Source organism: Cupressus sempervirens, chromosome 10 (genome assembly GCF_028749045.1).
Source record: "Cupressus sempervirens isolate cs-2001-9-10 chromosome 10, ASM2874904v1, whole genome shotgun sequence".
Taxonomy (NCBI): domain Eukaryota; kingdom Viridiplantae; phylum Streptophyta; class Pinopsida; order Cupressales; family Cupressaceae; genus Cupressus; species Cupressus sempervirens.
In genome coordinates this window covers 463,634,638-463,922,995 of record NC_143127.1, presented here as the reverse complement: position 1 = coordinate 463,922,995, position 288,358 = coordinate 463,634,638, and the positions used below count along the sequence as shown (strand labels likewise).

The 288,358-nt window shown below is 36.1% G+C and overlaps 2 protein-coding genes and 1 pseudogene across 4 annotated transcripts; 1 reads left to right on the top strand and 2 right to left on the bottom strand.

The window, feature by feature from the left end:
* Window positions 1–110,027: 110,027 nt before the first annotated feature.
* On the bottom strand, window positions 110,028–116,344 carry LOC149534708 (protein DETOXIFICATION 27-like; annotated as a pseudogene).
* A 13,911-nt stretch (window positions 116,345–130,255) lies between these two features.
* LOC149534706 (cyclin-C1-1-like) lies at window positions 130,256–280,704 on the bottom strand. Of its 3 annotated transcripts, none has more exons than XM_089807530.1 (10): window positions 280,376–280,704; window positions 280,175–280,281; window positions 258,588–258,627; window positions 191,229–191,273; window positions 188,939–189,066; window positions 188,647–188,758; window positions 164,334–164,378; window positions 131,018–131,165; window positions 130,791–130,897; window positions 130,256–130,664 (listed from the first exon to the last, which is right to left on the bottom strand). In XM_089807530.1, exons 1-9 carry the CDS (start codon window positions 280,408–280,410, stop codon window positions 130,793–130,795), a joined length of 765 nt encoding a protein of 254 aa, XP_089663656.1. In that variant the 5' UTR covers window positions 280,411–280,704; the 3' UTR covers window positions 130,256–130,664; window positions 130,791–130,792. The 3 variants fall into 3 exon arrangements, with proteins under 3 accessions (XP_089663656.1, XP_089663657.1, XP_089663658.1); XM_089807531.1 differs by having other exon boundaries at window positions 130,256–130,657; XM_089807532.1 differs by lacking the exon at window positions 164,334–164,378.
* On the top strand, window positions 196,595–197,548 carry LOC149534707 (uncharacterized). Its single transcript, XM_089806580.1, has 2 exons — window positions 196,595–196,695; window positions 196,827–197,548. The coding sequence occupies exons 1-2, from the start codon at window positions 196,662–196,664 to the stop codon at window positions 197,267–197,269; spliced, it is 477 nt and encodes a 158-aa protein (XP_089662706.1). The 5' UTR covers window positions 196,595–196,661; the 3' UTR covers window positions 197,270–197,548.
* Window positions 280,705–288,358: the final 7,654 nt, after the last annotated feature.

Sequence of the window (288,358 nt, the reverse complement as noted above, 5' to 3'; positions counted from 1 at the left end):
GGGTGTAATCTTTCTTGCTGATATTTCTCCCTTTTACTTGTTCTCTGCATTAGTCAACTTAGTCACTCACTCCCTACAGATTCTATCTATACTAGTTCTCTCCCCTTTTACTTCTTCTCTACCCCTTTGACAACAATTCCAAAGATAATTATAAGTTACAGTGTGAAACTTATGAAATATTGTAGTTATTCTTGTACCTTTCATGTATAGTTTACATTTGTTTCATTACAATCATCTTCACGTCTTAGATACTCAAAAGCATCCTTAGGCAATGGCTTGTTGGAAGCATGAATACTGATGATACTTCTATGAGGGGGTATTGTAGAAACATGATTAAATCATTATCATGATGATATGTTACATTCATGACTGTGTTTGTCATTGATGTCGACATAGCATTTTTCTGTGGTATCTTACAGAAGAACAGTAGTAAAGATCAAGTTAGTATAGATAGATACTTGAGTACTTCACTAAGAAAGGTTAAAGGGAGATAATACTTTTAATACCCCAAAATTGGCTCATTGCCATGATCACCAATTCTAGTCTATTTCAATCAATCCTAAGTCCTATGTCATTAGGCAATTCTTGTTTTGACATTCGCTACTTGACTTAATTGTCAGATGCAGAAAACCCTAACCTACATTCATCATACTTATTATTTAATTCCTATAGTATTTACTCATATTAGTCGCATTGAACCTATTTGATTTAAATTTAATTTAATCTAAAGTATTTATACTTTATTAAATTAAATTGTCACTTAAGGCTAATGTACTAAGGAATTAAATTTATTTAATTTAATAAATATGCCTATTCTAATTAATTGAGTGAAATTATTTAATTAAATAGAAAAGGTATTTATGAGGTCATATCTCATTTTATTAAATTAAATATCTTTCCTAATTCTACTCTTCAGTTCTAAATGGAAATTCTAAGTCAACTACCTCTCAAATTAGAATCAATCTAGTTAACTTGATCTAATAACCATGACAAGTTTAGTTAACTACTCATCACACTCAAATCAGAAATAGTTCACTTCACTTGCACAAGGAAGTTTCCATCTTAACTAAATATTTGTTTCAATCCTTACCATCAATCCAAGTTGATTTCACCCGTTGATGGATTCCAGGAATTCTATGTAAGAGGCTCATAATTCCTCATTAAGGAGATTGGAATCTTTATGCTATTGAATTGTTGTCAGATTGCATACCCACTTTCATAAGCTTTATATGTGCTTTTGCTCAAAATCTTAGTATTCATTTAGATTAAACAATGCATTGCATATAGTTTAATTTCTTTTATTTTTTAGATTAAATGTTTGCATAACATTTATATTAATTGCACTCATATAGGATTAATCATTTCAAAACCTTTCATTCTAGCATGGTTTGATTGCCTATACCTCGAATCTGAGAGCATAAATAGGTAAAATCCACCTAAATAGAAGGCAATAGGTCACCTTGCAGGGTTTCTCTCGAATGAATAATCTCATGTTCATCTCGGGATGAATCTGTATACAAGGACCATTTTGAAATGTGTGTGAACTCTGAGGCCACATTCTACGCATACATTTCTAGCACCCACCATGGGGCCAAGGAAATCAATTTCTCTAGCCTCATCTGCATTTTTTCTATTATTTTAATTTTTTTCTGTACTATTCTATACCATTACTCGAATCTTTGCATGAGACATTCTATTTTTGCACGAGGATTTGAAGGTTCTCACATGAAGTTTTAAATTGTATCGTGCAAAAAAGTGCCCCATTGTGCAAGTCTTCGTGTGGCACTGTTGTTTAGTGTGGAGCCTGATCAGTCCCCAAGTGGGAGATTGTTAGATTGTGGTGACTGATCAGGAAAGTACTGTACATACTTATTATGGCCGACATATGGCCGACATGTTATAACCCTAAAGCGGTTTAATACTTGTATAAAAAGGGCTTAGGGTTGGGTATTTTTCATATGTGGTGATACGAAATTGGTTCTTGTGGCGGTATTGAGCTGTAAGGGATTACGGATTGTAATCAGGTTGTAATCACTGGATTGTAATAAGATCGGACTTGCTGTTTGGTGGACGTAGCCCAGGGATTGGGTGAACCACGTTAAATCTTGGTGCCTTGTGTTCATTTCTGTGTGTTCTATTATTTTCTGTTATTGGTTATATTTGCATGTAGTTTTTATTTCTGTCTGTGGTTTATCCTAACAAGTGGTATCAGAGCAAGGTTGTCTTTCAGTTATCCTCTGCAAGAAAGTCTCACGGTTAAGTGGGAGTCTCACAGTTGAGTGGGAGCGATGGCAGATGAGGGTAAGTTGAGGGTTGACAGGTTTAATGGGCAGAACTTCCAGTTATGGAAGATGCAAATGGAAGACTATTTATATCAGAAGGATTTATGGAAGCCGTTGGAAGGAAAAGCCAAGAATCAGGGAACTATGTCAGAGGCTAAATGGGATCTTTTGGACAGAAAGGCACTCGAAAGAATTCAGTTATGCTTGGCACCATCGGTGGCATTTAATATTACAAAAGCAAAGACGACAGAAGATTTGATGAAAACCCTAGCGACACTGTATGAAAAGCCCTCCGCTTCAAATAAGGTATTTCTCATGAAGCGTTTATTTAATATGAAAATGGCAGAAGGTGGATCTGTTGCAGATCATTTAAATGAGTTTAATACTATTACTAGTCAATTATCTTCTGTGGGTATCAATTTTGATGAAGAAATTAGGGCTCTCTTGATTTTGTGTTCTTTTCTTGAAAGCTGGAATGGCTTGGTAATGGCGGTGAGTAATTCTGTTCTCGGATCTAGTACCCTAAAATATGATGATGTGATCGGTGTTATTTTAAGTGAGGAAACTCGTAGAAAATCCTCAGGTGGATCTACATCAGGAAGTGCTTTAAATGCACAAAGCAGGGGCAGAATGACTGAAAGAGGAAGTAACTCTGGAAATCGTGGGAAATCAAGAGGAAAGTCAAAGGGGAGGAGGTCTCAATCGAGAGGACCAAATGATTGCTGGTACTGTGGGAAACCAGGGCACAAAAAGAAAGATTGCTGGACTCGAAAGAAAAATGAAGCAGATAAATCAGATGGAGACAAAGAAGCAAATGTGGTAAGTAACAAATCTGAAGAGGATGCTTTGCTTCTGTCTTTAGAGAGTGTTGATGATTCATGGGTTTTAGATTCTGTTGCTTCTTTTCATGCTACACCTCATAGAGGTTATTTCATTGATTATGTCCAAGGGGATTTTGGGCTTGTTTATTTGGGGGATAATGAACCCTGTCAGATTGTTGGAAAGGGAAAAATTAAGATTAAATTGCAGAATGGGAATCATTGGCTACTACATGAGGTAAGACATGTTCCAAAACTAAGTAGAAATTTAATTTCAGCAGGGCAACTCGGTGATGAGGGTTGTGCAGTTACTTTTAATGATAAAAATTGGAAGGTTTCAAAAGGTTCCCTTGTAGTAGCAAAAGGTCTGAAAGTAGGCACCTTATATCTTTGTACACGTCATATTGTTCCTTCAACTTTGATTGTTTTAGAGAAAAATGAATATTCAGGAACAATTACTGCAATTGAGCAGGGAGAACAAATAGCTGCTGTAGATTCTGATACAGCACTGTGGCACAATAGACTTGGGCACATGAGTGAGAAAGGTATGAAAGTATTTCATTCAAGGAAAGTTTTACCAGGTCTAAAATGTGTGAATATGGATTTCTGTGAAAGTTGTGTGTATGGAAAACAAAAGAGAGTGAGTTTTGTAAAGACAGGGAAGGAAAACAAAAAGGAGAAATTAGAGCTTGTGCATACAGATGTATGGGGACCGGCTCAGGTATCTTCCCTTGGTGGCTCTCATTATTATGTTACATTTATTGATGATGCAACTAGAAAAGTATGGGTTTATTTCTTTAGAAAGAAATTTGATGTATTTCAAACTTTTAAGAAATGGAAATGCTTGGTTGAAAATGAGACTGGTAAGAAATTAAAATGTCTTAGATCTGATAATGGTGGTGAGTATTGTAGTCATGAATTTGAAGATTATTGCTCCACTAATGGTATTCATAGACAAAAAACTGTTCCAAGGACTCCACAGGAAAATGGAGTGGCTGAACGCATGAACAGGACTATAATGGAGCGTGCAAGGAGCATGAGGTTGCATGCTGGGTTGCCCTTACACATGTGGGTGGAGGCTGTCAATACTGCAGTATATTTGATTAATAGAGGTCCCTCTACTCCTTTGGGTTGTGTTATTCCAGAGGAAGCATGGACTGGTAAGAAGGTGAGTTATTCTTTTCTCAAGACCTTCGGTTGTGAAGCTTTTGCTCATATAGACTCTGAAAATAGAACCAAGCTAGAAGCTAAATCAAAGAAATGTGTCTTTGTTGGATATGGCATTAATAATTTGGCTATAGGCTTTGGGATTTTGAAAATCATAAAATTATAAGAAGTCGGGATGTCATATTCAATGAAAAAGTGTTGTACAAAGATCTATTGCAGCAACATGAGAAGAAAGAAGATGATTATGTAGTGCTGGATGATACTCCAAAAGCTGATGTTCTAGCCATTCCTCATGATGTGCAACAACTGCAACAACAAATACCACACACACCAGTGAATGTTAGACGGTCAACAAGGCCAATTAGACCTCCACAAATGTTTTCTCCCTCTTTGTATTCTATTTTACTTACTGATGCTGGTGAGCCTGAAAGTTATGATGAAGCTGTGTAGGTGGATACTAAGATTCAGTGGGAGTCTGCAATGAAAGATGAAATGGACTCTTTGCTGAAAAATAAGACATGGGATTTGTGCAAGTTGCCTGCAGGTAAAAAAGCTTTACAGAATAAATGGGTTTACAGGTTGAAAGAAGAGGAAGGAGGTAAGAAAAGATTTAAGGCTAGGTTAGTTGTAAAAGGATTTGCACAGAAAAAGGGAATTGATTTTAATGAGATATTTTCTCCTGTTGTTAAAATGACTTCTATTCGTACTGTTTTAAGTCTTGTGGCTACTGTAGATTTGCATTTAGAGCAGATGGATGTTAAAACAGCCTTTCTTCATGGTGATTTGGATGAAGAAATATATATGGCTCAGCCACAGGGTTTTGAGGTCAAAGGTAAGGAGAACTTAGTGTGCAAATTGAAGAAAAGTTTACATGGCTTGAAGCAAGCACCTCGGCAATGGTATCTGAAATTTGACAGTTTTATGCATGAGCATGGATATAATAGGTGTCATTCAGATTACTGTGTTTATTTTAAGAGGTTGGATGATGATAGCTACATTATTTTATGTTTATATGTTGATGATATGCTTATAGCTGGGTCTAACATGGATCATATTAAGGGGCTGAAATGCCAATTAGCACATGCATTTGCTATGAAGGATTTGGGGGCAGCAAAACAAATCCTTGGTATGAAAATTTGCAAAGATAGGAAGAACAAAACATTGACGCTATCTCAAGCTGATTATGTTGAGAAGGTGTTGCAACGTTTCTCTATGGAGAATGCTATAGCTGTCAGCACACCTTTACCTGGTCATTTGAAATTGACTAAGGCGATGTGTCCCAAGACACAGGAAGAGGAGGATAAGATGTCCAAGGTACCCTATGCTTCAGCTGTAGGAAGTTTGATGTATGCTATGGTATGCACTAGGCCAGATATTGCACATGCAGTGGGAGTTGTTAGTAGGTATATGAGTCATCCAGGATTTGAGCATTGGAATGCTGTCAAGTGGATTCTCAGATATTTGAGAGGAACATCCAATAAGTGTTTACACTTTGGGGGCTCTACTACTAATTTACAGGGCTATGTTGACTCAGATTTGGCTAGGGATATTGATACCAGGCGGAGTACTACAGGTTATGTCTTTACTGTTGGTGGGGCAGCCGTGAGCTGGGTTTCTAGGCTACAGAAGATTAATGCTCTCTCCACTACAGAGGCAGAGTATGTTGCTGCTACAGAGGCAGCCAAAGAGATGATATGGCTTCAGTTCTTCTTGGAAGAATTGGGACATCCTCAGAAGGATAATTATTTGTTCACAGATAGTCAGAGTGCCATTCATCTGGCTAAGAATTCAGCTCTGCATTTTAAGACCAAACACATATAGTTGCAGTACCATTTCATTCGGTCGGTTTTGGAGGATGGACAGTTAAAGTTGGAGAAGATACATACCAATGAAAATCCAGCAGATATGTTGACAAAGGTTGTAACAAGGGAGAATCTAAACTCCTCTTCAGCTTCAGTTGGTCTTTTAGACTAAATGTGAATAAAAGAACAACAGAGTCCAGGGTGGTTTGATCCAGTGGGAGCCCCATGTGGTAGTTGTATTACTACAGGATCAGTCTCTAAGTGGGAGATTGTTGTTTAGTGTGGAGCCTGATCAGTCCCCAAGTGGGAGATTGTTAGATTGTGGTGACTGATCAGGAAAGTACTGTACATACTATGGCCGACATATTATGGCCGACATATGGCCGACATGTTATAACCCTAAAGTGGTTTAATACTTGTATAAAAAGGGCTTAGGGTTGGGTATTTTTCATATGTGGTGATACGAAATTGGTTCTTGTGGCGGTATTGAGCTGTAAGGGATTACGGATTGTAATCAGGTTGTAATCACTAGATTGTAATAAGATCGAACTTGCTGTTTGGTGGACGTAGCCCAGGGATTGGGTGAACCACGTTAAATCTTGGTGCCTTGTGTTCATTTTTGTGTGTTCTATTATTTTCTGTTATTGGTTACATTTGCATGTAGTTTTTATTTCTGTCTGTGGTTTATCCTAACAATTGTTGGGCCCACTTGCCGTTGCACCAAAAGCCATGACTGTTAGTGAACATGGAACACCAAATAATTAACCACCTGTGGGCAGGGGAGCGCGTCGCATCACCCAACAGGCACATCATTTTCTCATGTCACTTGGTGAAAGATTTCACATGACCCTGCACAATATTTTGCACAAAATTTTGCAATAGCAAGTTCAATTTCAGCATTTTGTTCATTCAATCTTGCTAACATGTTTTTCTCTAGATCTTTGTTCTATTTCTTTGGTTTTCTGCAGCTTAATTGTTGTCTGCAAGACATTTTGACAAAGATTCCTTATAAAATCCACTCAAATAGAAACTAACCCTTCTTTGCAGGACGATTACCAAAGATACATTTGATGAAGACTACTTTTAAAACCCACAAAATAATGTGTCTTCTTTCTTGCTTTCAAAACATAGATTAATTAGGGCTTGTGAACTTCTTAGGGTGTATGATGGAAGAATAGGGGATTATGTTCTTCACCACTTGGAGGTCATGACCAAGGGTGAATCAGAAACCTAGATGCTTCCAAAAGATGGCATTCTGAGGGAGGCAAGTAGCTTAGTGGTTCTCCAGTGCTTGTTCTTTTCTATGATAAGATGATGGTTTCCTTTTAAGGGAATCAAAATCTTTAGGAAGGATGAGTTTGGATTAATTAAGCTAAGGGTAATTAATCTATTCTATGTGTTTGGGAAAAGAAATAAGGTAGAGGATTATGCTCTTTCCCCTTGAGGGAAATCAAAAACTCAGACCCTTAAATCCAGACCACTAGTCTGTGTCAATCCTTTAGAGGGCCTGTCGGAGTGATCCAACCTTTGGGAATGACCCAAGTGAGCACACTCCTTTCGCCAAAGATTCCAACTCACTATAATAAATAAGCCTTATAGAGCAAAAGACTCCAAGGCCAGATTAATTTCCTCTCCTTCACTCTTGAATGCACATGTCAAAGAGAGGCTCTCTCTGTGCACTGGTCAATGTCGGCCCCTAGCTTGCTAAGCAAGTAGTGTGCACTTTTAGATGATGGTATGGGTTGCTAGTCTCAACTTCACTTGCAGAGCGATCGGAGATTAATTTGAATGGAAGCCAAGTAAAAACCTCTTAGTTAGAAGCCACCCAGTTCACATCCGAAAGGAGGCATAATCTTTGTGCAAGGATGGGGAAGAATCTCTCCTGTAGAACTCACCATAGGCATGATACTTGACATTTGAAAGTGGTATACATGCTCATCCCCTACCATAAGGGCACTTGTTCAGTATATACTATTGAGTCCTTTGAATATACCAAAAACATAAGCACCCTCTAGGGGATGACATGGTTGTGTGAGGTACATGCATGTGCATAAGATGTGGGATAAAGGTTTTGCCTTCTCTACCATTTTCTATTTCTAGGGATAAGGAGTGTTTGTTATTGAGTCTTCAACATGTCCAAATTTCCTCAAACAAACTAAGATCAAGACTCCCTTGTCCCTCTGAGTTGCTTTGCCCTTAATTGGATTGTATTCGAGTACTGCCTACTTCCCACTATCTTGTTCAAACACTTTGCCTTATTTGCAACTTGAAACATCTATCCAAAAAAAAATTAGAGTTAACCTTGTTGTCTATCCAACAAATTAGTCCAACCAGCTTGTCAATCTGTTTGAACAATCAAGAAATCTCTTTGAAATCCAACATTGTTGTCAATCTGGTCCTGATTTTTGTGCACTGTCAAGTATTTTCCCGCATGAGAATTCATCTTTTCTTGTGAGCCAGTTCAGGTCTTCATGCAAGAACTTGCATATACCCATGCAAGATCTTGCCAATTATCTTTTTTGTCCTGTCAATTCTTCACACGAGTCAAAGAAAGTCTTCGCGTGAATTTAAATTTCTATTCTAAGTTTTTGCATGACCTGTTAAACTTTCTCTTATAGCTCACAGAGAATATTCATGCGAGACCTTGCTTTGAAACTGTCAAATCAGCTTATTTGACCAATCTGTGACCTATATTCAATCTATTTCCTACATTAAATATTTTTTCCTCTATCTGCAAACAGTCTCAAATAGTTGCACTTTTCTTAGCCAAAGACTTGTATCTTATGCTTTGACTAGTCTTGTCTCTTAAGTTGTCTTCACCCTCATTCTTTAGTGCTTGTCATGCTTTGAGCTACATTAGTTATAACCTTTGTCTATTCTAGCCTTTAATTAGACTATTTGTGCCTTAGTATATAGCATTCTTACTTTGTCTTTTTTCGGAGACATAGCCCCAGTACAATGCTTGTCCAAGTTTTTGCTCTTTGCCCTTGTCTGTGACTATTGCAACAAGGAGTGACAATGTATTTTATCCTCCTAGACTTAAGTGAGGTTGTGCTAGGGGTCAAAATCATGGAAGAAGTTGCTTACCTTTTGTTACACAGTTTGCATCCAATTCATCTAATGAGGCATCTTCACGATCTACCTCACCCGTCAAGTCACCTCAAGTCTAGCGAAAATTTTTCGTAAACCTTCAAAAAACTAGGAATCCTTTATATCAAGAGGATCCTAAGACTGGTAGAGGTCTTGTATCTACAAACACAATGTCTGACTTCTTTTTCAAAGGACCTTTCAAAACACAACATACTAAAACTAAACACATCCTACAATGACTAATCGTGAACTTGAACATGGTAGTTACAGTAGACATCAAGAACCACCTATGAATGAAAAAGAGAAAGATAAAGACCATGACACCAATGAGGAATGGGAAGAGGTGGAAATACTACCTAAACACATAGCAAAATGTCAAACAGAAAAAACTTTCAAAAGGTCATGGGAATCCTACTCAATGAAGAGAAAGAAAAGTACTTTCTCAAACTTGCCCAAGAGGGAGCTAAGCTACCCTCTCATTTCAATGTGGAAACCATCATCATGCCTGAAGAAGAAACTAACACTTCCAAACTCCAAAAACAACTTAAAATTATGCAAGATCAACTGGCTCAGATGATGCATGAGAAAGAGAAACCTACAAAAATGTACACATTAGACGTTCTTTGTCCATTTCCATCTCACAAGAGCATAAACATGCCTTCATTACCATGATGCATAGAGCTACCTAAGTATGACAAGTACTTTGGCACCACTGATCCCAAAGATCACTTGCAGGAGTTTGGTGTCTTGTCTATGGAGTTTATAGATGACCAGACATACCTCATGCATTTATTCCCTAGGAGCCTAGGTGGTTAGGCTTTGGAGTATTTCTCACATTTACCTCCTGGTATCAAGACATTTGATGAAATTGCCAACTTATTTGTCTAGCAGTATTCTCATAACATTCAACACCCTATCAACATTTGAGACCTATGCAACCTTAAACAGAAAGTTGGAGAACCTTTTCTCACATTCCTCCAATGGTGGAGACAACTTTACACTAAGTATTCACGCAAAATTTTGGAAACAAAAAAGCTTGACATCTTCACTGACAATGTTCTACCTAATTTTGGATAGGAATCTAACTTCAAGGTCTATGTACCTTTGAAGACATGATTACATAGGCTATCTGCATCGAGGAATTTATGGTCAAGAAAGGTGAACTCACTCTTTAGGAGGACCTAAAACAAGGTCCCACTTCCAATAGGGATAAAACCAAAAATGTCAACAAGAACTGAGAACTTGTACATGATGGAGTTGTTGACAATGTCACTCCCAAACTTGCTAAGATGGTATTTAATCTCACAGATGGCCTCAATGCGGCCAAAAATGTTAAGAAGCCTCCTCCTGACAACAAGGCATTTGGGAACAAAACAAGAAACTCATGGGCCACACACCCTAAGAAAGAGTATACACCTTTGGGTGAACTTTTGCATGTGATTTACAAAACATTACTACAACACAAGCTTATTTCACCAATGGACAACCCTCATCCCTATGATCCACAACCATGTCCACCATGGTGGAATGAAACCTCATTCTATGAGTATCACCAAAATAAGGGACACAAAACTAGCAACTGCATAAACTTGCGCCATAAAGTCTAGGACATGATTGATGCTGGTGAACTTGTGGTAGATGGACATAACAAAAACTCAAATCACAAGGCATTCAAAGAGCCTTTCCCAACCTATGAAAAAGGAGAGGCTTCGAAACCAAAACCCAACAACAAGGTCACCTATGACTATTCCAATGATGACAACATGATTAACATGGTTGAACTTGTGGATTATGAATACTGTGACATCATTACCATTAAGGGAAAACAAGATAATGACAAACCCAAGACATCATTTGTCTTAAGGGGCCCTACTTCCAACATAATGGATAACACACCTTCGCAACATTGTGCTAATGTTGTTACTCACTCTCATGCCAAGTTAGTGCTCAAAGGCCCTACACCTTCTACTTCTAATCTTGAACAACACAAAGACAAAACCCTTGCTGGTTTGTCTAGAAAAGGTGCAAAAATCACAACAAACTCAATGACAACTAGTTATAGTGTTCTCGATCAACTAAAATGAACTAATGCTCAAATATCTATCTTTGAGCTGCTTAAAATCTCGCCTGCTCATAGGCAGATTATAGACAAAGCCCTAACTGAGGCAAATGTTTCTCAAGATCTTGATCTTGAGTGATTTCAATCCATGGTAGGTCACCTAACCTCACATTATCTTATGACCTTCTCTGAGGAGGATGATAACTCACTGAGTCACCCACACAATCAACCTCTACACATCAAGGTTATGATCCATCAGACATGTGTTCATTGAGTACTCATCAATAATGGCACTGGCCTAAACATTGTCTTTGTTGCTCTACTTTGACAATTGAATTATTCTGAGGACTCTATTGATCCTCGATGCAAGATCACCATCAAAGTGTATGAAAAAGTGGAACAAAAGTCTCTAGGTCTTGTGGTCTTACCCATTCGCATCGGTCTTGTAGAAAGGGATGTCACCTGTTAGGTGCTCAACATTCCCTTGGCTTACAACATTTTGTTAGGACGGCCATGGATACATGAGATGCACACTGTGCCATCCACATATCACCAATGCATCAAATTCCCATTTCATGGCTCCAAAGTTACTATTTCTTCCACTACTAGCTATACCTGCAATATGCTCAAAGCTATTGAAACTTTTGTCTTTGCTAACTGGGAATCCACTAATTATCATGACAATAAGCTTAAACAAATTGAGTAGTCATTCAAACTAAAAGAAACTAGCATGGGAGAATATCATATTGAACCAGTGTTTTCATTAACATCTCTTCCAAAATCTCCTCATCATTATGGGAGACCCTTAGAGGAAAAGAAGTCATTCATGCTGACACCTCAGACTAAGTATAATGGAACTTTTGTCAAGGCTACAGTTTCCTTAGAGGATGAAAGTGAAAACAAAGCCATTGCTACATGGCTTTATAGAGAAGAGGCTCTAGTAGACTTAACAGAAAAAGCTCAAGAAATCACTCCTGAGAAATATGGGCTTGGTCTTAGGCTTATGAGGGATTTTGGTTACAAGGGAACTGGCCCTATTGGGTGCAATAACAATGGCCTAATTGACCCTATCAAAGTAATAGCTCGAAGCAACAGTGATACAATTGGCCTAGGATTTAAGAAGGTTCCTTTCCATTTGGGACCTAATAAATTCATACCAGAACTTGAGAGTTCATCTGGAAATGAGTCACAAGCTGAGTTAGAAACTCAAGAGGAATGATCTGATGATGAGGATCCCTATCCTTATCCTATTCCTCATGATCTTGCTAAATTCTTCACTGAGCCAGATGACTTTGTACCATGTGTTAGCATTGTGGATAATACTAGTGATTCTTCTGACGACAACACTAAGCAACCCAAAGATCATTCAGAAAAGGGGGAGTCTAGTCAATCATTATGTATGATGATGAAGGTGAGTATGTCCCTATCACTATTGGGGAGTTCTATAGTCTCTCACCATGTAGCACTGATTCTAAGGAATATGAGTTTGACTCTCTTTCAGAACTGACTACTGATAAAGACATTGACCAAGTGCATGTCTATGAAAACCAAATCAAAGTGGTTGAAATGTCTAGGGTTAGGTCAGATGGATCCAATCGCACTAGTGTCCTAGAGTCGTCAATTGCTAATGTTAGTACTTACAAGCATTCGAACACACTTGTGGAAAAAATCACCGTAGGTCTCGAATTTCTGGTCCAAGCACTTAATGACTATACTATGAATGCAATTGGACCAGCCACTACTCTTTCACTCACACATCCTAAGCTTATAGACTAGAACCTTAATGCATCTAGTGAAGTCCCCACATTCTAGAATGACTATGCTCTCGCCTGCCACCTAAACGCTATCAAACCCGTAACATCTTCCACCAATGAGCAGAGCATCAACATGACTAAGGCTAACATCAAATATCTTAGTCATACAATTAAAAAGAAAAAATGCAAAAGGTCCAATGGTGAAAACCACATTGTGGCAGTGTTGAAACCCAAAAAAGTAAAAATAAAAGATGTATCCAAGGGTGAAAACCTCTCTGAGGTGCCTGCGAATAAGATATTTGATGCACTTCCAAGTCACTTTTAGGAGAGACCATCAGTATTAATAGAGCCAACACAACTAATTAATCTGGGCACAGAAGAACATCCTCATATGATACATCTGGCACAGTCATTGTCACCTAAAGAAAAGGAAGAGTTCGTTGCCTTTTTCAAAGAAAAGAAGATAAATTTTGGTTGTACTTACTCTGACATGCCAGGACTGGATCCTGATCTTATCATGCATCACTTGTCTATAGCACCAGACATCAAACTAGTTAAACAAAAACTTCAAAAAATTCATCCTCACGTTGCATTGCTCATCAAAGTGAAATTGGAGAAACTTATAAAAGTTGGTTTCATCGGTGCAATTGATTATGTTGAATGGATATCTAATATTGTTCCAATCTCCATGCATGATAAATCTATTAGGGTTTGTACCAACTTCCATGATCTCAACTTGGCATGTCCTAAGGACAATTTTCCACTTCTTAATATTGATATGATAGTAGACATGACGGCCAGCTATGAGATGTACTCACTTATGGATGGGTTTTCTAGATAAAATTAAATTAAAATTGTGCCAGAAGACTAGGAGAAAATAGCTTTCACATGTGCATGGGGAACCTTTTGCTGAAATGTAATGCCATTTGGCTTGAAGAATGTTGGTGCTACATATCAAAGGGTTGTTACTACAATTTTCCATGACATGATGCATAAGACCATGGAGGACTATGTGGATGATACCTTGGTCAAAAGTGTTAAATGCAATACTCATTTGCAAGATTTGGGACCCATCCTAAATCATATGAAAAATTTAGTCTTCGGTTCAATCCTAAGAAATGCGCAATTGGTGTCACGTCAAGAAAGTTGTTGGGATACATCATCTCTGCAAAAGGAATTGAAGTGGATCTAGAGAAAGGATAAGCAATAATGAATATGTCACCACCTCAGAACATTAGCTAGATGAGAGGTCTGCAAGGAAGGCTCTAGTCTATTCGCAGGTTTATCTCACAATTGGCAAATAGATCACAACCCTTCATAAAGACCTTACATAAGGCTGTGAAATTCAATTGGACCCAAGATTGCTAGCAAAGCTTACCATAGATCAAACAATATCTTGTCAATATGCCAATCCTGATGCCTCCTATCCATGGGAAGCCTTTGTTTTTATATATTTCAGCAACTAACACATCTCTAGGAATCCTATTGGATCAGGAAGACAACGACAACAAAGAAAGAGCTATTTACTACTTGAGTTGCACACTAATCTCTAATGAGAGGAATTAAAACATCATTAAGAAAGCTTGCTTGGTAGTTGTCTTTGCTTCCTAGAAGTTGAGACACCACATGCTTGCCCACACTATGCGGATCATGGTTAAAATAGATCCACTGAAGTACTTGCTTAGTAAGGAAACTCTCACAAGAAGATTGGCTAAATGAGTTATGATACTCAGTGAGTTTGACATCCAATATGTTGAATGCAAAGCTATCAAGGGAAAGGTGATTGCAGATCAATTGGCTGATGCACCTATGCAGAGTCTTCTTTCAATGAACATTGATTTCCCTAATGAGTCAATCCTAACACTCACTCACCAAATGTGGGTCATGTTCTTCGATGGGTCCTTCACACAATAGGGATCAGGTGTTGGATTAGTCTTCATTACACCATAGAGATATTCATTTCCCAAAGCATACTAGATTGTGTTTCCTTGTACAAACAACATTGTTGAATATGAGGCTTTGATCAATGGCATGAAAATTGCAGCCAAATGGAGAGTGGATCAATTAGACATCTTTGGTGACTCTCAGCTAGTCATCAATCAGGTTAATGATGTGTACCAAAAAAAGTATGAAAAACTAATTTCTTACAAGTGCATGGTTGATGACTTGAAGAAGTATTTTCCTTCCAGCAAGTTCCACAAGCAGATAATAAAGTGGCTGATGCCATGGCTACTTTAGCCTCCTTGCTACAAATGTCTGAAAATGATCTCCAACATGAGTTCTTGGTGGAAGCATTAAACTACCCAGCCTACGACACCCCTAATTCTATGGTGATCTATTCTATTATAGGACAAGAATCATCCTGCTACCATCACATTTATTCCTATCTCTACAATCAAACCATTCCAGAAGGTCTGACCCAAAATGAGAAACACTACATAATCCATAATGCTTCCCATTATATCATTATTGTTAACGATCTCTATAGGAGGGGTCTCAACGGAACACTTCTTAGGTGTTTAGAACCCAAAGAGTCCAAATGCACACTAATTAACATTCATGAGGGCATTTGTGGATCTCACTTAAATGGCCTAACACTAGCTCGCAAACTCCTTAGAGCTGGTTACTATTGGCCTAAAATGAAGCAAGAAGCTATCAAGTATGCTAGATCCTACAAGCAGTGTCAGCTTCATGGGAATCTAATTCATGCTCCAGCTAGAGAGTTGATTCCCTCTACTATAACATGGTCATTTCAACAATGGGCCTTCGACTTAGTGGGTTAGATTCACCCAACCACTTCTAATGGACATAAGTTCATCATCATAGCTACAGATTACTTCACAAAGTGGGTAGAGACAGTACCTCTCGGAGTTGCCAATGGAAAAATTGTAGCTCTTTTTATCACAAATTACATCATCTGTCGATATGGTGTACCATCCTCAATCATTACTAACAATGGAGGACAATTCAAGAACAAAGACCTTAAGGAACAATGCAAGAAATTCAAAATCACACAACATTGGTCTTCCATTTATTACCCCCAGGGTAATGGCCAAGCTAAAGCATCCAATAAGGCGATCCTCAAAATTTTTCATCACACAGTTAGCAAATCAGGAAGAGACTGGCACTTCCAGTTTAATCCAACCTTGTGGGCATATAGGACAAGCATTAGAACCCTAATAGGCATGACTCCCTTTGTTTTAGTCTATGGAGTGGATGCTATGCTTCCAATAGAGGTTGAAATTCCTACCTTGAGAATCTCTATGAAGGGTCTTATTACTAATGACAACTATAGGACAGCTCGACTTTAGGAGCTAGTGTTACTAGATGAATGTCAATAAGTGGTGTGTGATCATATGTGAGCATATAAACAATGAATGTCAAGGAGCTACAATCGGAGGGTTAGGCCACGTGACTTCCAATTGGGTGATCTCATCCTAAGAGAGAATCCTAAGAATCAATAGCAATGAGGCCAAAAAGGGAAGTTTGAAACAAATTGGCTCATTCCTTACATCATTATTGTAGTATATGGATCTAGCACCTATCAACTTTCCACAACTGAAGGAGAAGTGCTCAAGGAACCTGTTAACACTCTCCACTTGAAGTGGTTTTATAGTTGATCTAATATCACTAATTCTTTTTACATATCTATATGTCCTAAAAAAATCATAAAAATTAGAAAATGTCCTGAAAAAAATTGTTACCCTAGTGAAAACCTAGCAATAGGAACCTTGGTAACACCAAAGAATTGAAAAAATCAAAAAAACTTTAAAAAATCAAAAAAAAAAAGAAAAATACAAAAGAAATTGAAAAAAAAGAAAAGTGTCATTGGTGAAAACTTGGAAATAGGCATCATGGTAGCAAAAAAAAGAGAATTTTTGCCAAGAAGGTGAAAATTAAACAGGTGCCTCTTGTTCCCAATGCACCATCTTGTAGCGCATCTTCTAGCTCTCTATACAGTTTCTTTACTACTTTTCCTGCTTTCTATTCATGTATCCATGGATTGAGTCTTGTCACAAATTGAGGGCATCCCCCAAGTGTCACTCTTTTTGAGATTCTCCTCATAGAATCTCTTTCACAATAGTCACCAGTCATTCTTGTTGAGTCTGCCTACTATTGCCAGTGTCACTCTTTTTGAGATTCTTCTCATAGAATCTCTTGTGTGACAGTCACCAGTGGTCTTCACTGTGTCTACCTATTGTCGCCAGTGTCACCCTTTTCAAGATTCTCCTCATGGGATCTCTTTTTCAATAGTCACCAATTATTTCAGCTGTGTCTACCTACTATTGCTTGGGTCACATCTCTAGATTCCTTTATGGAAGATTTCTCTTGCGTCAGTCACCAGTCATCTTGGCTATGTCTTTCTACTGTCACTCAGTCCTCCTAGGTTCTTCACCTCAAAGATTCTTCTTTGACCTCAGTCACCAGTCGTTCTGACTGTGTCTGCCTACTATTGTCACCCTATCAAAGAGATTTATTTCAAACATGTTCTGGACACTAACACTTGACATCAATCTTATGACACAAAAATGAACTCAAACTGACATACTTGTTTGGATATGCTGAGCATTTTCTTTGATTGCTTTGTTTTCGCTTTATCATGCCTCCTCGAGCAATTCGATGATGTTATTTCTGGCTAGAGAAGTAATGACTGGGGGCATGATCTTTTCTTTTCTTTTTGTCTGTGGTTTAGTTCCAATTAATTGATAAATTCCTATAAGAGGGGTGTCCACTATAAGAGCCTCTATCTCATATTGGATGGTCAGGTGTACCTCGACTCCTTTTATACGAATATGTCAATAATTTTGGTTCTTCTCCTTGTTTGTTAGAGTAAACTCTTCATGCTATAGTAAATACTGATACTTGTCTTGCTAAGTGAACATATGGGTCACTGCGAGTATATCTAGCACATTTCTATCTCAGGTTATGAACACAAGGGTCGTTGCGGACAGAATACTTACATAATACTTAGCATGAGATGGATCTCTTGTGTGTTTGGTGTGTCTTCCATGCAAGCAACATTCTATTCATCCTAACATTTATGGTTTGATGCTTATGTTAACTTTCTACAATAAAAGGGACAAATGTTCTAGTCATTCTAGCTTCTCGTGCCTCGAATGCTTACATTTAATCCCAACAAACTTACAACATATGTTTTATTCATATTCCCATAATTGAAATGTCAGTGGGAATTGTATGACATATGGGATTTTTTTCCTATGCTTAGTGATGATAAATGGTTGAGGCTTGATAATTAAACCTAGGGTTGCATTTAACATAGTCTTGCATTGCATACTTCACTTGCATAAACACATGATTCAATTGCAATTTTGTTTCATCCTTCGTGATGAGGCATTGGGGGTCTCTTCAAACATTTTTGGATTCTCCATGGTTACACAAGCATTTGGTTCATTGGTTCACACTCCCCAATAGAATACCTATCACTGTCAAGCAAAAATAGATAACACTACATGAGATGTCAATTCATTTTCATATGCATTAATTGCATCCGTATACTCATATCATCTACTCTACATACTCATATCGCATCACATCCCATCAAAGTACATATGCATCTATAACACATAACACATGCATCTCATAATCATAAATATCTCAAGTACATCAAAGTAAAGCATAGACACTGATAATGACGTGTACAGAGTGATACTTAGCTCAAAATCTTGTATACATATATCAAAAAAATGTGTCAGTACAAAAAATTGGTGCTACTCAAGTGCTCTCGATCAAAATGGTACAAAATGGTGTTGGCACACCAAGGAATACATAGCCAAAATCAAAATCAAGGATCAAACTAATCAAGAGCTAACTGTGGGATGTGCCATCACCCCCTACAGCTGGAGGAGGGGGAGGAGGCAGCATATCTGGTCTTGCTAGAGGACGAGCACCCCTGGAATCTCAGGCATACTAGAAAAATTAAGAAACCTACTGAGCCTCATTAAGCACAACTATAGAGTATGCTAAGAAATAATAGGTCGCTTGGGCCATCTACAATCTGACCTCATCCTGTAACATCTTTGCCCTCTGCTCGGCTGTCTATACCTACTCCCATAGTCTTGGATCTCCTGATCTCACTCTACCAACTGTGCATCCCTCACTGCTACTACAATTTGTAACTCCCTGATCTGTCAGGAAGCCTGCCAGATCCGCTCCCTCTATCATCAGAACATCTCCTAAGATCCTATGGTAGGCTACTCCTGCATCTCCTCATCAAGCATCTCTAGTGCATGCTTATTGGGTGCTTGCTCCTCCACCCTCAACCTCTGTCTCTATCTCTACCCTCCGCCAGTGCCTCCAGCCCCTAGGTCTGATCCCATCTATCATGCAGGGATCTCTACCTATCTCACTCTCTGTCGCACCTCTAGTAGTGGGCCCGATGGAATCTACTACTCGAGAACATGTTATGGGGGAGCCTATTGCTACTATGCTAGTGCATGTTGGCTTGGCACTACTCCCCCAAAGGGATCTCTAAACTGTGGGGTGGGGTGACCGATAAGATATGCCTGATATGCTACCATCACCCCTGCATCTGCTACCTCTAGATGGTTGTCCCACTGTGTTGCAGCTAGGTTGTGCACATCAATCATCAACTACCTTGCATCTAGCCTCGTCGACCATCCCCATATCAACTCCTTTGTGACTCATGCGTAGCCATAAAACTCCTAGGAGATGTCTTGCTACCTCCCATATTGCCTCCATACTCAGCTGATGGTGAACTGCTCGATGATGTATGTAGTCCTACCCACCAATGGCTACGAGCTAAACATCCAACTGAGCTCGCTAGGAGCGTCATCTCACTCCTCAGTCTCTTGCCAATGCCACCATATGATAGAGACTAGGTCATCAAGATGAGCCCTCCACTACTCTTTCTTACCCAGGCCTACTTGGGTAATATGTCCTCCATATCTGCAAATGTATGGCTCTGCAGGCTCCTAGGCATCCTCAAAAATTGGTCATGTGATTGGAAAATGCTCCCATGCCCAGACTTGTAGAATGTAGACACCAACGACAATACTCTTCTACTTGTGGTACACTATCTCGTGCATCTCATAGAACATATGGGCAAGCATGCACTAGCCCCATCTGAATCTCTCTAGTGAATCCAACATCCTCTACGGCATGATCCCCCATCCACACTCCAGTCCATGCTACCCTCTATCAGGTACCAAGAAGTAGCTAATAAATATGGCCAAAATTGAGGCCAATCTATGTGTCTACCCATATGTGTGGACAAGCTCATCCCAGGTGATGGCCCGTCCAATCACTAATTGTCTCCCAAAAATGGTACACAATGCCTCTTACCTACCTGAGGCACTGTGTCATAGGTCACTCTTGGCCCATGGAAGGGGATCCATAGGATCCTATATATGTCCTCTAGAGTCACATTCATCTCTCCCTGAGGAAGGTGGAAGGTGTTTGTTTCCAAATGGAAACGCTCCACCAATGCAGTCAACAGGTCATGATTCACCAGCAATGTTGGGATCTGGTATAGATAAGTGAGTCCCAATCTATCTATATGAGCCATGTCCTCTACATCTAGGCTCCGCAACAAAGTCCCATACGAAAAATAGTGGGATTTGAATGAAACATCATTGAAGACCTCCTACAGACACGAACAAACAATAGCGACAAGAAAACGGTCAGTACTCGATCAACAAATTAGAATGACAAAGAAACGCATGCAAAAATCACACTAAAAATGTAAAAAATTGCAAATTTCCACTATGCTATTGTCACAAATTTTCATGCAAAGATGTATTTCCTCGCGCGAGAATGCATTTCTTCACACGAAAAAATGCAAGTCCATGTGAGTGCTCACACCCCGCGTGAAGAAATCCTCCCTCGCAAGAAGAAACAAGTACCCTCGCGAGGAGAGAAAGTCTTGCACGAAAGACAATGATCACTGATGCAAAATTCTCACATTATTCATGCGAGAATTTGGTATCTCCTGTATGAGAACCCCCACCGACGAACGCAAAGATATGTCGGGTTGGCAAATCTTCGTGCAAGAAGAGATTTCCTTCGCAGGAGAAAGGACAGTCTCACTTGAAGACCAATGTTGACTATCTAAAAATGTGCTAAAAGTGATATAAATGACCTCAAAATGTGTGAAACTAAAAGTACAAAGGATGGTTATCTATCACTCACCAGTGGTTCATAATCTGTTGGTCAATTGTGTCAACAAGAGTGCTCAAAATGATGATATCTCACATTTATTGCCATCTTCCTCTTAAAGCTCCTATTCACAAAAGACAAAAGGTGCAAATGAGTTCAAAATGACCCCTTGGGCCTTTATATAGGGTTTGACCTAATTTTGCAAAGTGCTTTGATTTGCACAAAAATCACCCCCTTGGCTAATTTTACCATTCTGAATCCATTTACGGGATCAAATTTGAAATTTGACACACCTAAGTACCTCAAAAACATGTTTTAAAATTTTGGGCTCGACGTGATCGAATGCTTGTGTAGTCTAAATTTTTTTTGATATTTTGGGATTCCTAGAATCTTTTCAATTCAAAATTCTTCATTTTTTTGAAATTCAATTTGGAAATAGTCAACTCAAGTCCACCATGGTCAATTCTAGTCAACTTTTAGGTCAAACTTGGTCTTCTAGACCTCGAAATCATTGCCAATCAACTCTGAATTTTCTTTTAATCATTCTGATCTCTTCTACATTCTGTTGAATCTTGGATTTCTTCTGTATCCCTCAACATATTGCTTTACATCATATTTTTGGTGACATCGCTCCCAAGGGGGCAGGATGATTACATCATTGAACTTGAAATTCAAAACAATCTAAATCTTTATTACTCGAGGCATCTCGTGCCCATCTTATGTCCTCATCATTCAGGGCATCTCACCACTAGGGACATCTTGTTTCCCTCTTTCTTGCATCTTTTTCATCTATTTCATCTGGTCATCAGTTGATTACAGGTATCAGGACAATATAAACCTCAACTCCTAAGGATCAAGCCTCGTTCTAGGGATGATTCTATGACTCATAATTTGATCTTGCTATCCTTTATCAAATCTTAGGTATCTAGGTGTTCTATCTAGATCCTTAAAGATTAAGCTCCATTCTAGAGATAGTCTTTTAAATGCTTATCAAATCTTAGGTATTTAGGTGTTCTATCTGGATCCTTAAAGATTAAGCTCTATTCTTGAGATAGTCTTTTAAATACTTATCACTCTCAGGCATCTAGGTGTTCTATCTGGATCCTTAAAGATTAAGCTTCGTTCTGGAGATAGTCTTTTGAATGCTTATCGATCTCAAGTATCTAAAAATTCTATCTGGATCCTTAAAGATTAAGCTCCATTCTGGAGATAATCTTTTAAATGATATCAATCTCAAGTATCTAGGTGTTCTATCTGGATCCTTAAAAATTAAGCTCTATTCTGGAGATAATCTTTTAAATGGTGTTGATCTCAGGTATCTAGACATTCTGTCTAGATCCTTAAAGGCTAAACTTCGTTCTAATGGAAACCTTTAGAATGCTTATCATTTTGGGGTATCTAGGTGCTCTGCTTGGATTCCTTGGGATTAATCTTCATTCTAGAGATAGTCCTTAAAAGCTTATCAATTGGTCTTCATATCATCAACTTCGGAACCAATCTCATCTTCACATCATGCTTTCTTATTTTCTTTGAATTGAACGAGCTGCTCGCACATTCATTTGAAGAGGGGCAAAATGTGATACCCCAAAATTGGCTCATTGCTATGATCACCAATTCTAGTCTAGTCCTATGTCATTAGGCAATTCTTGTTCTGACATTTGCTACTTGGCTTAATTGTTAAATGCAGAAAACCTTACCCTGTGTTCATCATACTTATTATTTAATTCCTATAGTATTTACTCATATTAGTTGCATTGAACCTATTTGATTTTAATTTAATTTAATCTAAAGTATTTATACTTTATTAAATTAAATTGTCACCTAAGGTTAATGTACTAATGAATTAAATTTATTTAATTTAATAAATATGCCTATTCTAATTAATTGAGTGAAATTATTTAATTAAATAGAAAAGGTATTTATGAGGTCATATCTCATTTTATTAAATTAAATATCTTTCCTAATTCTACTCTTTAGTTCTAAATGGAAACTCTGAGTGAACTACCTCTCAAATTAGAATCAATCTAGTTAACTTGATCTCACACCCATGACAAGTTTACTTAACTGCTCATCACATTCAAATTAGAAATAGTTCACTTCACTTGCACAAGAAAGTTTCCATATTAACTAAATCTTTTCTTCAATCCTGAACGTCGATCCAAGTTGATTTCACCAGTTGATGGATTCCAAGAATTCTATTTAAGAGGCTCATAATTCCTCATTAAGGAGGGTGGAATCTTTATGCTATTGAATTGGTTTCGGATTGCATACCCACTTTCATAAGCTTTATATGTACTTTTGCTTAACATCTTAGTATTCATTTAGATTAAACAATGCATTGCATACAGTTTAATTTCTTTTATTATTTAGATGAAATGTTTGCATAACATTTAGAATAATTGCACTCATTTCAAAACCCTTCATTCTAGCATGGTCTGATTGTTTGTACCTTGAATCTAAGAGCATAAACTAGTAAAATCCACCTAGACAGAAGGCAACAGGTCACCTTGCAGGGTTTCTCTCAAATGAACAATATCATGTTCATCTCGGAATGAATCTGCATACAAGGACCATGTTGAAGTGTGTGTGAACTCTGAGGCCACATTCCACACATACAATACTAAGTGTCTAGTATATGTAGCTAACCTTGGAAGCATAAGATATTAAGTTTGGAAGAAGTTATGCAAGTTTCAATGAAGACTATTCTAAGATAAAGTTTACAAAAGCATGTTCTGGTAAACTTGTTATATCTCTTAGTAAAATTGTTATTCTAAGAATCCAAAGTTAAAGATGTGTAGACTACATGCTGGAGATGATGTGGCTAAGCTCACTCATCATAATGTTACACATACAAAAATTTATTCAAGTTACAAGGTGAAAGATTAATGTTATCACTAAGTGTAATGTGTTCTTAATCAGGTCCTATAATAATTAATTGAGAAGGTGTAATAGCTAACTCAAGGAATTTTTTTATAGATTCAGTATAAAGGAAGGACATTTTCTTTTATCATGTATGGAATGGATTAATGATTGCAAGAAGTGTGAAGAGTGGAATGTGAAGATAAGAAGAGTAGAGTGAAGTTGGAGAGAACTATGTTGATGAGGTTTTATTGTGAGATCTAAAGTTTGATATTTGGATCTGAGGTTTATGACCTAGTCTACAAGGTCTAATAATGATTGGTATGGTTGATAGGATGTAGGAAAGAAGTCAAATAATAGTACAGATAATTATTCTACAAGGATAGTTGAAAGATTAGTTAGATAGTGAGTTCAGTGGTCTTGCCCTAGAAGCTATTTGGATAATGGGTCCTTTTGCGTTCTACAACTCATAACAGGGTTGGAATCTCCTAACATGGATTCAAATTCTCCTAATAGAGACTCATATGTACTAAATGTTGTAATAAACTTCTAACAAGGTCCATCCTCTAACAAGAAATATTTATAGTAGTGCATCATCTTGTGGGCATCATTCCCATCAGGGTTGACCCTCTGATCAAGGGTTTCTATAGTTAACATATCTGCTATAATTATGTATGCGCATGATAGGGACACAACCCAAGCACAGAATGGACACAACAGGAAAGGGAAATTTTATTAACTTTGTAAATAAGCTAATACATCCAGTACAGAGAAAATAGGCTTCAAAACATGCCCTATGGGCTTACAGTAGCATAAATGTGGAGATAATTTCTCCTTTTAGTACCTCCTCTCAAACTCCACTCTGAACTGCCTTTTTCAATACCAAAAATGTCCTTAAATAGACCCTGGAGGGTTAAGGATTAGGAATACATTCTAGAAAGTGCTAGTTGGCATCCACTGACCAAATAGAAGGCTCCAGAAGCTATGTTAGAAGTCGACGCAAATCTAGAAGAATCTAGAAATGGTAACCAAACTTTCGGGAGGCATAACTTTTGAACCGTAGCTCCGATTGATGAACCGTTTACATTATCAAAAAGCTCTTAAAGCGCTTTATAGCCTTATAGACCAGCTTCACTTGTCCACCATTTTTCAGCCCTTTTTGAGGTCATTTAATGCCCCTAACCTAACTCTGAAGCATTCTTAGGAGGTCTTCAAAACTCAAAAAACTACAATAACTTTCAAACCATGGGCCTTTTGACCTAATTCTTTTTCTGGAATGCTCTAAATTACAATTACATTCATCTGGCCAATTTACACCTTCTAGTTTACCAAAATGATGGCCCAATTACATACTCCTATTTTTTTGGCATTTACACATATCCCAAGGAGTTCAAATACTCTATCCTAGAACACTGATACTGGAACTGTGAGAGTTGGAACCTTTATTTGACCCAAATGGGTATCCAGAAATGAAAACACATGAAATAGAAACTAAATCTAAGTACATATTTTTGGGTGACATAGGATTGCCCTTATACCTCTAGATGCTCCTGCATCAAACACCTAGGGTAGATTGAAAAGTGACCCTGTCACTTTATGAATGGTAGAGGAAATCCCAAATGGGAAACCTCAGCTGCTGAAATCCAAGTTGAGTCCTCTATCGACCATCCTTTCCACTTGACCAAATACTCTTCATACTACCTATTTCTGGTACTCCTACCCACACGATGATCTGGAATGTCTTCTATCTCCTCCTTCTCAGAAGTAGGAATTGGACATGGCTCTAACATCAGTTTCTCATCTGTACCATCATCATGATACTCTGTTAAGTCTACAATGTTGAAAATAAGAGAAAAGTGAATACCATCTGGCAACTCCACCTCATATGCATTTCTTGAGTCATGTTTCTTTAGAATTTTGCAGGGGCCAAATTTCTTCATTTTCAGCTTGTTGTAAGTACCGGCTGGAAATATTTCTTTTCGTAAGTGTACCATGACTAGATCCCCTACTTGGAATTCCTTATGTCTTCTCCTTTGATCAGCCCTAGCTTTATACTCTTGATTCATCTTGGTAATGTGTGCTTGAACCTCCTCATGTAGATGCTTGATATGTTCAGCAAATTCTTTAGCTTCAGCACTTGTCCTCTCCCCTTGCTCTATCTTCCTCAATTCTGGTGCAATCCTTGGGCTACTTCCATATACAATTTGGAATGGTGATTTTCCAGTACTCCTATTTACAAAGTTATTGTAAGAAAACTCTGCTTGTGGTAAAATCAAATCCCATCCCTTGGGCTTATTCCCAACTAAACATCTCAGTAAATTGCCCAGACTTCTGTTTACCACTTTTATTTGGCCATCGGTCTATGGGTGATGTGTGGAACTAAATTTTAAGTTTGTTCTCAACTTTTTCCACAATGTTCTCTAGAAATACCCTACAAATTTAGTATCTCTGTCAGAAACTATACTCCTTGGAAGACCATGTAATCTTACCACCTCTCTGAAAAACAAGTCTGCAATATGGACAGCATCATGAGTTTTGTGGCATGGAATGAAATGTGCCATTTTGGAGAACCTATCAACCACCACAAATACTGAGTCATTACCCCTTTTTTTCCTTGGCAATCCAAGAACAAAATCCATACTTATGTCCTCCCATGGCTTTGATGGAACAGGCAATGGCTGATATAGTCCAGTATTGTGGCTAAATCCCTTGGCAACTCTGTACAAACTTCTTCACATCTTGTGAAATCTAAGGCCAAAAATTATGTTCCCTAAGAATGGAAATGGTCTTATCTCAACCAAAAAGTCCTACCATCCCTCCACTGTGTTTCTCCTTAATCAGATTTTCCCTCATGGAACTCCTTGGAATACATAATTGACTGCCCTTGAATAACATACCATCTTGAATCAAATAGTCCAACCACTTAGTTCTATCTACAGCAACAGGCTCTTTACAAGCTTTCCATGCTTCAACAAAATTAGGATCTTCAGGGTACAAATTCTTGAGTTCATCAAACCCAACTACTTCAACCTGCATTACCGTAAGCAACAACTGTCTCCTGCTTAGTGCATCTGCAACCCTATTAGATTTTTCACTTCTATGCTTCAACACAAATGTATAGGTCTGCAAGAACTCTACCCACTTCATATGCCTCTGATTCAATTTACCTTGGCTATTTAGGTACTGTAATGCCTGATGATCAGTATACAAAAAAAATTATTTTGGCAATAAATAATGCCTCCATTTCTTTAAGGCCTAAACTATTGCATAGAACTCTTGATCATAAACAAAATACTTCTTCTTTGCATCATTCAATTTTTCACTAAAATATGCAATAGGCTTACCTTCTTGGCTTAATACAGCCCCAATAGCATTGCCACTAGCATCACAATCCACCTGGAACACATTTCTAAAATCTGGAAGTGCCAACACAGGTTGTTCTGTCACCTTCTTTTTCAACATTTCAAAACTTCTCGTAGCTACTACAGTCCATTTGAACTCTTTTCTATCCCCTCTTATTATGTCAGTTAGGGGTGCACATATGCCACTGAAATTCTTAATAAACTTCCTGTAAAAACTAACCAGACCATGAAATGATCTTACCTCAGTAGCAAACCTTGGAGTAGGCCATTCCAAGATGGCTTTTACCTTCTCTAGATCCATTTTGAGACCTTCAGGTGATATAACAAACCCCAAATAGACTAACTCCCTTTTTGCAAAGATACACTTCTTCATATTAATTAACAGTTTCTCTTCCCTTAACCTTTCAAGGACACTACAAATATGCAATAAATGTTCTTCCAAATTCTTGCTGAAAATTAAAATATCACCCAAATAGACAATAACAAATTTTCCCGAGAACTTCTTAAGTACCTCATTCATAAGCCGCATGAAGGGGCTCGGGGCATTCGTCAATCCAAAGGGCATGACTAACCACTCATAAAGACCCTCCTTGGTCTTGAAGGCTATTTTCCACTCATCTCCTTCTCAAATCCGTATCTGGTGATAATCACTCTTGAGATCTATCTTTGTGAAGTACTAAGCTCCACTCAAGCAGTCCATAAGATCATCCATTCTTGGCAAAGGAAATCAGTACTTGATAGTTATCCTATTTATAGCTCGAGAGTCTGTACACATCCTCCACTCTCCATCCTTCTTTGGTGTGAGTACTACAGGTACTGCACATGGACTTAGGCTCTCCCGAATCAAGCCCTTCCTCAATAGCTCCTGAACCTGTCTGTTTAGCTCCTCAATTTCAGTAGGAGTCATCCTGTGAGCAGCCTTGTTAGGAAAACTAGCTCATAGGATCAAATCTATCTAATGATTGATTTGCCTTACTAGTGGCAGTCCTTCTGGAACATTATCAGAGATAATATCTCCAAACTCACCTAATAAATTTGAAACTTCAACTGGTATTTCACTACTACCTTCTTTATCTTTCTTAAGAATCAAAGCATAGCACATTCGTTGATGTTTCATGCCATCTAAAAACTTCCTTCCATCAACAAGACAAATCCTAGCACTACTACATACCTTTTTGCCTTCCTTTTTCATGGGCTTCAATTTGTGGTGAACTCCATCCTTTGTTAGAGAGTATGTGTTTGCATGACCATCATGTATTGCATGCCTATCAAACTGCCACAGTCTACTCAACAATAGATGGCAAACATCCATTGGAATAACATCATAGAGAACTTCATCATGGTAACTCCCAATTTTGAATTTCACTAAACATTGTTCACTTACCAGGACCTTATGATCATCTTTCACCCAAGCAATCCGATAGGGCTAGGGATGTTTCTCCCTCTTGAGCTTCAGCTTAGAGACCATCTCCTCTGATACCAAGTTATCAATGCTACCGCCATCAATGATCACATCACAACATTTTTTCTCACATTTGCACCTGGTATGGAATAAACTCCTCTTTTTTCCTGGTTCAATCTCGCCACTTAGTAAGACCCTTTCATTTACTAAAGTCTCTCCTCTTTCTGCATCTTCTAAATGTGATGATTGTGCATCCTCATCCACATGAGAAACCCTAGCTTGACCCTCAGCTCTCCTATCTGCCCTTCCTTTTCATTGAGGGCATTCAAAGGCACAATGACCTTCTTCATTGTAGTGGAAATAGGTACCACGGAAGCCTCCTCTTCCTTGTCTATGTCCTCTACTTTTTCCTCTCTGATTTCCAAAGTCTTGATCACGGGAGCGGTTGAAACCCTCGTTCCTCTGGTTCCTGCTAGTACCCACATCTTCATTCTTCTTTTGGGTTTTATTGTGGCCTCCAGATGACCTACCACTACCCCTTCCTCCTTGAACATGCCCTCTTTGTCTCCTTTCAAACCTCTTATTTAGCTTCTCTTCAACTTGTAGGGCAAACTGGTTTGCCCCTTCAATGTTGGTCATTCTTACCAGACTTAATTCCTCCTGGATGCTAGGTTGCAACCCACTGATATAACGAGCAACCTTCTCCTTATTTGCTTCTGCATGCCCTGCTCTAATCAAGAGTCGGTAAAACTCCTCTGTATATTCTTGGATTGATCTTCCTGCTTGATTTAACCCATGCATCTTTTTAAACAAATCAAGCTCGTTGTCCACAGGAATGAACTGCTTCTTCAATTTGTCCACCATGTGATTTCACCTTGTGATCTTCTCCTTTCCTCTTCTATTTCTTTCCAATTGAACCTCTTGCCACCAGATTTTGGCATGGCCTTTAAGTTTGGCCTTTGCAAACTTAACCCTATCTGGGTCCCTGATATCCTCATACTCAAAGTATTCTTCCAGTTCATTGATCCAATCGATCAACTCATTAGGTTTCAAATTTCTTGAAAATACACCCACATCAATTGTAGATCTTTTCCCAAACTTAGTAATGGCCCTAAAAAGCCTTTCCTCTGCCTGATTCAGAACTTCCCCATCAAATTCCCCTTCTGGTCCAATTTCTTCTTCTTCATTGTCATCCTCACTGTCGTCACCTGTGGCAACATTTGTTCCTCTACGGAGCTCCTCCCGCAATGCTTGTACCTGCCTTTGGAGGGCTCTAACCTCTTCAGGATTAATAGCTCTAGCCCTTCCACTATGCTCTCTTCGTGGAGGCATCTTCTTAACTCAAACCCACAGCCACACAGTCCTGGTGCAAACTGCCTCACAGTCGGTGCTCTATCTACACACTTAGGAAAACCTACTCTAATACCACTTGATGGGGACACAACCCAAGCACAAAATGGACACAACAGGAAAGAGAAATTTTATTAACTTTGTAAATAAGCTAATTCATCCAGTACTGAGAAAACAGACTTCAAAACATGCCCTATGGGCTTACAATAGCATAAATCTGGAGATAATTTCTCCTTTTAGTACCTCCTCTCAAACTCCACTCTGAACTGCCTTTTTCAATGCCAGAAATGTCCTTAAATAGACCCCAGAGGGTTAAGGATTAGGAATACATTCTAAAAAGTGCTAGTTGGCATCCACCAACCAAATAGAAGGCTCTAGAAGCTGCGTTAGAAGTCAACGCAAATCTAGAAGAATCCAGAAACGGTAACCGAACTTTCGAGAGGCATAACTTTTGAACCGTAGCTCTGATTGACGAACCGTTTACATTTTTGGAAAGCTCTCAAAGCGCTCTATAGTCCTATAAACTAGCTTCACTTTTCCACCATTTTTCATCCCATTTCAAGGTCATTTAATGCCCCTAACCTAACTCTAAAGCATTCTTAGGAGGTCTCCAAAACTCAAAAAACTGCAATAACTTTCAAACCATGGGGCCTTGTGACCTAATTCTTTTTCTGGAATGCTCTAAATTACAATTACATTCATCTAGCCAATTTACACCTTCTAGTTTACCAAAATGATGGCCCAATTAGATACGCCTATTTTTTTGACATTTACACGAATCCCAAGGTGTTCAAATACTCTATCCCAGAACATTGATAGTGGAACTGTGAGAGTTGAAACCTTTATTTGACCCAAATGGGTATCCAGAAATGAAACCACATGAAACAGAAACTAAATCTAAGTACATTTTTTTGGGTGACACAGGATTGCCCTTATACCTCTGGATGCTCCTGCATCAGTGCATCTTAGTATGGTTGTTGTTTACTTTGATTGATTGGTTAAGATTAATTAAGGTTGATAAATGTTTTAATAGGATAACTAAATCACCCCCCTCCCCCACCTCTCAGTTTTCTTGGTGGACTATTATTTCTAACAATTGGTATCAGAGCATCGGGTCCTTGAAGGATAAGCTTAATAGCTTTGGGAGATCAATAGTGAGTTATTTTAGAAAGATAGTCCTAAGTCAGAAAGAGGAAATTTTGACACCCCAATGATGGAGATTCTTGGTGAGTTATAAGGTTTGTGTAAAGAACTGAGCATTGTGTTTCTCGATCCTAAATCCTTTTATTGTATACAAAAGAATAGAAGCGCAAGAAAAGATAGATCCAAATCCAAAGAATACATGAAGATAAAGGAAGGTCTTGATCTTGTCATGAAAAAGGAGCTAGAAGGTATGAAAAAAAAAATTGTTGGACATGTAAAAATTTTGGTCATTATTCATCTAGATGTCCTAAGAGAATAAGGAAAACTAGAAAGAGTTCACTTTCTAACAAAGATGAATAATTTAAAGCAAGTATAGAAAGATTCTTGAATGATTGTGATGATAAAGATAATGAGCCTAAATTGGTTATTTAAGAGGAAGTGGTAGAAGAGATTGCTTTGTTAACTCTTGTTGAGAGTACAAATGTAAGAGTTGATGTGAAATTTAGGATACAAGAAAGAGTAGTTGACTAAAATTTTGATAATGAGAATGTTGTTACTAAACCAAGGAATGATGAAGTATTCTTTCAGACTAACAATGATTTTCAAAATGTAGGAGAGAAAAGGCATGAACAAAGCTCAAAACCTTCAATAGAGCTAAGAGTTGACATAACAACTCTTACTTCTGGTAAGAATATAAAAAAGAATCATCCACCAAAATAAATCATTAGAAGTAGAGATAAAGTGTGATGAAAAAAAGTAGAATCAATGAAGAACTATGTTTGATATCTCAATTTGAACCAAAGAATGCAAATGAAGCATGTAAAGATGACTATTGGAAGAAAGTTATGAAAGAAGAATTGGATCAAATAGTGAAGAATGAGACATGGGAATTGGTTCCTAGACCAACAGACAAGAATGTGATAAGAACTAAATGGGTATTCAAGAACAAGATGAATGAACAAGGTGAAGCTATAAGGAACAAAGAAATATTGGTATGTAAAGGTTACTCACAGCAAGAAAGAATAGACTATGGTGGAACTTATGCTTCTGTGGCAAGAATAGAAGTAGTAAGGTTATTCTTAGCCTATGTAGCACATAAGAAATTCAAAGTGTATCAAATGGATGTCAAGTCAATATTTCTGAATAGAGAACTTGAAGAAGAGGTATTAAACATAGAACATCTTGAAGATATTCCCTTAATAGATGACAAGGACTTAGTATGCAGATTGAAGAAAGCACTGTATGGCTTGAAGCAAGCACCCAGAACCTGGTATGCAATGTTGGACAAGCATTTGACAAAGCTTGGATCTAGTAGAGGTGTGAAAGATACTAATCTATACTAGAAAGAAATAGATGATGGATTGATGATTTTGATAATATTTTTTCATGATATAATATTTGGAGGAGATGATGATAAAAGTGACAAGTTTGCTGATGTAACCCAATCTCATCAAATAATAATTTAAAAAATGACTCAAGATAGATGTTTCAGAATACCATAACTCTTTATTAAAACTTCTGCAACTCTACTCTACCACTACAATGAAAACCAACACCTACTTATTACAATTCCAAAAATTACCATATTTGGTAATTTTTTGAGAGAGATTTTTCCATTTTTGGTAATTTTTAAAACTCATCCTAAGAATCCCAATTTTTCCCAAGAAAATCCCCCAACTAAGGCAAGACAAATTGCCAACTAATCAATGAAATCAAAGATATGATTTCGAATTTATTACAAAAAAAAAATTCTAAAAAAATTTGAAAAAACACAAAAAGCCAATTTCAGAGGTCAAGATGAGATTTCAGGGTCCTAGAAAAATGTCAAAGCAGCTATCTATTGAGTTGAGCTCTCTTAGCAATCCAAATAACTCCTTCTAGTGGAACTACCTATAAAATTTCAGCCAAAACCCACATCCGAGTCAAAAGTTATGACCCCTGAAAGTAAATCTTAACCAAAACCCATATCTGAGTCAACGGCGTTGACCCCCGAATACCCCTACATCATTTGTAGATGAAATGAAGGAGTTTGAAATGAGTATGATACGAGAGATGAAATACTTTCTAGGATTACAGATTGTATAGGACAAAGAAGGAATCTTTATTTATCAGACTACGTATTTGAAAGATCTACTAAAAAGGTTTGGTTTGGGAACATGTAAACCAATTGGAACACCTATGGTAACTGAACACAAGTTATCAACAAAGGATGAGACACCTACTATTAAATAGAAGAAGTATAGATCTATGATCAGAGGCTTGAAATATGTGACTCACACAAGGTCAGATATAGCAAATGTAGTTGCAATTATTACAAGATTTCAAGCTTATCCTAAAGAAGCACATTATGCAGTAGTCAAAATGATATTTAGATACCTTAAAGAAACACCAGAGTTCAGATTGTGGTATGATAGATCTAATGATTTCACTTTATATGCTTATAATGTTGATTGGGTAGGCAGTATGGGTAATAGAAAGAGCACCAGTTGTGGAGCCTTCTTTTTTGGAGGAAGATTAGTTTCCTAGTTAAGCAAGAAGTAGGATTGTATCTCACACAGTACAACAGAAGAAGAATATGTTGTAGCAGAAAACAATTGTAATCAAGTTGTTTGGATGAAGTAGATGTTGAAGGATGTAAGAATAGAATTCAATGAACCTGTTGTCATACATTGTGATAACACAAGCACAATGAACATGTCTAAGAATCTAGTGTTGTATTCTAAGACTAAGCACATTTCTATCAAGTATCACATGTTGAGAGATAAAGTTGTAGAAAAGGAAATTAGCTTGGAATTTGTAAGCACCAAAGATTATATTGCATATATTTTCACTAAGCCTCTTCCCAAGGAGACTTTTGAGTATTTGCGAGGTATGCTATGGGTTATGTCCCTTCCTGCATCTGAATAGATGATGCAAGAGTGCATTAGTCCAGTGTACCAAAACACTATTGTTTGTATGGACTCAATGTTAATGCTTCCTATACGGGGGAGTATTTATGATGGATAGAATCATCTAGAACTCTTGTTGGATGTTATTTTGAATGGTGTCTTTTGACACTTGATTAAGTTAGAGATAGTTGTTGCAAAAATTGATGGTTGCTAAAACCTTTGACATTAATGTCAATAGGGGAGTGATTACAACATGAAAAATAGTTTAATATAGAGTAGATTGAAGGGAGAGATTATAGCTGATATAGAGCACATTGAGGTATATTAATGGGGGAGAATGATTGATGAAGAGGATTTGAAAAGAAAGATTAACAGTCTTTTACAATTGGTATTTTTGAAACTAGATGTTTTTCATCTATGTTGTCATCAATGCCAAAGGGGGATATTGTTGAAATCATGAATGTTGATGATATTTCTATAGGGGAGTATTGTAGAAACATGATTAGATCATTATCATGGTGATATGTTACATTCATGATTGTGTTTTTACTAATGTCAACATAGCAGTTTTCTATGGTATCTGACAAGAGAACAATGGTAAAGATCAAGTTGGTACTGACAGATAGTTTAGTACTTTCACTAAGTAAGGTTAAAGGGACATAATACTAAGTGTCTAGTATATGCAGCTAACCTTGGAAGCATAAGATATTAAGTCTGGAAGAAGTTATGCAAGTTTTGGTGAAGACTATTTTAAGATAGAAATTACAGAAGCATGTTCTAGTAAACTTGTTATATATCTTAGCAGATTTGTTATTCTGAGAAGCCGAAGTTAAAGATGTGTAGAAGACATGTTGGAGATGATGTGGCTAAGCTTGCTTATCATAACGTTACACATATGAAAAGTTATTCAAGTTATAAGGCGAAAGATTAATGTTATTGCTAAGTGTAATGTGTTCTTAATGAGGTCCTATAATAATTAATTAAGAAGGTGTAATGGTTGACTCAAGGAATTTTTTATGGATCCAATATAAAGGAAGGACATTTTCCTTTATCATGTATGGAATGGATTAATGATTGCAAGAAGCACAAAGAGTGGAATGCGAAGATAAGCAGAGCAAAGTGAAGTTGGAGAGAACTTCATTGCTGAGGTTTTGTTGTGAGATGTGAAGTTTGATATTTGGATTTGAGGTTCATGACCTAGTCTACAAGGTCTGATAGTGAATGGTTCAGTTGGAAAGACAAAGGAAAGAAGTCAAAGAATAGTATAGACAATTATTCTACAAGGAATAATTGAAAGATTAGTTGGACAGTGAGTTCAGTGGTCTTGCCCCAAAAGCTATTTGAACAATGCATCCTTCTTCCTTATACAACTCCTAACATGGTTGGCACAACTCCTAACATGGTTGGAATCTCCTATCAGGGATTCAAAGTCTCCTAATAGGGACCCATATGTACTAAATTTTGTAATAGACTCTTAACAGGGTCCATCCTCTAACAAGGAATATTAATATTGGTATATCATCTTGTGGGAATCATTTCCACTAAGGTTTTCCCTCTGATCAATGGTTTCTCTAGTTAACATATTTGGTTTAATTGTGTATGTGCATCTTAGTATGGTTTTTTTTTTACTTTGATTGATTGTTTAAGATTAATTAAGGTTGATAAATATTTTAATTGGATAACTGATTCACCCCCCCTCTCAGTTATCTTGGTGTACTATTGTTTCTAACATGGCTTAGTAAATATGTTTGTAATTCTCTCTTTAGACTTCACATATTTAAACCTCACTTTTTTATCTTGTACTTTCTCCCTCAATTAATAATACTTGATTGATATATGCTTTGTTTTGCATGCATCACTAGATTCTTTGATATATTTATTACATTAGTGTTATCATAATAAATAGTAAAATATTTTGCAATCTTTTCTTGCATACTTTCCAAAAATTTCTCAATCCAAACTATATTTGAAAAATTGATTGTAGTAGCAACTTACTTAGCTTCAACACTAGATTGTGAAATACAACTCTATTTCTTGCTTAACCATGTTATCAATCATTCTCCTAAAATGAAAGTTCCACCACTTGTGCTTTTCTATCATCAACATTACCAACCCAATCAACTTCCATATAGATTTTAAGATTAAATTCATCATCATGCTTATACCATAAGTGAAAATCTTGAGGTCCTTTTAGATATTTGAATATCCTCTTCATAATAGTAATGTGTGTCTCCTTGGGATTAGAAGAAAAGATTGCAACAATTCCAATAGCATGTGCAATATCTGGTTTGTTGTTCACAATATACTATAGTTTCCCAATCATTGATATGTATTATGTTTTATTTACTTCTATAGTAGTATCATCCTTTGACATTTTCACTCCAGTCACCATAGGTGTACTGAATAGTCTAGACTCATCCATTCCAAATGTCTTCAAGATTTCACTACAACATTTCGGGTCAAATTGCGAGGGCAATTTGTGATGATTTTCTTTTCTTTTTTGCAATTATCCCTAACATTGTTGCAATACTAATGTTGGCATTGTAATTGTGATGCTTGTATGAGTATAAACAAAAAAGAAAAAAGAAAACATGACATAAATCATTTCCCATTTATTTTTATTGTGGAGAGTTGCACGCGAAAGAGGGTGAAGAGCTCTGAATGAAGGTGGAGATCTCTTAACATTGGAGTGCCCTTGTGATCAGTGCATGTCATTGTTGTGATCTCTGTATTTTGTTTCTATGCCCTTTCTCTATGATTTTGTTGTTGTGATCTCTGCATCTCATTGTCGTTCCCTTGCTCTATGATTTCATTTTTGTACTATTGGATCTTTGCATTTCATTGCCATGCCCTTGCTCTACGATTTCATTGCCATGTTCTGCCCTTGTGATCTTCATGCCCTTGCTCTATGGTTTCATTATCATACCCTAGCTCTATAATTTTCTTCAAGGGCTATCTAAATGTTCATTTATTTTCCTTCTAAATAGGTATCTCTTTATATTTCCTTCTAAACATGTATATTTAGAGATGTTTTTTAAGGTGCTCATTACATCTTAGCACAACAAAAAAATTGATCTAGCTCCATACATATTCCAAAATCCAAATAATAAAACAATAAAACTCACCCAACCCATGCTAAGTGACTTACCTCAAGATCCTCCACAAAAATAATGAAGACCAAGAAAAATGGGCAAAGATCACAAGAAATTTTACAAAAACATATCATAGCAAATATTTTTAGAATGAAACTAGTCATAACCTAGTTAAGTGGGTCTAGTTGGTGATTAGATGGGTTGATTACAGATTCAAGCAGAGCTTTCATCAGATTAGGTACAATAAAATGAATAATCAGTTGTTCCCAGCTAGCAAGATCAAATATAGTTTTCCAAGGTGATAAAATTTCATATGCAAGGAATTGAAGAATAACTTCAATGAAGTGTTGAGTGTAAGGGGTTGTTTCTAGCAATTGTTTCTGTCATGTAGTCTCTTTCTAAAGGCGCTCCTTCTCCTTCTCTTTCTAAAGCCGCTCCTTCTCCTTCACTCTCATACCTTAAATTTTGATCATCAAACTTCTAAATAGTTTCCTTTACCTTACCTAAAATCAACTTCACATTGTGCGATAACTTTGGCATAGGTGTTTGATCATTGATAGCTTTCATTTCAGCATTCATTTCAGCATTGTTATTTTCATGTGTGTGTGTCTGTGTGTGTGTGCGCGCGTGAGCGCGCGTATTAATATATATGTGTATGTATATATATGTATGTATTTATATGTATGTATGTATGTATGTATATACATATATATATATTTATATGTGTGTGTGTGTGTGTGTGTGTGTGTGTGTCTATGTATGTATGTATGTATGTATATATATATAGAGAGAGAGATCTTGTAGATTATGGATTATGGATTATAAAAAAATAAAAATAAAAACATGACATTAATCATTCCTCATTTTTTTTGATTGATTGTGGAGAGTTGTGCACAAAAGAGGGTGGAGAGATCTGAATGATAGTGGAGAACTCTTAAAGTTGGTGGAGATTAGTAGAGATCTAGGATTTTGTTGTTGTTCCCTTGTGATCATTGCATTTCATTGTTGTGTCCTGCCCTTGTGATATTTTTTCCCTTGCTCTATGATTTTCTTCAAGGGGATAAGAGGTACATATGTAAATGATCTTTTTCTTTCTTTCTAAACATGTATCTCTTTTTCATATATAATAGCTTTGGTCATATTCAAGGATAACTGATTATGATGATTGTATGCATATGTGCATGTATGTATGTATATTAGTTCAATATGTGAACTGCTTTGCATGCATACATACACACTTACATAGTACTTGTGCTAAATTAAATTAATTTTTCATATCTTGAATTCACAAAAGCAATTATCCTTGCATTCAATCGAAACTATTCATAACAAACTAAGTATGCAGAAATCTATACTTGCATATTATATTATCTCTTGGTGATTGAATAAAGATCTCGTGCATAATATCATTTAGGTAATGATCGGATGCATTCGCATTGACTCATAATAGGATCAAGTAGATGATACATTTATGTTACTTCATACCTATTTTATTGAACATTTTGTTTAACATAATCAGTAATACTAGAATTATACAACTATAGCTAGTACTCTTCTTTATTTTATTTAATCATATACATTTAAGACTATTATTTTTCTTAAAATTAGACTATATATTTTTTATCACTAAAACACAAATATAGATCTCTAATAGTTATCTTTTTTAATTTCAAGATCTTAATATTTAACTTGAAGAGTTTCCACTACTAGATAGTGGAATAGCCACATTGTGGAGCCACATAGATCATGGTTTTTCCACCAAATTATATTTTTATTATGGTTTTGTCATTCAAAAATATTATAGGTGAAAGCCCTTCTGATTTTCCATACATTTAATAATTTGTTGCTTTTCATTTGAGGTAATTTTTTATTCTAATATAGAGACATCTATCATAAGGATGGGCATGTCAATTTTGATCATCTCGCTTTCAAAGATGATTCCCTTATCAAATTAATGAAACTACTTGCAACTCACACCCTAATTTTCTACAACTTGCCTGATCAGCCATTCACACAACCATCTTCCTCCTACCCCACCATAGCATGCAACCCTTGTTTGAGGTTTATATCTTAGTCCCTCTTGGGTTTTGAACCTCATTGAACCTATTTCAAAATGGTTCCATTTGTTCAAGGAGTTTCATATGTTTGATAATTTTAGTGTCCTAAGAAGTTTAGTGGTTTTAATGTTTAGAAGGTTCTTGGCTTGGATCAGAGTACTGAGATTCAAAGACTCTATAATTTAGATTGAATATGCATTTCAATTCTCCATTGGGGACATAATCGTATTTTATTCCTTAATTTTGGATGAAGTAATGAAGGTTTTAGCTCAGGCCACGAGAGAGCATTTGAGTTGTGAACATAAAATTGGGAACATTTAAGCTAGAAACAACATCTAATCTTTTGTAAGTCTCTCTCTTCTAAAGACCCAATACATGGAGCCATTATCATCATGAGTATACTTACTCTCCTCAAAAAAATTCAATCAAAACTATTCATACCAAACTAAGTATGCATAAATGTGTAATTACAAATTATATTATCTCTTAGTGATTGAGTAAAGATCAAATATAGTTTTCCAAGGTGATAAAATTGCATATGTAGATATGTGTGTCTATGTATATATGTATGTATCTCTGCATTTCATTGTCGTGCCCTTGTGATCTCTGCATCTCATTGGCATGCCCTTGTGATCATTGTATATGTATATATGTATGTATATACATATATATACATATATTATATAATTATATATATATATATATATATGTATATACATACATACATACATAGATATATACATATGTGTGTGTATGTATGTACATATACACATACATGTACATAAAGAGAAGCTTCTCTAAGCATCGCTGGGAGAAATTAAAAGAGTTACATGTTTAGAAGGAGAAGAAACAAAAATTTACATAGGTAACTATTCTCCCCTTGAACAAAATTGCAAAGAAAGCACTACTATATTTGGGCCCAAATTACGGTATCATCACAAATTGCAAAAAAAAAAAACATAAAAATCACCACAAATTACACCGTTGTCACAAATTTTCATAGCAATTTGACCCCAAATATTGTATTACAAAGGTCACAAAGATCACAAGGGCACAACATGACAACAAAATCATAGAGCAAGGGCATGGAGATCACAAGGACATGACAACAAAATGCAAAGACCACAAGGGCACAACAATGAAATTCAGTGATCACAGGGGCATGACAAAAAAATCGTAGATCTCCACTAATCTCCACCAAGGGCATGGAAATGAAATGCAGAGATCATAAGGACACGACAAAAAAATGCAGCAATCATAAGGGTACGATAATGAAATCTCCACCAATGTTTTTAGCTCAAAGCTCTCCACCCTTGTTTGGGGCTCTCCACCCTATTTTGCAAGAAGTTGTCCATAGTCAAAAAAATGGGGAATGATTTATGTCATGTTTTCTTTTCTTTTCTTTTTATATCTAAAATCAACTTCACATTGTGTTGTAACTTTGGCATAGGTGTTTGATCCTCGATAGCTTTCATTTTAGCATTTTAGCATTCAAGTTTTCAAGTTTCCTCTTCATTATATGTTTGGTTTATCAATGATTTCCTCCAATTCAATTATAGTGCATCTCAACTAGCTACTCCAATGATGCAATCACCCATCTATCTCTAGATTGTGCAAGCACTTGTTGTTTTACAGAATATAGATAGATACCAAGAGTTCCAAAGCCATAAACTTGAAGAACATCATGTGTGTGTCCCAACAATAGAAGCCAATGATTTAACCATGTATATATTGCCATGCTCTCCTTACAATGATCCCAAGTATCTATTGTTTCTATTAATTTGGTCATCACTATATGATCTAGAATGTTATGAAGTATTGAAGCCAATAGTAACTTCTCCCATGTCTCCAAAAAATGTAGCATAGGTTTAGGGTCCCTTGGCTCCCACGAATTTGTCGCATAGGTTCAAGGTAGTAACTCCTTACACCCAACTAGTTTCAAATTTGAATAAAGGGTCCCCTTATAGAATGAATAATTTGTACTTGTGGTTTATCTTGAGACATTTCAGCAGATGCAACCTAGTCTACCTAACTTTTGAAAATAGAAGGCTAAACTTTAAGTTTTAGCATTAACTTGACTGGTCTATTTAGACCCATTGATTAGTGTCACAAAATTTTAAACATAAATATATAAGGAGTGAGTTAGGACATATATAGTTTAACTTTACATTAACTATAAACTACAACACAAAGGTTGCACCAAGGTATTACAGTATTGTAATTATAGAAAATTATTTGATTCACCCGAGTGGGTGTATGATGGTGAAGAGTTGTATTAGGTGAGTAAAGCTCACCAGTAGTTATAGGAATACAACTACATCAAAACAATTAGAAACCAGAACTACATATTTGTTAGAGTAAGTAGTTCAAGGGTCTTGATCCCATGGATACGGGTATGTAGGCAGCCTGGTGGGCAAAGTATGCCTCTAGTGTGTAGACACCTTGCACATAGTTAGGTAGCACTTAACTATTTTAAGACATTATATGTTAACTCACAAGGCTCATTCCCTTGTAGAAACCTCTGCCACAATGAAATTACCTCTAAACCATGCCAAGGATGTTGAAGTGGTTCCCAACCTTGAAACACTCTTATAAGCAATGGAAAAGAAAATATAGATGCAATACATATATTATTATTTATGTGTATGTATGTATGTATGTATGTATGTATGTATGTATGTATGTATGTATGTATGTATGTATATATATATATATATATATATATATATATATATATGTGTGTGTGTGTGTGTGTGTGTGTGTGTGTGTGTGTGTGTGTGTGTGTATATATATAGAGAGATCTTGGCACAAGAAGCTTAGGGTGAAATAGTCATTTCCATCCCAAAAACTACTTTGTTACTTCATTACAATTAGGACTTGAACAAAGCCAATGACACAAAACATGTTGCCACTTTGGAAAAAAAATGTTGCCTCCAACATTGCAACCATATGATAAATGGGAATAGCACATGGCTGAGCCATAACCCAATTAAATTGTTCTAGTTGTTGATTAGCTGGGTTGATTACAAATTCTTGTAGAACTATCATCAAATTAGGTACAATAAAAAGAACAATTAGTTGTTCCCAGCTAGCAGGATCAAATACATTTTCCAAAGTGATAAAATTGCATACATAGATGTATCACTTGAATGTTAGGCATGAAGTGCATTCCCCAATTTCTAATGAATGGTTTGATATAAAGGCTCCATACACTAGCCCAACAATGGAAGCCAAGGATATAACCATGCATGTATTGGCACACTCTCCTACAAGGATCCCAAGTATCTACTGGTGTTATTAATTTGGGCATCACTATATGATCCAAAATGTTATGAAAACTCATACCATGTCTCCAGAAAATGTAGCATAGGTTTAAGGTCCCTTGGCTCCTAGGAATTTGTAGTAGTTACTCTCACTATTGGAGAATAACTTCAGTGAAGAGTTGAGTGCAAGGAGTTGAGGAAGCAAGTTTTGTTTCTATGTAAAGGTCATAATCATGAGGATCATTTCCTTGCAGAAGCCTCTACCACAATGACATTACCTCTAAACCATGCAAAGGATGTTGAAGAGGTTCCCAACATTGAAGCACTCTTATAAGCAATGGCAAAGCAAATGCAGATGTTGTGTGTGTGTGTGTGTGTATACAAGCCATAAACCAATTGAATTGGTCTAGTTGTTGATTAGTTGGGTTGATCACAAATTTCTTGTAGAACTATCATTAGATTAGGCACAATGATGCAGGAGCATCTAGAGGTATAAGGGCAATCCTGTGTCACCCAAAAAAAATATACTTAGACTTAGTTTATGTTTCATATGTTTTCATTTTTGGATACCCATTTGGGTCAAATAAAGGTTCCAACTCTCACAGTTCCATTACCAGTGTTTGTGTAAATCCCAAAAAAATAGGAGTATGTAATTGAGCCATCATTTTGGTGAACTAGGAGGTGTAAATTGGCTAGATGAATGTAATTGTAATTTAGAGCATTCCAAAAAAAGAATCAGGTCAAAAGGCCCCACGGTTTTAAAGTTATTGCAGTTTTTCGGGTTGTGGAGACCTCCAAAGAATGCTTCAAAGTCAGGTTAGGGGCATTAAATGACCTCAAAAAGGGCCCAAAATGGGGGAAAAGAAAATTTAGTCCATAGGGCTATAGAGCGCTTTGAGAGCTTTCCGAAAATGTAAACAGTTCGTCAATCGGAGCTACGGTTCAAAAGTTATGCCTCCCAAAAGTTCGATTATCGTTTCTTGATTCTTCTAGATTTGTGTCGACTTCTAACGTAGCTTTTGGAACCTTCTATTTGGTCGGTGGATGCCTACTAGCACTTTCTAGAATGTACTCCTAGTCCTTAACCCTCTAGGGTCTATTTAAGGAGATTTTTGGCATTGTAAAAGGAGTTCGGAGTGGAGTTTGAGAGGAGGTACTGACAGGAGAAATTATCTCCACATTTATGCTATTGTAAGTACTTAGGACATGTTTTGAAGTTTATTTCCCTATACTGTTTGTACTAGCTTATTTTCTCAGTTAATATAATTTTCTCTTTTCTGTGGTGTCCATTCTGTGTGGGTTGTGTCCCCATCAAGTGGTATCAAAGTTGGTTTTTCTGAGTGTGTAGACAGAGCGCTGACTGTGAGGCAGTTTGCACCAAGACTGTGTGGTTGTGGGTTCGAGTTAGAAGATGCCTTCGAGAAGAGAGTGTGGCGGAAGGGCCAGAGCTATTAATCCTAAGAAGGTTAGAGCCCTCCAAAGGTAGGTACAGGCATTGCAAGAGGAGCTCCGTAGAGGAGCAAATGTTGCCGCAGGTGATGACAGTGAGGATGACAATGAAGAAGAAGAAATGGGACTAGAAGGGGAATTTGACGGGAAAGTTCTGAATCATGCAGAGGAAATGCTTTTTAGGGCCATTACTAAGTTTGGAAAAAGACCTAAAATTGAAGTGGGTGTATTTTCAGGAAGTCTGAAACCAAATGAGTTGATCGATTGGATTAATGGATTGGAAGAAAACTTTGAGTATGAAGATATTAGGGACCCAGATAGGGTTAAGTTTGCAAAGGCCAAACTGAAAGGCCATGCAAAAATCTGGTGGCAAGAGGTCCAATTGGAAAGAAATAGAAGAGGAAAGGAGAAGATTAGAAGGTGGGATCGCATGGTGGACAAATTGAAGAAGCAGTTCATTCCAGTGGACTACGAGCTTGATTTGTTTAAAAAGATGCATGGGTTAAAGCAAGCAGGAAGATCAGTCCAATAATATACAGAGGAATTTTATTGACTCTTGATTAGAGCGGGGCATGTAGAAGAAAATAAGGAGAAGGTTGCTCGTTATATCAGTGGGTTGCAACCTAGCATCCAGGAGGAATTAAGTCTGGTAAGAATGACCAGCGTTGAAGAGGCATACCAATTTTCTCTACGAGTTGAAGAGAAGCTGAATAAAAGGTTTGAAGGAAGACAAAGAGGGTGCGGTCAAGGAGGAAGGGAAAGTGGTAGATCATCTAGAGGCCGCAATGAAACCCAAAAGAAAAATGAAGATGTGGGTACTAGCAGGAACCAGAGGAATGAGGGTTTCAACTGCTCCCATGATCAAGACTTTGAAAATCAGAGAGGAAGAGGTAGAGGATGTGGACAAGGAAGAAGATTCTTTCATGGTACCTATTTCCATTGCAATGAACAAGGTCATTGTGCCTTTGAATGCCCTCAATGATAAGGAAGGATAGATAGGAGAGCTGAGGGCCAAGCTAGGGTTGCTCATGTGGATGAGGATGCACAATCATCACATTCAGAGGATGCAGAAAGAGGAGAGACCTTGGTAAATGAAAGAGTCCTACTAAGTGGTGGGATTGAACCAGGACCGCAGAGGAGTTTGTTCCATACCAAATGCAAGTGTGAGGATAAATGTTGTGACGTGATCATTGATGGTGGTAGCACGGATAACTTGGTATTAGAAGAGATGGTCTCTAAGCTGAAGCTCAAGAGGGAGAAACATCCCGAGAATTATCGGATTGCTTGGGTAAAAGATGATCATAAGGTCCTGGTAAGTGAACAATGTTTAGTGAAATTCAAAATTGGGAGTTACCATGATGAAGTTCTCTGTGAGGTTATTCTGATGGATGTTTTCCATCTATTGTTGGGTAGACTATGGCAGTTTGATAGACATGCAGTACATGATGGGCATGTAAACACATACTCTTTGACAAAGGATGGAGTTTGCCACAAATTGAAGCCCATGAAAAAGGAAGGCAAAAAGGTATGTAGCAGTGCTAGGATTTGTCTTGTTGATGGAAGGAAGTTTTTGGATGGCATGAAACATCAACATATGTGCTATGCTTTGATTCCTAGGAAAGATAAAGAAGGTAGTAGTGAAATACCACTTGAAGTTTCAGATTTACTAGGGGAATTTGGAGATATTATCTCTAATAATGTTCCAGATGGATTGCCACCAGTAAGGCAAATTAGTCATCAGATAGATTTGATTCCAAGAGCTAGTTTTCCTAACAAGGCTGCTCACAGGATGACTCTTACTGAAATAGAGGAGCTAAATAGATAGGTTCAGGAGCTGTTGAGGAAGGGCTTGATTTGAGAGAGCCTGAGTCCATGTGCAGTACCTGCAGTACTCACACCAAAGAAGGATGGAGAGTGGAGGATGTGTACAAATTCTCGAGCTATAAATAGGATAACCATCAAGTACTGATTTTCTTTGCCAAGGATGGATGATCTTATGGACTGCTTGAGTGGAGCTCAGTACTTCACAAAGATAGATCTTAAGAGTGTTTATCACCAGATATGGATTCGAGAAGGAGATGAGTGGAAAACAACCTTCAAAACCAAGGAGGGTCTTTATGAGTGGTTAGTCATGCCCTTTGGATTGATGAACACTCCAAGAACCTTTATGCAACTCATGAATGAGGTACTTAAGAAGTTCTTGGGAAAATTTGTTATTGTCTATTTGGATGATATTTTACTTTTCAGCAAGACTTTGGAAGAACATTTATTTCATATTTGTAGTGTCCTTGAAAGGCTAAGGGAAGAGAAACTGTTAATTAATCTGAAGAAGTGTATCTTTGCAAAAAGGGAGTTAGTCTATTTGGGGTTTGTTATATCACCTGAAGGTCTCAAAATGGATCCAGAGAAGGTAAAAGCCATCTTGGAATGGCCTACTCCAAGGTTTGCTACTGAGGTAAGATCATTTCATGGTCTAGTTAGTTTTTATAGGAAGTTTATTAAGAATTTCAGTGGCATATGTGCACCCCTAACTGATACAATAAGAGGGGATAGAAAAGAGTTCAAATGGACTGCAGTAGCTGCAAGAAGTTTTGAATTGCTAAAGAAGAAGGTAACAGAACAACCTGTGTTGGCACTTCCAGATTTTAGAAAGGTTTTCTAGGTGGATTGTGATGCCAGTGGCAGTGTTATTGGGGCTATATTAAGCCAAGAAGGTAAGCCTATTGCATATTTTAGTGAAAAATTGAATGATGCAAAGAAGAAGTATTTTGTTTATGATCAAGAGTTCTATGCAATAGTTCAGGCCTTAAAGAAATGGAGGCATTATTTATTGCCAAAGGAATTTGTTTTGTATACTGATCATCAGGAATTACAGTACCTAAATAGCCAAGGTAAATTGAATCAAAGGCATATGAAGTGGGTAGAATTCTTGCAGAGTTATACATTTGTGTTGAAGCATAGAAGTGGAAAATCTAACAGGGTTGCAGATGCACTAAGTAGGAGATAGTTGTTGCTTACAGTAATGCAGGTTAAAGTAGTTGGGTTTGATGAACTCAAGAATTTGTACCCCAAGGATCCTGATTTTTCTGAAGCATGGAAAGCTTGTAAAGAACCTGTTGCTATAGATAGAACCAAGTGGTTAGACTATTTGATTCAGGATGGCATGTTGTTCAAGGGTAGTCAATTTTGCATTCCAAGGAGTTCCATGAGGGAAAATCTGATTAAGGAGAAATGCAATGGAGTGATGGTAGGACATTTTGGTCGAGATAAGAGCATTGCCATTCTTAGAGAACATTATTTTTGGCCTCAAATTTCACAGGATGTGAAGAAGTTTGTACAGAGTTGCCAGATTTGTCAAGTTGCCAAGGGGTTTAGTCACAATACTGGCCTATATCAGCCATTGCCTATTCCATCAAGACCATGGGAGGACATAAGTATGGATTTTATTCTTGGATTTTCAAGGACACAAAGGGGTAATGACTCAGTATTCGTGGTGGTTGATAGGTTCTCCAAAATGGCACATTTCATTCCATTCCACAAAACTCATGATGTTGTCCATTTTGCAGACTTTTTTTTCAAAGAGGTGGTAAGACTACATGGTCTTCCAAGGAGTATAGTTTCTAACAGAGATACTAAATTTGTGGGGTATTTCTGGAGGACATTGTGGAATAAGTTGAGAACAAACCTAAAATTCAGTTCCACGCATCACCTGCAGACTAACGGCCAAACAAAAGTGGTAAATAGAAGTCTGAGCTATTTGTTGAGATGTTTAGTTGGGGATAAGCCCAAGGGATGGGATTTTATTCTACCACAAGCAGAGTTTGCTTATAATAACTCTATAAATAGGAGTATTGGAAAATCACCATTCCAAATTGTATATGGGAATAGCCCAAGGACTGCACCAGAATTGAGGAAGATAGAACACAGGGAGAGGACAAGTGCTAAAGCTGAGGAATTTGCTGAACATATCAAGCGTCTACATGAGGAGGTTCAAGCACACATTACCAAGATGAATCATGAGTATAAAGCTAGGGCTGATCAAAGGAGAAGACATAAGGAATTTCAAGTAGGGGATCTAGTCATGGTGCACTTACAAAAAGAAAGATTTCTAGCCGGTACTTACAACAAGCTGAAAATGAAGAAATTTGGCCTCTGCAAAATTTTGAAGAAGTATAGCTCAGGAAATGCATATGAAGTGGAGCTGCCAGATGGTATTCATATTTCTCCCATTTTCAACATTGCAGATTTAACAGAGTATCATGATGATGGTGCAGATGAGGAGCTAGTGTTAGAGCCATGTCCAATTCCTGCGTCTAAGAAGGAGGAGATAGAAGACATTCTAGATCATCGTGTGGGTAGGAGTACTAGAAACAGGCAGTATGAAGAGTATTTGGTCAAATGGAAAGGACGACTGATCGAGTACTCAACTTGGATTTCAATAGCTTAGGTTTCCCATTTGGGATTTCCTCTACCATTCATAAAGTGACAGGGTCACTTTTCAATCTACCTTGGGTGTCTAATGCAGGAGCATCTAGAGGTATAAGGGAAATCCTGTGTCACCCAAAAAAATATACTTAGACTTAGTTTCTGTTTCATGTGTGTTCATTTTTGGATACCCATTTGGGTCAAATAAAGGTTCCAACTCTCACAGTTCCATTATCAGTGTTCGTGTAAATTTCAAAAAAATAGGAGTATGTAATTGAGCCATCATTTTGGTGAACTAGGAGGTGTAAATTGGCTAGATGAATGTAATTGTAATTTAGAGCATTCTAGAAAAAGAATCAGGTCAAAAGGCCCCACGGTTTTAAAGTTATTATAGTTTTTCGGGTTGTGGAGACCTCCTAAGAATGCTTCAAAGTTATGTTAGGGGCATTAAATGACCTTGAAAAGGGCCAAAAAATGGGGGACGAGTGAAGCTAGTATATAGGGCTATAGAGCGCTTTGAGAGCTTTCCAAAAATGTAAACGGTTCATCAATCGGAGCTACGGTTCAAAAGTTATGCCTCTCGAAAGTTTGGTTACCGTTTCTGGATTCTTCTAGATTTGCGTCGACTTCTAACGCAGCTTCTGGAACCTTCTATTTGGTCGGTGGATGCCTACTAGCACTTTCTAGAATTTACTCCTAGTCCTTAACCGTCCGGGGTCTATTTAAGGAGATTTTTGGCATTGTAAAAGGAGTTCTGAGTGGAGTTTGAGAGGAGGTACTGACAGGAGAAATTATCTCCAGATTTATGCTATTGTAAGCCCTTAGGGCATGTTTTGAAGTTTATTTTCTCTGTACTATTTGTACTAGCTTATTTTCTCAATTAATATAATTTCCCCTTTTTTTTTGTGTCCATTCTATGTGGGTTGTTCCCCCATCACACAATAAAATAAACAATTAGTTGTTCCTGGCTAGCAGGATCAAATATAGTTTTCCAAGGTTATAAATTGCATATGCAGATGCATCACTTGAATGCCAAGCATGAAGCACATTTCCCAATTTATAATGAATGGTTTGATATAAAGGCTCCTCCTTCACTCACGTTCCTTAAATTTTGATTATCAAAATTTTGAATATCTGCCTCTACCATATCTAAATTCAACTTCACATTGTGTTGTAACTCTGGCATAGGTGTTTGATCATCGATAGCTTTCATTTCAGCATTCAATTTTTCAATATTGGTCAACACCCTCACTTGTTGTCAAGCACTTTCTATACTATTTGATCATCAATAGGTCTGAACGAGGATGGAGAGATCTGAATGTCGGTGGAGATCAGTAGAGATCTAGGATTTTGTGGAGAGCTATGAATGTTGGTGGAGAGTGTATATTTGTAATAGGCCATATGGAGGACTGCATAAATAAAGAAAAAAGAAATGAAAACATGACATTAATCATTCCCCATTCATTTTGTGTAAATGTCATAATCACAAGACTCATTCCCTTGCAAAAGCCTCTACCACAATGGCATGACCTCTAAACCATGCAAATGATGCAAATGTGTGTGTGTGTGTGTGTGTGTGTGTGTGTGTGTGTGTGTGTGTGTGTGTGTGTGTATACAGACCAGGAAAAATGTGCAGAATTAATGTCATTGTTAATGGGAATTATATTTCCCCTACATACATACATTTTCTATATATATATATATAGCCCATTAACTCTATATTATTTGTGTGCAAGATTTTGAGCTAAGTCACTTAGCATAGGTTGAGTGAATTTTAATGTTTTATTATTTGAATTCTAGAATATGTATGTAGTTGGATCAATTTTTCTATTGTGCTAGGATTTAATAAGCACCTTAAAAAAAATTGCTCTCTTTATATACATAAATACATACATGTATATGTATGTATATAAGTATGTATATATACATATATATACATATATACATATGTACATGTATATATATGTATATATGTGTGTGTGTATACATACATACACACACGTGTGTGTGTGTGTCTATATATATGTATGTATGTATGTATGTATGTATGTATGTATGTATGTATGTATGTATGTATGTATATATATATGTATGTATGTATGTATGTATATATATATATATATATATATATATATATATATATAGAGAGAGAGAGAGAGAGAGAGAGAGAGAGAGAGAGAGAGAGAGAGAGATCTTGTGAATTATGGAGATTAGTGGAGATCTAGGATTTTGTTGTTGTGTCCTTCTGATCTTTGCATCTTTTTCATTTTATTGTACCCAATTTGATGATAGTTCTACAATAATTTGTAATAAACCTAGCTAATCAACAACTAGACCCATTTAACTAGGTTATGGCTTGTTTCTTTCTAAAAATATTTACTATGATATGTTTTTGTAAAATTTCTTGCAAACTCTGCCCATTTTTCTTGGTCTGCATTATTTGGGTGTAGGATCTTGAGGTAAGTCATTTAGTACCTTAAAAAATATCTCTCTATATATATACATACATGTATGTATGTATGTATGTGTGTGTGTGTGTGTGTTTGTATGTATGTATATATCTATGTATATATGTATGTATGTCCCCTTGTGATCGTTGCATATTTTTGTCATGCCCTTGTGAACTTTGTATATGTATGTATGTATGTATGTATGTATGTATGTATATTAACAAAGAGATCTTGGTACAATAGAAAAAATAATTAAGCTCACTCAACATGCAAAATGGCCAAAGATGCGATGGCAATGCCTATTAGTAAGTATATTCCTCTTTTTCTCTCTCATCTTTCATGTGTTTATTTCACTTGAACTATTATTTCTTAGGGGGCTTTTTGTAATATTGGATTCATTTTATGCGGGAGGCAATGAGGACATTCCTGGATGTACCCATGTTAGATGTACAGGAATCAATAAAGAATTGTGATGAATTTCCTATGAGCAATGAAGATGGACTTCCCCTAAGAGTAGCAGGAAGCGATGAGGACATTCTAGGTACTTTAAAGATTGATTCTTTCTTAAATATTTTAGATGTTAATGGAGAATTTAGATGTTGGGGGAGTGAGGCAAATGAGATTCCACCTTCACATGGTTGGCGTTGATTAGTAGAGAATATTAAACTATTCTTGTAACCAAGTGAAGCTCAACATTAACCTTATATGATTGCATAACAAATAATTGTGTGAATCTCTTGGTTTTAGGAAATGCAGAAAGAGGCCATAGTTCAATATGCAATCTCAATTCATATTCATACAACATTAGGTGGAGTTAAGAAAACCCAACAAGTTTCGATTTTTGTTAGAGGTTTCGATAGACCTATTAAATAAATGTAAACATGGTGGGTTTTTTCAACTCCTTCTATTGTCCATGCATATAGAATGCAGTTGCATGTGCATTCTTGATTCAAAGTGGCAGAATCTTATTTTGGATACGATGAAAAAATGACATACACCAGAAGATGGGAAAATGACATCACTTTTGTAGGTCTAGAACTTTTTTTCTACTTTAAAAATTGATCATTTCTTAAAGATTTTAGATGTTAATGGAGAATTTAGATGTTAGGGGGGAGAAAATGAGCTTCTAGCTTTACGTGGTTGGCCCTAATTAGTAAAAAATATTAAAATATTCTTGAAACCAAGTGAAGCTCAATATTAACATATGGTTGCATGACAACTAACTAACAATAATAAAATTAATATTGTATCAGAGAGATGCATATTTTTGATTTGATTGTGCCATATTTTTGCATCAACATTACATATCACACTCAGTGATTTATCTCCTTTAGCTCTTCACATCCTAATGATGGATCACACTTAATGCAAAAATATGGCACACAATCAAATCCAAAATATCCATCTCTCTACTATAATTGATTGCAAAAATTTGTTCATGTTAATATTGTATCAATTATCCTACATATTTTTTGGGATTGTCACAATCAGAAATAGACGTTGATCACATTGGGTTGTGTTAGGAAGGATTACATTACCGATAAATCATCAAAATTTGTTTCATGGATAGAAAGGAGAGTCTACCCATAACCAGCCATGGTTAAGGTCTGATGTGATGGTTTAAGAAAATAATGGAATTGAAGCAGTGCATGCCTATTAGCATGAATTTTCCTAGCCTTGTCCAGCCACATTTAAAAGGGATCTTACTCATGCACCTGGTTGTCGCCTAGCACATGGATGAAACTACAAAGTGAATCAAAGTGGAAAAATAGAAATGGGATTTGTAATCTACCAAATTATTTTCTTAATAATTTAGCAAGCCATGATAATTGTGATGTCTTGTTCCAACAAATAGCAATCACACTAATAGCATTGTTGTTAAATCACTATCGTAATTGTGATAGACTATTTTGAAAGATAATTGTCACTTCCATAGCATTCCTATCACACAGCCATTGCAATTGTGATGTATAGCTCTGACGGCTAGCCATCAATCCAATGATAGGCTGGAAGCTTATACCGTTGCAATTGTGATGGTCTATTGTCGCAATTGGGATAGCAAGAAGATGAACTCTTTCCCTTGCATGTTCCAAGTTATAACACCTTTATCTGTCATAGTTGTGACAAATGCTCTAGTCATAACACTTTGCAATAGTAAAAGTCTAATTCACATCCAACAGGAGCCAAACTATGGTACTGTCACTTGGGCAATGGGTGGTCATCACAACTGTGTTGGTCTTTTGTCACAATTCAAGCCCAAACATAGTAGTGTTTCCTTTACATACTTAGATTGAGTAACATATATACCATTCCTTTTTTGATGAACTTGTATGCCAATGAAAAAATTGATCTCAAAAAATATAGAAATTTTAAATTATTTACTCATTTGATCATAAAATGTCTTACATAACATGTGATTTCCTCCAAATATAATGTCATCCACAAATATTTCAACAATCAACACCATGTCATCGGATTCACATTTCAAATACATATTATTGCTCTCACTTATTCTAGAAAATCCATTCTTAATCAAATATGAATGTAACATTTCATACAATGCTCTTGGCACTTGTTTCAGTTCATACAATGCCTTATCAATTTAAAAACCATGTTCCTCTGATCAAGTTCAATGGAACCTTCTAGTTATTCTATGTAGACTTATTCTTCAAGTATTCCATTCAAAAATGTGGATTTGACATCCATTTGATATAATTTTAATTTATTGTAGGTAGCATAGGCCAACAATGTTCTTCTTACAACTTCCAATCTTGCTACAATTGCAAAAGTCTCACCATAATATATTCCTCTTCTTGAGCATAACCTTTGCAAACTAGTCTTGCCTTGTTTCTCACAACTTCTCCATTTTCATTTAGCTTGTTTCTAAAAATCCATTTTGTTCCTATCACATTCTTATCAAAAGTTCTAGATACTAGCATCCATGTTTTTTTGTTCTATATCTAATCAATCTCTTCATTTATAGCCTTTATCCAAATCTCATTCTCTAATGTAGTGTCAATTGTTCTTGGTTCAAAACCATTTATCAAACATGCATTATCTCTTAACTTACTTCTTGTCAATACTCCATCCCTTTTGTCTCCAATAATTTATTTAGGTGAATGATTCTTTATCACATTTTTGGCTGATACAAGTTCATATCTTTAATTCTTAGCATTTTCCCCACTCAGTAAGGTTTCAGCTTCCTACTTGGGTTGTACTCTCTAGTGCTCGGTTAAGCCATTTTGTGGCTCAATTAATATTGTCTTAAAATTGGTAGCTTTTGGTTGTAACTCAAGTAGTGGATATGTTGCCTCTTCATACACATACAAAAACTTGTTGTAATCTTTAGATTCCTTCTTGCTTTCCACTTTGTTCTTTTCTACAAACTCATCAATCCTCACATTTTCACTTTTAACTATTTTTTTAGTATCTTTGTTCATATATTTATAAGCTTTACTCTTAGATGAATAGGCAAGAAATATACATTCATCTCCTTTTGAATCAAATTTACCATTCCTTGTATCCTTATGAATGTAACACCTACTTTCAAAGATTTTGAAATAACTTACATTAGGTGTAAGACCATACCAGAGTTCATAGGGTGCTTTATTTGTTCCTTTGTAAAATTGAACTCGGTTGAGAGTATAAACAATAGTACTAACAACTTCTTTCCATAGCATCTTTATAAAATTATTTTCAATCCAAAAACCACAAGTCAAACCAAATCACTCCCACATTCTCAACCCATCGCGTTAACCCCCAAATAGGCTAACCACGAGAGGATGGGTGTCACACAGACACAAGGTCCTCCAACAAGGAACCTTCTATGTGCTAGGAAGAACCCATCTAGCCATAGAGTCAACAATACAAGGTAAGGAAAAATCCTCTCTACCTCGTCAATAGGTGCCCAACTACAACATGCACCAACCACATGACCACAAAACTAGGTCAAAACACTAAGTACTTCCAACAAAAGTTGGAATCATGGGGAATAACCATCCCAAACTCCCAAGAATACTATCATGTCACACATGATCATTCTGGAATCCACGTAAACTCACCCTTAGGACAAAGAGGATGAAAGTTTACCAACAAAAAGGACACACTCCAAAGGACTACTCACCACCAAGTGTAGAAGCACGACACCTCACCAAGGCACAAAAACTCAACTACCACTGGAAACTAGGGTAACACAACCCAACCAAACAAGATATCACCTTTCCAAAAGGTTTAAAGACTTTCGTCAGTGGACACAATCATCAAATGTCTGCATACCAACTCACGAGATGGTAACATGTGTCCAACGACACCATGTCCCTCTAGCACCATGCTAGGAAAACTACACCCAAACTACCGCTAAACTCAATCTCTCGCCTCAAGTCAATAGTTAATGAGAAAAATTGACTAAGATAATCCACACATAGATATAAGCTTAGGGAGAAGGATACTACAGAGTATTAGGATTGAGAGGGAGTCCCTCTCTCAACCTCTACACTAACCAGTCCATGATGCATTAGGAAACTCACAATTTCACCAACCATCAACATACTCACCTGAAAACACTAACTGAGCTAGTGGCATAACCACACTAGCCTACTCTCATAAGAGAGAAAAGGATACAAAGGTGCACCCAAGACAACATCCAAGAAGGAGAATCTAGACTCATCAAAGAACTGAGTCACTTCCAAAAGACAAGGCAACATCAACCCTGAGCAAGGAACACTCACAAACCACACTACACCTCACAAGGGTGGGTCAGTGCAATAGGAAACACAGAAACCCAAGCACAAACCCCAATAGGTACCTAGTAGATTATGAAGACAAGATAACTCTTCCATTATGAATATCATGAAGAGTTAAACTTCTCCAATGGCCATAAATATGACATGTCATGATTGAATTGGCCTCTACTCAAAAAGGTACTCAAAACAAAAATCAAAAAACTCCAGAAGCCACAACTTCACATCCGGACTCGGATTGAATCCATTTGAGAAGCGTCAAAAAGATATCGACAAGGACAACAACATGAAGAAGCTAAGAGAGACCTAAGACCTACGATTTGAGCCACCACTCAAATCAAAACAACAAATACAAAACCAACAACCTTGGTCGCGAAAACAAGCAACGGACGAAATGTCCAAATCCACACAAAAGCACACATGCCCAAAACAACATAAGGCATGGAATGAAAGGTAAATCACACATTGAAACCATCATTACTTTTCTTTCATAAATTCATTAATTAAGCATAACATAAGCACTAATGCATAATGAACTGAAAGATTTTCAAGCAAGGGTCCAAGAGTCACTATAGAACAAGTACATACCTTTCAATTTCTTTCAAAAATAACATTAAGTTTAATCACCATTTAAACCATTTAGTTACAATAACAACTCTAGATCTAACAAAGACACACTAGCATGTTCTCCATGATATTATCCCTTGAACGTACTACCAGAGGTTCGAGATGAACATGATAGAGTCACAACACTCAACTGGGCAGCAATAAAACACATCCAGAATAGTCATCATGAAACATAATCAAGAAGCCCAAATGGGGGAATTATCAATTCCAGCAGTATGTACCAAAAAGAGCTCATTTCAACAATAAGTCAAATGTGAAAACTGTCACAAAGAGAGCGATGATAAAATTTGATGACTATTCCAAGAGAGGAAGAAACTAAAAACCAATGCTAGCCCAACAACATGAGGAAAGTACCTCCAGCCAAATAAAATAAGGCATCAAACAAATCACATTATAGGTGATGACTGAGGACAGTCACACCAGAGGGATAGATCACCACATAATGCTAAGAAATACACCATCCTAGCAATGTTAGAGAACACACTCACACACGTCAACAATATACCATCAGTAATCTCATGCATATGCAAAAAATAAAAATTTCCATGGAATGCAACATTTAGATATCCATCAAATTAATACAGTTTTACATAAGCTTAAGAAACAATCAGATTGGGGACTTAAGTCATTAACCCAAATATATAATGCAAAACTACAACTTTGCAATGATTCACAATAAACACTCATTTTCAATGAAAGGAACCATTTCATCATTATAACAACAAAATAAAGAATCACAAATAAGATTCATTCATCAACTTACAATCAGGAGAAAACAGGGAAACAATGCACCTAACCCCACAAGGAGAAACAAGAAGAGGCACACAAGCCAACACATGGAAACCAATCAGTGGCTCCATCCAAAAAGGGTCACACACGCAACCAACCAAACAAGGCACAACGATCCCACCTACAAAGCTAGGAAGACTCACTTCCTTCTCCACACACTGCTCTAGTTGCATCTACTGGACAAGAAAGTCCATCATGAGTAGATACCAAAGCAACAAAGATCACAAGTTCTCACCAAGACACTCGCACTCAACCAATGCAGCAACAACTACAAGGGCAACATAACATAGAGATCCCAATGTTTGAACATGGCCTCTGATACCAGATGTAATGCCCCGCTCGGAGATCCTTGGAACAAGGATTCAAATCAAGCCAAGATTTTTTTTTTTTTTTTTACAAGTATGAATGCACAAGACAGCATCATATAGGGATCACAAAAATCGCAACAGAAGACTTCAACACAATCCCGGCAACCAACGAATCTCCAAACGCCACTACCAAACCGACACACCCAAACAAAACCAACAACCACCACAACAAGATGAGGGCACAAGAAAAGACCACTCATCAACAAAACACCAAGCTAGGGTAAAATGCAAAATCCCAAAATTTGGCTAAGCTTGAAATCCTGAAGCCCTGAAAATTGGCTAGGCTAAGTCTAGATTTTTGAAGCCCTGAAATTTCCTAGAATCCATAACTTATCTCCGAGAGGTCTGAAACCTATCTCAAACAATTTGTCGCATATATTAAAATATATCTTAAGTATAAGTTTACGTATATTTAATTTCTTATACTTAAGTTGACATATATTTAAGTATAAGTTGACATATATTTAATTTAAACGATATATTTTAAACCCCAAGAGACTAAAATAGAAACACAAAAACTCGATTTCAAGAGAAATCGACAAAATTCAAAATGCAATAGCATAGGGTTGAAGAACGCCCAAAAAGGTATCCAAAACCACTCTCAAAAAGATCGAATCACGAAGAAAAGTGCCCGCTGATGGCACGCATAGATTTTTCACAAAAATCGTGTGACACTTTTTACTAAGGGAGGGCGATACTTCTCCTTAAGGCGTGCGACACTCTTCCAGTGTCGTACGACATTTCTCAAGAAGGCATGTGACACTTTTCAGCATCGTCAACATTTCTCAAAAAGGCGTGCGACACTCTTCCAGTGTCGTAGGACATTTCTCAAGAAGGCATGCGATACTTTACGGTGTTGTATGACATAGTTTGCATGGGCATGCGATACTTTTTAAAGTGTCGCACCATGCTGAACAAATGTCGCCCATAGAAACACAAAAACACTCCTAGAAGCAAAAAAGACCAAAATTATAGCAAATAACCTCCACACCAAGGAGTACCGGATCCAAAAAGGCTCGAGTGCAAGAACAACACAGAAAGAAGAACATCAAACCATCTAAACTATAGCAGCAAAGAACACACTGAATATAAACATCGCAGAGAACAAAAGCAATATCGCAATGTACATAAATGCATCTCAGGAAAAAAACAACCAAACTAAGTAGGTGGTTCCTCCCAACCGTCAATAGCATCATAAGACCATCGTGGATCCTAGCCATCCCCTGCGCGTAACATCCCAAGCCACCGACCAAATCGTCAGTACTATCGTAATAGAGACATCACTACTAAAATATGCATAATAACAGCATAAGAAAATCTATCATGCTAGTGATAACGCATAAGATAATCCTACAGTAGATAACATCACCTATCACATGCTAAACAACAGTAAGCAATAGATATACTATTAAAGAAAATCACATCATCTAATCATATGCTAAACATCATAATAAGGGAATGCGCCAAATAAAATAACATCATCTAAACATGATTTACAAGCATCCCAATGAAAGCATAAATCACAAGAAAGAATACTCTGAAACCTGAAGTACCAAGTGAAGACATCCAGCAACAGTCACACTAGGACAAAAGATTGTCTCTGTACACCGATCCCTAGCAGTGGTGAAGGTAGCTACGCCTCCCAACCACGTGGCACCCATAGCTCCACACCCACCGTGTTGATGGAGATAAAGATCCAACCACAAACACACAAAAATCACAACATCCATGGCTAACACTCACGCCAGACAGTATGATGGCTGAACCAAGAACCTAAGACAATGCAAGGAGTACAGGTCCTGGTCAAACACTCAGTAGGCTACTATGTAGGGACTATCATCATGGAGAGTCACTTGGCATCAAAAAGCCCAAGCTAGGAGTTGCGCAGATTCAACATCCCTCAACGGAAAGGCTCTTGCACCCCAAATATTTTATTATCTTAAGTTTTATTACCAGCCACACATTTTATTTAATTATCACTTAATTAAAGCTTCCTTCGCCAACCCTCTGGGCACAATGATCACCAGGTTGCAAGGTAGAAGCCCCCTCCATATGCTACCCTACCCTACCCATGCTCATCCTATGACAAGTGCCCATGGGCATGCATACTCCCATCCCAACCCCAATGATCATAACTTCCAGCAAATTCATGGAAGATCGGGCCTCGCAAGTCACCCAACAAATGTACGCACACGTACTCGTGTGTGGCGCACCACCATCATGAAGATCATAACACAAGGACAGGAATGGGAGCACAATGCAAAGAAAACACCCAACTGAAAGCAATGCGGGAAGGATAGATTCTACATGAATCCCAAAGCCAATAAAATCATACATCATGAAATCACTCAACCGGTCTCAATCTGAGAGTATGGATTCTACACGAATTCCAATGATGTAACAAGACCAAACATCATGAACTCACTCAACCGGCCTCAATCTAAGAGTATGGATTCTACACGAATCCTAGCATTCACAAAACAAAAGCAAAGGTCCAACAAAAACTATAACAAGTATAAAATCACTCAACCGAACACAATGTCGGAAGTACGGATGCAACCGCATCCCAATGCAACATAAAAGTGCAAAAGTGGTCTAACTGATATCCAAATGGATCATCAAGGTCCACGACCCACACTGTGCCAACAAAACTCGAGAAAACAGGGCGGCACGCAAAATGAGGTAAAAATCCCAAAAAATTGAAAAAATTCAAAATTAAAACCCATTTGGCCTTTGGGTTCAAAAACCCCAAAAATCCAAAAATAAATGAAATCGGACACCGTATGCAAAAATAGCTAGCATACCGGCATAAAATTCCAAACCCTCATCCCAAAAAATAGGAAAATTTCATACCCGCCCAACCGGGTAGAACTAGCACACAGAAACAGAGGGGAACACTAGTTCTCAACCTCCAAACAAATGGCTACCAAAAATAGGAGCAGAAACGGAGCAGAAACAATAAAACAGGAAAGCCCTACCTCACAGCCAAAAGGGCAAAACGGAAACCTGAACCATAAAATAAAATGCCTGCAGAAGTGGCTGAAAATCGCGGCAATCCAAGGTTTCCCTGAGCTAGATCCAACAAGCTCAACCTCGCGATGATCCCACGCCTGTAGCTCCCACAACGAACAAAACAGTAAATCCTCATGAAGAGGATTTTGGGTTTTACTCTCCAACTTTCCAATTCAAAAGTGAGAAATGAGGAATTAAATTCCTTTTTGGATATTTATTCACTTTTTGGGTGAATAATCGATTAGGGCAAATAACCAGCCAACCTAGTTAAATCCTGAATCGACCCAAACGAAAATAGGCTATTCCTATAAATAGGAATTCATCTATGGCAAAGCTACCAGAAATTAAAATAAATCAATTAAAAAGCCCGAAAACCCAAAAACACAGAAATCACCTAAACAACTTTCGCGATAATGCAAACCTCTAAATGCACAGACACGCTTACTGGTCTAATCACATAATGCAAATGAGTTCGGATTTAATAATCACCGAAAGGTTTAAATTAAACATTTTAATAAAAGATACATCGACCATATAAAGATGACATTGGTAACATATGAAAGGCTGAATCACTAACTCCATGTACCACTGCTAGGGATATAAATCCTGCACACTAAACAACACGATCAAGTGTAATTGCATATAATAACATAGCCGAAGCAATAAATGCATTAAATCACCTAATTTAGCCATTTATTTAATTATATTAAAATAATATATTTACATCACTCACATTCGCATAAAGCATAACAACGCAGGAATGAAGTAAATAACCATAGCATTAAATCCATCACATAACATAATCAGAGGTATGTCCAAATACCAGATAACCAGATATCATCATAAAACACACTGTCATCTCAAAATGGCATCATAATGCAATATGATTTGCTGAACAGCATAGTAGTCTAATATCTATGATACTGGAATCAAAGAGTAACATTTGACCCTCAGGTCATCTCAAATGTAAAACATCACATAAGAACAGATATCTCTCATATCAAAATAAAACAAGGTAAATGTTCGTAGCACATAACCAAATAATCCAACAAGAACAATCCATTCTAATTACTTAAGTATTTAATAATGATTGATTACTCTGCATTAAAAAGGCACTAAAAACACATAAGCAAACACAGTCGTAAACATGACTAACCACTGCTACAGGAACCTAGTCCAGTGCAGCATGGTAAAAAGTACACAGTGCAATCTCTGCACACATCTCAGGGTAATCACGAAAAAACCTCATGATACCACATCGATCCTGGTAACCACTGGCAGAAACCTCAGTGAACCAAAAATCACATCATAATCTCAAATATCAGTCAAAAGCATAATCAAAGCAACTGATATAGAAACATAAACCCAAACACCTCAACGGTGTAAACCACTCAGGGTCACAATCATGATCCATCACAACAAAAGATCAGCAAGGTTGCATCCATCAGGACGACTTACAAAAGTCAAATGGGAGAGGCACTACATCAGTTCTTAAACATTTTAATGATTTACCAATTTCTTTCTCAAGTCTAGCCTTATACCATCTGAACATATCAAAAGCATGTGATTTCAATTTCATGAACATGGCAGTCATCATTCTATAATAGTCATCAAAAAAAAAGATGAAATATATGTCATCATAGTAAATTTATGTAGCAATAGGTCCACATAGGTTAGTATGCACAAGTTCCAAAACATCATTTGAAGTTTGTGTGTCTTTCTTGAAAGACTTGACTCTATCATCTTACTGATATGGCATTCTTTACACATAGCATTCTTAGCTTTTTGCAGATTTGGTAATCCTCTAACTCGTTCCTTTCTACTAACATTCATCATGTTCTCAAAGTTTGCATGATACAACCATTTATGAAAAAATCATACATCCTCGCCTTTTGCAAATAAACATGTCTCAACATTATGATCAAGATAAAATAAGTTACCTTTAGTTTGCATCATAGTTCCAATCAGATTTTTTTCATCATCATAGATCTTGACTTTTCTATTATGAAATTCCATCTTGTGACCTGAATTATTCAACTACGAAACACTCAAAATATTATACTTTAGTCCTTGTACCCAATAAGCATCATCACATTTAATCTTATCATTCAACATTAGTGATCTTTTTCCTTTGACTAGACATGGAACATCATTACCTAATTTAATAGTTCCACCATCATCAATTTCTTCAAATTTGCCAAACTTACTTAAGTCACTAGTCATGTGATGTGACCATCCACTATCTATATCTATGAATCATTCTTACCGACATGTCAAATAAGGGAATTTTCATTCTTGTACCTTTCTCCATTGGGATCTTCCTTGATAGCAACATATACGATCTCAACTACTTCATTTTCTTCATTAGTAATGGACTCGGCATGCTCTTCTTCAGCAATGTATCATGATTTTATCTCTTTGTCCTTGCATTCCTTGTTCTTCATGTATTTGTAATATTTCTTGTCATTTCTAACACTCTTACTTCTGTTAGGACACTTAGCAAAAAAATGACCAAATTCATTGCACTTTAAACAAATCAAGGGAAGTTACCTTTACCTCTTGATAACCTCCTTGCAAACAATGCTTCAAGTTCATCTAGATCATCTTCAAATTCAAATTCATTTTCTTCCTTCCTTTTCTTCTTTTTCTTCAAATTTTCAATGGTTAGTGAAGACTTGAAAGAACTTCCAAGTGTAACCATACTATTATCATAATTTCTCAATTCAAATATAGTCAATCAACAACTAAAATGTCTAGTGTCAAAAGATTACCAGCCATAGCTCTAACTTCTTGAATTGTAGAGACTATGATAGCATAAGTAGGAAAAAGAGTTCTTATAAATTTACTTACAATTTCATTGTCACTGATAATACCTCCAGTAACTCTAATTGCACTCATGACTTCTTTGATTCTATTCACATATTGTGCAATATTCTCACCTTCTTTCATTCTCATATCATCATACTCACCTCTAAGCACATTTGGATCTCCACCATGTACAAGTGCCAATTTTTCCTACATCTATTTAGCATTTGTACAGTTCTTGATATCATCAAACTCGACATCATTAAGAGAAGATGCAATCTCAATCGTTAAGCTATTTTGATTCCTCTTTTCAATTATTTGTTCCATAATCATAGGAGCAGTAGGTGCAGTGTACTCATTGTCTAATAGTGTTTTATGTTATCTCTAATTCTGTATAGATGTAACCTCATTTTGTCTTACCATAATGAGAAACTATTCTTATTCAACTTTGGTCCTTTCAAATAGTTTAGTACCAAAAAATATTCATAATCATCATAAGTAATCACTCGGTGATCTCATTCAACTTCATAATTAACAATTATAATCAATTTACTATTAATTGTCCATTCATTGTCTCTGTTATTACTAGATATCATAATATAACTTTTATGTTTACTTAGTTGTTATTAAGTAGCAATAAAGAGTAAATACCATGAAAATAGACTTGAAACATAACAACAATCACATATTTGACACCATGATTGTTAACGTGAAAACCCTGTAAAGAGAAAAACCACCTAGGATCAGCAACCCAAAAAATTTCACTCTTCTAAAGTGATCTTTGATAAAAGCCCCTTGTTAAAGGTTTGCATACACATTGTTAACTTGAACTTGTTAGAGCATTTACACTAAAACATCATCTAGACCATAGTTACGAAACTTTATGAGTCTAAGCCAGAGTCCACCTTTCTAAGGAAAATGTCCTCTGGACTCAGACTCAATAGAGTCCATGTAGACTCACCAGACTCATCAAGTCTTGAGCTCAAGGCTCTCATCGGTAGCTAAAGCCATAAAGAAAAAAATTAAATTAAAATAAAAGGTTAAGTTGTTTTTTTTTGTTTTGTATAACATCCATTTGACCTATAAAGATCATTCCACCCTTTTCTAATGCTTGTAATAGAGAGGAAAGAGTTAGAGAAGAGTATTGGGGTTTTGAGAGAGAAATTAGGAAACTAGTTGGCTCTCCCATATAGATTGCTAATGGTTTGTGCAACTTTGTAGCTTACACTTAAGCATTGAAAGGAGATGAAGGAAAATTTGGAGGAGGCTTATACATACTTACTTGAATTTCCATTATTTGTGCAAATTTGAAGAGGTAATAAATAAGTTGCAATTCTTTGTATTGTTTTGTAAATTGTCTTACATTCATATTTTTTACTTTCCATTTTTTTTACACTTGTTTTAGTCTCTACTTCTAGTATCTACTATTTAGATTTATTCTAATTTATCTCGATGGAAAACTTGATACGTAAGAACTAAGAAGGCCCTAAAGTTTAAAAATTAGATTTGATGCTAAAAAAAAAAAAATTATAATATATTCATATTGTAGCAACACCCACATTGACATCATATCTTAGGGTGATCCTATCTAAAGCATGGCCTTCTCTAAAGGACTCACATTCATCACTAATCGATGTTACCATATAGGATTTCACAAACTTGTTAGGTCCACTTGGTTATAAGATTTTTCCACTACAATGGTAAGAAAGTAATAGTATAAATGATCTATTAGTTTTCACACTATATTTCTTGTTCTGATATCTATTCTTCTTAATCTCTTTCTAATCTTTGTTTGGTTGATTCACTCCTTCACTTAACTTTTCTTTGATCTTCCCTCTTCTTTTCTCAGTTCTCCTCTACTTCCTTTAGCTTCAAAAAATTTGCACTTTGATCTCCTTTTTCCTCATTTGACCAAAAATCAAAAACTTGTTCCAATTCCTCCTTAAATAGTAGTTTCTCTAGTTCTAGATTCCTCTAGATTTTGTTGCATACCCTCAATTGTCGATCTCAAGTTCATTACATTTAGTCACTTAGAAAATAGAACTTTGTGCTCATCCTTACCCTTCTTCAATTTCCATTATCAAATCTTCATTACATTTCTCCAGTCATAGATATTGTAACAAATTTTGACTCGCATCTTTGAACTTCTTGAACATTCATTAATTTCACCAAAAGTCAGCCTCACATTCCATCTTTATAAACTCATTCTTCTTTGCAATTACTCGATGAACATGATATTTCACTTGGATAAAACATCACTTGGTAAATACTAAACTCCTTTGGGTAACAATGAACTTTCACTTTCTTTGCCAAATGCTCAATGAACACTACACTTCTTCGGTGAACACTATCTTCCTTCTTTAACCTTGTCACTCGATATAGCTTGTAGAGCTCAATAGAGTATGATATTACATGATTATAAAACAATCAAGCCAACATTACATTATCATTTTCCAACTCATTCAAGTGTCCATTGAATACAATACTTATCAACTCTATCATCAACATACTTTCTTAAAATCTCATTCATTGATCAAATCCTCTTCATCAATCAAATGATATGGCACTTTACTGAATTAGTGCAATGTCTAATCAACTAAGACATTCCATTAATAATAATATAAGAATTTATCAACTCTTTTACATACATTCATATCATTTGTAGTTGCATCATCAATTGGCACTAACACTTCTTAGATGCACAATCATCTACTTAACATAAATAGATGTAGAATTTGATTTGGAAGGAGATAAAGAAAAAGAATGGGTCTGATTAGGAATCTCTTCTTTAGGAAGATATTTCTTCCCATAATATCTTTTAAGGAAATATTTTTTAGAAATAGAAAATACTAAGGGGAGTGGGGGGGGTGTGAATCAGTATTTTCAATGTCCTTGCCCACAACTAGATATTATTAGTTACTTTACCACATGCATAAGAAAGTAAACCAATAATGTTGAATAGTATAAAAAACCATACACAAAGAGATATCATAACACCATTTTTTTTAACTAGGGAAACCTTGGCCAAGGGAAAACCCCAGTGGGGATGAAACCCACTAGATGATTCACTATATAAAGAATTTGGTTAAGGATATTGACCTTGTTAGGAGTCTATGAAGAATGTATAGTGTCTTAAGTCCCTATTAGGAGACTACACCTTTTTAGAAGCCTTGACCCTGTTAGGAGTTGCTTCAACCTTGTTAGGAGTTGGTTGATCATATGCAAATGTGTACAAGAAGAGCCCACTACCCTAACATGAAACTATACAATAAGATCTTTAGGAAGTAAGTATACATACAATTCTGAAATACTTGTTGTATTTCAAAAATCTTATGATTGACAATTCTTCATACAAGAGTGATTGTGCACAACTTAATCTGCGTCATATCTAGCATAACAATGCTTCGCTCAATGTTGCATTCACTTGTTACTCGCATTTCCCAAGATTGTATCAACTTCACAATCACTTATCACACATCATTATCATCATGTTCTTCTTTTTGAACTTTGCAAATGAAGTTCTTTACTTATACCAACATATTGATAAATTCTTCCTTAGTCGGCTCACATAACATCATTAGAGTCGACTCATAAAGAAATAATAATTAAAACAATAAATCAAGTCATTTAACACAATTTTTAGGCATGCTCTATTCTGTGTTGAATCATCACTACATTACTAATTTCTTCATAACTCGAACTTGGTTGATCGTGCAGACATGTGCACTGGTATATGTCATCAATATGATTTCCTACATCTCTGGTTAACTATGCAAGAGAATACTCTGTTATCATCAAAATTGTTATCCTATTGTAGCATTGTCTAACACTTAGACAATTTTCTTTATAGATGAGCAAGACTTAATCTATAAAACAAATATGTTGCCATAAATGACAACCATGACTTACCTTATCTGATTGATTGGACATATTGCCAACAATATTTCCCATTATCTTTATTCCCAAGAGGAATCATGGTAATGTTTCTTGACAAATCAAAAGACAATGATTAAATATAATTCTAAAAGTTGGGTTTAATTGAAGTATGACCAAGTGTCACCATTTAGCATAGTTACATGACATTAGGGTCAACTTTGATCATATCCACCTAATTATTCATTAAAAACCTAACAAAACCATGAAGAGTAGAGCTAAATGCTCCTAAAAAGTGAATCCATGACACACCTAAGACCAGGTTATAAGGTAAAGACCCTAGCAAAACATACAATAGGGGAGGGACAATAAGTAGTCTAATTTTTAATAGAAAAATAATAGCTCTTGAAGCATTCTTTCTAGTATTATCAAGCTCATAGATACATAAATATGATGTAGCTCAAGAGTTGGAGTCTTCTTTGATTTTAAGAAATAAATTAAAATTATATACATTAAGAATTGGACCAATGTCAGTGGGATTTTTCCTTATGGCGACATTAATAATGGTAACTATTATCATTAATTGATCAACTTGTTTCCTTATGTCTAGAGAGAAGAGTTCATGTTGACAAAAGTTGATATACAATAAATCCACATCAAGATAGTCCATTTATGCATTCACATCCAAAGGCCTTGTAGAAGAAGACATCAATATCTTTTGTAGAGCTTCCTAAAACATACCCTAGCAGATCAAAGCAACCTTACACAAGTCCTAGAATGAGATCTTAGTAGAAGTACTTAAAACTTTTAGATAAGATCATATCACTTAGTTTCTTGTTTGATGGTCTTGGTGCTTGAGGAAGATTTCGTCAGGAAGGTGGTAATGAAGTATTGTGTTAGTTGACATTTTTCTAGTTTCTCCTAGTGTTATGAGTATGACCAACCACATGATAAGAAGGATTTTTGGATCAAGTGAGCTTGGTGAAGAGATTAGGTGAGTTACACTTAAATGGAACACCCCAAATAAACTAAAAATTTTAGGAGAAGGGATAGTTAGAGTGATGCAAATAATTGGTGTATTAGACTTTTTAGGAGTTGCAGAGGTAACGATGGGATTTATAGATTTATCACCTTGTGATAAAGTAGAACCCATGGATGGAGTTCATTTAATGAGATGCCTCTAGAAAAACATCTAGGTCAACATCCAAAATATCAAATTCATCCTTCAAGAATGCCTTGTTGAGTGCATCAAAACCTTGAACAAAGAAATGTAGCATAAAGCATTTGAGTTGGCTTCACAAAAATGTAGGAAATGGGATTCAATGCTCTTATGAAAGTAACTCCTCAAGAAGCTAATTATCCTTTCCTACCTCACTAAACTAGACTCTAGTTAGTAAGGAAGAAAGATGTTTGAAATGAAGTACTAGAAACTAGCCTAGATAAAAAAATCTTGAATATTTAATATCTACTACACCATAAAGATATTAAGATTTTAAAAAATGTAACAATTAACAACCAAACTACCTAAACTTGGATACCTTGGTCGTACAAAAATGTGCACAGTCTTGTTGTTTATATGTAAAGAGCCCCAAAAAGGTATAGTTGATCACCAAAGGTCCTACTTTCTATCCTCAAATTTATTTTTATTTTATCCACATTGAGCCAAAAAAATTAAGAGTTGTATAGGGGTCTACCTTAGTCAAGCCCTCTTTTTGGTATTTCCACCTACATGGACAACCAAATAGATAGACAACATAGAGACATGTGTAATAGATAGTATACTTACAATGGAGGAAAACACCTATTACTAGAGATCAACTAATAATAAATATACCATAAACAATAACACAATTACATGATAATGTGTGAGATCAATAAAGAGAGCTAGAGTGTTACACAATTGTGGGCTAAAGATAATGTTTGTTTTTGGAATGGGAAAAAGGAGCAAAGTCATAAGTGTTTATGATACAAAAGCATCCTAGGTGTAAGAGAAATCTTTCATCAATCAAAAATATTTTGTTTCAATTGTTTGAATAAGGGTTGTCTTAATGCAAAGTTGTTATCTATGGAGGCTTGATACTTAGTAAGTCAGTCATACAAGCTCAGAATGTCCTAATCTCAGAGGTGGATATCTATCTTGGATATATCAACCTATCAATTGAGGCTCAGTTCCATATCATACATATTCATGGATTTATTGTAAATTTTTTGTTTGTAATTTTGATATATAAACTTCAGGCTCACCATTAAAGGCCTAAAAGTGCCTAGATGAGGCCCAAAGACTTGACGAATGGGCACTTGCACCTATTTGAGTGTGTAGATCAGAAGCTGAGGTTTCTAAAAAGTGGTTATAATAGCCCATCAGAGTAACAGTTTGAGAGTTATGGTCTTCTGAAGTTGGGCCTACCAAAAATTTTAAAATAAATGTCAAAAATGTGTTTCATTGACTCTGTATGTATTATTAGGGTCTTTCGGCCCTAGGTATTAAGTTTGAGTGTCTAGAACCTTCTTGGGTGGCATAAAATTGCCTATTTAAGAAATGCCCAAACATTGTCTAAGGTAGCTCTGTGTGATAGTTTGCAGCTTTGTCTTGCATATTATTGTAATGAAGGTGCCCATGTGGGTTAGCATATTGTAATTTTGAATTCTATAATTCCACATTTTCGACGATAATAAGAAGCACATATTTTGTTCTTGCAAATTGTTGTTGTTTCATTTTTTTTGTTATATGTTTATGGTATTAAGGAGAGCACCCTTAATCGAGTGGTATTAGAGCTAGAGTTCCTAAGTATGTGGACATATTACTGATTGTGAGGTAGTTCATACCAAGACCATGGTTTTGGCTGAGCTTGTAGATAGATTGTTGATTATGAGGAAATTTGCACCAAGGTTTCAGCGGAAGCATGAAGATTCCTCCAAGAGACTGTGGTGGGAGAGTTGTAGGTGTTACACCTAATGGTTTTAGAGCCCTCCAAACACAAATGCAAGCATTGGAAGAACAAATGCATAGACGAATAAATTTTGTTGTAAGAGATGAAAGCAAGGATGAGGATAAAGAAGAAGAAAATGACGAAGTAGAGGCAATTCTAAACCTAGATAAAGAGAAGTTTTTCAAGACCATCTCCAAGATTGGAAAAAGACCTAAGTTTGAGGTTCCCACATTTTCATGAAATATTAACCTAGAGGAGTTGATTGATTGGATCAATGAATTGGAGGAATACTTTGAGTATGAAGATATTGAGGATCCTAATAGGGTCAAGTTTGTGAAGGTGAAACTGAAGGGACATGCAAAGATCTAGTAGCAAGAGATTTAGTTGGAGTGAAATAGAGGAGGAAAGGAAAAAATAACTAGATGGGACCAGATGATAGCTAAATTGAAGAGACAATTCATTCCTATGGATTATGAGCTTGATCTGCTAAAGAAAATGCAAGGGTTGAATCAATCAGGAAGATTGGTTCAAGAGTATACTAAAGAGTTCTCTCGATTTCTCATTGGAACTAGCCATGCAGAAGTTGATAAGGAAAAAATTGCTTGTTATCTTAATGGGTTAAGTCCAAGCATTTAAGAGGAGATGAGTTTGATTTGAATGACAAGTATTGAGGCATCCTAGTTTTCCCTAAGAGTAGAGGAGAAGTTGAGACAAAAGTTTGATAACAAAAACCAATGGTAGAGGTCACAGTGGAAGATCTAGTAGATGGTCTTATGGAGGCCAAAATGATGATCAAAAGAACAAGGATAAGGCAAGTAGTAGCAGCCAAAACTAGAGAGGGGACAATTCTAATCATCTCCATGATCAAAATAATAGAGATCAGAGAGGAAGAGGTAGAGGACAAGGATATGGAAGAGGAGGTTTTCGTGGGAAATGTTTTCACTACGGAGAAGAAGGGCATAGAGCATTTGGATGTTCCTAGTGCCAAGGAAGGATAGATCAAATAACAGAAGGCTAGGCTAGAGTCACACATGTTGATGAAGATGCTAGATCATCACATTGTAAAGATGTTGAAAGAGGAGAAGTCCTAGTTAATAGAAGAGTCTTGTTGAGTGGCAAGAATGAACATGATCAAAGCAGCTTATTTTACACAAGGTGCAAATGTGGAGATAATTGTTGTGATGTGATCATTGATGGTGGAAGCACTAACAATCTCGTGTCAAAAAATATGGTCACAAATTTGAAGTTGACAAGGAAGAAACACATGTGTCCATATCATGTTGCCTAGGTGCAAGATGACCACAAGGTCATCTTCAATGAGCAATGCTCAATGAAGTTCAAGATTGGAAGCTACCAGGATGAGGTGCTTTGTGATATCATACCAATGGGCATATGTCATATGTTGATGGTAGGTTGTGGCATTTTGACAGGCATGTTGTACATGATGAGCAAGAAAATACCTACACTCTGACCAAGGATGGAGTGAAACATAGGTTGAAGTCATTGAAGTAAAAAGAAGAAAAGGTATGTAGTGCTACTAGAATATATTTTGTTGATGGAAAAGAGTTTCTTAAAGGTGTAAAGCATGAGCATATGTTTTTTGATGTAATCTCAAAAGATGGAAAAGAAGTAGATGAGGTACCTAGAGAAGTTGCAAATTTTTTGGGAGGGTTTCCTAATATTGTGTCGAATAATGTACCTGATGGATTACCCCTAGTGAGGAAGATCAGTCACCAGATGAATTTGATTCAAGGAGCCAATTTTCCAAACAAGGCAGTGCACAAAATGACACCACCAGAAAGTGAAGAGTTGAATAGATAAGTTCATGAGTTGTTGTAGAAGGGGTTGATTCAAGAGAGTTTGAGTCCATGTGATGTACCAGTAGTATTAGCACCAAAGAAGAATAGAGAATGGAGGACGTGCACAGATTCACAGGCTATCAAAAAGATCACAATCAAGTATAGATTTCCATTGTCAATGGTGGATGCTATTATGGACTATTTGAGTGGGGCTGAGCATTTCACAAAGATAGGTCTGAAAAGTGGATACCATCAGATTCACATCAGAGAAGGTGATGAGTGGAAGAATTCCTTCAAGACAAGGGAAGGATTGTACAAGTGGTTAGTCGTGCCTTTTGGGCTAACCAATGCACCGAGCAGTTTCATGAGGCTCATGAATGAAGTACTAAGGGATTTTTTGCATAAGTTTGTCATTGTTTACCTAGATGATATATTGATCTTTATTAAGACATTGGGGGAGCATTTGATGCATATTCGAAAGGTGTTTGATAAGTTGAAGAAAGAAAAGCTGTTAATAAACCTGAAGAAGTGCAGTTTTGTGAAGAAGTTGGTGTGCCTAGGATTTGTAGTCTCAGCAGAAAATCTAAAAATGAACCTAGAGAAAGTGAAGGTTGTCCTTGAATGGCCTACTCCAAAGAGTGCTACAGAGGTAAGATCTTTTCATGGACTGGCAAGTTTTTACAGAAAGCTCATAAGAGGTTTTAGCAATATTTGTGGACCTTTGACTGAAACAATGAGGGGAGATAGGAAAGCATTTAAGTGGATTGTAGAGAAGATAAGAGTTTTAATTTTTTCAAAATAGAAAGTTACAAAGTGGCCTGTTTTAGCACTTCCAAATTTTAACAAGGTATTTCAAGTAGATTGTGATGCTATTTGTACTACAATAGGAGCTATTTTGAGCCAAAAAAGTAGACCTATTGCTTATTTCAGTAAGAAGTTGAATGATGCCAAAAGAAAATATTTTGTTTATGATCAAGAATTTTATGCTATAGTTTAGGCATTGAAGAAGTGGAGACATTATATTCTTCCTAAGGATTTTGTTTTGTATCCTAGTCATCAAGCTTTAAATATTTGAATAGTCAAGGAAAATTAAACCAAAAGCATTTGAGGTGGATTGAATTTTTACAAAGTTATACATTTCTTTTGAAACACAAGAGTGGGAATTCTAACAAAGTTGCAGATGCTCTTAGTAGAAGACAACTTTTGCTGACAAAAATGTAGATTGAGGTGGTTGGGCTCAACGAAACTCAGTAATTTGTATCCAGAGGACCCTAATTTTGGTGAAGCGTGGAAAGCTTGTACAGAACATGTTACTCTTGATGATATGAAGTAGTTGGATTTCATAATCCAAGATGGTATTTTGTTCAAAGGGAGCCAAATATGCATTCCAAGAAGTTCAATGAAAGAGAATCTCATCAAGGAGAAGCATAGTGGAGGACTGGTTGGACACTTTGGTAGAGATAAAATCACTGCTTTGGTTGTCAGCATGGATTTTGTTCTTGGATTACTAAGAACTTAGCAAGGGCATGATTCTATTTTTGTGGTGGTTGCCAAGTTTTTAAAGATGGCACATTTCATTCCTTGCAAGAAGAGTAGTGATGATGTTCATGTGGTAGATTTATTTTTCATAGAAGTGGTGAGACTACATGGTATACCAAAGAGTATAGTTTCAAATCAAGATACCAAATTTTTATGGATATTTCTAGCATACATTGTGGAGGAAATTGAAGATAGACTTGAAGTTCAGTCCATCACATCATCCCTAGACTAATGGACAAACAGAAGTTGTGAATCATGGTTTGAGAAACTTGTTGAGATGTTTGGTTGGATATAAACCAAAAGGATGGGATCTAATTTTACCACGAGCAGAATTTTCATATAATAATACTATCAAATTGAGTATTGGTAAATCACCATTCTAAATTGTATATGGGAGTAGTCCTAGAAATGCTTCTAAATTGAGGCAGTTGAATAAAGGAGAGATAAGTAGTGTTGAAGCAGAAGAATTTATTGAACAATTGAAGAATATACATGAGGTGAGGAAGCACATTATTAAGATGAATACATAGTATAAAGTTAAGGTTGATTTCAGAAGGAGGTATAAGGAATTCCATATTGGAGATGAAGTTATGGTTCATTTGAGAAATGAGTGGTTTCCAGTGGGTATATATAATCAACTGAAGATGAAAAATTTTGGAGCATGTAACATAGTGAAAAGGAAAGATTACAAAAATGCCTATATAGTGGAGTCGCTCATTGAATTGAATATTCATTGGTATTTAACATTTTAGATTTGATAGAGTATTATGACGGAGGAGATGGGATGAAGTTGTAGAAGCATAGTGTAGTATTCTAGCAACTAGTTTGGCTACAAAAGAGATTGAGGAGATACTGGATAGTCGTGTTGGAAAAAGTACAAGGAACAAAATTTATGAAGAATACCTAGTCAAATGGAAAGGGAGACCAGTAGAATATTCAACATGGCTAGCTAGGGAGGAGGTTAATTGTATTGGTATTCCTTTGAATACCTAAGACTTGATGGGGTCACTTCTCAAATTACCCTAGGTGTTTGATGCAGGAGCATCCTAGGTGTAAGAGCAATCTTGCATCAACCAAAAATATTTCATTTCAATTGTTTGAATAAGGGTTTTCTTGTAGATTTGTTGTTTGTGGATGCTTGCTACTCAGTAAGTCAATCATACAAGCTCATAACGTCCTAATTTTAGAGGTGGATATTCATCTTGGATATACCAATCTATCAGTTGAGGCTCAGTGGCATATCATGCATATTCACGGATTTATTGTAGATTTTTAGTTTACAATTTTGATATATAAACTTCAGGCTCACCGTTGAAGACCTAAAAGTGTAATGAAATAACTTGTACAATAGAAGAAATAATATGAAATATTATATAAATACTTGATAATAATTGAGAGTAATAGGCCACTTCGAGGGGGCAACCTCCAAATATCTTCAATGAGAACACACTTCACAATGTGATGTTGAAATAGGACTCACAACCTCTTATATATACCTAATTATGCTTAGGTTGAATAGACACAACCCTAAATAACACCTAGGTCAACCTACCTACCTAAATAGTAATATAATATTGATAACATGACTTAATTAAGGATTAAGATAGCCACAAGTTGACTATTCATAACCCTATATACACCAATATTAAGGGTGTAGCATGCCCCCTCTCTTGAAAGAAGAATTGTCCTCAATGCTAAGCAAGTGTGGATTATTTTGAATGAACTCCTCATCCTTCCATGTGGCCTCTTCAACTAGTAAGTTCTTCCATTGGATGAGATACTGATTCAAGGTTCTATTCCTTAGCTTTTTTGTGTGTGTTTGAAGAATGCACTTTGGTTCCAAAATTATTCTTCCTTTTTCATCAAGACTTGATAGTTCTATTTGAGTAGGAATATTCTACCCAATTACCTTCTTCAAACAAGAAACATGAAAAAATGGATGTATCTTTGTTGTTGGTGGAAACTCAAGCTTGTAGGCAACACTACCAATCTTTTTCATGATTTAGTATGGTCCATAATATCTTGGAGACAACTTATTATTCTTTTTTTTTTCTTCATTGAGATTTTTTTATAAGGCTACAATCTCAAGAAGACCCAGTCCCCAACTTCAAAATTTATTTCACTACAATGTTGATCTGCTTATTGTTTCATTCAATTTTGTGTCATAGCTAAATTCTTCTTGAGTCCTAAAAGTACCTATTGTTGATGAATCAAGTGGTCCTCTACTGCCTAAACTCTTGGTGACACCTTTAATGATGATGTGATGGAAGGAGGATGATATCCATAAAGTGCCAAAATGGAGACATTTTTGATGAGCTATGAAAAGAAGTATTATACCACCATTCTACAAGAGGTATCCAATCTACCCATTGAGATTGTTTCTCTAAAGTGAAACAACTTAGATATCCTTCCAAAAATTTATTAACAACCTTAGTTTTCCCATCTAATTCAGGATGGTATGAAGAACTATCAGCCAATTGAGTACCCAAACATGAGAATAAATCTTTCCAAAAGTGACTAGTAAAGATAGGATCATGATCACTAACAATAACCTTAGGTGTACCATGTAGCTTTTGGATATTCTTCAAGAAAAATTTGTCCACTATACTTGTTGTAAAAGGATGTGATAATGCAATGAAATGTGCATATTTAGTGAGGCGGTCAACTACTACCATGATGACATTCTGACCTTTAGATTTGGGAAGCCTTGTGATGAATTCCATGGATACCTCTTCCCAACATTGGCTAGGAATATATAAAGGTTGCAAGAGACCTGGTGTCTTAATTGTTTCCCCCTTATTTGTTTGACAAACCAAACATTCAGCCACAAATTTTTGAACATCACCTTTTAGCCCTTCCCAAAAAAAGTCTTGCTTGACTCGATGATATGTCTTGAAAAATCCTATATGACCACCAATTGGGGACTCATGTAGTTCTTTGAGAATCTTGTTCTTAAGAGTGGAATTATTGCAGAGATACAAGTTCTCTTTATACCAAAGAATATCTCCCTTTAAAAAAAACTTATCTAAACTTCTAGGCTCACTTTTTATTTGTTGGATGAGATTACTTGTTGCAATGTCATTTTTCCACTCTTCTTTGGCTTCTACCACCCAGTTTTCTTGTAATATTGAAAGGGCACACAATAAGGCTTCATTTTTTCATCCTTCCTGGAAAGTGCATCAGCCACAATATTTTCCTTCCCTTTCTTGTACACAATTTCAAAGTCATATCTCAACATCTTAGTGACCCATTTTTTTGCTCTTCTGATGATTTTCTTTGTTCCAAAAAATATTTAGGCTATCATGATTTGTCTTAACCTTGAAGTGTCAACCCATTAAATAAGGCCCCCATTTTTTAAGTGCATGAAGGATTGCTAGCATTTCCTTCTCATAAATAGGTTTGAGTTGATTTTTACCTTTTAATTGACGAATCTCAAAAGAAATTGTTTGGCCTTCTTGCATGAGAACTACTCCTATCCTATTTTCGAAAGTATCACATTCCACAATGAATTCCTTGGTGAAGTCTGGAGTGACAAGCACTAGAGTTGTACACATAGCCTTCTTCAATTGCTCAAATGATACATTAGCAAATTCGTTCCAATGAAAAGAATCCTTCTTCAATAGAGTGGTAAAGGGTGCTGCTATATGACCATAATTCTTCACAAATCTTCTATAGTATCCTATCAATCCCAAGAAACCCCTCAGCTTCTTAATAGTTTTTGAAATAGGCCATTCCATCATAGCCTTAATTTTGTTAGGGTCCACCTTTACTCCTTCATGTGAAACTATGTGTCCCAAATACTCCACCTCCTTAAGACCAAAAGCACACTTGGATGGCTTAGCATAGAGTTGATGATCTTCAAGTAATTGCAATGCTTGATCTAAATGCTATGAATGTTCTTCCCAAGTCTTGCTATAAATTAATAAATGATCAAAAAAAACTAACACAAACTTTCTCAAGAACTTCTTAAAAATGGAATTCATCAAACTTTGGAATGTAGATGGTGCATTGTTAAGACCGAATGGTATCACCAAAAATTCATAATGACCCTCATGAGTTTGAAATGTTGTCTTACTAATAGCTTCCTCCTTAATCTGAATTTGGTGATAAACCGATCTAAGATCTAACTTAGTAAAATACATAGCTCCATTTAATTCATCTAGAAGATCATCGATGACTAGAATAGGAAATTTATATTTAATGGTGTACTTGTTGAGAACTCTATAATCTAGACACATGTGCCAAGTTCTATCCTTCTTACACACCATCACAACAGGTGAGGAGTAAGCACTTTGGCTATGCCTAATAATTCCTACCTCTAGCATTTCCTAAACAATTTTTCTATCTCACTTTTTTGTATGTGTGGGTGTCTATAAGGCTTGATGTTTCGTGGTTGGCTCCCTAGAACTAGTTGTATTGCATGGTCATGATCCCTCTTAGGAGGAAGTCCTTTAGGCATATCTCCAAGAATCACTAAGTGACGATCAATTATTGCTTGTAAATCTGGATGAATAAGAGCATTAGATTAAGAGACTTCCAATGAACATAGCTGGGCCACAAACCCATCTGCACCTTTCTTAAGAAATATTTGCATTTGATAAGAGCTTACCATCTGTGGGGATTTTTCCTTCAATCCCCTTAGTTCTACTATATTTCCTTTTGATTGAAATTGCATGAATAGTTCTTGGAAGTTCATCTCGATTGTTCCCAATGTAGTAAGCCATTGTACTCCCAAAACAATATCCGTTGCACCCATGGATATTGCATACATTGGGGTATCAAGTTGATAATCTCCCATGGATAATCTGATGCTATGACACTTCCCTAAACAACTAACTGTGCCCCCATCTGCAATCAAAACTTGAAACTTTGGGACTGGATTTATAAAACAATTTAGAAGTGTTGCCAACTTTTTGTTGATGAAATTATGAGTACTACCTAAGTCAATCAACGCTATTACTTTTTGCTTCTTTAAGAAACTCACTACTTTGAGAGTTTGTGGTGCACTAAAACCTAAAAGTGCATGACAAGAAATGATTGGTGGAGAATCATGTGATTCCTCACCTGACTCCCTATCCTCCTCTGATATGGGCTCATCCTCTTTTTCCTCACTTGGACCTTCAATATAGAACAATTTCTTTTGACTACATTTATGTCCTCAACTATATTTGCTATCACAATTGAAATACAACCCTTTTTCTCTTTTCTCCTTAATTTTTTGTGGAGTCAACCTAGTAGGTTGAGAAAGTGAAGATGTTGAATGTCTTTTTTCTCTTGTCACATTAGCAACTTGCTTTCTAGGAATCAAGAACTTCTCCTCTACCCTGCCATCCAATATAAAAGACTCATTTATTGAGCTGGGACAAAACATACGTACCTCATGTTGAATGTGATCTTGGAGACCACCAAAGAATAGATCATTCCAATTATCCTCTATAATTGTATCCACTCTTAAGAATAGATTTTGGAATTTTTGAATATAATCCTTAACTGATCATGTTTGTTGAAGCTTAGAAAGTTGGCTAAAGAAGTTTTCAGTCACACTAGTATTATATTGTTCTTGGAGTTCTTCTATTAAAATTGACCATGCTATAGTGAGACCCTTTTTCCTCCTATGAGTACAAAGCCAATGATACCAAATGAATTGATCTAGTTCTAGATATAAGGAAGCCATCATGACCTTTTGTCCATATGGGATTTGTTGTACTTCAAAAAAATTATTCATTTGATTTATCCATGTTAGAGGATCCTTGCCATCAAATTTGTGCATATCCACCTTTGGAAAAAAAAATTCTAGATCTCGTCGGATTAATAAAATTTGTGTCATTATTAGTCGACTTGAAGGTTTCACCTTGATTGCTTGAGAGCTCCTTCCTTGTTTCATTCATATAGGTGCTTAACATGCTTCGTATATCCAATATATCTCTTCGTAGGTCACACATATCCTGTTTAACCTCTTCCTTGAACTTATTAAATTCCTCATCAAGATTACTATCCTCTATTGTTTCCTAATCTTGATTAGAGGATTTCCTCGGTGTGGTAGTATTCTTTTTGCCTCTTGTTGAAAGCCCTATCATGGTGGAAACCAATATTTTTGAAATAAATCACACAAATGAAATGTAAATTCTCTAATTTATTTATTTTTACTATAATTTACTAGGATCAAGATGCCTTTACTAAGAAAAAAATCCAAAAAAAAAATTTAGCAAATTCGTTGCCTTGAGATCCTAATTTTGCAATATCTTGTTTTTTTTTCAATTTCTCCAAGCTTTGAAATTTAGGCTCCTCTACTATGTATTCAAAAACCCAATACAAGTTATACTCCAATTCGGTAGGATGTGAGAGATATGAAGATCTCAATAAAATATATAGAAATAGTAATTATGCAATAATTTTCTTAAATTTGCTCCAATTCCTCTAAATTTGGACTATAGCTTCTTTAATATGGTCTTCAAAAACCCTTAAAAATCTTTGAAAAAATCACTAAAATCTTAAAGTTATGCTCTTCCCAAAATCACCCAAATGTTGAGAAAAAATCTTGCCTCTATGGTGCCAAGATCATGCTCTGATACCACTTGTAATGAAATAACTTGCACAATAGATTAAATAATATGAAATATTATATAAATACTTGATAATAACTGAGAGTAATAGGCCACTTCGAGGGGTAGAATCCAAATATCTCCAATGAGAACACACTTCACAAGATGATGTTGAAATAAGACTCACAACCTCTTATATATACCTAATTATGCTTAGGTTGAATAGACACAACCTTACATAACACCTAGGTCGACCTACCTACCTAAATAATAATATAATAATGATAACATGACTTAATTAAGGATTAAGATAGCCACAAGTTGACTATTTATAACCCTATATACACCAATATTAAGGGTGTAGAAAAAAGTGCCCAAGTAAGGCTTGAAAACTTGATAGATGGGCAAATGTGGCAATCCATTCATGTACATCAAAAGATGAGGTTTTCGAAAACTAGTTATAATAGCTAATCGGAGCAATGGTTCAAGAGTTATGGCTTTTGAAGCTGAGCCGACCAAAAAACTTCCAAAATACATGTCAAAAATGTATTTGGTCGACTCTATATGTATTATTAGGGTCTGTCAACCCTAGATATTAAGTTTGAGTCTCTAGAACCTTCCTGGGCAGCATAAAATTAACTATTTAAGAAATGTCTGAACATTTTCTAGGACAGCTCTGGGTGATAGTTTGCAACTTTGTCTTGCAAATTACTATAATGAAGGAGCCCATGTGGGTTAGCATAATGTAATTCTGAATTCTGTAATTTAAAATTTGCAGTGATAATAAGAAGCCCATATTATGTTCTCACAAATTGTTGTTGTTTCTTTGTTTTTGTTATGTGTTTATCATATTAAGGGGAACACCCTTAATCATTTTATGCCTAAGAACAAGCATGAGAAAGGTTTTTTCTAAAGAATATGTCTGTTTGTATTTGATAATCTTGCAAGAGCTTTGTATGCTATGCTCACGTCCAACTGATTTCATACCAAATTCAAACCTTAGGAGACTACTAATGCTTCATCTTCATAATCCATGGAATTAGAATGATGGTATCCCATCATCAATTTTTTCATAAATGAATCAAGTGCAATACATAAGTACAAAATAACACAATGTGCAATTTATGACTTGACATAGTAGTCTTGCCTAAAAATATGTACCACCCAACTATCTAACAATTTCACTTGCCCACACATTTGCAATAAATTCTTTTATTCTAATTACCTAGATGGTTAACTTGCAAATCAAATACATTTGTAGTTCTAGTTATTGCTCCTTAATGCATTAGAATATCATTTGCTAGGTACATGACATTACTCAAAAGACCAAGAGGAAAAATATTTATATACAAAGTTTCAGAAGAAAATATTTAGAAATGCTCATTATTTAGGAGTAGAAACTAGTACCTGAAAAAGCCACTAGCACAAATGGAAGACAACTAGTGCAAATAAAGGAAACAACGACCAACTAATTAGAATTTTATGTTTACTTAGAGTCTGATTTTGGCACTATTTTTATTCACTTGAGTTTTCTTTTCTACTAGATTCCTAGTTTGTTGCTCTATTCTAAACCAAAGCCCCAAGAAATTACCAATTCTAGATCTCATTTATAGAAAGATTTAAAAAGTAATTTTAAAATACCTACAAATGACAAAGGCTAATATGGAAAATTACCCCTAATTTTCAAAAGTTAACAAATGGGAAGTAACAAGTTTATCTGTAAATTTTAGAGTTGTATGGTAGGAGATATTTTTGCTACATATAGTTCTATAGATATTTTATTTTTAATTTATTAAGATATCTTAAACCAACAAGTTGAAATTTTCAAGCATTTTACTTTAAAAATTGTGTTTTATTGGAAATTAAATTTACTACTATTTTTCAAAATTTATTTTAATAAACAATCAAAATATGAGAAAGAAAGAGTTGGATGTTTTGATTTGGAGGAAACTTGTAAATGATATCATAATTTTCTTTAAATTAAATGATAATTTATCTAAAATTATAATTTTTAATATTTAATTAGTAATTAAAATTAATACCTTTCAAAATTTGTTTAATTGGTCTTATGATCAAATTAAGAAAAAAGAAAGTGTCATCCATATTTCATTACAAGTTTTTCTTTTGATAAATGATATTAACATTCCACAAATTGTGAGAAAATATATTAGAGGTTAAGACAATTAAGTTTTAGCTAGACCACTATGTTAGGGTACCTCAAAGAAAGTACAGTAGAATAGCAAGAGTGCATTCATTTAATTCTTATTAATAGGTTGTCAAAAAAAATTGACCTACTCAAGTGATTGCATGTGATAATTTTTGAGCCTGGGATTAATAAGTGGATCAAGAATATGCATATCAAAACTTTTGTTTTATCCTCGATTGCTTCCCAAACATGAAGGGCCTATCATGTACCAAAAAAAAACTATGAGTTGTCACTATGTTTGTTAATGTAAATGAGCTATCTAACCATAAAGCACATTTTATAGCACATAATAGGCCATTCAGATAGGTGATCGTGTTGGATAAATGGGATATATGAATAGTCGTTTTGATGTGGTTATGTAAGAAACATGTGTAAGAAGCTACTAGTAGATTTAGTTGTTTGTTAATCTAAATGAGCTATCTAACCATAAAGAACATTTTATAACACATAATAGGCCATGCAGAGAGGTGTTCATGTTGGATAAATGGGATATAGGAATAGTCTTTTTGATGTGGTTATGTAAGAAACATGTGTAAGAAGCTACTAGTAGATAGACTAAATCTAGTCATTTTGATTCTGTGGTAGCATGTTTTAAAAGCTACTATATTTATCACAAGGGTTCTCCCATTTTGTATGTTTACATGCAATCCTAATATTTTAAGTGCACCATCCTTATTAATTTGATTGTGTAGTTGTACCACGTGTGCATAGGTGTGTTGGGGTTTTGAAGAAGCATAAGTAGATGTGGATCTTGAATTGGAAAATTTAGATCCAAGTTTGTTTTTGTATCTCTTTATTTTATATGTATGATCTAAGGAATATACATCAAACATAGCTAATTCATTATTAAGATTGGGAAGTGAAGCAATCTTTATTCCATTTTAAGAACATTTGTCAAATCTTAAGGTTCTAACTTGACTTGAAGCTTCATGAATATATTATAAATTGGTCAAATTAATACTTTTCATTTGAACCAGCACTAAGAATGGTGTATATTTGGTTTGCATTAGATGTGAATAAATAACAATGGTTTAATTTTTTTCAAAAAGAATCCTCTCAAATATGAGATATTTCACAACATTTTTTGAATCAATATGGAGCATCTTCTATGTGAACTCCCAAAAAATGGAAATTCGAAACAATGTTCTCGAGGTGAGACTTGAGTATGTCTCAAAGTCAACTATAAATCAAGCTTCTCCTCATTGAAGTTGACATCAAACCAAGGTGTCTTCACTTTTCCTTCCAACTAAATATTGTGATTTTGAGAATCAAAACACTCGCCATTTCTTCTAAGATTAGTCTAGTATTTAAACCAATTGGCAAGTATTTGTACAAGAACCAGTAACTTGTGATACATAATAAGACTCTAGTTAAGATTCTTCATCATCTCTCAAAATCATTTTCTACAAGTTAAAAAGGAAAAAAAATATTTAAAACATTATGCCACCAATCTAGATCATTTTCTTCTATCTGGCCTCATTGAATGTGATTTTTTAATAATACTTTCATGGCGAGACAAGGTGTATCTCAAAGTTTCTTAACTAGAAATCAAACTTCAATTTTTGAATAATGCTCCCATGGTGAGACTTACAAATATGTCTCAAAGTTTCCTAGCCATGTTGAAGTTAACATTAAACCAAGGGGCCTTGACTTTTCCTTCCAACAAAAAGAAAGTGCTTTAGGTAAGGCTATGGTTCAATAAGTGCACAACATATCTTGCATGACTTCCATCTAATACTTAAATCAATGGAAAAGGATTTGTATAAATGAACTAGTAATAGTGATAGATATGAAGACTTGTTAATATCCATCAAATCTTTCAAAATCATTTTGGATTAGTTATGGAATCAATAGAGAGGATCCAAAAGGACATTTCCCAATGAATGGTACTCTGACATTTTTGAGGGATTTTACCACTAGACCCAACTCTTAGTAGTTGGAGGTCATTGACTTCTAAAGAATTTCCTAGGAATAGTACAACAAGGGAGACCATGAAAGGGTGTCATTTATCCTGACGCAAAAAGCGCTCATGTTACATTGGGAGCAAGACAAAATGGCATGCCTTGACACATATGTCCATGCAATGTGCATCCATTGGGGGTGGGGTTCAACGACGATGACTTCTAGTTTTAGTCAAACACTTTAACGGATACCAATGAAATTCGTTAATGGAGGCAAGGAGGGGTTGCCGGAAAGAAGAATTTCAGAAAAGAAAAGGTTACATCATGCAATTTGGAAGAAAGGGCACTAATGGTTCAAATATTATCTGTGTGGTCTAATGCAGTTAGATCCCTAATCTCCTATCCAGTTCACTACGTTATAATACATAGCTTGTCCTAGTTGAGTACACAACCAACAACCTCGCAATTTCCTTATAGCATCAACTCCATTACAAATTTTGAAATGAAAAAGGCTATAGATGTTGGTGGGAGTTTTGGATTTTAAACTAGCTGCTCGAATGGTTGTGGGGAATAGTTTAATAGATATTTTTCTAAGTTCCTCGAGTTAAAACCCTAATCTCTTGATATGTACATTATTAAGCTCATATTATATGTCAACACATCAGGTTAGTTAGGAAGTTGTGTTAGCCTATCATGACTTATTTGTTACAAATTTTGAACTCATCGCCTAGTCTTGTAAGCACAGCTTTAGCTATTCAGACACAAAAAATGGCATGCGACATAGGTAGAATGGTATTTACCATACTCACATGACATGGCGCAATAAGGCTAGGTCACTTTTTGCATCAGGATAGACAACTGCCCAATTTTGTCTTTCAAACTAGTTTTTATTGCTCGCATATCATTTCTATGTTTATGTCCAAAATATATATTGTATGTTAAGCAAGTAAGATGATTTAATGTAATAGAGTCACAGCTATTAGCCACAAAAAATTACATGCTTGGCTAAAACATAAACTAAAACATAAATCTTACCAAGAGGTACACTTGGAAGTTTGAAAAAAATTGTGTCCTCCTTAATAAGATTTATGTTAGACATATATCCCATTCTTGGATTTTTTAGTGCCCATGATAAGAAAGAAAAAGTCAAGATTATGATAAGATCAATGTTAAAATCATGACAAGACATCAACTTTAAAAAAGCTAAAAAACTAATATTGTGTTGTGTATGCTATAACACTAAACATCCATATTATGAACTATATTTTCTTCATTCTAAGATAATTTGAGGATAAATGGGATACATGTCACAGGTGGACAAGAGGTAAGAAAACAAGGTATGTAGAAGATAATGTGTAAGGAGAAATTTGTCGCATTACTCCTAGAAAGGAGTTTATTTATTTGGATTTTTGGTGGTATGTATCTTCTTTTATTTGATTTTTCTAATGAAATTCACATTTTTATGAAGCAATTCTAGCCATTCTCTTATATTGAAATCTATCCTATAATTAGTGAAGGGAATTTGATGGAGAATGGATTAGCAAAAACATTATTTGTAGCCTAATAAAATTATCTTGCTTATTTGGATTCTTTTGCATCTCTAGAGGGATAGATTGGTAATGATTTAGACAACTCATATTTATGTGTTAAAACATATCTGTTAAGATCAGGGGATAAATTACTTTAGATCATGTACTACTTTGAATGTGTGAGTTAAAAATGTACCAAACAATGTATTTTCAAGAGTCAACAAAATTGAACACAATGGTATGTTGCAAAAACATGTGCAATGTTGGACTATCAATTGACATAACAGTCAACGGTTCAATACCACCACAACCAAAAATTCAAAATATTGCTAACACTAGTACAATTTTCCATGATGTTATAACTATGCATAAGAGGATGTTACATCACATTTTCCTTTCTTGCCAACCAAGTGGTAGGAAAAGCCAAATGATTGTGTCCATAAGATAGGAGGGGAAAAGAAATCCCTAAAAAATAATAAATAGCAATCATGATGCACTTGTGTCATGATTATAAATAGAAATAATTTCTTCAATAGTAAATATTTCGATTTGGTAATGTGTCATGGTTACAAGCAATGAAATTGTGTCGTTGATAAAAAACCATGAAGATAGTTTATATGGCATGTTAACACATATGTAGCATTAAATCAATTGACCATGGCCACTTGGCAAGGAAAAATAGGGACGGTTGAATGAAAAATACTAATTATTTTCTTCATTTTTCATTGGAACAAAATAGAAGTCACATAATAGAAACAAGAGATAACATGAAGGTGGACCAATCAAAGATATCAAGAAAACATGATACTTCTAGATGTTGATATCATGTATCTAGATTTCAATGAAGCATGCAAAACATGTCGACGAAAATTTTCCATAGGGGTGACATATCCCATTGAAATGCCAATTTTTCCCTTCTTCTGATACTTGATGAACCTAGCCACTAAGAGAAACGTATCTCAAATTAATGAATGGTTGTGTGTAGATTCAAGAAAAATATGGGCCCTGTCCTCCTACTAATAACCATAATGAATTACATGGCATGTAATGATCACACTTAACAAGAAGGTTATCGACATAAATATGGATTTTTTTTTAAATGCTGCATAATTTTGGCACCATTCATCTCATCCCTAGAGTTATTTGGTAGTGACATGATTTGATTGCTTACACCCTCAAAATGTTTCCAGAGAAAAGCTTGTTACTTCCCCCCATGTCCTGAACATGTTATACCTTAGTCATAGTCCCAACATGATTTCCCAAGAAACCAAGAGGCTTATTTTTCTCTAAGTTACCATGTCATATTAGGTTGTGAGTATGTTCAATATGCCCCCTTCAATACATCCAATCCCAAGATTAACAAGCTTATCTCTAGGAGCAACAAGATGAATACCATCAAGATGTCCTTCACTCCCCACAATGGGAGGCATTTTGCACAAGAAATATTTAGAGGACCTTACAAAAAGGATTTTTGTAGAAAATCAAGAGATGATGCTTAAGCTTGCTCAAGTGTAAGCATATGAAGCACACAACCTCCTAGATGTGAATTTGATTATTTAGACCTATAAATCTTCCCCCCCTTGCAAGTTCATGTACATGAGATGCTACCAATGGAGGAGGAGTCTATGATACAATAAGTTGAGGTAGAGGAACACATACTACCAAATATGCCTTTAAAACTATTTTTGAGCTAGCAGGATACAAGTGTTGCAGAGAACAACAACATAGCCAAGGCTAATCGCTTAGACCCAATGCCATCAAGAGGGATGCCTCATAAGTCATCTAGCATTTCAAAAAATCAGCATGTTTCCCCCAATGATGCTTATCTTAAAGCATAAGGGATTATTTTACAAAGAGGAGCAAGTATGTCTTGCTCAAAAAGACAATGTCCTAGTACTAGAGAGTAATTTTGGTTCTTAGCATTGGGAAGGCATTCCAAATTACAGCAGTATATCTATTATTCTTGCTTTTATATCTATTGGTCTAGTTTGGTTTCTATGTTACTAGTCTTGTTAAATTTCACATTAAAATCTTTTTTTTTTTTTTAAATATGAACTCCATTGTTTAATTTTTTTGTGTTGAGGAAATTGATTAAATGGTCTTGTACTCAACTTTTTTATTGATGTTAAATATATGGTTAGCCTCTACCAAGTATCTTTCAGTTCATGTATAGTTGTAGATGACCTTTATCAGCACTAGCCATCTACGAAAAAAAGTGAAGAAAGGTCATAGGTACACCTATATTTCATTTGCAGAGCAAAAAGTGAATAAGGGTTTAAAGAGAACAACTTTTCAAGTGGTCCAAGTTCATTTAAACTATAGTCATATAACTTAGCTACTTCTTAGGCTCTTAGGTGGGTAGATTGGTAATATTTTATATATGTAACCATATCAAATCAATAATTAATCAACTCTAAGTTACATATAGCTACTTGCACACTTCCTATATCTACAACCCTCTACTAGATTACAGTACCTTTCAATCTTGTGTTGATGTCAACTATATCAACTCTCTTTGATATAGGTGTGAGGGACCAAATAGCCATGGTGGAATACCCATTGATATAATATGCACCTTTTAGTGTCATCTCAACCCATTCTGCCTTGACTCCATGTAATCTCACACTCTTTATTACACCATCAAATGCCACATCTGTAATATCCCACTTAGGAAAAATTAAGACACCACCCTCATTATTTTTCTTCTTCCTTGTTATGGTTTCAAGGCCTATAATTCCTCATGAATTTCCAATTTACCCTCATCAATGATTTCCTATTGAGATAAATCATGCTTATGATCAAATCTCCTTGGTACTCCTCAATGTTGCTTTGCCACATAAATTTCTAAGAGGTAGGAGTCTTTAAAAATCCATCATCATTCAAAAACTCTATGCAGGGGTAAAATACTGGCAGGGGTAAAATAGGAAGGGTAGGAATACTATCATGTACATCTACTCTAGGAACAACTATAATATCCCCTTCATTAGTGGCAGTATCAGTGGACACTTACATGATTGGGATAGACTTGTCATCTTCACCCTTCCTTGATTCAATTTTAATTTCCTTCTCTTGAATTACTTTTGTAGAGGAAAGTAGGAGTAGCCTTGGAGATGGTTGCCTCCTAGGAGTGCCACGTGGATCTAATATATTTATTCCTTTTAATGGCCTAAGAGTGGGGGAAGATGGCCTACTTCTACTCATGATGTTCTTTCCTTCCTTTTTCCTCCTTTTCTCCCCCTTTGAAATAGAATCACTAAAATGTTCATCCCTTGTTCTCTTTAATGTTTCCCATGATAATGGGGAAAGCCTTATGAGGGGGTCTGTCTTATTGTTGTGTTCCTTCCCTTGGTTTCTTTGAAGCCTTTGTAGCACAAGAAGATAATTTGAATGGCTTTAATTCCTCTCCTCTTCTACCTGAATGTGGCATAGATATCATTAAAAAAATTCAACAAAATTGATTGTCACAAACTTGAGGGGTCCTAATTTGGTTGTAATTTCCTTATTTCATCCAACCCTTATTTAAATGCCAGCCACTTTCTCTTATTTTATTTTTGTTCCTCTTCATCATAAATATTTCTTATACAACCCTCCAAGAAGTGGAATTCATGGGGCACCTCTTTATAACAATTGCAGTTTCCAATAGTGGTGTACAGAACAATTTGTGTGATTTGAGGAATATAGGAATTCTATATGGTGCTCGTGTTGATTATTGGTTGTGAACCCTATCTAAGACTAGTTTTGTATAAAGGTTGTTTAACTGTAAGGATGTTTTGGAAATCATCGGGAACATTAATAAATTAAAGTTTATCATTCTTATCATGATTCCATTCACAATGTTTTAAGTGACCTATCTACCATTAACTTAATCAATTGAAAGGGGTAAAAATTAGTGGAAGTACCAAATATGAGAAAAGAAGAACCATGTGTACTAGGAGAACTAAAGGCCAAGAGAATTAGCAAGAGAGAAAATAATTAATGGATTTGATCAAAATAGAAGGTTTTACAAATGAATACAATGATATTTATGATCTCATTTTCTAGCAAAAAGGGAATCATGGAAATTGCATTTGCATTATCTAATAAGTAAAGAGATCCATAGAGAATGACATTTCACACACCTATAAAGTTTAACCATTGATTTTCACCATTTCCAAAGGACCCCTAGAAAGCTTTTGTAAAAATGAAAAAGGACCTAGGGTTGTTGATCATTAGAGAGATACATGACATAAAACTTTAGAAAATGTAGCAAAGTTAAAGGATTTCAACACATATCGATCAAATAAAAGGAAACCATGGAGAAGAGCATAAAGGTTTATGTATTTTGTAATGGGCAAAAAGTGAAACCTATGAAATAGTGAATCATTCTTTAGACAAAGGTTGTCCCACATTTAGGGGTTGTTTCCATGGTAAGAAAGGATGACTAAGATAACAAGTTCCAAAGTGGTGCAAACTTTTCTATCAACAATTTTTGGCCCACTATGTGGGACATATATTCAACTACACAAGTTTGATATTAGCCATTTAAATATTTATTCATTGACAATTTGGACGTTTTCTCACTAAAATCAGCCTTTGGAAGCACTCCATCAAACACCATGGTGACTTTAAGTACAAATATCTATTTGTTTCAAGAAGACCAATTACCGGTATGTAAATATCATTCTTAATCTTTTGTATTTTTCAACGTTTTCTATGGATTTACAACTTTTATTAAGTTTGAATCTCGGACCCATTCTATAGAAATTACTACTTTTTCCCCCAATATCATGAAAATATTATTCCCTAGCCCTCATATTAACAATGCCAATCCTTGCCTTAAGAATATTATAGCCAATATGCTCAAAATCCTTACCATCCTCCATCTGCTCCACGAATCCCAACATCCCCATATAAAAGGCTTCAAGATATGATGTTGGAATTCCAAAGGCAAATTTACTTGAAGTTCTATGAAATGGGTAGGTGAATAGACACAAGGTTTCAAGAACAAAGTGAGCATTTTTTGTTGTGGGATAGGTAGCTTGATGAGATTTAGAGTTAGCAAGGATAGACCGATAATAGTGGGAGATGGCATATCAATGGTATCTCCAAGAAGAGGAGAGTAAAAACAATATTGACATTTTGAGGGGAAACTTGTAGGGAAATGGTGATTTCTAAGGGTCCTTGTGAAATGGCAACAATCAATGGGTCAACTTTGCAGGTGTCTGTAGGTGGGTTAATACTTCAAGTTATCCCATCCCTATAGTTATTTGGCAGTGGCATGATTTAGATAGTTGTTTAGCAACTACATAATAGAAATAACAAGAAGGTGAACTAATCAAAGATATCAATAAAACATGACACTTCTGGCTGCTAATATCATGTATCTACATTTTAGTGAAGCATGCAAATTTTGTTAGTGGAATTCTCCCATAGGGGTGACATATCCCATTGAAATGCCAAGTTTTCCCTTCTTTTGATACTTGATGAGCCTAGCCACTAAGAGCAACATATTGCTAATTAATAAATGGTTGTGTGTAGATTCAAGTAAAATATAGACCCTATCCTCCTACTAATAGCCATAATGAAATACATGACACTTCATGATCACACTTAACTATAAGGTTATTAGCATAAATATGGATGTTTTGGTAACTATTGGATACTTTTGGCACCATTCATTCACCACACATAATCGATATGAGAAAATTTCAATGGCATGAAATCTACCCTAGTGAGTTAATATGTAAAGTGTATGGTTAACCTTCATGCAGAAACCGATTTGCTATTACGCAGGGTTCACTCTTTGCCCCTTGCAAAATGGTGATACATTTATGCTTTGCCACGTGGTTTCCTCATGTTCGGCCAACATGTGTCTCAGGCCCTTAATCTTGCCACATTTTTCCAAGTTTTATGTCATGTATCTCTTTAATGATCAATGACCTAAGTTTCTTTTGTGTTTACACAACAAATTTCTAGGAGTCCTTGCAAAATGGTGATAGCAAATGGGTCATCTTTGCAAGTGTTTACAAGTGGGTTAATACTTCCAACTATCCCATTCTCACAATTATTTGGTAGTGGCACAATTTGATTGCTTGTGCCCACAAAATGTTTCCAAAGAAGAGCTCGTTACTTCCCTCCATGTCATGAACATGTTATACCTTAGTCACAGCCCCAACATGATTGCACATGCAACTAGGAGGCTTATTTTTCTCCAAGTTACCATGTCATATTAGGTTGTGAGTATGTTCAATATGTCCCCCTCCAATACATCCAAGCCCAACACTAGTACATTTGACCTCAATTTTCGACCAAAATTTTTGACCATCTATTAAAATATTTTAGATTGGTCAAAATATGGAAGGAAAAATATCTTTTTTTTAAATCCATGCCCATGTTGGTCAAAATTTTGACCAACACGAGCTTACAATGTTAAAATAAATAAGGGCAATTTCCTATTTCATTGTTATGTTTAACACATAGCATGGGAACTATAGGAGCGAAGGAGCAAAGGATCTGAGTTTCCAATCAAGAGCTAACAACATATCAATCAAAGGAGTAGGGTTTGCACTTGAGGCAATTTGCGAGGCAATGTGTGAAGGGTTCTCGAAGAGTGACAGGTGGAGCTATTAGGGGGAAAGTTATATTATGGGTTGTGCCATAGTAATTAAGAGATCCAATTGCAAGCTTCAGCTTTATGCACTAGAGTTCGAGAGATTGTTTCAAAGCATCACGTAGTGTGCCACAATAGAGAATTATTAAGGTATTAAGGTATGAAGTATATCAAGCCTTCCAAACTTAGGTGAATGTGTTCATAATTTGTCCTTGATGTTGATATTTGGTATATTGGATATGAACATTTATTAAGTTTGATGATGTGGACCAAAGACACATTTGTTGGCTAGCTTTATTACCATTGTTGAAATGTGTTAATAACATATTCAATGGCACGGTTTGTGATTTGGCATCTAACCTAGGTTTAGAAACTGTGATCATATTATGGATTGCTTTGGTTTAACACCTTGGTCAAAGATATGTCATGTGGTGACTTTGTATAGATGAATTTCAAAGTTTATGTTTCGAGCATTAACAAAATTCTCAAAAACTAAAGGTAATTGTAAAGCTTCTCTTATGAACCCTAGCAAACAGGTCACTGTTGTGGACTTTTGCTTGATCATTTTGAAGGATTTTTTTGTTGAGATTTGTTAATGGGTTCAATATATATATCAATCTACATAACATGACAAGTTTTTTTGGTGGTCTTTTTGTGTCAAGACAAGGCTCTGAACAGTTAAGAATGAGAATTCTATTTTGAACAAGATTTTTTTGTGTTTCATCTAAAATAATTGACATTCAATGACAATTTTTTCAAGTAATACTTATTTCATTATTGGTAGTACATAATTTATTTCTAGGTTTAACATCATTTGTGTCTAATGTAATATTATGAAAAAATAGAGTAGTTCTAGGATTTGTGTGAATCACTATTCATGAAGGATCAATGAATTTGTCTCAAAAACTACATAGTTAAATTTTAATAGCAATATCACAGTTTAACTTGTGAAAAAAATCTCCTACTTATCATATTATGTTTTTTTTTCTTTATGTTTTGTTTTCTTGTATAAATACATTGAAGAAAAAAGTTTGGACAGTACAATTTGACAGTTGTGATTATACATGACAATGATGATATAGTTACTTCTTTTTTATTAGAAAAAGTTACAGTTATGTTTGATTAAACACAATAGTTTAAAGAGGACTAATATCTATCCATAGTTATGGTTTTTAATGTATTAAAAAAAAATTTATTTATGGGCTAAAAGAGGGTTCATTATAACCAAATAGTTACAGCTTCTTGTAACTGATATGGAATAGTGAATGACATATTTTGCATCACTATGTAAAGGAGTATAGATATGCACACGATATATAGTAAGTGTGTTTATTCATACTTTCTTTTGTATGGAATGTGAGTAGTATTGATTGAATATTATAAAGTTATATGTATATGTATGAATGCATAAGTTTGAAATATACTTGTGTATGTATATATGATAGTTTATGTTAATGTTAGCATTGAGTTGTTAACAAACTGTTGTCATTATGCAAAGACAAAATGTTAATCCATTCTCGGCAATTACTAATCATGAATAGGTTACTTTGATGATGGTAATGAAGCCTAATCTAGATTAAGATAGTGAATTATGATATGTTATGATGAGTAATTAATAATGGAAGGAGGCAATTACAAGGTTGTGTTACAATTAGCTGCTATGAAGAGTGACATTACAAAGAGACAGAGAGTGGTCTTTATCCTATGTGACTTCTCACACCAAGCACATGGTATAAAAGGACATTCTATATCATTTATTTCAACATCAATTTGAAATAAACATGTTATGTTGACTAACTACCTTTGGCATTATTGGTTGTACACATTTAAAGAAAGATAAAACATAGCACCCCTGTTGCAAGAATTATTTGATCATATCAAACATAGCAACATTTCCAGAATTTCATAAGCCTATCAGCAAATCGAAAACATCAAATATCACTTTAAGCAATAATTAGATTTGATTGCAAGCATTGAAGGATTATATTAGAAACAACATTAATACAATTGTATTGCCCTTAGCAATAAATAAGGATTAGATATTGCATGTTATCAAAGTCATACTAGTGATAGCAATTTGCATTGGTAGAAGCAATACCATTACATCTCCATTGCATATAGTTTATATTGACATAATTGACATAGCAAGGATCATTCCACTAAGTGCAAGAAGTATCAATTCTTTTTAGCATATATATAATTGTATATATCAAAGATAGCAAGTGAAATTGTTCATTGTTATTTTCTACACAATTATATTCATAGCATCCATTACATAGTTTAATTACAAACTCAAATATTCTAAGTTTAGGGATTGCAATAATTATCTTATAATGAAATTAAATATGCCAATCAATTATCGTTGACATAAATAAAATTAAAATGTTGAAATCACTTATAGAATATACTATGGTAAATGTTGTCTGGTGGCCCATAGACATTTCTATCCTAGCTTTGATATTGCTTATCTAGACCACCTTCATACCAAATACTGATCTTAGTTTGGGCATGGCCATGGTATACCTTGGGTACATCCTTGAGAATGTGAATATGTCCTAAATGTCTCAATTCTTATTAAGAGTGCAAAGGGATAGTAGAAATAAATAATTATGATTAAATTAACATACTTTTAATTTAAAATTCTTAAAAAGTGAAAACACAAGCTGATATACAGGCTTAATCTTAATTGAGATCATAGTATTTGAAAACATGTGATAAAATAGTAAGCTAAGTATACAAGAATATCAGAAACAAACATATACCAAAAAATAATAGTCATTTCAGCCTTAATGGTTTAATAATTTAATGAATACATTGTTCCTAATATATGCTTCTTTTCAATAGTAACATGAACCCAAAGCAGAAGTCCCTAACTACCATCAATCCTTTTACATAATATGACCCAAGGTGCTAGGATGCATAACCAGTATCTTCACTTTTATAGGCCAATCAATTGCCATAGAAATCCCTTAAAGACCAAATCAAACCATAGTCACAAATCAAGCTAATAAAGTATATGAATGAAATCACAACCATAGTAACCAAAAGGAAATGAAACGATATCTTCACCATACAATGTACATGGTTTTTAGCATGTAGGATAATGTCGAATGAATCATATAATCTAGAGTCACAATGAGCCTCTTTAGTGGTTGTTCCTATACCATGGTTGATGGGAATGATCCACACTAAAAAACTCTTGTTGTTGCCCAGATGTTGATGCTGCTGCATAATCATTCACACCAAGATCTGGATTTCTTCCTTGAGAAGTTGGAAAAGAGAGTCATTATTGCTTAGATGTTGATACTGTTGCATATCCATTGACACAAAGATCAAGATTTCCTCCTTGTGAAGTTGAAAAATAGGGTCGTTGTTGCTTAGATGCTAGTACTATTGCATGTCCATTCACATCAAGATCTAGATTTCTTCCTTGTGAAGTTGGAAAAGAAAGTTGTTGTTGCTCAGATGTTGATAGTAATGTATACTCATTCATATGAAGATTTGGATTTCCTCCTTGTGTTGTTGGAAAAGAGGATTGTTGTTGCTCATGTGCATATCAGTTCACAACAGGATCTTGATTTCCTCCTTGAGGAGTTGGAAAATTTTCTTGTGTTGTTAGAAAAGAGGATTATTGTTGCTCATGTGCATACCCATTCACAACAGGATCTTGATTTCCTCTTTGAGTAGTTGGAAAAGTAGACTTTCTTATTTGTGAATGGCTATTCCAATAATTGTTACAAAGAGATGATCCTATCTGTAGATTGTTGTTCCCATGGTAAGGAAGGGATGGATATGTCTCAATCTTTTGATAATTAGAGTGAGATAGATATTCTTGTCATCGTTGGTTCAAAAATGACATAGGTCCTCCATTTTGGTTTGAATCTAATGTGGGTCCAACACCACCCACATTCTAGTTTGAATAAGTTGATAGCGAAGATGGTCCGCCGGCTTAAGCCAATGTCTGGAAATGTGATGGACTAGATAGGTCAGCATGTGCCTGCACTCGTCCTAGGATGGATAAATAATTTTGAGATGTGACATATTGATTGCTAAAAAGTGAAAAGAAACACTCCAATTATATTCTTAACTATACAAAGTGAAAAGGAACACTCCATTAATTTCTTATATAAAAAAATTATGAGCTTCCATTCGAGTAATTGAAAACTTCCATTATTGTGATATTGTTTTCAAATTTCTATTGTGTTGTCCTTCAAATCAAAATTCAAAAATTCAAAAACCAATGTTTCATGAGCAGTAGTCTCAAAAAGTTGTTTGTCATGAAAATGAATGGATTCTTGAGAGATGAGTTCTTGAAATGAAAACAATGAATGGATTCTTGAAATGGAAAGAATGAAGGGACTCTTGAAATGGAAAGAATGAATAGATTCTTAAGAGATGTGTTCTTGAAATGAGATGGGTTCTTGAAATAGGAACCTATTCCAAGAACCAATCTTTCAAGAATCTATTTATTTTTATGAGAAATTGGTAAAACCATACACAATGAAATGTGTGATTACACTTAGTATGTAGTACTTAGGATAATGATAACTGTCTCTTACTCCAGTCTTAAATTGTACAAACCTCTTAATAAATTGATGAAAATATGATGCCCCTGTTGAACGATTTTCAAAAGGTAATGTCCATCTACCTAGAGCACACATAGATCACATCTAATTCATATTTCCTTTTATATCTTACTGAAGAGCATATATTTCCTTGAGAAAAAAATTGCTATGCATTAATATGTTTCAATCTTTTAGTCGTCTTCATTAGTTGATGCATTAATCACATTATTCATTGCTATCAAGATTAGTCAAGACATGCTACTGATAGCACCTAAGTAACTTTCACCTTGTGACATCTCTTTGAGGCATTTCACAAATAATTAAGATACTTTGTCTATAACTCCACATTTTGCAAACATCTAGGCCTTCTAGAAATTATAGGATCATTTTAGTTACATTTGAAAACATTAATCAACAATTTCCATATGTGCAGATATAAACATTAATTACAACATGTCCAATTTATTTACAAATATATTTTCCTGTGAAGAAAGACCATGCCTGACAATATGAACCTAGAACAAAATAATGAGACAATGGTTGCATTGTGGTCTCAATTCTAAAGAAAACCTGATAAATGTTATTGTCCTTGCAAAAAGTGTAAGGGCTTAAAGAATTGAAGAATTCTAATCACAATAGCCCAGAGTCATTGTAGGCAACATGGTCATGTTGAAGGGGACCATGATTTTTGTCCATTGCTAAATGTGGATTTCCTACTGAAGGAACATGGAGGTGTAAATATCCAAGCTGAGGATAACACTCCCATGGAAGATGATAATGTGCCAAATGACATGATTGAAGAAGATGGTATTGGAGCAAGTGATAAAGAGGCTCACAATGATGGTACTAGTGAATCTGATAATGATGATGAAGATGGTCTTGATATACCTTTACTTGAGAAGGCACACAAGTCCTTATACGAAGGCTCCCAAAAAAATCTACTCTCAGCTATAGTGTTGTTGGTGAAGTTAAAGGTTATGAATGGTTTATCCAATGTAGCAATGTCACGTATGCTAAGGTATGCCATTTTTGTCATCTTCAATGTTAGCATACAATTACTATTCATTATATTAACAATGCATATTTTTTGTGGTAGGTTGATAGGTGAGTTTTTGTTACCACCATCAAACATTTTGCTTCATTCATACCGAGAATTATCTACCATTATGAATTAGATTGGAATGAAGTATTAGACAATACATGCATGTCCTAATGATCACATTCTATATCATAAACAACATGAATTTGCAGCAGAATGCCTTGATTGTCATATTAGTAGATATCGGTCAGATCAAATAACAAAAAAGGTGCCTCACAAGGTTCTTTGGTACATTCTCATTATTCAACATCTTCAACAATTATTCAAGTGCGCTAGCTTGGCACAATTTATGGATTACCATGCACGCAATAGAATTCAAGATGACATTATGTGAATGCCTATCGATGGTTCTACATTTAAAGAGATAGAAGAAACATGGTCACACTTTCAAGAAGAACCTTATAATCTAAAACTTTCATTGGCAGTGAACAGTGTCAATCCATATGGAGATATAAGATCTATTTACTCAGTGTGGCCTATTTTTGTTATTAACAATAACATTCCTCCTTGGATGTCCATAAAGAGGGAGCACATAATGTTGTCAATGATTGTGTCAGATATTTTTTCATTTTATAGTTATCTAAATTAATTTATAAACAGTGCATGAAAACGGTCATAATAATTATGTAATGTTTACGTTCATTCAATTACTAGGTAAGTATCAAGTTAAAGATATGAACGTGTATATTGAGCCCCTAACTGACAAGTTGTTGAAGTTATGAAATGGTGTCACTATGTATGACATCTCTAGACCAATAGAGCACTGACAATTTCAATTTCATATGCTTGTATGGACAATACATGATGCCCTTGGGCTAACTCATTTTTTTGATATGTTGTATTATTAAGAACACATATTTTTGGTCTACTATGATGCTTACACATTACTATTGTATGCTTAAGTTGTGCATGATAATTGTGTATGATCCAATTGTACATGATTTTTAAGGTCTTCAGGCAAAGGAAAAATTTGCATGTCCAGTTTGTGGTTTGAAGATGAAATCTCGTCATTCGAGAAGTTTAGGAAAGTAGGTGTTCGATGAGTTTAGGCACTTTCTCCACAATAATTATAGTTATCGAATTGCTAAAAAATATCTTTTCAATGGGAAAGAAGAGACATCATCAAGACCATGAAGAATGACACCTCATCTATGGAAGTTGGAATACGATCGACTAAATTGTCGAGGTAATGTCCAATTTGTCACTCGAAGTTTAAAATTTATATTTTGATATTGTCTTATATTTACTAATGTTGTAATTGATGTTCATGAAGATCATCAAGGCATCAATGACCAACTTCCTAGAGGAATGGAAAGTTATCCTACTCAATTTAGTAGGTTATCGTACTATAAGGATCTCCTAATTGTACATTTGTTTGATGTTATACATATTGAAAAAAATGTAATAGAGACACTATGGAAAATGTTGGATGGAAGGCATGATAGAGAACAAATTGCCAAAATTTGTATTGACATTCATTAATCCAATCGTGCATTAAAAGATTTCATTGAATCAAATAGCAATGGAGACCGCATAAATACAAGTGCCCTTCCTTGGTTATTAACGGAGCAACAAAGTGATGCATTAAAAAGAGTCATTAAAAAAAAAAGCAAAATTTCCAACAGGATTTGCTACAAATATAAGCACTCTTCTATCAAAGAAAGGTGATTTTGGGCCAAGGTTGAAAACACATGATTGGCATACCTTCGTCAAGGTAAGTCGTGTTCTCTATTTATAGTATATTCATAAAATTGAATGTACTACCTATTGCATTATTTAATAATATATTGAAATGATCATTTTTTAATGATTGCAATACGTCCTACCTCTATCCCTTCCACACCAGTTTGACAATAGTATTAAACAAGTTATATATGATCTTGAAAAATACATGAGGTTAGAAGTGTTTTTTCTTAGATTTGTAGCTTTTTATTTGAAATCTATTGTATAATTTTATTTGAAATCTTCTTTATGTATTTTTGTATGTTGAATCTCTTTTAGGTGGTTATCATCTAAAGAAATTGATAAAAAAGATATAAAATATTGGAAGAGAAAAATTTCATAGCTTATGTGTGAAATGCAAAAGTGTTTACCCCCAACCTTTTTCAATGCTCAAGAACACTACCTCATACATCAAGTTGAGGAGATTGAATTTTGTGGACCTATACAAACTAGGTCAATGTGGATGGTTGAGAGGCACTTGAAATTTATGAAGGGCTTGATTCGACAAAAAGTACGTCCTGAGGGTTCTATGGTATAGGGATATATGGTATACCAGACCATGATATACATTAGTGAATATCTTTCAAGGTTTGCAGCAAATATTCATGTAGATCACATTTGAGATCCCAACTCTAATGACAAATTCAAAGGGGAGTACCTGATGGGGAAAGGTGGATTGAGGAGAGTGAGAGGTAATTATAAATTTTTTTTTTTTTAGTTTAATAATTCTTATCCATCATCAATATATATAAGTTGTTTCTAACTGGGGTAATTGTCTTCTTTATAGTTGGTCGTGAGTGGGATGCACTACATTTGTATATTGCAAACAATCTTGAATTGATGATGGTATGGATTAAACAGTCTCAAAAAAATGGTCACTCATTAACATGGGATGATGTTGCATCGCTAGTTAAAGAAGCTCATCATAATAGAGATTCCAATGTTATGTCAATGGTACTTGATCTAGTATATGGATTAAGAGATACAAAGGTATGCATAAGATTACTAATCATGAGACATAAGTTTAATATCAACTCATAGATCGATGCAAATAATCTTGACATATTTAAATAATTGCAAGTCAAACACCACAAAGCTATGTACTACCATGGCTATAAATTTTGCACAAAAAGTTCAGATGAAACGAAGAAAATGTGTGATTTCGAGATAAGTGTTATCTTCACGGTTACTAATATTTCGTCTAGAACTAACATACATCCTCAACAATTTGAAAATTGATACTATGGCATTTTGGATGATATACTTGAGTGAAACTTTAATTCATTCAAAATAGTTCTATTTGTCATCAAATGGTATAGGCTATGGCTGAATCAAAATGATCCTAATAGGATTGTTATTGAACATGATAGTGGATTTGCTATGATTATGCAAGGTCATTTGAGCTAGTTGGAGATGAGTCCTATGTTCTTCCAAGCTAATGCGAGTAGGTGTTTTACTTTGGTGTTCTACACAAATCAAGTTGGTCATTTGTTGTTAGACATGACCCAAGAGGAAGGCCGGTAAAGTATAATGTGATGGAAGAAGATATTGAAGTAGCACAAGACGAAGTAAATGATTATCAGGGACGATGGTTACCCAGTGATGAAGAAAAAGAAGATGGTGATGATTTTGGTCATGCTGACAATAATGGTGATAATGGTGATGATGATGATGCTAATGATGATCATGATCATGGTGATGAAGATGGTGATGATCATGGTGATGATGGTTATGATGATGATGGTGATTAAGATGATGATGATGGTGATGAAGATGGTGGTGTTGACAATGATGATCAAAGTGACAAGTACGATGATGGTGATGATGATGATGATGATGATGATGACGACATGGATGAAGATCATGATGATCAATAAAATGTCTAGATAGGATCAATGTCAACTATGATGGAGTCATGTACGACTAATTTTTTCTTTTCAAACTATGTGCAGATATAAACATTAAATAGAACATGTCAACTTTTTTTAGATATATACATTAGTTACACCAAATTTTTGGCTAACTTAAGACAAATGATTTACATATACAATCTACTTTATTATTAATATTTTTTTTGATAAGTCTATTACTTTAGTTGCGTTGTTGATTTCTAAGACTTACTAATCTTTTTCACAAGGTGACATGAATGCACCATCTCACACACCTTCAATGGAGGTAAATATTAATTAATTGTAATTTTTAATGTAAATATAGAAAAAAATGTCCTATTATTATGTTCTTTTCTTTATGGCTTTGGAGTTATTTTGATGAAATTTTACTAATATTTGATGTCACAAATGATAGGAAAAAGCTAGAATGACAGTTGATCAAATGTGATATGAAATACGGGCATCATTTCTGCATGACATCGCCCTTAGTGCTGACCCTATGTTCATAGCCCAGCAACTCAAACAAAGATACACTGATGAAATTGTTAACATTATCATCGAGGGTGACACAAGTGAGGAGAAACTAACACTGAGAAAAGAATTGGACCATAGGGTTGAATCTTTGAAGGTAAGCATTAATTCGACTAAAGAAATAATGGAAGTTCAATAGATATTAATATTTTATAGTATCTTATGAATCATGATCTCTAATGTTATGTGTTCTTGTATAGAAATATGTGACAGTTGTGACATCACATGGTGAACATGTTGAGGGTTGTAGCGCACAACCTTTGTGCAAGTAACTTTTTCTTTGTTTATTTTCATCAACATTATAACACTTACCTCTTTTTTTTGTGCACACTTATAGCTAATATCCCATTTGATTTTTATCCATTGCAAATGTCTTTGCTAACAATATTGTATTCTCCAGCTCATGATGAAGCGCGGACACCTCCTTAGGTCAATGATCTAGTATTGCCTTGTGCATTGTCAGCAACAAGGTCCATGCAAACATCCTTGTCTATGCCCACTACAACTGCTAAAACCTTGTTTTGCTATATTTTGTAATGTGCTAATCATGCATTTTTTTTTGTTGGGTGGATTTTGTACTTATGTATCTATCATACATACCAGAGTTTATCTTCATCTTTTTCTTTTATTGATACGATAGCTCTCAGTGGCTTGAATTGTTTTTGGTATTTTTTCAAGTCATCTCTAATCTATATTATGTAGGTTCTTTCTGACCAACTTGATTTTTTTGTTCAATCATCAATTGTGGTTTAGCTAGTAGCAATTTTTTAATAAAACTAGTTACTGTGAATTTATTTTGTTTACCATTTATTTAGGGCAAGACATTTTAGCAACTCTGATTGCTTAAGAAAGGCTCTATTAAGTGATTCCTCTTCATTCTTGAAGTTGATTATCAACTTGTTTGTTTATTGGATCTTGGTTTTTGCTTATTTGTTTGCTGGGAGAGATTGTAATTTTGATAAAAGTGTATATGATGCCTACAGTGTTTATATTGATACATCTCTACAACTTTTGTACAAGTTTGGGTGAAGTTTGTATTTTCATCAATCATAAATCATGCCAAAGAGTGTGGTGGGTTTCACATATTTGTAACTCTTATTGGGAAAGAAGCCACCATGTGTCCCTATGCTCATTTATGCTTCATCGAAATTGTCATTATTCAGATACAAGATGACTAGCAAAACTCTTGTAATCATTTAGGCATATATGTTGCCTTACAAGCTTTGGAAACTCTAAAATGCATATGTTTTGGAAGAGATGTATTCTAGTATTTGTTTTTTGAGCTTTTTATTTAAGGTCCTGTTTGACAGATTTGCACTCTAGTTTGAAGTAAAACAATTCATATGGCAACAATTTCAATACTATGATTGGTGGCAGTACTTTCATATGTTAATTGTAACAGATTTCCACAATCGATAAAATTCTATATTCGCTTTTGGGTGTGATTGTATTTCCACTTTCATATGTTTTTATGTACTCATTTACCAATGAAGAAAGTGTGACTAGTGGTGTCTCTCTGTCTTTCATTTCATTTGGTGTGCACTTTAATTGTCATGATGTTTCATTTACATTTAATAAACTTCATATTTTTATCCTTCTGCATCAATGTTTGTGTATGTGTTTTCTTGGAAGGATTAAATGTGTTTTTAGGATAACATGGTTAGGCAGTCTTAACCAGAAGTTTCATTAATTTTACTAGACTGAACTAATGCATCTTAGAACTACATTGTATCACCTTTGGGACACATTTTTTTACTTCTCTCCATAGATAAATATGTGATCCTGATAGAGAACAGATAAACATTCGATGATTTTATCGATACATTATGGGGAAAATTCATAGGCCAAAGGCAATTACAAGTGCAAATTATTTGCAAGTAGTTAACAGTTACCAAATGGTAGTATTACTAAACAATGTAATAAAAACACACCAACATTCTCCCCCCCCCCCTATTACAATGATCCTCAAAACATCAATTTCCCACGTAGGGACCCCCCTTTAATGGTTACATAAAATATGTTGATGACATAATTTGAATGCACATGTTTAGAAAATGCTCTTCTGAAGTAGCATTCCCTAAACCAACCAAGATCCATCAACTTGTCTTGTGACCCTCAGTTAGGTGTAGCTTTGAGTTGTGTTCTTAAATCACAAATTCAAATTATTCAACAATGATTCCTAAGAGATGCGACAGATCTCTATAATTGTATAATGACTACGAAGGGTATAATTCTCAATCACATACTTTGAACCTCACTTGACAGCAATCCATATTGAGCACAATATCAAGTCCCAAACTTATCTCCTAAATGAAACTGGCTTGAGATAAGCACCATCCACAACATTACTATATTGGGAAAATAAACCATTTAACATAATGCCCTTAGCTTCATCATCACCAACAGGAGCCTTAACTTTTTGCAAGTTGTCCAATGAGAGACCTTAGGTTGACACTATAATACCATTTTGCATTTTGAAGCTAAACAATTGAAGTTTTAAGGAAAACTTTGTGTTAACAACTTTTTCTCCAAATAGCTTGCTTAAACAATCGCAAATATCTAAGACAATTTATCTAAATCTACATGGTGAAGCTTAGAGTCTGCAAGACAAAGACCAATGATAGCCTTGGCTCTGTCATCTCTACTACTCCACTCCAACAATTTACTCAACTTTTCCTTTCCTAATGATGGATCAACTCTAGCTCTACCTATATCACTACTCTGACAACTCATGCTAAAATATTAAATTCTACTATAGTGTTGCACATTAAAATACAACTTAACTTATCACTCCAAAGTTCAACTGCCAACTAACATAAAAGCTCTTGACCGAGGGCTTTCCAGAGGAAATTACATGCTATGCTACCATGATGTGCAACTCAATGCTAACCACTCTAATAGAATAGTAAAACTTAGAGAAGCCACATATTACATCATAAATAATCATAATTATGTATTAATATGAAAAAAGTTAGTTTGTAAAAACCACAAAGCAGTGATTTTTGAATCATTGTCAGCATACAAAATGAATTTGCAAACAGCATACTAATTAGATAGCCCATGTTCAACCTACATCCATATTTAGTTGGTCTCGTAACTTCCACTCACCTAGACTGCTAATAAAATTAGACTGAAGCTAATTCATCAAGTTGCTCTAATCTCCTCATAGATTAAATTATTCCACTATTGTCAAGTTTTTTTAATTCACAAAACTAGTAATGACAACTTTCTTTAATTCACAAATACTAGTAATGAACAGATAACTTAAGACTTGGATAACTTTTTAATCAAACTTAATTCACAAATTCATCACTAGTTTGTTTTCCTTGAAGGTTACTTGGCATTTGAAACTTACATTTTCTGGTCACATGTCAAATTCCTTGTAGAACAGCAATGTGAGGCAACTTTCCACTCAACAAAACATATTTTCAACATAATGAGGTTTGCTCCACTTCTACTGAAGCAAATTTTCTTTTCCATAATATATGTGCTGAGAAGTAATAGCACTATTGTGTGTCAACACAAGGAGAATGAGTAGTGACAGGTAATATTAATCAACCTGAAAAATCTACTTAACTAATTGGAAAAATTAAATGTCAAAACAGAATAGAAGATTCATTAAACATTCCAACTTTTTGTTTGTTTGGTTTGAGTGGGCCAGAAGGGGTGTTTAATCAATATTAGCACTTATTCACTACTACTGCTAAATAAGTTCACCAATGTTTATCTAAAATTCCAAGATGAGGGGATGTAATGATACAACCTGCAAAAGGTTTCCCAAATTCTGATGAGCTAACTGGCAAGAGAAGCTATTAAACTACTGTAAACAAATTAAAAGCTAGGGGCGAAAATGTCAATGCAGGTAAAATGTTGGTTAGAATGTGTTTTTCAGTTAGAATGTGTTTTTCACTTGTTGTTTTAGCTACAAAACCATGCATTTTATCTTTTAAGATGTCATTTTAGCTACAAAACCATGTCATTCAATTTCACTTTAAGGGTCATTGGATGTCAATGAAGTAAAATATTTTAAATCTTCAAACTCGTCATGAGGAATGGTAGTAAAAGAATAGTATGGTCTGTAAATGTTTTCCCTAACTCATCAGTGGATGTAACTAGTGATAAAAGTTATGCCAGATAGATCTTACTGCAGTCCTATTTTGTGCACTTATAGATAGGCCTTCAGTTGATAGAGCAACAGAGCAGTACCACTGAAGCTGATCCATTTCTTAGAGCAGTCGGTGTGATTAGTACTGGTTCATATGTAGGGACATTGTTGTTGAACAAGAAAACTATGTTTCTAGTAAAAGAACAAAAGCTTCCACGTGCTTTAAAATTGTTATTATTTGAAGTGTAAATTTAGTTTACTTTTACATTACTTGTTTTGGACTAATAATCCCTTTATGCTTTTGTAGGTAATAATGCTTTCTTTGATCATCTTTTTGATTTGACATTAAGACTATTTGACCCACCATATGTAAAAGGTACATAGTTTCATATCATTGCTACATAATTTTTCTTTTCTTCCATTTATTGTACTATAGTAAAGTTATTGATCTAACAATCTAAAAAAAAAAATTAAAGGTGGAATTTACAAGCTTTGGAATTAAAAAAATCTTTTGAGGAGAAATTTGGAAAAAACATTTTTGACACTAGCCTACTTCTCAAAAGAGCATCAAAGCATATAAAAATTGTGAGGGATCAATATAGAAGGGATCTTAAGGAGAACCCAAAGTACGACCGTCCTCCTATGATTCCACCGATGGAGTGAAATGAAATAATAGAAGATGCAAAGGAGAAAAGGCTATGTGAAAATAGAGTAAATGAAGTAGCATAGGGCAAAAAATGGTATGTCATGATAGTATTAAGTACATTGTAATCATGCACTAATTAGTGATATTTGTAAATGTATAATCTAAGATGTTTGAAATTGTTCATAGATTGCAGGACACATCTATGGCTACAAAAGCAAGACTACAAAAGGTTGGCCAACACAAACTTGGCTTTGGTGGCTATATGAATCTTCAGTCTCGACTTGTAAGTAGGAACAATGAAATTTCATATTTATTTTTTATATAATGTTGCAAACAATTTTTTTTAATGAAACCATACATGGAAAACTGATGATATTAAGAAAAGAATACAGGGCACAGAATTCAATGTGGAGCTCATAGATGAATATAGAAAAATTTCCTTGAAGGATGGCTATAAAGTCATGGTTGGACGCCTACGCGAAGAATATAAAAACCTTGCCCAAGAATTTAGTGCATCAAATGATATTTCATAGGTAAATTGGTCAAATGAAAAGTAAATGAAATTGAATAGTTGAGAAGATTCTTTTTTGGTGTTAGTTTTGAACATAAATTGACTGCATAACAATGTGCATAACATTTTACTGTAGCCTTCATATCCTATCACAAAACCTACTCGTGACGAAGGCCATGATGTGCATTGTAGTGGTGGAGGTATTAATTTGCTATTGGAAATTAATTATGCAATTATGAATACAATTTAACATCTTCAATTGCAATTTGACATGTATCCTTTTTTTGAATATTTCAGAGCATGTTGAACATCATCATGAAGGAGTGGAGCATGTTCTGAGTGTTCAACATGTTGATGTGGCAATGGATCAAAATGTTAATGTACATGATGTGGCATTGTCGGTTAAGAAAAATGCATGTTATGTTGTACTAGTACTTAATTACAGACTTGCAATACTTAAAAAAAGAAAAAGAGTATGCCAATTTATCTCGTTTATTTGTTCTTGCAACAGAGCCCCCTTTAGTGTTGTAGCCTCATGCTCCTCCAAAGAGAAGGAGTCATCGTAATTTGACATTACACGTGTCAGAAGAGGAGGAGAATGAGGAAGATATGGATGCTCCTATGAGCATTTTGCTTAAGAGAGCTAAAGAAAAACAAAAAGAAGAAATGATGTTTTAAAAATGCTCTTTGATAAACCTTGTTGGATAATGAAAGAACTTTGTTTTAAGTAATTATCTATGAATGATACATATTAATATTGATTTTTATTTTATGTTAATGAACATTGTATTGTGTTAATAAAGTCTTGATTAGTATTGTGTATTAATGAATCGTATATCATATTAATGAATGTTATGTGATTGTATTAATTGAATGTTATAGTTCATAAATGGATGAATGAATGAATGAAGTATGTAATTAGATGATAATGGGTAGTTTAGATTGATGTTAGGGGGAGGGGGGTGAGGCCAAATGAGCTTCCACCTTCACATGGTTGGCCTTGTGAAGTAGAGAATATTATAGTATTATTGAAACCAAGTGAAGCTCAAACTAACATACCAAGGAATCACAAAACCCAAGTCCATCTACCCCTCATCTTCTCATCCCAATAAGTCATCTTTTTTGCCACTTTTATTTGGAAGGGTCTAAAGCCTGATCAATTTATCATCCTCATATCCTAAAATTATAACGTTCCAAAGAAAAGAATGATGTGCTTGAATAATGCTTGCTTGCATCACCAAGTTGAGGTAGTGTAACTTGTAAGGTGCCCAAAATACGTGCTCATATCTCACCTCAACTGATGCAGAGTCTATAGCCTTAATCCACCAAAATCTTCTTAAGTTCCTAGTAGCACCCAACCTACTGCAAGATGCCAAGCAAGGTTACCAGCCTTTACCCAATGCTGACCTATGTCTCTCCAAATGGACTCCATTTCTCTAAGGTCTTACCCCCTCTCTAGGGCTCTTAGCAAACTTGGGTCAAATTAAGGCTTTAGGGACACTAGCCCTCAACTAGGCCAAATATGGAAAATTAGGAAAAATGCTTTCAAGGCTTCAAACAAAGACTAGTTTTGTTATTCCTAGTCCTATATACCTTAGTTTTTATCGAATACAAATACAAGAACTCCACCACTTAACCTTTGATTCAAATATGACCCCATTTTCCAACAAGATTATCTAATATGAATCCTAAAATCTCTTCCCACGATAGTGGTTGGCTTTTACATGATTTCAGTTAAGTTCATTTTTGTGTATACAGGTTGGAATGAAGCATTGGGCTCGCTAGGTTCACCACAAATTCTAGCATGGTGCTCTCTGGAATATCCACGAGGTATGAAATTAATGCTATTGTAGTTTGAGCTAAAGTGGATGAAAAAATGACCTTCAACCCTAAAATTCCACTATAACAAAAAAAAAAGGTTTACTTACTCTGTTCTAATCAAACATTCACTTAGTTTGCAGTCTCATCACAGGCCTAGAGATGGACCTTTTGAAATGAAGGATATATTTACCATCCTCAATTCCATCCCTGCCAAGTTCTTACTAAAATATGGACTCTACTGCAAAGGCCTTGTGCCAAGTCTTTGTTTTGGTGTTGTATGGATTGCCCCTTACCTTGTCTTCTATATTTTAATGAATTCAATCTTGGAAAATGGTGCAATAATGTTAAGGATCCTGAGCTAATACAACATCTGCTCATACAAGCCAAGGATCTGTTGCCACTTACGAGAAAGGCCTTTCAGCTTGCATTTAGGAAAAGCAATTTATTTGTCTCTTCCTTTGCACAGGTTACCTTAACTATTTACTGATTTGTTTATAACCAATACATGAACTTGTCCTCATAGCAATTTCTTGAATTTTTTTCATATTTAAATTTGATCTGTTGCATTGTAATATTTCAATTTTCTTCTTGCATTTTGTTCCCCAGTGAATCTGAAGAATACTTGGCCAAGGAGAACTCATATGCATATGTACATCTTTATAATTTCAAAATTGCTTTATAGTATAAGCTATAGTAATTGCTCGTGATATTCTTGTTTTAAGCCTTTCCTTTAAGGAAGGACTTGTAGTTCCACGTTTTGCTTACTGCCTTTTATTTTTGATATTAGAATAGTTCAATCATTGGATACAATCAGTTCAGTTGGATATATTTAGTAGAAAAGTATCAAAATTATAGAAGTTGCTTCGGGAACTAGATACAATAAAGGAATACATCTTATTACATATCAAGAACTTACCAATGGAAACAAATGGGAAGTATATATAGCATGAGGAGTTAAGAGTAGCAGTATAATCATCAAAGCACATCAAAACTTGATAGTATCAAACTTGATAAAGAAGTAACTAAATCCTTCATGAGGGCCTCAACCATCATTACTTTCCAGAGACTCCACAAAGTCTGTAGCAAATAGTTCATCCTTCCAACCTACTAGGGCATATTCCTTTGGTGCATTATCATCAGGGCCCATGAAATCTTCATGTTCTTTCTTATCAGGGGCAGAGTTCTGGGTGTCAATGGAAATATTCAGATCTTTCATCATCTTATCTAATTGATTTAGTTTAGCAGGATCTACCATATCTTTGTATTGATTTAGATAGTGGATAGCTTTTACATCTTCCTTTTGAATGAGAAGCATTCCATCTCAAACTAGCATCATAAACTGAGCCATAGAAATCTCCAAAAATGTATGAGTTTACTTGTAAGCCCAATAATTCTTCTGAAGTACTTGGCCAGGGAGAACTCATATGCATGTGTACATGCTTATAATTTCAGAAAGGCTTTATAGCATAAGCTATAGCAATTGCTTGTGATATTATTGTTTTAAGCCTTACCTTTTAGGAAGGACTTGCAGTTCCACACTTTGTTGACTGCCTTTTTTTTTGCACTATATACCATATATTAAATATCCACTCCACTTACATTGTTTTAATAAATTGTTTTTCTCCATGGCATTGAAGCATTGCATGAATAAGGTCAGGTTTCAATTGCAAATTCTGATTTGCCTAGCAAGATTTAATTAAAACCCTATTAAGATGAAGACAACAACTTTCATTTCAGCAGGAGAAATCACAAGTATTAACCAAATGAATAGGGCATCATTGCAGGATATGCACATAGTGGGTTTTTTTGAAAGGGATTTGGAGCTTCTTTAGAAAGTACAACTATAAGGTACAAAATGTGACTCTGTAACCTTTTCCAGCATCATCCCTATCTTAATCCTATATCCAAATAATGGAGCACATTATGTTTTTGTGCAAAAATGGGAGATCTAGTAATTTTCAAAAGGTAAGAGGATTGATAAAAGATAGAGGAATAAAAGAGCTACCTAGATGCAGGTGGATTGAAATCTGTAAAATGGTCCATTATTTTGATATAGGGTTAAGATTGCCCACAAATATATGAGAGTATGCAAAGTTGGAAATTTATCTTGCAACATGAAGACGATGGATATATTAGTCTTTTAGCTATTCATTATTTTTTGGTTGGTTAAAATGATTAGAAATCTTCTACCTTTCTTTTAGTTCCTTAAATTCTTTTGCAGTTTAGCTTGTTATGAAGACATTCTTGGTAGCATTTCAATGGTCAGTTGTTAATGACTGATGCATTTCTTTATTACAGTAAATTATACTGAGAAGGAAAAACTTTTAACCCTTCATGTAAAATTCTCATGAAAGTGATGCTTGTATGTGGAATCCTCTTTGTGCAGGGCAGTGAGAAGGATTAGTCATGGAAGGAAAATAAATGAGTTCTACAATTTCCTACTACATAAATTTTGACACACTCCATGGTAATTACTTTTAAGAGCAATCTCGAAGGAAACCATAAGCAATCCAACCTAAAATATTATATTGCACTATTCAGGTACACTATATTATGTCTGACTCTAGATTTTTTTTGGGAAAAATGGGCATGATTATTAGTCCTAATTTGTAATTGGGTTCTTTTATATTTTTGTTTGGGTAACAAAAATTCTAGTTTCTTATATTCTACATCATTTTCCATCATTTATCAATAATTATAATAAAGAGCTAAAGAGATCTCAAAAAAATTGTTGATTGCAGATCAATAAACTAAAAGGAAAGAGGAGGGGATGTCAGCCAAGGTTATAGGGAAAGGCCTTTCAATTAACTATCAATTTTAGAATGGTCATTTGTCTATCAAAGTATTGGCTTATAAAATAGGATTACTCTACTCAAGATTCAAGTAAATTTGATAATGAAATATTATTTGAATAATTGGGGGTCACCACATTTTCTCTACTTAGGATTCAGGTAAATTTGATAATGAAAGATTATTTGAATAATCGGTTACATTGAACAGCTATAACTATATTCATAGGCTTCACTCAAACCATAAATTTAGGAACAATTTTATTTTTTTAGAATATGGAAATCATAGTACATATTTGAAAGAACACTTTAGGGAAGCACATAAATTCACGCCTTTACAATTTGATGATGAGGGAAGGCATGTTGCTCTGTACACATTCTTACCCTTTTCAGCAGGCCTAGGAGTTTATGTAGGATTAGATTTTTCAAATACTGAGAAATTACTATTTGTATATCATTTCGTTAAGATGTTTTCAAGCCTCACACCAATCAACCCAAATGAAAAAATATTAGGTTTTCCTATAAAAAATTTTGCCAAATCGTAGAATCATTCCATGGAGGCAACCAAAATACATTTGCAAGTCACTCAAGTGTTGTTTTCAAATCTTGGTGGTTCACATATGCCTTATAAAATAGGATTACTAGATGGCTTGGAAAAGATGGAAGGTGAAGAATTGTTGTGGGAAACAAGGAAGATCGACATCTTAATGGAAAGGCCCTTCTTTACGCAACCAAAGATTTTGTTCACTGGACCAAAAAGAAGCACTCTCTCCATTCCTCTAAGAAGACAGGAATGTGGGAGTCTTTTTTCATTAGGTCTTGTTGTAAGTCATTAAAGCTTTCATTTTATAGAAGTTGAACTCACCGAAACCCCCTTTTTAAACACCCCACAAAGCAATACACCAAATGGCACACAGATCACATAGTAACATCCAATATTGATGTAAGCAACGTAGGATTGCCACCCTGATCCCACTGCTACCCTTGTTTCAAATTCATAAGGAAGAAGAATGCTTATAACTCATATTGGTCATTACAGTTTTTATCTTTCTTTTGAGATGCCATGTTTATAGCACTATCATTTGGAAAAAGTAAGTCAATTTTGACCAAAAACAGGACTTACACACATAAAATAGAAAAGTTGTTTACCTAATAGCACTGGCTAAATACTGTTGAGGAGCATAGTAAAGGCTAGCAAGATTGATAGTTTAGAAACTGCATCTATAATTATGGTATTGTTTGTGAAAATTAGACCAAATTCATGGCAAAGCACAAGTATGAGAGAACAAAAAAAAAGGCCTATCATGGTTGAAGTAACTACAAATTTGGCTCCTTTGCCATTTCCAGCCCCTAGCTCATTGGCTACCCTCACACTGCATTCACAAGCATACAAACTTATATAACAATCAATACACAACAGAATATAAGACAATGCATATGATATTAACTCATTTGTAGTAGAATTTGTGACTGCTTAACATATGAATTGGATCATACAAAGGATAGAGATGATAGTTACTTTTTGATTCCATAGAGTAGAGGCAGCTAGACTTATATAATACATTTTAAGTTTTAAAATGTTTAGATGGTTCATTTAAAAATACAGTAGTTTTTCAATAATGTTCGTCTATTAGCATGATTTCATATCATCTTAATAAATCAAAGCTTGAATATGTTGTTTAAGCCAAACCAAACTAGAAGAAGTATAATCTAAGATTGAATGTAGTTATAACAAGAAGTCACCATTGGAAAAGTGGGTGTAAGAATCTGCCTTTTTCTTTTGTGGAGGTATCCCTGCCCATGCTGGACAACCAAAAACTTTGAAGTGTTTAACACTTGGTTTCCTGCCACACCAAGCCTCAAAAGGTGTTATTCCATCTAAGGCCTTATGTGGACTTATGTTTTGGATGTAGTTGGCACAGCATATGGCTTCAACCAAAACACTTGATCAAGAGACTGGTGTTGAAGCATGCAAGTAGTCATTTCTTTAAGGGTTTTGTTCTTTCTTTCAAGTACACCATTCCGTTGTGGTGTGTATGCAACTAAATGTTGAAGATCTATCCCCTCGTGTGCAAAAGTCTATAAGTTTGGAGTTGACATATTCTTTGCCATTATCTATCCTTAGGATCTTGATGGCTTTCCCTGATTTTTTCTCAACTTAAGCTTTGAATATGATAAAGTTGTCAAAGACTTCACTCTTATGACCAAGAAAAAAGACCCAAGTGTACCTTGAAAAGTCATCAATAAATGTGAGAACATAGCGAGCCTTACCAAAGGATGGTACTAGAAATGGGCCAGCTACATCACTATGAACCAATTCTAGAACAACAGTTGCCTTCCAAGACTTCCCCTTGTCATATTTCTCTTCGAGATGTTTACCTGCTTCACAACCTAGACATACACCCTCTGAAAACTTGACTTGAGGTAGACTAATGAGCATTTCCTTGCTGCTTAGTTGCTGAAGGTAGCGATAACTAAGGTGTCCAAATATTTCATGCCATAGTTTACTTTGAATGTTTGAATGATTCAACAAGGCAAGAGACATGGACTAGGCACAAAATGTGAGAAAGAATAAAGTCTTGTCTCATGGTTTGCCTTTCCAACTGCCACCATTGAATCATCTTTGAGATTTTTCACCACAACTGCATTGGGGAGGAACTCTACTTTGTTGGCACATCCATAGTGAGTGATTTGATAGATGGAGAGAAGGTTGGGTGCTAAGATTAGGAACATGAAGTACATCCTTGAAGATGCCATTTTCCAACTCAACATTTCTTTTACCTTCTACTTCAACTTGAGTATCATTGCCCACTCCTAGTGTACTTGTACATTGTATTGAATACTATACAGTTATTCTGATCATACTCTGGTCTAATTTATGCTTATGTTTTGAGTTCCTTGGTCTTGGGTGAATTCTACCCTAAATTAGATTCTTACAGTGGGCAATGCTAGAATTTGGATATAACAAGAAGAAGGTGGAGAGGGTTTTTTGGTTAAAATCTTTAGAGCTAGGCATTTAGTTATTGTTTTAGATAATCATCATATTTCATTTCCTTGTGTGGAACCAAAACTACCAAAGAAAATGCAAAACTAAGATAAGCATGAAAGTGATTCAAAGAGTCCAACATAACAAGAAAGAGGGTACTGAAATGCCTAACTTGTCCATAATAATGTTGAAACGAGAATTTAATGAAAATCAATGTAGTTTCAAAATCATGGGAGACTTTGAATGACAATGAGATTTTATTATCTAAAAATGCATGGGATGAGAATAGGATGATGCTTCCTGTCCTTGGAGCAAGATGGGCATGTCTTCAAAACAATAAAGTAGTTGTATTCAAATTCTAAAATATGTAGTAGAATTCAAGAATATGACTTTAAATAAACCTAAACCTGTAAGCATTAGGGATAAACATGAACTGTCATATCAGCATTATATATTCCTATTGTGTCGAAAACCTTTACATTTTTTTCCATTTCATTAATTACAAGAAATGCTTTATAATTGATCAATACATACCCAGTGGCAGCAAGGAAACCAAGTGGTATCATCATCTCCAAACCATTGATACTTATGCTGCAAAATGCATATCAGGGTTTCAAAACATATGTTTTTGCACCATTATATAAATCCCTTGTATTTCTTCAAAACATATAATGCAGAGAAAATGGTTTTGTTTTCTAATACTAGATTGAAAGGGAATCAATTGCAACTTTTGAATCTGACAAGTTTCCTGTTAATAGGACTAGAATTCTGTAGTACCACGTCTCTAAATTGTTTAAAAGATGGAAGTTTGTTAGAAGTTAGAAGCATAACCATTTGAGCAGTTAGACCCAACCAAATTTAAAATGTATTGTGTAACAGAATAGGAAACTGTTTAGTTGTATATATGTGTTGAGATTGTATGCAATTTTTTAACCATCAATGTTTTGGATCATACTCCATCTATCTTGGATTATGATCCGAAACGTGGATGGTCAAAAATTTCTATCATAGAGTATAATCTAAAACATTTAAAGTAAAAAATTTGCACACAATCTCAACCTAGAAATACAACTGAACAATTCATAAATTGTAAAAATCTTGTATCTTCAGAATAAGAAACTTACCAGAGCATGACACTGGATGCGGTAGAAAGCTTTAAAAAGGCCACAAGTCAGAGAATGTATCTTTAGACAGACCTGTCCATGCCAGTGAGCTAACCCCACATGTGGCATAAAGAATGAGGCCAATTGTGGGAATCCACCATGCCAAATTCATTGTAATGGTAGAACCAATCAACCCCATTTCAAGTTTAAAAATCAATACCCAACTGAGAAAAACGTGGATCACCAAAGTGGCAACAGAGATCCAAGCAATGACCATGTTCTTCAACTGGGACTGCAAAAATATTTGGGTTGGAAAGTAGAAAACATATGCAAAATGTTGAGGAATGAGCCAGATTGAAAGTGTTCATGTTAATTCAGCAATTTCATCTAACTATCCAAGGATCTTCAAGATGGGGGTTGCATAAATATACGTTGGCAGGAGAAGAATTGCAACACCAAAATTTTTATCCTGTTTCTCCATTGGGAAAACATGGTCTTGATACTTTTGTTACTGAGCCTAAGATCAAACATGTCTTGAAGGCATCCCTCGATGAAACAAGATTTGAGTATTATACAATTCAGACTTACTTCATAGACATTAATAGGTATGTTCCAGATAATACAAGTGTTGACAACAAATATGGATTGAGATATGATTATGGAAAATTCTATGCATCCAAAACATTTTTTGATAGTCATAAGAATATAAGGGTCTTGTGGGGATGGATCAATGAGTTGGACAACATTCAGGATGATATTGCAAAGGGGTGGTCTGGTGTTCAAGTAAGGTTCAACCCAAATTTTCACTTCTATATATTTATTTAGTCTTATTACCTAGAAACTAATTGTATTGAATGTGTTTTGATGACTTTCAGTCTTTTAGCTATTCATTGTTTTTTGGTTGGAATATACTGTGTACATGTAAATTTGTTTAGTTGTCATTTGGTTGATTCTCTTTTTCTTTTTTTTTGGTTCATTCTTATTTAAAACTGATGAGAGATTGTAGTAGTGCAAAAATGAATATTGTTCCTCATCTTATACTATTTTCACATTAATATCTTGTGGAGATTATATATTTTTGGACTGTACAAGGTTTTCATAAGTGACCCAATATCTAATTGTTTTGCAAGAAGAAGTGACAGTGATTCAGAAGAATTTTTGAAGATGAAAGTGACAAGGACATGAATCAAATGACACCCATGGTATGATGATGGATTGGAAGGTTTCCATTTGGGAAGGTATTATTCTTTTTTTTTATTCTAGCTTATAGCTCATTTAAGACCTTCTTGATGAAAGGTTGAGAGTGTTGGCAAGAAGAGGACTTTGTTGGAGTAATCTACAAAACCTAAAATTACTGTTGATAAAAAGGCAAAGACAACAGTAACTTGTGAAGCACAAAAGTCAAGTCAGTGCTTAAATACTTTCTCATTAACAATGTGTTGATATTTTGAAAACTAATTTGTTATTGAAACTTGTCTTAAATTATGAAATTGGTAACATGAGCTAGAGGGAAGTTTCAATTATTTGAAAGCAAATGGCTTACACTCAATTAATAATAAATCTAAGTGAAGATGAAGTTATTTTAGACTAAATTCTAGTTGATATGGGTGATCAACCTTATTTTTGTGTACTTGGTTACCTTCTACATCATTATTCTCTAGCAAATTTCATTTCCATGGAGCATTTAAGGAATTTGTTAGATTTCACCAATGTTAATGACTAAGTAGTTATAATTCCAATTGAATTATATTATACGTTTTAGCATTTGTAAAAAATCTTATGTATTTCTTATGGATGATGGCTTTTCCTTTGTGCTTGGTTAAAACACGGGGAATACACTAGTGATTTTTCTATCTATAATTGATATGAAATTTTAAAAAAACAAGGATTTGTGTGTTTATTGTTTTTCCTATTATGTTTATTTTTTATGATGATAGAGAATTTCAAACAAGGAGGGACCCATAGTGGATACATTTACATATTTTTCTGCCTTAGTCACTGATTAATTCTTTTTAAACATGTATGCACTTGAAGTACAAATATTTTCAACCAAGAAAGAGAAATATGGAAGCAAATAATAAAGCTTTAACACTGTCACATTGTTAAGCAACTAAGATTCATGAAGGTATCTACTAAGCTTGCTTCTATTTACATATTTGTCTCCAAAGATTCCAGGGAATGATGGGATGTCATATCTTTTTTGATCTGAACTTGTTGCGACACAAGACAAATGGCAACCTATCTAAGGGTTTCACTTTAGCTTGATTAAATCATTTTGTTGAGCTTACTGCACTGAACTGAGAATATTCAAATGAACTCAAAATCTTTGTTGTTGTCATGTGTCCGAATGGAACGTATTATATATATAGTTTTTTTCTGGTGCTTGAGATTGACTCCACTAGTACATACATTTGGTAAACAGTTATTTTCTGCATTCATACAGTAACCAATTGAAATTGTAGAAGCTACTGTGAACTTGGGAATATTTGATTGAGCTTAGTCTTTATTATAGTCATAACCTTCTAGGCCAGAAGAAGCAACCAACAACCTATTTCCTCCTAGGGATGTACATGCAACAGTTAAAGAGGATGCAATGCTACCCCTAATTACCGAACATTAAAGAATTGCCCAATCCATAGCCCTTAAATAAACAATGTTGACCAAGTCGAGGTTAGAAACCTTATTCAACACGCTTTCACTTTTTTTTTCCACTTCGGCTTCTACATCAGCACTCACATAGGGGATAGGAGCCCACAACAAAGATGAAGATTGTCGGTTTGTGGTGCAAGTTAATTAGTGAAGAGGAGTTCTTAAACCATATTGTGTGATCAACAAATATGAAGTGCCTCACACCCTTGTAAGTATTTCAATAATCTTAGCTTCTTTGAGGCATTCTATAAAACAGTTCACATGCCTTACTTATGATTTGACATTTTGCATGCATCTTACACTCTCTCATCTGGCTGATGATGGATTACGAAGAGTGATCTGAAATGATGATGCTAAAAAACACACACAATCAAATCCAAAACGAACTTGCATTACAAATGGATTGTGGAAATCTGATATTGTTAATTTTGCATGCATGTCTACCAGGACAATCACAACTTAAACATATATATAATAGATTTATATATGTTTAAGTTGTGATTGTCCTCGTAGAAATGCATGCACAATTAACAATATCAGATTTCCACAATCCATTTGTAATGCAAGTTCATTTTGGATTTGATTGTGTGTTTTTTAGCATCATTGTTTCAGATCACCCTCTCTAATCCATCATCAGGATGAGAGTGTAGAATGCATGCAAAATGTCAAATCATAGGCAAGGCATGTGAACTGTTTTATAGAATGCCTCAAAAAAAAAAAAATTGTCAAAATTTTGACCAATGCCTAGCAGCTTCCTACCAAGCATTGGTCGAAATTTTGACCAATGCCTGGCAGTTTCCTACCAAGCATTGGTCAAAATTTTGACCAACGCCTGGAATTTTTTGACTAAGAATTGGTCGAACTTTCGACCAATTCCTGAAATTTTTCGACCAAGCATTGGTCGAAATGTCAACCAATGCCTGAAAGTTTTCTACCAAGCATTGGTAGAAATTTCAACCAATGCCTGGTAGTTTTCAACCAAGCATTGGTCGAAATTTTGACCAATTCCTGGTAGAAATTGCACCAAGGCTCTGGAAAGTTTTCGACCAACGAGTAAGTTGGTTGAAATTTTGACAAGAAAAACTTCGACCAATTGGTTGGTCCAAATTTTGACCAACCCAAGTCGAAAAATGGGGTCAAATGTACTAGTGCAAGATTAACAAGCTTATCTCTAGGAGTACCAAGAGGAATACCATCAAGATCTCTTTCACTCCTCACAGTAGGAGGCATTGCATAAGAAGTGTTCAGAGGACCTTACAACAAGGATTGCCATAGCAAATCAAGAGATGATGCTTAAGCTTTCTCAAGTGGAAGCATATGAAGCGCACAAGCATCCTAGATGCAAATTTGATAGGTTAGACGTATTAATCCTCCCCCCTTACAAGTTCATGTACATGAGATGGTGCCAATGGAGGAGGAATCTGTGTTACGATAGGTCAAGGTGGAGGAACACATACTACTAGTCATGCCTTCAAAACTATTTATGAGTCAGTAGGATACAAGTGTTGCAGAGAATAGCAACATGGCCAAAGTCGATCGCTTAGACTCAATGTAATGCCCCACCCGGAGATCCTTGGAAACAAGGATGAAATACAAGCCAGAATATTTTTTTTTTTACAAGTATGAATGCACAAGACAACATCATACAGGGATCACAAAGATCGCAATGGAAGACTTCACCACAATCCTGGCAACCAATAGATCTTCGAACGCCACTACCAACTGACACACACGAACAAAAGCCAACAACCACCACAAACAATATGAGGGCTCAAGAAACGACCACTCACCAACAGAACACCAAGCTAGGGTAAAATGCAGAATCCTAAAATTTGGCTAAGCTTGAAATCCTGAAGCCCTGAAAATTGGCTAAGTCTGGATTTCTGAAGCCTTGAAATTTCCTAGAATCCATAACTTATCTCCGAGAGGTCTGAAACCTATCTCAAAAGATTCGTCACATATATTAAAATATATCTTAAGTATAAGAAATCTTCTTATACTTAAACGATATATTTTAAACCCCAAGAGACAAAAACAGAAACACGAGAATAAGATTACAAGAGAAGCCGACAGAATCCAAAAAGAAACAGCATAGGGTCGAAGAACACCCAAAAGGGTATCCAAAACAACTCTCAAAAATTTTGGATCACGAAGAAAAGTGCCCGCTGACGGCACGCGCAGGTTTTTACAAAAAATTGTGCGACACTTCTTACTAAGGGAGGGCGACACTTCTTCTTAAGTCGTGCGACACTCTTCCAGTGTCATACGACATTTCTCAAGAAGGTATGCGATACTTTACAGGATTGTACGACACTTCTAAAGAAGGCGTGCGACACTCTTCTAGTGTCGTACGACATTTCTCAAGAAGGCGTGCGATACTTTACAGTATTGTACGACACAATTTGTATGGGCGTGCGATACATTATTATGTCGCACAATGCTGACAAAATGTCGCCCATAGAAACATGAAAACACTTAAAGAACTCAAAAAAAAGGAAAAAACACAGAGGAAAACCTCCACACTAGGGAGTACCGGATCCACACAAATCGAGGAATGAACACTCGAAAGTAGCAACAGAAAGGGAAGAGGAACATCTATCCATCTAAACCATAACAGCAAAGAACGCACTGAAATTAACATCGCAGTAAACAGAAATACCAGAAGAAACTAAACAACCAAAATAAGTACGTGGTTCCTCCCATCCGTCAATAGCATCATAAGACCATCGTGGGTCCTAGCCATCCCCCGCGCGTAACATCCCAAGCCACCGACCAGATCGTCGGTACTGTCGTAATAGGGACGTCGCTACTAAAAACATGCACAATATCAACATAAGAAAATCTAACATGCTAGTGATAACGCATAAGATAATCCTATAGTAGATAACATCACCTATCACATGCTAAACAACAGTAAGCAAAAGATATGCTAATACAACAATTCACAGCATCTACTCATATGCTAAACATCATAATAAGGGAATGCGTCAAATAAAATAACATCATCTAAACATGATATACAAGCATCCCAATGAAAGCATAAATCACAAGAAAGCATACTCCGAAACTCGAAGTACCAAGTGAAGACATCCAACAATGATCGCACTAGGACAAAAGATCGTCTCTGTACACTGATCCCTAATAGTGGTGAAGGTAGCTACGCCTCCCAACCACGTGGCACCCATAGGTCCACACCCGCCGTGCTAATGGAGATAATGATCCAACCACAAACACACATAAAGCACAACATCCAAGGCTAACACTCACACCAGACAGTATGATGGCTGCAACCAGGAACCTAAGACAATGCAAGGAGTACATGTCCTGGTCAGACACTCAAAAGGCTACTAATTAGGGGCTAACATCCTGCAGAGTCGCTTGGCATTAAAAAGCTCAAGCTGGGATCGTGTGTCCTCAAACTTAAACGGGTGCACACACATTGTGTCCTCGAACTTAATCGGGTGCTCACACATTTTACTTATCTTAAGTTTTATTAACAATCACACATTGTATTTAGTTATCACTTGCTTAAAACTTCTTATCCTCCGTCAACCTCTGGCGCCATGAACGCCGGGCTATGAGATAGAAGCCCCCTCCAGATGCTACCCTACCCTACCCATGCTCATCCTACGACAAGTGCCCGTGGGCATGCATACTCCCATCCCAACCCCAATGATCAAAACTTCCAGAAAAGACATGGAAGGTCAAGACCTGCAAGTCCTCCGACAAACGTACGCGCACGTACTCGTGTGTGGCGCACCACCATCACAAAGATCATAACACAAGGACAAGAATGAGAACACAATGCAAAGAAAACACCCAACTGAAAGCAACACGGGAAGGATGGATTCTACACGAATCCCAAAGCCAAAGAAACCATACATCTTGAAATCACTCCACCAGCCTCAATCCGGGAGTATGGATTCTACATGAATCTCAATGATGTAACAAGACCAAAAGTCATGAACTTACTCAACCGGCCTCAATCCGAGAGTATGGATTCTACATGAATCCCAATGATGTAACAAGACCAAACATCATGAACTTACTCAACCGGCCTCAATCCGAGAGTATGGATTCTACACGAATCCTAGCGTTCACGAAACAAAAGCAAAGGTCTAAAAGAAAACAATAACAACAGGTATAAAATCACTCAACCGAACACAACGTCGAGAGTACGGATGCATCCCAAAGCAACATAAACATGCAAAAGTGGTCTGACTGATATCCAAACAGATGATCCAAGTCCATGACCCACATTGTGCCAAGAAAACTCAAGAAAACAGGGCAGCACGCAAAACGAGGTAAAAACTCCAAGTTTAAAAAAAAATTCAAAATAAAAACCCATTTGGCCTTTGGGTTCAAAAATCCAAAAAATCCAAAAATAAATGGAATCGGACACCGTATGCAAAAAAGGCTAGCATAACGGTGCAAAATCCCAAACCCTCATTTCGAAAAATAAGGAAATGTTCGTACCCGCCCAACTGGGTAGAACTAGCATACAAAAATGGAGGGGAACACTAGTTCTCAGCCTCTAAACAAACTACTACCAAAAATAGAAGCAGAAACGGAGAATAAACCATAAAACGGGAAAGCCCTACCTCACAACCAAAAGGGCAAAACGAAAAACTGAACCAGAAAATAAAACGCCTGCAGAAGTGGCTGAAAATCGTAGCAATCCAAGGTTTCTCTGAGCTGGATCCAACGAGCTCAACCTCGCGACGATCCCACGCCCATAGCTCTCACAACGAACAAAACAGTAAATCCTCATGAAGAGGATTTTGGGTTTTACTCTCCAAATTTTCAATTCGAAAGTGAGAAGTGAAGAATTAAATTCCTCTTTGGATACTTATTCACTTTTCGGGTGAATAATCGATCAAGGCATTTAACCAGCCAATCTAGTTAAACCCCGAATCGACCCAAACAAAAACAGGCTATTCCTATAAATAAGAATTCATCTATGGCAAAGCTACCAAAAATTAAAATAAATCAATTAAAAAGCCTGAAAATTAAAAAACACATAAATCTCCTTAATAACTTTCGCAACAATGCGAACCTCTAAATGCACAGACACGCTTATTGGTCTAATCACATAATGCAAATGAGTTCAAATTAAATAATCACTGAAAGGTTTACTTTAAATATTTAATAAAGGATACGTCGACCATATAAGGACGACATTGGTAAAATATGAATGGCTGAATCACTAACTCCATGTGCCACCGTCAAGGATATAAATCATGCACACTAAACAACACGATCAAGTGCAATTGCATATAATAACATAGCCAACGCAATAAATGCATTAAATCACCTAATTTAACCATTTAATTAATTATATTAAAATAATCTATTTACATCACTCACGTTCGCATAAAGCATAACAACGCAGGAATGAAGTAAATAACCATAGCATTAAATCCATCACATAACATAATCAGATGTATGTCCAAATACCGGATAACTAGATATCATCATAAAACACACTGTCATCTCAAAATGGCATCGTCATGCAATATGATCAACTGAACAGCATAGTAGTCTAATATCTATGATACTGAAATCAAAGTGAACATCGGACCCTCAGGTCCTCTCAAATGTAAAACATCACATAAGAACAGATATCTCTCAGATCAAAAATATAACAAAGTAAATGTCTGCAGCACATAACCAAATAATCCCACATGAACAATCCATTTCTAATCATTAATGCATTTAATAAAGATTGAATACTCTACATTAAAAAGGCATTCAAAACACATAAGCAAACACAGTCATAAACATGACTAATCACAGCTACAGGAACCTAGTCCAGTGTAGCATGGTAATAGAACATAGTGCAATCTCTGCACACATCTCAAGGTAATCACGAAACAACCTCATGATACCACATCGATCCTAGTAACCACTGGCACAAACCTTAGTGAACCATAAATCACATCATAATCTCAAAGATCAGTCAAAAGCATAATCAAAGCAACTGATACAGAAACATAAATCCAAACACCTCGACGGTGTAGGCCACTCAAGGTCACAATCCTTATCCCATCTCAACAAAAGATCAGCAAGGTTGCATCCATCAGGATGACTTACAGAAGTCAAATGGGAGAGGCACTACACTCAACGCTTTGAATCTGTGAGTTAAAAAGGTATATGTGTGGTGTTGTACTGTCAATTGGCGTACATAGTCAATCATTTAATACCACCATAACTAGTAATTCAAAATATTGCTCAAAATAGTGATACATGTTACCAACAATATTTATCAATTTGCCATAATGCTACATATGTTCTTAAAATGATGTTCACTCTAATCTAATGATTTACACAACTCATTTTTATGTGTTAAAAATATATGCTAAGATCTTAAGACAAATTGTTTGAGATCACATAGTACTTTGAGTGTGTGAGCTAAAAGGTACGATACAGTTTATTTTCAAGAGTCGACGGAATTGAACACAATGTTATGCTACAACACCTGCGTTGTTGGGTTGTCAATTGACATAACAATAAACTATTCAATACCACCATAACCAACAATTCAAAATATTGCTAACATTAGTAATACATATGAGCAAGAATATTTGTCAATTTGCCATGATGCTATGACTATGCATTAGAGGATGCCCATTCCACTCTAATGATTTACACAACTAATACTTTCTTTCATGGAAAGCAAAAGGAAATTGCATCACATTTTCCTTTCATGTCATGGAAGTAGTGGTAGGAAAAGCCAAATGAATGTGTCCAAAAGATAGAAGGGACACAAAAAACCATAAAAAATAATAAAAAGGCATTGGGATGCTCTTGTTTCATCATTACAAAGAAAAATAATTCATTCAATAATAAATATTTCAATTTGGTAATGTGTCATGGGGAGCTATCTATTCTAACAAAAAAATGGCATTGTACATGAGCAATAGGCAAACACGACATCATAAAATAATATGTTTTTTATTAAACATTTGTTCACAGAGAATTGTTGGATATTTAGAATTCTTAGCATAGATTTAGCTTTCAAAGAAAATAAATCCTGCAAAGACAGTAAACACAAAGTTGCACAAAATAAAATTTATAACACAATACAAATTAAAACAAAAAAACATAATATAAACAATACTCGTCAAAAAATATATAGCAGGCAACACCATTCTTACCCATTGGTAGGTACAACTAGGAAAATTCCCCAAAAGAAAATGAGACCTTGCATCAACACCACGGAGAATCTTCAAGCCAGTTATCAGATAGCACACAATGACACTGTCATAGATAAACAGACATTGCACTCTACTCCCAATGTGATAAAAAAAAGACATCCTGTGGTGACAAAAAACAAAATAGGAGCATGAAGGCAAACATGACACTAGACCATAGTGCGTTGTTTATGAAACATTTGTTGACAACAAAAATGTTAGAGCTTCAAACCCTAGATAAAACACACATTGGCTTTAAGAAACTTTAGAGTTTAAAACCCTACAAATAAACTAGTAAGACTCTCAAAAAGATCTAGCTATCTTGACACAAAAAATGGCATGGTACATGGGTAAAAGCCAGCACAAATTTATGTGTTGATTATGAAACATTCATTCACAGAGTAATGTTGGAGCTTTAAACACTATAAAAACCAATATCTTGGTCTTAAGAAACTTTAGAGTTTGAAACCCTGGAAATAAAGCTCCAAAACTAAGAAGCCCTTCTCTCAAAAGGGGAGCTATCTCTTCTTTTGAAAACATGACAAGGTGCATGAAGAACTGGCAAACACGATGTCAAAAAATAATATGCTTTTCATGAAGCATTTGTTCAAAGAGAAATGTTGGATGTGTAAATTTTTCAGCATAGATATAGCTATGAAAAAGAAAAGCTTGCAAGAATAGAGTGATGCAGATGTGGAGGATTTGCATGGTGGTTTTCTTGTCCTCGTTGAGGTGGAAATCTTCGGTGAAGATGAAGATGGTTGTAGATATTTCTTTTTGGCATCAAAGTGTGGGACACACTTTTCTATCTACAAGGGGAGTCTGATGCAGAACCATCTTGCATGGGAAAAATTATTTTTATTTTTATTTTTTTAAATCTGGAGGAGAGAGAAAGTGACGAAAATTAGAGGAAATAAATAAATAAATAAAAAGGGAAAAAGGAGAAAAGAAAAAAATGGGGGGGGTGGGGGATTTCTATTTTCGAGGTGCATAAGTGGCATAATAGAAAAATAAAATAAAATAAAAATAGTTGTCATTCCATTGATCGAGGTGTGTAGGTGGCAACTTAGAAGTTTGTGGAAAGTTCCTTAAATCATGCATTTAATATTTGTTGTAATCCATAAAAGAAATGTAATTTTTAAAGCTTCAAAGTGGAAAGTTGGAAGGTGGAAAGCTTTGGAAGGAAAGCTCCAAGATGTGAAAGCTGGAAGGTGCGAAGACTTCAAGGTGTGAAAGTTCTAAAGGTGTAGCTCTTCAAGTAGAAGTCTTGGTGAAGCTCTTGGTGTGAAGACTCTTATTTGGGATTTCTCTTATGTTGAAGAATTTGTAAACTTCTTTTTGAAGAAGTCATATCTATGATATCATCTTGTGGGTGTTGTAAGGATTTTCAAGTATAATAAAATTTCTTGGGAAGCATTTTATCTCTCTTGCCTCCATATTGTTGCATTCTTGGTTATGAGTTGGTAAGGGTGGTGCGGCCCTTCATCATATAACTAAAAACTTGATCTTAAGAGCTTTAGAGTTTCGAACCCTAGAAATATAGCTTGACAACCATTTAAATCATCATCTTAATTCACAATTTTAAAATTATGGAAAACTTAAAATCATTATTGAGTGCATGTAAACGTATATTACCTAGTAAACTTGTGTCCCATGTTGCCAAGCTTTTGTTGTCCGCCAAAACCTATTGTTGTTGTCTCTACAAAACCCACCTGAACAAAGGGAGCTAGAAACAAAGTCGACAACACAACGCATATCATGCATGATGCAAAATAATTGATCTCATAACATCGATTTTTTCCTTATAATCTGCAACAAAATCACAGAAACTACACGTGATTTTAGCGTGTCCCACAGCTCGCCACATGTTTTCCCCCGACATCCCATCGAAAGTACAAAATTAAATGGCTTGCTAACATGTCGTGGTGTTTCATATATATATATATATATATATATATATATATATATATATATATATATATATATATATATATATATATATATATATATATATATATATATCAACAATTTTTAAAATTTCTTGTCAGTGCATTTCCCATCCGTCGAAATCCTCTTAACTGCGCAATCTACAATCCAATCTATGTCATCTCATGCAGCCCCATAACGTGATGCAGAGGGATTTCAAAACCTTTAGAAAATCACCATGCAAAGACCACTCTCAAAACAACAGAGAGATCCGGCTGATAGGAAATGAAAAATAAGAAAATATTAAACTATTAAGATCTGATTTTCAGATTTCTTCCAAGATGTTGATCTAAATACAAATAGAAAAATGTATGTAGAATACTACACAATCACATCTGTACAACACTAGAAACTTAAGAAAATTACAGGAAAACTCAAGAACTTCATTCTATTCTCTTTCTCCCAAAAAAAAAATCTCTCTAAAAAATCTCTCTTCAAAAATCGCTCTTACAATATGCACTCTTTCTCTTTTTCAAAAACCTTCTAATGTAACTCCCAAAAATCCATCATAGCTTTCTTGTGGCGGTTACATTTTGAATGCCTACACATGGTGCTTTAGGAATATTCACCTTCTAATGTAACTCCCAAAAATCCATCATAGCTTTCTTGTAGCAGTTACATTTTGAATGCCTACACATGGTGCTTTAGGAATATTCATCATTTTCTTCCTTTTGATTTTTCCCATAAACATTTTCAAAAATTAGAAACTTTTAACACACCCAAAATAATCTAAAACAAACTCATACTAAGTCCTAAGTAGATAATGTTGGGTAGGCTTATAAGAATGCCACCTAAACATTTCCACCACAAAAAAAAAGGACATTTATTTTAAAACATAAAACTCTAAACTCACACAAACATTTCAAATTGTAGATTTCAAACTCAAAACTTTTTGATATTTGCTTTGTGCTCTGCATTTTAGTCATATTGCAGGTTGTCTTCCTATTGCCACCAAACTTTCTGTCACAATATAATTATGCATAAATAATGTTGCATGTTATCTTCTTGTCGCAGACGTGCTCCTGCACCATAACGTCTACTGTTAAGCTTCCCAATTACCTCTGTTTGTCATCCCATCATGTTACAGGACCTCGTCTTATCACACCATGTCATACACGTATGCTATATATCATTCTACCTATGCCCCATATTGTTTTTTTATGTTTGAATAGCTAGTGCTCCGTGAAAGAGGCTACTTATACAGTAAATTGTATTACTAATAAGTGGTGGGGTTCCACCTAAATGATTTTATTACTAATAAGTAGTGGGGTTCCACCTAGATGAACAACATTAGAATTGAAGTATTCCAATGCAAAGGTCACAAAGGAATTCAGATTTTACAAAGAGAAAACGAGCTAGAAACGTGAACTTAATCACATAAATTCCTATTAGGTTACACATCTACTTGGGGTAAGAGATTGAAATCCTCATGATAGCTTGGTAGCCTGATCTAGGGGTTGTGATAGCTATGCTCTATATGAAGGATCAAAGGAAGGCAAAAATCCTAATCGCTCAATTTAGATCTAGTTCCCACTGTTTGAGATGTGAAACTGGTAGATGGAAGGTCCCTAAGGAAGAGTGGGAGGACAGAATTTGTAGATTTTGCAACGAAGGTGTGGTGGAAACAAAGTGGCACTTTATATGAAAGATTGTACGGCATACAAAAACATTCGCAGCCAACACAAAGAAACATTAAAAGTGAACAACATAAAAGACCTTTTTGAAGGACCAAGACTCCTCAAAGGGGTCATTTTACTTATGCAGATTCACAACAAAAGAGACAGGTTGGAGAAATCACATCAGACTGACTAGGAGTTTTAGGTGGGTCCCTTAAGCTTATGGCCTCGTGGACGTCATTAAAAATCTTTCATTCATTCATTCGAACAGCAAAGTTATATACACAATTGCAACAAAAAGAGAACAAAGGAAATTGTTGCTATTATACATGTATGCTCATTTGTATTATGTTTGTACTCCTATACAAAAATAGCTTCTCAGTCACGTGTATCATTTAAGAATAAGCACTAGCGGACTCGATTGTGTTTACTATTCAAGAAAATGTGTAATGCTTTTATGACCATTTTCCGCTGGACTGTGCTTCCATTCATTTATATAAGCACCCACCAATTAGTGTTTTTTCCTTGAAGATTGTTGCCCGGATGCACGAGACGGCTTCCCCAATTTTCCATCCTTCCATGCAACCATTTTGATCATGTTATCTAGTAGTATTCGGATGCTTCTCTTTAGATACATCACTTATTTCCTGCTATTTGTGGGAGAAAAGAATTTCAAGCCAAACACAACCCAGATAGAACTTTGACCATTTATTCCTTCAGAAGCATCTGTAGTTCCAAAACTAGTATTTTTACAGAGCATCGTAAGAATCGATTTTCACATAAGACTTACAATTTTCTCTTTGCTTATCTTGGTGAAAATTTATTATGTGACACAAACATTTATATAAAAGATATGGCCACTTATGCAAACCATTTAACAATGGCATGTGAAAAAGAAAAGATATAACACAAGCATGGTGACGCGTAAATTTGAAATGCTAAGGCAAGGAACCAATAAAAATACATCAAGCTTTACTACCACAACAAGTGTATCTATTTTTGACAGACACTTCAAATAATATCTGTTTGACATGATACGTCCAAATCATTAATATGAATCCCAAATTGCAAGTTAATGCAGAATATTTCTTCTCTGTTTAGAAACAGGATCTATGGATTTCAAATAATCAAATTGAGATTGTGAACATATCTACATTATCCAATCTTTTACTATTAATTTTTTTTTTTAACTCAAGCATTCTAATGCTTATTTTGGGATCTAAAATGTACCCTTGGTCTATCATCTCTCCATCCTATCGTTTACTGTGAAGCTTGGAGAGCATATGTTCATCCAGACTTCAACAAGCTCAGCCAATCACTGGACTTCATTTCCCAAAGTAAAACCTCCAGCTGTTTCCTAACGACAAAATTAATCCTTTTCAAAAATAAGTCGTCCGATATTATTAGATTTTCAACAATAAAAATTTTAATCAGAAATTGGTGTAACAATAAGTTCCAACACAGAGCAAAGCTATCCGGGCACCTTCAGTGTCTTTGTGGAAGTTTATTTACGGCTGCATTCGTCTTTTCATCTGGGGTGATACGACAGTTGTCATAGTAGTCCACTATCTCCATCGATATGTTTTTGATCTGCACATTTCAATTGACTCGTGGATAAAGAAAAAATATCTTATAAACTGTCTAGAATGATGGTGCTCATTCAAGAACACAATTATAATGAAGAGTGCTGTGAGTTACAAGGAACCTCACCACATTCATATCAACACGAAGTTCCTCAAACCATGCATGTGCGTCCTTCTCTTTTAAAACACATGCAACATAGATGCATGCCAACGCTATCATATAAGGAGGATGAATCAATATCAAATCGGTTTTATACGAATCATTTACCAGTGACCTACACAGAAAGGTATCTGATTACAAAGAGAACCAAATTATACGTGCTTTGCATCACCTCTCAAGACAAACAAGTACTGGTAATAAAACCCAATCTAAAAAACTAAGCATTATTTCCTTTTAATATACTGGATAAGGCTTCCTATGTCCTTTCAATAACTTAATCAGCTATAAATTAAAATTATCAGACTAATATGTTATAAATTGGACCTAAAGCTTATGTAGATTCTGAGAGTATCAAGAGAATAGATCTCTATGTGTTCTTCTCCAAGTACAAGGTTTAGTTTCTGCCTAAAAGATCTTTCTTTTGGATGAATCCAGAATGGTCATTACAGTTACAAGATTATAATCTCCTTTCAATAACTTAATCGACTATAAATTAAAATAACTAGATAAAAATATTATAAATTAGACCCTAAAGCTTACGTAGATTCTGAGAGTATCAAGAGAATAAGTCTCGTGTGTTCTTCTCCTCAAGTACAAGGTTTATTTTCTGCCGAAAAGATCTTTCTGTTTGGATGAATACAGAATGGTTATTACAGTTACAAAATTATAATCTCTATAAATTATTACACAGAATAAGAAGTTATTATAGTAATGTTTTTCCTTAAGATTGTTTGTGAATTTTTTATCATTAACATTTTGAATCATTCTCAAGAATCCATCGTCAGAATAAAATCGTCAGAATAAAAGAGTTAGAATGCCAAATGATATTAGAAAACAGAGAATCAAAGAAAGAAAGAAGGGGGGGGAGGGGAGGCGAGGCAGAGAGAGGAGACATATACACCAAGAGAAATAAATAAATAAAGAAAACAAGAAATAAAATAAAGAACTAAAATGAAAAGAGGACATAAAACTAAAACAAGAACACAAAGATACTAATTAAAACTAAATAGAAGGAATAAATATATATGTATACACAGAAAATTTATAATTATAAGATTCAGATGTATATATGTATATAAATCTGTATCTTATTATTATTATATATTTCTCTTTTTATGTATTTATGTTTGTGTACAAACACACATTCACACAATTTTCTTCTTTGCATCTATTTAGTTTTATTTGGTATCTTTGTGTTCTTGTTTTAGTTTTATGTCTCTTATTTCATTTCTTTATTTGTGTATCTTTTAGTTCTTTATGGTATTTTCTTCTTCTGTTCTTTATTTTATTTCTTGTTTTTTTTTCCTTTCTATATTTGTTTATTTCTCTCTCTCTCTCCTCTCTCTACCCTCCCTCCATTTTTTATTGAATCTTGGTCTGCTTCGTAATATCTTTCCCTCCATTTTTTATTGAATCTTGGTCTGCTTCATAATATCTTTTGGCATTCTTAAACATCATTATATTCCGAAATGTTTATGATAAAGAACTCACACACATCTTATCCAAAACAATAACTATAAGATCATGGATTGTAGAAATCTATTATCGTTAGAATATGAAGTTAACCAAATGCATTATCTTTCTCTAACCGTTGTCTCAACTAGACTAAAGCCAAATTTAACATCATCCTTAGTTAGAGAGTCTAAGGCTTGAGAAAAACTGTGCCCCATATATTTGCACATGTTCTTTTTGTGCACGGCTCGGTGAAATAATCTGTAAGTTGTGTGCACATGAAATGGATGTTAACCTTGGTCCTTTATAATTGGACTATGTTACACGAAACCTGGCCACTCTCCACAGTTTTTGTTGCCATTATATATCTTGTTCCGTTTCTTGTTTTGGACTAAACATTGGACCATCTTTTAGAAGTTAACAAAATGAATTCTGTTGCTCTAACTGCTGTCTCAACTAGACTAGGCCAATTTAACATCATCCTTAGTTCGAGAGTCAAAGGCTTGAGGAACAATTGTGCCCAATAGCTTTGCATGTGTTCTTTTGTGCACGGCTAGGTGACATGATTTGTAAGTTGTGTGCACATGAAATGGATGTTAACCTCGGACCTTTAGAATTGGACTATGTTTCATGAAACCTGACCACTCTCCACAGTTTGTAGTTGCCATTATATATCTTGTTCTGTTTCTTATTTTGGACTAAGTATTAGACCATCTTTTAGACTTTGACAAGCACTCCCATGCCTCCGTCATTTGTTATTTCACATACTCTCTTTCTGGTAACACAAGAGTCTGGAACACTATTGGTGGAAATCGGTAATGCTTTTGGGCATGCACTGTAGTTAAACAAATGGTAAGAATGGTGTATTTGGCTATCCTTCGTTTTTGTGTTGGCTACTTGGTTGCAAATGTTTTTCATTGTTTCTGGGATATGATAGCTTGGCTTCTGTGTAGTAGTCACCTGTCTCTTTCTTCTGCTTTTGTGCTGTTTTCGGGCTTGGTGCTGGACATCTTATGTTGTAAAGGACCCCTTAAAACCTGTTTCATCCATATAATCAAAAACAAATGGTAAGAGTTGTTCTTTCTTTAAATATTTTTTTTTAATTTCCCTATTAATAAAAAGGGGGGCTTATAGGTCCATTGCAATTACCCATTGTTAGAATAAAATTTTTAATTGACTATATAAATTGACTCCACACTGAACTAAATATAAACCAGATTAAAAATAATTTTTAAACCACATAAAAAATAGTTGTCCAACACTGATCTTTGAAGCTAAATGCTCATTGCCCACTAGCCTTAATTTTCTATCAGACTCTCTCCCATATGTCTATGTGATTTGTTCAGAATGACTCCAACGCATGTGGTTCAAATTGTTTGCACACTACAAACAAATTTCCAAGAACTAGGGATTGAAAAGGAGGACAAGGGCATTTATACATTTTGAGTTGGCTTAAAAACTTTCTTGAATATATGAGTTTTATCAAATTTATATTTTCTTTGGATTAATCCTTTTGCTCTACCATTTACACTCTATTTACTATTAAACTAATTAACAAGCTTTTAAATATCTGAACTGATGCTGCTTTCATTTGATTTCAAAGACTGCAAAATCTATGTTATCAATCGGCTAGAAAATACAGCATTTCCAAGTACATGTCATAGGGGAGGGGCCAATAGTTGGATCAGGTCCAATTATAGGTATAGTACTCGTAGTTGTGATATTTGTTCTTACAGCATATTTATACTATATATTCATATTGTCATTAATTAGTCCACATATAACCAAATGTAGATCAAGATGTGATAATGTTGTAGCTTCAGTCAGATTGAATTGATCCAGAGTTAATCTCCTATGGTTATTGGTTAAACATTATTGCAGTTGATTAATCATCAATATATATATATATATATATATATATATATATATATATATATATATATATATATATATATCGTTGTTAATAATGTCTAATGGAAATTAACTTACAATAACCAATATTGATTAACACAGAGACATGTCTCTTCTACTCCTATATATATGCATTCGGAGCTGCACTTGGAAAACACATAAAAACATATACAGTGCCATTACATTTGCTGTGATCCTGAAAACATGGTATTAGAGCAGGCGACTCCCAGGCCTGTTAGTAATAAGGACAATAAAATGATATGAAAAATCGGCTATCCAGCAGATAAATTGTATTTGAACTCTAAGAAGTTCACTGTTAAAAATGTGATATTGGGTACAGGTTACATTGAATGGCATTGTCGTTGCAGAGAGAGACCTTGAGTCTAAGATCTGCCATGTGAAGTGCGCATTGATTACAGTGAGGACAGTGCAGTCAACGACTAATGAAAAGACCGTACAAGGGTGTGGTGCTGCAGTGAACAACACAAAGAAATATTGTGCCAAATTCATTGTGAACTACATTGAGGAATATATGGATAGAAGGTGAGTTGATCATGGCAGCAGCAAGTATTATCAAGACCATTATTGTTCATTAGAATTACTTGGAAATTTTAATGTTCTGACTGTGCGTATTTGGTATTATATTGGGCTGCTTAAGATGAATTAAAGATCCTACGATGAACTTCATCCAAATTGACAGAACATAACCCACTATCAAATTGCTCCTGAAGATCAAAATTTAACTTGGCGAGGAAAAATTTTGGGAAGTGTTGCCAAAAGCCTTGGTGATGGTTCTTGGCCTCCTTACAGTTACCATAATTGTTTGCCATCTCAATGTTTGACTTGATCAATATATATATCCCCTCAATCACAAATGTGGCTCTGATGAAATGCTCTATCTTGTCACAGAGCAAGAAAGGGCAGAGCACGGCTGGCGGAATTACCTCGACACGAAATTTCTTGTTAAGGGAAAACCGGATTTATTGTGTGGGTAAGCAAATACTCTGCCTCACACCACTTAACCTTTACAATGAAAATGGGCACCACAATGCCTTGTTCGAATGAATGGATGTGTGAGTGAGCACATTTGAATTATCCAGAAGTGAACATAATCGATATTGAAAATGATTCTGAGGAAATTGTTTGTAGAATGAAGAATTCATTTCTGAGACTCTCAGAATCTCTAATTCAGCAAGTAATATAAGAAAGAGAAATTAATTTGAAAAGGTGAAGTGGTACAGGTTCATTAGCATCATTAGGTTGAAGCTTGGAACAAATAGAGCATATTGTAATTCCTGACATTATTGCAAGTTTCAGACTGTAATAATCTTACAGGGTTTAGAGAAGTAAATCACAACAGAGATAAGTCAAACCAAGTAATGTTTGTTGCAAATCAGAAGTTATCAAAACGTATAGTTAATCTGAAGTCAGCAATCCACAACCACACAAACATAAGGGGGCATCTGCTGGAAGGAAGGAAGAAAAAAAAATCTGATAATATTTATGTGTGATAAAAGGGGCCTGCAGACTCAATCAGATGGCTGAATTATATCTGAATATTAACTGAAAAGCATGTTCTTTCTTATTTCTCATTTGATTGCTGCCACTTGCCCTATGGGTTGGTTGGTTGAGCAGTTGGAAGAAGTTGCAACTAAACCTGAATGTACCAAACTTGAGCACCATGTAGTCCAATCTAATCTGGGTCGAATTAACCACAAAGCATACATTACAGTCTTAACGTGTTCTCACCATCCACAGCAGTATCATTAACAGTGAAGCCAAAGTTTTGAATTACTTAGTACAGTCAGTACTTACGTAGATTAGCAGAGAGATAATTAAATTAATCTTAATCAGAGATGTATTACGAGAAATTTATCAGTTATCAATTAAAATCTAAACACAATAAATCTGATACAAATTAATGAGGGCAAATTATGGATATTAAAATGAGGGTATGCATCTCACAGGCATCATCTTATTTTTTTTGTCACATGACAGAGATTACATTTAATATGAAGATGGAATCTCTTAACCACAGCCAACTATGGTAAATTATAAATATTCAACACCACTTTCATTATATCCTCCTGGTGCAAATGGTTCAGTAAATGTGGGACATAGTTCACAAATATGAGAACAAGTCAAGAGATTTTGATAGGAATTTTGTCAGTCTGTTCCACTTCAAATCATCAAACATCTAGCATTATCTCCGAGTGTGAGTGCAAAAGGATATCATGAGCCATTTATGATTTTACCACTAATGATGGAATATAACAAGCTCCTTTGCACATCATCCAAGTCGATGTTACTCTACCCTTAATGGTGAGCGTCAGAATGACACACCAGAGAGCAGAGATAGTGTGAATCCCTACAATGAAACTGTGAGGTATTTAACTCAAGTAATCATAGTGAATTTGTGATGCTTAGTTCAAGGTCTCAGAACATTATTGCAATGCACTGAATACAGAGAAAATCTACGGTTAAGAAGTTGAGTCGTCAGAGATTATTTAAAAGCAAAACTTCTCAACCATATATATTTGTTTAATCTACAAAAAGGCTCGTATGTCTGAGATTCAAAAGATGTGAGAGTAAGAGTGGTGAATATTTATAGAAGCAACTTGATAATCGTAAGCATGCAAGGCTGTTGAGATGCTTGGAATATACTAAAGAAGGATGCTAATGTGGGAGGAAAAGTGAGAACAACTGAGAGACTAACCACATACTTAAGCAACACGGCAACTTGAAGACAAGAACATCAGTCTAAGATCTCGTAAAACAGTGATTTATTATATTCATTACCTCACTATTAGGTAAGACCTCTAAGTGTTTGAAGAAAAACATCGACGACATTTGTCTGTCGACGAGAGTTACACAGCACACAATGTTGGTTAAATAATCAGTCAAAGAAAGGCCAATACCTGCCAAAGAGCCTATACTTGTTGTGAGAAGCATCTGGTAGTGAGCACAAGTTCAACTTTCATTGTTACAAGCACAGAAGCCAACACAAACCATTACAGTAGAATAAGTGAGAATTTTACATTGTGGGGGGTAAATAATAATCAATGTTGCATTCTCATTGTTTTACAAATGCTTATATGGAGGCATTTTCTGAATTGATGCATATGGACCTTCATTTGAGTAACTTGTGTAGATAAGTATTCTTATCCTTGAGTATTACATTTGTCTACTTAATGTACTCTCTCTTATTTGAAATTCTACACATACTATAAAGCGCTATTTGCCTTGATCTTTTCCTTTGTGTCTAGAGATGTTTTTGCAGGAAAAGAAGGTTAGCAATTTATACATGCTACCAAATATTGTGCAGAACTCAATCTAATGATAAAGAAGTTTTGATCTAGAATTCATTAGTCATCTGATGATCATGTTGGATAAAGTGAGGCTCTTGAAGTGAATATCCTTGATGATTGAGATTATGAAGTCTCCTCATATATCAAGAGGAAGTCTAACAGTTCATTAGAGGCAACCTTTGACAAAGAGATCAAATATATGCTTCAGTCAAACTTTTGATGATCTTGATCATATTTATTCAGAGGAAGTCTGACACTTCATCAGAGACAACCTTGTATGAGAAGGTCAAAAGGTTGATATCAGTTTTGGACGGAGTTTGACATTCCATCAAAAGCAAACTTTGATGAAGAGAGATTCTAAGGGAATAGCTAGAGGATCAGACTTCCTAGAATCTTTGTTTAGAGGGAGAATTCAAGGTGCAATTCCTTGTTGATGAGTTATTATTTATGAAAGAAAAGTTCGATGAGAAATTCTCTATAATGCATTCTTCTCTGTAAGAGAGAAGTTCGAGGTGAAAACCCTTGTTCCACCCTCTAGAAGCAGCTATGGTTTATCCACCCTCTAACATGGTTCATGGTGGATATCATGTGAATTACTACATGATTTTGTTGGAAAACATCATGAAAGGTGACGATCTTTCATTGATGTATTTGTGAGGTTGCTAATGTAAGGATACGATCTTAACAATGGCTTGACCTGTTATCATGATGGACTACATTAAGTTGATGTCCCGGAATGTGCCGGAGATCATGATAATGAACATATTATGATAGACTACATTAAGTTGTCCCGGAATGTGCCGGAGATCATGATACTTGTCATGATAAAGATCATGACATCCTAATGCTGTCCCGAAGTGTGCTAGAGATAAGATAACACATTCTTTTGGTAGGCATCATGAACCTGATGTTAGTATGTCCCCATTTGTTGCCAGCATCAAAATTTCAAGGATTAGCCTAATATTGGATCCTTGTAGGCTAATGAGGATGGTTAGAGGGTCTTCTGAGGATTGATTCATCTCCAACATTCATCGATTTATGGCTTTGGCCTTCGTTCCATATCATTTGGACTCCATTTGCCATACTTACTATGTATAGTAAGTCAGGAGTAATAGAGATGGACCCTTTCTATTTTTGGAAAGTGTATTTGGTCACATGGGGAATTATGAGGAGAGATTCCTATTTCAAACGGCATGGAAATCAGACAAGTATTTCAAGAGATATTAAAATTCAAGTGAATTAGTGATTTATTTAAATATTTTAATGTTATTATAAAGTTATAAAGTAACTTAAGTGACTAAAAGATGAAATTGGCTTTTAATCTCACATTGCCTAGTTGTTTGTGTCTTCCCTCATATCGAGGTTATAAAAGCATGGAGCTACATTGGGATTGACACCATGAATATATGTTATTTTCTCAAATCCTAAGAGTTGCTTGAATGTGACTGCATATTTCCTAAGGACGAAACCACTTAAGGAAGAACAATGAGACTAGACACAAACCTAGTATCTCACATTTGCGTTTCAGAATGTGATTCCAAATCGATGCATTGAAGACTTATAAGTGGAAGTTCAGCAGCAGAAAGAGTACAGGTGTTTGAAGTCATTTCAGGGTAACTAGCACATACAGGTCAATACTAGTATTCTTGTGTTTGGATGCCAAGGATGGATTACAGTTAATCCATTGTAATGTCCCCCCTTTAGCAGTTGTCCGATTGTGTGACCGTTAGCCTTTTATTTTATTTATTTTATTTTATTTATCCCACATTGCTTATGAAAAGTGGTTGACCCTATGAAGCAGGAAAAAAAGGAGAGCTTGTGGCTATTGTTAGGCAGGTTGAATATGAGAAGAAATTGGATGCGTGAGTTACAAATCTCTTCTTGGAAAAGACATCTATCCTCCCTTGTGACATTCTAGACGTCATTCTCTTGAGGTTTGGCCTTTGGAATTCATTGTTATTAGCTTCATTAACAGACACCTTGGGCGCATTTCCAGCTACAGGCGGATTGGGTGTTTGCTCATACCATTCTCATTCCTTGTCTGATACTTATGCCATTGTGGAGGAATGTTTTTATGAGGGTCTTGGACTGATTGAAGGCAATTTTTACTGTACCAACACTGTAGCGCGGCACTATTCATATTACTATAGCAGCAAGTTGGGAAATCATGACTGGAATAACATGTTATAATGCTGGAGTAATTAGTGAGTTGGAAAGTCTGCTATGCTGGAGTAATTAGTGAGCTTGAAAACTAATATTATTTCAATAGTAATTCAATCTTCAGTTTTGCATAAATTCCTTCTTGTTCATGTTATGTGGTTTCATAACTATGCAAAGACATTAAAATCACTATCAGCAGTTGGCTCGGTTTTTTGGGCATTTCTAGGGTGCCCATTATAGTGCTATCAGAGATATAAGTCCTGCCATCCTGTGGAGGTTTTATAGGGAATTTGGGACAGCAGGATAGAGGGAATAGTGTTTGACAAAATGTCAAAAAGCTAAGCATTTATGTTTGAGCATACGACAGGGACTTTATAATTTCCGCAATACCAGAGCAAGACAAAGTAGGAGTTCAGACTTGCAGAGCGAACAGTCTAGTTCATCCGTGCAGAGGGGCATACAATCCATGTTGAGATATTGTCATTGATGTCATTAAGATTGTTCAAATAAGAAGAAGATTAATATCAGGAACAAGCCATAGTGTGAATATACTTGAAATGATAAGAAGCGGTGATGAGAATATAATGGACAGTGAATACCCTATTCGATTTCAATACAAAGTATGTGCAATAACGTAACTACAGATGGACATTTTACAGGTCTGAATTATGGTTTGTGTTCTCAAAGGACTTGATAAAAATATATGCAGCAATGATATTATGAAGACCATATAAAATACAAAATATCAGTGATATTATAAGTGAATATATACAGTGATATGAAAGAATTATTAAGGAGCAAACAAAAGTCATGAATATTTACAAGAGTCTTATATGAAAACTATTTATAGTAGATCCTTTCCTGTGTAAGAAGTTAAGAACCATGTCAGTATATATTGGCAGCTATATCCACGTTTGAAAGAAACAGTGGTTAGCGTGAAAACATCTGAATGGAAATGATGACGCCTACAGTCTTCAAAAGCATATGTATCACAGAAGTATCAGAAGATGGTGCCGTAAAGAAAAGAAATTAAAAACAACAGTTTCCAGCCATTTCTTATTTACGAGTGACTGCATACCTGATAAAAGTATTGTATAGTAATTTCGAACAAAGTTTTGATGGACGGCAGCAGATTAAACAAGCTATTTAAGTATTGATAGTCATTTAGTATTCAATCTACAGTCCTTATCATGTCTCGAGGTTGAATAATTTGGACTCGCGCTAAAGCCAATAATGATGAGTTTGTGGAGTAAACATATGCCAAACGTCTACAGTATGAAGCATAATGTTTATCACAGACCATCTAACCTAGAAGCTATTCACACGAAAAATCAGAAGTACCGATATGTTATTACAGTGGCTGTGTGTGTCAGTCAATAAAATCAAGTCATCAAACATAAAATTCATGACAAAGAATACACGTACAGCAATGAAATATGGACATATCACTGAAGTTTGGTAGCAATAGTTTGTGGATATAAAAATTATATACAAAATTTATCATACGGGTGAGACAATATAATAACCCGATAATCTTATTAAAAGCTAAAATGATTAAATTATTTAAGGACTGTGATTATATTAAAAGAAATTATTTAATTAAGGAAGAGTTGTTATTCTTATGACTATTCAAAATGAAAAGTCACATCTTCCATTGAATGAAATATAAATATAGAGTTATTTCATTTCAAAAAAACAAGTCCACAGCTTGAGAAGCTTGGCCGAGAGGAGCAGAAATAAATATATTCAGATATTCCTAATCTGATATATATTAATCAGAGTTAGTAAAGAAGAGTGGAGAGTCCAAAATTATATATCAATTGAAGAGGGATTGGCTGACTTCAAAGACAAAAGAAATTACATAGTTCCATCATTGGTTGTAAAAGCAACAAAGAACAGAGGTGGAGTTTCAGATTTAATATCAGAAGTGGGAGTAGGTGCTTCCAGTGGGTTGAAGCCAACAAACTGTGGGAGTTGTAGCTTCAAGCAGGTTGGTGCTCATAAAATCAAGGTTGGAGCCTCTTGTAGGTTGGAGCCTACAAACATATTGTAAAAGAATTTGAAGCTATATAAAAGCAATTATTTGTCGTGGTTTTCTCCCGCATTGGGTTTCCACTTAAAATTGTGTTTTTGTGCTAAGTGCATAATTGTTGGTTTCTGTATCTAAAAATAATTATTTGGATAAAAGTTTAAAATTGGCAAAAATATTAATATATTGATTCACCCCCCCCCCCCCCTCAGCATATTCTGTGCTCTTCAATCCAATCATACAGACACAGAGGAGATATTCTTTGAACTAGACAACATTATGGGTGACCAAGATGACAGGGATACAGTACTAGGCGGAGGTAGGAATACCGGTCCAGATCAGGGGGAGGTAATGTTCAAACGGTTACTGGGTACATTAGAGGAGGGGCAGCGTATGCAACAGGAGCAAAATAAGTGAATGGATATGATGTTGCAGCTTATGGCTAGACAGATGGGCATCAATATTAATCCAAGTGATGCCAACAATGGAAACAATAACAATGGAGGAAACGATAACAATAGGGGCAATGATAATAATGGAGGCTGAGGCAACAACAACGATCCTGAGAATAACATTAATGGTAATAACGAACATCGCAACAATGGGAATGAGGTTGATAACTTTAGACATATTGCACGCCCAGCTCAAACAGCGAGCTCGAGACCTCTTCTACCCAACTTCCCACCCAAAGATCCAGTTCAACCAGTTAATGAACCGCAGATTACCGAGTTACAGAATCAGTTCAGGAGGGACTGGGAGGCTAGTGGACCGGAGTTTCAGGCGGATATTTCCCTCAGAGATTATATGGACTTGAGGATGAGACACATGCCCAGATCAGGAGGGAGAAATCAAAACTTTAAGCTGAGAAAGAAAGTTGGGAAACTTTCTTTACCTTATTATGATGCTTCAGGGAAGATGACTGCACGAGCTTGGGTGTAGAAGGTAGATACATACTTCCAACTGAATCCTATGCCTGAGGAGGAGGCTATCAAGTATGCGGCTATTCATTTGGATGGTCCAGCACATGAGTGGTGGCACCATGGCATGGTAACCCTGGGACATAATCAGATCACATCTTACGAGGAGTTCACTGAGAGACTCATAGAGAGATTTGATACCAAAGATCCCGAGTTACAATTTAAGGAGTTGGAACAACTCAAGCAATGGGAATCAATTAAGACATATATCAGTGAATTTCATAGGTTAGCTATGTTGGTCACAAATATTTCAGAGAGGAGGTTAGTAGTGTTGTTTATGGATGGACTCTCAGATCCCTTGAGGGGTTGGGTCAAGGGACATGACCCGGCTACATTACAGGAAGCTACTAAGAAGGCTCATGACTTAGCACCTTCTTTTAAGAGCAAATTTCAGCACAAGGATGCATATATGAAGAAGGGCAAGGAGAAGGACAAAAAATCTTTTCACAAGGATGCTCGGCTAAAAAGGGATAATAAGTTGGATAATGACACCCTAAATGAGTTGAGGAGGAAGAAGCTATGTTTTCAATGCAGAGAGCCTTGGGACTTATCTCATAAGTCTCCTCTCAAGGCTAAGGCAAATCAAATGGAGTATTTCTTAGCAGAGGAGTCAAAGTCAGAGAGGGAGGATCAGCACTCTGATTCAGACGAGGATAGCACTACAGAGGAGAGCAGCATTCCAGAAGATGAGAAGTCATTGGCACGATTAACGGGAGCTCAAAAGGCAATCACATTTAAGGTTAGGGGTACTATCCAAGGGCAGAAAGTGATCTCACTCATTGACATTGGGGCTACACATAATTTCATAGATGCACAATTGGTAGCCAAGAGAGGTTTACAGACCGAAGAGCACACCGAGTTCAGAGTCATGGTAGCTAATGGTGACAAATTATTATGCACTCGAAAGATATCTAATCTTCACATCAGGTTTGGAGATGGCTATGAGTTGGAGGATGAGTTCTATGTAGTAGACATGGGAGACTATGATGTCATCCTTGGCATGACATGGATGGCTTCGCTAGTCGAGTTCACACTCAACCTAGCAAAATTGGAGATGAGATTTTAACATGAGGGCAGAACTATTGTACTTAGAGGACTTTCAAATGGGAGTTGCAGAGTAATCTCCTTGAGGAGAATGCAGATACTATTTCGACATGATGTAAAGTGAGCAACGGAATGTTTTACTATGCCAGCCTCACAGGAACCATAGGTGAAGAGTCATCCACTAGATATTCAGGAGATACTTGATAGGCATGCTAAAGTTTTTGGCGAGATTCTGCATGGGGTTCCCCCTGACAGAGGAATGGAGCATGTTATTGAACTCGAGGAGGGAACCAAACTAGTTATGATTCCTCCCTATCGTCATCCTAAGAAACACAAGGATGAGATAGAAAAGGCGATTAAGGATTTGTTGGAGATGGGGCATATCAAGCCTAGTAACAGCCCCTTTGCTTCATCAGTAATATTGGTAAAGAAGGATGGGACGATGTGCATATGCATCGCTTACAGGGCATTAGATAAGACCATTAAGAACAGATATCCCATCCCACAGATAGACGAGCTGATTGATGAGCTACATGGTGCATGCTTTTTTACGAAGACTGATTTACGGTCAGTTTATCATCAAATCAAGATGAGGGTGGAGGACATTGAGAAGATAGCTTTTCAGTGTCACTATGGCCACTTCGAGTTTTTGGTTATGCCATTTGGGCTAACCAATGCCCCTACTACGTTCAGAGTTGCATGAATCAGGTATTTAGAGGGCAACTTAGGAGATTTGTCCTGATTTTCTCTGATGTCATTTTGGTCTTCAGTAAGACTCAGGAGGAGCATTTACAACATCTTGAGATGGTGTTGTCCATTTTGGAGAGAGAGTCACTATATGCCAAGGAATCTAAGTGCGAGTTTGGGTTGATTGAGTTACTATACCTTGGGCATATCATCAGCGCAAATGGAGTTCGGGTAGATCTCGAAAAGATTAGAGCTATTGTTGATTGGCCTGCTACAAACCTTACACAGCTTAAGGGGTTATTTGGTCTCTGAGGGTTTTATAGGAGATTTATTAAGGAATTTTCACAAACTACTACACCCTTGACAAACCTAACTAGGAAAGGGGCCTTCGCATGTACAGAGGCAGCTCAGAGATGCTTCGATCATTTCAAGAAGGTGATGTCATCATGTCCAGTATTAGCTCTACTGGACTTCACGAAGCCATTTGAGCTTCCTTATTGGGGCAGTCTTGATGCAGGAGAAGCATCCCATTACTTTTGAGAGTAGGAAGCTCCGTGAAGTGGAGAGGAGCTATTCCATCTATGATCGGGAGATGTTGGCTATTATGCATGCATGGCCAAGTTTCGGTCCTACCTAGTTGAGGGGAAGTTTGTTATCAAGACTGATCACAACAGCATCAAATACTTCATGAGTCAGCATGATTTGAATGATAGACAACAGAAGTGGATTACGAAGTTGCAGACTTATGACTTTGACATTGAGTTTGTCAAAGGTAAGAAAAATGTGGTGGTAGATGCTTTATCCAGGAGACCTCATATTTGTGCTCTAGCTGAGATTGTAGAAGATTGGAGAAATAAGATTATGGCAAAGTATGCGAGGGACACTTGGGCTTCTGGAGTGATTGCAGGCACCATACAGGATGATCGTTATGTGGTGATGGATGGATTGATCAAATTCCAGGGTAGGATGTATTTGATTCCTTCATCACAATTTAGGGAGGTAATACTGAAGGCATTTCATGATGCACCTACAACTCGACATCCAGGGGTCTTTAAGACCTACAGGCAGATCCGTGAGCGGTTCACATGGAAAGGGCTCAAGGATGATGTTCAAAAGCATGTCAGGGAGTGTACAGTTTGTCAACAAAATAAGGGAGAGCACACATATCCTGCAGGGTTGTTACAACCTTTGCCCATTCCGGATAGGAAATGGGAAAGTAATTCTATGGACTTCATCACCGGGTTACCACAAGTACAGGGGAGAGATTGCATCTATGTGGTAGTTGACTGGCTAACGGAGTTTGCTCACTTCTTTCTATTCCATCTACCTACATAGCAGCACAGGTGGCCGATCTTTTCTTCAGAGAGATATTCAGGTTACATGGGCTACCTAGTTTCATTGTCAGTGATCGGGACAGTAAATTTACGAGTGTTTTTTGGCAGGAATTGTTTGGATTGTGTGGCACAGATCTTACACCTAGCACTAGTTATCATTCGCAGACAGATGGGCAGACGGAGATTATGAATAAATGGGTGGAAGGATATCTGAGGAGCTATGTGACTGCACAACAAAGAGCTTGGTCAAATGGCTACATATGGGAGACTACTATTATAACACTACTTATCATATGTCCATCAAGATGACTCCATTCATAGCACTATATGGTTATGAAGCACCTAGCTTCATGGGTCTAGTTTTGGGGGATAGTAGAGTGCTCAAAGCCAAAGACTTCTTGCAGGATAGTCAAGATATTTTGAGGTTGCTCAAGGAGAATATACAGCAGGCCCAAAATCAGCAGAAATTGTATGCTGATCAGCACCGGATAGAGCGCAGCTTCGAGGTTGGGGATATGGTTTACTAGAGGCTACAACCATATAGACAGTCATCACTCAAGAAGAGAAGAGCAGAGAAGTTGAAGCCTACGTTTTATGGTCCCTACAGAGTAACTAGCAGGGTGGGCGAGGTTGCCTATGAGATTGAGCTTCCAGAAGGCAGTCGGGTGCATAATGTGTTTCATGTGTCGAGGCTCAAGAAAGCCATTGGTCAGAGAGTTGTGCCTTCTGCAAATAAGCCATCATTGGATGAGAAGGGAAAGCTCGTATTGTTTCCTGAGGCTATTCTGGATACCAAGGAAAGGACTCTGCAGAACAAGGTGATTAAAGAATATTTAGTCAAAGGGAGAGACCTGCCAAAGGAAGATGCTACTTGGGAAAGTGAGTAGGTGTTACAGCAAACAAGACAGAGATTGCTTGAGGACAAGCAATTTCAAGGGAGGCAGACTGTAATGTCCCCACTTTAGCAATTGTCCAGTTGTATGACCGTTAGCCTTTTATTTTATTTTATTTTATTTATCCCACATTGCTTGTGAAAAGTGGTCAACCCTATGAAGTAGGAATAAAAGCAGAGCTTGTGGCTAGTGTTAGGCAAGTTGAATATGAGAAGAAATTGGATGCGTGAGTTACGGATCTGTTCTTGGCATTAGAGGATGTCTATCCTCTCTTGTGACATTCTAGACATCATTCCCTTGGGGTTTGGCCTTTGGAATTCATTGCTATTAACTTCATTAACAGACAGCTTGGGCGCATTTCCAGCTACAGGCGGATTGGTTGTTTGCTCATACCATTCGCATTCCTTGTCCGATACTTATGCCATTGTGGAGGAATGTTTTTATGAGGGTCTTGGACTGATTGAAGGCAATTTTTACTGTACCAGCACTATAGGCGGCACTATTCATATTACTGTAGCAGCAAGTTGGGAAATCATGACCAGAATAACATGTTATAATGCCGGAGTAATTAGTGAGTTGGAAAGTCTGCTATGCATTTGATTTTATTAGCTTGAAAACTAATATTATTTCAATAGTAGTTCAATCTTCAATTTTGCATAAATTCCTTCTTGTTCATGTTATGTGGTTTCAAATCTATGCAAAGACATTAAAATCACTATCAGCAGTTGGCTCGGTTTTTTGGGCATTTCTAGGGTGCCCATTACATCCATAGCTAGGAGAGTGGTAAGAGTATCTTGCGGAAGCCTATCTTCAGGTGTTAGTGGCTCATATATTAGTCAGCACTTTGCCTAGTATCAAGCCTACAATAGCAGGAATTCACGTGAGAGTTGGTGGGGACTGGACGACACAGTGGACAGTCATCCATAGCCGAGTTATGTTGGGGAAACCTACACAAGCCATGTCCTATACAATAGTTGACATTCTCTGATAACTTTCGCCCAGCATTGAACATACAGTTGCCAAGTTTACGGGAGAGTGGAAGATAGTTGGCCAGCACTCCAAGCTTCTCCAAGAGACACACTACACGGACACCTTCAGTTGTAGAGAGTTCACGGGTCAAAGACACCACATTGTGACAGATTACCAATAGCTGGTGCACATTGGAGTAACTAGGAGTTAGCAGTCTTGAACGGAGATCATTAAAGACATGTCATAGACAGCAGCACAGTTCCTCAGTTATCTACGATTTATACCAAGTTCTCTTTATCATTTGTTTGTGTTGGTAACTTGTGTTAGTAATGTAAACATAGATTAGTTTGTTGGGATACAGTCAGTGATTACTCCTTCATGGTTTCGGATAGATTAAATGTTGTATGAGGTCTGGTGTAGTGGAGAATAATAAAAATTCAGAATTGTTATTTCTTGAGTTTTCATATTGTTTGCACATTCCTTTGGTCTCGTTACTATATTCTTGTGAGTCAGATTTCTTACAGCAGTATCCAAGCTTAAGACCCGGGTTACATGATAATTGTTTGACAAAATACTTCTAGCCCAAACTTGATCTCCTTGATCAGAGCAAGCGGTGATTATTACAGTGATATCAGAGCTCGTCTTGCTGCCAGCCTGTGGATTTATAACAGAGGCAAATTTTTATAAGGATTTATCAGAAATAGTTTAAGTTCAGAGATGGAGATTGTTGAGCGAATTCCTAGAAGTCTGTGAATGCAGTAGTGCAAAATCGTAGTTTTGGGAGATAGTGGTATTGTGATTTTTGCTATCATCATAGAGGTAATAAAAGCCAGAAGCCAATAGTGCTATGAAATGAAGCATTGTTCAATAGTAGGTACAGGAAAGAGGAAGTGAAACACATATAGGGCACTCAAATGGATCATAATGAAAATGAACAAGAACAAGAAGTGAGGGAAACTTTGAGGGCTATTAGAGATGGGCAGAGTAATATAGCCACTGCACTTCAACAACTTACAGGTGTTATGCAGCAGTTAGCTCTACCTCACAGGGAAGCCCCGGATCATCACAATGGAGGTGGTAGTGTGGCAGGATCACCCAGAGCTGCTATGGCCCCCACACGGGACACTAACATGCCTTTAATGCTCCTTTTTAATGTAGAGGAAGAGGTAGCACCACCTGTGGCACCAAACTTACTACCAAATAACGTTATGCCAATGTATGAATGAATGGGATTTTATCCCTGATCCGGTTAAGAAGAATTTGTCTTTTGTTCAATACTGGAATAAAAAAAGGGAGAGCTTGTCAGATCCAAAGACAATTAAGAGGACAACAAGGTATATGGCTTCTGCCTTTAGAAGGCCAACATCGAGATTGCAAGGAAGGAAGCTTGAGTTTTCCCCAATAGGTGTCCATGATGCAGATGTACCTATATTCAGTACGACACCTGCTATTCCTATCTACAGTGTTGATGATGGACCCATTTCAGAGAGATCAGTATATGTGTCAATACCCTTGGTGGATAGCGGCACTAAGCTCCAACACGTTGAGGCCCCTAGAGTTGTTGCAGTTAGGGCAGAGACAGTTGCAGTTGTTACCACTGATACTTCAGGTTCTCTTCAGGGAATTATTATTGAAGATTTGTATGGGAGTTGTCATAGTGTTGCTCTAGTGCAAGAGGCAATTGCTTCCTCAGGTGGGACCAATGCATGTATGGAGTCACCCAGTTGTGATGTCGATGATTTGGGTGTTACAGCGGAGTCAACAGATGTGGGTTCATGCTCTAGCGTTATTGATTCACAACTTGGCATAAAGTCATTTGTGCAAAATCTGGTGACGGCAGTTGAGGCTCTGTTCGGTGATGGGGATGCAGATAATATGGACACCTCTGGTGATTTGTTAGATGATGCTATGATTTGCACTGGGTATGATACCCCTTGTCAGATATTGGGTGATGACTCTAATGAGGTTTTGGATGAGTCCCATGATCAATGTTTATAGGATCTTACTATTGAGGTGGAAGCTGAGACATGTGTGGAGATTGAAATTGCAAGGGCTTCTATTTCTTCGGAGGAGTTGTTTGAGGTACATAGTAGTTGTATCTCGAATGCAGAGTTGTGCAAGGACGATAGCACATGTATGAGTGATCTTGTGGTGTACAGTTTTGATTCAGTTTCCGATCACAATGCAATTAGTGAGACACAGAACTTGCATAGGAGTCAGGGGTTACAAAGGCATCATGTGACTTATCAACTGAAGGTGAGTGATAGTGACATTTCTTCATCTCTTGATCATTATGATGCTATTCGGCATATGCTAGCTACATCTGGTTGGGGTGCCCCTATGTTAGATGAGCATGGTGATAGTAGTCTTTCCCTAGCAAAGTTCATGCGCTTCAAGAGGCTGTTAGGATCTTGAAGCATAGTTATTCTCAGTTAGTTGATGACAGAGATTACCTTGTGGAGTGGGGTAGCACCTACTATGAGATGTTGGGGAAAGAGGAGGTGGTTGAGCTCACCCAGGAGCTTGAGGTGACAGTGGACTCTCTTCAGTATACTCAATTGGCTTCAAGAGTCACAATAACAGTTGGGTGAGGTTATCGTGGAGTTAGAACGGGTATAGTCAACACCAACCGCAGACCCTGTTCAGTTACATATTGTGGTTGGTGGTGAGTTAGCTTCTACGGTTGAGGATGAGAGATGTGATGATGTGGCAAACACATTCGTCCAGGATATAAGTATAGTATGTACAGAGAGGGAAAGAGCATCAGTGGGACAAGCTCTCATGGTGATTTTCTTCCTTCTACTGGAAGTGAACCTATTTCTTCTTTTCATATAGCTGGTAGCATTGGACAATTGTCATTGTCACATTTTCGGAGAGATCGGCTATGGATTGTGGGGGAGCAGATTGATGCTTCCACATATAATTTCTACTATACTAAGTCATTCATGGAGTATTTTCTTGAGAGCTCGGATTTGCAGGAGGTTTCATATAGTATATCTGAGGGTGCTCTCATTCAGGGCTCTCGTGTTATTCAACGATTGATGAGGAAGATTGTAGAGACCTTGGCTACAATGCTTCCCAATAGGGATTTTGTGGTTGGGCTTGATGAGAGGGTTGCCCAGGATCCTGCCCAACCAATAGTTCAAAGTCAAAGATTGGATCCATCTTCTGATTTCTAGTTTGATGACGATGAGCTCTATCAAGAGTTTTTATCAGCATTACACTGTGAGGAGTGCTCATCACTTTTCTTTTGACCCTTAGGTAGAGGAATTGGTTTTCAGTGTTATGGAAGGTGACAAAAGGTTTGGTATTCATTACACCCGTAGAGGGCGTACTTCTCCATTAATGGAGGGAGATTCTAAGATACAGGGTATTGCGAAATAGTTGGATGTGCTAGTGAATGAGATGAATCAGAATCACAAACGAATGACCCAACTAATTTTAAAACCGAGATTTGAGTGAAAAATGATATCACTTTTTCTAAGATCAAAAGGTAATGATACAGTTGTGGCTTCAAATTTGCGAGACATTTCTTATGAGACATTGCATGAGTTGGGCACAATTGAGGTGGAATATGATGAGGATTTATGTCAAAGTAAATCAGATGATGCAGTTTTTGGCATGAGTTCCGTGGATCATGTATTTGATAGCAATGCAACGATAGTGGGAGTAAGAACATGCAAGGATACTATCATATCAGCAGCCACTTCTGTGTCGATTGAGTCATCCAATGAGGAGTTTAGCAATATGCAAGCGGTTGTATATGTGTGCTCTAATGATAGTACACTTGTTTTTGTTGATGAGGTGAGCAATGTAATGATAGTCATGTTATACTATCGATCAACAAAGTGTTGATGTCCACTTCATGAATAGTCCTACGTTTGACATGGATGCAACATTGTCTTATGACAATCCATTGTTTGAGGTTGATGTTGATCACTCACCTGAGTGGAGTTGGGCTTAGTTTTCACCATCTATAAAGATTCAGTTTTGTGTTGCGGCAATCAATAATATTCCTGTGTCCACAAATTTTGACGTGGCTACACCTATGGTTGATACAGTTGGCATGAGTGCATATGGTTCTCTTGTAGCTACGTCTCTTCAAGGGATTGTTGATTAGGATTCCAGTCCAGTTTATATTATATGGGTGAGAACCAAGATGAAGATATTCCTTTTGGGGGATTCTTCTGGTGATATTCTTACTCCTACATCATTAGTACAAGTTTTGAGTGTTATACTGCAGGTTATGTTGTTGGTCTTGATGATGTTAGTGGTATGTAGTTGGTTCAATGTTGACAAGGGTGTCACGTACTACTTCATTTAGGATCCAGGTGGAGGTTAGAGTTCATTGTGATTGCTGGATTTCTTGAGGGCAAGCAATCTCGGGAAGGGAGGATTGTAATGTCCCTATTTGTTTCCAGCATCAGAATTTCAGGAATTAGCCTAATATTGGATCCTTGTAAGCTAATGAGGATGGTTAGAGGGTCTCCTGAGGATTGATTCATCTCCAACATTCAGCAATTTATGGCATTGGCCTTCATTCCATATCATTTAGACTCCATTTGCCATACTTACTATGTATAGTAAGTCAGGAGTAATAGAGATGGACCCTTTCTATTTTTAGAAAGTGTATTTGGTCACATGGGGAATTATGAGGAGAGATTCCTATTTCAGACAGCATGGCAATCAAACAAGTATTTCAAGAAATATTAAAGTTCAAGTGACTTAAGTGATTTATTTAAATATTTTAATGTTATTATAAAGTTATAAAGTAACTTAAGTGACTAAAAGATGAAATTGGCTTTTAATCCCACACTATCTAGTTGTTTGTGTCTTCCCTCATATCGAGGTTATAAAATAGTGGAGCTACATTGGGATTGACAGCATTAATATATGTTATTTTCTCAAATCCTAAGAGTTGCTTAAATGTGACTAGATATTTCCTAAGGACAAAACCCCTTAAGGAAGAATAGTGAGACTAGGAAGAATAGTGAGACTAGACACAAACCTAGTATCTCACATTTGCACTTCAGAACTGTGATTCCAAATTGATGCATTGAAGACTTATAAGAAGTGGAAGTTCAACAACAGAAAGAGTATAGGTGTTTGAAGTCATTTCAGGGTAATTGGCACGCACAGGTCAGTACTAGTATTCTTGTGTTTGGACAATAGGAATAGATTACAAGTAATCCATAGCTGGGAGAGTGGTAAAAGTACCTTGCAAAAGCCTATCTTCATGTGTTAGTGGCTCATATATTAGTCATTGCTCTGCCTGGTATAAAACCTACAACGGCAGGAATTCACGTGAGAGTTGGTGGGGACTAGATGACAAAGTGGACAGTCATCCATAGCCAAGTTATGTTGGGTAACCCTACGCAAGCCATGTCCCATACGATAGGTGACATTCTCTAATAGCTTTTGCCCAGCATTGATCATACAGTTGTCAGGTTCACGGGAGAGTGGAAGATAGTTGGCCAGCGCTCCAAGCTTCTCCAAGAGACGCACTACACGGACACCTTCAGTTGTAGAGAGTTCACGGGTCAAAGACACCACGTTGTGACAGATTATCAGTAGTTGGTGCACGTTGGAGTAACTGGGAGTTAGCAGTCCTGAACTGAGATCATTAAAGACATGTCGTAGACAGCAGCACAATTCCTCAGTTACCTGCGATTTATACCAAGTTCTCTTTATCATTTGTTTGTGTTGGTAACTTGTGTTAGTAATGTAAACATATTTTAGTTTGCTAGGATACAGTCAATGATTACTCCATGGTATCAGATAGATTAAATGTTGTATGTGGTCTGCTATAGTGGAGAATAATAAAAATTCAAAACTGTTATTTATTGAGTTTTCATATTGTTTGCACATTTCTTTGGTCTCATTACTATATTCCCGTGAGTCAAATTTCTTACAGCAGTATCCAAACTTAAAACCCAGGTTACATGCTAACTGTTTGACAAAATACTTCTAGCCCAAACTTGATCTCCTTGATCAGAGCAAGCAGGGATTATTACAGCTAGTGCATGTACCACAAGAATATGAGATTGATAAATATCATATTTTGGATGATACTGAAAGATAACATCTTTTTTTATGGATGTATATTGATATCCTAAATATGTTTGTGTTTTTAAAATATCATCTTCAAATGATCTCTCTTTATATGCTTGAGAGTATAATGTGTTCTATAGCAATCCTCCCTAGCTAAGAGGGAGTGATAATATTGTAGCTTCAATCAGATTGAATTAATCCAAAGTGGATCCCCTATGGTTATTTGTTAAACATAATTGCACTTGATTGACATTATTTGAAACAAAAAAATGTGTATTCACTAGTCATAAATGTACTCATGCTTTTTTTAGTTTTATATAACATTCATAGGTTCTCAGGTGTTTGAGTAAAGGTCCATCTTGTCGAGTTTTCAGGATCAATGCAAATGTAATGGCAATACATATGTTTTTATGTGCTTTCCAAGTGTAGATCTGAATGCATATATATAGAAGTAGAAGAGTCATGTCTCTATGTTAAACAATGTTGGTTATTGTAAGTTAATTTCCATTAGACATTATTAATAACTTACTATTAGACATTATTAATACTAGTTATTAATAATGTCTAATGGAAATTAACTTACAATAACCAACATTGATTAACATAGAGACATGTCTCTTCTACTCCTATATATATATGCATTCAGATCTATACTTGGAAAACACATAAAAACATATATAGTGCCATTACATTTGCAGTGATCTTGAAAACTCGACAAGATGGACCTTTATTCAAACACCTGAGAACCTATGAATGTTATATAAAACTAAAAAAAGCATAAGTACATTTAAGACTAGTGAAATACATATTTTTTTGTTTCAAATAAAATGTCATAACTATCCACTATAAATGAATTATTTATAAAATAAGGAGCTCATTTCAAAATAAGTATTGTTGTCATAGTGAAAAAAATGTATTCTTATGTGTATGACCACTGACATAAAGATGCATATGCATTTGGCCATTCGTATTAATGGTTTGTCCCATAGTTGCAAAAAATCCCTAGGTAATTGCAAAACTCACAAGTAATTACTAGCCAAATTGCCAGGTGAGTCACTCTCCAACAAATTTTGTGAACTCATGACGATTTTCCTCATAGAACTTGAGAGTCAATGGAAATAATTGCAAGATTTTGGTTAATGACTCTTCCATCTTTTTTGCCTACAGTTAAAAATGTCATTTTTACTTCATTTTCATACATATTTGATGCCTCATGGCATGTGATGACACAAGGATTGGCAATGACAATATCCATGGTTTTGAAGGCCCCTCAAACCCATTGAGGGCATTGCCCAATAATTTTCACAAGAAGCACTACCCAATGACTCGATTCCCGCAAACCTCCACTGGGGTCTCTGTTATCACGTGGGACCCTCAACCCCTCCCTTTGGACCTGTGCAATTTCTAGCTAACCTCTCCGGTGGCACCCTCACTAATAGTTTGAGCTTTTGGTGTAGTGGTAGCCGGTCTATGTTAACAAATTGGAGACTCTGTTGGGGAGGGATTTGAATCCCACCGATGCTCTTTACTCGCCTCGTGGTTGCCTATGTCCCATGCAGACCTCTCGGCTTGAGGGGCTAAACTGTTATCACGTGGGACAACCCCTCCCTTCGAATTCGTGCGGTCTCTAGCTAACCTCTCCGATGGCACCCTCACTAATAGTTCACGCTTTGGGTGTAGTGGTAGCTGGTCTATGTTAACAGTCTCCACTCCCAAATCAGCATTAGTTATTGAGATCTCTTGTTGGATAAGAAACTTGATTACAATGTCAGAGTGAAAAAGAATTCTAATATAATTCTTGAGTCTGTTAATTTGGACATTATTATTATACAACTTTCCAAAAACTTCTTTAGACGAGGCAGCTTCTACATATGGCGTGGCTAGCCTAAATCACATTGCAAATCATTTAGAAGTTGAAGAAGTTTTCATTCTATGATATATATTATAACTCTAATTTTGATTTGTATATAACTGAAATCAATCAAATACTCAATAAATTTGGTAATATATGTATTTGAAGAGCAGTTTTTTAACACATCTATTTTAAAATATTTGATAAAAATGTCAAGGTGTTGCTTAGTTTTTTAAAAAATTAAGCTTGTTGAGCTTAGATTTTTTAACTGTGGTTGTTCCTATCACCATATACAATATTATCACACTAAATAGCTTGTATTTTACCATGAAATGTGAAGGATTGTCAAAAAGTTTTATGGTCGTTTAAAGTTGTACATATATATAAATACAATTGTGTGTTTATATACATGCATGAGCGCGCGCGCACGCACACACACAAAATGGTTGTATCACCATCATTGTATGAGGGCCAATATGTAGACTATTTTGGATATAGCGAAGTAATTGATAGTTGGAAGATCGTTTAATCACAAATTGTTTCTCATTGATGAAGTTGCTAATTTGAATTTTAACGGGGATATTACATCAATTGGTCTTGAAGACTCCTATGAAACTTTTTGAAGTGAATCTGACTTCTAGGGTGTTCTCCAATTGTGAGGAGTTTCTATTTATAGAAAATTATCCAATCGACCCTGGCTCTCATTATTCATCACCAATATCGTTCTAGTATGGTCAGATTTTGATTTTGATTTTGATTTTGAGGCTTTCCAACAACTTCAATTACTCTAGTAAATTATTGAGCTTTAAATTAATTATTTTGCTAAGGTTGCTAAATTTTAGAAAATATTTTAATATGCACCTAGTATTATAGCTTGATGGAAAGGTCAATAAAAGCATAAAAAAAGGGACCTTGCATATCATATGTAATTATTATTTCATAGAAGAGTAGTTTGTTGTAAAAAGAGGTTATTTTATTAAAATTTGAAATTTAAAATACATCTAGTAATTGCAATAGAAGAATAAAAGGAGATTTAGAAATTTCATTTGGCTAAAGAGGTTATTTTTACTTCCTCTTGTGAAACCCTTGTAGTATTGTGGAATTGAACTTTGTTTATCTAGGCCTTCTAGAAGTGAAATCCATCTTGATGAAGATCAACCACGGTGAACATTCCTCCTTGGTTAATTTGGTGTCACTTACTTAGAGTTATAGTTTGTGTAGAAAGGTTTTTGTGTGTAGATTTATTTGAAATCTACGCTTGTGCTGAATGTTGGAGTATTGGAGCAATTTCATACAAAGATTGTTTGTATGGTAATTGTTTTCTTGTAATGGTATGTGTGCTAAATATCCATATTTTTCCAATGCTGAAGGCTTTTAAAAGTTTATTAGAGATTTGAGAAAATAAATTTGTGTGGAGATTGTGATTATGAAGACAAATATTTTCCCAGCTGATTAAGGGTGATTGTAATGCCTCCTTTCTGCCTGACCTTTGCAAATAATTAAATGATTATGATTAAGCTATGTTCCCCCGAGTTTCCGGTACAAGGACAGTGGAGGACGGTGGGACGGGTTTCCAGGATGGCAAATTTTTTTGGTAATTTTGGGGATGGGGGGGGTAGACAGCTATATATATATATAGGGAAATTTTAAAATATATATTGAAATTTGCAAATATACATGTCATTCATATGAAATTAAGCACAAAGCATGTCATTTAAACACTACAAAACCATAAAATACAACATTTGAATGCCATGTAAGAAATAATATCCAATTCTAGTACTCGATTGTCAAAATGCATATCAATATTAGTGAACAATATCATAATGATAAACATGATAAATCTAAAAATCTAAATCTAAATATGCCTAAAGCTATACGCCCAAAGGCTAGAGGGCTGCCATAAAGTAAAAAGTATCAATGTATCATAATCATGTTCACATTCAACATAAAAAACATAACATAGAAAAATGAAGCAAATTGCTGCTCCTATCTGCCTCTATCACATTTGGAGGGGTGGGGCCCACCGCAGTGACCTAGTAAGGAGCCTTAGAATTATTTTTTAATATTCTCTTTTTAATTTTTTGCATAAAAATTTTAATTTTAATTTTTTTTTTTAAATTCAAAAATAAATTAAATTAAATTGGGGACAGCTGGCCGTACCCGGTACGGTTGGGGGACGTCTAGGCATCCCCTTTCCGTACCAGGGACGGCCAGCTGTCCCCCTTTTTTTTCCCAGCCGTCCCCAAGTTTTGGGGACGTCCCCTGGTAATTTACCATTTTTGGAGATGGCTGGGGGACATCCCATACCTGTCCCCCTATCCCCGTTTCCAAAATTCCTGGTTTTAGGCCGGGTACGCGTCCCCAGGGAACATAGCATTTAAGTAGTCAAAATATAAATAAATTATAGAACAAATATTTTTAATTAAATTTAAGAGTCGCTAAAAGGTCAAAGTAAATAATGAGTGAAACATTATGGAGATTCATAAAAGATCTTTTAATTATTAAAATGATTAACATTATTTTCTTTCAAAGAAGTTTCCGGAAAGGTTATACGAAGTGGATTGAGGGAGTCATTTGGTATATTATTTCTCTTGTATAGCTTTGAGAGCAACTGGCTTTCCAGTCTGCAACCCTGGGACTGAAACCCTTGGGTTTTGACAGGATTGGAGGAAACCTGGATTCGATTTCATAGGTGGACTCATTCCAGCATCTGTAATTGTTCTAGATTATTCAGATTGGTGGAGGTTTTATTCAAAGATCTCACAAAAGGGTTTTAACAGATGAACATCAAATTTGTGTGGTCTCATTCTGATGCGAACTTACGAGGTATCTTTTGGTTTCAGAATAAAGAAATTTAGTCAGGGATATTTACCAAGTCTTTGCAATACAATTTCTTATAGCGGTAATATTCTAAGTTGCAAGAAAAGAGATATTTCATTGAATAAAATAATATTTGGACTGAGCATATAATAGTTATATATTGACTCAAAACTGATTTACATTAACTGCGAACTATGTTTTTGGGTGATGGGATATTTGTATTGAAGTTCTGAAGTTGAACAAATAGATTTAAGGGAAACTATTATTAAGTTGGGTGCTATGTACAAGACATTGACTATACAATGGTCAATTAGAAATAATGTGCCAAATAAAGTAACCCTGAAGCTTAGGAGGTTATTTGGGAATATCATATCAATTGTAATGTTTTCTATGTGATGGAGTGATAAGACTGAAATAGCTACTCATGCCCTTTGCATGGAACCACAAGCTACAAGCAGCAGCTAGATTCTGCATATCCCAAGCTTATGAGGGGAGGTCCTTCACCTGCAAATCGTTTCTAACAGATTACATGGGAAGAGAGACATAATTTTGACCCCCTTTTGAATCATGTGCATTCAATTCTGGATGCAGATGGAAAATAATAGATTTATGGCTTTGATTTGCCGTTTCCCTTGGTCATTCTCTTATTATTCTTGAGAGTGACTTTTTTGTTCTGTTTGTGAGTACTGTATCTTGCTACTATATGTCAAATTTGTTTGTGGCCTGCTCCTTATTTATGGTGTGAGACTTCATTAGCAGGGGATTGTTAGCCAGCACCATACCTTTGCTTGGGTATGGGTGACTCCTCCAGAGATGTGGATATTATTCATTGGTGTGCAGACAATTTCTACTGGAATGAATGCATGAAATGAGACTTCCCTGCAGCAGAGCAAGCTCAGCTGTTTGCTGTTTCTATGGATTGTAGAATCTTCAATTGTAGGGGATATTGTTCAGTTATAATATCTATATCTGAGACATGAGTTTGAGATTTCAGTGCTGTTTCCTCAATCACATCTGGATGTGATTCCTCTTTTCTTGGCATGATTGAAAGATCTAGATGGTTGTTGTACTTTGGATATTGCTGCAATCTTTTCACAAACTGAACTCTGTGAGAAAAGTGCAAATATGATATGAAGTTGTCCTCTCCTGAGGTGTATCCTTCTTGTCCAAGAAATTTAAAAAATCTACTATTTGAATCCTTTCAAAATGGTGGAATGTGATCATTGTTGAGAGTCTAGCTTTGTACTATCTCTGTCTTGATATCTTTGTTGAAGTGCAGGCATATCTCACTGCAAGGTGTGGTAATCTATCTTTGTAAACATGGAAAATTGCTGCAAATTAAGGTCAGAGCTTATTTACAATCTACTTCTGTTATTGGATCATTTATATGTTCAAACTACAAAAATCATCTTTTCTATGACTGTATTATATGCTTGTGCAACGTTTATGACAAAATGCCACCAATCAGTAAAATGTGCTCTGAAACCATATTCACAACAAACACATAGTTACATGAACAACAACATATCGATTTGAGAATAAAATAACAGACTAAAATGGGAAGGGACCTTTTTAGTGGTATCAAATTTGAGCATTCTCCCCACCTGAGGGACCATCATTGAAACAACAAATTCGGAACTCTTATCAGTTACAGCAGCGTTTCACATTCTCAGTGAACAGGATGGCAACATTTTATGAGTGCCTGTTAGAATGCTTGTCACAAATGATGCAAAGTTATCAAAGATGTGATGATATATTGTCAGAATTTGAAGAGCATCTTGGGAGTTTGAGTGCTCTCTTGTCAGCTAAAAGGAAAGCAGAAGTTAATGAACATGATTCTTCCAATTCAAGGGTTCAGGTAGGCAGCAAGAATAATTAAGGAGACTAATCTCTATTTCTTGCATAAGGCCCTGGAAGCCTTATCACCAATGCACTGATAAAAAGGAGAATCTGCTAAAGTAAGAACGAAATGTTACAAACTTACAATTGAAATCACTGAATAAGGAAAACAAAAAGAATGTCTCTTCATCTACCCTCGCACTTCAGTTGAGGGATGTGCTAAAAATGTGCTGCAATGTTCCCCTTTTCTAGCCCATTCATCACGATGTCTCATTAGCCCTATTTGCCTTGGTCCCGCGGGCTAACCAGGACTTTCTAGGAATCAGAAAGTCAATTGACCTAGGCAGTTCCAGTTTCAGGCCAAACAGAGTTGATTCAGCCAGGTTCCCAAATACTTAATATTTATAGTAAGTCAGCAGGGTTCCGTATTTCTGGAACTTCAGTGTTGGACTTGGAGTGTTTTGTCAAGATCTTTCCGATGAGCTATCACACATGGCTTTCCAAGTCAAAGTGGTAGTCTATTTTCATGCCTAAAGATTAAATAGTTCAAATAAAGTTACTTTTAAATTAAAATGGATATTCATAAGTCACTTTATTATTATAAGGCCATAATATTCTCTTAAATGGGAAAAATGACAATTTAAATAAAAAGAGAGAATAAAAGTTGAAGAGACAGGCAGGGGAATGTGAAAAGTCACTTCTTGTGCTTAAAAGGAGGAGCTCATTTCAGCCTGCTTGGATTATGTATTGGTTTCTCATTTCTCTTGGAGAAAATTGGGAAGCTTCTAGCTCTCATTTCTGAAACCTGAGGACGGAAACTTTCAAGCTTTCTTGGTGGATTGGACAGAAACCTAGTTCATCTTCGAGGTGGATTCACAATAGAGCATTCATAATTGTGCTTCAGGTTCTTTTTCTAGTTTTCCAATCTAGATGTTACTTTTGTATTTAAGATTGGATTATGTCATTATATTGTTGAAGGTTGAATGCAATAATATTTCTGAGATTGTTTTATCTGGGTATTTTCTGGTGTTTGTTGGTTAATCTGAAATATATATACTGCATAATTTATTTGTCTATATTTCTAAAAAAAATTGAGAGAAATTTAGGGAAATATTCAGTAGGGAACATTACAATGGTATTAGACTTGGTTTTCCTTCCAACTTGTGAGATTTGTTGATTTGGAGGATAAAGTTTATGCAAAGTATTTTATTCCAAGTATTATGAAGAAAAACTCAGTGAGGCTAACTCGGATTTCAAATATTCAATGGTTTGTTGAAAAAGGAGGTTGATTTATCTTATGGTTAATGACGACACATTCACCGAGTGATAATATAATATCAATATTAATTCCTATGATGTGGGCGCTCCTGCGGTAGATTAAAAATGAATATATTTAAACATGGATTCAACGTTGATAATGTTCATGAAGCTTTGATAATGCATGGTTCTCATGAATAATTCAAGAAAGCTACTCATTTCATTGAGATGATTAAAATATCAGGTTTTTCCTTACATGCTTATTTCCAGTGACTGAGAATTTTTTTTTATATTAACTATAGTGGAGTGAATATTTATGCGCTTGTTTCTTAAAATTTCTGAGACCATAGCATTATTAATGTTGATGAACACCATTGGAGAAATATTTAATTATTTCCAATAAATTAAAGGATAGCTCCCAATGAATTGAAGAGATTAATATTTATGGTTTCTTTCGAAGGTTTGGCTTCTTAGTTTTTTCAGAAGTCTGGAAGAAACTATTTGAGAAGTCTGGACCAAGAGCATCCTCAAAAGACCTCTAGAGCCCCAGGGGAATTGGAAATGTGTCCCCAATACATATAGGATCTGCAGCCCTTGTAGTGGAGAGGAGTTTGGGTGCACTAAGCATGAGCCTTCAAGTCACCCAGAATGAGTATCTCAGCGACTGAAGATAACTGAGCAATGCTATCCTAAAGGTGAGTAAAGGGTTCACTGTCAGGGCCGTTATGGACAACATATGGGGATGCAACCAAGTGGATGTAGCATACAACATTAAGGTCCCTATGATGGGTAGTCACACAACAAAACTGAACCCACAAGAATCTGATCAAAGGATCAGAGTAAGACAAAGAAGTTTGTCCCCACAAATGATCCCTGACAAGACAAGCAACACCACCAAAGCTGTGAACCCCCCGACCCCCCACCCCCCTCGAGAATCTAGTCTCACACCTGAAAGTTAAAATCCACTGAAAGCCAGTCATACCAAGAAGAGGGTGAGTCGGGCTCTCATGGGTCTCCATGAGAAAAAAGGAGATCCAAGAAACCGAGGTCATCGTGAAGTAAACCTGGAGAAGACCAAAGAGGCTCATTACCGCTCAAACAATTAACTTGTAGAACTATATTGTCCTGAAGCTTGGCAGACTCCCTAAACCGCGAACGTTCATTAAGATGCATCCAAGGATCGGGATTCCCAACCAGCACGAAGGAATCATGAATAATTACCTTGAAGTTCTAAATAACAGCCCACTTCCCTTTCTTTATAGCAGCTACAACAAGATCCCTGGAATATTTAAGTTCAGTTACTTGCGATTTAGTGAGGTGTTCATCCAAAATGACCTTCGAGTAAAGCAAGAATAATCTCCTCTGGGCCCTAAGAGCCCCAAGTCCATTCACTACTGTGAGGGAGCGCAAAAACAATCTTGAGTCATAGCCTACCCAAGTTCTATCAAGAGTGATATTATTGATACCAAGTTGTTCACTAAGAAATGCTTGTTACCTGAGACTTGTTGGAATTGTTGTCATAATGCTATCAAAGTGATCAGTGGTTCATTGTTGGTCTTCATGGTGGATTACTTAATGTTGCTTTAAAGTGTTGCATGGTTTCTTCAATTCCTTACTTGGAGTAGATTTCATGTCATTTTTTTCAGAAGTAACTTAGTTGGATGAAAGAAATTGTGGATGTTTACTTGCTTGACTCAAACAAAACTAGGCCACTATCCTCTTGCTGATCATAAGTGTGTTGTTTGTGGTTAGCTAGTAAAAGTACTTAACTTCAATTATTCAATCTTTGGTTTGCATCCATTGATGAGATTGAAGAGGAGTTATTGATTTGATAAACATTTGAGTATACCTTAGAAGATTGCACAAGGTGGGTGGATTCGCTAAAAGATTGCATCTAGTAGAGTCCAAGTTCATCCTTACTTCCTAACATTCATAGTTAGAAGTAGAAGTAGAAGAAGTTGACTTCAAGAATCAGAAATCAAAATATGTTTTCATTGCACATTGTGAAGCCAAATCTATAGAAGTTGATATCCACAAAATGAGTAGCATGTCCCTTTGTGATAACCAGCATATAACATAATAAAATTGAGAGAAAGCCACAATTAAAGAGAACCTTGAAGTCATTTCATTATCTTACTTTGCAAGCTTCACATGAGAAGTGACCTTATTCAAGAGACAATTGAGAATTTGGTATTTCACTCCAAAACATTTAGTATTCGATTCTGCATGTCGTAGAGGAACAACACTCATATCTACAATACCTAATTCTAATTTAATAGCTTAGGTAACCACCAAAATTCATTAAAACTTAAAGAATTGTGGTATGTACTTAGAACGGAAAAGTTGGCAGACCTGACATTTCCAAAGAATCTATTTGAATACATACTCACCTGCTAAAAATATTCATTTATGTTTCCCTAAGGCTATCAATCACTTAATTAAGAGATAGATTGCAAAATAAAAACTATTACTAGATTCCTGAAAGTGAATCGAGAACAATCTACAGATTCCATCCATTCTAACCAAAGTAAAACAGACTACCAACAATGGCCCATTCTCTAGATAGAAACTTCCAGTTAAGATGGTCTAGAAAACAAATAATGTAACAACTTTTTAACTTTCAGATAATTTATAATCTTGGCAGAAATCCAATAGCAGAAATGCTTTGCCATGGTACAAATAGAAACTCAAACTTACCAAGCCGTACTTGTCAAATCATTCAACCCTGCATCTTGTAAAAACCTAATGAAGGAGTACATCCAAATTAGAACTCTTTGTACAAAAAGATGTCCACATATCAAGTTTGATCTAGTTCAAAGAGAAAATGTCTCTATCTGCAAACAGAAATTAGGTTCTATGCATAGACCATGGAAATAAGATTAGCAACCAAAGAATTAGATAAAACTTCCAATGGATCCCTAAATCAAACTCACCAGAACCCATTTACTATCCTCTTTTTAAAGACTTATCCCATCCACATAAAAGAGAGAAATACAGTGCAAGCTTAAGTTTTAAAAATGTTACATAGGTACCTCTAAAGTTAAAACAGTGAGGCACTGCATTACTCAGACTCCCTTTCAGTAAATAAGAGACAAAGCCTTAGTGCTATTCATTGAAGAGGTTCTAAGTCTCCATAACAATGCTTCTGGTGTTTGAAAAGAATCTTAAATTGATTAGTTTTTTTTAGAACATGGTCAAGTTTATTAACAGATATTTGCACTTGCATCTATACATCAGATGCAATAAATCTTCAGGATAGGGTTCCTTCAAAAACACTTTCATGTCCACATCTAGCTGCTATATCAACTATTTGATGCCCTCTTCCTGATAATAAGACACCAACCCTATATTGAGCACTCCATGTCAGATAAAAGTAACAATTTACATTTTTACTATGTTATAGCCCAACTTTCCATAAGAGAGTTTTCCAATTTGTCGAGTAGAGTGAAATTTGTTCCTTTTATTAATTATGCCCATTTTCACCACCTCATTTTTAAATAGTTTTTATAATATTAATCAAGCTTTACATTAGCGTATTACAATCAATTTGATTTATCTATGAACATTTTCATAATTGTCTACAGATGAATTGGTTTTTTTTTTCATTATCCTAATTAAAATTATAACAAGCAGGCATACAATTCAAGAAGATTAATGTGTAATACTAGCAGCCTACATACAAAACAGAAGTTGCTTGGAATTTTAGGTTGCCATCATAGTTTTGAGCACAAACACAGGGAAAGCTTCCCTAAAGGAACATGTGACAAATTGAAATGGATGAAAACTAGCCATTAAAAATATTGTCAGATTTTGCAAAAGATGCAGATGAGACAAATTTTCAAAAGGGATGGATATATCACCTATCTTCAAAATTGCAAACTTGTACTCTTACACTATGGAATGACTTGATGAAGAAAATGACAAAATAAGTTTGGTACTGGAACAAGAACTGCCAAAGAAAGTGGGAGAAGAAGTTGGCCAAATGATTGATGCCAAAACCAGTAAACCATACAAGAAAGTATAAATAATCCCTAGGCAAGCGTAAGGTTGTGGGGTTGAAAATGCAAAATAGTGGAATGCACTGAAATCACTTAAGTATGGCAAGTCAATAGTAGACATAACAAAATGTTCATGAGAAAATGGTTCATTTCACATAAGTTGCACTATAAGAGAAAAACTAAGAGCATGAGCAATCCACCTCACCCAAAATCAAACTAGAACAAGTGGCTTGCAAACGCCTTACACATGTGCAATAGTGTACTGTAATTGGAATAATGGCTTGGTGCCTTGTGTCACAGCAAATCTTTGTGCATATGTGTGCACTTGGCATTGATGAGTAGAATGGTCACAAGACCAAAATCTTGTGCATCAGTATGTTATGGAATCTAGTAGCTTGCACAATGGTGCACGCACTTGGTCGACATTGTCTAGTGTGGTCATTAACACTTGCACATCTGTCTAAGGGGAAAGATGAAATGTCATCCACAAAAAAGACCGTGACTGTTGCAAAGAGGTGGTGAAGGAAGATGAACCAATCAATTTATGTTATTGTCACTCTTTGCTCCCCGTGCCTAAAGAACACTTGACCACTCCTTGTCTTAAGATTGTATAGGCACTCCCTGATGGAGTGCCCTAGTGCCTAACAAATGTCACAAAATGATTCCTTAGAACAATTGGCTCTTGTACGCCCCTCATTTGTATGGCATTTGAAAAAAAATCAGAACTATGTTTCAAGTTTAACACATTCTCCTCATTGTGCTTGTCCAATTTCATCTCATCTTCACACAAATGATATAGCTTCTGCTCATATAATGAGCTGAAAATATCACACCTTCTGAATGCATATCGTGAGTTTTATCATCTACAAAATTATCATTAGGCTAGTTATCCTCATCATGATGCATGTAATTATCCTCTTTAGCGTCTGATATTTCTTTCATTGTGTCTTCGCAACATAGATTAACTTCACAAAGTGATTTGTTTCCGCAAAGAAATTCTTCATGCATTGTAGGGAATAAATCTGATAAACTCTCAAGATCAATTACAAGTTCATCAAATATTTTAGCTTCTTGGGATCTATCAAACACCTTTTGAATGTGTTGATCCACTATTCCGCTTTGAGAAAACAATTGGATCATTCTTCTTAACATACTTTTTATATTCCATGTCTAATAAGGATGAGATTTCTTCCATGCTAAGACGTTCATCTTCCTCATTTCTACATTCACTAGTATTAGTTGTCATACAAGTCTCACCATGGGTGGATTCTTTCTCATTTGGATCCAAAACTTCTTCTATATTTGAATCTGAAACATCACTTAAGTCATATGCATCTTCAGTCTTGCATTCACTCTCTTCTACAATCAGTTTCATTATCCATAAGTTTGAGAAAGATAAGGAATTGATGATCATATAAGAGACCTAGTTCTTGTATTCTATTGAAAAGATCAGAGGATGGAGGTCAATATTCTGAAGGTATTTTTTGATAGGCAATAAACATCCATATGAAGAATTGTGCTGCGGATTTACCTTTGTATCTTTCCAAATTGAAAAATGCATTAAAGGGGTGTATGTGTGCTTCCACCATGGTGTAACATAGATCCCCTTCCTGTTCATAATACATATTCTCCATTGTACATGATCAAGTTATTTCCTTCTGAGTCTCCTCCCTCATCAGAATCCCTAAAGATCTAGGTACTCCCCTTTCATGACGTATCAATCAAAATTTCACCAAAACAAAGTCACCACCTCCAAATGAAGGAAATGAATTGATGCCGAGAATCTGAGCTCTTTACTCCAGTAGAGTACACCTCATCAAAGATCAATTCTGCAGCAAAATCTTAAAGAAAAAAATACAATGCTTCTACAAGATCCAATCTTCACAAAGTAAATTAGAATTTACAAAACAAAAATTACGAGAGATCAAAATCTTCAAGGAAATCAAATATATCGAAATACTCTTAACAAATAGAATATTAATTCTTACTAGTCTGAAATCAAAAACTCTTGGGGTTTATTTTGCAACTTTCCCCAGTAAAGTCGCCAATCTATTGGTTCCCAAAACCACAGATTGGAATCCTACAAGTCTTGCCAACTCGATGTTGGGATATCCAATTGGTTATAGGCCAACTTGAGAGGACTGATCAATTCGATCCAAGTCCTCAGCACTTCTAGCTCTACAAGGCCTAGGTGGGTGCCCCTGATCCTGAACAAAACACATAGGTCCAAGATACATACAGCAGATCAATATGAATATCAATGCAAAATGTTTCCTAAATCGGCAAGAAATATAGAAAACTATCAATTTGCAAAAAAATGCAAAAGTTGCTGAAATAATGCCAACTTCACAATTTCGATGATAACTTCGGAATGTAAATAATTCAAGCTCGTGGATTCTAAATTGAAAACAAAATAAATGATTATATGAATGGTTTTAAAATAAAAATAATTGTGAATTATTGCAGCAAATGAATATATTAATTCTTCAAAGGAAAGATATGAGATAATTGCCAGCATATAGATTATGAATTACAAGTAATACAAAGACGGGTGCCAGAATTAAAAGGGAAATAGGGTCAAGATTATAAGTTTATTATGTACAACTTAAAAAAATTCTACCCACATCAACTATAAACAATTTAATAATCAAGATGAGATGGATCAAATATATATATGCAATTTTAAACTAGTCCAAAATGCACTTTAACTCCTAAGGTATGGAGACAAACCAAACATAGATACGGAAACAATTAAATATTTCACTATATCTATGATAATCAAGTTTAGAATGCTATAAGTGATCTTGTCCACTCATCTGATATTAAATTGTTTACAAAAATTAAAACTATATATAAAGGACAAAATTATCTAATATTTTAGACTTTTATGCTTCATGCAAATAAATAAAATAAATACGCTTCCTGGTTATGCTAGAAATAAAAATGTAATGAAGACACTCATCCTGATGATCGATCCACTGCAATTCGATTCCAAGATTGCATATAAAAATTTTAATCAATGGTCCAATATCCACAAGCTTAGTTCAACGTTCAATCCTTGCCAAATGAAAGAATATTCATATATCAAGAGTGCACATATAATTTGAGTATGGAGATCGTTATTTGTTTTAAAGTATTAAGTGTCCTTTGTTTGATTTACATCTCCTATATTTATTAAGGATAGGGAGACAATTCCTCAACCATCACACCTTTTCAAAAATAAGACTAATTGGTTATACTTTGTTATAGAGTCCATAAATACATAATCATTCTCCCAACCGATAACTATTTTGAAACAATTAGGGATTAAAATATGATGAGGTGTCACCCAGTCTTCATTAGGAATGAAATGAGTAATTTGCAATGATACTGAAATAAATGGTAGTTCCCATGCTCAATACCCGCATAGGCTCTTCTCATCCGTTACACACTCCTATAGCCTCTTCGGGTGGTAATATCCTTCCAAGTGTATACTTTTGAACTCCTAAGTGCGGGGAGTACATGGACGATGCGGCTTTAGTATGAGGGGCATTGTTATTGCGTTTAGAGATTTCATTCATTTCACCATGGGTGTTCTTCAATGAATCATCCTTTCTATTGTGTCTCAGTTCGCAAATAGACCTCTTATTCACAATGCTATGTTCAGGTTCTTTCTCCACTCGGGCGCCTGAAGACAATAATTTGTCTATACTTGCTCAATTCACCTCTTCCTTATCTCCAACAATACAAAGCAACATCAGATATAAACTTATCAAGGAGTCACAAAAATATTTCTCTTATTCATACAACTTTGGGAAGCATAGATGCTAAAGTCTCAATGATGGCAAAATGAAGAGCATAGATGGGAATCACATCAAAATACTAAAATCTCTTGGAAGACCACTCTTCAACAACCGAGGCTCATGCTTACTTTCATATTCATATCCATTTCCAATAGTTGAACCTATAATACTTCCTTTTCCTACATCTCTACTATTCGAGGTGGGGGGGCATTCCAAAATCTCTCTAATATGTAAATTTCTCACCAACACGGGATATCTTTCTAAAAGCCATTAGTGATTCAGAACATCAATCATACATCTGATGGTTCGAATAGAATTGTCTTTGGAAATCTACACGATTTTGCTTCTTGCAGTGACTCGAGGACTAGCCCTTGATCAAAGCTTTCTTCAAATCCAATGTATCTAATCACTTTGCTTGTTCCTCAAATCGCTTCAAGCACTGGGCAAAAGTATCAAAGAGCTCACGCGGCCCTCTTCAAATGGACTCCAACCTAAGTTGTAAGGTAAAAGCACAATTCTTTTTAGTACCGCATGATACACAAGGAATCAATCCAGGAGTTAGTTGAGCAAAGTGGTAAAATTTTATACATTAGGAAATCAACATTCTTACACTAAAAGTTGTTTGGGACCTTAAGACAGTGTTGCTCCCAATTTGTTGTGCACTCTAGATATTCTTAAGCCTGAGCATTGCTTTTGAACAAGAGACCTCCAAAAATATATAATGTTGCTGGCACGCACTTCGTTTCTTCAACATATTCATCAACACAAGTTTTTTCACTGCTAACAATTTCTGACAAACATTCCAAGATACTGCATATATCGTCAAAGTCCTCAGTACAGCTTAAGTATCATCAAGTCACAATATATTCTCGAGTCATACACTCTTCAATTCTTTGGCGCAAAGCTGAGAAATAGATGCAATAAACATGCTTCATAATCTTCAACGTTAGTCTGCAAACTTAATAATCACTAACCATTTCAAACTGGCAATTCTAGATTGCGGTACACATAAAAAAGTAGTAAAACACATAGCCGCATCTATACAACCAGATTCATTATTTGTTACACATAATTAATTTGTAATCCCATTGTTACACGTGATTATTCTTATTCAAAGAATGCAATCTAATTACGCCGATGCACATATCAAAGTTCCTTACAAAAATCTTTGATCAACTTTGTTCTATGGACCATCTTTCTTCATGAGGAATTTTACCTATGATATGAGCACTTGGTACCAATGATAGGAATCAAGAAAGTGTCAAAGATAAATCAATGCAGATGTTCCTTATTTTTTTTTTCATATCTAGATCTGAATATATTTTCTTAATAAATTGAAAAGATCCCTCACTAGATACCAGAATTCATCTTTTGTAGTATGAATGAAACTATATCAGAAATATCGGTGGTTTTACTTTTCCAGACTATTTTTAGTACTTAATGAGCCAAGGCAATCCACATTCTCAAGTAGAGCACTAGAATATGTCTTCACCATCTTACTATTTACCAATACCAGCAACTCTTCTTCTAGCATTTTTCTTCAATCGCCTTTACCCCATACCAAGCAATATCTATTATATTTGGTCGGTTACTACGACTATAATGATGGTCCATGGGAGAGATAAGACCCTTTTTGCACAAATCAACATGATCTAACAAATGCAATGAAGGCCAATAACTCAATAAAAAATTAGGGCTCCATCAATGGCTCTCAGTAGGAACATATGCTCCTTGTGGGCATGATGAGACTCCAACTATCTCTCGAGGAGAAGACCGAGCATCCATGCTTCACATGATGCAAGGTGAAATTGGGTGGCCCCAAGCCCCCCAAAATGAACACAAATTGTTCCCTCTATCAAACACATAGTTATGATCATATAACACCTTGGATCTTTTGAATATGTTATCATATCGTTCCTTACTAAAATCTGATCTGTTACGAAATAAAAAATAATCATCACATCACATGTGCTTTTCTTTCATTACTTGTTTAGGATTAGAATTTACCTTTGCCCTATCAATAGGATCATTTGAAAAGGATTAAATTTCATTATCATTTAATCCAAACATCTGATCTCTTGCTTCACTCTTTTGATTAGTATACACAGAAGAAAAATCCTGAAAAGAGTTATGATGAAAACTTAAAAGCATTTCCATGAGCATATTCTTAATAAATATTATCATAGTCTTTAGGGATACTTACCTCAATATGCTGCTCATGCTTCATACCTATATCAAATATGTCATCCTTATGGGCAATATTTACCAACGCTGCTTCATCAATGCACTCTAGTTTAGCCTTTGATATATCATCGAGTGCAATGTGTGTATTTACCAAACAAAAGATCCCTATTGTCATGCTTTTGATCAGTCACAAAAGCATCTAGATAGATTTCCTCTATTCAGATATCTTCTAGAACACAATTTGCTCGATCTCCATACTCAAAATGTTGATTTTCTTCACAAAAAGGTTTTGAAAATAGCTCACTTTAAGGAAATACAGGTCTTCTCTCGTCAAGACCATGATTGGATATGACATTTGAAAAAAATTCAGAACCATGTATCAAGTTTAACACACTCACCTCATTGTGCTCGTCTGATTTCATCTCATCTTCACACATATGATATAATTCCTGCTCATATAATGAGCTGAAAATATCACACCTCAATGCATATCATGAGTTTTATCATCTTCAATTTATCATTAGGTTTGTTATCCTCATCATGATACACGTAATCATCCTCTGTAGGGTCTGATATTTCTTTCATTGTGTCTTCGCAACATGGACTAACTTCACAAAGTGATTTGTTTCCGCAAAGAAATTCTCCATGCATTATAGGGAATAAATCTGATAAACTATCAAGATCAATTACAAGTTCATCAAATATTTTACCTTCTTGGGATCTATCAAACACCTTCTAAATATATGTTGATCCACTATTCTGCTTTGAGAAAAAATTGGGCCATCCTTCTCAACCTACTTTTTATATTCCATGTCTAATAAGGCTGAGATTTCTTCCATGCTAAGACATTCATCTTCCTCATTTCCACATTCACTAGTATTTGCTGTCATACAAGTCTCACCATGGGTGGATTCTTCCTCAATTGTATCCAAAATTTCTTCTGTATTTGAAGAAACATCACTTAACTCATATGCATCTTCAGTCTTGCATTCACTCTCTTCTGCAATCAGTTCATTATACATAAGTTTGAGAAAGATAAGGAATTGATGATCATATAAGAGACCTAGTTCTCACATTCTATTGAAAAGATCAGAGGATGTAGGTCTGTATTCTGAAGGTATTTCTTGATAGGCATTAAATATCCTCATGAAGAATTGTACTGCGGATTCACCTTCATAACTTTCCAAATTGAAAAATGCATTTAAGGGGTGTATCTGTGCTTCCTCCATGGTGTAACATAGGTCCCCTTCCTGTTCATAATACATATTCTCCATTGTACATGATCAAGTCACTTCCTTCTAAGTCTCCTCCCTAAGCAGAATCCCTGATGATCTAGTTACTCCCCTTTCGTGAAGTACCAAACAAAATTTCACCAAAACACAATAGATTCGCCACCTCCAAATGAAGGAAATGAATTGAAGTTGAGAATCTCAGCTCTTTTCTCTAGTAGAGTACACCTCATCAAAGATCAAATCTGCAGCAAAATCTTAAAGAAAAAAATGTAGTGCTTCTACAAGATCTAATCTTCACAAAGCAAATTAGAATTTTCATAACAAAAATTACAAGAGATCAAAATCTTCAAGGAAATCAAATGCAGTTTAATGAATGTAAAAAAATCATTAACTGAGATATCAAATATATCAAAATACTCTTAACAAACCAAATAGAATATTAACTCTTACTAGTCTGAAATCAAACACTCTTAGGGTTTATTTTGTAACTTTCCCCATTAGAGTCGTCAATATGTTGGTTCACAAAACCACAGATTGGAATCCTACGAGTCTTGCCAACTCAATGTTGGGATATCCAATTGGTTATAGGCCAACTTGACAGGATTGATCAATTCGATCCAAGTCCTCTGCACTTCTGGGTCTGCAAGGCTTAGGCGGGTGCACCTGATCCTGAAGGAAACACTTAGGTCCAAGATACTTATAGCGGATCAATATGAATATCAATGTAAAAAGTTTTCTAAATTGGCAAGAAATATAGAAAACTATCAATTTGCACAAAAAAGAGAAAGTTGCCGAAATAATGTCAACTTCACAATTTTGATGATAACTTCAGAATGTATATAATTCAAGCTCGTAGTTTTTGAATTGAAAACAAAATAAATGATTATATGAATGTTTTTAAAATTAAAATAATTGTGAATTATTGCAACAAATGAATATATTAATTCTTCAAAGGAAAGATATGAGATAATTGCCAGCATATAGATTATGACTTACAAGTAATACAAAGACCAGTGCCAGAATCAAAAGGGCAATAGAGTCAAGATTATAAGTTTATTATGTACAACTTTATAAAATTCTACACACATCAACTAAAGACAATTTAATAATCAAAGACACAATGTATCAAATATATATATGCAATTTTAAACTAGTCCAAAATGCACTTTAACTCCTAAGGTATGGAGACAAACCAGACATAGATACGGAAACAATTAAATATTCCACTATATCTATGATAATCAAGTTTAGAATGCTACAAATGATCTTGTCCACTTATCTGATATTAAATTGTTTACAAAGATTAAAAAAATTTACAAAAAATAAAACTATCTAATATTTTAGACTCTTATGCTTCATGCAAATAAATAAAATAAATACACTTCCTGGTTATGCCAGAAATAAAAATGCAATGAAGACACTCATTCCTAATGATCAATCCACTGCAATTTGGTTCCAAGATCACATATAAAAACTTTACTCAATGATCCAACATCCACGAGCTTAGTTCAAAGTTCAATCCTTGCCAAATGAAACAATATTCATATATTAAGAGGGCACATATAATTTGACTATGGAGATCATTATTTTTTTTAAAGTATAATGTGTCCTTTGTTTGATTTACATCTCCTATATTTATAAAGGATGGGGAGACAATTCCTCAACCATCGTACCTTTTCAAAAATAAAACTAATTGGTCATACTTCATTATAGAGTTTGTAAATACATAATCATTCTGCTAACCGATAACTATTTTGAAACAAATAGGGGTTAAAATATAATGAGGTGTCACCCAATCTTCATTAGGAATGAAATGAGTAATTTGCAATGATATTGAAATAAATGGTAGTTCCCATGCTCGATACCCGCATAGGCTCTTCTCATCCTTTACATACTCCTATAGCCTCTTTGAGTGGTAATATCCTTCCAAGTGTATACTTCTCCACTCCTAAGTGCGGAGAGTACATGGACGACGCCACTTTAGCATGTGGATTGCACCATAGGTTCTTCCTTCTCCGCTTGGGTGCCTAAAGAGAATATTTTGTCCATAATTGCATTGTTGCAGAGCTAAATGCCTGATGGGGCATCCTCTTGATGGTCCTAGGTCTAGGTAGTTAGCCTAAATCGTGTTGTGCTCTACAACACTTGTATCCTCTTGGCCAACAAGGGCTGGCTATGATGGTGTGGCTAGTAAGGCACTCTCCTCTTGTTGCTGTTGAAGAACATGCTCTTCATATATAGGAGATAATGTGTCATATCCCCATTTTAAGATTGAATTTTAAGAATAATTAGATGATAAAATGTTATTAAATAAATAATGATATTTAGTTATATTTATAAAACTAGGAAATTATTATTATTTAATCTATATTATTAATGAAATAATATTTAGTATGACATTTTAAATAATTAAAAAATAATAAATTTTCAAGAAGTAAATAAAGAAATAAAATTAAATACAAGAGACAATATTGTAGAAAGTATGTTAACTTTCTAAATAGAATTTCATAATAAATAATAATAAACACAAATTAGTAAGTAAATAAATAATATAACATAAAATACTATGTATTAACTAAATCTAATGAAAAGTCGAGAGATTTAACAAATAGACATGACTCCTTAAAATTAAGATATAAAAGGGAGGAGAGTTTATTTTAGAGAGGGGAAAAAAAGGAAGAGCAAAAGAGAGGAGTTCAAAAAGGAAAAATGGAAGAGAAAAGTAATATGAAGAAAATAAGGGAGTGACCTTTTGAAAAGGTGTCAATGATATTGAAAGGATGTGAACCTTTGAAAGGGTCATAATTATGAATAGTTGTGACTCTTCAAAAATATTGTGATTATAAAGTAGTGGGACCTTTCCAAAGGATTTTAGTTATGAAGTGTCATGACTTTTCGAAAGGATTATAATTATGAAGTGTTGTGACTTGTCAAAGCATTTGTATTATGAAAGGTTGTGACTCTTGGAAAAGAAGAAACAAAAAGTATAATTTTGTTCTTTCCTTATAATTGGAAAATGAACTTTGGAAAGTAAATATAGAGTTGAGATAATCTAGAAGGAATAATTCATTGAAAGGCCGACTAAGGATAGAGCCTCATGGACCAAGAAAAGAAGAAGGTATGTTTATGCATTATATTTGTTTAATTATATTTATTTATATTAATGAGTCATACTTGTGGATAATACTGTGTTAACCTATGAGGTTAATACCATGGATACTAATGAAACTCGAAGCATGGAGCATGTGAGATATTTAAGATCTCCATTGTCCACCATGGCCGAGAGTCAATATCAAAGCATGGAGCATGTAAGATATTTAAGATCTCCATTGTTCGCCATTGTCGATAATCGACGTACCAAAATATTCTAATGTTGTCAAACATATGCATATGTCTTTGGCCTTGGATAGAGGATGCCCGTCCAAGAAGAATCTTAAGGGGTGCACTCCCGAGATGACGGCGAGGTAGCTATGAGCTAAGAAGCCCGATCTGGAGACGTCCTTAAGATTGGGGTTAACTTAGAGGGTAGAATAATATAGTTAGTTTTATTATTATTGTGTTTCTAACATTTATTTTCTAGGTATTACTCGTCCCTAACTAACCCTATTAGTGGGGACATTACATAATGACTCAACCTCTATGGAAGAGCAGATAGCATCAAACTCATCCAAAAGGCCATCCTCATCATCGATCTCCTCCATTATATCTGCAATAACATGCATAGGTTGAGGGGCAACCTCATGCATATTGGCATGTTCCACCTCAAGGATAGAGCTATCCCCAGGATCCTCTTTTTCATCCTCCGTATCATGAAGGTCAATCTGCTGCAACAAATGTTCCTCATATGGGGAAGATGACTTGTTAGATAGACATGAGGCCTCAAGTTCGTAGAAATCAATCTTCCCCATCCACTGTGGTGTCCCCATGTCACAACAATTCCTATAATGGCTTGAAGAAGAAAGAAACTCTTCTTCTTGGATTGTCTTCTCTGTTGTGACATTGCATGCGGGCATGTGTTCCTCCTCGGGGACAAGGATTTCCTTTTGATGTTCCTCTTCCTCAACCTCCTGCTACAACACATGTTCTTCAATTGGTGGCTGCTCTTTTGTTGTCTCTGATGTGGGCAAAGATATATCTACTTCTTCATGAACAACAAAGAAGGAACAATAATCATTTTGGGGCTTACCATCATTGACATGTGGAGGTGTCTGAACTGTAGGTTGAGGTTCAGGGCAGCTTGAAGTAGAAATCTGGGAAGGGTTGCTTTGTCTGAATCTAGCAAACTTCTGCCTTGGGGGCTCTTGAACTTTAGCTCTCTACACTCAGGCAAGCTTGAGTCTTGCCTCCTCGTATTTCTTTTGTTTTAGTTCTTCGTCCTGCTACAAATAAAAGAGAGCCTCGTGAGCCTCTTTGAAAACATCTGCGTTTTCCTTTACCACCTGACACGCATAAGGATCAGATATCCAAATCTCCATGTCGCTAGGCATCGCATCAATCCAAGAACTCATGAGGAGCATCACGAAAGCAAAGCTCCCACTTTCTGAAAAAACTATAAGGATTATGAATTTCTTAGAAAGTCCTTCCAAAGTTAGAAAAACTCGAGAGCAAACCATCTACATGGTCGCAGAGCTCTTCTAACTTGGCCTTGGGATCATTATGAGGTTTGATGGGAAACTGAGTAGACTAATCATTTGATATTGCAAGGGAGATTCGACTTAAGGAGGAATCAACATATGGGCTTGATTTTTTCTTCCTCTCTTGCTACTCATGGAACTCTTGGATTGAAATATACTTGGAGGGGGAAATCTCAACCCATTCATAGCCAAAAATAATATGAAGGTTTGGGGTAAAACTGGCCTCTTCATCATATGGGGGAAAAAGGGAGGAATCTCTATGAAGTGGATCCATGATAAGTCATCTAAGAAAACAACTTCACAGAAATCATGAAGAAACATAAAAACTGAAAATCATACCAGCACTTGGTCTATTGAAACCGATAGATGCATAGAGTCGCCATGGTGTTAGATGAATGCCTCCAAAGGCTAATGGCACTAAGAAAAACACCCAATTTCTCGGTGAATGGATCTTCAAACTGGCTAACCAACAAACTTATGAATCTGAATTTGTCCCACCGGGCGTGCCAAACACCGTGGTATGATCGGTGGAAGCTCTAAAAGTTGATTTGGATCTTCTATTGTCAGTTCCATTAGGTGTGCCAAAAATTGTTGTCACAAAAGTTTGCACCCTTGCCTAAAGTCTGACCTAAAGGCAACCTTGTGAAACATGGAAAAAATCTCCAAGCTGTGGAACTTGAACTGTGAGATTGAGTCTCCAGAGAAGATCCATTTCCTTACAATCAAGATGCACCTAACTACTACTTGAGGGGGGAAAGGGAGAAGGAGATGCAAGAAAGTAAATTGCTGAAAGCGAAAGTGGTGATGTACCTAATTGAAATGGTTACAACTCTGCCCTTATATGCACAATACACCAATGAAAAGCCTAAATACACAAGTCCTAACTCTATTCTACTCCTAAAGAATCACATGAAGGTCAGAAACTAATAAAAACATTGAAAGGAAGAAATCTTCACAATACAACCCTTATCAGCAAATTAAACACATGCAGAATCAAGGGAAATAGAAAAGAAACATTCAAGGAGAGGCAAGATACATGTACAGACTAATGAATGGCAAGAAGAGGTAAGAAACCGGTTATTTCATTAATGGAAGGCAAGGAATACAGTTGTAGAGCACAAGGCTGCTGCAAGTAAACAAAACAGAACAGAGAAGAACCCTTAACACATATTTATGACTTCCTTTTATAGAGTTCCGGCAGAACTCAAATATCTCGCTGAAACCCTAAACTCAACCACTGAATTCAAGTTGTAGAAGAGCAATAACTACTAATCAAAGAAAGATCTAGTCGGATGTACATCCCAACGCTGAAAAAAAATCTGATCTTTACATGCAAACTCAAGCCCTGAAGAGATAGGAACAGCGGCCATAATTGCTCTGACCGGTAGATGGATAACGATGGCAGCGGAGGAATGAAATTTGCATTTATCAGGCATCGAGAACACCAAAAAGATGGTTGCAAGCGATCAAAGGATTTGTTTGCCATCAAGGAGCCGCTTTGATAGTGTTTACAACAGCACCAGGTCAGTTGTGTCATCGAGTCAATTGAATTCAACAATCAACCTCGCCATGTGATCTTATATCTTTGAAGCGTTCCACTAGATCAACCTGTTTTTTTTAACTGTCATGTCAAGCCTGCAATGATGTACTTGCTCTTGTTCACTGCTTCGCAACCCTATTTCTTCATTGATTGCATGGCTTTGTGCAACTACGACCTCTTCGTTCTAAGCTTTATCGCTACTTCACAACTATCCATCACTTAAGTTCACTAATCGCTGCGACCCAGCAATGACCATGAAACTGACTACCTCGCATCTTCGCAACAGTTTAGAACCTAGCATTTGTTTTACTTGCGATGCTACAATGCCTCAAATGTTAACAGTGTCGCCTCTTTGCAACCACCAGATATAAAGCTTGCTTTGACCGTGCGACGTTGCGATTACTGTCTCCTTTAACTGTCAAATGCTCCTCGCAGTCTCGCAACTCAAAAATTTTGCTCATGGCTTAATCGTGCGAAGCTGCGATGGCTGTTAACTTGACTGTTTTCTTCATTTGTCTTTGCTTCGCAACTATCAAATGCTCCTTGCAATCTCACAACTCAAAAATTTTGCTCATGGCTTAACCGTGCGAAGCTGCGATGGCTGTCAACTTGATTGTTTTCTTCATTTGTCTTTGTTTTGCAATTGTTTATATCTTTGTTAGTGAACAAATTGTCCTCCAAAGAAAAACATACAAATTAAACCCAAAAACCCCAGACAGGAAGACTAAATATGCACTAACAATTGGGTCACTTTGCTATTGAAAAGCATAAGCGCCCTCTAAATTTATTCGGGTACAGCTCCCCATATATGATTTACAACGAATCAACTACACTATGATTTGATAATGCTTTTAACCCGAAAGCAAGAAAGGTTTACAAACATCTATTTGTAAACACGATATAGATGTGGAAAAACTAACTAAGAAGGAAATAAATGACACAAAGTCCATTTATCCAAATTTTAAATAACAAAGAGAACGAAAACAAAGAATGAACTTTCCATCCTCTTGAGAAAGTGAAGAATCAAAGCTTCAAAGACATCTTGAAATCAAAAAACAGTGACACTAAAATGCATTTAGAGAAAATTGAAAGTTATACAAAGATCACAATTAATGGAAAGATAACTGCCCAAACTCCAAGTTTTGATGTGCAATTATCCCTCAAATCTCCCTTCTCCAAAATGTAAAAGATTACACAGTTCTCATTACATATTTGCATCAAAATCACCATCTAGAAGAAACAGAAATTCCCTCCCTTACATTACGCTTAAAATCAAAATTTCCCCCTTTTCCTAACACAAAGTCCAAAAAAAGAGCAAGAGCTCTACTCTTCCACAGCCCACAGTCTGCTTTCTTTCTCTCCACCCGAAGAACTGGAAAAACTGGGAAAAAATTAGCCCCCTACTTTGTCTTTCCATCGCCTCTTTATTCTCTTCTTGCTCCTTGAGAACTTTTCAATTACCCTAACCGAATCTTGAAAATCTTTATGATTTCTCTTTTTCCTTCTAATCTTTTCATTCTCCCACAAATGTAATGTCTAAATCCTAATTAAATAGGTCACAACTCTAATGACACATGTCATTAAAGTTGTGATACAATATATCATCTTTCATATTCTGTATAGAGGCTTGAGGACACCTAGAGAGATTGTGCAAGAGATATGTTTATAACTAAGATTTTTGGTTTTTCATACTCATTATTTAATGTGCTCTCGGTGAATGTTGTTGGTTCTCATGCTCTTCATACCAATGTTCGACTTAAATGATTTGTGCATTCTGTCAAACAGTTGACATGCGATGTATGTTGATTCCTCTTATGTTAATCCGCGGCTTTCACACATTAATATCTCTCCACTGTATTTGAGACCGACAGATGTGGATAAGAAAGTTGACCTCTTGTTGGGTGTGCCGCAGTCACCTCCTTGTAATATTCTAATCAACGATCATAACAAATCTCTCCCTTATTTGCAACGCATGCTCGGGTTTTACTATCAATGATCATTTAGATGATCTATTCTTCCGATTCTCGGCTCGGACCTCCACGTGAACTTCTTTGCAATGAGCCATTCTTCTTTTTGCAGCGGCATTAGATACCTAGAGTTGTATCTATTATGCATTTATCAAAGTTGAATGATCAACTTAGAATTATCTAATCTCGGGGCCGATCACCACAGCCACACGATATGCAAACTCCCATGTTTGTGTTAATGCTGAGCACCTTTCCTTTTGATTACGACATTCTGTCAAACGGTTCGCAACCGGGGTTATATCCATTCTTTCACTTTGCTCGATGGTTGGTCGACTGTTGGTGACGATAATCATTCTTTCATTCCTACTCATTAACTACAACCGCAAGCCTTCAAGCTTCCGCAAAGAGGAGAGCGAGGTGTGAGTATAATTCTCATACATCGAGTTCACAATGTTTTCAATTGGAGACATGGACTTCCACGACTTCAAGCACCTGAGCATGGAGATTCAAAGTTGTGTGCAGGTTTGATCAAGCCCTTTGGTAACAAGATGAAGTGATTGGGTTTCGTTATAGAAAAACCCAATTACTTATCTTATCTTCATTTGAACCAATTCCCGGCATCTTCTTCCATGTCTATCATGACAATATATATATAGCAAGGGGTAGATTACTTCAAATACCATGATAGGTTCCCATGCCCTGTTTTGTTTGGCATCTTGCAAACCTACTTCATGCTCAATATGTATAATGAATCCTTTGTTTGAACTTTAGAAGATATGCTCCAAAAACACAAAACAGTTCTCCACCGCTGGTTGAACATATGTACCTTTCATCGAACACAAAAGCTTGATGGGAATCGATGGTGGAGAATCACTTTTGATTTATAACAAAATGGCTCCACCAAGCCTGTGCCCATTCATCAATCTTCCTCTAAATTCATACCATATCTATTATGATGTGTAACATGATTCACTGAAAATGTTATTCATAAAACTTGTAGCCCGAGTTTTGTTGACAGCCTCAACAACTCCATGATTAGGATGTGTGCTTGCATCTCTATCAAACAACCTCCTCTTTCAAATTGTTTGCTACCTCTTGATCTCTATTGTATTTTCAAAGACTTTAGTTAATGAATAGTCCCATTTCATTGATTTGATTCCTCTATGACATTTCAAGCATCACCAATATGACTGTGCTTATGAATTTGAAAACCGATCACTACATGTTATTCACTTGATTTATTATTTCACATGATGGGGGGTTTTTCTCAACAAATCATGAAAAGGAAAGCTTCTTGAAAAAAAGCCACTCTTTGGATGAGTTTTGCTCCAACTAAAAGTACCATCCCCAATTGCACCATTAATAGGTTAACATTCCTGTCTCTTGTAGCTTAATTGGCATTACTAATATGATCATGAGCATGGGCATATGTTGTCCCAAACTTGAAATCTAAACCATTAAATCTGCATTTTGAAACACTGAATTCGAACCACAACATTGTGTTGAACCTTGAAATGACACTTGAATTTGCATGTCGAGAATTTGAACCTCAATCTGAAACCTGACACCTTGAATTTGCAACAAAAGACTTGAACTTTGAACCTTTGACCTTCAAATCACTGGACTTTCGTACTGATCCTGCAAGACAAACTGCTTCGAACCACTTCAAACCAACGTTCCAAGGAGTTCAAGACCATAAATTGAAACTTTAAATACCGGGTCTATATTGGGTACCAACAATCTTCAATGCTTTTTCATTGCGATAACCCTTTAAGGTTAACTGTTTCATGCCATCGCAACTTTGCAACTTGAATCTTTAACTCATTTCTTAACCCTGTGAAACCACAATCAAAGCATTTCGCTGCTTCACCACCCTAACTCTGGGTTACCTTTAACCACTTGCAAAGATGTGATAACCATTTGACTTAACTGTTGTTGTCTTTCACACCTTTGCGACTTAACATATCTTAAGCTTGACACTACCTGTGATCTCCTGCCTTCGCATTTTTTGGCGAATAGGACATGTGTCATCTCATCGCTTTCTCGCTTTACCTATCCTTCGTGCAACTTCAGAAAGCGGGAAAGTGGCAGGCATTGATCTGCTGAAATCTGACGGCTATGACAAAGAAATGTTTTTCCTTGTGCTTTGTATTTGTAGCAAAGTAAAAATTGCCACTTGGGACCTCGTACTGATAACTTTTGGGAACTCACAACATAGGCCAGCCCTACCATCTCCACGTGTCCTTACATTGCATTCTCGCTCTGGCTAAACTTCATGCAACTTTGAAAAGCAAGAATACAACAGCCATCGATCTAACAAGATCTTACAGTTTCTATATAACTGAAGTTCTTTTGTCATAGTTAGCACCTTCGACTAACCAGAACATGCCACTCTGTCAACTTGCTCTGACACGTTACTTTTTGTGGCCCACACCTAAGTCCAGTCCCACTACGTCCACATGTCAAACGCTTGCTTTCTCGCTTTGGTTATTGAACTTGAGAAAGCCAGAATACAACAAGCGTTAATCTGCTTCCAAATCAACGGTCATGATTGATCGCAAACCTTTGAGACATTTCTTCCTTTGATCCATTGAGATCTCCCGGAATGTTGACGCCTAGGCCATGGTACGTCACCACCACTGGGTCCCACTGAAAATGGACTTAGGGAAAATATAAAGGTAGATGCATAAATGATTTAAATGAATAGGGCGTAGGGTCAACACCTAGAGAAAATGAACCTAACAAGGGGACCCAACTTAAGTGACGCATGGGTAATCCAACCCTTCAAAAAGATAATACAAAATTATGTCATTTAAGGGGATAACTAGGGTTTTAGTTAGGTTTTAGCCACATGCCTGGCACACTGTGCAACCTTGACGCCATGAATAGATCTCTAATCGAATTTCAATGATGGTGATAAGGGAATAAAAGGTGGGGGCTAAAATGGCTAACAGTTACCAAGACTATAATGATGGTCCATGGGAGAGATAAGACCCTTGCAGCACAAATCAACATCATCTAACAAATGCAATGGAGGCCCATAACTCAAAAAACTTTTAGGGCTCCATCACCTTCTTCCAATATAATTTGCATGTTATCACTTCCAAAGTAGCCTCCCAATCTGCCACTATGTAAATGTGAAATGAGGTTCTACCTCATTGAATAGGTACACTTTTGTTAGTCCCTGCCTTACAGGAAGAGAACTAACGAAACATTTTAAAAGTCTAAAGTTTGGCTAGGGATTATTTATAAAATAAATTTTTAAACAATAATTACTGTTATTTAATTGGCTAGAACAAATTTTAGCGGGGTTTTATTCATTTTTCAATACAAAAATAAAGCAAAAGATAATCATGCATTAATTAAACTGTCAGTCCTTACATCAGCAGCCTATCGGAATTTAATTCTCACCCCGGATCTCAAATGCTAGTTCAATTGGGTTTTATAAGCATACCAAGTGCTCACAACTACCGTCTTTGAATTCGCAGTAGTAGGTTTTCCAGTAGTTTGCACCATCTTGAGTGATATTAAGTTGGAACTATGTCAATTTAATATTTTAACTTAAAATAATATTATTTTTACATGTATATTATTATTTAAATTATTTAGATTTATTAATTTGGAAGATTTCAATAATTGTTCATAATAAAATGTTAATTATTTACAATAAAAATAATATTTTTTTAAAAAATTAAATATATATAATTAAAATTTTATAAAATAATTTTATTCATTTTCTAAATTTGATTGTACTTAATATTTTGTTTTACATTATCAAATATTTTTACTATTTTGAATTCTACTATTCTTAATTATTGTAGCATTAAAAAAATATTAATTTTTAATTTAATTTTACTTATTATTATATTAATATAGAAGATAAAGTTAAAGCTTTGAAACACATTGATTTATACAAATGTTAGTTTTTCTTCATGTTAAGAATTTTTTTTTTTTCAGCTAACGCTCTTTGGGCATTTTTGGGTCAGCTTAGTGGTATATATTAGGCATACATTTTTAGTTTTTAAATTTCAAGAGTAAATAAATTTTATTATATCATATAATGTTATAAAGATTTTGAGCTTTTTTAGAGCACAATCTATACATAGTTTACCCAAAATAGTTTTTCATTACTAACTTGCACAAGGCAGGGACTGAAGCTCTCCTAGAGCTCTTGTTATCTATGTAACAAATACCAGTATACAACTTCCACAAATCTACAATACTCAAGTCACTGCATACAAATCATTCATCCCCTCATGCCCACTACTTCAATAGTCAACTTGGACAACAAAAGATGTATCTCGTCCAAGGCAGCAACTACTTAATCTAACTTGACAGACACATGTTTTGACATCAAGGAATACACTTGCAAATAGTCTAACCAGCACATGTCTTTGGTTTAGCTTCAATTGATTGCTGAGGTAATACAACACTTGATGGTCTATGTAAAATACAAAACTCCTCAGCCAACAAGTAATGTCTTCACTTCCACAAAGCTTAAGCAATAGTATAGAACTCTTGGACACACACCAAAGTCATCCCTACCATCATTCAATTTCTCACTGACATATACATTTCTCTTCCCTCCTAACTAAGAATTGCACCAGTTATACTAATAGCATCACAGTCAATTTGAAAATCTTAATGAAATCAAGAAGCACCAACAAAAGGTCCTCTATCACCCTTACATGAGTTTGAAACTCCTGGTTGCAGCAAGAGTCCAATCAAAACCCACTCTTCTACACGTTGTGAATTAACTTCTATTACTAGAGCTTCTAATGAACTTCCTATAGAAGCTCACCAATCCATCAAAACCTTCAACTTCAATGATACTTTGGTACTGGTCATTCAAATATTGCTCACTTTCTCTAGCTCCATTCTCAAGCCACCTTGAGATATCACCAATCTGAAGCATGCAAGTTCCCTTAACATAAGGCTGCATATTTTGAGTAAATACGCAACTTCGACAACACAAAGTCTCCAACAACTGTGCAAGATCATCCCCCCTCATCTTGTCGAATGCCAAAATGTTGTCCAAATAAATAAGCACACACTTGCTAAGAAACAGATTTTGGACCTTCTTCACTAGCCTCAAGAAAGTGTTATCCAAAATAGCATACCATTCACTCATAGAAACCATCCTTTGTCCCACATCCTAACACTTCCAATCATTGCCTTCTCAAAATTTGGCCTCATGCTAATGGCTATTGAGGGCAATCTTCAAAAAGAAATATGCTCTACTGAAACAATTTAACATATCATCCATTTGCAAAAATGGAAAATCAATATTTGATGGTGATTTTATTGTTTGCTCTAAAGTCTACACATTCTCCATTCGTCTTCCTTGTTTTGGAAAAATTATTGCAGCCACTGCAAAATTTTCATAATTCTTGGAGGCCTTCCATTCATTCATTCCTTTCTAACAAAATTGGTAAATAATTTGTATTTTTTCAAATTTTCCTCTTGATAACCACTAATAGTTCCCTATAGCATTCATATAACCCAATGGCTCATATTTAGGGATAATAATAGTTGAACAAAACAGAAAAAAGATGCTAGATTGCCCTCTCAAAAACATCTAAAAATGACCTTGGAGACTTCCCAAATTTTACAAAAGAAAACATTTCAGTTTCTAACTAGTTTCCCAATCAAGATCCCATGTTGATACCAAGATCTTTGCTCTCCTAGACATTAGCTTGTTTCTCATCTTAGAATCTGTTAAAACTTGTTTAGCCCGTTCCGAAAATGAGGATGTCTTGGAAACTTGGAAACTTTCTAAAACTCATCCCCTAGGTCCAATAAAGTTAATGTTTGAGTTCTGAAAATTTGTTTGACTTCCACTCTCATATGAATTCTCAATTTAAATTATCTAACACAAACATTAGAAGTTAAAATTCTATAATGTACATAAGCATTCTTTATGCATGTTTTCATATGAATATTAAAAAAATTTCTATATATTTTAAATTTTCCCTACTTTTTATATTGTTGTTCCCACTGTCATACCCTGCTCTAGGAAAATAATTCGGCCTGGAAACCCATTTCCCCATCCCCTCATCCTAGAAACCCAGGGTAACTTGTATGCAAAATAACCTATTTCCTACAAACAACCAGCAAACTTGCAACCTAGAGTTTTTTTGATCAGATGACAATTCCCTATAATGATGAATCATAGGAAGACCAAACCATAGGAATCTCATTTAAAACTATTTGAGCCTTCTGATCTTCGCATTGAGCACTTATTGCTAACAACTCAAGCAAAAGGAAATATTTGTTTTAGCAGGTGTTTTGTGTTAGGCTTGGATTTCATTGGAGTCCAGAGAAGGGTCCCTCTAGCAAATAACAAATATCACTCTCCTATCATGTGATTAATTGCTCATAAATCTCTAGAAGGCTACAAGAGTTCAAATCTTTATAGAAAATACTCAACAATGTAAACCATGAAAATGACAAAACTTTTGCACTCTTCAACTAAGCGTTATCTAATCTGACCTCCCCCTTCATTATCTTTTTACTTTCATCAAATAGCTCAATTAATGCTAACTGTGTGAACCACAAGCAAGTGGTAGAGTCCATGATTCCTTGGACCAGGATACAAGTTCTCATCTTCATAAAACCACAAAATTACATAGATAAAATTGCCCATGTTTCGAAACAATAGAGCCAACTACAGCGATCTCATGAAGCCAAGGCCCTTGCAAGAGTAGTAAAAAAGATTTAAAAGGAATCCAAACAAATATTTGTTCAACCATCTATACAATTCACATTCCAATCCCAAACCTAAGTTTTCTTTAAGACTTTTGTGTTCTTGTTCATGTTGGCCAGCCCTATCATGTATTTGGTGTCTTGGGAATTGTTACATTTTAAGCATCCCCTTAAAATAAACAGATAACCTATCATTGCAAACAATGTCGTCGGCCATCATAATTGCACCTACTACATTCTTCAATTCTTTAAGAAATGTCTGTTGTATATGTTTTATAGTTCAGCAAAGAGATTCCTTTGTTACATTGCCTTCCATTACCAGCAGATTTGGTCCTTTCTTGCCACAGTACCCAGAAACGGATAAGCAACTCATCTGAGACAAGACATTTCAGTGACAAGTTTAGCTTAAGGTTTTTAACATCTTTGCTTCTTTTAACTCATATGAAGCTTTCTTAAAGTGATACTTCTCATTAACAAGTTAGCATGAGCATGTACACATTCCAGAGAACCTGTCATACTGACATCATAAAGCCAACATTTTTTATTTTTCTCCTGTGATTTGGACACAAATAAAATAAAATAAAAGCATGGCTAGCAAGTTAAATTGGCTTACTTCATAGTTCATTCTATAATGGCACTTAAGAACTAGAAAAACCGGTGCCTGTCTATTTTAACCTCATTCCTGCATAGTGAGATTACATGTTCTTATTGCAATATTATAAGTTGCATCCTTGACAAAATGCAACTTGAAAAGTTGGGATCTTAAACTATATTAAATAAAGGAAAATAGAAGTTCCACATTATTATAAAAATAAGTGAGAAGAGATCATCTCAATAAAGTAGCTCTGAATGAATACCAGAATATAATAAATAGGAAAATATTAACCAATAGGGTCAACACTTAGGTGTACAATGTAAATAATATGAAACAGACATATAAATGGTATCCTGTTAAAAATGATACTTACTGGACTAAAGGACGATAAGGATGATAGATGATTAAATAGTAATCAAGAGCTTCCAGGAGCTTCATTTCCATCTCGAGCACATCCTTCATTTCGTATCTAGGCTTGTTATCAACTTCATCCACAGTGCTAGGATCAATTAAAAAACCATAAAATGTGCTCCAAAGTAATCTCAGAGTACAAACCATATGCAAATGATTATTAATATTACTATGGAAACAAAAGTACCACTTGTAGAATCATACTATCATGTAAGAAATAAGAAGCAACACATGCAAAATTTCGGTATAATTACCAATTGCAGGATACTTCCTCATGCAGTAGACCAGCAGTTTAACTTGAATAGTACTCTCTTCTGCTTTTGATGCTAGGTACAAACAAGTTGGGGCTATCAATCGCGGATCATATTCTGCAAAGCTCTTTCTGTGAAAAAAAACATAAAAGGTGTCATTCTCTTATTCAACTCTACCTGTATATATACAATGTATGTTAAGTTTGAACCAGAAATTTAATAAACAATAGGAACACATAATAGAATCAAAGCAATCAAACAATACAAATAATTATCCTGGGAAAAAAACCCTCCTCAGCAAGGGAAACAACCCAGCCCACCACAATAGTTCCTTTATTTGAATTTGCAACACTAGATACAATAACTTTATTAATGATCACATAATGATCAGGATTATACAGAAAATCACTTCTCACAATGACAGCATGATCTTTGATTCATAATAATAATGATACTGTAAAAATATATTCTGAGATACTAAAAAATAGAATAAATGAGCTCTCCAAAAATTACTTCAAGACACAACTGTTATCTGAAGTAGACACTTAAATATACCTTCTTGATAGCATAAAGAATTCATAAACATGTACTCTCACTGAATACTTTTACCATGAAAGTCACCACACTATCTGAAAACTCGCATCACACAAAAATCAGAGAAATCACCTTGTACAAGAAGAGCCTGATCATATGAAATATGCAAGAACCGTCCATATGAAAAGAGGAAATACAAACTGTATCAAATGGGCAGTTACAAATTGCAAAACATCACTCATAGTGACAAGTCACGATAAAGATGGGATGCCAACAACGGTAGTTTTGAAAACGAGGGTCCACAGCATAGAAATAAATATGTATTGATGCTACATAAAATATACGAACGTTGAATGATAATAATCTGCCGGTGATAAAGGAGACCAGTCAGCAAATGAAGAATAAGACAGCAGATGAGCTGGAAGTCAAGTCATCGTCTCTGCTGGATGAATGCTCATTTATTAAAGCTCCATCATACATAATAAATAGACACAGAAACTGGCCCCAATGGGGAAATGAAAGCTATTAAACAGCATGAACACATAGAAGAAATCTCAGGAGGTGTTTAATGCAGACAAACATCATTGCTCTGAAATCTCTATCGCAGCTATACTTCAACAATGTCATGCAAGAATTTTACCGCTTCAAAGATTGGCAAAGTTCAAATATAGCAATTACAAGAATTGATTTCATAAAACTAGTTGATTAAAGGGTTTTCCTCTACTTTGAAAGGATATATTATTAATCCGTCGAGAATCTTCATTCTTTATTTTGATCTGCTTCTGGTTGTTGTCCTATATTATCATCTGCTCGTTTTGCACTCTGACAATCTTGATCACATCCCAATATTGACTACATTTTTTTTTAATGTTTAACACTGAAAGGTCTTGATGAAATGTTACTTTTTCTCGTAGGAAAGGAACTACTTTATATTACTTCAACATTTATATAAGATATATACAGAGATGATTTTTCACATGATTAAATAGATTTCTTACAATGATAGAAAAAAAATTATACTGCAGAACAAAGAAACAAATTCTCTGCCACAGAATGTTCTAATATACGTGAGTACATAATGGAAGTAACTCGTTCCAACCATTATAGGGTTTTCCTCTACTTTGAAACGATATATTATTAATCTGTCGAGAATCTTCATTCCTTATTTTGATCTGCTTCTGGTTGTTGTCCTATATTATCATCTGCTCGTTTTGCACTCTGACAATCTTGATCACATCCCAATATTGACTACATTTTTTTTCAATATTTAACACTGAAAGGTCTTGATGAAATGTTACTTTTTCTTGTAGGAAAGGAACTACTTTATATTACTTCAACATTTATATAAGATATATATAGAGATGTTTTTTCACATGATTAAATAGATTTCTTACAATGATAGAAACTAAATTATACTGCAGGACAAAGAACCAAATTTGGAATTAACCTAATGATTCTAATTCTCTGCCACAGAATGTTCTAATATACATGAGTACATAATGGAAGTAACTTGTTCCAACCATTATAGGAAAGAAGAATCCCTCCTGTTGGTGCCCGTGCAACTGCAAACTAATATGAATAAGAGATAGGAACTCTAATCATGAATTAAACATGTTTGATATGTGATATTTTAAGGTAGCATTCTTGAATTGTTCAGTGCCTAGCCCAGTGCAAGGTCATAGGCACACAACAAAAAATAAAGTTCTTTCAAGATTTGATTTTATAAACCTCATTCAAAAAATAGCAAAGAATATCATACCTGGTATAAACACGTCTGAAGTAGGTAACAGCTGTAGCTACAACCCTGAAAACATCCCATAAAATAAATAAGAACATTCTCGAGCTGTCAAAACTGGTAAATTCTAAAAATGCTGTACCAAGCAAAAATTAATTCCAAACCAATGTATCTATAAAGGTGTAATTGCTTGAACTTCATGCTTCACAGAATTAAAGATATTATTTCAACATGTTACACACTTCAATTTCCACAAACAGATTGTAAAGCTCCAATAATACAGAAGAATCAAGAAAATCTCATTGAGGGGTAGATCTCAAAGCACAATATTAGTCAGATTCAATGTTTTTCTAGAGAACCAATTTACATTCCACTTTGTGTCCTGATCTGCTGGGCGAGTGTGAATATGCATACTAAAATTTTAAAAAATAGTATAAATACATGTAACTTCACACTTGCTTAGTTAACTTCATCATACAGAATATAAGTCAGTGCACTATCAAATCTTCATTTGAACCAACGGTTGTGGCACTCACCATGTCACATGAAACAGTTGCCTCTTGATCATATACAGAGACATGAGCAATTGCAGTACTCTTCCTTATGTGACAATAGGCGAAGGTTGTGGTGTATGAAGACCAAATCTTCTGCTCTTTAGGAACCCAAGCAATTGTGCTTAACTGAGTGGATGAAGGAGTATGTACTCCAATTCCGCTCAACTGCAGAAGCTCCAAAATTCGATTACCTTCAAAAGCTCCAATGAAGAGAAGGTCTTGAATATGGCTTGTGTCATGTGATGATTAGTCACAAACTCTTGTATCTCCTCAGCCTCCGTGTAAATATTTTTTGACCCATTCAATTTGAGTGACAATTTTTTGCATTAATGGACTGTACATGGTCCACAAAACGTGATTATATGTGGCCTCTACTATATCCCCAGCTGCCCTACAATTTTTAGCATTTTTTTGTTATGACTTTGACAACATTTGCAGCCCCAACCATCTCAATTGATTCCACGAGGAAATTGGCCATGAAACTTGCATCTTTCATTGCTCCTCACAATCCACTGCCTTCAAGAACTCACCCCTTTTAAGTGACACAGATATTACATTGATCAAAGGCCTATTCTTGCAATCTTTCCATCCATCAAAACCGGACACACCTGTTTCCACCCATGTATCCTTGATCACTTTCAATTATTTCCCTACCGAAGCTTTCTCCCTCGACAATAAGGAGGTTCACAACTTTTTATACCAAGGACTAACATAATGAGTAGGTCCCTTGCAAAGGGTACTCATCATATCCTGCCAATAAGGTGATCTAACAAGGTTAAATGGAAGTTCATTCGCATATAAGCAACGACCAATGCTTTCATTACAAAGATCTCTCATTTCATTTTTGAAGACCACATCCGTGGAACACTTTCTGGTTTAGAAGGTGGTGGCATTGGCAAGAAAGGATGCGGGCCAGCAGATTTTACCAAGCCATAAGAGGTCTCCTCGACCCTATCTGGGCATGGAATGGAGTGGTCATTGTCTTTCCTCTATTGACTCTACTATCAACTTCTTTTTATCTAGCATATTGCAAGACTAAATAAGTTAGCAACCCATTCCCATCTGCCCCTTACAAGGCTTCATTCCTTTTCCAGCACTAGGAATGAAGTGCAGTTTCACTTGATAGTATTGACCGGAATACTCTATGTTGCAATGGTTACACCACCAAATAAAAGACCCGCCACCAAGCACTTTTCTTAACATTATATTGTAATGCCAAAGTGGTGAACTTGCATCAATTTTAAAAGGATTTGCGGCAGCAACTAAACTAAAGCTTCTACTTCCACTTCCAGCCATTCTATCTAATTATGAATAATGAAACTAAATGGAAAAAGAAAACACAACACATTTTTGCAAAAAAATCATTTGAAAAATAATTGGCATTATAACCCCTCAATATGCATACAATGTATTAAAAAAGTATTTGAAACTTCTTTTAAAACTTTAAAATAACTTTTTTTTTAACTTCAATTTTTAAAATAAATCTTGAAAAATTCATTAAAAACTTGAACAAAATGAAGAAATACTTACCTTTTCCCAATAACTATGCCTTCCCCAACAATTCCTAACTCTATGATGCGGGTCTTAGTCCTCCAAAGCATTCACTTTCAAAGAAAAATGCCATGGCTGTAGAACAAAACTGAAATGGTGAAAAATGCTTGAGAGATGAATGAATGACCATCAAATGACTTTAGACTACCTTTATTGGTCGAATTTGGGCTTAGATGGGCCATTTTAGGGTTAAGTTTTACTTTGATTTATAAAAAAATTTAAAAAGTCAAAGTGGGACCCCTTGTTCCCCTAGTTACCGGATTTGTACCCTCGAGGCTGGATCCAGATTCGTCCAGTTAAAAAGAGGATTAAAAAATAATTTTTATTGTAGTTTTTTAATTTTCTTTATAGTTGTAATGACTTTGATTCATAGATTCATACTATGAAATGATTTAGAATCATAGATTCCAACTATGAAATGATTTAGTTTTAGAATTATCATAGTAATGAGAATCGCCCAAAAATCACCTGAATCGGCGATTCCGCGACCCGATTCATCCTGTGCGATTTTTTTTGAATCATGAATCGGTACTGCCGATTTCTGGGCCATGAATCGCCGATTCAGGTGATTCATGTAAAAATCGCCAAAATCGCCTTAAAAAATCGGCTATGAATCGGCCGCGGCATGTAAAAAAGGAAGTTGAAATTTAAAAAAAAATCACTTGTTTTTTTCACTTTGTTTTTGACCTATTCTCTTTGTTATAACCCTAAAGGGCCTTCTATTTGTGAAGCATGAGTAGAAGAGAGGAAAAGTGAGAGAGAAGAAGAGAAAAGAAAAGCCATAGGTTTCCAACCGGCAAGAAGGAGGAGCACCAAAGAGATCAGCAGGCCATTTGGGGAGCCCATCAATTGCTTTGGGAGCATTAAGGAGCCAATATCAACACTCCTCAACTCATTTGCAAGAGGTAAGTGCTTATTTTTTTTCTTGCATGTTAGTGTATTATGCATTTTTTGTTAAATTTTTAGTGTATTATGCGTTTTTAGTTAAATTTCTATAGTTTTCAAGAATTTTAGTGTAAATCTTGAATGCTCTTTATTTTTACTAAGTTGCAAGCTAGGGTTTGTTGTTTTCTAATTTTTATTAGCTTCAAACTTTGATATTTTACATTAAAAAAATTATTGCAGCAGCCTTTGCTCTCATTTTTCGCAAATTCCAATGGGTAAAAAAGATGAATGTTGGAAATATAATGAAGAGTTTCCTGGAAGAACCAAATATCAAACAAAATGCATGTTTTGTAAAAAAAAAATAACTTCCGGGGGTATTTATAGATTGAAATTCCACATTGCTGCTATACCTGGACATGATGTTACAGTTTGCACTCACCAAACTCCTGAGGCAAAACGCACTTGCTTAATGGCATTAGAAAAAATTGAAAAAGACAATGCAAATAGGAAAATGCAAGTTGAAGGGTTAAGGGGTATTGGCTCCCATGTTCCCGCATCCGCAGCCGCATCCACATCTGCATCTGCATCAGCTTCCGCATCCGTAGGTTGTGTTGGAGAGGGTTCTTCTAGGCCTCCTTTTTATCCTAGTTCTTCTGCTCGTGCTAGTGCTAGTGCTAGTCGGTCACATACTGAGACGGAGTCCCACACCAACCTATTGCAGCCTAGAGTGCGGAAAAACAGAATGGATAGTTACTTTGTGCCCCGCACTACTCCTGGTTCCCAACCCACGCTTTAGGGCATGGGTTTGAACAAGGAGATTCACGATGCTGCCAGAAAGGAGATATGCAAATTTTGGTACTTTTGCAACATTCCATTTATTGCAGCCAGGTAATTGATTCTTTTTTCTTTGTTTTCTTTAAAGCTAAAATTAAAAGTAAAAGTAAAACTTTAATTATATCTACTTGTTTTATAATTTGAGTCTTTGACATCTAAACTTTTATTTTGTGACAGGGCTCCTTATTGGCAGAATATGATAGATGCGGTTGCTATTTGTGGTCCGGGGTTTAAAGCCCCAACTGAGGCTGAGTTGAGTGGATACCTCCTGGATGAGATGGTAGAGGACATGAGGGTTGACCTCGAGGAGAACCAAAAGGAATGGATTGCAAAAAGTTGCACCATTATGACTGATGGCTGGACCGATAGGAGGAATAGAACACTCCTCAATTTTCTTGTATCCTGTGGAGGTGATTGATCATTCTACTTTCCTACATACATTGTAAATTTTGATTTGTTGAATGCTAATTCGTTAATGATCCATTTAATATTATAATTCGTTGTTTTGTTACTTGTAGGATATACCATGTTCATAAAATCCATTGATGCTTCCGCACATGTGAAAAATGCCACATATTTATGTGAGGCTATTGAGGAAGTTATAGCAAAGGTGGGAGAACAAAATGTGATCCAGGTGGTGACGGATAATGCAGCAAATTATGTTGCAGCAGATAAACTTTTAACTTTGCAAGTTTTGAAAATAAATTTATTTGAATTTTGAAATTTGAGTTTCTAATTGACTTAAAATTGTTGTAGGTAAACTTTTGATGGAGAGGCACCCCACCATATTTTGGTCCCCTTGTGCGGCACACTGCATTGACCTCATGTTGGAGGAAATTGGCAAACTTGAGTTTGTCAAGTCATGTGTGGAAAGGGCAAAAAATATATGCAAATTCATTTATAATCATGCATTTGTCCTTAGCACAATGAGGAAGTACACAAAAGGCAAGGAGTTAGCTCGCCCAGGTATCACAAGGTTTGCCTCGAATTTCATCACCTTGCAGTCCTTGTTGACATCAAGGGATGGATTGAGGAGCATGTTTGTTGGGCAGGAGTGGATTTGCTCTTCCTATGCTATGACCACTGTAGGGTTAGATGTGGCGGATTGCATATTTGATGAGGATGGTTTTTGGAAACCCGCTAGAGAAATCCTTAAGGTAAATTTATTGCAATTTAACATTTAGTATTTTGCTTTTACTTTAAGTTATATTATTTTATATTTAAGTTTTGACTCAAATTTTTTGTTTTACTTTATATGTAGATCACTGAGCCCCTTGTAGCTTTGCTACGAACTGCTGATGGGGAGAAGCCCTCTATGGACTACATTTATGAGGGCATGGATAGGGCCAAGGAGGCCATCAGAGCCCAATATGCAGGAGTGCAGGAGAGGTATGGCCCTATTTGGGACATCATCAATAGGAGATGGCAGAATCAGCTCCATCGACCCATCCACGCAGCAGCTTACTATCTGAATCCGACATTTCGTTTCCGTCCTGAGTTCAAGGCGGATGCGGAGGTTCTCACTGGCTTATACACAATGATTCAAAGGTTGAGTAGCGATGAAAATAGCGCTGCTGCAATTGTTGAGCTAGACCAGTTCAACAATAAGGAGGGGCCACTTTTCTCTGGCAGGATGGCCATAAATGCTCAGACAACACTACAGCCAGGTAAAAATTAAATAATATATTCAATGTTCATAAATCTAGATTCTAAACTTAAAGTTGATTATATAATGCATTAATTTTAGAGTTGTAATTTGTAAATAGGACTAATTGTTTTTGTTTTTTCCTTATTTCAGATAGATGGTGGCAAATGTTTGGGGCCACAACCCCAAACCTTCAAAAAATTGCCATCCGCATTCTAAGTCAGCCGAGCAGCGCTTCTGGATGTGAGCGCAGTTGGTCCATGCTCGAGCACATCCACTCGAAGAGGAGAAACAGGTTGACAGTGCAGAGGTTGAATGATCTTGTCTTTGTTCATTACAACCTTCGTCTTAGGATTAGACAGATTTTGGGCGCTGACTCCTCTCCGATCATTCTAGAGGAGATTGATCCAGAATCAGAGTGGATCACAGAGACCGTGGACCCAGTCTTCACTGAGGAAGACCGCACGTGGGTTGACCAGGTGGATGTAGAGGCTGAGGCTGTGGCTAGGGCAGAGGAGGCAGCTAGAGCACGTTCAAGCATTGGTAGACGCACACGCGCACGCACAGACGCAGGCCCTAGCGACGTTATTCATTAGCCCATTGCCCATGCAGGGGACATGGCTCAGCGGTCCTCTAGGACCTACCTTACACGCCTTTCTCATAGGCAAACTGGATACTTAGAGGCTGAGGTTGAGGCTGCAGCAGAGCTAGAGGATGATGATGAGGATGATGAGGCTTGAGCTGGAGCCTTGTTTTTATATTTTGTTTACACTGTATAGATATTGATAGTGATACTGAATCACTGATAGACATATGTTTCAAACTTTCATGGATCTTCATCTTAGATTTATACATACATTTATGATTTGATGTCTTATAGATCTTCATGATTTCATCTTACTGATTCTATGATTTGAATCATTATGATCATTTGATTTTTATTTACTTCAGCTAGCATACAATTTACATTTTAGTACATAATGATAACATATTTACGTATGTGATGGATTTTATGTTTCATGTTTATGTATGTTAGATTCTATTTGATGATGTTATAGTGTTTTTAAGTTATATTCAATAAAGGGTGCATGAAATAAGTCTTAAATTGTTAAAATCTTTACATTTAAAGGGTTTTTTCAAATTTGCCGATTCACCGGCGATTCACCCCCGATTCACGATTCGATTCGGCCGTGCGGATTCCGATTCACGTTACTTTGAGAATTATGTATATTTCTCTCATTTTTTAGTATATATATACACAAATCCTCCACGGATCATAATTGGAAATAAAAAAACACGTATCCGATTCACGTGCCCGAATCAGATTCATTTCACGAATCGGTAACTAACCTTTTTCCTTACCCAGACATCCAGGTTCTTGCAGATCCTTCTGGATCCTGGCAGAATTCCAGAATGGAATCGAGATTCTCAGTGGATTCCTCATCTAGATAACATTCTGAAATCCTGCCAGGATCAAAAAGGAATCTGAGAGGCATCTGGATCTGGATGGCACTGGAACCAAGATCCAAGGCTTTTCAGAGGGATCCAGTATCTCAGGTTTACACATGTTTGATGGCTATTAAAAATGTTCACAGAATCAACCAAAGGAAGAATTAAAAGACTTTGTAACAGATTTGACTGCAATATAGTCCATGCCAATGTTAAAATATGACCAGCCTTTCAGCGACTTTTTGCATGATTCAAAAAGATATATTTTGTATTTCTATTTTGTACATTAAAGTCCAGATTTCCATCAAATCATTGAAAAAACAAGACTTCAAAATCCTCCAATACATTCAGTAAGACATTCTAAAATTCATTTTTGCTTCCAGATTAAGATTTTCATCAAGCCAATCTTGACTAGTCTGCAGATTGTGATGCACAGATCAAACAGTATGCATATTTAAAACAGACCAAACTAAATATACAGATACATATTTGAAACAAGTGTTTATTCATTCTATTCGGTTGTGTCTAGATCTGTTCTTTATCAATTCAATCTTCAGATTGTATTGCAACTTCTGTATGCCATTTAGAATTGCAAACACAATACTTGACATTAATGACAAAAATGAATAATGCTAACAGTTACCTACCCTTGGGTTGTAGTCCTACGCTCCTCAAAACTAGTTATGGAATGAAAGTGAAGATTCCCTCAATCATTAAATGAACCACCGAAACTGACACCTCAGCCAATAATTGCTGCCCAAAAAAGAGCAATAATTTCATGAAACCCATGATGAAACGTTTCATACCATCAGCTTCCCACATGTACTACATGACAACCGTTGCATAATCAGGGAGGTTATTAGTGATCTCCGTGTTGCTTTTGTGGAAAGTAGTCCAGAAACATGTGTAGTTTATGATGAAGGCTTGCCTCTCCAAAGCATTATGAAAGAAGGGGAGAATGCAGCTGGGATTTGGAAATTATTTGTTGATGGTGTCAATTGCCAAACATAAGGTTGGGGCAGGTGCAGGTGTGTGCCTAATTTCTTTGAGGGTAAGACATTCCAATCATATAGTTTATAATTTGGCTGCCTGTATAATGTTCCAAAGTAGGAGGCTCTTACCCATGGTCTCCATTTGGTGAGGAAAATGGGGATTGGATTCTTGCGAGTATTCAATGATATGGATTGGTGTTCAATTAGATAAGATCGTTAAATGAACCACCGAAACTGACACCTCAGCCAATAATTGCTGCCCAAAAAAGAGCAATAATTTCATGAAACCCATGATGAAACGTTTCATACCATCAGCTTCCCACATGTACTACATGACAACCGTTGCATAATCATGGAGGTTATTAGTGATCTCCGTGTTGCTTTTGTGGAAAGTAGTCCAGAAACATGTGTAGTTTATGACGAAGGCTTGCCTCTCCAAAGCATTATGAAAGAAGGGGAGAATGCAGCTGGGATTTGGAAATTATTTGTTGATGGTGTCAATTGCCAAACATAAGGTTGGGGCAGGTGCAGGTGTGTGCCTAATTTCTTTGAGGGTAAGACATTCCAATCATATAGTTTATAATTTGGCTGCCTCTATAATGTTCCAAAGTAGGAGGCTCTTACCCATGGTCTCCATTTGGTGAGGAAAATGGGGATTGGATTCTTGCGAGTATTCAATGATATGGATTGGTGTTCAATTAGATAAGATCGTAGCGTCTCAACGAGAACCTATTGATGAGGACCTATAGACATTTGGCCATGGATCTCACTGAATTCTTCGGCACTGTCAGCTTCACAATTGTCCCCAAAGCCAAAATAAATTACACATTGTTAGAATGGCAATGATTGGGTTGCAAATTGATCCTACTGTTCACCTCTTGCAAAACAAGGAAATGTAAAATTGGTAGTAAGACTAGCAATTCTAGACAATTAATCATGCTAGGAGATCTTCAACAGTGATGAACGTATTGCTTGCTTTTTCCAAAATGTAGGAAGAACAGCATATAATAAATTGCCAAAAGGATGTAATATCCCTTCTAACTTCCACTGAATTTTCCACCCAAATTTTCATTTTTTCTTTCCTTTTGCACTATGTCAAATAGTTGGTCGAATCTGAGAATGCAGGACTTTGTGTTTGCTGGCTTAGATATTCAGATTTATAATGCTTCATTCCAAGTTGACATTGCATCATAACTGCATTTGGACTCTCCTTCAATTGATGACTAAGTGCAGATATTGGCAATTATTACACATTCCTTCCTGTCATAAACTGGAAGGACAATAGAATTGAAACTAAAATATGATGATATATTATATCAACTGCTAGTGATATGACTATCTTTATGTTAAATTGTAGCTTCTGTCGGATTGAACTGTTCTAGAGTTAATCCTTCTATGGTTATTGTTAATCATTAATTATACATACTCTAATAGATCTATATATATATATATTGTACACTATATATTATATATAATATATTTTTATATAATATAGATATGTTATAATTAATAATGTTTTAATTAATGATTAATTAATATATATATAACCACAGAGACATGTCTCTTGAAGATATATTTATATATCTTGGAAATCTGCAATTGAAACACATAGAATTACAACAATGTTATTACACTTGCAGATATCCTAAATTTAACATGGTATCAGAGCAAAGCCTGGGAATAAAGATGTTGAAGATTATTTCAAACAAAGAAAATCTGGTCCATATAGGAGGATCGTCGTCTGCACAAGCAGGATGCAGTAAAGTTTGCATTCTATATACATTGATTGTAGATTACATCATAATAGAGAGTAAGTTATAACAAAATGATGAATACAATCAGCACAACAAATGGAGAAACAGAATGCGAAGATCTTGGCAGGGATTGAGGATAATACATCATATACAATAGCAATCATTACCACGCGAGCTTTAACAAGAACATAAAGGCCAGAGCAAGCGTCGTACACCTTGGGTCAAAACCACAAATTGGCATGTGAATCAAAGCAGACATTATTGCCATCTAGTAAATCATTGTTAGTCATATTATGATTACCAAAAGGAATAACCCTGCGGAGGCAGACACAGAAATACTGGGCATCGAATGTCGTTATTACACATGGAATTGAATGTTGATTAAAAGGAAATAAGAAAGACATGGCGCCGGGGGGTCTCACCGCATGACAAGCAAAATATGAAGCAAAGCCTGGGTGGATTATCATTAAGAGATGAAAACAATAACCGATGATGATAGAATCTGTAGTGGAATAGCAAACAAAGCGACCCCCAAAATCAAGATCACACATTTCTAATTTCAAATCTTCCATGCCCGATACAGAAGAAGTGATGTTATTTATATGAGTTCACGTCACAGCTGGAAAGAAGCACTACACATGGATCATTCCCATTATTATTTGAACATTCTATGTTTAACGTGGATGACAAAAACATGAGGATATAGACAACGATTCAACAGAGAAGATGCATAGTCTATACAACTACAAAGTCTTCACTGCTGGGAGTCATCCACTGAGGAGGAGATATAATTTTAACCAGAGTATTGCGAACTGGGTCTCGAAAAGTCAACATGATTCAAACACATTGGAGGTATGAACCGTTATTGGTTATCAAGGAATATATCTGTTACCAAGGAAGGTATAAATGTTATTTGTGAATAATTTAATAAGGAGAGGGAAGAGAGACCTGCGAAATAGGAAAAATTAAACTCTTTTACTCACCCTACGTGGATACCTTTTGGAATATAAACGGTGGTCCCTCCTATCAACATGACCCTGTGAAAACTGCCGAACAATGAGAAGGTACACCTAACATAAGTCATTGTCGATATCTGAAGAGTCTTCATGCGGTTGTTGAGACAACGAAGGCAATGTAACATTATAGCTTAGTAACTGTTACGAGAGGCTTCGACTACAGTATGCAAAAGGGCACATTCTAGGCGACTAACATCACTACATGTGTCACGATAGTCAGAAAATAGGACATTCTCGACTTTGATGAGTCTCAGAAGTTCTTTATGTACTACGACAATTAGATTATGAGAGTTAAAGAAAACTAAATAAATTGTAAAGAATGACAATATTGACGTTGAACAAATGACACCATATATAATTGACACCTATGATTTAGCAACTAAATGTAAATCAATGCCCGGTCAAAGGATTTCTTGGAAGCTCATAATTCCAACATGGAAAAAGTTAGAATGAAGGGTTGATGTAAAGTAACCAAGGCAACGGACAAGACGTGGGCCATCACTATGAAAGGAAAAGGTATACTTTATAAAGTTATATTTTATAAATATAATTTTATTGTTAATATAGATGTTGTAATTATTAGTTAATTATATATAAATTCATATTTATATACATTAATTTGTATCAATAAGAATCATTATGTTCACATATAGAAATGATATTTGATATTTTGATATAAATATAAAGCGATCCATTTTAGGAGTATGAAAAATAAATATTGAATAATATTTATTTAAGAAATTATTGATATTTTAAGAGATTAATATACTATCTTATAAGAAGGGTGAAAGAAGTTTAGTTTTAGATGTAAAATAACCACACTAGCGACGACGAGAGCAATCAAGGATGTTGATAAGTATTTGTTTTCCCTACAATTTTCTATTCATTGTAGTTTCTATCTTATTTATACTATAAAGAGTTAAGTGCCTTGATCTTTTCCTTCGAGAAAGTTCTTGCAGGAAAATGAAGATTGAGATTCAGAGGGAGCCCGACATGTGATTAGCGGCAACCTTGAAAGAGAGGGAGAAGACTACGGATGCTATTCAGTCACCTTCTGTGATCTCGTCCTTATTGATTCAGAGGGAGTAAACCATGTTGTGATAGAATCTTCAATGATCGATAAATCGTAACAGTCAAGAGGACTTTAACTCATGCAACTATGTGATCTCAATTGTCTACGATAAATGATAAATGATACTTGACGTATGAATTGTAAAGTCATTCAAGTGACACAATCATACTCAATCAAGATATTGGCGTATTTTGGATGAGCTTATGTTAGCTTCTACTATTAAGTTCAATGAATGGTCGGAGCTTCAATGGATGAAAAGAGCAAGTTGGAACTTAGAAAGAAGTCGTCAAATTTGATGTGAAAGTGTTCATTAATATAAGAGTGGTAACTTTACATTGTGGGGGGAATAATAGACAATGTTTCATTCCCACTTGAACCATCCTTAGAAGAGGAGATATTCCATGACCCTCATGGGCAAATAAGTACTTATATTTTTTACATTTATCTATTCATTTATTTTGTAGGATATTCTTACAAGAAAAAAAGGTTGGTACTTCAAATATGCTACCAAATATTGTGCAGACTAAAACTAATGATACTAGTTCCAAAGACTCTGATGATCAAGTTGGATAAAGTGAGGCTCTTGAAACAAATATCCATGATGATTGAGATTATGAATATCCTTCTTTATTAAGAGGGAGTTTTTACACTTCTTCTAAAGGCAATGTTGGAGTTTCAAAGATTTATAATCAGAGGGAGTCTAGAAATACATGGATGCGACTTCGCGATTTTAATAGGCCACACCTTGTGAACATCACAAGAAAATGAAAAGATCCTTAAATAACTTGCATAATCATACTCTAGGTATCGAGTACGTAAAATTGCTGGATGATATAAAAGTTGAAATTTCACATTGTGGGGTAAACTTAATAAACAATGTTCAAATTCCCACTTGAAACCATCTTTAGAGAGGAGATTTAATGATTTGACATTTATGGAATGTCATACAAAGATAAGTAATTCTTACTCTTAAGTATTACAGTTATCTACTTACTACAGTCTTCTTTCTCAGTTATAAACTTATACGTACTATAAGAGTTAAATTGCATTGATCTTTTCCTTTATATCTACAGATGTTCTTGCAGAAAAGGAAAGTTGGTATGTTTGCTACCACGATTATTGTGCAAGATCTGGAAGTGAACATCCTTTATGATTAAGATTATGAAGAGGAAATCTGACATTGCTTCAGATTAAGAGGGAGCAAATAAGAACATGATTCTATCAAATTTTTATTCAGAGGGAGTAGATCATATCACTTCAGAGGTAAACTTGACATGATTAATGATTATTGTTTTTTTATGCACTTTTGACTAACATCATATGGTGATGATTATATGCATGCAATGATAAATCTACTCTTGTAGAAAATGCTCCATGTCATGTGACCTTGTGATACTGGTGCATTTATCACAAGGATGAGTTACATTAGTACAGATGAGCAAAGTGCGGATATTTTTACCAAGCCTCTTGCAAAGTTGAAATTGTGTACTTCAGAGGTAAAATTGATATGACTTTGTTGTAAATGCATTTATTAAAATATATATATTCATGAATATGAAATTATTTTTTGTTTGCAAGCTTGTATTGTGAAAAGTGACGACTTTTCTTGTGAAAGGTGACAACCTTTCGTGTGTTCTAATCCTATTATAAAGTGACGACTTTATTTTAGTTGATCTGTTTTCAAACAATGGTTGAATTTGGTGTTATCTTTCAAGCCGGATTTTGCTGGACACATTGATAACCTTCATGGGTCTTCTGGGCGATAGCCAGACACCATGAAAACCCATTGTTTTGAAAGTTTGGGTTATCCTTGTTCTTCGGGCCCGATTTTTCCGGACACATTGATAACCTTCATGGGTCTTTTGGGCGATAGCCGGACACCATGAAAATCCATTATGTTTTCTTTATCTCTCTTAGTTTAAAACATAATGATGATTACACCTTATTGTGTAAGTTAAACTTATTTCAATTTCCCTTTGCTTAAGAGGGAGTATTGTGGATTCTAGCCTCTTAGTGTATTGAAGTAAATTCCATATGTTAATTTACATATGTGTGTTGATGAATTCATATGATATGCCATTTTAGGGATATCATAGTGAGATGATATCTCCTTATACTCAAGAACATAGTATGTTATATATCAATCTTCCAAAATAAAGAGAGAATATTGAGATAGCTTCAATTGTATCTAAGTCATAGCTATGGTAGAAAACAATTGATATACATATCATTTTATTGTTGGCATGCTTGTTCTGACACATTTCGTGAAGCGATGTCTACTATAAAAAGATCTCACCTATGATATAGACTTCCTGTTGAGACTTATATTATCAAAGGATAATGTATCTAGTGTGGTATATATATTAAGGTTTTTTTAATATGACATTCTAAGATTATCGTGATAATGTATTCTATAACAATCCTCCTAAACTAAGAGGGAGTGTTAAATTGTAGCTTCTGTCGGATTGAACTGTTCTAGAGTTAATCCTTCTATGGTTATTGTTGATCATTAATTATACATACTCTAATAGATCTATATATATATATTGAATGCTATATATTATATATAATATATTCTATGCTATATATTATATATAATATATTTATATATTATATAGATATGTTATAATTAATAATGTTTTAATTAATGATTAATTAATATATATATAACCATAGAGACGTCTCTTCACAAGACATGTCTCTTGAAGATATATTTATATATCTTGGAAATCTGCAATTGAAACACAGAGAATTACAACAATGTTATTACATTTGCAGATATCCTAAATTTAACACTTTATTCATGATAAACTTGGAGTTCAATTGACCAATTTCCTTAATGGAATCTTTGTACATTAAACAGATATTAAGTGGCATCCCTTCCTCTGCAGAAATGCTTCCCTTCTAATCATGCAAGACTTGTATAGATCTCATATACTGCCATCTAGTCAAGAGCCAGGGCTAATTCACATGGAAGCCACACACGGGAAAAATGAGCAATTTGATCACAATCTGGAAACTCGAGACTTTGTGCCAATAACTCACTGCAGCAGAGATCCCTCAAAGTGGAGAAAGAATGCATGTGACTCAAATTCTGTTTTAACACAATGAAGGAAGACAACAGCCAATAGAAAGGTTCACACTACTGAAGGTGAGGTCGCTCAGAATGAAAGGCTCCCACACCATTGATAGAGGCTTTGGTTGATAGCAAAACACTTCTCTTCCAAAAGCAACTCTTCATGTATTATAGGTGGCCACAGAAAACGCATTAGTCTCCAAACTATACTCCTCTTTTTTCAAGATGGAAGATCACAAATCCATGCAAGATTAATACTTAATGCCCATGAGTCCCTAAGGAATATTTATTATTTAAAAATGATATCCTTCATATTTATTAATCTGTTCAACCCTATAGGCTTCAGTAAATCCCATAATGTTCTTGACAGGCCTCTTCAAAATTTGTTGTCCTTGAATAAAATTTCCTCTGCCATTTAAAATGTAATCTCAATTTTCCAGATTGAAGAATATAGTTTCCAACAATATATTAATGAATTTATCAAAACTCCTGTGGATACGATATCCAGAAATTATCTCAACATCTTGAACAAAATAACATACCCTATTTGTCAAGAAAACCTGATTGCTAAGCAATAATTTTATATTCCTAAAGGTACACTTATTTCTGGATATAAATAAACATTTATTTGCTCCACTCTAAACTTATTTATCCAGCAATCCTATAAATTTATTCTGAAACAGAGATAAACCCTTGTTCAAAACATAATAAATTACTCCTGAAAATACATTTATAGTTATACTGCAAAATTGTCTCCGATGGAGACTTCACAAACTGAAATGATTTGTGAAACAATGTATGATGTTTGTATGACACCTCTAACTAAACTGAAATGATTTGTGAAACAATGTATGATGTTTGTATGACACCTCTAACTGGAACTGAGCCTCCATCCAATTCTTTGAAAATCCTGAAGGTTTCCATATTTAAAGTTCCAAAACCTATAGAGCAAGCTCTCCTGAAATGGTCCCGATGAAATATATCTTCCAAAATTTTGAATGCATTCTCATAATCCCTTCACCACCTTTTATAACACTTTTGGCGCGATCAGTTGGAATATCTAGTCAAATTCAGGAAGACCTGCAAGGTGGCATAAAGAAATGAGACTATTGGTCCACGTGGCGTGTTTTCATTGCGAGATTCGGCCGACTCGCTGACTCTGCTGAGCATGATTTGATCTCTGTGATCGATCCCAACCACCATGAAATGAATGTTATATGCAGAGATACTCTACCACCCTGATCCAATCTATCTACTTGGTCAGAGCACAATTATGGCGTCGTTTCTGTCTTCTCAAGTCCCTATTCCAACCAAGATCAGATATCGTTGCATTTGGATCTATACTCAAATCGGATTTTCTTCTGAATCCCCATGATTGTTCTCTGTAGGACTTCAATGCAGTGGTTGTAGAGTAATTACAGTTAGAGGACATCTCACTATCTTAGTTATGCCTGAACTATTAAAGCAAATTTTGTAGATTTTGTTCGGGTCGACCTTTCTCTGTTTTCTCTGTTATTGCTCTGCAAATCTTCAATGTAAATTCCCCTGTGCCTCTGAACTGTATGACATTCTGCCTTATCTCCTTTAGCCATTAATGTGAAAGTGCAAGAACTATTTGCCTCTCATTGGTTTTTTGTAGAGATCTATAACTTGCATGATTGTATCTCTTTTGGCCTATGAATGATATATAAGTGAATCTCTCTTTCCTTGTGTCATTCGTTCTAGTTTTCTGATCTGCATGTGGTTGCTAGGTTAAAACAAGCCTGAATGTGTATATCCTTAGTTTCATTCTGGTTCTATAGTGCATGTATGGGCAGAGATTGGTCCGAACACTCTATTTTGGTGCATCACCTCCCTAGATTAGAATAGGTAGATTTGTTTTCTTGCATCTCCTTCTACCTTTTCCCTTCCAAGAGTAGTTAGGTGCACCCTGATAGTAAGAGGAAGCCGGCCTTCTCCGGAAACTCAACCTCATAGTTCAAGTCCCACAGCTTGGAGGTTGTTTCCATGTTTCACTAGGTTGTCCTCATGCATAGGCTTTGGACAAAGGTGTCAACCTCAGTGACAACAGTTTTTGGCACGCCCGGTGGGACCAGTATCAGCAGATTTTAAGTCTACTGGTGTCAGAAGGAAGATTTCAAGAATAATACTGAGGAGATAGTTCTGACCTCAGTATTCAGGCCTTCAAAGGGTTCATTCTTCAAAGGACTTGGCGACTCTGAGCTTCAAAGATATCTGGTTCCAGACCAAAGTTGCAAGAATTCATGCCCAAAGCTGAAACAAGGGCATCTTCTAGAGGTAAGTTTCAGTACCAAGAGCTTTCACTTTCAAATCCTAGAAAAAGGACTAGAGTATCTTTATCACCGGTTAGGAGCGCAATAGTAACAAATACCCCTGCAAGATCCATCTCTACTCCTCCTATTGTTAGATCTCAGCCTAGATTCCCATCAGCACATATCAATAGATCACTTGTTTATATGGCACAGCCTAGGGCTCATGCTTTTGCCACCTTTAATGGTGGAAGCCCTCTTTTATTGGCCCAAAGACATGACATACCAATAGCTGCACTTAAAAGTATACCAGAGTTTACTAGTGAAACTTCTATCTCTCTCTCAGAGCACATTCAAGAGGTTGCAAATGTTTGTAATATCCATGGTATTACAGAAGATGATGTTGCAGTTAGGCTTCTAGCCTCATCCCTAAAAGGAAAAGCGCTACAATGGTATAGAGGTTTGGCTCATGGTTCTATAACAGATTGGGATGGATTAGGGGCAGGACTATGCAAACACTTTGAGGACAAAAGTGATCATTTGTCACTTTTAGAGCAGTTGACTACTATAAAAAGGGCCCCCCATGAATGTATGACTGATTTCAACTATAGATTTCAAAAAACATGGGATAGAATACCTATTTCAGTGAAGCCCACCCCTGGTAGTGCCTTCTTGCATTACCTTGGAGCCTTTAATAGTGACATTGCCACTACAATCCAAACTATGGGAGGGGATACCTTACCTAATGCTTACAACATAGCAATAAGGGCAGAAAATATATTGATACAGGGAGGGAAGTTAGCTCCAAGGCCTCCTATGCCTTTCTTCCCTGATGTCTCAAACCATCAACCAGCAATGGCTCCTCTTCCCACGGCTTCTACATCACAATCCCTTGCTCTAGTCTCTCAAGCCTCCACATCTTCAAATGGAATAGATGAGATTAAGGAGATGATGCAATCTATGATGCTAAACATAGATAAGAGATTGCAAGGCCAAGAGAAGAAGCTAGAGGACAACTTCTCTGCGATGCAGAAAATGAACAACAAGGTGGTGACTTTAGAAAGGCAAGCTCAAGGTAGTAAAGCTCATCAATTGCAACATCAAACTCTGAACAGTGGTAGGCCTCCAAATCATAATTATGGGAATAATTCTTTTGATCAGAATAGACAAAGTAGTCATGCTTCAACCTCAAATGTGAATCAAAGTAGGGCCATAGTCCCTCAAAACATGGCCCAAGATCAGAATTTTTGTCCCTCCTGTAACTACTCCTATGCCCGTTGCATGTGTCAAAAGGCTGAATCTTATTTGGCTTTGACCATCCAAGAGCCTGCAACAGGACAATCATACAAGGAGGACCAATTTAAGGAGGCCTCATATATGCAGGGACAAGGTGATTACTCCTTTATGAATCATCAGGTGGAGGAACATTGTAATGTAAACCAGGATTCCATTGCTCATAATACTAGGAGCAAAAGAAGAGCTATTGAAGATGCTACCCCTCCTCCTCCCAATCAAGCCTCAACTTCAAATGCAATACCCCATGAGCAAGCAGTGAATGATCAATCAAATGTTTCCCAGTAGCGAGGGCGAAATAATGGCAGAAAGGATGCAAGTGATCCTCTAGTCGTTCCACCTCAACCTCCTACAAGGATGGCTCCCAAGGCTTCTACCAAAGTGCCCACTATGCCATTCAATGTGGTAGAGCAAATGAAGAAGACAAATGTGAATATCTCTATGTGGGATGCTATTGCTACTATACCCATGCAAATGAGGTTGTTGCAGCAAGAATTGGAAAGTATTGAACCAAAGGATCAGCCACCCAGCATGGAAAGTGCCACAAGCCTAGTGCAACCATCAGATAGGGCAGAAACAAGCAAAAAGGTTAGACCTCCCCCATTCTATGTTTCTTTAATTATAGGGGATAAACTAGTCCACAATTGCATGATTGACTCAGGGGCTAGTAGTTCAGTGATGCCTAGGTGTGTTGTGGACGCTTTGGGAATGAAATATGAGCCCATTGTTAGGGATGTGTTACAGTTGGATGGTAGTACTATCAAGACTCTAGGGATCCTTAAGAATGTAGAGATGGCCCTACATGCATGCCCTGGTTGTACTGTAACTCAAGATATATCAGTAGCTGAAGTCAAGCCACATTTTGCCATTTGTCTGTCAAGGAACTTCACTGCCCAAATAGGTGGTTACATATCTTCCGAGTGGTCATATATGTTTTTTAGAACAAGATATGGAGCCAAAGCTTCAATCAGAGCAGAGCCTTTGGCTCTCCATCATACCGAGTCCTACACCCCTAACCTCATCAACATGAATTGCACTATCCTAGAAGTGGATGAGAATGACATAGTAAGTGAGCCTACCACACCCCTAGCACAAGTACCTGATTTCCTCTTAGATGAATGGGTTGATGCATATCAATTTGATTCTACATCAAAAACTCTTGAAACAGGCCTCAGTACATATTGTATATTAGAGAAGAATGCTTTAGTTCCCAATCTTGTGGAGACTGAAGAAGATGTAAGTAGGATATGGAGTATGTACTTTGATGGATCAAGGAATAAAAATGGATCAGGGGCTGGTGTGATGTCGATTTCTCCTGCACAAATAAGGTACTACTCCTTTAGGCTCCAATTCAGTTGCACTAATAATGTGGCCGAGTATAAATCCTTGATTCAAGGTCTCCTACTTGCTCAAAAAAGAGGAATCCAAGCTTTAAGTGTATATGGAGATAGTGAGTTGGTGGTGAATCAAGTGAGAAATCAGAATATCACCAAAAATGGTTTGCTCAAGTCTTATAAACATAGGGTATGAGATTTGCTTGAAGGTTTCAATGCATTTAACATCCAAAGCATCCCTAGGAAAGATAATAGACATGCTGATAGACTTGCAGCAATAGGTGCATCTCATGATGTGCCAAAGAATTTTGGGGAAAAGAAAGAGCAACAAATCAGAGTGGTAGTAAGGCGTGCCATCCCTGACAATAACACCCATTGGCAAGTGTTTGAGTCTGATGAGCAAATTGTGAGCTTCTTGCAGAATGAGGCAGAATTTTCAAAGAGAAATCAATCAAGACTGCAGGATCAGTATGGTGGCCAAATCATTAATCTCAGCTCCAACAAGCTGCCTAAAGGTCTCATTACTCTAGAGAGTGTTTTTAATCCTGATGATCAAGCAAGAGGCAAAGTCATGAACCTAGCTGCTGATGAAGATGACTATACTCCAGTCCTGGTTGCTGATGGAAAGTCCTTAAACATGGGGAAGCTATGTTCTGAAGTTGAACAAGAAAATTTTATTCATCTATGTCAAGAATTTAATGATGTATTTGCTTGGACATATGATGACTTAAAGAGTTTTGACCCAAGGTTGTTTCAGCATACCATAGATTTAATTAATGATGTAAAACCAGTAAGACAAAAACAGAGACCAGTGAATCCTAAAATTGAACCCTTAATGAGAAAGGAGCTATCCAAATTGATTGAGGCCAACATAATTTTCCCTATCAAGCACTCATCATGGCTAGCAAACCTTGTCCCTGTTAGGAAGAAGAATGGAGAAATTAGATTGTGTGTGGACTTTAGGGACCTTAACCAAGCTTCCCTTAAAGATCACCATCCTCTTCCTTCCATGGAGCAGATTTTATCCAAGGTCAGTGGTTCAAAGAGATTTTCATTTCTTGACGGGTTCTCCGATTATAATCAAGTGCTGGTCAAAGAGTTTGATAGATACACGACTACATTCACTACCAAGTGGGGTACCTATGCTTATTGTAAAATGCCATTTGGACAAAATAATGCAGGTGCTACATTTCAGAAAGCAATGGAGATGGCCTTCAAGAATATGATTGAAAGGTTTGTGTTGGTTTACCTTGATGATATCACAGTGTATTCAAAGAATGTAGATAATCATTTTGGTCATCTCAGACAGGTATTCTTAAGGTGTAGAGAGTTTGGGGTATCTCTTAACCCAAGCAAGTGTATCTTTGCTACCAATCAAGGAAAATTATTAGGACACATTGTATCTAAAGATTGCTTAACCATTGATCCAGAGAGAACAAAAGCAATACTTGCTCTTCCTCTTCCTAAACACAAGAATGGGCTGCAAAGTTTCCTTGGTAGGATAAATTTTGTGAGAAGATTTATCCCTAATCTTGCTACCTTGGTGAAACCCCTTACAGCTATGCTCAAGAAAAGTATGGTCTTTGCATGGACCAAGGAAGGGAGAGAAAATTTTGAAAAGATCAAGGCAGCCATAGCCTCAGCCCCTACTCTCATTAATCCAAACTTTGAGAAGGATTTCATTCTCTATACCCTAGGTGGTGAGTCAAGTATTTCTGCTGTCTTGACTCAAACAAATGATAAAAATGAAGAGCAGCCCATAGCCTTTTTTAGTGAAGGGCTTAAAGAGTATGAAGACAAATACAGCTACGTAGAGAAGCAAGCCCTTGCAGTCATCAGAGCTTTGAAGAAATTCAAACACCTCTTGTCTCATAATAGGATTCATTTGTTAGTACCTCATGCCAGTGTGAAGGAGTTCCTTTTGAGCAAAGATGTCAGTGAGAAAAGAGCTGGTTGGATTACAAAGGTAATGGAATATGATGTTGACATCCAGGTCACCAAGCTGGTAAGAGGGAAAGGATTGTGTAAGCAAATGTTATCACCTCAAGAATCAGATGAGGAAGTCGCCATGGTATTAATAGAAGAACAGGAAGCAAGAAATGATGGCCCAAGGAATTGGGTGGATGGCATGAAGAGTTTCTTATTAGGAAATGGATACCCTCAAGGATTAGATAAAGCTAAAAGGAGACAGTATAGATTGCAGTCAATCCCTTATGTCATAGTTGATGGTATCCTTTTCAGAAAAGATTTTAATGGAGCCCTACTAAGATGCATTGACAAAGACCAAGCTGAAAGAATGATCAAGGAGCTTCATGATGGTCCTGATGGTGGCCACTTCTCAACTAGAACAACTACAATGAAGATCATGAGGGCTGGTTACTTTTGGCCATCCTTGTTCCATGATTGTCATAGGTATGTGAGGAAGTGTGAAAAATGTGCCTTCTTCTCTGGCAAGCAAAGGCTTGCAACTCTTCTCCTTCATCCTATCCAGGTGGATCAGCCCTTTGCTCAATGGGGATTGGATTTCATAGGCCCCATCAATCCTCCTTCCAGTTCTGGTCACAAGTGGATTTTAGCTGCTACAGATTACTTCACTAGATGGACAGAGGCAGTTGCATTGAAGGATGCCACAGAATCTTCAGTTGTTGAATTCTTTGATGGAATTGTGACCAGGTTTGGTGCCCCTTCAACTATTATTTCAAATAATGCAAAGTCTTTTTTAGGAGCTCAGATTTGTGCATGGGCAGTTGACCACAACGTTTACTTGAGCACATCATCAAACTACTATCCTCAAGATAATGGCCTGGCTGAGTCGTCCAACAAGAACCTGATCAGAATTATTAAAAGGACAATAGAGGATAATCAGAGATGTTGGCATAAAAGGTTAAGGACAGCTCTATAGGCTGACAGGATAACACCTAAGAGATCAATAGGAAATTCTCCATTTGTGTTAGTATATGGTAGAGAAGCAAGACTTTTAATCTCATTGGAGTTCCCAGCCTTAGAATTGGCTCATCAGTTGGAGCTAGTTGAAAATGATGCCATGACAGTAAAGATGGCAGAGCTGATGGAGCTGGAAGAGAAAAGGAATCAGGCCATACAGACTCTAGAGGTACATCAGCAGTAGGTGAAGAAGAGCTTTGACAAAAAGGCTAGGGTCAGGACTTTCAGAGAAGGTGATCTAGTTTTGAAGTGGGATGCAGACAGGGCAAAACCAGGGAGGCACTCAAAATTTGACGCAATGTGGAGTGGTCCCTATCTGATTGAAAGTTGTAAACAGGCCAATGCTTTCTAGTTAAGCAAGCCTGGTGGTGAAATTTTGCCCATCCCAGTCAATGGGATTTATCTTAAGCCATGTTTCTGACAAGGTTTGAGGTTTTATGTACATAGTTAGTGTAGTTCTGTTCTCTGTTTGTTTCCTGTTTTCCAAGAAGTGCACAAGCACAGGGTTGTCTCTCTGTGAGACAGCGAGTTTTGAAATTTTTGAAGGTTGCAGAGATGTTTGATTTCTGGTTCCGGTTGCAGAGACAGGCATTTCCAGTATTTTGTTGTTGCAGAGGTAGGGTTAGGGTTTCTCAACGCACTGACTCACATCTTTCACGACCCTGTAGCCCAATGGATGCGCAAGGTCACTGGTCAGACGCGTAGTAGGCTCGCATCCCCTGTGACTCGCCAGAATGTTGTCCAAACTCGCCCCACCAAATTCAAATTCAAAATTTGAGCTCGTCCAACAACTAGTTGCCCAGTTTAATATTATTTAATCGCCCAAAAAATCAGATGAAAAACTTTATGTTATTTCTTTATTTCCCTAAGTTTCATTGCCGTTGACGTGCAGCTTTCCTTGCCATTAGATCTTCCATGATCTACGGTCCCCGCTTCCCCACAAGATGAAGGTGCAGCGGTTTTAAGTGTTGCGGGGAAGCCTCTTTCCGCCGCGTGGCAGGTAGGTCCCTTTTCTTTGGCAGGTCACAAAGGGATGTTCGAGACACAAATTTTGATCACCGTCTGATGTGATCTAATCCACGGCTGGCACTTTCCCGCTTGATGGAGATGCAAGGATTTTAATTATTGCGGGAAAGCGCCCTGTTGCCCAGTGTCCGTGGGCCCAAGGATTTCGGGGGGCAAGCACAGCTTCTGAGGATCTTTCGCGGTCGTCAATCTTGCAGAGATCGACGATCAAGGCATTCTTGCATTATGAAATTACGCGGGCTTTAAACATTGCGGTTAAGTGCCCTAGTGACACCTGTCCTAGATGATGCCACAGGCCCGTCTATTTCACAGGATGATGTACGAGGAACTCCCACCGTTAGATCTTCACAGATCAATGGATGACACACCCCCGCTTGATGAAGTTGCGCAAAGATTAAAGAATGTGGGAATGTGCTTTGCTGCCGCGTGTCCCTGTGGGGCCTGTCTCTTCGAGGGTCGCCAGGTGTGGTATGGTTGCTGAGGTGTGTGCCAGGTATCGCGAGCTCGGATCCAAGGCAGGTGCAAACATAGAGAGAATTTTCAGGATCGTTGATCTCGCGGAGATCAACGATCAGGGCTTTCTCGCATTATGATGTCGCGAGGAAGTTAAGTAATGCGGGGAAGCGCTTGAGAGACACGTGTCTCAACGGTCCGGCTAGGTTACAATCAGTGCTAACAGTTAATGTGACTGTCGCGGTCACGGTTTGCAAGGTGGCGCGATCAGTTGGAATATCTGGTCAAATTCAGGAAGACCCGCAAGGTGGCATAAAGAAATGAGACTATTGGTCCACGTGGCGTGTTTTCATTGCGAGATTCAGCCGACTCGCTGACTCTGCTGATTCATGCACCAAAATGATAAGTCGGGTTTTCTGCATGATTTGATCTCTGTGATCGATCCCAACCACCATGAAATGAATGTTGTATGCAGAGATACTGTACCACCCCGATCCAATCTATCTACTTGGTCAGAGCACAATTATGGCATCGTTTCTGTCTTCTCAGGTCCCTGTTCCAACCAAGATCAGATATCGTTGCATTTGGATCTGTACTCAGATCGGATTTTCTTCTAAATCCCCATGATTGTTCTCTGTACGACTTCAATGCAGTGGTTGTAGAGTAATTACAGTTAGAGGACATCTCAGTTATGCCTGAACTATTAAGGCAAATTTTGTAGATTTTGTTCGGGTCGACCTTTCTCTGTTTTCTCTATTATTGCTCTGCAAATCTTCAGTGTAAATTCCCCTGTGCCTCTGAACTGTATGACATTCTACCTTATCTCCTTTAGCCATTAATGTGAAAGTGCAAGAACTATTTGCCTCTCATTGGTGTTTTGTAGAGATCTATAACCTACATGACTGTATCTCTTTTGGCCTATGAATGATATATAAGTGAATCTCTCTTTCCTTGTGTCATTCGTTCTAGTTTTCTGATCTGCATGTGGTTGCTAGGTTAAAACAAGCTTGAATGTGTATATCCTTAGTTTCATTCTGGTTCTATAGTGCATGTATGGGCAGAGATTGGTCCGAACACTCTATTTTGGTGCATCACCTCCCTAGATTAGAATAGGTAGATTTGTTTTCTTGCATCTCCTTCTCCCTTTTCCCTTCCAAGAGTAGTTAGGTGCACCCTGATAGTAAGAGGAAGCCGGCCTTCTCCGGAGACTCAACCTCATAGTTCAAGTCCCACAGCTTGGAGGTTGTTTCCATGTTTCACTAGGTTGTCCTCATGCATAGGCTTTGGACAAGGGTGCAAACCTCAGTGACAACAGTACCCAAAAAATGATCCACTAATCAAAAGTATCTTATGAAAGCTATTGACCCTGTTAGGAATCTATTACATCTGTATAGTGTATATGTCCTTGTTGGAGGACTAGGCCTTGTCAAAATCCTCAACCCTATTAGGAGCTGTGATTACAATACAAAGAGCAAGATGAGCCCACTGCTCAAGCATGCAAATACAAATATACAAAGTTATCTATAGAGATAGATACAAAAACCTTTGACTGCTAGCTGATATTTGCAATATCTAATCAATCCTTGTAATTCCTCTTCACAAAACATTCATACGACTTCTTTGCTTTGATTAATTTTGCATCTATACCAATCACATAAAGTGTGCATATAAACATTATATTATTCAATACAATGCCACACTTCTCTAAACAAAAAGATGTCTTTTATACCAAAAGCTTTAGTTCAATCGGCCTTTTGTTGTCTTGCACGTTACCAAATCTTCAAGTTAGGTTCTAAAACGTGTGGGTTAACATCTAGGATGTCGTCCCAACCTTGTAATGTAACTATTTTGCAAGACAACATAATTCCTTAACCAAAATACCACTACTTTGTTGTTTGCTCTGTTCTATCTTGTCAAGCTTAATTCTGGTAAACTACCCAACTCATCCAAAACTTATCATTTCCTTCTATGCTCTTGCACACATGCTCTCTGGTGCCCCTACTACCTTCCTCTAAGTTCGCATAACTTCATGTGCCTCTAGTGAAGCTCGCTGAACAAAATAAGTTATTTGTTCCCTATATTCTTGCTTATACTTTGTTGATTTTCTAAGTATTCTTCCTTCAGACTTAACCAAAACTTCTACCATATCAAAATGAGTGATCTATTGCCATTAATGACAACCCTATCAACTACCCTTAGCCAAATTGCTAGCAATCTCCCCCTTTGGCATTGATGGCAACATGTGGGAAAATTTGGCTAAGTATGCTAACTTTTCAAATTTTCAACAACTGTAACCTTAACTATTACATCCCAAATTTTTGCCTATTTAAAATAATCATATAGACGTTATATATTTCATGTGAATGACAATTAGATAGTTAAAAACAGTTGAATGTTATGATTATGTGAAATGGAAATTATGGTTGATGACTTTGATTCATGTGAAGATGACTTGTCAGTTGTTCGTTACAATTTAACTGAAAATGATCATTATTATTTTGCAAGAAGTTATAAAGATAGTTGTTAGTGGTAATGGTGGTTAGCGGTTATGATAATTATAAAATACTTTTGATTATAGTATCTTGATTTAAATTGAGGAATACGTTATTATCATGGAATTTTTCCTTTTTGGATGCAAGAGAAAACGAAGGGGGGAAAAGCATTGCTAAATGGGATATAAGGATTGGGGCACCAAAAGTCCATCGACAGGCCATCGGGTATGGGTTCTAACCATCTTGGTTAAGGATTTAATGACTAGGCAAGCAAAAGTATACCATGAATAACCATGAGCTACCCAGTCATTTATCAAAGCAAGCAAAACATTAAACATTCAAATAACATAAATTTGGTTACCTTTTTATATTTATGACCATTGAGTAGCCACTGGAATGTTATTCTATATATTGAGACCATGCTATCTTAACATCTTGTTGCCCCACTTTTCATCTTGTACCCATTTTGCAAAGTGGAAAAGATTTTGTGTTTTAGTTTGGTCTAGGTCTGTTTTAGTCTAGTCTTTCCTCCTTAGGTGAAAAGTTTCTCCATCGGATTTCTCACCTTTCCCTTCTTTTGCATTACATAACCGGGTGGGTTTTCATTGATGTCATGAGTTTGTGGGTAGTCTAGAACCTAATTCAATGGAGATTCTTGTGTTTCATAATGATTTTCACAAAGTTATTTTTGAGGATGGACTTGTTCGCAGCTTATCATGATTTACACATAAAGAAATATTAAGCTTGCAAAGAATCAAACATTGCCTTCTCCTTCGCGGGTTTTCGACCCGTGAAGGTGATTTTCCGCAGAGGTTAATAAATGTGGTTTGTGGATTAAAACGAGAAGAGAATGAGTTGTTCTATGGATAAGCCTTACTTTCCTCACAGAATTCTACCTTGGACAACATCCGGGATTCATCATGGTGCTCAGAATCACTTTGAGCGGAAAATTCTAAAATGACTTCTCCACGGCGGGCTTTCGACCCATGAAGTCAATTTTCCGCTAAAGGCACTTGTAAAGGGAAAAAATGAATAAGTGGGCCCTCTTTGGATCCCCGCAGTCCTTTCGTGGTTTTCTGAACTCAAAGAAAAGGCTAACCCAAGTGTTAGAAGGTAAACAAAGCTTTAGCAGAAAACTAAAGGTCACCTTCTCCTCGGCAGGTTTTCGACCCGTGAAGGTGATTTTCTGCATTCATGAAGAAATCGACTTTGTAAGCAAATTGGGTACACAAATTGCATGTAAGACACCTTAAGATGACAATGGAAACAAGCTAATCACGGTTGGAGAAGTGTAGTGAGCAGAATTTGGCTGAGCGGATATTTCTTTACGGAGTACTCCATTCTTAATTCTCCGGAACTAGGTGAAAAATGGGAAGGTAAGTATGTAATAAAGGAAAGTTACCGTTGGGCCAACGGAAACAGTGAAAAGATGTGGAAAAGTCCGTTAGAAACTCCCACATTTACTAGTTCAATGGATTTATCCTTTAATTCGCTCGTGTGGCACGGATTAACGGGTGAATTAGGATATCTATGTAGAGAAACATAACAGTTTTTCAAATTACCGTTTTTTCTTGAACTATTATGCTGTTGAATTGTACAATATTTTCAAAGCTCTTATACTTGCAAATTCTATTCTCTGCACTGCTTTCAATTTCAAGGTTTCAATTCATTTCTACCTCAGATAAAATAGCAACCAAATTGTTGGGTTTGACGAACTTAAGGGGATCAAATCCACATTGCAGAGTTTCACAGACACCTCGCTCCGTTTCTTTGACATGCAAGATTTTCAAAGGAGGCTGAGGTCGAAGCCAATTCACCCTATAACCGAGAAGCTCCAAGGAAGTGGGCTAGTGGAGGCAGCTAGATTACCAATGGCGGTTCAAGCTCCTAAGTTGATTGTTGAATTTATAAATCACTACAATCCAAATACCAGAAAAATTCTATTGCCCGATCATACAGTTCTAATCTCTATTGATAGGCGAACTGTAGTAAATTGCCTCCGAGTTCCAGAGCGAGAAGAGTTTTCTGAGTTGAGAGTAGGAGGAGCCATGTCTGAGTTCTCCTTGACGAAAATGGTGTGGAGAAAAGAAATCATGAGGTCCTGGTTCCAAAAGTCGCGGGGCGCTAAGAGTAAGGTTCCTAAGACTCTATTCGGCATTGATCTCAAGCCCAAGATCGTGGACATTCTGGTTCTCTTACACAAATTGAAAGGTGAGGTAGAAGCACTTAATTTTGTTGAACAGTATTTCTTTCTAGTACAAATTATCTGTTCAGATACACAATATGTTGATTGGGCCCATGAGGTAAGTGAGCATCTGTCCAGAGCCCTTAGCGTCACAAAGTTTTACAACACATTTTACATATCTTTTTTCCTGATTTATATGTTAGCTTCTCTACAATTGTGGCCAGGCCTTCCCAGAATAGAGAACTTCCCTAATGATGTGAAAAGCTATGAATTCTATCCATGCTTGCAATTACAGAATAGCTATGCAAAATATGTCAAGGTTAATGACGCATTTACAATGAGAATTTGCAGGGAACTTCAAGGATGCCCAGAGAAAAGGTTTAGCCTGGAGGTAATGGTGGCCATCAGTCAGTTTGGTAGCTATTTTATCCAGTTCTCATCCTTTTCATATTTGCGTCTTGCAGCTTTCGACGAATTCCCTTTGAAGTTGCCCAGGTATCCAAGTGATCCGATTGTGCTGATAGAGATCGTGAGGAAAGTGATCCAGGTGAACGTGCTGAGTGCAAGCTTGAAGAAGAAAGGGTATGAATTCCCTATGAAGGTTGGAGCTTACAGTTGTGAGTCTCGTTCTGACGCTAAAAATATGCTCAAAGCATTTGAGACTAAGTACAAGTTGGAGGAATATGAGGTCGTGAGACCTATGTTCGATCCAAATGGATATGTGAGAGAGGTGTTGCAAATTGCTAGTGTGATCAAACACGTTACCATTGTCGAAGATTATTGGGCGGATTGTAGAGATGAGCTCAAAAGTAGAGATCGTGCTTTTGCTAGGTTCACGGTGGAGCAAATTAAAACATACGGTATCAACTTTGATGTAGAAGGCTTGGAGGATGATGGCCAAAATATGTATAGCAATACATATTTGACTAAGTTAAGAGGGATTCCTATCAGTTCCATCTTAAGGGGCATTCCTATTAGTTCCGAGCCGTATGTAGATGTTGAGGAGAATTTTGATATCATGATGGCTAGGATCATCAAGAGAACGGGGAAATGGGTTGAGTGGACAACCAAGAGGGGCCAGAGTAAAGGTGCAGTCACTCAAGCTTCTCCAACAGCTGCAACGCCTACTTCATCTCAGAGTGCTACACTAGGCGTGACCATAGCTTCCACTCAAGGGCCAACTCAACCTTCAAGTGGAGGGGATCAACCTCCAAACAAGAATGTCCCCATAGCCAAGACCTGTCATGATGGTTCCCTCCCAGTCATTGGAACCCAGACTGGTGCTAAGGAAAAGAAGATGGAGGAGCCAAAGGATAGCACGGCCGCCTCAATTCCATCTCCCCATGTCACACCAGTCCCATCACCCCATGTTTCCCTGATTCCTTCTCCCCACACTACTCCAGTTCCCTCTCTTCATCATGGCCTCGTTCCGCCAGCAAGTGCTACACTTCTGCAACCAAGTGGGTCTTCAATACAGATAGTAGACTTAGGAGATGGAAAGAGAAGCAGTAGTGAGTCTACTGAGTTGGATGAAGCAGTGAAGAAGACTCTAGAAGTGGATAAAGGTCAGAGTTCCTCTAAGCTTATCTCCCAAGATCCAAAGAATCCTTTCTCTTCGGTTGCTGCGATAGTCACCCCAACTAAGAGGAAGATGTTCAGTATAGAATCACTCAAGACAGCCTCCAAGGTGATAGGTACTGACTCTTGGTTGGAGGATACTCTAGAGAGAAAAAGGAAAAGGAAAGATCAGAGCACTTCTACTAAAGATACAGTATCTCTCGCTATCCGCTCTAGCTCTACATTGACAAGAGTTAACAAGCAGAAAACCTTGTCCATATTTGGGCAAGATCCAAAAACAGGTCACCTAACAATGGAGATTGCCAAGCCCAACAAGGGAGGGTGAATTGAGGACATGACAGCCAAAGATTTTACTCTGCACTCTGTGGATCTTGGTGAAGCAAGGCATGACACCAAAGTTGGCTTAAGGAAGTCAACCAACCAAGTGATCGAAGGGCAACTAGAGAGTCTTAAGTTATCTAAGACTAAGATGAAGGCTGAGATAGAAGAATTAAATAAGTTCATTAGACAACTAATCACTCCGTTAGCAGCCATCTCTAGAGTATCAGTGACTAAAAATCCTACTACTGCTAAAGTTCAGGCCCTCATCTCTCAACTCCAAGAAGATAGGCATTATGGCCAGATTGGTAAAGAATGGATTGAGAAGCTCAAATCAGAAGGAGCCACAATTGTGGAGCAAATTGGTAACGTTATCTTAAGGTTGGAGACAGAAAAAGATAACATCATATCAAATAGCAATACTCTGGCTGGAGAAAGGGTGAAGTGTGATGATTGCATCTCCCTCTTGAAGATGATCATCCAAATGAAGGCCAAGGAAGCGGTGGAAGCAAAAATCTTGCCAAAGGGAGATGAGCCTCTATTCGAGTGGCTTCAAAGCATGCAGTTTAAAACTGAGATGATCCACTCTGCAGAGAAAGGGCTTGGAGAAACAGAGGATAAGGTGAAGAAGACACAAGACAAAGGATTTGAACTTATGAGGGGATTACATACAAACTCACAGACTAGTGGTCAAGGAAAAGCACTTATTGGAATCAATGTCATGAAGGAGAACTTTTTCCAGATTCCTCGATAGTTTGTCTGATATAAATTTCCATAGTCAAGACAGGGTTGCTAAACTACAGGCACTTAGCGGATGCATACACGTAGCTAAAGGGGAATTGCCAAATCAATTAAATGTTGTGAAGGAGTTGGCTAGAGAGCATTCTAAATGGCTCTTATGGTATACCAATATCCATGTGCCTAGGCATGAAGAGCTTATTCCGATCATAGTTGCTGCCAAGGCCTACAGAGCAAAAGCAGAAAAGGGGAAGAAGTCGAAGTGATTCACATTCTACCTTTCCTTTTGTTTTCTTTGTAATTAATGAAACGTGGCAAATTGGCACCTTGCCATTTGTCAGTCTTGAGAAGATGAACTGATTGAACTTCCATTGTAACGGTCATCTCAAAATTGTATATGTTTGAGATTGAAAGATTAATGAAAGGTCGGCAAATTTTTGGTGTTAAGTACTTTTTGTTGCAGAGACAATTGAATGGTATTTTATGTCAATTATTTTCTATTCCAGTTGTTGTTAGATTTAGTCTTATGGTTTCTCTTTTGTTTGAGTCGAAACAAGGAAAGAACAAAGTTTCACTTCCCCTGTTTTGAAGCAACAAATGAATGCGACAGGTGTTGTTATTGTTCATTCAAAGAGAAATCCCTTCAGCATTTTCGGTTTATTAATCACAGTTCAGATTCAAATTAACTTAGTTTAGTATTAGTTATTATTCAGTTAAGCTTTATGAATTCATAAGATGTGTGAATGCATAAACTTGTTTTGATATTCAGAAATTTTTATTTGCCTGAGTTAGATTCTATTTAGGTCTAGCTTGGTTATACCTCTTCTGTTCTCAGGTCAAGAACATACCCCTAGATTAGTTTAGGAGGAAAACATAATTCATTGCAAAACTATTCTAGGGAGTTGTACCTACCAATTTAGTGAGAAGCCAATTAATCCACAAGTGTCTTTTCAACTGTTTGTAACCAGATATTGTTCCAAGTTGGGCATTCAAGAGTTATAATTTTTAAAAAAAAAATTGTTTACCAACACATTTTTATTTGCACCTACATATATGTGTGTGTGTGTGTGTGCGCGCATTAATCAATATATTGATACAAGGAATTACATGATTCAATTTACGCACATATATATATACATATGTACATATGTACATATGTATATATATACATATGTACATATATATATATATATGTACATATGTATATATATGTATGTATATATATATATATATATATATATATATATATATATATACGTCCAACTAGAGGTGATATAAATAGCATGATGCCAATATATATTAGACTATAAAAATTATGAAGAAAGACAACCCTTATATCTTTAATAGCAGCTCCATAATGTTAAACGATTGCCACCTTCATATCAGCTTATATTTCTTTTTAAAATTTAAATTTGGTGGAGTTACACTTGACCGATGGCTGGCCATGCACCGCCACTCCTTGTAACTAAGTATGCGTGCGAATGGTTTATTTATTTCTCTCTCGCTACCGTGAGAGCACTTCTTTCCTTCTAGCTTGTTTTTGAACTTGTGCTCTGCAATAATTCTCTTCCTCTCACGGCCTCAAGCCGAGCTGTAACTGCAATTGAAATTATTGAGAATCCCTGCATCTTACTTCGATTAGCAAAGGCTACGACCTCCTCAACATTGTTACCAATGATTTCCAGTTAGCACTACATTGCATGATAGCACATTCTTCACAGACCGCATTAGGCAATGCATCCATCATCTACAAGTTATATAACCATTGCTCATGTTAAATTGTCATATATGCATTGTTCGTTTTTGCATTGTTTAACTCAAAAAATGGTGAATTTCAATTGCCATACTAATATTGTACATTATTGATGATGATTGAAGCATCAATGGTCATAGTAAAAAGCTATAGAATGTTGCCTATGGGCTCATGCAATTTTTTATTATCATTTGAAGCCATGTTTTTAATATGCTACGGGTAATACAAACCCGTAAATGCCATAAAATAAATTGAAATCTCTGTGAATATTCCCGTGACCTTGGCATCAAATATCTTTTAAGCAAGCACCAATCTACTGTAGTGCATGTTGGATCGAATTGACTTTGTACAGAGACCTTGACCATATATCTCTGAGATGAGATCAGCTCGAAAGTTGAGAATACTAAATTGCTAAATTTGTTACTAAAAATGTACATGATTCTGGGATCTCCTAGGATATACCCAAGGCCGAAAGGATCAAGCAATTATGGGTGGGAGGAGAAACATCCCTGCAAGTACAAAATGGATGTCAGAATTGAAATTAATTAAATGATAAAAACTGTATACATACCGAGTCTTCTCATGGTTGTCCAAATTATATTTCTTGTTGTCAAGTCGAGCAGTGGGTGATCGGGCACAATCGTAGCCCACTGAAATCCTTGGCCAAGGTTGGCTAGTGGCATGCTTGTCACAACGATCACTAGAGCTCAGAGTGCTAGCTGACAAATGGGAGGTTGGTGGAGGATATCCATAACCTTATCTGCTGCTTAGCCGACAATCTAACACCGAAATGCTCGGGTGGTTGGAGCATGGTGCCCCAAGCCTAACCCCGAGGTAGGGAGGGCGTGTGGGGATAACTTAAGGTCCGTGGTTGGGAGGTTAAGGCCATGTCAATGCTTCTCTTCAGCAGATGTCGAGGCTTGCTCAACACAATGACTGTCTACGACTACAGGTATGGTACTTGTTCCTTTATGTGCTTCATTTTCATTATTTGGTATCATGTTGAGTAAATAGATATAGCCTTACATTATTTTTGATGATTGTAATAGACTTGGAAAACGAAGTAGTAGTTTTCATTTCTTGTGAACTAGTTTAGTTCGTTACTAGATTTTGTTTTTAATTTCATAAATTGTAATAAGTTGATGGATTTCCCTTTCATGTGAAGCAACTGTTGTAACTACCATCAAGTAATTTTTCTATGAAACTAGATTTACTTTAGAATATGGTTATTCATTTGGCTTACGGAAAATGGCATGTTACATATGGTATCAGAGAGTTGGGTTCAACTCTGAACCTTGGGCTCATCACTTAACCACACTAGGAAAACTGAAATAGAAATTTAAATGTTAGCAAGATGTATATCCGAAAGATTCCTCACAAGAAACCCCAACACCCCATATTCTTTTATTTGATAGAGAACATGCCGAAGCATGATTATTCCTACTACCCCACACCTAAGTATGATGAAACCCTAGCACAACCATTGCAGCGAATCAAGAAAGAAAGGGTTAGATGGACTTCTGTCAGAAAGGTGATGCCAAGAAACAAACTTATTGAGACATGGAATGCCAGGTAAACCGATCCTCTTATGACCTTTCATAATACATGTATAGGGTTGGATAAGCCCAAGAATGAAACTGGACAAAATACCTAGGAATAGGGTATTTGATTTGTATTAAAATATTCTTTTGTTGTGTCCTCAGAAGAGGAATTTTCTGTAAATAAAGTTGTTGCAGATGCAACCAGCGATTTTGACAAACATAACAAAATAAGCAAATAGCAATATTTCTTTTGTTGTCTTTAATCTTCTGAGCAATCATATACTTTTGAATGCGAGCATGATAAAGATTAAGAAACATTTGTACATTATAGGAAACTCTAAATAAAACTTAGAAACATGACTAGTAGTGGAAACATTGTAGACAATGAGGTGACTAGTGGTACCAATACCCAAAGCTCCTCGGATCTATTGATCCGGGTTTTGTGAGACACGCAAACGAAATTGGAAAACATGGAAAAGAAAATGAATGAAATGGCAGCCCAGATCGGGCGAGGTCAAGAGGAGACTCACTCCTCGCTTCCACTTAGAACTAAACCTGAATATTCTGGCCATAGCAAAAGGGGTGCTCAAGCCTCACCTACCCAAACTGAGAAACAGAAGAAACAAGAGATAGTTAGTGACTTGTCCTCCGATATTAAAGAGAACAAACCACCTAGGTTCTCAAGTTCCGAATCTGGAGAGGATGCAGAGGCCTGGTTGACTGAGATGAAACAATATTTAGAGATCAAGAGTTTCTCCAAAACTTCTAAAGCAATATGGGGGATATATCACCTCTCTGGTGAAGCAGCTACTTGGTGGGGAAACACCAAGATAGTGCTTAACATTAAGACAATAGAAATCACTTGGGACAAGTTTGTCTCCATTTTCAAGGATAGATGGCTGCTCCAGACCTTTATGATCAGAAACTGTTATATTTCCATAACCTCATGCAAGGGGATTTGATTGTACACAAATACAAGGAAAAGTTCACCCGATTGTTGAAGTATGTACCCCCATATCAGCAAGACAAGAACCTAAAGGTTAGGAAATTCGTTATGGGGCTACATAATAGGATTAGGGGAGTGGTAGGCGTCCTCACTCCACGAACTATGGAGGAAGCTCTCGAAAGAGCTGTCAGAAAGGAACATAAAATTAAAAGGGATGATTATATTGGGATAGTAAGAGAAAAACCAGCTGGAACATAGATAGCTCAAATACAAATTCACATAAAATACACTCTAAAAACGTCAAGACCAATAAACCAGAATCCAAGGGAAATGGTGGTAAGGAATCCAATGGTAACTCCAACTTTAGCGGGGGTAGTAAAGGAAATGAAAAGAAAGGACCACCATCAAGATTTTTCACTTTTGGTGGGGATCACTATGTCAACAAGTGCCCTACCAAGCCAAGTATCAATCAGTCACCTCGACCCCCATTACCACCATAGCAGACCGTCTATCAATAGAGGATACATGCAACACTAGATAACCGACAAGCCGAACAACAGTTGGGTCTAATAGAAACTCTGAGTAAGATCTATGGAAACCCTATTTTGATACTAATTGATATATGGGCAACTAAATGTTTATCTCCCCGAAATTATTGGGTAGATTTCCTAAGAGAATTGGATTTATGGCAAGACCATGGACCATCGAGTATGCAAACCAGACAAGAGTTAAGGTAGAGCAGTGTTTGTTTGAGGCTCGGGTTCAATTTCCGAACTTCTCTATAGAAGTAAATTTGTATGTAGAACCTCTTGGGTCCTGTGACATCATTATGGGTATAAATTGGCTCAATGAGCATAAGGCAAAAGTAGATTGCCTTGCCAAGACAACAGAGTGTCTAGATGATTGAGGGAACCCTGTAAACATTAAAGGACTTATGCATGAGATTAAATCTCGCCAGATCTCAACCATGGATCTTAAGAGATGTAGTAGAAAAGGGTGTGAAATCTTTGCAATTAAGATAAAAGACTTGAAGGTTAGTTAGTGGCATGCTAGTCACAACGATCACTAGAAGTCAGAGTGCTAGCTGACAAAGGAGCAGTTGATGGAGGATATCCATAGCCTTGTCTGCTGCTTAACCGACACTCTAATACAGGAATGCTCGGGTGGTTGGACCATGGTGCCCCAAGCCTAACCCTGAGGTAGGGAGGGCCTTTCTCCAATCGAGATTGTGTGAGGATAATTTAAGGTCCGTGGTTGGGAGGTTAAGCCTGTGTTAATGCTTCTCCTCTTCACTAGATGCCGAGGCTTTCTCAACACAGTGATCATCTACGACTACATGTATGGTACTTGTTCCTTTATGTGTTTCATTTTCATAATATGGTATCATGTTCAACAAATAGATATGGCCTTACATTATATTTGATGATTGTAATAGACTCGGAAAAGGAAGTTATAGTAGTTTTCATTTCATGTGAGCTAGTTTAGTCCATTGTTAGATTTTGCTTTTAATTTCATAAAATGTAATAAGTTGATGGGTTTCCCTTTCATGTGAAGCAACTATTGTAACCACCATCATTTTACAACAGTTTCGGAGAAGAGAAAAGGGTCTTGTATTGATTCTCATTCTAAGAGAATTAAGGTTGAAAAAGAGGAGGGTGCTAGTGAGACTAAGAAGGTTATCTAACGGGAGAGGAAAAACATTAATGTGGAGGAGATTACAAAATCTGAAGATTCTGACAATAATGATAAGACAGAAATAGGGGAATTTAGTTCCAATTTGAATGGTTATTCTGGAGTAAAGGCTTGTCGACTGGTAAAGATAATATGGAGGGTAGCATGGATAGAACCACTGATTCTAATGTTGGTTCAGAAGCCCTCGGGGAGGAGGAAGAGAAACAAAGTATTCACCCTACCCACTCGACGAGGAATGACAGCGAGGAGAAAATGGAGTAGGAAACTAGTAAGGATATAGAAGATAAAGACCTTGTTGCTAAGGACAATAGCCTAAGTAAAGAGGAAAAGGAGGGGAGGACGGAGAAGCAAGATATCAATTCTGATATCCAGATCAATACTGGTACTACTGCCATTAACTTTGAGATTAGGATTGTTGATGATGGTAGGGAAGATTCTCATGAAGCTAGATTATCCTTTCTTCACACTGCTAAGCTTAAAGCGAAGGCTTCCCTCTAGGGTGATTCCTAGCTTTACAATGAAATAATGGTTCTCAAGAAGAAAATGGGGTTATGTAGAAAGAGTTGGACTACAAACGCACTATGAGAGTTTAGATGGAAGTACAAATTGGTAACATCCCTGAAAAGCTCAAAGAATACAAGCAGAAGCTCCATTACCTTATTAAGGAAAATGGTCAAAGAATGGAACAGGTCACATCTAGTCTATATGTTGCAGCGGCTAGTCTGGATAAGAAGAGTAATGAGGAGATAATGTCTCCTAGTGATGTGGGGTTGGGAAGTCCAGGTGGTCCTAGTAAGAGAACTAGGCAGAGCACATGGAAAAAGGCCACTGAGGCTCTTGAGGCTCTTGTTTTAGCTTCGGCGGACATTATCCAGAGTACTGCAAAAGTAGGTAAACAGGTGGCGAATATCATCAAAGAGTTGTTGTAGCTGCTGGTTTTGGAGCAGGTGTGTTGGGTGCTGGTCCGGGTGGTTTTTCTGGTTTTTTACTTTCTATTTTCCAGCTTGTTTAAAACTTTAGGTTCCAGGTCCTTGTAAAACTTGATTTTTTCTTTATGGTTTAAACTTCTAGTTTCAAGTCCCTGTAAAACCTGGTTTCTTTGTTTAAAACTTTAGGGTTCAGGTCCTCGTAAAGCTTGGTAATGCTTAATGTTTATCTTTAATTTTTTGTAAAGGGTTTCAAGTCCCTTCAAAACTTGCTTTTACCGTAATCTATTACTACCATCATGTCATTCATTTATGAAACTAGACTTACTTTAGAATATGGTTATTCATTTGGCTTAGGGAAAATGGCATGTTACATTAACAAAAGTTACAAAACTTGTGGATCATTCAAAATTTTATATAATCATCATTATACATTTACTGTGCCCCCCCTTAGATTATACTCTATCTAATTTATAACTCATCCTTACAATATTATGTATATGTACAATATACTTACAATTTTCATACCTTACTCTCCCCCTTTAACATCAATGGCAAAGGTGAGTCAACAACTATGTACATGCCAAAATTTGATGCTTTGTCCTTCTGCTCTCATGCTGATTGGTTTGCCAAAAGACTCATGCAATCTGAAAAGTGCTTCTTGAGGTTTGCAAAATCATTAACCCAAGGACTTCTTACTACATCTGCAATGCTTGTCACTCCACACAATGTATAAGCTGCTACTTCTATTGCATTGAGGTCTAAATAAACAAATTTTTCATGACTCCTTTGCTTCCAACAATGTGTCCAATTGCTTCTGCACTAAATCAATCTTCAGTGTTAGATGCTTCTCTTAGCAAAGTGAATCTCTTCAAGATTCTTTCACTGTCATGCTCAAGTAACCTCAACTCATCAAGAGTCTTGTTGATTCTCTGCTCAAATGTAATAATCTTTACATTAAGTTTTTTCAATTCATCTCGCATTTTCTCACTCACTTTTCTTGTCTCTTATGACCTTTTAGAGATGTTCTAAGTATATTTATGTGCTAAAGCACATTTCATGTACAAATCTTTACCCTCAAAAGTGCATCTTCTCAATTCTTTTATACAGACATCTAAGATCGTCATGTCATTCCTTATATTATCACAAGCTGTATTAAATAATCTTGCAACATGTTTAGTCTACACCTTGGTGTTTGTTGCTTCCTCAAGTGTGGAAAAGTATTCATCAAACATCTTAACCACTTTTTCTGCTCTTTTCTCAATATATTTCTTAGTGATTTGCACTGGTAGTGTCCTTTGCAATCTTTCAATGACTTCCTCTAAAGTACTCTAAGCACTCTTACTCAACTTATTAGACTTTTCGGCAATCTTAGAAATAGAAAATGTTGTAAGCTGAAGTAACTTTTCCATGTCCATATCTTCTGATTCAAAATCAGGTGCATTACCAGGCAAATTTGCAAATAGGGCTGCAAATGGTGACTTTGAGGTGCTAGGAGTGTCCTTACCAACTTCTTTTGTAGGAGTGTGAAATAGTTGAATCTGGCTATCATGGTTGACCTCCTCTGTTTCCTAATTTGTTCCTTGTCCTACTTTTGGCTGTGATGGCTACTCATCCATCTAATCTTCCTCTTCCTCTTCCTTCTCTTTTTCCTTCTTTTCTTCTTCTTTTTTCTCTTTGCTCCTCTCTCTTTTCCTCCGACTTCTGGGTTAGTTTGTGGTGATTGATCAGGGAAGTACTATACATACTTCATAAATTCTTTGAGGTTTGGGGCATCGCCCCGAAAAAAAAAAAATTGGGGCCATGGCCAACGTTGTGGCCGACATATGGCTGACATATGGTCAACATGTTGTAACCCTAAAATGGCATAAAAATACTTGTATAAAAGGGCTTAGGGTTAGGTGTTTTTATAGTAGGTGATGCGAAATTGGTTCTTGCAACGGTATTGTGCTGTAAGGGATTATAGATTGTAATCAGGTTGTAATCACTGGATCATAAAAATATTGGACTTGCTATTTGGTGGACGTAGCCCAAGGTTTGGGTAAACCACGTTAAATCTTGGTGTCTTGTGTTCTTTTCTGCGTGATCTATTATTTTCTGATATTGGTTATATTTGCATGTAATTGTTATTTTTGTCTGTGGTTTAATCCTAACATTTTGCTCTATTTTCTTCTCTTCAAGGGCTGATATAAGTGACTGAGATGTTCTGCTGCTCATCTGATATCCTTTGATCATGCAAACTAGAGTCTGCACTCATAAGACTAGGTGCCAAAACTGGTACACAAATCAAAGAAAGTTCCTTTGCTGTATCAACAATTTGTTAAAGGCTTGCTTTCTTCTCTTTCCCATCCTCTTCTTATTCATCACTGGAATAATCTGCAACATTGTCTGTAACCAAATTGCCAACATTATAATCTGACTGATCCTTGAAGGGATCCTCTGGTGTATCCAATGCAAAGTAACGAGTATCGGAATCGGCAAGGCCAAATCGAATCATGAATCGGCCAGGAATCAATAAATTTAAAAAACCCTTGAGATTAAGTGAGTAACTTATTTCATAAACCCTTTATCGCTGATTCAATTCACCGATTCACTAAAAATCTTTTGGCTTGAATCGAATTGCCAAATCACGTGAATCACCGCGATTCTCGAAACTATGATCCAATGTGATCTATATTCCATCAATTGATCTGCTATCATCTTGTTGTGTGACTATATCCTCAGTAGGTAATGTAGTGCCTTCATCTATCTTTCCTTCTGCCTTTGACTGAGATACATTAGGTTCAAGAAGTATTGTGTGAATTGAATTGCTTCTTCTGTCTCTTTAATCACTTCCTCATATAGACCTCCCATAATCTGAATAGGTCTTGCCTTCTTCCTTAGGTGAGGCTCTAGTCTTTTCAATATATTTTGTAACTGTTCTTCATTATCCAATATGCATAATTTTCTAACTCCATTCTCCCTTATCTTCTTCTCCTCTTCATTGGCTCTCTTCTTTCTTGCTTCCAATCTCTTATAGAGTTCCTTAGGAACATTTCCATGAATATGAAAAAAGTTATGCTTAAAATCAATCATATATCTTATAATTACATTCTCTGTCTCTTTTGATTAGCATCATAAAGATCATAATATTTGTTCACTTGACTCAAATTGCCATGTTGAATGATCATGTTATTCATTCTTCCCAATTTAGGCTTCTAACTCTTCTTCTTCTTGCTTAGCTCTGGCTAATCTTGGAGCATAGATATTTTCCCTCTCATTTTAGGTATCTCTATAGATGTATCCTTAGTCTCTTCCTGATTTCTCTTCTTACCTTTGTACACAACTTGGATCTTAGGTTTCTTCTTAGGTCTTGGCCCAACTGTCATTTCCTTTACCCTCTTAGATCTTTTAGGTGTTCTTGTTCCTCATGCTTGATTTCTTCCATTGAGACTATTGGTGGCTTCTCTACAGGAGAGGTCCTTGTAGACCTTCTTGTAGGTGTTGAAGCTATTGATTGTACATGTGTAACATTCACATCTTCCTTTGTTGGTGATTGTTCTGCTATAACTATGGGGGTTGTTGGTGTTCTTGCAAGGGTGCTAGGAGTAGTGTCAATAGCTAGTGGCTTCACTAAAAGAATATTTAACTAACCACCGGCCCTCATCTCAAAATTCATCTGCTTTGCCTCCTCAAATTCTTCCCTTGTCATCCCAAAATCCTTCAACATATGATCAATCTTTTAACCCACTCTTTTCTTGGCTTCTTTGTTGTATAACTGGCTTGTCACTTCACTAGACTTTTCTTCATAAGTACCCCATCTAGGGCACTCTTCATCTCTATCTAGCTCAAGAATTAACTTCGCATATCCATCAACTATTTGTTCAATAACCTCATAACACATAGGATCAAAGTCATGTCCCCTCTTTAGCTCTGTCTAGCAGTGACATGAGAGTTAGCCTATTATGGAGTCTCATAGGCTGGCAGTGGTGATCAGGGACTCAGTTAAGGTTTTAAGTGTCCAGATTTGATATTTCAGGCAACAGTGGATCAATTGAGAGCAGTTCCTTAATTTTAGGAAGCAGTGCCTTGATTTTAGGAGGTTGTGACGTTTCCCAAAGTTGAGGTTCTATGAGATTACCCCTAATCTCAATTTCAGGAGATTTGGGTGCGTTCCCTATTTTTTAGGAGTATCCCTAGATTTTGAGGGTGAGAATACCAATTGGCCCAGGTTGTCTGGCATCAATCACAAGCAGGTGACAAACTCAATTTCATGTTTTGGAAGTGTCTGGGTTGTTCCTTGGCTACTTGGAAAATATTTTAATATATTTAAATATTCTCCTAAGTTAGCATTTTAATAATTTAAATAAGGCCAAGTGTTTAGCCATTTTGGAGTAATAAGGAGTTTTCTAGCTCCATTTAGATTGATTTGCCTATGTGTGATAGCTCGTTGGAAAGAGCTCAATCTCTACTATTTGATTATCACTTGTCAGGACATATTTGATGCTTTGAGCTATTTGTCATTAATAAAGTAATGATTTCTTTCTATTTGGATGTCTTTATTAGGGAAATAATGTTATATTATAAAGTTCAAATGAAATCCACTTTAAGGTTCTTTTAGGGTTCGATTTTCCTTGGAGAGGGGATATAAGGAGATAGTAACCTAATGGTGAGTATCTTTTATCATTTTGTCAACCTATTTTAGATGGCATTGCTCTGGAAGGGCATTCCTCACCTAGGACGCAAACCTTAGTGCTGAGAGTAGATTTGTTGGGACATAGTTCTCAACAAGATCAGATTCGAAGGTTCTTATGCATACAATTTGACCAAGGCAGGGGATCGATTTCTAGTATTGCAGTCACACTTTGCAAGTAGTGGATTTTTAGGGAAGGTGGCCACTTTGGTTCAGCCCAGTGTTTCTTTATAACAGCTCACGTGAGGAATTTTGGAGTGTTTATTTGCAGCAGACTGGAGTTGTTTTATTGCAGTAGCTTGGACTTTAGCATTTGAACTTGTTTGGTTGTAGTTGGTTCCCATCTTCAGCTGGCGTCAACCTTGTTTGAAGTACATCTGTATTGGTACTATTCTGAAATAAATTAGACTCTGCTGGTGCGATTTTAGAATCATTTCCAGATTAGTATGTATTGCTGCATATGATTTCTATCACTTCTATTTTATCAATTACTATTATTTATTCATTGTAATTCCTATATTCTGAAAAATACAAAAAGAAACAACATTCTTCTGCAACTTCTGTCTAGCTCCATAAGATCAAAGAAAAATCTACAGGAAAATATAACTTATATAATTAAACATTGTAGCAGCAGCAGAGCAAATATCCATTTGGGATATTTCAATCAATGTATTTAACTCTAGGTTCCATTGCTTCCATACATGTAAAGTCTGTCTCTACCATGAAACAAATGTCATCCTTGTACTTTTCTACAACTGATGCAAGTATCCTTACTCACTATATCATCTCAAACTGGAAAGATTTCATCATTTTGGTGATATTCTGTCATACTTTCTCTAGGATATTTCCTAAACCAGTGAGTAATCAAATCCGTTGTACATCTATTTGAATTCCATTCATATGTATGCATGTTTGGAAATCTTTTCATGATATGAAAAAAAGATAGATTATCAAAGATTCAAATCTGAATCCAACATACTTATCCTTCTTTATCCTTGAAATGTTATCTAGCAATTGTTGCTTCAAAATCTTGCACATGTTCACTTTAACTTTATCTACTGTCATCTTGTATACAGCATGGATGAATCCAACTAATACAAAATTCTCCCTTGAACTATGATTCATCTTATATCCAATAATTTTGCTAATAACTCTCACATCAGTTTGCTCAATATTACTCAACATCATGCCTCTGCCATTCCAAACTGTTTCAGTATTCTGATTAACTAGCTTCTTCACATTTTTTTCATTAACAGGTGCAGTTCCTTCATTGCTTAAACCAATCACTTGGTGATTTAAGTCATTGATGATTATTATTGGTATATCTCCTACCCAAAACATGTTATCGTGAATTTTGCTCAGAATAATCCTAGTCCACTCAGGTTGTTCAAATTCCTCATAAAACATGTGCTTCATTATGTTTAATTGACCCAAATGCTCAAACCCTTGTTTGAAAGATAACTCATTGTTGCAAACTTTGCTCATGTCCTCGTGAATGTCATTGTCTCCATTTGATTCAAACTTACAAAGAATATATGAGTGTACATCCTCAACATGTAAAACCCTATCTGGAATTTGAGAAAATGTTCCTACCAAATCATCTCCCAAAGACACGAAAGTATGTTTCTTGAACTTATGCCTTGGTCTTTCTCTGACATCACACTACTGGAGTTTTCATTGCTACAATTCAACTTCAAATTCAAAGAAAATGATAACCTCGCAGAACAATAAAATACCTTTTAATTTGCAATCTAGGACTTCGCGGAAATCCAACCATATCACTTCCAAACGCTCCAAATCTCCTTGAATTTGCACTCTTCTATCGCTCAAATGGTGATCAAACAATTCGATTTCAACCCTTAAATCCTCGCATAATCGGATCTTCATTGATTGCGCAAGTGCGTACATCCAAAAAGCTCATATCGAATCCAATAAGCTTCAATTCATCTGCGACCTCACATACAATCATAACTTTTTCTGTGAACTTAACCATAGCATTAATTCATCCATTCCAAGCTACCATTAACTACGCAAAAGTTAATTCCTCCATTAAGGGATCTAATGATTATATGATGCAATATCCCCTAATTTAAGCTTGTGAAATGATTGTTCAAGTTGATGCAGGGGGTTCAGTACTTGGTAGTATTCCCATCTTATTCTCAGATGCATCTCTTGACTTTTCAACCCATACTTTAGTATTTGCAGGTGTTCCTTCTCTGACGAATTTTTTATCAAGTCTTTCTACTTGCTTTCCTTTCATATTTTCATTCCTTGCATTGTTGTTCACATTTCTTCTGGGATTAGGCGTTCTCATGTTGTTGAAATTCTTTAATCTACAAAATCTTGTTGTATGTCCCAAATTGTTGCATATCTGACATGTCATAACTTTGTTTCCATATCTAGGTCCAAATTGATTAGTCTGTAATCTGTAAACTCTAGCAATATGTCCAAAGTTGTTGCACTTATAACACATAACTCCATTTTTTATAATATTTGTTGCTCCCAATGGTTTACTAGCTACAGAGTTAGTTCTTTCATGAATACAATTATCAAATCTAGGTTTCCTACATTCATTAGATTTATGACCATAAATAAAGCAATTATAACAATAACCAGAAAAGGGTTTAAATACTTATATGGTCCTTCATGTCTCCAAGCTGACTACATGCAAAACATCTTCCATGGAATTGCCTCCTTGTATCTTTAGGTTGTTCAGATTGAAAAGGTACTTCTTTGCTCAAATCTTCTTGATGATTAGGTTGTTGGTTCACAAGATCTTGTTCTTCAATAACTTCAAATCTTTTAGATGATTCTCCTTCAACATATCCAATCCATGTCATGTCTCCAACATGTCTTTGTGCCATAATTTTCTCATCAAGTTTTTCAATGCTAGAATATAGCTTCTTAAGGTGTTGCTTAGTCTATGTAAGTTCTCCTTTAAAAATAATGTTGTATTTCTCAAATTCGGTAAACTGTAACTTTGTAGTCTCAACTTCAAATGTCACCTTAGTAAGCTGAGATTTCAGATCTGCATTCTTAGATCTCAAATCTGATTGACTTCTATTCTCATCTTCCATCATTCTCATATTCAAGTTTGTGATTCCAAACTCATGTTTTAGAATCTCATTCTCCTTCTTAAGCCTTGAAGCTGATTAGATCTAATCATGTGACTCCTTTTTCACTCTAGTGTTTTCAACTTGTTCGTTCAACTTTAGAATGAAATCTTGTGCATCTTTAAGCTTGACCTTCAGTTTATTTTTTTCATCAATAAGTGTATCAAGTTCCTCAAGAGCTTCTTCTGCAATTGTTCCAAATCCATAGTGATCTTACTCAAGTTGCTAGGCCTCCCTTGAGTAACTGTGCTCTAAAACCAATTGTTAGAAATAGAGAATCCTGGGGGGGGGGTTGAATCAGTGTTCCACAAACTTTTGCCCAACTATGGATATCATTAACAATCTTTAAAATAGCATAGATGATCAAACTAAAAAGTAAACATAAGCATAACACAATGAAACTCATAACACCATTATTTGTTAACTAGGGAAACCCTGACCAAGGGAAAACCCTAGTGGGGATGGTACCCAAAAAATGATCCACTAATCAAAAGTATCTTATGAATGATATTGACCCTATTAGGAGTCTATTACATCCATATAGTGTATTTGTCCTTGTTAGAGGACTAGGCCTTGTTAGAACTCGCAACCCTGTTACGAGTTGTGATTATAGTAAAAAAAGTCAGATGAGCCCACTGTTGAAACATGCATATACAACTGTACAAAGCTATCTATAGAGATGGATACAAAAACCTTTGACTGCGTGTTGATATCTGCAATATTTGATCAGTCCTTGTAATTTCTCTTCACAAAACATTCATACAACTTCTTTTCTCTGATTAATTTTGCATCTATACCAATCACATAAAGTGCGCATATAAACATTATATCATTACAACACAATGCCACACTTCACTAAACAAAAAGATGTCTTTTATACCAAAAACTTTAGTCTAGTCGGCCTTGTCGTGTCTTGCACATTACCAAATCTTCAAGTTAGGCTTTTCCATGTGTGGTTTAACATCTAGGATGTCGTCTTAACCTTGTTAAGTAATTATTAACCAAAATACCACTACTTTATTGTTTACTCTGTTTTGTCCTGTCAAGCCTAATTCTGGTAAACTGCCCATAACTCATCCAAAGCTTATCATTTCTTTTTGAGCTCTTGCACACATGCTCTTTGGTGTCCGTACTACCATCCTCTAAGCTCACGTAACTTCATGTGCTTCCAATGAAACTCGCCGAACAAAATGAGTTATTTGTTCCATGTATTCCTGCTTTATACTTAGTCAATTTTTAAGCATTCTTCCTTCAAACTTAACCAAAACTTATGTCATACCAAAATAGGTAATATGTTGTCATAAATGACAACCCTATCAACTGCCCTTAGCCAAATTGCCAACAGTGGCATCATATTTGACCGCATACACTTGAAACTTTGTTTTTAAGTAGGGGACTTGACAAATAACGGTTGTAAGAAATTGAGAGTAATTTGAGATTCCATATAGGATTTTGAGAAGTGCGAAGTTAGGATGAGCACGTATTGGTTCCTCTCCCCTAATCAATCAATTATTTGAACTTATCTTGGCGAAAACGGGGCACTACAAAGAATTAGTGACAACTAAGTCATAATTCAACCCAATAGACCAATAAAAAGGCAAATGGGGTGTTAATGTTCAGCCCAAAACTACTTATAAATAGCAAAAAATAAAAAACAAAATAGGTACAAAAGACACAAGACTTTATCTTGGAAAAACCCTTCAACTTGAAGGGGAAAACCCAACCACACCAAAAAAATCTCTTTTATTGATATATTAAATGTTCAAGTACAATGTTTGCACTTGATACCATTGTTTGACAAAGGAATCACGCATATATATAGAATTGAGAGACTTCATATCACAACTGAATGTCTCTTCAATTTCCAAAAAACAATATCTTCATATTTCCAAACACATGACTCTTTGTATGAAACGCCTCTTCATATAATATTATCATAAATATCTTCTCCAACTATTGTCACAATACAAAGTATTATCTTAATAGTGAAACTAAAGATAAAGATCTCTATCACAGCTACAATTTTGAACACTCCCTCTTAGCAAGAGAGAGAGATCTTTAGTGTGAAAGGCACGCATAGTTGCAACCAAAGATGTCAATGATAAATTTTCACCACATAGATTCTCATTAAAACATGTTATCTCAGTATATCATTATTCACCATAGTGCATAAGATTAAAGTCATGGAGTCATACACATGACTTCCACCATGCCTACATACAAAGGGTGGTCTACCATACCTCCTCACAAAGGGTGGAACGAAGGCTTTCACCTCAAACTTCTCCCGGAGAAAATGCATTTCCACCATGCCTACTCACAGAGGTGGAAGGAGAGCTTTCACCTCAGACTTCTCCCAGAGAAATACACATTTCCACCATGCCTACTCGCAGAGAGTAGTCCACCATACCTATTCACAAAGGGTGGAAAGAGGGCTTCCACCTCAAACTTCTCTCAAAGACGAATGCATTTCCACCATGCCTACTTGTAGAGGGTGGATCCACCATACCTACTCACAGAGGATGAAACAAGGGATTTCACCTTAAACTTCTCTTGCAAAGAAGAACTCATTAACAAGGGATTTCACCTCGAACTTCTCTCGCAAAGAAGAACTCATTAACAAAATCAAATTCTGAAAAACATACCTAAGATTGTCACCAAGGAACAAAATAGAATACTAAATGCCAAATTCACAAAAATAGAAGTTGAAGCGGCCTTAAGCCAAATGAATGTTGATAAGGCCCTAGGACCAAATGGATCCCCTACCTTCTTTTTTAAAAGATGTTGGCATTTCCTAAAAGTAAAAGAAGTCTTAGAAGGGGTAAGAAATGTGAAAATCTTTTAAAGGAAATTAATAACACCTTCCTGGCCTTAATCCCCAAAAGAGAGAAATTGGATTACATGAATGATTTTAGACCAATATTATTGTGTAATACCCTATACAAACTTCTTACCAAAACTTTGGTATACAATCTGGAAAATCTCCTTCCAATTATTATTACTAAGGAACAAATCGGGTTTGTGCCGGGAAGGTCAATATATGATGGTGTTATTATAGCACAAGAGACTATTCATTCCATGCAATACAACAAAGGACCCTGGTATGCTATAAAAATTAGACATCAGAAAAACCTATGACAAAGTAGATTGGAGGTTCCTTTACAAAGTACTAAAGCACTTTGGCTTCTCCAAGCAATGGGTAAACCTCATCTTTGAATGCATATCCACATCCAAATTCTCAATTCTTATCAATGGCACTCCAAAAGGTTTTTTGGGGTCTTCTAGGGGTATAAAACAAGGTGATTCGCTCTTACCTTTCCTATTCATAACAATGGCAGGAAGCACTAGGAAGAACTATTAACAAAGATAGGCTAAAGGGCTTACTGTGAGGAATCAATATCAAAAGCAATGTGGAACCAACCAAACATCAATAGTTTGTTGATGACACAATATTGTATGGAGTAGGCACATTGGAGGAGGCAAGAAACTTCAAAAGCATCCTTGATACTTACAGTCTAGCACCGAGACAAGAAATCAACAACCTCAAATCAGAAATCTTCTTTTTCAATACAAACAAAAATCTTGAAAAAGAAATTTGTAAGACTCTGAACTTTAACACTGGTAACCTGCAAAGCAAATATCTATGGCTACCCTTAGATAATGGCACTAGATCTACAAAGGTTTGGGATAACACAATCAGTAATATCAAGAGAACAAAATCCTGGAAAGGTAGGTGGCTTTCCTCGGTAGGGAACCACTATGTTCAAATCAGTTCTAGCATCCATACTATACTAGTTATCCTGCAATCCCCTACTAGCTAATAAGAGGGATAAAATCAACAAGACCCTCATAGCATTCTTTTGGCAAGGTGTGGGGGATTAAAAAAGACTTGCCCTTATGGCATGGAATGACATTTAAAGACCCAAGCAAGAAGGTGGTCTAGGGCTTAAGAACATAAAAGAACAAGGCAAAGCCTTAGGAGCCAAACTAGTATGGGGGATGTACTCCAAGTCGGACCTTAAATGGGTTAAATTTTGAAGAATAAATATTTACAAGGGGAGGACCCTATCACTATTTTCTGATTGTCAAATCCTCCTAAAGGCTCTACAATTTGGAATTTCATGATGGAATGTAGGCACCTCATCAAAGATCACCCGACTAGGAATTTAGGTGAGGGGGAGGCTGCACTCTTCTAGGCTGACTCATGGGGAGGATATGCAAAAAATTCCAACCCAAATCTTGAAGCATCTAAAAAGTCCTAGAGGCTCAATGGGACAAATATGTCAAAGATTATATTACATTCCTAGCAGATGGCTCTCCACTACAATGTAAATGGAGGGAGTTGGATGAAATCAATGTTTCTACTAAAGAGAAATTACGATTAAAAGAAATACTTAAAAAAAGAACAATCAATTTTAACATGAAAAGGGATACCCTAATGTGGAGAGGCTTAAAAGCTGGGATTTAAAACACTAAGGACGGTTACAATATCCTATTAAACAAGCATCTCCAACCCAAATCATGTCTCTCACTTCACATATGTTGGGATAAGAATTGATTGCCAAAGGCAAGCCTCTTTGCATGGATGGCCCTTCATAAAAAATACTCACAGCAAACAAATTTACAAAAATGGGGTATGAGGGGCCTAGTAGGTGTCCCTATTGTGAAAAAAATCAAGAATCTACAGATCACATCCTTCTTAGGTGCGATTATGTGTATAAATATTGGCAATGGCTTTGAAGAAAACTTGGATGGATCATAATATTACTAAATAATATCCTGAATCTATTCAAAGGATGGCCTAATATGCATAAATCTAGTATCTATAACCCCTTATGGATAATCACCCCTTCTATATTGATTTTGGAATTATGGAAAGAAAGAAATCAAAGAATATTCAAAGGCAAACAACTCCCACTAGAACAACTCATCAATAAGATCAATGCTAGGATCACAAAGACTGTTAACATTAGAATTCTTAGCAAGCCTAGACTAGAATCCTCTATGAGATGGGATGGGACAATTAGAGGCAAATGGGAAGGTTTGAAGCTTCCGACCTTTATTGGCTCTAGAAAATGTGACAAGATCAAAGCTAGACAAGATTGTAGATGGACACCTCCTACAGTAAGTTGGCATAAGCTTAATTTTGATGGAGCCTTCAAAGGAAACCTAGGAAAAGCTGGCATAAGATGTGCCTTTATAATAGTGGGGGTGTGGAGGTAGCATTTCTATCTCGTTCCTTGAAGGAATCCACTAACAACCCAGCTGAAATCCAAGCTTAAATTGAGGGATTCAAATTGTGTAGAGATTTGAAAATGAAGGCATCAGAAATCGAAGGTGATTGTCATTATTATTAATGCGCTGAGACAAAGCCACACCCCTAACTAGAAGCTTACACTCTTTTCTTATCATAGCTCTACATTTAGTTTCCCTTTTCAAACATACACCTTTAACCATATCTACAAAGAAGACAATAGAAGAGCTGATGAATATCAAACTTGGGAAGTGATGGTATGGATAAATGCTTTACCCTTGTATCATAAGCAACTTTTCCTTTGCCTAGTTATGGTTCTTAGTTCTCATACTTATCTACCTCCTCATTTTTCCTTTCTTCTTTATGGCTACTTATATGCATATTTATATTTATATACTTATATTTTTATATATTAATTTATTTAGGGTTTTTCCCTTATTGATATATATACATATATATTATTTATATATACATATATTGTTATATATATATATATATATATAGATATGTAAACATATATATATATATATATATATATATATATATATATATATCTTTTCATTTTCATATACATTTAGATTGGCCAATATATTTTTATAAAGTTCCATTTTTACCTACTTTTTGGGGTAATTATTCCTTAAAGCTTTTTCCCCTTCAGTCACCTTTCTATGTCTTGATCTTTGGACCTTGGTGAGTAGGGAGGCTTCTTTAATATGTCTTCTTTCATGATTGCTTTCCTTCCTCAACTAAGGGGTGGCATCATCAATAATTGTGATATATCCAAGCTTATTTTCCACACATAATTCACTTCTTTAAGTTTTGGGAATGTTTCGATCTTCCACACTTCTGAGATTAGAAATATGGCATTCAAAGGAGAAATTAAGTCTAAAAGTTGGAATTGTATTCTCAATCGCCTAGATGATATAGCGAGGCAAGTTGTAGAGCTGGTTTTGGGAAAAAGGCACTTTAACTATGGTTGTTCATGGAGAAGCAGCAATGAGATAGTGGGGGTTTCATTGCATGTCTCTTCCAAGCAAAAGTATCCAAATAAATATTGGCTCTATGTCGAGCAATATTGTCAGGGAATGGCTTGGGGGGTTAGATAATGTGGTTTTTAGTATTAATTGTAGGGGGAAATCCCATACCCAGAAGCCTATATGGATGCCCCCCATAGGTAGCTTGGACTAGCCAAAGTTACTAGGTGCCTTATCCTAGTTATTAGGGATAAATCTGCTTTTGAGACAATCTGGCACAAAATGGAATACAATATATAGTTCCTTCTCCATTGGTTTTGTATTATCAAATAAGATGATTCATCCTAGCTTAGGTGATTGTCATGTCCCCCTACCCCATCTAATCAGCATTCCACTTGTCACTTAGCCCATTACAACATCTTGATGGGCTAAAGTAGTGAATTCAAGGATGTCGTGATGGTCTAGGGGAAAAATCTATTCTTGTCCACATTATCGCCTCCTTGGCCCCACATATGATGTCTAGGTCCATATTTGAAGAGCGTTGAATTGCTGGTGGCGTGGCCCTTATACTCTAAGGTGAATGAATTACTTTGCAGTAGTGTCCCTGTTGACTAGCGGTAATTCCTTAATGCATCATTCCCATTATTTCTTACATCCTCAATGGCTTCTATAAAGGCTCAGCTCTCTTGGTTCGGAATCTCTTGTGAGAGTGAAAGGATAAGAAAAATGATGGAAGAACCGAGGTGATTATCAAGAAAACAACTTACTCTGCAACTCTCTAACACAGAGAAATCCACGACAAAAACCTTGGAATGGTTTAAACAATTCGCCAAGCTGGTTAGTGATAATTTCTTGAGAAAATGATAGCAGAGGTACTAAACGGAGGAAGTCTCTCATCTATTTTGCACGAATTCAAAGACTCATAAATCCGATTATGTCTGGAAAGAATGGGTGTCAAGAGTGGCAATCCTTGCACAGTGGTTTCATTTGTATCTGACTATGGTAACATTTGGAACTAATAGCACCCTAGAAATTGAGTACATAGCATCAAGACTAGGTCATCGGGTGTGTCACTGGGTGAAGCAACATTGCGTTGAATCAGCGAGGAGCAACTGAGCCACCTCTCCTATTTGGGGTGGAGTGGAACGGGAACACTCTTGGTAATACATCACCATTCCATAGCAAGAAATTCCATCGTGAACATCAGCGACTGACTTACACAGGCTACTCCAACCTCAACGGAAATCTGTCTGCAACACATCCATCACTGTCAAGACTGCATACATCACACCCCTATGTGGTATTGACTAGCACTATTGGCGTAGCTGAATCCAAGTTCTTTTCTTGCTAGACTGGATGGTCTCTAATGTTACTCTTTCCTTGTCTGACATGTTACACTGTTGAATATCATAATCCTAGTTTCAAAGGAGTGGAATGCTAGTTGTAGGCATTGGTTGTTAATGAGTATCTATTTGTAGTAGCAGATTACTTTGGTTTTTTTTTTGTTATGCACAATTCATTAGAAATTGTAATTCTTGTGTTGAGGCCACTTGGAGTTTGTTAAATTACATTACATTTAGTTAATAGAACTAGCCAGCGGTTCTTCCTTCTCTTAGTAAAGTGAAATTTGGGTCAAGAATAATTTTCTAGCTTCACTTAAGTAACAGGACATCACAGCATATCTCCTTTCCACAGGATATGGTGTCCCCCCTTCCCTTGACCTAGATGACCTAGACCATGTAAAAATTATCTTTGTAAAGCTTTGAAGGAACAACTGGATGAAAAAGGTTGCAGCATTTAAGGACTCCAAAGGTAAATCGTCTAAAATTGGGGGTGGAGACTCAAAAGACTCTGATGATGAAATTACAGTTACTCATCATCTCTAATTGGCCAATGGTATAAATGTATATATTATTCTTGTTTTGGTTTTTTAGATAGTGAATAGTCATGGGTTGTTAAACTATATAATAGTACTCAGTCAGGAAATCGTATATTAAGGTTGTTATGATATATTTCGAACTATCGATGTCCTTTATACTCTCTGGTTTTAATAGATATTAGTTAGCATTTTTTATTACGAGTCATGCAATTAAACCATGGTACTAACCATTCCTTAAATTAAAAATTGGGTTAATACTTCAGACTTCATGTTTGAACAATATGCCTCTAAGGCCATTATTTTCTCTAATATTATCAACATCGGGTCATATTATGTCTATAGCTGCAAGGGTGAGTGTGTTGGAGTTTGTAGCTGTGATGGAAATCTTTATCTCTGGGTGTTAGTTCCATTATAGTCACCTTCAACTGAAAAAGGACGTTTATGATAAATTATTTAAATATTAAGACGTGTCATACAACATGTGTTGAGGCATGGAAATAGGAAGAGTTGTACTTGAAAATAAGGAGTCATATTTTGGGAAACTCAAGCGACCTTCGGTTGTAATGTGAAGAGTCTCTCCTCTTGTTATATATATTGCATCAAGCGAAAGACATTGTACACTTGAAGTTTATTATCAATAAAATGATCTTTTGTTTTGTGGTTGGGTCTTTTCCTTCATTATCAAAGGGTTTTCCCAGGGTATTTATGTGTCCCTTGTATCTGATTTGGTTTTCCTCATTGTTGTTTATCTCTATTTTCTGGGGTAAATCCAACATGGTATCAGAACAGGTAATAAATTTATGTGTTTGTACTGGGAGCTCGATTTCTATCACTTTTGTGAGAACTGGTTGGGTGAATTTTCTACAGAGTTAAATGATCATAGTCAAGTTGATCTAGAGTGAAATCAACGCATTGCTCAGCATCCCATTCTACATGCTCGAACTTAGTAGGGGTTCAATTTTGGAGATTATGTTTGGCGTGGACATCTCCTTCATCCTCCAATGGCTTACGACTACGAGAGAGCACACACCTTTTTCCAAGTGCAGGATGATAGGCTCATTGAAGCTCTGAACTTGATGCCTAGTGTTGCAAAAGTCCAAGAGGAGTTTGAAACTGTAGGACCTCGCGAAGATTTGATCTCCACATCAATCGCAGTCCTGGTAACTTCGTCTCACGCAAAGACCTCAATCATCATGCCAAATATTATTTTCTCAAACATTCACTTGCCATAAATTTTGTTGATTCATCGTGCAAGGTATCAGAGACATGAAAGGCCAAGAAGTCATACCACTGGGATATCGCTAGAAATTCAAAGGATTTTAAAGTATAAAGGAGGTGGCATCCCCAAGCCTTGGATTTCTTTCTGAGACATTATCTAATTGTTTATTGCCGTTCTCTATTCTCAAGCCATTCTCATGTGGCCCAATGAAACAAGAAGGAAACATCATATTCGATATCATAATTTTGCAGGTCACATCTACCATGAATTTTGTGTATGTGATGATGATTTTTTAAGGATTTCATATTGTATGTACATATCAGTTTTAGGGGAAGCGATGCAAATATAATGATGCATTTCATGCCAGTATTGATATTGGTGAGTTCATTCCTTGTTGTAACTGTTGTTTTGTTAGTTCTAGTTGTCATTTTGTATTGATGAGATTGTGCATTAATTCTTTTATTCAATAGTGGATCGTTTTCTTTGTAACGGCAGATTGGTTGTTTCATTTTTTCAAGCAAGAACCTATATGTTGTTGTGTAGGCTGCGTAAGGTTGAGCAACATATTGGAACAAGCCTAAGTCATAATTGAAGAAAGATTAAGGCACCCAAAAAAAGAGTGTGAAAGAAGGTAGACCTGTGGCAATATTCTCGGTATGATGAAACTATTGATTCCTCTCTCTCGCATCAACCATTGATCATCACAAATATTGGCATCAGATGTAATGGCTCGAACTATGAGAGATCATAATCATGGATCAGATTTTATAAGAACTCCTTCCTCTTGCCGTCTCTAGATGTGAAACTCTTGGAGCTATTGAAACTGGCTCCCTCAAAACTTTTGCTTTTGTTTCTTCCTCCAGGTCTTCCTAGGTTCGAGTCGGAGCATCGTGATCTTGCTATCGACAGTTATCTGTCTTATTTATCCTAATATTAACGAGCACACATCTTTTTGTAGCATCGGTTCAATATGGATTCAAGTTGAGCCATGTCTCATGATCGAGAATTGACTGCCTACCTACATGTCATTTCTTGTCTTGTAATCATCTTCAGGATGTGTATATGCTTGTCTCTGTAACGGATATGTTTCATGGTGCTGGAGGCCAGCGCCTAAAATCATCGTAATTTTGTTTTGCTTCATAGCAACCTACTTGTTGTTCAGGTGATGTCTCATGCAAGCTATGCTTTTGCTGGTGCCTAAGATTTTTTAAATCGCTATTCTGGTAAAAGATGTTGTGAAGACCTCTTTATTGTTAGATATTGAAAGATGGAGTTGATCTTTCCTTCAAACAATTATGAGCAGAACTTGGTCCTACATATGAGAGACCGTGATGATGTTAGCAAAGACACATATAAGTTTTTTTTGATCTTGACTATTGCTGAATATTGATTATTTAGAATAGTGCAAGTTTTTGCTTTAAGAATTGATACTATATAATAGGTTAATGTTTATTTAATTTCTATCAGTTGCAAGATGCAACAAGAAATTATGTGATGAGTTGATGTTATGATGCCTGATGATGTTTCTTCATTGATGATTCATATTTGCGTTCATAAGGAGCTTTTAATTCAGAGGGAGATGTTCAACTTTAGAGGGAGTTGTACTTGGTTAAGAGGGAGTATTTATGGAATCCCTGCCAATTTTATACATGCTTGTAATGCTTGTGGTATTTGTAAAATTTGAGACTTAAATGGAAGTAAGTCTTGTTTTTGTTATGCCTATTTATATTCTTGTGTGAATAAATGAGATTGTAAGAATCAGCTATGATAACTCTTTCGCTCTGAGAGTGATCATCATGTGGAGAGAATCAATGATGACATGACGTGGGGAGAATCAGTGATGGGAATTGGATGTCATGTTGAGTATTCCATGATAGTTCACGTGGAGAGATTCTGTAATTAAAGGCTTAGCTGGGATTCTTACAAATCTGTCATGTTGAGTGATTCCATGATTATTAACAATGTGTAAATTGTTTTAGATTATGGTAAAAACAGGTTTTGAAGGGACCCCGAAACCCTTTAACAAATCAAAAAAGATAAAGCATTAACAACCACTAGGAAAAGCAGTCCTGAAACCTACTAAAAAGCAGCATCAAAATCAGGTTTTACAAGGACCTGAAACCACAACCAGAGTCCAAAAAAGTACCCAAGTAATACAAGGACCTGGTTTCACCTTGGAATGCTGACCAAATCAATTTCCAAATTTATCCGGAGTAGAAGCAAGAGGTTTCACCTTGGTTTGCTGATCTATTTTGCTGCTTCTAGTCACTCAGCCCTTATTAATGTGTAAATTGTCCTCTTAGTGTCATCTTGAGAGATTCCATGACAACATCGTGAAAGTTGGTTGTGTTTCTTGCAGGTTTTTATGTTGACTGATTCTATGAAATTTTATAGGATCTATGTAATCAGATTTTATCATTAACATTTTGGTTGCAACCTTGTGTAAATGTTCAGCTAAAGATTTCTCTCTTACTAAGAGGGAGTGTTAGAGTTTGTAGCTGCAATAGAAATCATTATCTCTGGGTGTTATTCCGTTACGGTCACCTTCAGCTGAAAAGGGTGTTTATCATAAATTATATTAAATATTAAGACAAGTGTCATACAACACGCATTGAGGGATGGAAATAGGAAGAGTTGTACTTGAAAATAAAGAGTCATAGTTTGGAAAAATCAAGAGACCTTTGGTTGTAATGTGAAGAGTCTCTCCTCTTGTTATATATATTGCATCCACAAAGGATGTTGTACACTTGAAGTTTATTATCAATAAAATGATCTTTTGTTAAGTGGTTGGGTTTTTCCCTTCATTCTCAAAGGGTTTCCCAAGGTATTTATGTGTGTCCCTGGAATCTGATTTGGTTTTCCTTATTGTTGTTTATCTTTGTTTTCTAGGGTAAGTCCAAAAAGGTGGACTATTACATCCCAAGATCAACTTACTCTTGTAGTTATATTTATATAAGCTTAGGTTCATTTTTCTTTGTAGCTTTCTTTGGTTGAAGTACGATGCAATCTCTGATACTTTTGTTTCAAAATTCTCATTTATGGTTGTTCTAAACAACCCATTCGAGTACAAGAGTGAAAATATATCCTATGTTCTTATTTCACAGTCTCATGTACATTGTCTGAGTGAATATTCTCTATATGTTCTTTTTATCTAGTAATTTTGCAGTATTTATATTAGCGTCTATAGATTCTCCTTGGTTATAATAACAAGGAACTTATAATACTTCAAGATTTATTGTGGGAGCTCTATGTATTAATGATTCTTCTTAAGAGGACTAACACTAACCTTAGCCCAAGAAAGGTTTGGGCTTTGGTTTGTAGATATACATGTATGAACAAATTGAAGTAACCATACGGAGTAATCGGGGAGATTTGTACATTCAGCATTCTACAAGCAACTGTAAAAACAAACCTTCTATGTTTTGCATATCAATGCCCCAATCAAGGGTCTAAATTGTATTAAACTTCTACATTGCTCCATTCACCTTATAACTAGAGGTAAAATTGTATTATTATGAAATTTGATAATGTACGAGAATGAATGTCTTCAAAAGGGGGTAAATGCAATAATCAATCAATAAACACAATGATTTGTCCTAGGCTACACTGGGGGTTTTCTTCCCAATTATTTTTCCCCTGGTGCTTGCACTTCAAACGGGGCTGCAAAATAAATTTCTAAATTAATGAAACACTAAAGGCACAGACCTATTATTGATCAAAAAAATACAAAAAAAAAAAAATCCATAAAATTTCACTCTTACCTCTTACAACAAACTTGAAATAGATCAGAGCTCTTTACAATTGTTGATATGGACTCTTTGATGCACTGAATGTAGGTATTATGCAATCCCAATGTGATTTGTTGAAATTTTTCGCTCTTTCTTACTAGTTGCACTTCTCTGGCCTCTTGTTTTTCTTCTCACCTCACTCGTCTCTTTTCTTGCCAACAGAACGGAATGAGGTGCCTTTTAGGGTTGCAAAGAACAAATAGAAGAAAAAGACAACTTAAAACTCATAAATTTTGTGTTTTTCTTTTGCAATTCACTTATGATCTATCGGCTCAATTCACCATCAAGACTCATCGAGTCACCCTGAAACTTGCTAACTCCCGAGTTAGAGTGAGTCACCCCCACAACATGGCTAGGTCCAAATTCAGGCCCTTGGGACTCACCCGAGGTCACCTGGCCTGGAACTTGTCGAGTCTAGGCAAGTTCAGGCAAGTCTAGGAACCGGTTAAGATTGTAGGCTCCTAAATCCTCTTGGGTTTGATACAGCAGCAAAGACAACCGAGATCAACCTTAGGAGAGAGAAGATCATGGGCCAATGGGAAGAAAGAAAAGCTATATTAGCTATCATGTCCAAAAAGAATGCAGCAATATAACTCCATACATAGGAATAAGAAGTGAAATATCCAATATTAGAAGATCTTGCTGCAATGGACATATAAATATGACTTCCACGACACTAATCAGTATTGATAACCCCTTACAAAAATCAGCTATGAGAAGGAATTCCCAAACATCTTCCTGTTTACACAAAATACTTTACTCGACCCCCATTAAAACCTACATGCAAGGATAGGAAATGATGCACTTCAGTATGGACACAATTTGAATGCATAATCATCTTCACACGGCACTAAAGAATCTTTCAATAACAATCACAGGCTAAGGAACAATTCAGAGTTTCAAAGGAAAATATGCAAATATAAAGTCATGTCCTCAAAAGAGAACTTAGGCCAAAATAAATAAAATTGCCTCTTGAACATTAGTGCCTGTACGAAAAGAAAGCGGTCCAAAACAATAAACCTCTATACCACAACATTCTCAATTAAAATCTCCCCAACACATATAATCAATACACACCCCCCATCATCTTATTTTCCATAGCCAATATACAAAAGGTAACATGACGTGCATTTAATCTCCTAATTAAATCGCTGCCATATTTTGGTCAAAACAAGCACCTCTGATTCAATATCATTTCTTTATGTCAAATCCAGAGATATTACATCTTTCCGTGAATCCTTATAAAAAATTGTCCAAGATTAATATATAATATTTTCATTCACAACTTTTGATTTCTAAATAACAAATTCTCGCTTCTAGCGATAACCTCTTATTCTGAAAATAATTTCTTTTTCTGATAAATGATTCTTTATTTCTGAAATACTTGTAATCAAAAATTTTGCCCTATCTTCCTGAAATTTGTCTTCTACAAAGACTTAACGAATTTTGAAAACTTCAATCTCTACAACTATTACGATAATAGAAAACTTCAATCTCTACAAATATTACCATAATAGATAAGCGTCTATTATTAGTTAATGGTAATCTATTTGTAATCTGTTCTAAATATTAGTATGTTTCTATTATTTAGTTAGTTGTAGATAACTCTTAGTTTTCTCTTAGCTAGAATAAAAAGTTTCTATTCTTTACGATCATTTCTAAGGAAACATCATTCCATTCTTTTGTATATATTAACTTCTCGGTCTCTGTTAATAGCAAGTATTTTACCAATTACTTCGTAATATGGTATCAGAGCCAATACTTCAATTTTTTTCGAGAATTTTATAATTTCTTTTTAAATTATTTGCTAAGACATTTCAAAATTATTTTTTGAGTTTTTCCACAAAAACCCGTCTAGGGTTTGTGTTTTTGTGAGACATTCCTCTATTCAAATCTTGGTTGCGACTAGTTTTATTTGGAAATTAGTAACTACAAATCGCAGCATCAAAGGCGAATCGCGGCATCAAAAGCAATCTGCAAAATCCCATATGCAAAATTGCATCTACAAATCGCGATTTCTTTGGGCTTTTTTTTACCACTCACATTCGTAAAGGGCTCAATTTGCTAGTACATGGTGATTCCACCTCTGCTAGCAACCACAAACCGCTGCATTTACCAACAAAAAGGGCCGTTTTTTGGCAATCTTTTTTCTGCAGACAGCTTTCACGACCTAAGACCTATACTTTCTGTCGTTTGTGGAGTTAAATCTCCAAATCTTCAACAATCTTCAATGCAGTCTCAACCTCAATTTGAGCTTTGAAACAAAAATCACCCAATTATGTCCAAATCTGCCATTTTTTTCTACATATCTGACCTCTATGGCCACCTACTAGCTTTTTTGCTCGAAATTCTAATTTTGTGACCTTGAAAAAAAAAATTCTAATTATAGTTTCTTGATGGGTTTTTTGAGAGCTCAATTGGGTTGTCGTCAATTTTTTCTAAGTGCCTCGATTTTTGTGCCTCAGTTTTTGAGCTAAAGGATGAAGAAACCAGCATCATATTCTTTTTAGGTTTTTCGAGCTCTCTTCTAAGTACCCCTTCAAATTTTTTGGGTCTATTTTTTTCCTTGAAGAATGTGCCTTGCAAATTTTCATGCTTTTTCATTGAAAAACGTGCTATGGCATCATTGTTTAATATTCTGCTCAAGAGCAATTCAAAATTCAATGGTGAAAATTATGGCACTTGGAAGCAACGAATAATTGCAATTTTTGAATATCGAAATACCGATAAAATTATTTTGGGTGTTACAAAGCGTCTGACTGCCCTTGGCACAAATCAAGATTCATGGGATTTGAATAATCGAGAGGCAGTGATGCTTCTCAAATTATCCATAGCTGATGATCAGCTCTCTCAGATTCCATCCGATAAGACAGCTGCCGAGATACGGGCACATCTCAAAGATCTTCATGAGACTTCTAACAAAAGCAAAGCTTTCTTCTTGAAGAATGCTCTATTTCCTATTATCATGGATAAGCAAACCTTGCTCCAGGCTCACCTGAATAGGATTCAGGAAATCAGTGATTAGTTGCTTTCCATCAGTTGCAAGATGGAGGAAGAAGACATTGTGGTTATCACTCTCCAAAGCTTACCAAAGTCCTATGAGCATTTTATCGAGACTAAACATTACGTTTTCTAGTGTGGTTCTGAAGTTCACTGATCTTTGCACACTTCTGCTTCAGCAAGATCAGTGGAAACAACAGTTCGGTAGTAGTTCTAGCTCCACCTCTATAGATCAAGCCTTTGTTGCCAAATCTTTTCAGAAGGATAAAGGCAAGTCTCAGCAGTCTTCTCAGCAGAAGTCCTCTGCTCCAACTTTAGAAGGCTCTCGAAAGAACATTCAATGCAATTATTGCCACAAGTTTGGTCACATGAAGGTTGAATGTAGGAAACGCTTAGCTACCCAATCTAAGCAATCAAGTTCGTAGCCCAAAGTGAAGAGTGCAAAGCACATTGAGCAAACGGAATCTTCCCATTACACCTTCATGGTTAAAAGACCTGCAGATCATGTGAGTTCGTCTACCTAGTACATTGATTCAAGTGCCTCTTGTCATTTCACTAACCATAGAGACTAGTTTACTGACTACCAGCCTTATTCAGATTCTGTTATTTTTGGTGGCGGAGAAGACTACACCGTTGTCAGTAAAGGCAACATTCAAATTCAATCTGCTGGGAGGAATCTCATTTTCCTCAATGTGTACTACATTCCAGGGATGGAACTCAATCTACTCTCAATCAGTCAGTTACTACGACATTCTCCATACTTGGACGTTACCTTCAGTTCACATCAGTGTACCATCATTGATAGGACGACTCAGTCTACTGTTGCAATGGGTCTAGAGGATCATGGTCTTTTCCAACTTACTAATTCTGGTGATTCTTGGGACTTAGCTATGGCTTCTCGACGGTCTTTTGTTAGCACACTTTGGCATCAGCGATATGGGCACTTAAATGTGCATTATCTCTCTCAGCTTGCTTGGGATGAGCTTGCCCTTGGATTGCCAGAGATTCAAACTTAGCAGCTTGGAGTTTGTGATGCATGCCAGGTTAGGAAGCAACATCGCACACCTTTCACCAGTGGTGATTCATGGCGAACTTCTCAGGTACTTCAGCTTGTTCATGTCGATATTTGCGGCCCTATGGCAACTTCTTATGTTCTTCGGTCCAGGTATTTTCTGTTGTTTGTTGATGATTTAAGTAGAAAAATGTGGGTATATTTTCTTAAAAAGAAATCAAATGTATTTCCAGCATTTCAAAAGTTTAAACCTTTAGTTGAAAAAGAGTCTGGGAAATCTATTATTACTCTTAGGTCAGACAATGGGGAGAGTTTTGCTCTAATGAATTATCTAGCTTCTTGGATACTCATCGCATCAAACACCAATTAACCACACCCCACACACCATAACAGAACAATGTAGTTGAACGTCGAAACAAAACAATCATCGGGATGGCTCGATCCATGCTCGAACATAGACATGTTCTGAAGAAGCTCTAGGCAGAAGCAGTTAACAGTGTAGTTTATCTTTTGAACCAGCCACCCACCGTGGTGGTCAAAGATAAAACTCCGAAAGAGGCATGGTCAAGTCACAAGCCCTGAATCAGTCACCTAAAGTTTTTTGGCTCCCTTGCTTTTGTTTGGATCCCTAATGCGTCACGTACCAAGTTGGATACCAAGAGTCAGAAACTCATACTTGCTAGATACAGTAGTCTTCACAAAGCCTACCGCTTGATTGACACAGAGACATCTCGTCTCCTATATAGTCGTGATGTAGTCTTTGATGAGTAGCGAGGATCATTCATGTTTGTTTCTCTTGTTCCTGATCTAGCAAACCAGCCTATGAAGGCCCACGATTTGGGAGTTAGGCTTCCATTAGGTCCACTTGATGGGAGGGCTGCAGTAGCTCCTACAGCTCTAGTTATACAAGTGATCCCTATACAAACACCTCCAGCTTTTCCTGCAAGATCACCTCGATTTGTAGATGCTTCACCAAAGTTTGATCCAAATTCTTTTGATGAGGAACCAGATCACCAAACATCTCCTGATACTAATGTTGGTCGTTCTCCACTTCAACCTAAGTGGTGGGCTAAGACACTTGCTAATCTTCGTGATGATGAGCTCGTTGATGGGAGAATTGCTCAAAAAAAAAGCAAACCTACAAAGTCTATTAACTTTGCTCTCATGGCCAACATTCATAGTGTGTTTGAACCTTAAACATATTTCAAGGCTAAAGGAATTCCAGAGTGGGAATAGACCATGACATCTGAACACCAGAGCCTGCTGAAGAATAACACCTGGGTCCTTTCTGATCTTCCACCAGGGAAGAAACCCATTGGCTGCAAATGAGTTTACAAAATCAAATACAAATATGATGGTACTTTGGAGAAGTACAAAGCTCATTTAGTTGTGAAGGGCTTTTCTCAGCATTAGGCCATTGATTATGAGGAGACCTTTTCTCCTACTGCAAAGATTAGCACAATCAGATTAGTCCTAACCATGGCAATGCAATTTGGTTGGAAGGTCCATCAAATGGACGTCAGGAGCGCTTTCTTGAATGGTGATCTCCACGAAGAGGTCCACATGACACAACCTCCTGGTTTCAAGGTTGTCAGAAAAGAACATCAGATTCTCAAATTAGTGAAAGCTCTCTATGGCTTGAAGCAGGCCCCTTGCGCATGGTACATAAAAATTGATAAGTACCTCAGCGATCAAGGCTTCCAGAGGAGTTCTTCAGACTCAAATTTGTACATCAAGAATATTGACAGTGACATCATCCTTCTAGTTATTTATGTGAATGATTTGATCATCAATGGCAGTTCGGCATCTTTGATTTAGGGAATGAAATAGAATTTACGCCAGTCTTTTGATGACTGACCGTGGGCTCATGCATTATTGCCTAGGTGTTGAGGTTTGGCAATAGCCTTTTGGTATATACATCTCTTAGTCCAAATATGCCAAAGCTCTGTTAGACAAATTATGTATGCAAGATTGCAAGCCTGCATCTACACCCATGGAGAAAGGTCTCAAGTTATCTGCAAAGTCTGATTCTCCTCTCGTTGATGATACTACATATAGGCAACTAGTAGGCAGCCTCATCTACCTCTCTGCTACTAGGCTTGATATCAGCTTCGCGGTCAACTATGTCTCGCACTTTATGACAACTCCTAAGGCTGATCATTGGATGGCAGCAAAGTGTATGCTTCGTCATGTGAAGGGCACTTCAGATTATGGACTTCTTTACTCTCGAAGTTCTACTCCTAGACTCAGTGGGTTCACAGATTCAGATTGGGTAGGCTCTATTGATGAAAAAAAGTCAATTTCTAGATGTGTTCAATTTGGGATCCAATGTCGTCACATGGACCAGTAATAAGCAGCAAGTAGTTTCTCTCCTCCACAGAGGCTGAATACAGCAGGACTATTAAGGCAGGATGTGAAGTTATTTGGCTCCGTCGGATATTGGGGCTATGCAGATTTCACCAGCAGAACCGACTACTCTGTTTGTTGATTACGAAGGCGTTATCAAGTTAGCACGAAATGCAGTCTTCCATCAACGAACCATGCATGTGGATGTTCACTATCACTACATATGACAACTAGTTGAGGGCAGGACAATAGACTTGTAGTATGTTCCTACCACAAATCAGACTACAGACATTCTCATCAAGCCTCTTGGTCCCGATAAGTTTGTCAAATTCAAAGGACAGCTTGGTGTTGTGGATAGATTAACCATTAAGGGAGGGTATTACGATAATAGATAAGCGTCTATTATTAGTTAACGGTAATCTATTTGTAATCTATTGTAAATATTAGAATGTTTCTAATATTTAGTTAGTTGTAGATAACTGTTAGTTTTCTCTTAGCTAGAATAGAAAGTTTGTATTCTTTACAATTGTTTCCTAAGGAAACGTTGTTCCATTATTTTGTATATATTGACCTCTCAGTCTCTATTAATAACAAGTATTTTACCAGTTACTTTGTAATAGAAACCAGATGCGAAATTTGGGTAATCCCACCAACCACTAGCTAGGGAGGATAGTTTCACCCTTGAAACTAATCTTCCCAAGAGGTTCTGCATCCTTAAGAGGCTAAGTTGGATCAAATCCAAGCTCTAGAACCACAAGGTTACAATCACAGAAGAAGAATAAACTCAACACGTCTCCAATGAGTCTCTCACCGTTCTTTTCTAACCCACTAAAGAACCTCTTCATATTCTACTTTTCACATTTCCCTCGCTTTTTCATATTTCCCTTTTCTTTTTAATTTTAAACTGCATCTTGGGAAAAAATAATAAAGTGGCTCTCTTATAGTTTATCATTGACATAAAGATATTTGCTAAATACTTTTATGACCTTAAAAAATAATAATAAAAAGACATCATTTTAATTATTTAACTATATTTTTAGGCCAAAGAAGGGGACATTACACAAAGGATTGCACAAAGAATAAACTTTGTGTATATTGGTGCTTATTCTATATTAATTATTAATATTTTGTTCATAACAAATTATGGTGGTATTTTTTGAGATGAATTAAGCTAAAGAAAATAGACTTCTTCCTTCAGGAATTCCAACATGGAATCGCCAAGGGTCATTACTCTGCCTAGTCGACTATAAAAAATATTATGACAGTAAGGTAATATTGGCCAAGTACGCTCCGTGGTGTCCATTACAGGGTAGGACGTGTAGAAATAGAATGTCATTTTTTTTACTGGCCAAAAAAGGAATAATCCCCTTTCCTTGATGTCAATAATAGTTGATCAATCATTTGCAAAATAGAGATTAGATTTCATCAATATGGTGAGTCTTCCTTCAACCACTAATCACAAATGGGTCCTAGTAGCTAATAGCTGTTTTAAATGGTGGACAAAATCAGAAAGACCATGCAGTATAACTCTGATAAACACAATTAGAAATGAATGCTTTATGCCTTTAAAAAGCCATTATGCAATTTAACTCTAATTTACCTTGTAATAAAAGTATCAATAATAAATCCATGTAAATCACCAAACTTAAACTTTCTAATACAATTAATTTTATGCTAGAAATATTCTTTGTATGAATTTATCTTGAAAATATCTAAATTTGGTAGATGAGAAATGAATCTTCAACAGAAAAAAAATTGGAAGACATATTTAGCACACTTCAAAAATCATCTTACACAAGTAGGACATACTAACCTTTGTCGTACTTTCACTTGCTGAGCTAATGTCTGAATATCTGGATAAAAAATCAAACATTATAGTCTGTTGACAAACAATTCTACATGGCAATAGAGATAATTATCAAATATATGCTGATAATCAATGGAAAAGCACACATTCCAAAAGCTATATTGTATTCCCAAAATAATGAGTATAGCCTTTAAAGTTTATACGACAATTGCACTAAAATTGGATAGAGAAACAAATAGTATATCTATAAGCATTAATCAGAAAAAGCATGTAGAACATGCAAGAATTTCACACATTCATTTGTGTGCCACTGCACTGTAATGGATTCTAGTTTAGTTCAAAAATGTGAAGCCTTAAATAGTCCAGATGTAATGATTCCATATGTAGTCACTGCTGAAAAGAAAAGCTAATAATGGTATGAAAAGAATTTCTGATGAAGTGTTATAGATGAAAGATTGAAACTATTAAATCCAAAAACTACTCAAAATCTGAAAATCCCAGAAACTATATCTTAATTTACTGTAAAACAGAAACCTTTAGTGTTGTGAATAAAATAGTTACACTGCTGGAGAATTAGAATGGGTTCCTATTTCGAAAACTAGAAAAATGTCAAAATTATGAAATTACTGATATAGATGATGATACATATCAGTGAAAACAATGCTCTTGAGAAAGTAAGAAAACCAACTTGGACCAAATACAGAACTCTAAGATCATTGTCTTGACCAAACACAAACATTAGAAGTTAGAACATTGTGTGATAGCTTATTTTTCCAAAATCATATCCTCTAACACCAAAAGCCAATTTTAAATTGATATCTCACACACTTTTGTTTGAGTTTACATGTGGGATAGTTAGCTTTCTTACAAAAAAACACATATCAGACACCAAACCAGGTGGACACAAAAGACAGGACCACATAGGCAAATCCAAACAACTTCCTAAAAAACCATACAACTGCTTGAGTTGGACCCAGAACACAGGTCCCAATGAGCGCACAAATATAGTTATACACTTATTAAGGTAATACTAAAGAGCCCTGCTGTGTGAAGTGCAATTTTAAATTTCAAAATATGTAACCTTTAATCACTGTCAATCAACTCCTTCATTTTGAGAAAAGCCTCTGGCACCAAATCTTGCTTTATATTTTTCAATACTGTCATCTGCAGCATGTTTGCTTTATATTTTTCATTACTGTCATCTACAGCATGTTTGATTCTGAAGAGCCATTAAGATGAAACCACTGATTTATCTTTTGGTCTAGGTACAATGTCCCAAACATCGTTCTTAAGAATAAATTTGTTTTTTCTATCATGGCATCTTTCCGAACTTGAATTTTGAAAGCTGCCTCGACACTAGAAGGTTCTGATTTGATGATTTCACTCATAAAGGCAACATAGATGGAGTATTTATGAGGTCTTCTGCTTTCCCTAGAGGTTCCTTTTGGTGTTGCATAATTTTCAACCTCTTCAATCATTTTCCTTGCCCGTAGGGTTGAAAAGGTTGCATTTACAAAATACTTGTTGCTTCTACAATTGGCCTATTTTTACTTTCAGCTACCCAATTTTGTTGAGGGTTGTAAGAAACAATAAACTCCCTCTTAATCCCAGCATTATTACAAAGGGTTTTGAAGTTATCAAAGATGTATTTTTTTCCTACAAATGACTCTAACTCGTGTTTTTTTAGGGAAAGCATTATTCTAAATTTCCAAGATACAAAGTTTGATGCTCCTTCGAGTCAATCCTCAAATCTGATGCCATTCACCATTTTGCAGAGTATATAAAGAATTCTAAAGATATTTAATGGTAGTTTGGATGATCTCTTATAAATCTGATTTGGATCTTCCTTATGCTGGATCTGATACCATGTTAAGGTTTATCACATTTATATGTTCTGGGTTTTAACTTTTAATCTCTGTTTTGCAGGTGTATGTGTATATTTGAACAATGCTTGTTTGATACTTTTTAATGATCACAATATTATAAAGTGAGTGATATATTGGTATCAAGTCGATATCAATATATTGCTATGATATCGATCTGCTGCTATCTTACTACCAGTGCCAAACTTGAGATATGAAATGGCAATGTTAATTACTTAAGAATCGTTGTTGTCTCTTGATCATACACTTATTGATTTCTTTACATTTCTTACATACTGATATTGTTTTGGTATTTATAAACATTAGGAGACATGTCCCATAGAGACATGTCTCTATTAGAGTAAAATCAGTCTAATTTTGTTTCTCTCTCTCCCGTAGATTTACTTCTATTTCTAATGGTCACTCTTCTTTCATGTTTCCATATTCTCTCTCTGTTCAATATGGAAACTTCATCTTTCTCTCTTCAGAATGTTTCTATTTCTCTCTCTCTCTCTGTTATAGAAACATTCTTGTGTATACTTGTATATATTGATCATTTATGATCTCTGTTTAATAACACAATCATTATTTTACCATAATAGTCTCTCCGCAAACATAGTTCATGTAATGCCTACCCCTAGTTTACTTTTCATGTTCTTGTTGAATTCTTTTAGGCCAACTTTATGGTTATGTTTATGATTTAGTGGTACTTGGTTACCTGATTTGATTGGATGTTATTTTATACTCAGTTTAAATATTTGATGAGCTACTTGATACTCAATTATTTCGTGTGTTTATGTTTATCCTTTCGATGATGGTGCTTCATATGTTCATATAGTGATTTCAATTATCTCATGATGATAATTAGATGGATGATTTATATGCAGTTTTCTATGGTTACTTACCCCATACTTGCATGTGTATGGTGTACATGTATGTTTTACTTTATGTTTGACATTTTTTATGTGGTTGAGAGAGGGAGTCGTAGTCACCTGGTAGTCGGGATCTACATCATGCGCCACCCCCACCATTGCCTATTTAGTTTAGATATATATGTATATGTACATGCTCAATTTTTATGCAGATTGCAGTTACAGGGAATCGACTTCCCTGAATTGCCAGGATGAGCATGGAGGTAAAGAGGGGAGATAGTTCTTGAGTCCAAATCCTATCCCTAAGCCAATTGTCCTAGAAAACCAGACAAGTATCAAAGTTATTTTCCCTTCCGAATTTGTCAAGTGACGTGAATTCGAGATTTTGACCCTTGAGTTTGATTTAGTACTTTGTCTTTGAAATGGATTTTCTTATTTAAATTTGTGGGTCTGTTGTGATTTTTAATTATTAGTAAATCAAATTAAGAGAATATTAAATGGTTTAATTTAACGAAAATTTTATAACGAAAAAATAAATTTTTAATAATATTTAATTAATTGAGAAATAAATTAAATAGAAGAACTAAATTTAAAAGATTTGATTAAAGTTCCAAATTTGGCGTAATAATATTTATTTAATTTAATAATTATTAACTTTAGAAGTTACATTTTAATTAATGAACTCTAAATATTATTATTATTTAAATTAATAAATATACTATTAAAAATGTCTTGTCATTTTATAAAAGCAAGAGAGAATAAATAGAATAAAGATTATTTTAATTTAAAATGCAAAAAGTTTGCACATGAAATTAAAATAATAAAGAAAAGGTTTTGCGTGATTGTAAAACCGAAACCCTACAAGGAGAAGGCTCTTTATTAAGAAATTAGAGCTCATTTCTCCACACACAGGTTTGGAGGAGCAAATTTTGAGAAAAGGGGTTTTCGAGAAGACGAGAATTCTCGCAATCTCTGAGTGTTCATCCGGTTAGCATCAGATCGAGGTAGGAATGTTGCTTGAGTTTATCACAATAGTTATTTTCAAATTTTTCCTCTGTCTTCTTCGTGATTGTGTGGGAATCTTGTTTTAGAAATGCCTTTGTGTTGAAACCCTCGTTTGAGTAATTACTGTTCTTTGGTATGGAAATGTCTCTAAACAGAAAACAAATTTGAAACCCTCGTGTTGAGTAATTATGTTTGGATTATCAACGTAGATAGGGTTTGTTTTTATTTGAGAGTTAGATCTATATTGAATTGGAAATCGATTTGGAAAAAACCATTCTTAATTTTTTTATTATAAAAAAAAGCCTGCTGGAAACAGTCAAATACCAGGTCTCTGTCTGCAATTTTTATAAAAGAAAATATATTTTATTGAGGGGCGTTCGTATTGTTTTATACAAAAAAAAATTATAATAAAAAATGGGAAGAGGGGCAATGACCTCCACCCCCCCCCCCGGTTGCAATAGCAATCGGCCGCTAAGCGGCCTCCCCAATTTGGGGAATGCGATATGAAATCACATTTGGAAGTTTTGTGATTATTTTAAATTCGTTTTTTTATATATTAAATATTATACTATTTAATTTAATGATTATTATTATTAATAAATTTATAAATATATATATTATTTTATTAATAATTTAATAATTATAATTAAAAATAATAATAATACTTAATTATAAGACGTTAATTAGTATATTATTTTTTTAAATTAAATAGATGTATATTAGATTTTTTTAAGAGGAATTTCTCATTTAAAATTTCAAGAATGTTATTTTGGAAATGGTTCATTTTTTTATGAAAATGATTTTTATACTAAGGAAATATTATTACTTTTGTGAACTTGAAAACCTTAAGCAAATGTGGCACTTTGAAAATGGAAAACTTGAACCCAATTGTGAAAATCGAACTTTTATGTTTTCAAAACCAAATGAATTATGAAACTATATTTAGTGTGATGTAAGGTTTATTTTACTGGGGTTGGGTTTGACTTAGTAGATTGACCAGTTTTGAATGTTTACCAGAGGCCTAAGAGTTATTGTTTTACGATGTTGTATGTGATGTCATGGTTAGGTGTTTGATCTATGATGATGTTATGTATGTTATTTGGTCATGATCTTTTATTCCCAACCATTGTGATGCATTCACGTATTTTTGCGATGAGTTTTGATCAGTTGCTAGTGCTTTCCAGTTGCTTGTATAGGACTGAGGTGAATAGTGTGCTTTTCTTGGTGTAACCTATGAGGTTTCAATCAGTTATTTATTGGTACTTTTCAGTTGCTTATATAGGACTGAGGTGAATATTGTGATTTATGAGTTGTACTTTTTATGAGCTTAGGGTAGGTTATCTATGCGTATGTTGGAAGTGGCTTGCAATGGAGGTCGAAGCCCTAAAGAGGCTGCTTGGGTAACCCATTGTAAGTAGTATTAATAAGTGAACATTTCATTAAATGGGTTAAAATGAATTAACAAGAGTGAGTGTTTTACCTCGCCCATGCCTCGAGTGCTAGTACAGGCTAGGATGGGAGTAGAGAGGATGCTCAGTTGCAACCTTGCCTTGTTAGTATGCCTTGTTTGTAAGAAAGGATACTGATGCCGCATAGAGTCACTAGGGGACCAGAGTCCAAAGAGGCTACCAGGGTAACCTTAGAGTTGGCTCATGCGATGACACTTGCCCACTTACATAGTAGATTTCCTACGTGTTTTTTTTGCCTCCGGGATTAGATGTTACTTGTGTCTTGGTACATTTGAGATAGATTGCTATCAAGATTTCCTTGACCTAGATGATGGTTATGACTATTGGTTTTGTTATCCGTTTGGGACTTGAGATTATCTCCTCAGCACGGTGGGAATGGGTCATTTAGGTTCCACGAGGTCGGGTGGTAGTGTTTCTTATACCATTGAGATCTAACAGCTAGATGTCGTTGTTGGATGTACTTGTGCAGTTGCTCCTTTCATTCTGATCTTGTGTTTATGTTCGGTGGTCATACTCTGATGTATTATACTTGATTATTGGAGATCTTATGAGATATTGTATTTATTCATGATGTATATTCTCTTAGCTTTTCATACCCTGTGACTTGTACAAAGGATGATTATGCATTTGGGTTATGCCATGTGGCATCTTATGTAATTGTATATTATTTCATTTGATTTGTACTTATGGTTATTCTATGATGTGGATTTTGTTATGTATTAGATTTAATCTTAATAAAACTTATATATGTGATTCAACGTCATGGAACCCTTAAGAGATGTAATCTATTTATGTATTGCTTATGTATGTATGTGAGTTATTGCTTCCGCTATGTTATCTCTTGTTATTTTAATCTCTAAGAAAAGTGTTTGGCAAACTTAGTGGCTTATTAGGTTAATTTCTTTTGGGTTCCCCAATGGGGCGTTACAGTTCACGTCGAGACATGTCTCTACGTAACGCATGTTTACTAATCTGTCTGATAATGAATTCACAGCGATCTTAATCTGATCAATATGAATGCTTTAATTATTATCAATAGTATGATTTATGATTATTGAACTCAATTATGCATATGTATATGTATATTTAATTATATGTGTGTGTGTGTGTGTGCATCCATATATATATGTATGTATGTATATGTGTGTGTGTATATTTAATTATGTGTGTGTGTATTAATTAACTAATTATTGATCATGCCTCGAGTGCTAGTACAGGCTAGGATGGGAGTCCTCTTAGTTGCAACCTTGCCTTGTTAGTATGCCTTGTTTGTAAGAAAGGATACTGATACTGATGCTGCATAGAGTCACTAGGGAACCAGAGTCCAGAGAGGCTACCAGGGTAACCTTAGAATGAGTGTTTTACCTCGCCCATGCCTCGAGTGCTAGTAGAGGCTAGGATGGGAGTAGAGAGGATGCTTAGTTGCAACCTTGCCTTATCAGTATGCCTTGTTTGTAAGAAAGGATATTGATGCCGCATAGAGTCACTAGGGGACCAGAGTCCAGAGAGGCTACCAGGGTAACCTTAGAGTTGGCTCATGCGATGACACTTGCCCACTTACATAGTAGATTTCCTACGTATCTTTTTTGCCTCTGGGATTAGATGTTACTTGTGTCTTGGTACATTTGAGATAGATTGCTATCAGGATTTCCTTGACCCAGATGATGGTTATGACTATTGGTTTTGTTATCCGTTTGGGACTTGTGATTATCTCCTCAGCACAGTGGGAATGGGTCATTTAGGTTCCACGAGGTCGGGTGGTAGTGTTTCTTATACCATTGAGATCTGACAGCTAGATGTCATTGTTGGATGTACTTGTGCAGTTGCTCCTTTCATTCTGATCTTGTGTTTATGTTCGGTGGTCATACTCTGATGTATTGTACTTGATTATTGGAGATCTTATGAGATATTGTATTTATTCATGATGTATATTCTTTTAGCTTTTCATACCCTGTGACTTGTACAAAGGATGATTATGCATTTGGGTTATGCCATGTGGCATCTTATGTAATTGTATATTATTTCATTTGATTTATACTTATGGTTATTCTATGATGCGGATTTTGTTATGTATTAGATTTAGTCTTAATAGAACTTATATATGTGATTCAACGTCATGGAACCCTTAAGAGATGTAATCTATTTATGTATTGCTTATGTATGTATGTCAGTTATTGCTTCCGCTATGTTATCTCTTGTTATTTTAATCTTTAAGAAAAGTGTTTGGCAAACTTAGTGGCTTATTAGGTTAATTTCTTTTGGGTTCCCTGGCGGGGCGTTACAGTTCACGTAGAGACATGTCTCTACGTAACGCATGTTTACTAATCTATTTGATAATGACTTCACAGCGATCTTAATCTGATCAATATGAATGCTTTAATTATTATCAATAGTATGATTTATGATTATTGAACTCAATTATGCATATGTATATGTATATTTAATTATATCTGTGTGTGTGTGTGTGCATCCATATATATGTGTATGTATGTATGTATGTATGTATGTATGTATATGTGTGTGTGTATATTTAATTATGTGTGTATGTGTGTGTATTAATTAACTAATTATTGATCATGCATAAATAATCAGATCAGTATATAGAAGGATAGAGATTAAATGCTCAGGGCCAATAGCTACTTATGCATTTAATTTCATCGGTTAGAATAATCCGACTGAAGCTACAATTCTCCAACATTTTCTAGTATCAACTTATTGTGGAAAGTAGTGGGAAAGAACATTAATACAAGCATGTTGATTACTGAAATTTGGCTAAGACTAAAAAAATGAAGGATCTTCCAAAATCTAGACTCTCCATTATATATCCTAGAGATCTGAAATCACTCTCAAACATCCTAACAATATTATATTATTTAAGGTAGAAGTATAATTTAACTTATACTTAAAAGTTATATTTTATATAAAAAGATAAACCCAAAGAGAGAAATTCCTTAAAGTATATGACTTAAGGAAGCTTCTAGAAGAAATGATAGAGATTGAATTGAAAATTTCTAGAAGAAACCAAGGCCAGGGTCGTCACATAAGAGCTTCTAAAAGAAAGCTGAATCTCAATGAAAGAAGAAAAAAAAGTGTTTTTTTTAAATAAAGCTTCTCTAAGAGAAATCGACCAAGTTCAATAAAAGAAAGAAATTAAAAAAACACAAAATAAAGAAAGCTGATTCCTTCTTGATATCATCGCTTCCTATAAATACATGAGCTTGGCATTGTATTCATTCACAAACAAAAAATTCTAGCTCTGGAGTTAGCAAATATTTTCAGATTTCAATGCAAGATAGAGATTTTGGGCTATTTTCAGATTGAATTCCATGAATAGTGATGATCATTTCTTGGAATTTTCATGTTAGTTAATGAATTTCTATTCAAGATTTTGTTTTCTTTCAAGATTAGAGGCAATTTTCAGATCATTTCTTGGAATTTTCTTGGATTTTTCTAATTTGATTGACAGGTTCTAACAAGTTTATGCAAATTTGTAAGAGAAATTCATTCCAAATTGAGGATTTCAATCTGAAAATCCTCAGAATTGGGGAGGATTCAATCTTTCCTGGAAGATTTCAAGATCATCCTACTAAGAGTTTCAGATTCCACTTTTGCAGCCTTGTTTCCAGATTACATAGGATTAGTTCCTAGAATTAACTTAAAAAGGTAGAATTATCTTCTCAAACCCTCCTCTTTTGCACTTTGTTTTATATACCTTTGTAAGTATTAAACCCAAAAAATCCAAAAAAAATATAGAAAAAGGAATTTCAATTTAAGGATGCAACCTTGAGTAACTACGTAAGTCCCCTTGGAGGTTTTCAGCAAATCATCCTACCGCAAGAGTCTATTTTGAAAAACAAAATCAAATGCATTTGGTGTTGGAGATTCATACCAGAAATAAAGATAAGCAGCAAACAAAATAAATGAACAAGAAACGCAACAAATTATCCTAGGAAAACTCCAACTTGAGGGAGAAAAAACTCAGCCACAAATATATCACTTCTATATTTAATGAAAGAGCCAAAGACTGCTTTACAATGTGCAAAACTAGGCCAAATCTGAAGAAATGGTCATCACCCCTATGACCTGCAGACAGTAAATGAAATATTCATTTAATACAATTACTCAACAAACTAAAAAAATACAACCAGCAACTTGAATACCCTACATATAGATCACAGTGAAACAAGGAATCTCAACCTATGTATTTCTATACAAATTCCTCCTGGAAAAATTTATAAAACTGCCTTCACACTTCATTATCTTGTCGTTACAAAGTGAAGACCCTTTGCCATCTTGATCCTTCAATAGTTTGACTTTTCAATGTCTTGTCTTGACACTTCATTATCTGCTTATTCACTGTATTTGTTCAATATTTTTAAAATTATTATTGGAATTGTTGCTTTTGTGTCCAAACACATTAGTTCCAATTTGGGGATGTTACAAGGTAACTCTCCTTACGTAGACATTGGAAAACAAAACCACCCAAATGTATAATTATTACATGACTCGCATAATGCCAAAAAGAAAAGTACAAAAAATAGAAATAAAACTTGCAAAATTTGCCACTAAGGTGACTTTATTACAACCGAATGCCTTATTCATCACTAAAGAAATTGGAGTAATTGTTTTGATTAAGTAAAAGCAGGTTTTAAAAGACCCGAAACCTATACAACAGCAGAGTTCTAGAAACAAGCAAGAGAAAAGAACTACAAAGAAAAGAAACCAAGACCAAGCATGAAATAGACCTCAGACAACAAAAAAGAGGTCACAGAGGACAGTGCTGGAAAAAATAGCAAAAGTCCAACAAAGGAATAGCAACCGACCAGCTAAGGAGTGTTGATTAGATTCACTGCCTGGTCCACCAAAGAATGCATGGTTTCAGTAGCAGCTTTGACCTCGTCTTTCCTACTGGTTTCCTCAATCTTCTTCGAATGGGCCCGAGTACGCATACTTGGTCCTTGACAATCAGCCCCCAAGGGGGAGTCCTGGTCTTTACCTACCACATTCTTCTTCAGGAAGGTGGAAACATTTTCCACCATCTGCTTAAGCTATTTGTCCATGTTGCCCAGTCTAGATTCAAGTTTTGACACCTTCCCCTGGACACTACTAATATCCTTGTCCATAACCCTTTGTTTAGCTTCCAACATAGGAATCTTATGCATCAAATTTTTAACTTCATCAGCATTTCCTATGACCTCCGAGAGTTTGTCAATATGCTGTCCTAGAGTTCTATCACCTCTTGCCGTTTTGGAAAATTGTTCCATTTCCTTGTTAAGCAGAAACATTTTATGCTTTAAGATGCCTATGTCCTTCCGAATAGAGCCCGGGTTGCCAAACATACCTTTAGAAAACCCTAACCCACTATCACCCCCTTCAGATTTAGATCCCTGCTCATCAATATCAACATCAGAATCATCTTTAACTTTCTTAGCATTTTTATTGACCTGATACCGTGCAGGCTTCTTTTTCCTCTCCGAGCGATGAGCCAAAGGCTCATCATCAGAGTGCATACCTTTACTTTTACTGCCTCCCCTGTTTTTGATGTGCTCATGAACAATTTCTTCAACAAAATCACTTTCCCTCTCCCGGTCAAAATCCTCCTTCTCAGTATTCTTCTTCTTTTTCTTATTGCTGCCACCGAAACCAATTTTAGGGCTAGCCAGACCTCCTTCAGCCTCATCTTGTGTATCAGAGTCATAGCCTTTTTCTTGTATACTCCCTTCCGTATCTTGATCTTCCACTTTAAAATTCCTTGGTTTCTGGATTTTTTTAGATTTGAGCACATTCATGATCAAAACCATAAGCCCTTCATGACATACACGTTCCCCAATTGGGTCACACTGAATGGCTTGAGTAGAAATTGCAAGAGATTGCAACAAGTAGGAAGGAAAATTCACCCTAATATTATGTCGAAAATGATTTGCAAGTACAAAGTGATAACCATACAATTTGGTATATCGACCATCCAAAGTTACATATTCCATAATGACAAAGAAAATAAACCGCCACGGACGAGACATAGAAGCCAGGTTAAAGTAAGAAGTACTTATCTTAACCAGACGGTTTCTTTCCTATTCGGTCTCAACAAAATCATCAATTGCCTTGTCCGATATCTTCCTTTCCTTGTAGAAATTCATTCCGTCCAAATCCAACCTAGTAGCCTCCGCAATGGTCTTGACCGTTACCTCCATCCTCTTATTCCCGACCAAAATTGAGCCATCCTTCCAATATTTTACAAACTGGTGCGTGATAGCAGGATTATTTCCTTTACGTCTCTCCATGTAGCTGGTAAAATTGCCATACCTGAGGATATCCCAAACCTCTGGTTTATTCTTTCATTCCGCACAACTAGGCGGTTCGACCCGTTTCCGCTTTCCCCACATAATCTCTGCAACAAACACCCTAAATTGCTCTGACTGAGAAACCCCAAACTCTCTGCAAGATGAGGCTCTGGTTTCCTCACATTGAAGAACCCCAATCACCCTGCAATCACCACAGACTAAACACTGATAGAAAAAAATAACCCATAATCCGTGCGAGCTGCCACATTTCCAAAAATAATAGCCCACTTCACTACATAGAGGTAAAAATCATAATTCCCTGACAGTATCATTATTAAAAGATATTTGTTGGGATTTCCATTTGTCATGCTTGACAAACTCGCAGCCATCAGCAGGTAAAGTGGCATATGAATCCCATATGATTTTTTGATCATTATAACATGCCACATTGGAAGCCCAATTGGCTAGGCCATTTGCTTCCCTATAATTATGGGAAATAATGCAATTTTGAAAAGAATTAATAATATCCCCAGCCTTAAATATAATGTTACTAATATTCCATGATGGTGGATATATCTTGTTTAAGCAATTTATAATGTTGAGGGAGTCACCGTCAATCCAAATATTAACCAGATTCAAGTCTTTGGCATACATAAGACCATAAAGAGCAGCTAAGGCTTCCGCAACATGATTGGTTTGACACCCCAAAGGTATAGCCATACCACCAACAAAATCACCATTAGAATTCCTAATCACCACTCCACAACCAACAAGGCCCAAATTCCCTTTCGAGGCCCCATCAAAGTTCAACTTAAACCAATTAGTCGAAGGACAATCCCATTTAGCACTTTCCCTTGGGTTAGGATCCTTTGCATCCAGTATCAGGCTCCTTATTGTAGAACAAGAATTAGTATGCAAAGAACATTAACAAATAAAGTAAACATTCACAAACCAAAAACTAAATTCACATATATGCTTAGACAAAGAAAGAGAACAAGAAGTGCAAACCTCACAAGAGAAAACACTCCATGCTTTCTTGATTCTGTAGATGTGTCCTTTTGCTGTGGATGTATGCTCAAGATGCTCAAAAGCTGCTTCAATGGAGATGGGTAATGGCAAATTGGTAGCTTTGTGAGCTCTCAATTTGGCATTATAAGGGTATGGTTGATGGCTTTGGTTCTCAAAATAGCATGGTAACTTTAGCTCAAAGATTGTTGATGAAATGGCTTGGGATGGGATTCAATTTATAGGCTAAGGGGTAGAAGGATGGAGGGCTTAGATGCAAGGATGGATGAAGGCTTAAGGAGGGCTAGGATGCACTCAAAGGAGAGCACATGGATTGTGCTTGTTTAGCACCAATGGGAAGGTGACACTTGTCACAAAGAGGATGAGTGTGAGAGGGTAGGGTAAAGGGTTGGTTAAAGGCATGATGAGTGGGGTTGAGTATGTAAGAGGGATGTAAGAGGAATGAGTGTGGAAGAGGGAAGAGTGTGGAAGATGGGTGTAAGAGTCATGAGTGGGCTTGTAAGAGTCTTTATGTTTTGTAAGAGCACTCATGACTTAGTAGTTGGGTTTTTTGAGGGGAGACTTTGGTTTGGATTAGGAAAGTCTTAAACTTGTTTAAGGAATGTGACAACATTAGGGGGTGGATTAGGCTTGGGTTTAGGATTAGCTTAGGGATGTTAGAGATGTGCAAGTGGATGGCATTAATGAGGGTGGGTGAGTTAGTGGCTAAGCTTGGTTAGTATGGGTGGATGGGGTGGATTAGGCTAAATGGAGGATTAGAGATAGGTTAGGTTTTTTTGAATTTGAGGATTTCATTTATCAAATAGATTTATTTAATAAATGGGGATTTTTGGAATTAAATAGGAGAAAAGGATTTAATTGATAAATAATAGATTATTTGATTTATCAATTAGGACTATAGATGATTAATTAAATTAATCAACTAGGGGATGACAAAGGATTAATTAAATAGAAATTTAATTAATAATGTCTTTTTAGATAACTAAATAGGATTACTAAAATAGTGTAATCAAATTTAGGTGTCTACACTTATATTCCAATTATTCATCAGCCCCACATCCCAATCATTAGAAGGTTGCTGTCCCTTACCGCAAATTTTGATATTTTCATGCAGAAGCACCTTGATTTTATGGAAAACCTGAATAGAGTTGGATTCCACTCCTCTGAAGATCCTATTATTACGTTCTTTCCAAACCCCCCAGCAAAGATACGGAAGTATAAAATCCCACAATTTAATAATCAGAGGGTTCTTAGAAGGAGCTTTCCAAGACAAAAAGAACAACTGGATAGTAGCATGAGGGACCCAGTCCATGTTCATTAAGTCCCAAATTTTATTCCAAACCTCAGTAGTAAAGGGGCAATGGAGCATTAAATGATCCATCGATTCCTCATCATTCTTACAAAGAACACACCGATTAACAATAAAGAATCCTCTCTTCTTGAGATTATCAAGGGTTAAAATTTTGTTTTGCAAAAGGATCCAAAAAAAGATATTAATTTTAGGAGTCATATCTTTTACCCAAGCCATAGCCCAGCAGGGAACCTCATAATCTTCAAAAGAATTAGCAAAAGCTGACAAAGTAGAGTACACACCACTAGGATCCTTTTTCCAAATCAGAACATCATCTTTATGGTTCAAACAATAAGCATTCAAGCAATTAGCGAGCTCAGCAAGATTCAAATCCACGCTAAGAAGATTCACCCATGAGGCATTCTTCCAGTAATCACTAACCAGAGTACCAAACTGAGTCTTACACTGCTCCATGAACCCATTCCATCTTGGATCCTCACAGAGGGGGTAATCCAAAATCCAAATATCTTCCCAAAAAAGTATCTTCAACCCATTTCCAGCCTTCCATTTGACTCCTTTACTTAAAATGTGTTTAGATTTCTAAGCATTCTTCCAACTCTGAGATCCCCCTTGATCAGAATTAGAAAGGAGGAGATGCTGAAAATCAAAGTTATTCCAATTATATTTATAATCCCAAATATTCCTCCATTCCCCCTCTTCCTTATGCCATCTCCAAAGAAGTTTAGCCAATAAGAGTTCATTCATAAAAGAAATCCTCCGAAGCCCAAGCCCTCCCTTCCCCTTGGGAATGCAAACATTCTCCCAGGCAATAAGAGGAAGTCTCTTTTTAGTCTCCACACCTGTCCACAAGAAAGTTTTCTGTATTTTCTCAATAGCAAGTGCAAACTTTCTCGGGATTTTAAAGACACTCAAGGCATAGAGCGGCACACTTTGGAGGATAGATTTCAAAACAATGACCTTCCCAGCCTGACTAAGGAGGGATCCCTTCCAGCCAGCAAGTTTCAAGTGGATCTTGTCAATCAGAGAGTTCCAAAAATTATCAGGGGGAGATAACCCCAAAGGTAGCCCTAAATAAGTACCAGGCAAGGATCCACTTTCACACCCAATAATCCTTTTAATCTTAAATTGTCTAGCCTCACTAACATTAATAAAATAAATCACACTTTTATTCTAGTTAATGATTTGGCCAGAAGCATCCCCATAGTCAATCAAAGCTTTCTTAATATTCCTAGCATTTCTCACCGAGGCCTCCCCCATGACAATAGAATCATCCACAAATTGCTGATGCGAGCACACTCGAGCAGAGGAGGAAGGGCTAAGACCAACAAAGTCTCCTTTAAACACCATATTATTAATAAATCTTCCCAAGCATTCAGCCAGAATAATAAAAAGAATAGGAGAGATTGGGTCTCCCTGTCTAAGGCCCCTGGAAGCCTTAAAAAAGGAAGAAGGGGAACTATTAACCAGAACAGAAAAGGAAGCCGAAGAGATAAGCATAAAGATAATATCCCTAAATCTCTTATTAAAGCCAAACGCTTCCAAACACCTAAGGAGGAAGTTCCAGTCAACTCTATCATACGCTTTAGAGAGATCAAGCTTAAGCAGAAACCCTTCTTTCTTAGACGCCACAAGAGAATGGATGTTTTCATGAACCGTGATTATGGAATCCAAGATCTGCCTGCCAAGAACAAAGCCATTTTGCTAACCAAAAATAATAGCTGGAAGAATGGAAAGAATTCTGAGAGTCATAGCTTTGGAAATAATCTTATAAAAAGAATTGCATAAACTGATAGGCCTACACTGATCCAAACTATCAGCTCCCGGCTTCTTAGGAATAAGGGCAATGAAGGTCCCATTTAATTCTCTAAGGATGTTTCTTGAACCAAAAAAATTCTTTAACACCATTACAAACATCAGGACCAATGATATGCCAATATTTATGAAAGAACAAGAGGAGAAAGCCATCAGGACCAGGGGCCTTATCACCCTCAAAAGAAAAAACAGCCTTAGAAATCTCATCCGAAGAGGGAATGGAAGTCAAGATTGAGTTCTGAGCTTCAGAAATACAGGAAGGAATATTGTCCAAGAACATTTGCTGCTTTTCCATATTCAAGTTTGGGTCACACTGCAGCAAGCTACCAAAGAACACCCTAGCCTTCTTTTTAATGACATCTTCATTATCAGTCATACCATCAGCCGTCATGAGTTTGGATATTCTATTAGCCATCCTATGCTTCAAGGTAGTCATATGAAAGAACTTGGTGTTTCTGTCACCTTCTTTAAGAAAAACTTTTCAGGAACACTGTCTCCAAAAGGTTTCCTCCTTAGAAATGAGATCATGAAGTTCAACCAGTTTATTGCTCTCTTCTTCCCTAGAGACCATCTCATAACCATCAGCTTGAATCTTATTTTGAATGTCTTTAAGCTCCTCCAATATCTTGGTTTTGTTCTCAAAAATATTACCAAAAGTAGTTTTATTCCAGATTTTAATGTGTTTCTTGACATTTTTCAGTTTGGCCGCCACTCTAAACATAGTTGTACCCTCGACATCAATATTCCACCACTCCTAAATGAGGATCTCCAAATTAGGATGAAGGGTCCACATTTTTTCAATCTGAACGGGTAATTCTTTTTAAAACTAAAAGGGTCAGCAAAAAAGAAAATTGGAAAGTGATCAAAGCCCACCCGAACCTGAGCATTAAGAGAGCATTTAAACTTCAAAATCCATTCATTGCTAATAAGGGCCCGGTCCAGTCTAACCTGAATAAGATCCTTTCTAGCTCTTCTATTCGTCCATGTATACTCAACCCCAAGTAAATCAAGATCATGAAGCATATGGGAGTCAATAAAGTGCATAAGATCTAATCTATTGTCCAAAATGGACTGATTATCTTCCCTTTTTTCAGATTCCTTTAAGAGGGTATTAAAATCCCCTATCACCAACCAATTATCCTCAGCAAAAAGCTTTCTTTGATTAGAAATTTCTTCCCACAAAGCTTTCCTCCCCCACTTAGTATTAGGGGCGTAAACATTAGTGAGAACCCAACTAAAATTATCCTTAGAATTAACAAAACGCACATTCATCATATTTCTATTTTGATAAATGAGTTCCCCTTGAATCCATTTGTTAATCCAGAACACCGCCAAACCACCTGAAGCACCATTAAAGTCACTCCCAAAAATCTTTCCTCCCTTAAAAATAGAGAGACGTTCCACATTATCTTTGAGTATCTTAGTTTTCTGGATAACAAAAATATCAAGTCTATTATCCCTAATCATATTTTTTTAAATATCATGTTTGTGAGGATTATTTAACCCTCAAATATTCCACGATATGATCTTCATAGTTTAACAAAATATTTTGAATCAAGGATAGTTCTTTGACAACCATCAGCAATACTCTTAATAGCCTCAGTTGTTCTTTTATGCTGATTAGAAGGTCTACCAGCAAAAGATGGTGAAGACCCAACATCACCATTCTTGATGGCAGCACTACCATTCTTAGCAATCTTACCCTTAGAAGGCTTGGGATCAACTTTGGCTCCCTTCTTGTTGATATTCACTGGGGTAAAATTCTCTCCATCTTTAATCCTTTTGCCTCTAGATTTCTTCCCTCCTGCTGTCCCACAGGTCCTAGAACTATCCTTCTTCATAGCTACTTCCTCAACATGGGAAATAGTGAGAATGTCCTCAACCACTCCACTAACAAAGGAATTATCCTTCACAACAGGGGCCCGGGGTAAAGTCTCCCTGTGGGAACCATCAGAAACCTTAATCCTATCCTCTGTAAAAGGAGTCTCCAAATCTGGAACCTCCAGAGGATCCAGGGGAAGGGGTAGCCAAATCAGCCACCGTTGACAAAGGTAAGGCAGCACTAAGATCCTTTGAGGGACCTAACAAAACAATATCCTCCCCATCTTGATTTCTCAAGTCAGAAATCTCCCCATTCTCCTTTGAAATATCATGCAATACTGGGGTATCTTGGTGGGAAACAACATCCACACCAGCCGCATCCACTACAACCTCTGGATTGCTAGAAAATTCCTTATGATCCTGGTTCTTAGTAGGAGAAGTCACCTCAGCAATCGCCACAACAACCTCTAAGGATTGAACATTCTTTCTCCCTACTGCAACACTTCTTCTATCCAAATGAACATGGTCCTTTGAAGGAACAGGCCCCACAACTTCCTTATGACCTTCCTTGGGGATTTCCAAATGAGCTTGGTTCATAGTAGGAGATAGCACCTCAACTGTCACCACAGCAGACTCTTTGGATAGATCTTTCTTTTCCCCCACTGAAGAACAGCTACTATCCGAATGGGCACTGTCCTTAGGAGGAACAGGCCCCTCGACTCCCACCACTGTCTCTTTAGGTTGGGCTTTTTTGACCCAGATTTTCTTGCTCTTCTTAGCATTCTTATTAGCTTTACCTTTCAATAAAGGGCATTTCTTAGCCCAGTGACCCGCTTTCTTGCAATGGAAGCAAGCAAAAGGGATAGATTCATATTCAATCCTCTGGTCCCAAACCCCAAGTTTAGATTTAAGAGCAATAGATTCCGGAAGGTCTATCCCACAGGATACTCCAACACAAAACCTGGCAAAATTCAATCTCCTCCTAGAAACCGTCATCGGATCTAAAGAGAGAAGTTCCCCGAAGGTGTTGGCTATGCCTTTGAAAACATCTTCCATCCAGAACTCAAGAGGGAGACCATGAAGTTTCACCCATACAGGAGCTTGAATAGCTGAATCATCCAAGGAGTAAAGATTGGGGGTCCATTTCTGTAGAAGCGTGGTATGCTTCCCCATAACCCAAGGACTGCTACACAAAATATCTCACTTATCCTCATCACAAGAGAAACAAAAAGAAAGACAGCCTTTAGCCATAGCAGAAATATCCACTTGACCCTTCAAACACCATTTTCTCAGCACAAAAGCCCGCACATCTTCAATATTAGGCCGTGCACCAATAAAACACCCAACCAGGGTAGACTACATAGAAGAGATGTTTCTATCAATAATCTGATCAAGAATCTCAATAGAAAACTTACCTTTCTCCTTCACTAAAATGTCTTTAACAAGCGGAAAAGCAAATTTTCCTGTGGGTCGAATCCCAAACAAGCTAGACCATTTTTTATTTTGTTTGCTCCCCCTGTCCCGCATCCGCCTGAAACCTGCCATCATCCGCATCCTCAGATTCGCCATCATCCCCAGATTTGACAGGGAGATTCCCAGACTGTTCTCCAGGTACAGGGGGATTCAAAATCCTATTCCCGCCCGAACTCTCACCGATCCCACTCCCGCTCGCCATCCTTGCATACCTTCCTCGCACCCCTGAAAATTGGAGTAATTGTTATAACTCAAGAAGTAGTTTAGAAAACCTGAAGAACATAGTGGTAAATTAGATGTCTGTAAGGTTTATGATTGAGCTGATTGAAGAATTTCAACAAAGATCTTGGAGAGATTTGGATTACGTCTCAAGTGGATAAAAATGCATTTACAGCTGTATTTCTACTCCACAATAATCCATTCTGATTAATAAAGGTCCAGTTGCTTTCTCTGAACCCCTGATGGATCTATAACAATGGGACCATCCCTCTTTCTTCTTGGTTATCTTAATGACAAAAGCTCTTCAGAAATCAATCGGCTTAGCTTCTCAAAGATCTCTATGGATAGGAACCGTTACCACAATGGAAAGGCAACACTCACAAATCAACAATACATAATTGATACTATCCTTTTCGGGAGGCATGTTTAGTTACAGCATCTACTTTCAAAGAGATCATCTGCTCCTATTGGACTGTATCTGGCCAACTTATCAACAAAGACAAATCAGAATCTTCTTTCTTAATTCATCTTCTAAAATCTAATGTAGAATCTCAACTAATCTGTGCTTTAAAATTGGGAAGCCAGGTAGAGATTTTGGGGTCCCCTTGTTTTCAGGTTCCCTTTGGGAAAAAACTGGTTGAATCATGCCAAACTAGGCTTTCCTCTTGGAAGGTCCCATCTATCTGGCTTCTGTTTTGAACACTTTTTACAGCTCCTCCAAAGCTTAAAATAAGCCTGTGAAGGATTTCCTATGGAAGGAAGCAGTAGAAAAGAAAAAGCTTCCTTTAGTGGCATGGAATAGGGTTTGCACCCAGCCAGAGCAAATGGTACTGATTTAATAAAAAGTCGGTCTACTCACAATAGAGCTTTGGGCCCTAATTATCCTTTGGCCAAGTGGATATCCTTCCTAAGGAAGAAATTTCTAGACTCAAAGGATCCAGACAGAATCTTTCACACTTGCAATCTCCCAAGAGGTTCATTCCCATGTTTATTTCATCAAGAAATTCAAGCCGGTCATTTAAAATTAAAACCATCAGAGATTAGGAACGCAGAAAAACAAAATTATGGGATGATACATGGCATAGTCAATGCCCACTTCAAGACAGAAGAGATTAGGTACCTTATTTGAAAAGAGTCAGGATAGTTTGTAAGAGATTAAGTTGGCATCAGAGAATCTGCAGTGGTGCAAATAGCTAGTCGGAAAGGGTCTTTCAAACTTAGAAGCCTTAAACTCTCAAAAAGCCCTTAAGAATGATGAGCAGGAACAAAGGATAATTTTCTGCAGAGATTGGGAGGATAAATTAAGGTGGTAAAGTTATAAATCAGGGTCCTACTCCACATGCTAGGATATTTGTCTAACTCTAAGCAGATTACAGATGAATATTGGCCCTCTGATAACTATTGCCACAGAGATTGCATGTCTAAAGCAAGTGCATTTGCCTGGGAGTGTTGCATTAACACATTCTAACAGGAGATACGATGATGAATTTGGAATTTTCTGGACCCGTAAATGTTCTCTATGGTTGTGTGATGTTCAATTAGGGGACCATACTTTTCTTCATCGCCCCTTTGCTCTTAAGTTCTTTGTCTGGGTGTTGACCTGTAATTGATCAAGTGCTCTCCTGAACGCTTCGCTTCAACTTTTCAGAAGTTGGCCTCTTTGAAAGTTGAAGGCAATCTTCTATTGTCCTGTGGATTATCGGTCCTTCTATGCACATTTGGTATCTCTTGAGAGAATAAAACAAAAGAATTTTTGGGGAGAAAACTCATCCATTGGAAACGTTTTCCTCCAGACTGGAAGTGGCTGTAAATCTCTTCCACTGGAAACATTTTTGTCCAGATAGGGAATGGCCATCTCTGAATTTCTAAGGGTTAGAGTTAGGGAAAATCTCAGAAGCAGTGTTTTTTCTCCTCTTCGAAAAAGGAGATGTGTTTATGGACAAAAAACTGAGCCTCCTCCTTCATGGGGCCTTAGGGGAGAATCCTTCTTCTAACGCAAGGTGAAAAGGACCCCACTTTCCCTTGGCTTCTTTGTACTTAATTCCAATAGTGCTTCAAGAAGTAATCCGGGCATCCTGGGGTCAGGGGTGTGATTAGTGATTCTTGTGGGAATTTTATCAGAGCTGGCTCTAGAAGTTAAACAAAGGAAAACAACAAGCTAAAGCCTTGAAGGAGATCATATGGTTAAAGTCAATTCTCTTATAAACTGGAAATCAACTAATTGGAAAAATGAAAGTATTCTCATAGGAGCCTAATTGTTATTGTATTCCCTCAGATCTAATAAACTAAAAACTAGCTCTTTCTACTGAATCTTTATTATATAATATATTTCATTGCAACTAAAGTAGCACATTGTCTATTCCCAAAGTGAATACAACGGTACTCTTAACAGAAACGAATTTAATGGCAAAAGTTTGCAGACATAATTGAAAATTACTCACGGGATGCCATAAGCATTTTGATGAGCTTGATATCTTCTAGAGTGAGCCCTAGTTCCTTATCTGCGGGGTGGACAATGTCCACTTCTTCCTGGTCCAGAAGTTTCTTGCTGCAAAACAAATTATATCAATTTCTCCATTTTTCCAAATGCCAGAAGTTATAGAAGAATTTTAGAGAGAGAGAGAGAGAGAGAGAGAGTATACTGGTGAGAGGAAACCCAGAAATTAGCTGCCATCATGCACCTGAATGCCAAATACGATAACAAGAAATAATCAAGCGGGGCCTAAAAAGAAATGTTTAGCTCGTGACGATGATGGTAGTTTTGCTCAGGAATTTAGCGAAATTGAGTTTGGGCGAAACTTAATAGTTATCCCATGGTGCTTTGGACCAAGAGGATGACAGAACTTTTAGCTTTCACCCTTTCTGGTAAGCTTGTATTCTGCAAATCTTGTTATATAATCTAATTTTGCACACGGGCTTTCGAAACTATAGAAAGGAAAAAATGTTAAATCATCGGCTCCGGAAAAAGCTTACAATTCGATCAACAAAACCCTTCTTTTATTAGTAAATTGGAAACAAGTCCCATCCCGGTTACAGGGCTTCATGGACGAAGCCTATGTTCAATTGATCGACGAGCAGTCTGGGGACCATAATTTCAATGGGTGTTAATTAAAATAAAATAATAGTATTTCATTGGTATATAGTAATATTAAAAACAAGCATATTTATTTTTAATATTTATTTATTATTTTTGTATGAGTAAAAATTGTACAATTTTATTCCATTGGTATGTAGTAATATAAAAACTAATATATTAAATCATTATTTTGTATCAGTATAATAATATAATTTTATAAATAGTCAATAAAAGTCTATTATAAAGTAAGAAATAATATAAAATAGTTTGCAATGTTGTGACAAAAGTAGGGTATTCGTCATCCACTTGTAATGAGGCAAAAATCCTCTAAAACCTTGCAAAATGGTGTCTAGAGTAACTAGCATCGAGGAAATGGATAGTTAAAGAAAATATTAGGAGATTGGATTCTTCCTCAACATGGAGTCTAGAGCAAGTAAGATAGGGCACCACAAAACCCCTCTCTACAATGGGATAAGAGTGGGGGCAATCAAGATAGAAGAAATGTTGGGATGAAGAAAGGTGACAATCAAGAAGCAAATCCATTGACTCCCACTTTGAAAGAAGCAAGCTAATGGCATTGTCTAAATCATGCATACATAAAAGATGGGATCATTTCAACCACCATGGTTGATTAATCAAATGGACAAGCAAGGATGTGCTCAAGGAGAGGATTATCAAATGGTTCGTGAACTTCTTCGAGGGACGAGTAGCTACTAATGCCCTATTGAACCTTTTTTTTAAATCATAGATTGTATTGATCAAGAAACCAAGAAGAAGCTTGTGTTAGGAGAGCCCTTGGTATTTGAAAGATTTTGTTTATACAACTTGGATTGGGAACCAAATTTCAATCATGTTCTACATGAGCCTGAAAGTATCCCACATTGGATAAAAAAGGAAAAGTTGCCCTTGGAATATTAGAGTAAGTAGATATTGGAGAAGATTGAAGGAACCCTTGGTGTTTTTATAGGGTTTGATAAACATTTATTTCTTAGGAGATTGGAGATACCAAAAATTTGGGTTCACATAGACACAAATCATAGATGCCTAAATAATTTGGAGATTTTAACAACTAAGGGTAGATATCTCCAGAAAATTGACGTGGGTTCTAGGGGAGGAAGATGTATCTTGAGAAAAAAACTACATTGCTAGTTGCTCGACTACCATAGGGAAAGCAATTGAAATTGCCATGAGACAAGTAGATAAATCATATCAAGTCACTCAAGGGGGATAAAAGTTGGTGGAATAGTGTAGAGTTCAATAGAGTTTGGGTATCCTCTAAATATCCCAGGGGAGGGAGAGATAGTAGATAGGGATACATGCCCTATGAAGGAGTCATCAATGATTTAGGATAGGTAGATCATGGATAATAACAACGTCGCAAGTAGATTGGGAGACCTCTCAAATACATCCAAAATAGTGGGAAGGATAGAATTTGTGTGCAAGGAAATCACTTAACAATTGTATACAAATGGCATAAGTGATGGTTTGCATTACAATCCGGTGCAAGAAAAGCACTCAACCTATGCAGTCTCTGAAGGTCCTCCTACATATACAACCCACTTTCACGAGACAACTTCCAAGGAGGTGAGTCAACACTTGTTATGAAAGACAATGCTAGGGAAGATATCTTTGAGAAGATTACTTGAAATGGGCACATTGAGGTTGTTAATGAATTTCTAGGTATTGCAAGCTTCCCCATCCCTCGTATGAGGAATCTAAAGAAAAAATGATTTAAAAGATCCTAGAATTGGAGGTAATGGAATGTCGATTTAATGAATCACCAAAAAAAGATGTGGACAAAAATTGAGTTTGGATGATGGAGGAAATGGGTATTCATCAAGTTCCCCAAAGTAAGATTAGGGCATATTACAAGAAGGGCCTCTCAAAGAAAGGGGTAGGTTGGAAATCATTGGTTGCATTAAAGGCTATAGATGGGAAAGTTGGAGGCTAGATCAATATAATCTCTATTGGGTTTAGGGAAGGGAAGCCCCCTTCCCCAAGATCCATGACGTTCATTTCATGGAATGTTAGGGCCTGAACACCCTTAATAAAAGGTTTCTAGTCAAACAAATGATTCACTTGACTAGATAAAATATTGTGTTAGTCTAGGAAACAAAGTAATTATAAGAAGTAGTCCAAGTCTTTAAGAGCTTTAAACATTAGAAAGTTTAGGATATCCCTTCTATAGGACCCTTTAGGGGATTAGCAATATATTGTAATACAACAAAAGTTTATTTTGATGTGTTAACCAATAGGCATCTTTGGTTGAGTGGTAAGGTGAGAAACTTAGAGGTTAACCTTCAATTTGTGGTCATCAATGTATATGGTTTAGTCTTTTACTTAGATAAGAAAGCATTGTGGTGTGACCCAGACATCCAGATTAGATCAATACATGAGATGCGCATCATAGTAGGTGGAGATTTCAATGCATTCCTACATTGTCAAGATAAGAGAGGATGCAATAATAGGCTATGTCAAACCCAAAAGGATTTTGAAGATTTGGTCTTCAAAAACCATCTTATGGAAGTTGAGATTCAAAATGGATGTTACATTTAGAATAATAGAAGGGTCACTTTTAGCAACATTGTAGAAAATTTGGATAGTTTCTTCCTTTATGGAGATCATCTACTTTCTCAATGTCCCTAAAAGGTTCTATTTCACCATGTTCTAGACTAGATCACTACCGTATACAATTGAACCTATTAATAGAATAAAACCATAGAGGGTTTAGTCAAGTTTGAGAACATGTGGTTCAAAGATGAAAACATTTTGCCCCTGGTAAAATCTTGGTGGAAGGAAGAAGAGTTACTAGTGTTTAATTTTTTACATTTTATACTTTAAAAAAAAGGTCAAAGAGAACATATTGGAGTTTAATAAATTACATTTCAAGAATATATTTAAATCTAAGTCTAAGATTGAAGAGGCGTTAAGCTATTTTGAATGAAAAATTAATCAAGGAAGGTATGGATAATGAAAAGTTCTAGGAGGAGAAAGGGTTGTTGGAATAAGATGACACTCTTGCCAAAGAGGAAATTTTATGGCAATATAAATGAAGGGATCTCTAACTCAATGAGAGAGAAAAGAATACAAATTTCCATAATATCCTAAAATTTAAAAGGGATTTGAAATGTAACAACCTAGAATTGATGGATGGGATATTTGTGGAGGGTTTAATTGATATCAAGAAGAATATTGTGTCCTTCTATGAAGGATTTCTTAATAAGGAAGTTGGCCCATACTTGTGGGGGTACAAGTTGAACTCTTCACTAATATACTCCACTTGGTTCATGAGACAATAATAGTATACTTAGTGGGGGGTTTACTTTTGAGGAGGTTGAGACAACCTTGAAACAATTACATCTTGATAAAGCCCTAAGAATGAATGGCTTTTCGACAACCTTTTCTCCAAAAAGATAGGCACTTTTTAGGGAAGGAGTTAGTGGATGCTATAGAGACAACAAGGAATTCTCACAAATACCCACCTAACCATAATCCCCAAGAAAGAACAAGCTATTAAACTAAAGAATTTTATATCTATATCTCTCTGCAACTTGTAGACACTAAATAATGGTGCATGCCTATGGTCCCCATTTTTAACATGTCTTATATATTGTGTGTTTGATATTTATCATTCATGGATATCGTGTCATTCCATGTAGTGCATACCCTCGTTCACATCTTCTCTAGACTCATTGTTGCTATTATTATCAGACTTTGATGGACTAGTTTTATGTTGATGGTTTAGTGGTGTTGTTTTGACACTATCAGATATTATGTATGGATTCAGTTGTTATATGATGAGATCATTTAGACTTTATATTGCATGTATGAATGATGATCATTATATTGTTTTCAGTTACTGCTGATGATTAGTTAGATGGTTGATTATCTTATGTGTTTTATTATGGATACTTACCCCATACTTGCATGTGTATGGTGTGGGTGTTTTCTTATTGTATGGCATTTTTGATGTGGTTAAGGAAGGGAGTCGTAGTCACCTGCTTAGTCGGGATCTACATGATGCACCACTTCCTGCCATTGCCTGTTTAGTTTAGCACTATATATACGTAGTATGTACATGCATGGCTTTTCTGCAGGTTGCAGGTACCGAGTATCGACTTCCCTGAATTGCCAGGATGAGCGTACCCTATTATACTATCTCAATGATAAGAGAGGGGAGATAAATTCTCAAGTCCAAATCCCAAACCCTAAAACCATTTGTCCTAGTGAGTTGGGACAAGTATCAGAGTTGAGCACCCACTGAATGTGTCGGATGACATATTTCATGATTTTTAATCTTTTAGACTGATTTTGTGTGAATTGTCCTATGATGGGTTTTCATATTTTGTTACGAAGGTCTATGGTGAATTTTCTATTAATTAAGTCTTAACAAATAGATTTAATTAATAAATTAATTATTTGAGAAAATTAAATATCATGATTTTTGATATTTTGATTATGATTAATTCAAGGAGAATTAATTGAGAAATAAAAGAATTAAATTAAAAGAAAAATTAGAAATTAAAATAAATAATAATTATAACATATTAATAAATTAATAAACAAATATTAATAATAAAAGTTATAAAAATTAAAATAAAAGTTATGAAGATTTAAATGGGAGTATAAATGGAAATTAGTTTAAAATAATTGGAATTATAAACTTGCTTGGAAATTAATGCAGTTCCCCATTTTTCGTGTGTCAACAACACGGGGGTTAGTGCATCAATTGAGCACATGGTGTCTACAACCCTAGGGTTTATCAAAAAGGTTGGAAATAGGTCCATGCTTAGTTGGCGATATCTTCCAGCTGTTTCTAGAAGCATTCTAGGGTTATCCTGAAAGCTCTTTATATTCAGGCATTCTTGGATAGCTTGGACATAGCATGGATAGGGTGGTTAGCGTGGAGAACAGTTGAAGCATTGGAGGATTCGGGAAAATTTTGAAGGAGGGGAGCTTGCTCTGCGGGTTATCTGAGGATAAGCGAGTTAGCATCAGAATCCGAGTAGATTCTTGGGATTTCATTATGATACTTCTGCATCTTGCTCTCCCCTGTCTTCTTCGTATTTTTCCATATGTCTTCATTGTGCATTTTCAATTTGGGCAATTAAGATTTATTTAAGGATTCTATATGCGTAGATCTGAAAATAATATGGACTAGGGTTGCAATTCATGGACAAACCCATTAGAATTAGTCATCAGAGAATTTTTAAAAGAACAAGTTTCATAGAGAGGTTCTGAAAATGAAAGCTTGTATTTTTTTATAAACATATTGTGATTCTGTATATTATATATATATAATAAGGTTTATGTATATATATATATATATATATATATATATATATATATATATATATATATATATATATATATATATATATATATATATATATATATATATATATATATATATATATATATATATATATATATATATATATATATATATATATATATATATATATATATATATATATATATATATACATACATATTTATATAATATATATATTTATATAATCATAACCTTACTGTGGCGGAAACGTTTTAATAAACGTATTTCGCAACTTATTAAATCGCGTTGCGATTGTATGTTAAAATAAATACTAATGCATGTTTGGGTGGGGGCGGAATCGCACCCCGTACCCATGCTTTAAAGGGTCGCGCGGTACCTGCTACGCAGTGTACCCGCGACTGTATCGGTCGCAGGGTACCCGCGGCAAATGTCACAACAGTGACAGTCGACGGCATATTCGATTCGGCTTTGTTTTAAGGAAATTTTGTTATTCGATTTCCTTCATGTGATATGAATCGAAATTAATAAAAAATTCGGTTTCATTTTTATAAAATGCAAAAAAAAAAAATATTATATTATATATGTACGTATGTATATATTTAAATATAAATATATATGTATATGTATATATGTAATATATATATATGTGTGTGTGTGTGTGTGTGTGTGTGTGTGTGTGTGTGTGTGTGTGTGTGTGTGTATGTGTGTTATTAAAAGATTTAAAGTTGATAATAAAAGATTTATGAATTCATCTTTTTTTTAATAATGAATAGTTTTATAATTTTATAATTTTAACTATTATGAATTAATTAATAGTTTAAGATTATAAAATATATGAAGCATATGAAAATTTAAGTTAGTGAAAACGTCTTTTAAATATTATAATTGGAAACTGAAGTTTAGAGCGAATTTTTAATCCATCCAAAAAAAAAATTAATACATGGGAAAACGTAGGAAAATGTTCTTTCTCTAAACTTGGAATACAAAAACTGAGACCTTGCATATGAATTCAAATTTGAAAACATAGCAAAACCAAAACATGTGTCTACATTGTGTATTCCTTATGCTAATGTTTTGGGATTTTGGGTTGACTAGTGTTGACCGACATAGGACGTCTACTAGAGGCTTGGGGGTTATGTGAATGTGATGTCATGATGATGTTCTATTCTCGATCTTTATAAACCCAACCATGATTATGTGATGGAATGCTCTATGTATTAGTTGTGATTACTGATTGTTAAAGTTGAGATTCTTATGTTTGAGACCATTGACTTAACCATTATTTTTGGTCATCGATCAGTTATCCTTGGTTATATTCTAGTCGCCATGATGGGACTGAAATGTGGATTTATTATTGATGATGTCATGTTGTGACATGTTTGACTCAACCATTTTGGAGTCTTCGATCAGTATGATTTTGAGATATATTTTGGTTATTAAAGACCAATGGATATTTTGATTATCAATGATGCTTCAGTTGCCAATAGAGAGCTGTTGTGATCATGATTTTCTATGGATGTTTGCTCATGGGATTTGATGCTTTTATGCATATTTGATGATTTTATCATGATGATTCTTATTGTGGATATTTGATGATTTTATGGACTCTCTTTATGATTATGTTACCATGAGCATTAGGGTAGGATATCTGCATGTAGTGTCGGGAAGTGGCTTGCAATGGAGGTCGGGGCCCTAAGAGGCTGCCAGGGTAACTCATTGTAAGTTGGATTAATAAGTGATAACATTCACACACTTAATACTAACTGAATGAACCTAAAAAGATAAGAGTTTTGGTTCTCACCCATGCCTTGAGTGCTTGTATAGGCTAGGATGGGAGTAGAGAGAATGCATGGTTGCGACCTTGCATTCCATAGTATGCCTTGTCAGTATGAAAGGATACTAGTGGCCGCATGAGATCTGTATGGACCTGTGGAGTTTAGCTAACTGCCAGGGTAACTTGTACGAGATAAATGCGATGACACTTTCCCGCTTGCATAGTAGGTTCCTACATGTCATTGTGTGCCTCTGGGAAGTAGATGTCTGTTTTGTGATTGGAACCTTTGAGTTAGTATACTTTTAGGATTCTTGGACTTTAGAGATTTGTGCTATAGCCTGTTTGGGACTTGGGATTATCTCCTCAGCACGGTGGGAGTGGACCACTTAGGTACCACGCGGTCGGGTGGTAGTGTATTTTTCACTCTTATCATTTGAGATTCATTGAGACATCGTGGCTGATGCGTTCTTCGTGATGGT

Bases quoted from the DNA above. Each gene is read 5' to 3' on its own strand.
- LOC149534706 (XM_089807530.1), bottom strand. From the start codon at position 280,410: ATGATGGCAGCTAATTTCTGGGTTTCCTCTCACCA. The intron at 188,759-188,938 runs GTAATTATACCG...CTGTGGATGAAG, and splicing joins GAGGAAGTATCCTGCAATTG to TTGATAACAAGCCTAGATAC. The intron at 164,379-188,646 runs GTAAGTATCATT...CTCCTTCATTAG, and splicing joins CCTTATCGTCCTTTAGTCCA to GTTTTTACAAGATGCAGGGT.
- LOC149534707 (XM_089806580.1), top strand. From the start codon at position 196,662: ATGGCCATAAATGCTCAGACAACACTACAGCCAG. The intron at 196,696-196,826 runs GTAAAAATTAAA...TCCTTATTTCAG, and splicing joins TCAGACAACACTACAGCCAG to ATAGATGGTGGCAAATGTTT.